Below are 248,631 nucleotides of genomic sequence, written 5' to 3'. Positions count from 1 at the left end.
CTGGATGCAAGGATGGATGTTAGATAAAGTGTGTAGAATTAAACTAAATATTAGAACTGAATAAAATAAAAGAAGGAATCAGCATGAAGGCAAAATGGCTCAGTACGTTGAGAGTGGTCTTTTAAATGTGTGTGAACATCCTGTCATGTTAGCAAACAAGCTAATGAGTATGGTTCTTGAGTGAGCTTGTTTCTCGACATTAACTCTGAGAACACAATGTAAAAAGGGGGAATAAATGGTAGAGTACAGAGAGAATATAAAGAGCTATTTTGACTGAAAAGTCGCTAGCATGTTTCTGGAGTGTTAGCTGCTGACCAGCTACATTAGTTGACCAACTCACCCTGTGAGTAATCCCCACTTCCCCAAGGCCCTATCAATATCTTTTTGCCACTTAGTGTTATGACCAGGTCTTTAATGAAAATGAAAGTTTACGCTAAAGTGTGTGTACAATGGGTGAATCTTCTTACGTCAGAGAAAGACTGTACTGACCTTGCACAGCTCGTGGTGACTACACAACACTGTCCTTGTACTATTTTTGGACAGCTCCATCTGTATGTAGACAGCCAACTAACTGGATGTTAGAGTATGAGGGCTGAGTGTGGGGGGGGGGTATTTTTGGGGTTATGCAGGGGGCACTTTCCATCCCAGATGTTTAGTTGAGACAGGATTGCCTCAATTTAAAAAAAGATTAACCCAACTCAGCTCCCACTCTCAGAACAACACTATCCATGTGGTAGTGTATAGGGATGACATGGCATGTTGTTGCTCTGTGACATCAGAACTGATCTTTTTTGTTTCTTGTTTGTAGCTCTGAAGGAGAGAGGAGATTGACATTTTCTTTATGTTAAAATTACAAGACTCTCAGTTCTCTGTCTTACTTACACTCTCTCTCTTTCAAGTGCGTGCTTCATTCTTGAGAGGATGTACCAAAAAGGACCTGGCAAGGGTTTGGCGAATGTCCAGCTGCCTTCATAAACACACACACGGGGCACACTTAGTCCCCATCTTGGGTGATTACATAGCCTTTCCAACTCATTTACACAAGTAGTCAAGCCGAAAACTAATTTGTCCCAACATACACAAATACAAGGATACACTCATGCACTGAGACACACACATTTTCTCACGCCCACAAGCACAACATCAGCGGAGCGAGGATAAGAGAGGTGGAACAATGTAAGGACAGAAAAACAACACAAATACACACACACACACACACACACACACACACACACACACATTCTCACTCACACGTACAAACCATAGCCGCGTCAAATCTCAATTCCAAACGTCGATAAGTGATAGTAATTTTACATGACAGCCATGATGTGTACGATCAAACAATATGAATCTGATGTCACAAAAGGACACTGCAGTGGTGGATGTCAGGCATCAATCAACCAATCACCTTGTTTTTTTTAAAGTCAAACTGAGATTTCATTGGATGATGAAAGAGGAAGTTTCCTCCTACATCCTTCTCTTCCCCAACAACTCCCTACCTCCTAGATTCAATACTGTACCCTCAGCCATTTGCTGGGGCCGTACCTGTTTGGTCGGCTAATTACTCATTATCAGAGCTTCAACGGGTGTGTGTATGGAATTGTATATGTGTGTCTATTTTCCAACAGATGCAAACAGGAGGCAGGCACACACTCTACAGGAAGAAGGCTGTTGTCAATTGAGCATCCATGCAGGGCGCTGGGGAAATGAAGACAAACGGCTGCTTTGACGTATGGATGGCAGTTTGTGTGTTTGTGTAGCAGAGAGACAGAAAGACATTTTTCCAGTTGTTTTGTCCCAGGAATGTCTCCATCTGACAACTCTTCCTGTTCGGACATCAGGCCCCTGAGGACACACACAGCTGGGGACAGGACAAAGCTAGCATCCTCACACACAGTGTCGCCTATAAGGACCCATATATCAGCCTTGTTGGTGACACATTCTCCTTTTCATGTGTGACCAGCAGCCCATGGTCACATGAAGGATGTAGCAGCAGCTGTGAGGAACACACAGAGGAGCATCTGTGTGTACGCATGGGTGTGTGAATATGTATGTGTGTGTGTGTGTGTGTGTGTGTGTGTGTGTGTGTGTGTGTGTGTGTGTGTGTGTGTGTGTGTGTGTGTGTGTGTGTGTGTGTGTGTGTGTGTTGTTGTCAGTTTAGTCTGAGCCAAACAAGTTTCTTCTGACATCACCTTGTCATCTCTGTGAAAATACGGTATCCAGAAAATGGCCGTGAAGGAAGAAGAAATGCAACAAATCAGTGTAAAACCACAGCTGCATCTCTGGGAGGGATGAGTCAACTGTCACAAAAAAAAGGGTTTAAAAAAAACAAATACCAATGTCTCACACCTGCTTTGTTTGAAGTCATTGGATCCTAAAATTATACTTTTTCGTCATATTGTTCACTTCACTGCTGTTTGGGGTGTGAGGTAAAATTGTGAATCTAACTGCAACTTCATGAAGACTTTGAATAGAGTCGTTTGGAAATACCCAAATTCCACCACTGTGCAAAAAAAGCATAACAAATCCCTCAATAAATCACATTACTGACTGTAATCTTTATGGCTTAAGTTACAAACCCATGCGCAACTGTTGGTCTCTGTTCAATTTGCATGGTTTAAAATTTGCAACTTTTAACAACTATAAATCAATTGCATTGGTTTCATTCACTGTGCATTCCTTTGCTTTAAAAGGTCTTCCTCTCAAACATGCATTTGTTTGTTATGAGCCCAGCTTACTCTCTTCAGTTGTGTCCAATACCAAAACTGGAAAATCTGGTGCTTCAGTGAAGGGGAATATGGATGCTCCCTGTAAAGTCCCCTGATCTGACTGAGTACTTTCATATAGTCTTAGCCAGTGTAGCTTGAAGAATATATGACCATTTAGATGCCTGTCTAGATTTGCAACTGTATTTTATCCTGTGTTCTTGTGTCAGCAAGCTTTGGTGTGATTCCACCCTTGGGCACTTTAACATTGCATGGCGTAGCATTTTATCCCAGCCACACAAGGTCCTCTGATAACAGAGGAGGTATGTGGTGCATTAGTATAGCATTTTAGCAAGCCGTGCTAGTAAGTCCTGCTTTGATATGAGCAAACCTAAGGAGAGCGAGAGAAATATCTTAGCCAGCCATACCCGTTAAGCTAGCCTTGATATGGGACTAGACGTGTGTGGGAGATAGAGGAAGAAGCAGAGACTCTTTTCCTCATCTCTGGGCAGCAGGATTAGCATGTTTACCCGCTAATGTCTTTAGCTACGCTGAAGCAAACCACACCATTGCATACACACCGATACATATAATGTCAATATACCTGGATAGATGAAAGAACAGACATGTGTAGCATATGCATAATTTCACATGCACATTACATAAATACAAAATATGGACTAGCATGGATCCAGTACATTCAGCTGGCCTGGCCTTGCTTTGTGTATTTGTGGGTGCTGAGGTCTGCACCCATCTGCTCCTGTGTGTGTAATCTGCCTCAGACAGGCTACAGCGCTTAGAGGGGCAATACTGCAAACACTGCACTGAGATGAGACACCTGCCACAGGGCTAAGACCAGAGCCCTGACGCACAAACACACACAGATGGAGAGGCCACAGTTACCATGGCCAAAGCAGTCACTCGATTACAACCCAAGCAGTTTGACATGCAGGTGTTTTTGTACCGTTCAAAACCAGTTTTTCCATTTAGAGCTGGGTGTTCCTGTGGAGTGTGGAATTTCTGTCCCTGTGCTGCAGCCATCAGTCCTAATTGGTTGGTATTAATCGTCCATGGAGGAGGCAAATTTGACAGTTCTACAACTACAGTGTTCAAAATGCTCCTGGTGAGGAGGGAGAAATCTTTACTTATCCTCGTCTTGAAGTCTAGCTTTGAGCATCTGCTGTCAGAGTGTCACGTCTGAATTTAGCAAATGCCCAAGCACGAGGTGGCTGCGTTCTAAATGCCCAATGCTCAAAGGAGTGTCTGTCGTGCCGCGGCTCTGCGTGCCAAATCAGAGCTGGCTAGGAGCTCCCTATAGGCGAACAGATGGCCATTACTATCATTTATAACTTATTAGGGCCTATAATCCTACCTGCGTCAAACACGCCCCAACGCTTAAAGCTGGCTCTCTTTTTTTCGGCTCATTTAAAATTGTTTTTATGTGCCAGAAAAAGTCCTCATCACGATTTTCTCAGCCTCTCTATCCCTCTGTATTTTTGTTATCTGCAAACTGCGTGGTTGACACATATGTGCAGGGAAAATACGATATAGGGTTATCTTTCCTTTAAATCAACAGTCAACAGATTGCCCCACGATAGTGCAGATCTGGAAACTGATAGTACTGGATGGAAATGCAGAAGCAGCATGCGGTGTGTGGCCATATTCACCAACTGTAAAGGAGTCATACACAATCATATTTATTTCCATAACATTGACTGTTTATGCCTATATATTGCAATAATAGCAACAATAAACAAGTCTTCATTGGAAATCTTCTGTTTTACTGACTGTGTTTGTGATTACCGGCAAGCCCAGGAGAGAGGGGACATTTTACAACTCTTTGTATGGATACTAAGAGACACATTATCGTATTTAGTGAAGTGCTGATGGTGATAATTCCCATTCTGCTAGATATCTGCATCTTAACAAAGTCCTTCCTCCTACTTTGTCAGTCTCTCAGTCTGGCTCCACAGAGGCAATCGTCAGTGATGCCTCACATTCACCACCCAAGCAGGTGTGGGCATTGACGTTTCTGCTGTGAACAGGCTGCATCTGTCATGTGGCAAAGCAGAAATAGCTCCAATCAATGTCCCCCTCGGACACACACGCACACCCACATACACATGGTTCACTCGCACACAGCTCCGGCACCGCTGTTATCCATCCAGCAAACAAGGATCTATGGAACAATCATTGTAAACTACCCTGGCCAGCAGCGATCGATCATCTCATCTCGTATAGAGAGCCAACACGGCTGCTGCATCCTCCATAACTTCAAAATAATCTCAACTTAGATAAGGCCGGAGAGAGACCCAAACCTGTGACTCGGCGCCTCACCTTCCATCTGTCGCCATTTTGCTACTTTGTTGCAGCCATTTTGTGTCCCTGCCATTTAGCACTCTATTGAGCTTCAGCTGGGGATGCCAAATGGCACATGCGAAACCCCCCCACCTTACCCCATCATTTGTGACCGATTGGATGACAGACAAATAGATGAGCAGACACACAGGCAGACAGAGAGACAGAAGGAAGGCAGATGACTGGCTTTGATGAGCTTTATGGGGATGTGTGCGGAAAGACAGACAGACAAATGTGTGTCGGCAAACAGACAGACAGATAGACAGACAGAAGGTATATATACATGTGTGTTTGTGCGTGCATTTGTATATGTGTGTGTGCATGCGTGTCTGTGTGTGAGCGGATGTCAGACCAGGTTGTGTGTTCCTGCAGTGGCAGAGATGAGAGGGAGAGAACAGGAAGCTGCTCTCCTGGAGACAGATGGACTGCCATGCTGTGGACACACACACACACACACACACACACACACACACACACACACACACACACACACACAGACACACACAGAACAGTCAACAAGAGAACATATCAGAGCACAGAAAAACCCACCAACATGCTAGCCTAAACAGACGTCGCGGACACACATGCGGCACATTTGAAGAAAAACAGATTACATTTTCAAACAAAACTCTACACGCCAAAGTTCACATCACCAGTATAAGTGGCATCCAGCGACTCTTAACTCCGCCGAAAACTTCTTCCCATGGCTTAATCAATTCATTCATTCACAAATTCATTGCAAGCTTCTTTGCATACAATCTCAGCTAAAGGCCTCAAAGGTGAAATCCACAATGAGAACAGCGAGATGCTTACTGACAAACATACATGACATACTCACGCTCATAACAGGTGTTAATCCTGCCAGCCTCAGGTATGTGGTGACAACCTTCTCACACCCAACTTGAGAGCTTTGGCGGATCTATGCTATGCCAGGTTGTCACACAGGATGTGTTGTGCATGCATGCACACACACACACACACACACACACACACACACACACACACACACACACACACACACACACACACACACACACACACACACACACACACACACACACACACACACACACACACACACACACACACACACACACACACACACACACACACACACCTGCTTCTTTTCTTCACTTTTCCCTGTCTGTCTTTTGAACGGAGACACACAGGAAAAGGAAGGAACAAGAGAGCGAGGGAGCGAAGATGAGAGAGTCTTCACAGACATCGACTCCAGCAGCGACAACAGCAGTATCACACCGTGTGTTTGGGTGTTTCTGCGAGCGTCTGCGAATGTGTGTGTGCGCCCGGGCGCGTGTGTTAGGTGTGTTTCACAGGATTGCCAACACATCTCCTCGCAGCGAGAGCCCTATAGGAACAGAGACATCTGTGGAGTGAAAGGACGCCAGCTTGCATGGCCGTCTCTGGAGAAAGAAGAGGATGGGAGGAGGAGAGGAGTAGGAAGAGGAAGAGGAACGGGCAGGAGGATGGAGGACAGTCGGCAGGAGCTCCAAACCTTGTCTGTCAGACGATAATTAGACGAGAAGTACTGTCTAGTTTAGAAAGAGATGAAAATGTTTCATTTGAATAAGTTGCTCAATTGTGTACTGAAAGTTAACATGGCAGACAACTTTAAGTCTTTCCCTACTTTTCCAAAATATTTGTAAAATCTTACTTTTCTTTCAGTCACAACTGAGCTAGCATATTTGGTTCACAATGAGGTATTAAATATTGTGTGACAACTTTGACAACATAAACCATGGACATAAAAGCCATACCACTATACAAGTAGTAGTCATGTCTGCTTTAGCGATGAATCCATTTGAATAGGCGCTCCTACATTATCAGAATAAAAAATAAATAAAAATACCTCAGTGGAAAAATAGTTCACAAGTATGTCTGTGCATGTCAGCAAATAGGGCGAATAGGTATTGGAGACGTTGGCCTTCAACAATTCATCCATCACCCTGCAGCCAGGGACCTTCTGCCGCAAATGGAGTTGATGACAATACAAGCAAATGTCCTCCTTGTGTGTACAAGCAAGTGCACTCAAGCAGATGTGCACTGCAGACCTTGGGAGTATGAGCCAGGGAACAGGACACAGGTGCACCTGCTCTCTGCTCTCGATGAAAGGTCAGCCAAATTCGGAGAGGGATGCAACCTTCCAGTGTGTGTGTGTGTGTGTGTGTGTGTGTGTGTGTGTGTGTGTGTGTGTGTGTGTGTGTGTGTGTGTGTGTGTGTGTGTGTGTGTGTGTGTGTGTGTGTGTGTGTGTGTGTGTGTGTGTGTGTGTGAGCCAGCATAAAAAGCTGAGCGAGTGACACAAGAGCTATTATGGTAAATTTATAGTCTGAATATACAATAAACCCCTATTAGGCTCTATTATGTTCAGAGTTAGTGCTGCAATATAGTCCCTGCAGCTCATCTTTTTCTTTTAAGTATCATTAGCGCATACTTTTTTTCTAAATAGCCATCATTGCCACACGTGGCTCTGTGTTAGTTGCCAAAGTGCATTTCCAGCGATCTGAGCAGGTATACAGGAGAAAACATGTGCAGCCGGACCAGTGCCAGAAGAGACAGAAGGTCTGCAATGATGTTTCACTACATAGATTATGCAGATACCACGGTCAGAACGAGGAACAGACAGAGAGAGGGGAACGAGGGAGAGGGAGAAAGAGAACAGGAGAAACAGAAAGAGAGCCTGAGAGCAGCCGGCAAACAAATACAGACAGAGAGAGGGGACAGAGATGGGAGCGAACACAGAGAAACGGAGCAAGTGTAAGCATGAGAGGGAGGACATGAGAGACAGAGAGGGAAGTGAAGCGGGGAGGGGTGTGTGCAGCCTACAGCTGGCAGAGGGATTCCCAGAGCCAACTGCCAGTGTAGAGGAGCTCCTTAACAACTTCACAGGACTCTCAGAAAGGAGCTTTAAAGTGGCCACATGGCCTGGCCAGCACAGCAGAGCAGAGCAGCAGGCTTTACTGGGGCTATATACACACACACACACACACACACACACACACACACACACACACACACACACACACACACACACACACACACACACACACACACACACACACACACACACACACACACACACACACACACACACACACACACACACACACACACACACACACACACACAAGCTCAAACAAGAATCAGCCCGCCAGCTGCTGACAGGGACAAGAGTGTCCAGAGCGATAAATCTGTGAGTGTGTGTGTGTGTGTGTGTGTGTGTGTGTGTGTGTGTGTGTGTGTGTGTGTGTGTGTGTGTGTGTGTGTGTGTGTGTGTGTGTGTGTGTGTGTGTGTGTGTGTGTGTGTGTGTGTGTGTGTGTGTGTGTGTGTGTGTGTGGGAGGGGGGTGAGGCAAGAAAAAGCAAAAGAGCAAAAAGCCTCTTCTAGTCTTACATGGTGCACAGAAGTCAGTGTATGGCATAGCAGTCACTGATTTGCATGAAAATGTGAAGTTAGGCTGCTATTTCAATGTCTGCCACACTCATACCTGCATACGCTTTCATCTGCTGCTAAGCTGCCTTTATTCACATTCACAAAACAGAAACATAAATTCCTACAAACGCTGTCCTCCTCCTCTTCTTCTTCTCTACCTGCAGTACGCCTCCACGAGTGAAAACATGTGGTACATGCTGTTTGGCAAAGCAGCTTTTCTTTTCTCGCTGTTTGATTCTTCCGATTACAGCGAGCAGCGGCTGATCATCAAATGTTTTCAAAGAGTTAAGCCCGGTACTTTTGGATTCGCCGCCTGATCCTTTAACTGCCAGTAGAAATTGGTCTTTTTTTTCTTCTTTTGCCCCATTCCTATACTAGATTATCATGATCCCTCTTTAGAGCTCAACTTTGAGGAAGGAGGGGAGGGGGGGGGACTGGGGAGGAAAGAGGAGGAGGCCAGTGGATAGGATGCCATCACACACCCTATCTCTGTGTGTGGTGGGACAAATATCTCCCTCTCTTGCTTCTCAAACCCCCACCAGACCCTTGTCTGTCCGGATAAGTAAAGTACGTTTTCCAGGGGTTGTTCAGCGATAAAGGTTTTCTCAGGCGGGATCAGGGTCTTTCCTTTTCTTCCCACCATCACTATGCTAGACCACCGCTTTACTAATGGTGGGGCATTAGCATTTCAAGGAGCCTCCATTAAGGAGGGCAAGAAAAGCTGCTCTCAGCAGGGGGAAATCCATTTTGTCCCAGGCTCCAACATCTGCTGCAGCCGTCCCAGCCAGAAGGACGCTCGGATAAAGCCGAAGAGCCCTCTGATTTACTGTAATGACAGACAGACAGATAGACAGGCAGAACGGATGACCATATGCGGAAGCGAGGGAGAAAAAGGAAAAGACAAAAACAACTTCTGTCTCACTGTCTGTCATTTTCTGGTGCTTTCTGTGTGCCTGGGTCGGTGTGGTGAGGAGGGGGAGTCATGGGAAAGACAGGTTGCCAGATTAAGCCCTGCTGGGCGAAATCATTTACAGTGGGGCAAAAAAGTATTTAGTCAGCCACCAATTGTGCAAGTTCTCCCATTTAAAAAGATGAGAGAGGCCTGTAATTGTTATCATAGGTATACCTCAACTATGAGAGACAAAATGAGAAAAAAAATCCAGAAAATCACATTGTAGGATTTTTAATTTATTTATTTTCAGATTATTGTGGAAAATAAGTATTTGGTCAATAACAAAAGTTCATCTCAATACTTTGTTATATACCCTTTGTTGGCAATGACAGAGGTCAAACGTTTTCTGTAAGTCTTCACAAGGTTTTCACACACTGTTGCTGGTATTTTGGCCCATTCCTCCATGCAGATCTCCTCTAAAGCAGTGATGTTTTGGGGCTGTCGCTGGGCAACACGGACTTTCAACTCCCTCCAAAGATTTTCTATGGGGTTGAGATCTGGAGACTGGCTAGGCCACTCCAGGACCTTGAAATGCTTCTTACGAAGCCACTCCTTCGTTGCCCTGGCGGTGTGTTTGGGATCATTGTCATGCTGAAAGACCCAGCCACGCCTCATCTTCAGTGCCCTTGCTGATGGAAGGAGGTTTTCACTCAAAATCTCACGATACATGGCCCCATTCATTCTTTCCTTTACACGGATCAGTCGTCCTGGTCCCTTTGCAGAAAAACAGCCCCAAAGCATGATGTTTCCACCCCCATGCTTCACAGTAGGTATGGTGTTCTTTGGATGCAACTCTGCATTCTTTCTCCTCCAAACACGACGAGTTGAGTTTTTACCAAAAAGTTCTATTTTGGTTTCATCTGACCATATGACATTCTCCCAATCCTCTTCTGGATCATCCAAATGCCCTCTAGCAAACTTCAGACGGGCCTGGACATGTACTGGCTTAAGCAGGGGGACACGTCTGGAACTGCAGGATTTAAGTCCCTGGCGGCGTAGTGTGTTACTGATGGTAGCCTCTGTTACTTTGGTCCCAGCTCTCTGCAGGTCATTCACTAGGTCCCCCCGTGTGGTTCTGGGATTTTTGCTCACCGTTCTTGTGATCATTTTGACCCCACGGGGTGAGATCTTGCGTGGAGCCCCAGATGGAGGGAGATTAGCAGTGGTCTTGTATGTCTTCCATTTTCTAATAATTGCTCCCACAGTTGATTTCTTCACACCAAGCTGCTTACCTATTGCAGATTCAGTTTTCCCAGCCTGGTGCAGGTCTACAATTTTGTCTCTGGTCTCCTTTGACAGCTCTTTGGTCTTGGCCATAGTGGAGTTTGGAGTATGACTGTTTGAGGTTGTGGACAGGTGTCTTTTATACTGATAACGAGTTCAAAAAGGTGTCATTAATACAGGTAACGAGTGGAGGACAGAGGAGCCTCTTAAAGAAGAAGTTACAGGTCTGTGAGAGCCAGAAATCTTGCTTGTTTGTAGGTGACCAAATACTTATTTTACTGAGGAATTTACCAATTAATTCATTAAAAATCCTACAATGTGATTTTCTGGATTTTGTTTTCTCATTCTGTCTCTCATAGTTGAAGTGTACCTATGATGAAAATTACAGGCCTCTCTCATCTTTTTAAATGGGAAAACTTGCACAATTGGTGGCTGACTAAATACTTTTTTGCCCCACTGTATACTGAAAGTGTGTCCAAAATAAAATGGACTGTCATGGAAAAAGAACGTCATAACATTAAAAAAAGTAATACAACAACAATTTAAGAGCAGTGTTGAGAAGACATCTGTGGTCATAATGAGACAGTCTCACAGGCTGGCTGTCATCTGGTCCCACATAATGGCTAAACAGACCTGAACAAGACAAGTCAAAGAGAGTGGCAGAGCGGCAGAAGGACAGAGACGCAGGGCCTTGATCCCTGCCCCATCTGTCCTGCTTCTCACAACTCGCTCTATCTCCTTCATCCCTCCCACTAGTGGTCTCCTGTTTGCTAAGGTCTAAACCTACTAAGTCCTTCACCGTCATAAAGCCGGAACAGCACGGAGGTGATCTGATTCACACACTGGCCACCTGCGAGTCCAAGCTTTTAGCAGATGGATGGACAGAAATACACACCAGCAGAAACTTGAGGTCAAAGCAGGAGAAGAATGTGTTTTTATCTTGTGAACAAGTCATGTGATATAATGACACTGTATCCTTCTAATGACAGAGTATAATGCAATTACATGACCTTTTCCCCAGCCCAAATAGAGTGGTTGTGATGTCATGGCGCCACAGAGCACATATTTTTATATTCATCAGCCTATGCTTGATAATTCTCAGGCATGAGCACTGCAGTCGGAGTCGCAGACACTTAAGTACCTCTGGGTTGCTGTGACACAACACTGTGATGAAAACAAAAAACTCACTCCAGCTGATAAACACTGTATTTCTTATTTTCACAGCGGCATATCTGACTGTTTGGCCAGATATCAAGAGAATTCATATGTCTCTGCTCTTCATCGACTTCTAGGAATAAAGACAGATTAAAAGTGTCATCTAGAGGTTAAACAGATGGAGGGCCTCTACTGGGAAAGGCTATTTGGAGAGAGTGTTCCAACTAAAAAAACTCACCTCCAAATGGGACCGTCTTAACAAGCCATTTACTCTCATATTCAATTTTAATAGCTTGGTTTCATTTATAGAGAAAGAACAATACCCGCTGTTCGAGGTAATTGTTTCCAAAGCAGTTACACGTCAAACTGTGTGGAAATATGTTTAAGATATTACTTGACCTCGATAAATCTTGAAACAATTTGATACATATTGGAAACGGGTGAAATTATTTTCTAATTAGCTTTTGGAAAATCGTTTTTGATTTGTTCTGGGGGGGAAAAAAATCCATTTTAATATTCTTTAATGGCTGAAGATATTTTCCCCAGTGTGGGCGCAAAAAGAAACACACACACACGCTGCATGTTCAGCTAAAACAAGTGTGCCAAGGAAAAGCGGGACGATGATGTCATCAAGCTGAGCCTGTGCATCACATCTGTGGCTGACCCGATGATGTCGCCTGTGGTGAGCACCTGGCTGCTTTCACCACGAGAGCCATTTCATGTCAGAAGAGTGTTTAGAGCGTACCGTCATTGGTGGCAGCGCGCACACACACACACACACACACACACACACACACACACACACACACACACACACACACACACACACACACACACACACACACACACACACACACACACACACACACACACACACACACACACACACACACACACACACACACACACACACACACACACACACACACACACACAGCAGCTGGTATGCAAGCCCAACTGGACAAACAATAAAACTTGGAACATCACAATGCATTGGATGGTACAGAAACCTGGTAAATTTGGAAAGAGCTCTCCCTCACTGTCTGTCTTTTTGTCTGACAGTCTGTCTGTCTGTCTGTCTCTCTCTCTCTCTGGCACCACCCAGTCTCGGCTGCGATGCCACAGCTCTTACGTAGCACCAGTCTGACTGATGCCTTTTTCTCTGTGTGGTCCAGACGTAAGTCATCCAGGCCACTTGCTTCACTTTGTTTACTAGTGGGTAACTTCTGACACACAGACACACACACACCTATATACACATATATATACACACACACACGTCATCTCCCACTCTGTCTTCACAGGTCTGGTTCTGAGCTCCATCACTCCTAACAATTATCTTTGGTGTTAACTCACAGATCGGGCACCTTGGAGTCTGGGGCTGTTACAGATGGAGTACACGCTGGCTTCGAGATGTGTTTACAAGAACTGAGGGTAAAGTGTGTCTGCGTGTGTCTGCGCGCGTGTGTGTGGGCGCGTGTGTGTGTGTGTGAGAGAGAGAGACAAAAAGTGCATGGGAAGTAAGAGCAGAAGGCTATAGCTTATAGTGTGCTACAGTCAGCAACACTTTAAAAGGAAGGCTTGTAGAGCTCTTCCCGCTCCCAGATCATGTTCAATGTGTCTACACACAAAGACACAAGATACACTACAAACATGCACGCACACACACACACACACACACACACACACACACACACACACACACACACACACACATACATACACAGAGCCAGATGGACAGCAGTGCTAAGGCTTAGTTTAATGACAAAAGGACCCTCAATCTGGACACGGATTTATCACTCACTTTAAAGTCCATCTGCGAGAAGTTTGGACTGAAAACACAACTGCCTTCCCCGGCTTGTGTTTGAGCAACTTAGCAACTCTCTGCAGAGCACCCGCACACACTTTCAAACACGAGCCCAGTCCCACACCTCTCCTGCATCTGTAACACATCTGAATGATAAATGTTTGAAAGGCAGAGGGTGGTTGGGAGAAAAAAAAAAGGAGGACGACTTAGATTCTCAGCCCGGTGGCGATATGATAGAGGCATGCGACCATAGGCTTTTATTTCCTGGGTTTTTAGTGGTGTCCAGGGGCCTGGCAGCATGTGGGGTGGGGTGAGGGGAAGCTGGGAGGCAGATAGACAAGAAGAGTGACAGCACGGAGATAGACTAGCTACCTATTTATAGCCCGGGCCATCTGCAGAGCTCCCTCTTGTCTTTGGTCATCCTGTTCACAAAGGCTTGGAGGCAGATTCCAGCAGCCCAGCGCCCAGCCGCTCCATTCACTATTCATTCCAGAGCCGGCAGCACCATATGGATCCGGCCCCACTGCTGGGCCCTGGCCGGCCTGTTTCTCCCTCTCTATCCCTCTCTCTTCAGATTGACGTGGTAATGAAGCCTGGGTGGCTTGCAAAGCGCTCTCCTTTCTTGTTCCCCTCTTTCTCCTTGTGTCTTGCCCCCTCTTCTCTCTCAAAAACCCTGGCTTGAGCATGACCGGACCCCCCCTCATCCTCCTACCCTCCTGTTCTCTTCCTATTTACTCTCCCTCCTCCTCCTCCTCTTGCTGTTCTCTCCTTCTGTCTTTCTTTACAAGCAGCCCAGACACTCTCCTCCCTTTACCCACTCTCAGACATTCAAATGATCTCATTTCACTCCCTGACACCTGTGAAGAGCTAATGTGACCTTAAGTGGCTGACACATTCTGTTGCCAGTTTCACGATGAACATCTCCATCCCCATCAGCACTGACATCTATATATTGAAGCAGCAATCAGTCAAAATGTCTTTTTTTTTTTTGTTAATCATCAGTGTCACGTGTCAGCTCGAAGATCGGATACTCCCAGACTACATCCTCTTTTTCAGCTCACATCCCCTTTCCAGCTTGACCATCTCACTTGAATGAGGCCAAACTGGCAATAAAGCGGAAATGGAATCAGAGAAGGGGAATCCACACAACGAGACTGTTAATGATGCTACAAAGCGAAGCCCCTTGGGGGAAGTGAGAGGACTGTGAAACTAAACCCAAACAGAGCTTCTGTCTGCCTCCCGATGTCCCACTTGGGCCTTTAGTCAGTGGACTACACAAATGCCATTTTAATTAGGCTCTGTTAGTTAAAGGACTCTTAACTAGTGCTGCCCAGTCCAAGTCTATCAGGTAAAACAAGGTTAAATTATAAAACTGAGTACAACTTTTAAACTCATTCAAAGGCCAAGTCTGGTGTTTTTAATTTCTCTTATCAGCAAACAGTAACATGAAAGCGACAAAATGTACAAATTACTGTATGAGCTTGAAGCTTATTCCTCTGTGCTAAAGGCCTGTTGTCCAAAGTCCCATTAATGGGGTACATTATTTCACTGGTTAACGTTTTCCATCCTGAAAATGACAAATAAAATCCAAAATCCAGTACATTGTCCTGCTTTCATTAAAAGTCAACCAAATCCCAACTATTGAAAGCCCATAAAAGATTCACTATCTGCTGCTGTTTGAGTACATTTGGCAAAAGCAACACCGCAGTGCCCAGCTGGTTTGTTTTTGTGACCCATTTTTAACAATTTACCTATTTGTGATGTGACTTTTGTGAGCAATGTTGCTCTATTTGAAGATCTTAGCAACAACATGTCTGAGTAAAGCGGTATTATAACTCATAATGAATAGCAAGAACTCCAATAATAACTTCAAGTTGTAGAAATGAATATTTTATTTCAAGGCAACTCATTACTCCTAATTCAACCGTTTCTTCCGCCCTCTTGAAACAGAAGCATGTCACAATACTAATGTTAATGTATGAGTCTATTTAGTCCATAAGACTGCTTATAAAGCATAATGGGAACTGTAACACTGAAAGACAAAACTTGGCTTTTGTTGAAATCCCACGTCCCTGAACAGAATGATGCCTGCATATTTATCAAACTCTGCCAGCTCCTAGAGTTTTACCTGCTAATTGCACAGGGAGAGAAAAAATAACTGCGGCTGTGTGTATTTCTTGCGGTCATATTTTTAGAAGATAGATAACGTTTAGAGTAGATTGGTAGTGGTAGGTATCATTTCTCAGTTGTAGTGGCGAATTCACCTTGGGATCTGTGGAGCCCGAGGCCTAGGCCAGCCTAGTTAACCATGCATGCTGTGCTGGGCCTAACCTAATTAGGTGCCATCCCAATGTCAACACTGCTGCGTTCAGCGCCTGATAAAAGACAAGCCTTTTCCTCTTCTACTCACACTGTGAGAGGGCTACAAAGAGCGGGTTAGAAAAACCCAACCATCTGCAAACTCTGTGTGTATGTGTGTGAGAGACGCATGCTTGCTGTCATTTTGCTTTAAAGTTTCAAACGTTTGCTGTAAAATGAAAACAATTTAATAGAGGCGCCTTCAGATTCTGTGACCAACTTTCTTTTAAAAGCAAACTGGCGTAAATGATTGAACATTGAAATCCAATTTATAGCCGCTACTGTGGAAAGACACCATCATACTACCTTTCATAATCACCTCCATCATACTCTCAGTAACTAATGTACTTCATATGTACATACATCCACGTACAGCTGTTTCTCTTTCAATGTTGATTTCATGCCATGTGTATTTCGTGAATCCACTCCCACTTCAAGTCTGTGTGCGATCTAATTTCATACCAATGGGTTTCATTATTTTTATTTTACCTCGCATCCTCGGCATCATTAAAGCAAACAAACATTTTGCACAGAAATTCCAATTAGGGCCGATCAAATATGGCTCCTCCAGCATGGAGGCACCCGCGTACACACACACACACACACACTCAGTCAGTGCGCCTTTTTAATGTGTCGTCAAACCATCCACTAATTCCATTTATACAGATAAAACACTCTCACAAATAGATTACCTGCTACACAAGATCCCCTCTTTCACTGTGAAATTGTGGCACAGAGCCACATCCTCCCACTGCTTCATAGTCCATTAAAATACAGATGAGAGTGTTTTACAGCCTGGGCCAACAGCAACGCCTCCCAGCTAATCCACCAACAAACACAAACATCAGATGAATTATCTGTAATGGAGAGGACTCTGTTCTGGCACCGCTGACGGAGAAATGAAACAAAACATGAGTTTATTTTGGTAAATATTTGGATTTCATTTCTGATTCTGCTTTTCATGTACTTAATTAGCTGGCAAATATAGATCTGTATAGAAATCCTTGCTTTTTCATCAGGAGGGTGTTTTCTTTAGGTTTGCTTCCAGCACCTCTTTTCAACACTGCTTCATGCGTAAAATAGATATGAGAGAAAAAGTTTCTTTGCTTTCAGCATTTGAAGAGTTTGTCGTCTTTGGCTTCTTAAAATGCACTTTAAAAAAAGAAATCCACTCTCTGAATTCTCCATCAATCCATCTATCCGTGGCCAGCAGCACACTTGACAGTTTCACTGGCTCTGGAGCCAAGCAAACAATGCTGCTCTGACAAGCGAAACTCTCCCGTGTCGGAATCTCATCTACTTAAAGCACTATTTATTCAGCACACATCCTTTTAACGCTGAATCTTGGCAACGCTGCATGAAATCCAGCACCTTAATTCCATTAGCTTGTTACTCCAATAAGTCCCAATAATCTAAAGCTAACTGCAACACATACACCCTGGAAATACACAAGCCATAGCTGCTCCCTCTGGGGCATTTTTAATAACACTAACAGCCTTTAAAGGTTGATTCATTCTGCTGTTATTAAAGTAAATGGCCACATTAACCTGTGTTGGCTGGTTCTAACTGTGGTGGAGCTTGTTATAGCAAAGGGAAGCAAACACTGCTGGCAATATGAAACACAGCAGGTTTTGAGGATTTAATATAATTACATCACAAAGATTTAAAGATGCCACAGCTGAAGAAAGTTGTTATTCAAATGCTTTTCTTCCCTGCCGCTGCTGCTTAGTTTCCCACCATCCTGAATGAACCGCCTTATGCTTGATCATAGTCCGCACACAGGGCTGAAGCTATTGTTGATAAGAGACTGAAGCTTCTCTTCATATGGGGCTTAGCAAGTGTCGCTCAAAGACTCTTCTCTTCATTTCAAAAGTGACTCAGCTTTTGTTAGTCAAAGTGTGGAGAGGGTCCTTTAAGACCCAGATGCCCTTGGTGGGAAAGAACAGATAAAACTGGTAAAAGAGAGAGAGGTAGAAAAGAAAGTGAGACAAAGAAAACGTTGACGGAGAGAGACCGATAATCTGGGAGGAAAGTGAAAGAGAAAGTAATAGGGATATTAAGAGCATGCCAAAGGAGAAAGGCATGAGAACGTCTGTGCTGGAAGGTCTGATCCTACGTGAGCCGATGAGATGGGTGGCGGGTGAGGAGGGGTGAGAGATAAGAGCCAAAGAGGATTAGGGCCGTGAGAACCTTTGTTGTTGTGATCAGTTAAAAGCACTGCCTCTCCACCTGACCACTTCAAAATGCTTACAGCAGCAAATCTGCATGTGAGAGACGACCAGACACCTACAGAAGCCCCTGGAAACAGAAAAGCTCATGCACAGCCACGTCTGCAGCAACCAGGACAGCTTTTTTGAACCACTGTTTCTTTAAGAGTTTCACTTTGTGCTAAATAAAAATGTCAAATTGCAATGTGAATGGAGAAAACAGTATTTTTTGGAAAACACTGATGGATTGTCATGTGGTTGTTCCTGTGATCATTCACTATTCACCACTCACTATAGCATGTGTTTATAGTGGACTAACTAGTGGAGTTGAATTGTCATACTTCATATTTAACAGACATCAAGCAGGGAAAAGATCAAAATAAGTAGTAAGTAGTGTTCAAAGTGTATTTTCACTTTCCAATTGATTCACCAGCCCCAAAGGTCTCCCATTAGCGCCATAGCTAACACCGAGGTCAGTGAGCTTATATCTTCTGTATTTTCCAGTAATATGTTTAGATTTTTGAAAATGTCAACTAAAAACAGTTGCATGCTGTCAAGGAAAATCATGGTGAGAGGGAACCAAAGCAGATAAGTAACAGGCCGTAAAAACTATAAGTTACAAGACGCCAAAACCCTGTGTATAACTGAGAGAAACTGTAGGGTAAGGAGATAGCTAAGTGCTGGGTGTGTCATCACAACTGAGCCTTTCTTTAGAAATTGTCATTTGATTCATTGTTATCCTTTTAGAATTGTAATCCTGGCAGCGAGCATTGAAAACAAATTAAACAGGTTGAAAATAAAGAACAAAGATATTTTGTTTTATTTGTTCACAGTTTCATGGGAAGTTTCCTGGAAATTGCTTTGAAATCTGGTACTTATTACAAGGACAATAGAGACACACATCTGAGACAGTTGTTTGAATTTTTGTTCAATTGTGTTATTTTAAACTTATACTCGCTTTATTATGTTTCTGACAAACACCTTCAATTAAATAAACCGATAAGACATTCTGGACTTTGAGCACTTTCTTTCATAAACTGCTACACTGAAATAATATTGTAATAAAATAAAATACATCTAAATAATTAGAGTTGGAGACATTATTTTGGTGTTTGATGGGACTGCACTATTGGGGACCTTTCTCTGTCAAATTTAAATTCTGGCTACTGCCCTGCCCTCTATTCATCTATAGAATAGTCTATATGATAATACAAAATTAGTGAATGAGTTGAAACAGCCATAGTAGAAAAACAGGAGAGGCTGGTGCACTACATTTTTCACACTTGCTCTGTAAACAATAAATAATGCTTCAAAGACAGTGGAACTCGTCTTGGCAGTGATGGTGTTAAGCTGCTGGCTTAGAATAGATTTAAGTGTTTTCTATTGTTTTGACATTTCTGTGTGGATAGAAGATTCCTGTGCCTTTAGGATTTCCAAACAGTCTTGATTTGGTTTATGAATTTCTTTAGTATGTGTAGCCTATTCAAACTCACAAAGTGAAAAAAAGCTTTTTTTATCTTGTTCAAAAATCTATTTAGAAGTTATGAATGTGTGCAAGGCCTTTCGAGCACCCATCTTACACCTGAATACTATTTGTTATGGCAGCACCTAGCAGCTCAGAGCCTACTTGTGAAGCCTTTCTCCAAACACCAGACACATAATTTACCTTAGTGGAAACAACACAAGCATGGGTGGTCAGCCATGGAATATAGGACCGAGTAATGAATCATACATGACTGGCCTTCTCTGTTTTCACACAAAGGACTGTGTTTCCTACATTAACTCTCTCTTCCCCCTGTGCTGTATAAATAGATAAAGATTGAGTAAGAGCGAGATGACTGTGGTCCGAGGGTTTAGTGTTATAAGGAAGTTGGCTCTGCTGCAGTAAAGAGATACAGCAGAAGGAAACACAGTTCTGCTGAGGCGGAAAGCTTGACTCTTTTGTTCCTGTTAGACTCTGACTCAAATGACCAGAGAGGGTCACCTGGATCAGAACATGAAATCTGTCTTAGTTCAGAATCAGAATCAGAATCCCTTTATTAGTCCCACAAAGGGGAAATTTAAATTTGCTACAGCAGCAACAGAAAAATATTAAGATAAAGAAAAACACACAATTTACAAAATACACATACTGTAATGAGATATAGCAGCCAGGTAAATATTGCACAGTTATTAATAATGGCATAGTTAAGGCCCTGGGGCTGATTGCACCGACTCTTCTTAAATTAAAACTTAGCTAAGTAATGGCCCAAGTGCATAGAGTAGATTTAGACATCACTAACATGAAATGGGTTGCAAAACTGTTTTCTGGCTATTGTATCTGTGCTGTAACTGACAAAATTAACATTAGCTTGCTAACATGTTACCAGTTCAAAGTGAGGTGGAAAAAGGTGAAATGTAAAATGGTTGTAACTAATGTAGATGTACACAAACTACATACCCAGAATAACAAAGTGATGGGAGCCTGCACCAAATCATTTTAGCCTAAATAACCTTTTAGCGTTGGCTATGTTAGGAACAACGGATATTTCCCCACTGTGAAAAAAACATTTCTCCAGAATTACGATTTAAATACAACTACATAGTTGCATGCCTAACTGAACAAAACATTACCTAAATATATCATTTTGTCCCTCAATACTAACTTTTTGGTTATCGTGCTAAAGTTTGTGATTCTAAAAGATGCCGCCTCATCAGGGGCTATGAACATTAACAAAGCGGTACAGCCATCAGAAGCTATAAGGAGTTCAGTATCTTACTCATGGACACTTTGACATGTACTCTTCCGTGGCTGGGGATCAAATTACAAAAAAAAGGACAGTTTGACACACACTGTCTTCAAGAACCAGACAAAACCGTGTCACCACAGAATCCAAGAAGTCTCAGGCCAAGATGGTATCAGAAGGTAGTTTCAGGTCTCAAATATATTTTCAATTCCCCCTGGAATAGAGGAACCTGACCGCCTGCACACTGGGATTGAAACAACACCAACATCATACATTTGCTCACAAAATCGTGGGTTAAAGATGGCAAGCGAAGGCCTGAAGAAAACACAATATTTAGTTCCTACACCTGTCACATCCATGCAATAACTGACTCAGTGGTCATTACAACCAGATGCTAATGTTGATCATTTCCTCCAACATACCTGTAACTGTGTCACAAAAAAGAAAACACTGTTCTCCTTGCTGCATCAGAAATCTGGTTTCAACAATCATATTCTGACAGTGCGTTCAAATAAACCACACTGTCATACTTCCTGTGTGAAAGTGGAGATATGCAGATATCTGATAACTGGGGTACAGACTGTTAACTGCAGTGACAGCTGTGCCACCGTGATAGGTGGGCGACACAGCAATGTTAGTGTGTGATTGTATGCCAATGGGCAATATTGCCCAAAAGTTTAACTGCAGCCAACTTTTCCACACTGCCAACTGGTTGGTGGTTGTCACGCTGGCCAAAAGATCTGAGTGGTTAAACTCTGAGGGAGAATAAGTAGAATTTTAACAACTTCAGATAGTTGCTTGAGTTGTCTACACTTTAGTAGCAGGGTAAGGCATTCTATGTATTTCTATGGTTCAGCTGTCCACCACCATCCTCTACCTACTGTCTCCTCTCCTGCAGCCAGCTGTGTGTTGAGGATGAGCAGTGTGTGCGGGGCAGAGGAGGGCCGGCCTCCAGGGAGGTTTGGAGTGGCCACTCCACTACCAGCCTGGAAGGCACTCGGGCGACCATGGTGCCTTTGTCTCCCAGTCCAATCTGGCCATCTCATCTCTCCCATCCATCCATCTCTCGCAGAGCTTCCTGCCTGCCTGTGAGCCTGCTGCAGCCTTTCATTTTACAATGGAGCCAGGCCTCGATGGCTGTTGCTCAGAGAGCAGAGAGTGTCCCATCTGGAGCACAGGAGAGGCTAAAGAGAGGCGGGAGGTGGACAGGGAGGGAGACAGTGACACACCAGATGTATTTGAGTCAAAGACTGATTGAATCAGAGCTACTTTATAACTTGATTTAAAATGTTTCATTTCATAAAGATAAATACACATTTCAAACAGGTGAACTCATGCAGTATTTATGATTGTGGTTGCCTGAGTTTTTAATGATCATAAAATGAGTCCAATAACATTCCTGCAGAGAACCATCTGATCTTGATTATTTCACAGCAATAAAGTTATGAATGTTGACCAACTGCTAAACTCAGTCTGTCAGACTTTTTTGTGACTCAATTTGAACCGAACTGTAGTCAAATAATAAAATAATAAAAACAAGAAAAAAGAATCAGAAACCATTTAGATTTTTTTCCTCCAGTTTTTAAAAGCATTCTTTGTTTCTCAAATATAAAGATTTTCCACAAATGCCTAACAAATGTGTTACACATATGATTATTAAATATCTTAGACTTGTGTAACATTGGTTTGAAACACATGAAGACTGAAGAGGCTGTGATAAATTATAAGAAGCCCTTTTTTCTTCTTTTAATCATGTTTTTTTCTTTTTATGACATTGATTAAGAACAACTAATCGCAGCACCATATCTAAAGTCACATTTTCTCGGTGGTATTTCAGCTGCATATTCACAATGAAATCATAGCTCTCCCCGTTTTTTCATTTACTCCTGGTGACACGGCCCCAGTGTTTGGGGGTGTTAGGACAGCAGACCCCGCCCCGCAGGGTCGACGCTGCTACAAGAGTCCCTGCGCCACTCTTTGATGTGTACACTCCTCCACGCGACCGGCGCGTGGCACAGCCGGGCGAGGAAGCGTAGAGCGCAAGACTTTTTCGTACTTTGGGACTGTGGAGAATAAACACATAATTGTAGTATTCGGCAGTTATAACTTCGAAGGACACGGATTGTAAAACAGCGGAATTCAGAGAATAGAGTGAAAGTACGCGGTTTGTACGTGGGCTCTGGAAATATAAAGTCTAAATCAAGGCAGTGAGTTGCACATTTGGCAACAAAAAAAGAAAACCTGTTTAAACTTATTATGACCGCGTTTGCTCACCAGTGCGTTCAATGCGATTCATTTCAGGTTTAGTTTGTTTTTTTGTTTTTATTTGTTGCATGGTTCATAAGGTGTTTGGTACCGAAAATTACATTTTAATCGCTTTTGGAAGTCTTGTTTTAAAATCCTCCACTGTTTAATGACTCAAACTTCATGACAGAAAGCTGGTAGCTTGTTTTATGTCATATATTTAATGTCTGCGTAAGGAGAACACTGTTAAATTATTTCAAATCAGCCTAGTATTTGTTGGGACAGTGAAGTGCAGCTGCAGGGCGGAGGATCAACAAGTTGACCGGGCTCAGACAGAGCGACGCCGGGCTGCAGGGCTCTCTGAGCCGGTTGGCAGCTCCGCTTTGTTGTCTAAACCTTATCTTCTGAACCCAAACTAATAGGTTGGTGACCGGGAAGAGAAAGGGGGATGTGGAGGCTTGTTTTTTTCCGCTGCGTCTGAGGAATGCCTTTGAGACTCAGGGGGCAAAAGATACTTTCGGGTACTTCACAAATGACTTTCCTTGTGCGTGGGCTGCTGCATGGGAAAGTTTGGAAAAGTTGGGAAATTAAACTTTTTATAGTTTCTCTCCCCTGAAGTTTGCAAGCCATATACTGAATTCATATATACATTAATTCACTTGGCCATTCATGAACTCTGACAGGGTCAAATGTAGCTGAGGTTGGCCATCATCATACTGAAACATCTGGAAACAAGTATGGAGAATCTCAGTCCTCCCTAAATAAACAAGCTGTGTGAAAACTACAGTACAGCTCCACAGTACCAGCTCAATGTTCCTGAAGCCAAACTTAGGTCAACACTTTTCTACATGTTCAACCATTTATCAGAAGTACTTTATTTATCCCAAACTGGGCAATTCTTTTAACTTTTACAACTTTTATTTTAACCAACCACCAGACTGAAATAACTTTATCCTCCACGTTCTGTTAGTATGGAAGCTTGATAAAGACTCAAACCATTATGGCTGACAGCATTAAAGATGGATGGATTTAGATCATTTAGTTTGAGAACAAAGTAAGTTGTCATCAATTTGGTACAATAATGTAAAGATCAGGTAAACAAATAAAAGTAGCATCTAAAGTTACACATGTACAAATAGAAAAACAAAAAAAACAAAAAATAATAGCAATGATAAAATACAGCTCCAAACGAACATACTCAGATAAAGCACTTCAAATCATAATAAAGTACTTGAGCAAATGTACATTCCACCACAGGAATTTTGGAATTCCTATGCATGAAGGTGAAAGTGGTATTTTACTGTTTAAACTTGATGTGAACCTAATTTTAACAAAGTCCAAGGTGTTTAAACAGTGCATTGTATTTTATGATATCATCATATTTTATGAATATGTGAATTAATAGGAAGCCAAAGCTACAAGGAGTAGTCCTACTATAACGGGGTAAAAAAGTAGCTTAGATCTTCCTCTGAATTGTGAGAAATATGAAATGGTAATACTCAGTATCCGATGTGTACAGCACTTGAGTAACTGGAGCTGGCCAACACCGAAGAGGAAACCCACAGCGCCCCACATCCCGTCCTAGAACCTTCCCGGTTCTGCCCGGGTTGATCAGCTGAGAACTACCTCTGATTGACAGCCCCGAAACCCCGTTCCCATGGAAACCGCCTCAGCGGCGCCGCGAGGGCTGGCTGGAGGGCTGCTGTGAATGGGGTGACGTCACGGCGCCGGCGCCAGAGAGTCTGCTCCAAAGACAGAGCAAGAGAGAGAGGAAGGAAAAGGGAAACAGGGAAGAAGAGAGGCAGGGGTGAGGCTGCTTCTGGAGGTGGAGGTTCGCTCGGCTTTGCACCGACGTGCTCTTACGCCAATCTATCACCTTGCCTGTCAGGCATCACTCAGGGGCGTCATGCGAAATGTACACAGCTGTGCGAGCGAAGGGAAGACGGGGAGAAAATGGAAAAATTCTATTGCACCAGATGTGGACACAGACTGCAGGAGCTCCAGATTATATTAGAAATGCATAAAAAAACAGGATCGCCAGACAGATGAAGGAGAACATGTCCGTGCCTGGTGAATAGAACCGCGCGTAAAAACAATGACACAGATGGTGTTTTGCTGGATACTCTAAAATACGGCAAAACATTACACTGACATTTTATGCGATTATAGGACGCAAACCCATCATTATATAGATTAATGTCGGTGAGAGCAACTTTCTTTTTCTTCACCATCTCTACTCACAATAATCCAGGGAAAAACAGCTTGCCTGTGCTTTTTATAAAGATCCTACCTGCCTCTGCAGTCTGTGCACTCCCGTGTCTCCTTTTGTCCATCACTTCGGCGTTTAGGATTTCCCTGTTTAGATCTTCAGATAACATTTCCTGTAAAGATACAGATATTGAAACAAATCAAAATGCATCAGATGAGTTAGTTGTCTTTTCAAGTCTTATTAGTGACACTGTCTTCCCCTTTTTGAAGATACATTGATTTTGTTTTCATCGAGGAAATGTAACATCACAAGAGTCCACAATTGCCCCCGGGGGTAATTAGTTAGTGCAGCATCAAACAGGCCCCCACCTCCAGCTGAAGAATGAAGCGTGTAATTCCTACAAACAAATGGCTCATTCAGAAAACATTAAAGTGTCAATAGTAGTTAATCATCTCTTCACGTGTTCGGATAGGAAAGCCACATTTGCCAGTCGTGACTAAATGAACTTTGACACACAACATACTCAGGTGACAATTAAGACTGGAGTGCAGGGGGCCATAACTGATGCATTTAGTTACGCACAACCACTGTAAACACATTTAGGGTATGGCTGCGTTTGGTAAAGTGTCACTTCTCTTGCTGACATTTGCTACACACAAAACCTTGAATAACTAAATATAACTAATTGTTGGCCGTATTTGTTATAAGGCGGAAGTGTGAACAAGATTGAATTAAAGCTGATAATTGTATTTTTTTATCTGACTGTGCGCACCATCACCATGTTAGTAGATCACATTTAACACTTGACTGTGATAAATCTAAGACATTGTTGGTAATGGACAATAATCAAAAGGCAATTCTAAGGTGCGTCAAGTTACCAAACCCTATATTTCTACAAGCAGGCAGATCTCTTTGATTTATTTTCTGATGCATAAACACACACGCAAATAAGTGTCTTTTTCCTTATCGCTGTAAGCCTACTGAGCAATTTTCTGGTGGAGGCTGTTTCCGCTTGCCACTCAAACACTTGAGTTTGTTTTTCAGACTCAGACACTTGCCTTCACACCGGTCCGGGCTGGAGTGAATTAAGAATCATCAGACGCGCCTGATATGGCATCTGTCATCACTGCTCCACACCTCCAAACGCGCACATGTCAACAATGAATGTAGAATGACTGATGGCTTAAAAATATATATATTAATAAATTCTTCAAGATATATCATCAGATATAAACATTAACATCTTCGTAAATATATGAATGAAAATGAGTTTTGAATAACAATTCAGAGCACATTATTCAAATACTTTTTGCTTGATCTTCATGACCAAACCACAAGATGGATTTTATATCTTGGAGGTAAATTTACTGGTGCGTGCTCGCACCTTGACCATATTCAATTGGGAGCCATGCAAATCATTCATTTTCTTGATAAGAAACAGGTAAGGGCTTAATTTTCCAAATTGCCCACCGGAGCTGCTGAAGCGCCCTCTTGGTTCCGCCTCCAACATGTGTTGCCACTGGTAACGCGGCAGGGAAAGGGAGGGGTTAAAGCGTAAATAGCCAATAGTAGAGCGGAAAGGCTTTGAGTGACACATTGTGCTTGACCAATCAGCGCCTTTGTCCCGCCTTTGTCGCATGCCCAACCTGCTGCCTATATAAACCACACTGACAGCTTGGTAATCCAGTCTGATCGCTGATCGTCTGACAAAAACAGGACCTTAAAGAAGCAAGATATCGACACACACAAACCCTCTCGCCTAACTTAACACTGACAAAATGAAAGCAATAAGCCCCGTTCGGTCTTTCAGGAAAACCAACGCGAATTTATCGGAGCACTCCTTGGGAATCTCTCGGAGCAAGACCCCGGTGGATGACCCGCTCTCCCTGCTGTACAACATGAACGACTGCTACTCCAAGCTGAAGGAGCTGGTGCCCAGCATCCCCCAGAACAAGAACGTCAGCAAGATGGAAATCCTGCAGCATGTCATCGACTACATCCTGGACCTCCAGATCGCGCTGGACTCCAGTGTCGCACTAACCAGCCTGCATCACCCTCCGCGGCCGGGGCAGGCTCCTTCCAGGACCCCTCTGACCACCCTCAACACAGATATCAGCATTTTGTCATTACAGGTAAATAACACCTTAGCTAAACAAGATTCATAATTGGGCAAAGATACCGTGGTGTGCAATGGGAGGTGTGTAGTGGATCTCTATTTGTGCGCATAGCCGGTGCGCCTTTGTACCCTATGCGTAACTCGCACAAAATGGCTTGTTGGAAAAGAAAATGGCATGTTTTTTTTCTTTTGTACATGTGATGAGGAAGAGATTCGCCCTACCTTACAGTCTTTGTAAAGCCAGACACTTCGATCGTTCGCCGGGTAAAGAATTAACATTTGGTCTGTTTGTTTGTTTGTTTTCAGTCCCCGGAGTTGCCATCAGAGCTGATGACAGATGACAGCCGGACTCTGCATCGTTAAAGCGGTAAGTAGGCTGTCTTCATGTCTGCTGCTGCATTCTGTCCAGGGCTCTGAGGCTCCGCTACAGCCTGTCTCCCAGTCTGCTGGAGCAGAATTGGCTAGAATTACCATTTACCAATCCATTTGTTCCCTGCTAATGTGGTTGACGTCTCACGTTGCTGTAATGGTCCCGATATGTTTTGTAGGAGAATGCGCTGCCTCACCGGGGTTATGAGACTTAGGGTTGACTTAACTCCAAATTTGATCATTTATTATTTGTATTTATCAATGTAGCATAGCAATATCTGAAACACAAAGACCACATAACGGGCCCCCTTCAGGACTGTAATGTGTTAGTATGGTGACCCACCAGTAATCGAATAATTCTGTTCTCATGTGCTGTGTTTTAAGACAATTTGCTGGCACATTTTTTGCATTTGAGTTTGGAGTATTGAAATGGAAGATATTTGCTCCAGGCTGCTTGGGTTACCGTATATAAGTAGCAGTCGTCAGGGTTGTATTATACCCTCTTGTGTCTATAATGAAGAGCATCTGCAACAGGAAAATAATGGCTGTTTGGATTACTGCTACTACGATGTCTGCACATAATTGGTACAAGAAGTGGGTAGGCGCCAGCTGAGCGGCAATTACGCTGATTCTTCCCTAGATTGTAGGCTGAAGTTGTGCGAAAAGTGTGTGTGCGCGCGTCCCCCCCTTCCCTCTCTCTCTCTGTGTGTGTACATCTGGTGCGCAGGGTTTGCTTAGTATTGGGAGTGTTTGGTTAAATGTTAAAAACTGCGGCTTCCTCCCTGGCGCCAGTCTGTCCGGATCTCTGCCCTGTTTGCATTTTCTAAACACGCCTCTCTTTCTCAATCTTTCGCAGGTGTTTGGTCAAGACGCAAAAACACACACAGGACCTGGGGAGCAGGACTTTCCCCCCTCCAACCTCTGTCCTCCAGGCCTGGATTTTTTTTTCTTTTTTCTTCTGACGCTGAAATCAAGAGACTTTTGCTTATAATGGGACAATCTTATGTGATGTGTTTTCTGTTTGGACACTTCATTATTATTTAACTTAAGACTTTTTTATTTGTGGGTCCTTTCTGGAAATGGAAGGCACGCTATATTCCCGACAGTGGGAGGAAAAACGAGATTATTGTCACAAGGATTACCCCTCTCCCCTCCTCACCCCTGTCCCTCTCTCCTTGTTGAAGTCTTCGCTTTTTTTGCGGAGGTGGGAACGTGAATAGAAAAGACAACTTGGTTAGTTACTGTAAAAAGTTTAGTCTTGTCTTGTCAGATTTGTTGGCACATGAAGGACTGGACGTTGTTTAAAAAAAAAGTTAAAAATGAAAGAATGAAACCTTGTGAACTCTTATCGGGAGTTTATCTTGTATAGTTGCAGAAATTTGAAACTTCTGCAAAAGTGTAATGTTGTACTTAATTATGCTGAAACTTTTTATAAAAGTAATGTAAATCGTACCTTTTTTATACAAAAATAAATCGAAAACGCAACTTGAACATGATTCATTTTGGGGGGGATGTTGGGGTCAGTGGTTTATAAGACCAATGCGTAAAATCCGTCTCCCAGCTGACTTTCTATAGAAGTACACATGGCATTGGTGTATGTAGCCCTACAGTGAACATATTGACCCACTTCAAAACACAGATCCCACAACAAAGTGTGCTTATCAGTCCTGCAGTATGTGACCTATAATAGTTTGAAATACAGCGTCAACACTTCCCCGAGGCAAACACGACCTGGAGGCACACATTTGCATAAAAGCTCATTCATCGCGCGCTGACTGCACTGTAACTTTCCCACATGCTATGTAAAGTAAATAGGATTTAATGGTTCAGCGTTACTGGCGGGTTGGGTTGTAGGATGTTGTATTAGAAAAAAAACTAGAAAATTATAGAAATGTACCTTGAAGGTGAAACTGGGCCGGTACGTCACTGATTCCAGAAGTCATATCCAATGTTGGTTATTAGTTTTAATTTATTTGCAAAGATCATTTTGGTTTAAGTTTGCCTTTTAATACCTCTGATCAAATTGTGGTTTCTATTGAATGCAAATTAGTGCGAGCCCTTGGTGACATTTAACGTAGCTGTTTGTTGCCAGTGATAAATGACCAGGTAATATGAACCAAGTGGACATCACAATGCTAGACTGTACTGCTTGTCAATTCGGTTTCTATCTTTTTCTTTTGGGTGGATGTTTTAAAGTATGATAGTGCCGTGCGCACTGTACCGTAAAGGTGGTCTTATATAACCCTGAAGTGAAACCCAACTGTCAATCATCTCCTCCTACATACGGCATGGCTTCTCAAATACCTTCACACGAACGACCCGCCAAATTAGCTATGGACCCCTATTTCCTGATTGTTCCCCAGGGACCACTTAATGGGAGCTTTCTTGATGAAGTGCATATGCTGTGGAGAAATTCACTTTCCCATTTTACAACAAATGCACTGTATTCAAATGTAAATTGTAATGAAGATGTGTTTACAGATGAATGCGAAAGTACCTCAAAATCCTGATCAAAGGACCCCTGCAGTTTCACGGTGAGAGTCACTGACCTGCAGTTGTTACCCTCAGTAGTTTATAACAGACGGGCAGGGTCCGTGACTCCAGCCTGCAGCACGTTTGTATGGAGAGTGCGCCATCTATCGGAGAACATGACTCCTGCCAAGTGACGCCCTCACTTTGCATGTCAACCTCGCTTCTTCTAACCTGCATCAGGTAAAATATTACACTTTTTAGTAATGGATTCCTCAGGCTTCTCTTTAAAAAATGCTGATTTTCCTGCAAGAAAGACAGATTTTGAGAAAACATCTAATTTCAAGGGTCAACATAGCACAATCTTTATTGATTCACACAACACCAATTCACAATTTGGAAGAGACAATCACTTTGGAGACTTGTGCATGCAATTCTTCTACTACAGAACCCGTCAAAAACACACTGACTGCACCGTTGTCTACACAGCCATCTATTTGTAATATTCTAACTATCAAACACGGCACCGCACAAACATTTCGGAGACAATAGTCTTCCGCGACAGAACCTATTGTTTTTTGGTCATGACTACATTTCCTCAGAAACACACTTTTTTTTTCTGTAACATTATCAAATCCACAACATGTAACATTTCATCCATAAACACTATATCCAACAGCACAACCTTCACATGAAAAATATTCCAATTGCACCCGACTGAAGCATTTTTGGTATCACTAACTTCCACTTGTAGTTTGGATGCATCAATTGTTTAATTAAAACATTTTTTTTTTTACCTAACCAAATAATTAAGGCCTTTGTAAACTAATCTTTATTCACAGCAAACTTCCTAAAGTTCATTCCTAACCAGTTCTTTGGAACAAGTCACAACACCAATAATTATGCCACCAACAACAACATCACAAAGTCTACGTGACCCTTGTCACACAAACGAGCAGCTCATCAGAGGGCGCTCTCTATCTCATCTCCCAGGCTGATGGTACGCAGGTTCTGGTTGTGGATGGCTGCAGTTGTGGTGTTGGCAGTGCTGCTGCTGCCGGGGGTGATGATGACAGCTGGCGAGACGTTGATGCTGGAGGAGGAGGTGGTGGACTCTGTGCCTGTGATGTGAGCTGGCTGCAGATGGCTGTTGTTGGTGTAAGTGTGGTCAGGGCTGTTTGCGTTGTCATTAAGGGTGGTGTTGCCGGGGGTGCAGTTGAGGTTGCCGACCCCGCTGGATGGCCATCCCTCATCTGGGCTGCTGGCCATGAGGCTGGCCTCGGACGCGGCCTCGGAGCAAATGGACATGCGTGCCACTGCGGAGTCCTGCAGGCCGCTCAGGCTGCTCGGGAGGAGGCCTCTCTTCTTCACCAGGCCCTCCAGCTCCAGCTCGATCAGACTGGGCTTCAGAGCTTCTCCGTCTCCTTCAGCCTCTTCCAGGGAGCGGTCTGAGGAACTGTCGCTGGAGCGCATCCCTGAGTCTGACGAGTCCTTCTTATCCAGGAGGATTTCGGTGAGGTAGCCAGGCTTGGCCAGCAGCCCACTGGTCTGGGCTCGATCCTCTTCATGGAGGAGAGGTGTTGTGTTGTCCGCTTCTTCCGGCCCTGAGTCTTCATCGTTGGGCAGCTTGTGGTAAAGTGACCCGGCTCCCTTCTTCCTGGAGCCCGGCGTCTTGGACGAGGAGCTGTGGTCCAGCTTCTCGTCCTCTTCACTGATGGGGTCTAGGGGCAGTGCATCTGCCCCTGAGGAGAAGTCCGTGGTGTCGCTAGTCTTGGAGACTCTCTTGGTGAAGGACTTCCGGCTGTCTTGGTCAGCGCCTTCCTTGGCCTGCAGAGAGGGTAGAGGATTCAATGAGAAGAATATGAATATACAGTATCTGGTGCGATTGGCCAAGAGGCCCTAAAGAGGGGATTCCTGTCCCTCCTGAATGTGCCAAGAGAAACAAAGACTATAAGCCAATAATTAAGAAACGCAAGAAGCAGCAATCTCCCCTTTCCCAGCAAAGACTTTGCAATAGCACAGGCCAGAGATGATTTATATAAAGTTTTAGAGAAACATAAAATACAAGCTCAGGAACTATCTCTACAGAACTTAAATGAGTATTTCCCCTACAATAATACATTTTTTATAACCACTCATCAGATATTACATACAATTCTCAAAGAAAACAGGGTTTTATCGTATGCCTCCATGGTGAATAAAGAAACAAAACACAAAGAAAAGTCTTGATGATCCAAAGTAAATGGGTGCCATTTCAAAAACAATAATAGTGAGGGTTTAGCAAAAGAAATAGCACATGCTGGGAGGTTCTTCAATTCACTCTACTAATTTTCTTCCACTCATAAAGACCTTTCTCTGTTTTTGGATTCTTAGTTTACCTGTAAACATGAGAGAAAAAGTTTTCTTCAAGAATTCAAGGTAAAATAAGTGAGTAGTTGTTATACAAATAGTCCTTTTTGTGGGGGAAGTACCCCTATGATCACAACAGTTAGCACACTGATCTGGCACTGGGAGCTTCTACCCTGTTTATACTGTCAGTGATGCACCGGTCACTGTGCACCCACCCCTTTGTCCTCTGAGCTGGCAGCCTGGAGGAACTGTCCCGGGTGGGGCTGCACCGGCCTCTCTCCCCCAACACCGGATATCTCCACCTGGGCCATCTGAGCGATGTACTCCCTGTAGGCGTCATGGTACTCAGCCTGCTGCTTGTCTGTCAGCTTGCAGATGTCATTTGAGGATTCCTGAGAGTTGAGGCTGGACATGCTGGAGGCACGGAGGTTTGCAACCTGACCAGAGGAGAGAAAGTGAGATTCCATGAGAGTTAGTTCAGAATATACTCATTTCCAAAGAAATTGAAGAGTGAGAAAAACGGAATTGGACTGATAACCTGAATTAACATCAGAATAGAATAAGTATAAAGAGGGGGCACTCAAAAATGGAACAATTAGCAACTAATGGAATATTTAGAACATGGGAAAGTGGTGTTGTGTTTTCGGTGTTGGATAATTTGAATATAGAAATGGTGAGATTGAATAAAATAGCACAGGCAGCCTGTGAGTGTTTGTTCATGACTCAGAGGTTTTGTAAATTGTAAAAAGAAAAGGAGAAAAAGAACAGGGGGCTCTTGACACCTTTTGGTGCTCTGCAGAGTGTGTATTTTTAACTCAGCAATGTTAAAGATCACCATAAGCTACCTCTGCCGTGCTCTTTTCTCACATTTCAAACCACATTAACATGAAACCAGTGATGTCACCAACACTCTGGCTCTGTGCAGAGGACTTGTGGCAATGCAACAGTTTTGGGCGTGTGACCTTGCGATTCCATTTGCCATATTGTGTTTCACGATCACACGTAGACTTGCATCAGCAACAGGATAACTGACCGGCCAGTTCGTGTTGTTGCTGTGTCTCGGAGGTTCCTCAAGCCCCGCTCCGCTCAGCTCCTCGAAGCTTAGGTTCAGGCTGAAGGCTGCTGCTTCATGCTGGGCCCCCCCTGAGTGCCTGCTGGGCTCCCCGTGGTGCACGCTGCTGCCCTGCTCGCTGGCAGCTCGGGACTCGTCTTGAAGCAGAGCGTGGCTTTCAGCATGACGTTGCTCCATCACCTAGGAAAGACATAAAAAGGTTCATATTTCCTACCAACATGTCCTTTGACTTCTGTCTGTTTGAGAACATCTCTTAAATACAAAACATGTTCGGCAGCGACAACCAGAACATGCACATGTGACAGTGAGCTGTTGCTTGAGAAGAGCTATTCAGCCGTCCACTCCTCCCTGACAAAACCTCCCTTCTTCCAGATAGCAGTCAGCCATCTTGAACCAGATGTCTGTGCTGGCTGCTTCCTGGCAGCACTTCACTGTTAGACCGCTGCACTTTCCAGCTGCTCCTACATGAGCTCTGCACTGGATCTCTGGTTAAACACGACCAATCCAGGCTGTGGTTTGGTATTAGGAGTGCAGACAGACGTCTGATGAAGTGAAGCTAGACACATGTTAAGTCATTTCAGCCCAGCTCAGCCCACCACTGGACTCCTGGCTGACAGACTAGCGCCCTGATGGTAATACGGATTATAAAATCTCCATCCCAATATCTCTCAGCGCAGCACAATATGTCATATTACAACATAATGTGTTGCTTCTTATTGGAATAAACAAGAGATGACATGTATCAACAGGAGGGCCACGGCAGGGCTGTCTGCAAAGTATCACAGAGTGTGTTGCTGTAAATCTATTTTAGACCTTTAGAATTTTGTTTTTTAGGTGTTAGGTATTGTGGTTGGTGGACTGATTCTTTATCAGTTATGTTTACTGATGGCCCGCTACTGAGGCATAGTAAAGAAAATCGTTGTCTCACTGTTCCCCTGAAGAGCTGCCAGTCCCCGAAGTTCATCTCCATCTCTTTCTTCAGCTCATCCAGGTTGCACTGAGACAGCACTCGGCCATTTATATTAGCCTGCAATGAAGGAGACAGACAGTTTCTCCACTGATTGATTGACTTTTTTACTATGTCTAACATTTCAACAAGCCAAAAAACCCACAATCAATCAGAACCAGCGGTGAATTAAGCTATACTAAAATGAAAAGAAAACAGTATCTGAGTAAATGGATCCAAAATGTAAAGTTATTGACAGGCGTACCTTCTTGATGGTGGAGGTGTACTGTGGCAGCATGCTGGGGTCGATTCCATCTAACTGCCTGAGCCGCTCACACACTGCTTCTTTGTTCATGGAGCTAAGCAGGGCCGCAGAAGACACCTACACACACACACACACACACACACACACACACACACACACACACACACACACACACACACACACACACACACACACACACACACACACACACACACACACACACACACACACACACACACACACACACACACACACACACACACACACACACACACACACACACACACACACACACACACACACAGAGGAGTATAAACAACTTATTCTGAATTTTTTGTGTCTTAAAGTTAAAAGGTCACACTTACAAACGCTGTTAGCCCGACTCATCACTTCCAATGCATTGATTAGGGCAAACCGAGCAACAATTCCTTGCAGAGGCACATGCAGGCCTGTAACTATGAGGCACACAGTGGTGCAAAACCACTATCCAACACAGTAATTCTCTCTATCAGTCACACAGTGTAAGTGTAAAAGTAAACAAAGCTGCCGACCTTTCCAAATACACTGTTACCTGCTCTTATTCTCTTTTCTCAGTGTATATATAAGCACGTAAAGTGTGTGCACAACACTTAAGGGATGGAGTCTGTAAGTCTGTGAGCTGCCACACCACAGAACAAGGCTTTATTTGACTAATACGGGCGGCCTGTTGATGCTGTCAAAGGCCTCACAGGCAGCCAATAAGCCACCAGCTGGCACAAAACCTAAACAAACCTCATCTCCTTCCCCTCCCTTTCTCCACTCACCCCTCTCCCTCTGCTCATCTTGAACCTTTACTCTTGTTCCTTCCTTTCCTCCCTTCCTTCCTTCCTTTCTCCACATTCCTTCCCTCTCAGCTTTGCTCCCTTTTCTATCCCTCTCCTCCTCCTACTCCCTCCCTCGTCATCCCTTCCCTCTCTCGGCTATTAACACCATTAAGACAAGGCTCCAGACTAAGCCCCTCAGCTTTGTTTCCGGTTTAGAGGGAGAGAAGAGTTGAGCTTAGTCGGACTCTGAGTGGTTGTTGGACAAAAAAACAAACAAGCAGCTCACACAATACAGTACACAATAATAGGTGCCAACTTTCCCCAGAGGTGGGCAGGAGGATGAAGATTAGGGGAGTTTAGCTACTGGTCGTGTCTACACAATTGAGGATTTACTCTAGAAGGAAACTACGTTAGTGAATCTACTGATCTATCACAGGGTGTGACACTGGGTTTGCTTCCAAGTGATGAGTCTGTTATATCTCTCTCTACAGCATGCTTGGTAGTAGGGATCCAGTGTGTTAGGAATGAGTAAATGGAAGATGGATTCAAGGCGTGGATGCAGAGATGAAAGTAAACCAAGATGTACCTGCTTTAATTTGTAAGGCAGCGATTTTAAATGCTTAAAAATGGAGACAAAATAAGCAAACGGACAAAAAGTCAGACAAAAACGCACACGAGAAGCCAGGACTGCACCTGTGAAGAAGGGAGGGTGACCGAGAGACAGACGGACAAGCACACATGTTGAACTCATCATCAGGAGACAGGAGAAACATTGACAACAGAGCAGACAGACATTTATCTGTCCCCCAGCAGGAGGGGAGACGGCTCCTTCACAGCAGCCAGACTAGAAAAGAGGAGGCTATTGAAAGCAGAATTATAACACAAGACGATTTTGTTTCAGTCAGCAGGCTTTTGCAGACATAATCTTTGCAGACAGAAAAGAAATACTGGCGAGACAGAGACGGAGAGAAAGACCCAGAAAAGAAAATGAGACATCTCACACTTCACAGAATAAAAAGCAGAAGTTTGAATTCAGGGAAGGCCTCGAATACGACTCCTTGACTCAGACTGCAAGCGAGTGTTCTGAAAACGTGAGCGAAAGTCTGCGGGTGTGTCTGCGTGTGCGTGTTTTTTTGTGAACCCTCCCAGTGTGTGTGTGTGATAAGACTGTAATTACAGCTGGGCTGAGCTAAGGGCTGGGCAGAAGGATGGGGAAGAGGAAACAGAGCTCTGTGAGGGAGGAAGCGTCTTGGTAAGGAGATAAGCTCTCCTACCAGCGCTGGGCTCATTGTGTGTGTGTGTGTGTGTGTGTGTGTGTGTGTGTGTGTGTGTGTGTGTGTGTGTGTGTGTGTGTGTGTGTGTGTGTGTGTGTGTGTGTATGTGTGTGTGTGTGTGTGTGTGTGTGTGTGTGTTGCCAGCTCCAACAGTTGCTCTGATGATAATCCCGGCAGCCCGAGGAATCCATACTCACCCTTATATCAGCTAAGCAATTACAGTGGGCTCGGCCTGCTTACATATCCAAGGACTAGCATAAATGAGCGATGGTGCACACACGGCTACATTCACAGATTTGCAGAAATACATGTGAACACCACACAAAGAGATCGAGTGGGACCCAAAAGGAGGATAAGATGGGCTAATGCACATAGAAAAGGCCAGAATGAGAGAAACTGAAGCAATGCATACTTAGGGGGAAAGGAAACAAAAGCATGAGGGGAGATATGAGGAACAAAAAGGTGAGGAAGGTTTAAGAAAAGGAGGAGGGATGAAGTACAAATATAAAGGCTCAAAAATACAGACTGAGAATTGAATGAACAGTGCATATTAATCTATATTTAAATCTTTTTAAAAGCTTGCTGGCAGCGGCCTGATAAGTGGCTTTGTGGAGCAGAAATCTCCCGAGTAGTGTTATCATCAAATTGTTCTAATAGTGGCGGCTCTCTCATAAAATGTGTGACTGTATCTGGCTGTAGAGATTCAGCTCTTGTCAGTGCAACTACCATGCATTCGTGAAGTGGCTTAACAACACTTTTATGTCCATTTATAGGAGAACAGCTACTGTGCCAACATCAGAGTGAACTTCATTCAGCATTTCATATTTACATATGCTGAAGCTTGTGACAAAAAAAAAAGAACAGCTCATGATTGTGATTCAAAGCAGTATCTAATGTAAGCTTTCTGCAGCGAGTGAGACCGTCTAAATGTGTCCTTTTTTGTTCAGCACAGCAACAAAATAAGTAGTCCGTCAAACATATAGGCGTGCATTTTATCATCCAACACAATAATATTTGGTTTCTCGACATGCAGGTTAGGAACGGACAGGTTGCATATCCGTAGTGCTGCACAACTACATGTTACCATGGTGGGATCAGAGGGACATGAGGGGAGGCCTTCTCTGGCATCCTCTGCAATAACATCCTGACATGGGCACAGAATGGAGACAAGTACTGCATAGAAAGCAAGGCGAGTGATAGTTGAGCTCAATATAACCTCTCAGTGCATCGCCCGGGACTCCCACTGAGAAATACCCCCAGCGCTGAGAGCTGGGCAGTGTTTAGGTCGGAAACAGGGTGATAATAAAATCACCAGAAGGTAAAATGGAAGGGTAAAACATCACACATTGTAATGAGGAAATGGAGATAAGGGGGAGGAGGAAAGTGCTTCTTAAAGAGGAAGTGTTGTAGAAAAAGAGGTAAAAAAGTCATGCTGTAGTTAGACACAATGGTCCTTATTTAACTTAACAAAATCAATATAATAAGCACCTGCTACCTGCCACATGCAAGGGAAATGTTGTTGTTTTCAGGTCACCATGGCAATTAGGTGTTCCTTTTATCAAGAATGACTTTTGCTCTTTTTTAAAAGAAATTCCCAAGTTAATAATAGCTCAACGATGAAGGTGTTTGTTGGATTCATAAATTGTCTGTATTAATATTGTAATAGTAGAATAAAAAATTAATACAAATAAATTAATATTCTGTCTGTAGCAATTTAATTAAAAATAGAGTAAAGACAGAGTAAAGAAGGAAGGAAAGTAACAGTAAGAGAGAGTCTGAAGAGCACAACCAAGTATTTAAACTTTCGATCGCCCCAAAAGCTGCAGCTGTAATGATGAAGAGTGAGAAAAAGACACAAAGTAAAGTTACTTCTTTACTTACAAGTCCATTGGGGTTGTCCTTAGGTTGACCGGGTGGTTTAATGTAGGGACGCGAGGATGGGGGGACATGGTGGGAGTAAGGCCGAGGCAGGTGATACACATGATGGGGGAAATAAGGCTATGAGGGGGAAAAGGAAGGAGTTTGGAGAGGGGAAGGGGGTACAAATTAAATGGAAATCATATGAGGGAGGTCAAACACACACAAATCAAAATGCTGCAGGGAAAAGACACTGTTGTCTTTCTCAGTGAGGAGCAGGGGGATGAAAAACCATGGTCGTATGGTACATTCAAAGACCTGTTAACAAGTGTGTCAAAGCAATGCTACACTAGAATAACATCCGAGGACTAATAAACAAACAAAAAAAGGTTTATAAATCAGTGTGGTTGTGAGGATGTGCTCCTTTTGTCGCTGTAAGATAGTGACACATTTAATTGACTTTATTTTTAAATTATCAAAAGATCACTTCTACTTCGGACACTTCATGGTCTCTGGAGAGTAAAAGAGGACTGGTTATCTACACATTTTCCTGTCTCACCCGGTTGTAGAAGGGATGCTGAGGGCCGGTCATCCCACTGAAGTAGGCACTGTGAGGCTGAGGGGGAGGCAGGGACCCAGCGAAGGACCCCGCTGGGGAGCAGGCGGCAGAGTGCTGGCCATAACCTGAATGGGGACGGGGCACAGCTTCCTGCAGGGGCAGCGTGGGATAGGTCACTCCCCCGATGTGCATCTGCTCCCTGGCGGCACGCACATCTAAGGGAGGACAGAGCCAGGGGAAAGAAAAGAGGAGAGAGGGAGCGAGAAGGAAGTGTTTATCTGAGATGCTGATGATCATGTCTTGGCTATGACTATAAAGACCCTTCAGATCCACCCACACATCAATAATTTAGCTTTATTCCATCATCTCCAGAGAGTTTAGACTGTTGTGAATCCACAGGGAAAAAAAACATATCAAACAATCGGCGTGCACGGCAGAAATATTCTCGAGGCGCTGTAGAGAGTACAACGGGAACATTGTTCCTGAACATGTCCTCCTTAAATAGAAGGCGATCAAACGGCTAAATGCTGGAGAGAAAACGAGCGCAGATGTTACGATTACAACGAACTTCAACTGTGAATTCTGTTCTCGCTTTGATTTCCATGCCTCTGTTTGTTCACAGACCAGCATGCGGGCTGATATTATGCCTTTGCCGAATGATTTGCCAACCACGTGATGACTCTGGCACACGGAGGCCCTTGCTGTCCCTGACAAGTCAATTCAAAAATGTAAACAAACAAATCCGACCATGTGAACCCATGGACACTGACTCAGAGCCACAATTGTTCTCACATTAATCAATTTGACTTTGTGCAGAGTTGAGTAGGCGCTAGGAGAGGGAGCTTTGGTAAAACCTCCTAAATGAAAGTTAAAAAAGCCCAGGGACAGAACAGAGTGGCTCTGTGTGGCTGGCAAGAAAGTAAGCACCAGAAACAGAAGCAGGCACCAGAATGTCTCCTGGTTATACAAGTGGCTGCTGAATGACACGCTGAGCGAGACCCAATCCAGCCTGTGAACACAATGGGGGCCTTATGATGCGAGTCAGGCTCATGGGTGGGTATCAATGACAGCACTGCCCACTGGCAGGCCACAGGACACCGGGCACCCAGCGGCCACGGGACGACTGAGTGGGAGCGCTGGTCACCTTCCTTTCCACCGGGGACACGTGTGGAGGTGAAACACAATTTTGAGCACACAAACACATGTTCTGTAAATATAAGAGCTACACACTTTTAGGACAGGAGACTGGACGTCTGGTTGTAGAGCTTGGTCAGCTGCGCCTTCCATGACTCAGCTCAGTAGAACAGACTTTGTGTGTGTGTTCCTGTAGTCTCATAACGCTATGATGCAGCAGCTTCACACTCAACGTCATTGACACTCCTGTATGGGCCGAATGGACGCTGACGCACGGCAGCTAGAGTACAGTGGCTTACACTCAACTACTGATGCACTCTTACGTCGCTAGAACTGTGACTTTAGTTGCGGCCGTGAAGGCAGATTGGAAATATTATCCTGATACCACAGTGTGGAAGTGAAAACCTGCTCGACATTTGATTGTTTGGAAATGAAAAGCAAGCTGTGGGCTTCTCAGAGCCCCTGCAGTGGGCGATTTTAGAGCGGACCCTGCTGCAATGCTATGAGTAACGTCACTGCCAAATGAGCTGGCACTGAATGCAACACAGAGGACAGATCTCTGTTTCTCCATGCTTTTGTATACCCGAACCCCTTTTATGTTCTTTAGACAAAACAGTACAATAAACTTTGTTTTCTCTCTCACACACTAACTCACTTGTCATGCTGACACATTAAAAGTCATCTGAAGCTAACAAAAGAAAACTGAGAACAAAGTCTTCACTCAAATGTATATTAATATCTGTCCATCTGTTTCACCACATGTTAAACCTTCTAGTTAATGGGACCTTAACACTTTCTAAATACACCCATCAAACTTTAAACGGAGTAGAACTTAGAAAACTTAGAAGAATGCACTACCCCAGTTTTTAACAGCAGATATTTTAATGTTCCCCTGTTGATAAACATGCAAAGAGGGTGCGTTACAGATTTGAGGCTTTATAATTTTATACTTATTGGACTAAGTCAATATAAAGGAATAATTGAAAAGTATTTGTAATTTTTAATTTTAAAATAGTTTTAATAAGTTAAATGACTAGTTTCCTGGGAAGAAAACCACATGCCGTGGCCTTTTAAACAAGGTTTTGTCTCAAGCTCCAGCTTGACTGTTGTTTCTGAGGCTTTAAACCACATCGCTGTTGTTGTTGTCAGGGAGATGGTTTATTTGTTGTATGGTTGTCACATCATAGCAACAAAATAACATCCATGACGAGGTTTAGTTGAAGAAGAAGGCCATTGGATGTAATTGAAAGTTTGGAGGAAAACAATAGTTAGGAAGTTGTATTGACATGTTCTTCAAAACTGCTTTTCCAAGGTCGGGAATTAACGATTCTAAATAGGCTGTGGTATTCGCAGGGACCTGATATCAACAAAAGCAAAAAATATTGAGACACGTAAGACAGCACTCTCCAGCTCCATCAAAGCACCAGATGAGGGAATATCTTTTGGAAGTTATTCCCTGCAGCCGAGCTTCAGTGACTCCATCTTTACCAAGTTACACTGAAGCTGCTCATGGTGCTCCAACACGCTACTAAGACATTTTATCTTGGTTTCCACCCATATGTTTAAATACTAATAATGTATGAACCTGCTATGATCTCCCTGAGTTTGGGGTCCAGGTTGACGGTGCACGGGAGGAACATCTCCACATCTTTGGCAGCGAGTACGGGGGTCCTGGAGGACAGGAAGACCTCAAAGCTGCGGATGTCTCCATCGATCTCCAGCAGCGGCTCCACGTCCTTAGTGGTGGGGATGTTCTTGGAAATTCTTCAAAGAAAAAAAGAGAGATGTTTATATTTATTTATGTAGTGATGTTCTTGTCAAGCTCAATATAAAAAGAACATAACATTAATGTGAATGATTTGGAGAACATGACTAATTGGTTGTTTTGATTTAGGATCTTCCAATTACAAGTTTTATGGCTGAATTCTAAAACTGTTCAAGAGGAAAACCAGATAATATTAAAGGCAAAACAAGTTGTGTAGTATTACTGGCATATGACACAAATATGTCAACATGTCAGTTTACACCCAGTTCTGACTCAAACATCACACGCTGACAAAAAAAGAAAAAGAGGAAATAGCAAGCAGCACTGTTAAGATTGAACAGATATGCAACGGTCATCATCATCATGAGAGCAGAGAGATAACTGGATTTAGAGAACGCAAGATAGTGAAGGGGGGGATGTTTGAGGACAGACACAGTGAGGGATGTTATCTTTTCTCAGCAGAGGAGGAAACCTGAGAAGATGGCAATCAGGGTAATTTAGCAAGCAGCAGACGGAAGCGCGTCACGATGCGCCGCCACAGCTAACGTGATGTTTGTTATCACAGACCATAAGTAAACACCATGTTTGGAGATCGTTCCATTAGTGTGTGATGTTGGTTTTCCTGTACACACGGCAGAAAACAACAACATTTTCTTATATAAAATTGACAATTTATAGACGTAAGTGTTTAGTTTAAGACTAACTTTGACTCATGCACAGACTATATCAACTAAATGTTAAAAAACTGTTAGTTTAAAGGTGGCAATAGCATTTCTGAAAATATGAAGTGCCTGAATGTTGGTTTGTGTAAAAATGTTATGTCACCTGTCACCATTGCAGGTTTAATGCATTATGAAATATTATTTTAAAAAGCAATTCCTTACAAAAAGTAGTCCTTGAACAGGGTTACATGATTTAATCCATATATTACGGTCTGGTACCAGTGTTACTTAAGTGTTTACTATTCTGAAACGTTCAGAAGTGGCAGACAGAAAGATTGAGTGGCTGGAAGAAATGCCCAGTGACCTGCCAAAGCACAGGTGAGAAAAAAAGATGTCATTTTAGGCCCAGCTGAACCTAAATACTGATGTGTTTGGGTGGGAAATTCAATTTGAGCTGCACAAGGTTAAAAAATCATATATATCAGTTTGATCAAGGGCAGCGTAACATGTCGCCGAGGCTACAAGAAAAGCATACACAACACGGAGCAATCATTATATCTCGTTAATCCCATCATTCAGACATGGAAATATGAAACAAGGAGTGACTTATGACACCGGCCATTCATCAGCACAATGTGCCGCTCTTATCAGATGAGTTGGGAGACTCCAGCACGGAGGAGACATTTTTCTCATCTCTGCCTCCATTTCTCAACCGACCCTTCATCATTTTCTCAGTGGACACTTCTTCTCTCCCCTGCATCTTCCTTTCAGTTCAACCCCAACTCTCCCTCCTCCCCGTACAACACACAGTCTGCCTGCCGCTGAAAACCCAGACTGATGGGTTGGGTTTTTCCCATGGCCTGATCTGTTTTTGACGGTGAGCACACAGGCCGGCCTTTCTGTGACTTGATTGATGATTAGTACCATCGCCGCAGCAAGCAAGCAAAGTCAGCGTGAGGTCAGCATCTGGCCAGGGGTTCAACACAGCACGCTAATAATCTAAACAATCAGATACACCTAATCCAGTTAAAAAAATGGCCGCCACGACTCATTTCATACAAGGTTTGCTGCGTTGACGCTTAAAATGATTTCTCTTTTGCGGCTTTGAGCTGATTCTCCTATGCAGTGAACAGGTAGGGGTCCAGTCCTCGGTTCAAGGACATTTTGACAGGACAGATGGCTGCTGATGGACACATCTGCGGCTACAGGGCTTAATTCTGTGACCTTGTGGTTAAAGGATGTCTCTGACTAAATGTACAAGTCTTGCAAGAAGAACAGCGATAGGGGTGTTCTGGAGCAGTTGATCCTAACCGTATTTGTCTCGTGTACCCCTCAATTTTATTTAATAACTAATATTAAGACTCGCTTCTAGCAGTTTCAACATCGTTTGTTAATTCACTAGAGTTTTTAATGAGACTCTTGAGCTTGCTGGTCTTTCATAAGCTACTGGTAACCGAGCATCCAATCTTACCGCCACTTTGCAGCTAATGTTAGCTAAGTGCTAAGCCCCCGCAGAATCAGCGTTAATCACACTGGTTATTCGAGGAACTGTTACTCGCAAACCCTGAACTAGACCGTGGACAACAGGCATACATTTTGTTTTATTTAAAAAGGGTTTTTTTGTGCAAATAATTTCAAATCCCTAGTCTTTCTACGGACCCCCTGCATTTTGGCATGACAAGAAGAATAACTGAGGCGAAGGTGTACCATAGAATTTCATTGAAAATTGAAATTAAAGCTAAGATGTAAATCTATTATTCCATGTATGCTCCATTTTTATACCCCTCAAAAAATCTGTTCCCTCCTGCTGCAGTGATCCACTCCCTAGCAGACAGGTCCAGGTGGGTCACCCCAAAATCCACTGTCCCCCACCAGACTGCCAGTACAGACACATGAAGAAGACAGAATAGGCTGAAGGCGGCAAGACACAGAGGCACAGCTGAGCTCCAGTGGACAAAGCCCTCTCAGTCTTTCTTCCATTAGAACCTTTAACAAGACCCAAGAGGTCAAGGAAGCTTCATGTTGGCACACAGATGAACCCCCCGCTCATGTGACCTCTGCTGAGTGGGACTCTGAAGACACAGATGTTACCTGCATACGCACACACACACACACACACAGTCAGTGGTGGTGATTCGCACAACAAAAAAAACGGTTGTGTAACGTCTTCCGCGTACACCTGGGCAGGGACGATAGGGAGATGCAAAGGCACAGATGAAGGGTGGAGTGTGTTTTGTTTTTTTTGCGCATGTGCACATAGCAACACATGTACTGCGTGTGGGTGTTTGGTTCTTTTTCCCATGAACTGTTTTAACCCGTATACAGACTGAGAGAAGCCTGCGCCTTTTCCCCATTTCCAGCTGGCTTACTGCTGTTTATTTGTGGGTCTGCAGACACAGACCAACAGGAGCCAGTGACTCACAAGCACTCACAAGCACACACACACACACACACACACACACACACACACACACACACACACACACACACACACACACACACACACACACACACACACACACACACACACACACACACACACACACACACACACACACACACACACACACACACACACACACACACACACACACACACAGCACTTCTTTTTGCTATAGAGAGAGCACCCTCTAAAGACTTTTGAGTCTTTTTATAGAACATTGAAAATGAGTCAATGGTTTGGTTTACTGTGCAAGAACTTTTTAAAAGTCAGATTCTTTATTAAATACATTCGTTTTAGTCTAAAATAAGTTCATTAAGTTATCCATTTTGCATTATGATAACAGTGTCTTTTCAAAAGCTAAGACGGCATACAAATGAATCCTTCATGTACATTTCCAAACATGATCCAAGAAGCTAGCTTCACTGCACATATTTTGCTGACCTGGGTGTTTGCTCTGGCCTGCTGTCATTGAACAAGCAGTAGCACAAACAGCTGCATCCTCCAAAGACAAGCGGGAGGTTGTGAGAAGAGAAGAATAAATTAAGCTCATCCGTCACTGAGTCACACCCAGACAGATGGAAAGAAAAAAGAGCGAGAGAGTAAGAAGTCCAATCCTGAGTCTCCCAGCTGATCGAACAGACAAGACTGCAGGAGAGGCTGGTCAGACACAGAGTGGAGCTCCCACTGAAACACAGGCACTGGACAATCATTGGTCAAGATTAGAGCTCAGCAAACATCAAGGGATGATTGACCGGGAGAATTATACAAATAAAAAATGAAGGAGGAAACAGAATTACAGATGAACTGACAGATGACACCCCATTAGAGCGCTCTGTAGCATGCGTTGTTACAGAACAAACAGCGGCCATTAAATGACAACAGCCGTTTGTCCATGAGGTTTAACCACTTCAAATGACATCCTTTGCATGACGAGTTGCTGGCATTGAGCTATCGACACAAATCACTTCAGACTGAGTCATTTTCACAGTGAACAGACGATACAGGCAAAATGAACAAAGCCATTCTTATCGGCCATCAGTTGCCAAATGACAAGATGGATGCTCGGGTTGGTCTGCCAAGGAAACCGCCGTGCTACTTTCAAGCAGGCCGAGGACGAGTGAGATAAAGGCCGTCGGGCAGCCCGGCAGCCGATCCCGCACAAAGGGTCCATTGACAGGACCCGGCTTATAGCGGCAGCAGCGCAGGCACTCCGGCCCAACCACTCTCTGTGGGGCGTGGCCACTGGGAGCTTTCTGAGCTTATCCAAATGCTAATAGGTCCCAAAGCTGACTGGAGCATAGCCTTTCTTCTCCTCTCAACCTCCCACACGCTGCAGCTGACGGGAATGAGCAGAATTCAACTCTCTATCAACCTCCATCCGCTATTTGGGTGCTGAAAGTATGAATGTGCCACTTGACTTTGCTTTACAGCCGGCCTCTGTGCTTATGGACGATATGCGCACACACACACAACAAAGAGGTGGTCTTGCTGCCAAACATTTCCATAAAGGGGCCCAAAGAGATAGAGGGATGCCTGCAGAACAGACAAACGCCTGTGCACATTGTGTTTGAGAAGCTCAAGAGTTTCAATGTCAGACACTGTGTGACCAGGACAACAGCGTGAGGGTGAAGAAGTTAACCAGGCCCGGGTCCGACACATTCCTCTCCTGGTCAGACGCGCTGGCACACTGTCTGCCAAGCGTGGGGATGAGCCCAGGGAGGCCTACTCTGGGAAAACAGTGGACAGGCGGGCTGGCGCGTGGACTCGCAGCATCGTTGCTGAGGGAGGTTATTGTTACTGTAGAAGCTGCCAGAGCCTCCACCACCCCAAAGGCAAAGGGGGAGAGCAAAAATGTGTTTTCACTTTAAATGACGCCATGTTCTTTGTCTCCCTTAAATCCAGACGTATTTCCTTGATTTAAATGAAATGCTCCAAGTAATGCGGACACCCTGCGTCTCTGCATGCCTCTCTGACTCTAAACTTCTCTCTCTCTTGTCTTGGCAGTGCCAACTTGTGGCAGCTGCTTTCCATATACATTCGTGGCAAAGTAAAGCCAAATAATTGAAACTCTCTTGTACTAAGCTGGACCTGTGCATCCCGAAGCAAACCACAGAGACAAGCAGGCTAATGGGAAACACATCAGGCTGATAAAAAACTTTGTAGACGGGCTCAGGACTCAGTGGTTCCCTAAAATGTTGATTAAACTCATGTGTATTGCAGAAATGGAGCCTCCTTGTTCCAGACCCCAAATGCCTTAACTGAACCCTTCACTCTCAGTAACTAAGGCCTCATTCTTCACAAAAAGTAAAAAACGTAAACCTCAGCTTGTAGATTTATGCATCAAAAGAGAGTTTGGAGGATTTTTGGGCCGTGGTAGAGTTCGTTCGTTGTGACACTAATTGCACCGCAGAGTTGCTATCAGCCCATGTGGTTGTTTGATAGCTGTAATGGTCAGTTGATAGGCCGTGTGATGCAGAGTTAAGTGGGTCGGACTGCAAAAGTGAAAACAAATGTGCTTTTCCGCTGCAGATAGGATCAGAATACATCTGGATTACATTTGTAATGGACATAAAATCTATATAGTGAATGATGAATCTGCCAAATAAAGCCTGAGATTCTCGGGATGAAGCAGTAATCCTCTGATTAAACGTACTGAGATGTTTGCATCAGAAATAAGATTGATAGGAAAATGTCATCGAATGCTTGTGCATGGGAGAGACAGAGAGAGTATGTGGTATGGTTAACCTTATTACCAAAGATTCTCTCTAGTCAAATTTGTATCCCAGCTTGCACCTCCCCTGATTATTAAGAACTTCTTAAAGCACTGAGACCTGCAAAGACAAATCTGATAACTTCAAAAATAGCGATAATTTCTCCTTCTCCTTCTTTGGTCGTGCTTACTCAGTTTTTGCCATTTCAGTGTGGTTTCTAAACACACACACACACTAACAGGGCCGGCCTCCATCGACTCTTGAGGGTCAGGATGTTAACTTCAGTTAGGCGTGGTGTGTGTGCGTGTGTGTGTATGTGTGTGTGTGTGTGTGTGTGGCTATCAAGTGTGCCCGTGGCTCCTGCGGCGGCTGAGTGGCAAATCTCGTTGTACACTTAAAGGTCAGCGCTGACCCTCTTGCAAACCCTTCGCTGCTATTTATATTCAGCCCCCCCCCCCCCCCCACCTTCCAGCAGTTCCGGCACAAAGAGACAACAGAGCGCAGGGGGGAGAGAGATGGGCGATAATGCTCGACACCGCAGAAATACCAGAGCAGATATCTCAGCGCTCCTGTCCTTTCCTTCCATCTCAGCGTGACATTTAATTGATGTCACTGATGGACGACTCCATGACCGTAGAGCAGAGGGCAGTCAGAGGTGTAGGAGAGGCATTTGAAATGATTCTTTATGCTTTGCACAGAGCACTTCTCTTGTTTCAGACCAATTAGACTAATCCTCCAACCTCGGCTTACAGGCAGAAAAGAAAAGGGCTTTGAGGATTTTCTAACAAAGAATGCTGCATGACGTTCTTTCCGTCCTCACGTGGTAGCCTTTGCACACCGAAACATGCATTGCACAACCCAAAAAAAAAACTCAACACACACACACACACACACACACACACACACACACACACACACACACACACACACACACACACACACACACACACACACACACACACACACACACACACACACACACACACACACACACACACACACACACACACACACCTCTTCCTGTGTCACCTGCACATACTGGCTGTGTGTGGTGCTGGAGCTGGCTATGGCTGATCACCAATCACCTGGGGGACGGAGGAATGACAATGCAAGCCGGGCCGACACACAAAACACTCAAATGGAAGGCGCGGAGGTCCAGCTTCACTGAATAAACAGCAGTGTGGGACCCAGGGGACATGAGCAGGAATCTGTGTGTGTCCACCACCTGGACTATCTCACTTGGTGCAGCAGCATCACCTGCAGCACTGAATACACCTGAGACCCCCAACACCCCCCATGGCAAACTGGTCCAGCAGTAATCCTGCTGGTATCTGGTCTGATCCTCTGCAGTAGTCACACACTTTAATTCTTTTACCTCCAGAGTCTGGAATCTCTTTTTCTCCCTCTCTCTCTCTTAATGCCCTTTCTTATCTAATGCCAACCCTCTCCGTTTTCCCATCTTTATCTCACACCGACCATACTTTCTTTTTTTGTCTCTGTCTTTATCTCTCCACTTGCCAGTCAGGGGGTCTGTGTGTGTAGAATCAATGCCGCTTTCCTATCAGTGATAGAGGCAGAAGAACTCTATTGAGACGTACGCGCTTTCACACAAGCCTTTATAAACTCACACACATTTTCAGGCCTCTTGGCATTACCAGTTCTACCCTGTCTTTCACTGAAACACCTCCTGGAGGGATTTAACAGGGGGACAATGGGTTCCCTCAGAAGGGGACAGGAGGGGGGGATTCATTTTTAGCATTTCTTTTGCATCTAGATGACAGAAAGTGTCAGAAATACAACGGTATTTAACAGGAACAATAGGCCACGTTGCAAAGAATAAAGATTTTCCATTTGAGGGCAGGAGGAGTTCAAAAGTGTTCATCATGAAAAAAAGAATGGGATTTAGCCTTTTTTCCCTCAGACGGCCAGATATTTAAGAGCTTATTAAAGGATTCCACATAAAGGGAATCACCCGCACTAGCTTTGGAACTGCACTTTTATTCCAGCACATAATTGCGACCAAATTACAATAATTGTGCCAATTAAAGTAATCCTGGATGAAGAGAGTGTCATCTTAATGTTTCACTACTCGGGATAAGAGTCTCTCTAATTAACACTGAATTGCCTGGCTACGTATTTATTCAGAGTGTCATAAGTGAAAAAAATTAAAGTTTTCAAGTGTCCGAGAAGTGCCTGGCTATCGTCATGACTGTCGGGGGGGGGGGGGGGGGGGGGGTGTTTGTTCAAAGAATGCAGGGTCATAAAAAACTACACACATAAGAAGAGAAAAATTATAGATTCCGATGAAAATCACTTCTAAACACGACAATTTTACCTGACAACAATCTCTCTGCAGTGTTCTGCCTTTTGCACTGTGTGTGTGTGTGTGTGTGTGTTGAATGCAGCCTGCATCTCAGGTCTGATTAATTACACTGATTCTCAGAGGAGTTGGGGGTGACATATGCTCTTGCACTGGTGTGAGATCTAGGTCTGTGTGTGCGTGTGCGTGTGTACCATACACACCAGCTTTATGTGTGATCTGAGGTGTGTGCATGCATATGTTCAATCCTGAATGCAGTTTGTAGTGGCAAATATTGTTTGTACGCAAGCTTGTTTCAGTTAGAGCATGAATGCATTTTGCCACAGTCTGTGCGTGTGTCTATAGGCAATAGTTGCTGTGTATGTATGTGTGGGTGTGTGTAATGAACAGAGGATTCAGGTGCAGCGCCAGAAACACACTCCTGAGTGCGGCGGGGGCATCCTGGCACAGACAGGGCACCAGATGTCAGAGCAGTGCAGGAACCTGCTCAGTGGACCAGTGACACTTTTTTTCTTCCCTGTGCTGAAAACGGGATCTGGGCATCCAAGAATAAACTCTCTGAGGGGCCCGCCCCCATACATCATTAGGTCCAAATATGTTAACCCCTCAACGGAAACACAGAACTATTTCACTTTCAAACAAATAATCACTGTCAAACTCAATGTAAAGCTAATAATAGAAGTCTTTACCTGGCACTGTTTCCTAAAGAGAGCATTTAAGGTTCTCTATAATTCCTTTAAGGGGTTTTAAAGAGACACAAGGAGCTGATTATGACCCCTAAAGTTGAATTAACTTATGTATTGATTGATTGTTAGAGCTTTCAGTCCTATGTCAGGGCTCTAACCTACTGAAAGCTTTCCGAAAGGCCCATGAATAAGTTATCTGCCTTTAGTTTGCCAATATGTAGCTTAATGTGTCCAATCAAAAGAGATGGGGTCCAAAAGAACTTGTACCTGCTCTGGAATCTATCTACCTTTAGCTATTCAGTCACAGCTTTTCTGTAATGTAATGACTCTAAACAACATCAAGGATATAAACATATAAATAACAAAAGCCTATTAACTTTGGAAATAGCAGCGCCGCTTCGATGCACTAACCATGAAGCAGGAGAGAGCTAGGTTAGCGCTAGTCGTTAACTCTCTAATGGCAGTTAAAACAAGGAACAAATGACTCCTGAGAAAAAACCGGGGTACTGACGAGGGAGAGATGATACAGCTGAAAGTGATAGTCACAAGGCTGCAGGCTCTAAATTCAATTAGCCCGCGCTAGAGAAACAGCATTGGAAACACAGTTTGGGGCTGTTAATTTGACAGCTACAAATTAAAGGATCGGTCCAAAACACTTTTGGGGTTTTCTTTTCTGCTTCAGCCAGTGTGCTGGGCTGGCCACGGCGCTGGCTCCCTGCTCGAGGTGTAATTTGGAGTTTACTCAACGAGAACCAACATTTTCGCTGCAATAGGTGTGTGTTTGATTGCTTTGAAATCATATCTCCTACAGACAGAGCCATCTTTGTTGTCCCCCCTCCCCCCGTGCTACCTTGCTTTAGTCCTGGCAGCCACCGGTGTTACCATTAATGATAGAAATCGCTGAGGTTATTAACTGATTACACATTCTCCATCAGATTAGGGAGGCTGTGCTGGCCCACTCCCGCTACGGGAATTAGCGCTACACATTTCTCTTCACGCCGTGTCCTACAATGACACTTCACAGCCCTTCATGGCACTTGTTATTGCCAGGCAAGTTGCTAAAAACAGCTCTTAGCCGTTTTGAAAACGTGTGTTTGTGTGAGATATGAAGCAAAGGTGGGCGGGTGGATTTCTATTTTCTCTCTCTTTTCTAGGAGTTCAGGTACATGCCATAGAGAGTAGCTGTCACTTTCATCCCTGAGAGGCACTCTATATGTAACTCATGCAATGTTCCTCGTTGGTTTTGTAGTGGATGGCTCAATTTGGTTTTCATTTAGAAGGCTAGGTAGGGTATAAAACTGAGCCAAGTTCAAAAGACCTCAGGCAAGGATCAAAACTACATTTTATTTTCACCTTTAAACAGATAGAGGGCTTTGTTGGGAAGATTTATCCAGACTATGACTTAGGAAAATGTAATATTTCTGATGCTCTATGGACTGAGCCTTACAAAGAGAGGAAGAGCATGCAGCTATGTGACTGAGATGCAGGGCGACAGTTGACCTATAAGGGGCTGACTCACCCCCACGTTCACTTCACCACTAATATATTCACTTAGTAACGCTCAGGGGATGTGCTGTTCCGCTGGGTAAAAATGGCTGAGTGCATGTTAAACACAAACAAATACCACATATTAGGGCTGAAATGCATCGGTAACGGATTTAAACAAAAAGGATGCTAAGTATACTACACAGGAAGTAACATGTGATATGTGTGTGCACATGTGGTGTGCTCATATCTACTGCTGAAAAAAGCAAAAAGAAGAAGAAGATTTCTGAAGCAGACACACAGAGGGACTTGAGTTTCTGAGAGGCCAGTGAAGGGTCTATCCACTGCTGAGGGAAAAAGACAGAATAATAAAGGGACTTAAGAGCCTAGGATCATAAGGAAGAGAATAGAAGACGGAAAAAGATACACAGGCCCAAGTCTTATCAGCGGAAGATTAGCGCAAGAGATAAAGCCTCGAGGCAGGGCGTTGTGTTTAGCTTGTTTGAGGCTTCCTGTCATCATCATTAAGGCTGCTTCTCCGACGGCCACCGCAGCACAGAGCAGCCGTTTGGAAAGACAGTAGTGAGGAGGAAGATGAAGAAAGACAGGGCCGTTGGTCAACAACAAGATGAAGGCTATATTAAGGCTAATGAGCATGGTAAGCACAATCCAGTGCTGTGGTAGAGAAGGCGCTCGAATCCAGGCCTTTGGTGAGATGTAGAAATACAGCAGGGTTTTATGGCTTCACCAGGGTATAATTATATATCAGAGAGATGGATTTTCCAGAATATTCATAGTAAACAGTGTGCACATTTCCTTAAGGATGTCCACTAAAATGAAACATTATAAAGATAAAAACAGAAGTGCATTTTTACCGCACGAATTAACAATTGTAGAAGGCAAATATCATATTCAGCCAAAAGAATCCCTCTAACTGAAATGCTTCTCATGGAATACCTTGTACTCTGTCCTCCCCTCATACTTGACATGTCCCCAGCAACATAAAAGAAATGGAAGGTAATTCCTATTGTCCTCTGAAAACCAATCCTGGTCTAATGAGGCAGAGGTTTGCTGGGGAGTTGGGGGAGGGAGGGAGGGATGTCTGCTGAATCTAGCTGGCTGACTGGCTGACAGTAACTGTCTGTGACGCTTCCCTGCCGCAGGAGTCAGAGGCACTAGTGTATTGTGACAGAGTGCAACCTTTAAAGGCCATCGACTGATGCACAGCAGCACCCAAACCCAGCGACTCGGCCGTGTGGGCCTCCTCCTCCTCTTGTCTGCGGTTAGCATGCTGAAAAGCATCCATGACCACACACAGGAACAGTCATACTGAAGACACACACAGAGACACAATACTTTCCTTCACTGCTCAACCAAAAGATCATTGATTTTATTTTGTCCAATATTAAGGAAAAGTGTCCCAGGATGAATCTGTGGAAGTCGAGGCAGTATTTCAGTCATCTATTTGACTTGTGCATTATGATCCATTTCAGACTCTGTCTGTCAGTGGCCAATTACTGTTGCACTCAAAGCTAGTCTCAGCGACTGGACTAATGTAACAGCGAAAGCCTCTACTGCCACCTGCTGGTAAGAGTTAGTTATGTCAGTGTTTCAAAGAAAGAACATAAAGAAAGGTATTTATTGAATCCAAAACTTGAATTCTGATCAGGATTTTTGATCTCCTAAAGGAAGGTCAGGATACAGAAGCCACTTGGCAGGGATTTAGTTTACAAACAACACCGGGTCCTTAAACTAATGAAGGTCACCTAAGTGCGTTAGAGTCATGGCCAAAGTTAAAAAGGAATTTAGAAACAAAGAAACTATTAAGTTGTATTGAAGAAGCATGCAACCCTTAGAATCCCATAGAACAGATTAGTAGTTATAGAGGGGGGGGGGGGTGTCTTGTGTGTGTGCCTGTGTTTGTACCTCTCATAGATTGCCTTGAGAGCAGTGTGGTCGGACACTCCGTCGTTCTCTTCCAGAAACAGGATGATCCATGACGTTCTGTAAGGCCACTCCTCGGTCAGGTTGATCCAAGAGGCCAGCCGGTCCCAGTTGAAGATGATCTGATTGGCCCTCAACAGACGACCTATAACAAAGGTGAGGTGGATTAGTGGCCTGAGAAGCCGCTGGTCTAATCTGTCTGAGAAAACAAAGGTCATCTCATAAACCTATCAGCAAAAATGTCATTAAGAAGCTTGGTTAAATCCAACACCTGCATAACATAATATTGATCTCTAGTGGTCTAATATTAAATTCCATCAGTGTGTTTCTACTTCCTCCATCCTCAGTAGTTCTTCCCTTTGGCAGAGTACATTTTACAATCTAGTCATTTTGAACTGAAGAGTTTATTTAGGGTTGTTGTGTGATTTGTTAATATAACGAGATGAGGGCGGGGCTAAAGCAGAATATTGTTCCTTCTTCACCTGTAATGGAAACAATGTTGAGCAGCCTCCTCATGGTCTGTGGGCTGATGTCGCTGAACCAGTCCTCCGTCACCAGCAGCTTGGTCAGGTCAAAGGACATCTGTCTCGTGATGGTCCTCTGCATCTGCCGGCGCCGGTATGTGTCCTACAAACAGAGAGAGACTCAAATTAGCACAAGATTGGACATTGGATCGATAAGTGTTTATGACTCCGATTTCATGTGGCGTTTAATTGCACCTTTAATGCATCAGACTGTTATTTTACAACTCTTTGAAAGAAATTTGATGTGTACCATAAAGCAGTTTTCCGGGAGGGAATAACTGTCTTACAGTCACAGACAGAACAAACACAGCTACAGCAGTAAACATTACCCAGACCCTTGCAGATGTTTTGATACTTTTGCGTCATCAATGCTAGCTATACAGCGTGAGACAGGAGCGCTGGCATTTCAGGTTTGCTGTGTCCTCTCAGGCCGTGTTCTGTATATCCTCAAGCTTGACTAGACTGAGAAACAGATGTAGATGAAGGTGGATAGCCGGCCTCATCTTGTCATATTTCTGTTTTCGCTGTGTCATATCCATGTTAATCTGTACTTACATTATGGAACCAAATTATATATTTCTTTGCCATTTATACTTTTATTTGTTTAGCATATAAATGGAATACAAGCAGTTTCTGACTCTGCAAAGATTCAGATCAGCAAGGGTTATTTCCGTAATTTTTTCGCTCTAAAAACATCCTCTTCTTCGGTCTTCCCCACTACATCATCTATCTTTTGATGAGCAAAACATACCAATCCCTATGACTGTAAATAAAACAAATCAAAGAGCCAGTGTCCAAAGCTGAACCGTCATGACACAGAGGCAGACTGTTGACACAGATCTAGCAGAGAACATCTGTGATGATATCAGACAGCTGCCGTGGTCATGAGCCAAGGCGAGGCTTTGGGTTGACTTTGAAGTCATAATGCCAGTCTCATGACCTCTTTCTATAGAGAGAAGAGGCCCCCACTCCGTCCAAAACGGTCCATCCTACAGACAGAGTGGGTGACTGTTGCTTTACAGCTTCATTGGTTCACATGATTGTTTGTGTTTGTTTACTGGTGCATCTTCTACTTGCTTGTTATTTTCCTCATAAAAAAGACATTACTTATTCCCAACAAATGGAACTGAGATGGTACTCCCAATGGTATTCGCAACTTGAGAAGCCACATGAAAATGGAGAGCCACTAATTCATTTCCCCCTCCTGCCCTCATTTTAATCTCCACTTGTAGACAGAGGGCCCTCCTGCCAAGAGCTAGCTAGTGGCAGAGGGCAAATAAAAAGAGCATGCCGCCCCATAATAGAAGGGCCAACACCAATAATTGAGGGTACTAGATAAACCCGAGGTAAACAAATGTCAAACAAACAAACAAGAGGAGGAGGCGGGAAGGAGGGAGGGGTAGAGGGAAGGTCTCGCAGGGGGGAGGAAGGCATCAGCGACAGCAGCAGAGTCACTTAGCCTCCTGCCAGCAGTCCTGGTGCCAGTGTTTTGTCACAGGGACCCACTGCTGCTAGGCCCTGTCATTAGGCTGTGGCAGCGCAGCAGGAAGGATAAACAGTCATTACATCAATTACACCAGGAACCTTGGCCGCACACCGAGCACCTCTCCCTTCGTCTCTGTGTGTCTCCTTCTGTCCTCTGGCCTCCGCACTGCCTGCCAACACTATGCCTGTACTGCACCACCCCTCCCACTGAAGGGAAGAAGCCTAAAAAAAAAAGAGAGAGCGGCGGGGGGGGTGGGGGGCGGTCGCAGAATCTCTAACCCTAATCCCATGTTTTCTCTTCATGTTGCAGCAAATTTACTGCATTTTAATTTAGTTTGTTTAATGTCAAGGCATCAATCATTTATTTCCAGCTCTATGGTATTTCCAGATAAAATGCATTGTGGGAATATTAAGAGTGGGGGGAAAAACCAATGGATTTTACCTCCATTCATCTCCACTTTAATTTGGAATCAAAAGCTTTTTTGCGATTTGTTATTATTGTTGACTTTTTTTATTTGCTTGTCATTGGTTAGGGTGGGGTGTGCACTACGTCTATTTGAAAAGACAAGTAGAATAAGCATTGCTTGATATATTGGTCAATCTATATCTAATTTGGATATATTATAATCCTACTTTCTATTATTGCCTGTCTGTTGGAAATGCCTCTCATAGACTCTTCATTTTGTGCCATTGTTCTCCACTGTCCTCTTCAGATACGGAACTTGGGCAGGGTCGGGTTGGGAACCATGACGGGGAGATAATGGTCGACACAAATAAACTTGAATAGCGGGTACCCTGCGGTTTAGGGCGTTCTTGCTGCCAAACTTGGCCTGGTCCTGGCCGATGCTGGTCAGAGACATCTTCCTTTCCATGTCTTCATGCCATCCTGCATAGAGAGAGAGACAGGCAGAGAAACATAGAGATTCACATCTGACCAATGCCTTGGAATAAAGAAAACTAAAAATGTTCAGCCTGTCAATTCACGCCCAGAATGGCAAAACTCTGAATGTGCTCATAATACAAAATGTTAAAATATTAAGAAAAGACAAGAAGATTTTACAAAATATATATAATAAAGGCTGGGGGAGGAATAATTCATAAGAATATTGTAGCCTCGCCCTACAACATTTGTGTTAACATACATTGCCACTATGTGTATTATGAGTTTCTTATCACTATTACGAATATCACTGCCCAATCAAATAATAAATCAAACAATAATAAATCTTTTCTATTAGCTATTATATTTTACCCTCAGCAGGCAGTGGCTCTCCATGGACGGGGGCGGCCGTGCAGAGCTTTTTGGCCGTACTGAGGCCTCTGCTGTTGAGGAACACTGGCAGGTGGACGATGTTCCTCATGTAGTCGTGTCCGTTGATGTTGGAGTCTCTCAGCACGCTGTTGAGGTTTTGGTTGATAGCTTTGATGATGATGTGGGGGTCACTGGCAAAGACAGAAATAAAAGGCCCTTTGGAGAAGAGTACCCTGACCTGGAACCAGAAAGAAACCATAAGTTAGTGTCTAAAGGACATTTGTAGCATCCTTTTTTTTAGCAAAGCAGAACCCTTTATGTCGTGTCCACTACTTTAATTTCAGTTTACAATCAAATCAATTGTCAAAAACACGGCAGCTAGAGGCGATAGTCGGCTGTAGCACTTAAACTTAATGACTCCTGTGAGAACTGAGTGTCCTCAGCACATGGTGTGAGGGGATTTCCACTCTGCTAACTAAGGGACATTGTCCAAGTGTCACAGGACATCGATTTGTGCTACACGCATACATGGTTCGTTAACCCCTGGCCAACACGCTCAGCCTCGCCCCGCATGATGAGCCCCTGTCCCTGCAGCAGCTGTCAGCGCCATCAACTAAGGCGCCATCACATGATTTGCATCTTAAGGCACATTATCATGTAGGAAAAGTAACAAAAAATGGTATAACCTACAAGAAATAAATATCCCAGAGTTTGAATGTCTGATGGTGACTTCCAGATAGGAGAAGATTACATTAGCACACAGGAGGTTGCCATTTTCACTTGGATTACTTCCTTCGAATAATAACATTTGGCTGCAGAAAATGTTATTACAGCAGCTGGAAGGAAGAGAATAAACCTGGAGGCGAGCTGAGGCAGCTGCTAACACCTGGGTGGCTGCACAACACTGAAAGACCCAGTGAAAGTAAAGGCCAGCCGCAGCTCAACAACAGCCAGTTGTGACTGATTGATGTTCATAGGCGTACGTGATTCATATAACCGTATTATAAAGAGGAACTCATTATTTAGGAAGCGCGTCAATATAGAGTGGGGTTTTTTTAAGGCAGAAAAGCACTGGCAGGGCATATGGGAGAGCTTCTTCCCAGCTTTTATCAAAAAAGCACTGCCAGCATGTTTCCCTTCAGAACAATATCTGGATTTATTTTCACTCAAACCATCATTGTATGAAAGACCAGTACATTCACTTTGCTTTTTAAAATCTATTTTGGCTTCTTGCTATCTGTTTGATTTGATTTTTTACTGTGAATTATCACCGCTTAATCCTACAGCCATAGTTATGTGACATATAAATCTACAGATAGACAAACACAGCTATAACATGCTTCCTCTCTTTATGCTACAGTGTTTTGTTTTTTGTTCAGAGATTTTCACAGAAGGCCTGCACAAACAAGGCAAAGTGCTTGGGACAGCCGAAACCCTCGCAAGCGCTGAAAAAAAAGAGGAAACTTGGTGGATAATAAGCATAATTCCCAACCACAGAAACGCGTGGTCACACACACCGTGTCGAGCATCTGCAGAACTTTGTCCTGCTCACAGGCGTCCAGTCCGTCGATGATGACCGCCATGCGAGTCTGGTTCTGGGTAAAGCCATCGATGGTTTTGGCCATTTTTGACATTAGTTCCACCTCTTGCTTCAGAACCTAATGTGAGACAGAGGGAATAAAAACAGAGTCTAAAAACAAGGAAAACAAACATTGATTGGATTAGGGACTTGATGACGTTATAAGCTAATGGAAAGCTTCTTTAGCTATGACCACAGGATGTTGAAGATTTTGCTCCTTTATTGAATTTGTACCTCGATTGGGTAAAACGAATTTGAAGTTTATTCGCCTACCTTCATAAATCCTTCACTCTTGAGTTTATGTAAGTTGTTGGCCGCGCTGTGCAGACGTTTCCTCTGAGAGTTGAGCACGGAGTCGGCCACCTGCCACCAGGTCCTGCAGTTGAGCAGTAAGGCCAGACCCACCACACTGGCCATGGCTATGAGAACTGCATTCACTGTCAAGTTATGAGGGTCCACCTGGGGAAAAAAAATACATTAGAGGAGATTTAATGAGGCATCAGGTGACAAAGAGGTTTGAAGACGTGCTGTTTTATATTTTGCCAATGGTACAAACAGGTGTCAAATAAATAAACCCTAACCCACCTTAAAGATGGCCAGCAGGGCCACACCAGTGATCAGGCATCCCAGTGTCAGGACAAACAGCACAAAAGAGGGAACGCAGCATGTTTTCTTCCACTTCTTACCTGGGGAATGACAGGAGAGAAGAGGATAACATTTGAGAGATGTGTTTAGGTAAAAAAGACACTCAGAGTTACATTATGCTTTCAAAAGAGTATGTCTTTTTTCATAACCTGACTAGATCTAAAGACGGCAGCATCACCTTGGATCTCATCCTTCTTGAAAACCCTAAAGAGCCTGGAAGCCATGAAGCCAAACTCCCTCTCACAGGCATCAGAGAGCGTGGCAATCATCTCAGCCATGGAGGTCTCCCCCCCAACACTGGACAGGCGGTTATAGTCCTGTGAACAGGAACCTGTGTGACACGTGAGAAACAGAAATGATATTGGATTCACCGGGATTACACCGTTAACTGCAGACTGGACTGGGAAAATAAGACGAATAGGCGTGTGTGTGTGTGTGTGTAACTCACCTGACAGGCAGTGCCCGGGTGGTCTGCTCGGGAAGTTCGGGGGGGTTGACAAACATCAGTTTGAGCAGCAGCTCCATGTAACCGACCTGGCGAGCCAGACGGGTGCTGATGACCCACGCCCAGTGCCAGCTCTCCCTCTCACGCCGACTTCCAAAGTACACCAACACTGGAGCGAGAACAAGTGGAATTGTTTTACATTTCTAGGTCCACAAGTCCAAAACTAAATAATTTCATAATAACAACGGTAAGTTCTATTCAGAGACATCAGTAATTCTTCTCTGAGAATGTCCAGGTTAAGAAGTCATCCTCATGTGAGACTGAGAACGCTCTAGCTGTATGTCTTCATGAGTTATTGATCAACTAAATCGTATCAGTGTTGCATTTTGTAGCTAATCTGTCTCCTCACCAAAGAAGATGTAGAGCAGAGCGAGGAGGCTGAGGGAGACGGCAATCGCCAGCTTGGGATCGACAGTAAATCCCAGAACCACAGCCAGTGAGCCGCAGAGCAGCAGGGTGAGGAAGACCACCAGCCAGGAGAACTGGAACAAGGGCTCTATCTGCTGGCCTGCAAAGGTCTTCATCTCATCTGACGGACAAAAAAAAAACCAACCTTATTTCAGTTATTTGAATCCTTTATAAGGGGAAATTCAAATGTAAGAGGTTATTGAAGAAACTGAGGAAAGGCAACATCTAAAAAGTTAATTCTCACAATTCAGTATGAGACAGTTTTTAATTATTCGGGCTTACTTACCCTCCAGTTTCTTCAGAAGGAAAGATTTGCCACTGCCCCACTGGGCGTACAGTCCAACACAGATGGGTGGCTGCATAGTGGGCTCACTGAGGATGTCTGCGAGAGCACTGCTATACAGGTCATAACCCAACATGTCTCCATCAGACTCAGAGGGGGAGAGGTGCTCTGAGAGAAGGAGACAGAGAGGGAACATATTAAAAAGTGCAGAAGAAGAGAATACTAAGTAAGGCAGTTTAAGTTCCACTTGCTTCACAGCTTCTTTTTCTTACACAATACTTTCTGGATATAATGAAAAAAAAGGTCTTACTGGCTCCAAATATCTGTGTGAGGATGCTTTTCTGGTGGGTGCAGTCAATGTTGTACGGTGTCTCTCCAGCTTTGTTGGGGCGATAAAGCAGGCGGCCATCTTTAGGGTTCCTCAGCAGCAGCTCAGCCAGCTTCCGGCTGCGCCCTCTGATGGCAATGTGGAGCGGCGTGTCTCCTTTCTGAAGGGACAACAAAACATTAAAAACACTTTAAAAAGTGGGCAAAGAAGGAACCCCCAGGTGACTAGATTTAATAACTCTATAAAAGCTCATATAGCGAGATTTTTTTGTGTGTGATTTGAAAGTGTGTTTTTCTTATTACCTTCTCCACTGCAGACACCTTGGCTCCTTTATCCAGCAGGAGTTCCACTATCTCTATGTTCCTCATTTTTGTGGCTTTGATGAGTGGGGTCTCTCCCTCCTGATGCAAAGATAAACATCATTTAGCATTTTAATTTGAACAAATCACATTCTTTTTGAATTAATCAACACTACACAAGTAAAACAATTACAAATACTTTCAAAATGATATGGGCTTAGGGTAAGCTGTTATAAAGCAATATTAAATACAGTTTTTTCAGGAATTGTAGATTTCTGTTGTTCCTTTTCTTATTTAATATGACCAATGGAAACAATTGAAACAGCAAACTAAGTATGACAGAAGTTAGGAGACATAAAGAATGTTGTTTTATTTCTTAAAAAGGGAGTGAGCGGTACCTTAGTGCAGCTCTCGGTGTCCGGGTTACACTGCAGGATGTCTCTCACCATGGTGGCGTTGCCTTTCTCCACAGCCCAGTAGAGGGCAGTCTTTCCATCCTGTGGTAAAAAGGACAAGGATAATATTATCAAAAATCCTTCAAACTCTGTGAAGAATACAAAAAGTCATATATTGTGCAGACTGATAATGCATATAGTTATGTGGGTACCTACTGATAACAGTATAACTATAACTGGTGTATATTTGTGTAATCTAAAAGGAGCTCTAAGGGTATTGAGTAGCAGTGTGACATACCACATGGAGAACACAAGAAGGCCCCCTGCCTGTCTCAAAACATCAGTAAGGCAGTGCAGATAGTGGGAAAGGAGCTCCTACCTGGCCCCTGACGTCAATATCAGCGTATTTGTTCAGCAGAGCTCGGACTATCTCCACATGGCCTCCTCTCACTGCTCCAATCAGCATCGTCTCCCCACTCTGACATGGTGTAAGAGAGACAGAGAGGAAAAACAGACGGATGGATGTTTTTTGACTCTCATTGTATTTTATTTAAACTACTCTTCTACATCTTGTCAGGCTGCTGTAAGGAGGCCTCACCCTGTCCAGGATATTGACATAGGTGCCGGCATCCAGCAGGTCCTGTACGATCTCGGTGTGACCGTCCTTGGCAGCAATGGCGAGGGCTGTGTTGCCATCCTTGTCCGTCATATTGACGTTCGGGTTACTCTTCAGCAGCTCCTTTACCACCTCTGTATAGCCACCTTTCACCGCCACAATCAGAGCCGTCATGGAGTTCTGAAAAAATTGAGAAAGACATAAATTAGATGATTTCATGTTCTGTCAAATTGTTTCATTTCAAGATTACAGATGTTTCTCTTGACTTGAGGATTCTGGTTAGTGTACAAAATGGCAGATGTTCAATAATTGATTGCTGATGATTAAAAAACGTTATTTCCCAAATGTTATCAGTTCATTTGAGCAGCTCTGGGGGACACTATGGGCGTAATGGCAAATTATTATTGATATATTGTCCAGCAAGCACAATAACTCTTCCATTTACCCAGGCACTAGAGCCTCTCAATCACACATGAATTAATGGCTCCGCAACATTAGCTTCTATAGCGCAATCTGATTATTAATGCCACATATCGAACCATCACATCCATCAGTGTGTGACAGCACAGATGCAACATGACTCGAAGGAGCACAGATGTGCTGCGTCATAGATGCAATCAATTATTTAATATTGCAGTTTAGTAATGAGTTTGGGGCGCTCGGGAGCATGAAATCTTGATTATGTGAAAACTACACCGGTGAGAACAGGCCGCTATGTGATTCAGGGCACCCCTGATGAACCCAACACAGAAATAGACGTGATCAGCTGTTAAAGTGCCTCCAAGACTACCAAATCAGACATCAACAGGGTTTGGAAACTCTGCCAAATATTTTAATACATCAAATAAGTGTCAAAGCCATAACGAAGGCATAATAATTTAAGTATCAGCACTACAAAAAAAAATGTTTCTGGAATTCAAACTGTCAAACGCTTTCTCAACTCTCCAGACATAACTAAGAACCCTAACAGTAAAATCTGTATTTTTAAACTATTAGATGTAGATACTGTGATCAAATGTAATAATTAACATTATTTTATTCCTAAAAATATAATATTGAACTCTGATAAATATATTTAGCAACGTTGTACCTGAATTTAACATTTTCTAGATCCTCCTATTTATAGTTATGATAACTATAAATGTGAACTGCAGTACTATTTATGTGGTGCAACTTTTGTTCAAACGACTTTACTAGTTACAGTGTATAGAAAGCCCAATTCCGCTTTGTGAAGTCAAACTTAACGTAGTTATTTTAGGTGAAAGCACAATAGGGTTGGATCTCTACTGAATGATAATGACAAATAACAAAATACTATTCCCAGGGAATCTACTTACGGCTCCTTCTTGGTCCACATCAGCTCCGTTGGCCAGAAGGTGCATCACAGAGTCATAGTGGCCCTTCCTCGATGCCCAGATCAAAGGAGTGGTACCATACTGAGGAGAAAAGAAGAAAATATAATACATGAGAGGCCAAAAATATATCTAAACAGTAACTTAGGTACTGTTGAATGATCATGAATGAAGGTATGGGAGGAGGAAAGGTGAACTTGGGAGACAGGAAGGTGGATGTGCACGTGAATCCTACCACTCATTACAGTTTCTGTGTGATTAAAATCCAGTAAATGATGAACATCTGTCAGGATGTAGTTACCTTGTCCGAGCAGTTGACCTTGGCTCCGTGCTGCAGCAGGAGATGGACAATCTCTGCATGGCCTCGACCTGCCGCCCAGATAATGGGGTAGACGCTGTACTGTTGGGCCAGAGGAGAGGGGTGAAGTCATGCTGACAGTAACTAAGCAACGGTGTCGGACCTGCGGTCGAACTAAGGCTTTAAGCTACCGAACATGACTAAAGCAGCAGATGATGGGGGAGAAATCGCAGCGTGAAGTGAGGAGCAAGGTTGTGGTTGTGTTCACATTTTTGTTACTGTGTACTGACATTAAAATACATTAAACTTCATCTAGTGAGCGGAAACATCACATCACAGTTAACTGTGAACACTTTCTTATAGATACAGCTGCATCACATGATATTCTTTTTGGCACCGCAAGGTCGGACACTGTTTCTATTTACGCTGAAAACAGTCAGTTAGTTTTGTTTCAATGGTTAGCTTCCCTGCTAGCTTGCGCCGACACATACAGCGGTTTTCTGATTGGTTGTGCATCGGAAGGTCAGCAAAAATTAACTTATTAATAAAGATTAATAATAAACTGTATTTATATAGCACCTTAATGCTTGACGCAGCCCAAAGTGCTTTACAGAGAATGACAATAAAAATGGAGAAACATTAAAAACAAGGTAAGAACAAACAGAAAGAGTGATAGCATACAACCATAAAACAATAAAACAGGAACAGTCATTTTACTAAACTTACAATTACCCCACATTAAAAGCCAAATTAAAAAGATAGGTCTTTAATTTACTTTTAAAAAATCCAACAGAGGTTGCTGATCTTAGATTCGATGGGATTGAGTTTGGGGCCATAAGAACTGAAAGCAGCCTCCCCAGTATTCTTGTAGTGTACTCAAAAACTTCTAAAAGTAGAACATTTGAGGATCTGGGTGTCCTTGCAGGTTGATAAAAATCACAGAAAGTCACTTAGGTAGGTTGGGGCAAGGTTATTCAAAGCCATGTAAACCATTAGAAGCACTTTAAAATCAATTGGGAAGGACACCGGTAACCAGTGGAATGATGCCAGCACTCTGTGGTCTCTTTTTTTTGTGTGTGTTAAAATCCTGGCCGCAGCATTCAACTGTGTTAAATCTGAAATAATTTGAACATGTCATGTCAGATGTCATCAAACACAACTCTTTGAAGGAAAAACTGATGCTATGGTGCTTTTATGGTTGTACTATGAAAAAATACAGCATGCCATCTCAGTACCTGGCCGGTGATGTTGGGGTTAGCTCCTTTATCCATGAGCAGCCGGACCACATCTGTATGACCTTTGTAGGCTCCCCACATGAGAGCAGTCCAACCTCCCTGAGGAGAATACACACACACACACACACACACAACACAGTTGAGTCGGAGAGGAGAGAATTCGTTCATGGCTACTCCAGGTATAGAATATGTGCATTGACATAATTATAGGTATCATTTTTCATTATAAGCTTTAGGGGAAAACAGTACTGTACTCCAGCAGCATAGGTCAAATGTAAGCAGATTTTTTGGTAGGAAAATGTGCTATTTACAGCTGTTGTGACACACTTTCCGCTGAGCGATCTGTATCACGCAGTGTGGCTTATAATAATCCTCCTGTGATGACTGGCTGTGATCTGTCCTGCGCAGCTTAGACACGCAATGAGTCAGTCTGTGTCCTGAGTCGCATCCATAAAGTCACAGAGGCCAAGGACATAAATTAACTCTAAATGTCTATCATACATCATAAATAATGCAGGAAATAAAAGTGTAATCTTTCAGTGTAACTACATAAATGTTATACATCAGTTTAACTTCCTACTGATGATTACTTCTCATAAGGATGACTTTTTGTTACTATTTTTTGCAGCTGTAAAAGAACATTGCCTCTTCAGCTGGGACATCTACATCCCATTTAATACATAAAGTGCTCAGCCCCAGGTTATATGTGTATGTTCTATGATTGTTGCCAAAAGTCTGCTCTTGAATAAACAGAAAAGCTGTTTCAGCAGCGAGCCTGCCGACCGTCTGCCTCCGAGAGGACTAGATGCCAGGGCTAAATCATATCACGGCCCCATGCAGAGACAACCGGAGCTCTGCAAATGGTATTACTGCTGGAGAGGAGCCATCACACAGGAAGTCATTTCATTTTATGTCCATTTCAAGGCTAATGGATCATCCTGTTCAACCAGCAATGTGGTCGTTACATTACACAGAAAGCACTAATGCACACACGATCAAGACTTCATTATATTCGGAACCGTATAAAGGCTTCATCTGAAGAGTCAGCTTAAAGTTGTCTGAGGGTCTTGTCAATCGACCTCTGAAGTACTGGTTTAATGTTTAAGTATGATTTACAATTGTATCTTTTCCTCATAAACATACATTGTTAAGTCATTTTCACACTAAAGCTACATCTTTATCCTTATTCTTGCTCCACTCAGTTTTATTTGATCTTTTGAAGATACTTGTTTTACCATTTGAGCCGCTTTTACAGAAGATATACTACTCTATATGCAGAGTATACATATAGAGTAGTATTCAGAGTAACCAAATAAAGTAACAATGGGGATGACATGCGACAAAGGCCCCTAAAAACAAACTTGGATGTTTGTTAACATGGCTTGTGTCTTAATTGCAACACATTTGAATCTTTCACCACATTTTTTATATTATTATTATGCTTTGATTATCTTGACTTTATACTGATAAAAAAGTATAGCCATATTAAATATTATTCAGATTAAGTTGATCCATTGGTTTTTAATTATGATCATACCGTGTACCGTTTCGATTTGTAAAAGAATAATAAAAGTGTGTGATGTTTTTTTTTTTAACCAGCAGATTTGAATTGGCTCACGTCCTCACCATGTCTCGATGTTCCAGGTTAGCATTGTTCTCCAGCAGCTCCCTCACCACCTCGATGTGGCCCTCCTTTGCTGCCGAGATCAATGCCGTCCAGCAGTCCTGCACACAGACAACCTGTTACCGTGGGAACTCCAATCAAACTCCAATCCAGTAGGACAAACATCTCTCTGATCACTAGTATGGTCGGCCCAGGAATCGCTCAAAGCCCTGTACCTACCAGCTGGTCGTACCAGGTGCTCATGGGAACACGGTGTCGCATTGACAGGCAGGGGTGTAGGAGTGTGAAAGAAAAGTAGAAGTATAGATCTTTCTCCTTCTGTGTTACTGCGAGAGTGAGCACAAGTGTGAGGGTGCTGTGTGTGATAACAGGTAATAGCAGGTTACGTGCATGTGTGTGTCTCAGTGGGAGGGTAAATGTGTGCGTGAGTGTTTGCGTGTGCAGGGGGCCGGCTTGTGAAGGTAAAGGGTGTTGGCCAAGCAAGTGGATCCTGTCATTTAGTCGAAGGAGCGAAGGTAAAAGTGTGTCCTAAGTTATCATTAGGACTCATAATAGCTGAGCACTAAGCCTGAGCGTGGTGAGATCAGCACGATGCAACATCAAAGCCACGTCGGGCGGATAGTGCGGTTAAAATGACCGCTTTGTTTTTCACCTGTGCCCGGTCTCTCGATGTTTAATAGAGTGCCAAGTATGCCTCTGTGTGATGGTGTGTTTACGTTAGGAAGTTGTTATGTGTGCATGCTTACAACATCGTCCAGGTTTACGTTGGCTCCTCTCCTCAAAAGCTCTTGTGCTATCTCCAGATTGCCCTGCTCTGCCGCCACCATCAGGGGAGTCTGTCCATTCTGAAAAAAGAGAAAGGAACAGAAAATGTATTACACCGTTTTCCCTGTAACACTTTTCAAAACTAATGGCAGCTGCTGATACTATTTGATGATTTTACTCCAATCCAAACCTACAACACAACCTTATAATTTATCCTAAACACAACAACCTTTTCTATTAGTCCGGTTCAAGAATTAAGATTGTGTTATTCTATATTCTTTGAAACAAATCTCAAGAAAAGACACTGTGTGATACTGTGTTTTAAGACCTCTCCGGCCTAACCGATTTCTTCTCACTGAAGACATAAATCTCAGAACCGCTCAAGAATATATTTGAAATAAACTTTAAATGTGGATTTGGTTTACTCGTGAGTATGTGCAGCAGCAGAAAGGCTTATCTAGGATTGACACGAAAGTAAACTGTGTGTGCCGTGGGGCTGATTCACGCTGTGTCATAGGTTTTGGACAACAATAGGAGTCAATGGAAACAAATGAATATCAAGGTTTGGCTTTCCATGTACATATCTCACCTCACTACATTATATCAAGTTGTTAGTGTCAAATATGAACTCCTGTTATACGTTTTCTTGTTTATCCTTTTACAAATTGATATTCATGGCTAATTTAAAGGGAAAAGATTTACCTCAATAAGCAAAAGTTCTCCCACAAAACACTTGTTACATGATCTCAAAGACATGTTGTGACTTCATACTGCTCCCCAAAATAGATCACTGAAGCCTGCGAGAGCGTTGTTGTGAAATCTCTGACTTACATCGCTCCTGCTGTCAACATCTTTGAACTTGTCCAAATGTGCTTTGATGGCCGCGAGGTTCTCCTCCTCCACGTAGCTGAACAGACTCTGGATGGCCAGAGAGGTCATCTTCAGGGAGGTGGTGGTATCCATGGCTGCCTGCTAACCCCCGCTAGACACCGCTGCAGAGAGAGAGGAGAGCAGATTAGCATTCACAGAAGAATAGAGACACTAATGGTACAAGCTGGCCGGCACTGCCAGGAGAGGAGCAGAGACGCTACGGCCAGGAAGAGGGAGTGGTGCTCCTTTGATGTGATGCTCGGCAATAAACAAGTACAGTAGAAACCCTGGTCACACGCACAGTCATGCAAATGAAAAACAGAGGCAGCATCTTTCAGCTATAAACATTCACAACAAATAATCAGAAAAGAGGGTCATAATACAGCCCCGGTAAAAATAAAGACACCACTTCAGCATTATCACTTTCTCTTGTTTTATTCTTTATAAGTATGTCTTTGAGTTAAAAGATTTTTTTATTGTTTTCTATAAACTAATGACATTTTTTCTCTGTGTTAAAATGCAACATACACTCGAAGGGCTGCCATACATGTAGAGATAAAGATTTGGAGCGGCCTCTTATTTTTTTCTGGAGCTGTTTATTAAAACATCTTTACAGTCTAAGTGAAAAAGAAAAAGAACATGGTTATTGTGCTGCATAGATCACCAGGGTTGTTCGAAGGCTTGTGTGCTTTTATTTGCATTTTCTTTACATACATTTGTGTATTTATTTTTAACTTTTCAAAAATGAAACAGAAAGTCTCATTTTGCTGCACAAGAATCTGTATCCGCATTGACCGTTGTAAAAGGCATATACTATACACATGTAACAGACCGGGAGAAAATGACTTTTTCACGTTTAGGACGGTGTATGTGTGTCCCGTTTTAACCAGAATGTAAAAGTGTGTTTGTAATGGCTCGTTGGACTGAGCCTGCTCATTAAAAAAGAGCTACCTTGGGTCAACTGAGTTAAGCTCAGTCGGCCTGCTCAGGCTGAAAACATGATCCGTCTACTTAGTTTAATGAAGGCAAGAAAGTCAAATGCCACTGAAGAAAAACAATCGTCTCTCAACTTTGATCCTTTGATGGCGAGGACAATTGGTGCACTGGACTGTGTTCTCCAATTATATCAAGACCAACCTCCCTGCTCCCCTCCTCTAATGCCTTATATTGGACTTTGTGAAATGTAATTACACAAAGAAAAAAGTAGTGCTTTGTTAAGTTCTTGAAAGTAGAATAGGTGCATATCAATTTAATGAAAATGCTACGGGAAATAACATTAAGAGGTAGTTATTGTCTGCATCAGACAAAATCAATGCAGACAGCTGGGTTTGTAAGGATTATCTCTAATTAGGCTCCACCGTTCTGAAGAATCAGTTTAAACCCATGAAGACGAACATGTTCCTCTTGGGATGAGCCGTTTTTTCACCTTTTCACCCTGGAGCTCAACAGAAGCAATCACATGAGAATCCTTTATTTAAGAATATTAAGGATTTTAATGTGGAATAATAATTTTTAAAAAGCCTCTCATTTTCCATTATCAGGATAATGATAAATAAATATCCTCACATAAGTGACAGGAAAAAGCTTTTAGTTTCCGATCATGGTAGATAAGTGAAAAATAAATAAAGTAATGTTATTATCATCAAAGCAAGAACAGACTTACACAATGTGCCTATATTATTATTCCCTTATGATGACTTTATTCAAGATTGTTTGACTAACACAAAATCAGGGGTTGTGTCCAGACTGTGACGCTGCCAATAAAGTGATTCTTAACTAAATAAATAGATTCCAGTAAACATAAAGCGTCTAAGCATAGTTTGGATTATTTGAATTGCAATTATTTTGTTTATATCGTTTCATGCCAACTCACACATGACATGTCCGGGCACTTAAAAGAGCTCCTCTCTGTAAAATATTAAAGCGAGCCTGATTTTACATATCACTTCACATGACTCAAAAACCCACTCAGACATGGCTGTTTTATCCGTAGTAGGGATTCAGCCAATCGATGAACACTCATTAATGATTCATCATGTTGGGCTCTTCCATCACGGTCAGACTCACACCCTGCCACAGCACAGCACAATTAAATCGGCTGCTTTTATTGCTTGCAAGTTGCCTTGGAGATGGGTTTCACATGAAGACCAGCAAACATGCGGCTCAATATTTCAACATAATCTCAGGCAAGCAGCTCAGCCTCAGGTCAATAAACGCTTAAATGTCACATGCCTGTTGAGCTCACAGTACAAAGGCCCAAAACAGTCCTTTTAGTCAAACCCAGAGCAGCCAATCAATGATTAACATCATACTCTTTCTTTTTTTCTAAGATATGAGCTTGTTTTTTCAATCAAGGATCACCTGTAACGGTATTAGAAATGAGATTGTGTCACAAAAAATGGGGGAAAATCCTTTGTTTACAATAGAGGAAAAATGAGCCTGTTGACACACCCTCCTCAGCCCCTTGTCCCTCAGCACAATGGGTGGATGATAACAGAACCAATCAGTAAACATTTCACTTGCTTTCTGTTGAGCAATGGGAGCTCTCACACAAGCTTTAAAAAACACACAGACCCAGTCAAATCCAGCAGAGATAAAAAAAAAAAACAATAAATAAGCTGATAGAAAAAAGGATTAAAGCTGCTAAAAGAGGCACAACGTCTCTATAAATCCACAAAACAAGGGAAAATAAAACCTCTTACCTTGGTGTAGGGTGAAGCTTATATTTATTTGGCTTTGCAACACCAATCTTTATCCCTTGCTGACTCGCACACACTATCAACAGGGCACTGCCTGGCTCACGCTCAGCATCCCCCCTTCACTACAGGCTGAATATTAGATGAGGGGGCTGGCCTACGCCCATCTCTTCCCGACACAATAGACACACGACCATTTCCATTCATTCCATGCACTGGCTCAGCACCAATTTACACAGACAAAAGGGGACAGACAATTAGAACGGCGGCTTGATTTGTGTGATTTCATTCAACAAGTTGTGCAATAAAGTAACACTTGGTTTAAATGAACGGGAACAGCTGTCACTAAAGGATTATCCCTCTTGTCAATTTAGGGTGTTCAAATGACTCAATTGCTAAGAAATCAAAGCCAAGTTGTTAAAATAATCATTTTACATTTGAAAAATAAATAGGACAAAATTATAAACTATAAGCCTAATGTTTTATGCATCCAGAAATGAGATATAGATGTATTGGAGTAAGCTAATAATTGTTTTTATTATAGATCAATCTGATGATTATTGCCTTTATCAAAATCAATCAAAATTCTCTCCAACTGTTTTCTGTCAATCAATTTATGGATTAATTGACAAATGATACACTTAATAGATAAGGGTTAAGTGTTTTTAGCATTAAGTCAGTTAGAAGAATGCACAAAATAAATAATTTTAAATAAGGAACATTTTTAACCAATCAGAGAGAGCATTGGCTTTTCCAGCCCTACCACTAACACATTAAAATAAACCTAGAAATATTTCTCAACAACAACATTCAAGGCAAATAAAATCCCTGATTCAATCTATTCTAGTTTAACTTCACATTTCGCACAATATACAAAAGCGCCCAGAGAAGTTTAAGGTCATATAAAGTTCGCTATTTATGTAAAAACACAGTCCATTTGATATCATCACAAATGTTCATAAAACGCCTGTCAGCTGTCCTAAAGACACACAAACATGCACTATGGAGGCAACACATGATATGATCTCTAAATTTAACCAGTCAGCTTCTCATGGCTTGTCATGTGGGTATGAAACTGCTGAGGAATCAGTTCCCTGCTACATGCCAAGAACTGCTCAAAAAAACACGTTTACTGAGACAATCTTTAAAAACTTAGTCTGAAACTGGTCTTTCTATACAGCAGTTTGGCCAAAAATGAGCTGGGTCTGAAAGGTTTTCCATTTATCAGAGTAAACCTTCTGCTTGAAACTAATCTCTGGTCACAGGAGCTGCTGGAGGGTAACTTAAGGTCTGACAAACAGCCAACCAGGACACCGCTTTAACCTGGTGGGGACAAACATACTGTGGGTGTTAGCTGCATGATTCCTGCCTGCAGCTGCAACTGAAAAGTAAAACCATTTACTTCAGGGATGATGCATCGGCCACTCTGACAGCATGTCTTTGGGTTGTCAAAACAAATAATAACAAATCAAATCTGGATGACACTAAGATATCACTTGTGTGATTTTTTTAAATCAATACTTATGTTGTGGTCTGTAATGGTCAGAGGTGGGAGAAGCACTTGGATCTTGTACTTGGGTAAAAATAGAAGGTTTCAAGGTTTCAAGGTTTCAAGGAAGTACTCAAGTGTAGGAATACCATTTCCAAATAAAAGTCATGCATTCAAAATATACTTAAAGTACCAAAAGTAAAAGTAGTCGTTATGCAGATTGGTCCATCTCACAATAATATATTATACATTTTGATTTAAATGACTGATGCATGAGAGTGTTTTCAAAGCGTGTAGAGGTGCAGCTAGGTAGCTTGTGAATGTTAATCCAAGTGTAACTAAAGTCTTATTTAATTGTTGATTATATAAAGGTACTACATACATGTAATGGAGTAAAAGTACAACGTTTACTTCTGAATTGTAGTAGAGTACAAGTACAAAGTAGCACAACATTGAAAAACTCAAGTAAAGTACAAGTCTCTCAAAATTGTCCTTACAGTAAATATACAGTACTTGAGTAAATATACTTAGTTACTTTCCACCACTGGTAATGTGCATGTTTTGACAAGGATGTTACAAGCAGACTGACTTCCCGTATTTCTCTACTGTCACTAGGAAGCAACAGCAAAACACTAAGCTAGCTAAAAGGCTAACGTTAGCTCGCAGTAGTTAGCTCTCAACAGGTCTGCACACTATTATCACCTTGGAAAGAATACAAAGAGTAAAGCGACAACGTAAATTACACTCACCTAGGTCGGTCTGCTCGGTTATCGTCGGTGTTTTGTTTCCCACCTGGAGAATAACGTGAGAAAGTCCGCTTTTTCACGTCATACTGTGTCTTCTTTGCTTGTGTGTTGAACAGAGCAGCGTTAACCTGCTACAGTACAGTAGCTCCGCCTCCTACTACAGACCCCTGGGATAGTCACATGTGGCGGGGCAGAGGGGGCAGGGCAGGGCAGGGCCCCCCAACCCTAAAATCAGCCAGAATTTTACTGGAATTTTAGGTGAATTAAAAGAAAATATAAATATTCCCAAACTTATAAAATAAGGTAATTCAACTTTCAAACAGAATATTGACCTTTAACAATTATAATGTACGTTTAATTCCTTTTATACTTTTTTCATGACGTTTTTTCAGACCAATTCTACTTTTTTATACATTTCATCTTATTTTTTTTAATCATTATCCTTTTATTGCTGATAGAAAGGGATAACCAATACAAATGTTTTTTTTTCACTTCTTTGTTTTCGCAGTGTTGCTGGAGCAGAATCTACATCATGTGAAGGAATAAAAAGAGGTATTGAATATAATATTGTATTAAGACAAAGAAAATCTCTAAATTTGCAAACAAAGAGAAAAATAAATTAGCCTTGAAAACATTAAATTGGTTCTTTGCAAATCCCATATACTTTATATAAGTATAACCAGCTTTTAAAAAGAAGTGATTGATGTTTTATTTTCATATTTCTTTCTCTGTACCATTATGTTGATTACATATCTGCAATGTTGGTATATTTCAATTTATTTTCAAAGATTAAACCCTAGCACACTTTAATCACATATATCTACAAGGAGAGCATCTAACAGGAATACTTTTAGAGTCAAATTCTGTATTGTACTTTTTTTTTTTGCCTTTAATCGGATAGCAGTGGAGAGTGACAGGAAAGTGGGAGAGAGAGTCGGGGTGGGAGCCGGAAAGGACCACGGGTCAGGAATCGAACCCAGGGTCGCTGGCGTGCGGTGCAGGTGCCCCAGCCAGTTGCTGGCCAGGGCCAAATTCTGTATTGTACTTTTAACCATTTTTGCTGATTAAAACTTCAAAAACCTATAATGAGCAGATGCAATTCCATTAATCATGTTCTAGTAAATGAAATATCCAGCAGTAGGCTATGTAAAATGTGCTCCAGTTCAGCCAAATAGAACATTTGAATACTGCTTTCTACTGATCTAATAACGTTATTTGAAAATAATTAAATTAGGAGTATTTTTTCTGCATCAATGTTTTTGTTACTTTCAGTAAATATAGCTGAAAAGAGCTTTGTACCTTTAGTAACTTTACTCGCAATGGATACCTTTCCTGAAGCAAAGGATCAAAATATTTTTCCTACCACAGATTCTTGTCTACAAGACTCTTCCTGTAATGTTTGTGTGTCTTAAACAACAGGTAAGGGACTCAAAGATGATTGACATTTTCTACAGCTTTGGTCTTGTGAATTTCATCTCTGATATTGAACAAGAGAATATACATATACCTTCAGTTTAAGTGTTTAAAAATAATTTCTCTTTATTTGCCACATAAATCAGAATTTTAATGTACTGTTATACAAATCTTTCAATAAATTTCCTTCTGACACAAAAATAACCGTTATGTTACACAGGCACGCACACACATACTACATGGAAACATTTGCACACACAAACGCACGCCCAGGCACGCATGCTCACATAAAGACAAAACAAAAATGCGCCATTCATGATTTGGCACTTTGGACATATGGAGCCGTTTGCATTGGTCTGCTGGTTTGAGTGGCCATGCAGTGCAATAATCGCTGTTGGTAGAATGACATCCCTTTACCTTAGGTGGGCCACGTTGCCTACGCAGGGCCCAGGCTACAAATATAGTTTACATGAGACCACATCAACATGTAAGGATCACATGAATACTGGTATATATACACACACACACACACACACACACACACACACACACACACACACACACACACACACACACACACACACACACACACACACACACACACACACACACACACACACACACACACACACACACACACACACACACACACACACACACACACACACACACACACACACACACACACACACACACACAGTTATGGCAGGAATATGCAAATGTTAGAAAATCTTTAAAAGTAATGTAAAGCTCACCTCTGCAGCTTGGTTATTATTTTACATAACGCAAATGCACCAAACCAAAATAAATTACTGACGATTAGATGAAAAAAATGTACGACTTCAAAGTGTTCATGATATTGCGGGCTTGAAATACTATATCCTGCTCTAACAGATACATACAAATGTGACTCTTGACTGTCTAAATATCAGTGGGGTGCCTTTCAGGTCGCCTCCTCTACATCACAATTTTCTTGACTTCTTCCATAAAAAAGTTTAATGATACAAAAATGTAACACGGTGTGGCGGTTTTGAATAGCTGAATGTTATGAAGAGTAAACAGGATGATTTGAAAAGGCTTAAGGTGAGCCAAAAATACGTGAGAAACCAGTGTCGCTTTTACCCTACAGTAAATGCACCCTGAAAGATCCCCTATTCTAACATAAGACCACACAATATGAAATAAGACCCTTCACCACAACAGCTGGTCTATGTCTTTGAATTTTTAACAATATTACTATGTGACATACATTAATTACCGTGTCACATTTCCTCACAGACAGGTTCAAATTGCACTCTTACATAGATTGCAGCCGAAAACAAAAGTGCTTTTATGTAGTGACAATTTGATTAAATTGGCTTGTTATAATTATGGCTGCAAAACCATTAGAAATGTACATCCCAGAGCCTTAAATGAATGGGAGTATTGGACTAGATTCAAGCCATATTTGTAGGACAAATAAACTGTGCAAGAGTTCAACGGTCATGTTAGTATACTTTGTGTTTCCCCAATTATACAACTACATTCTTTAGGACTGACATTAATCGAATAGTTTTGGATACTTTTTTTTTTATAGAGGCAAGACATGTGAACACAAAGTAAAACTGTTGTGTGAAAAAATAAAGAAAATCACAGAAACAACGTCAGAAATCCTTCAAGAAGAAATGGAAGTCACATCAGAGTTGATTTACTCCCTTTGAAACACACGTTTATCTGATGAGTCATACTTGTCAAAAAAGCAGCAGATATGAAAAAAGTAGAAACAAACAGAAACCCATTTAACTCTTGAGTGTCTCTTTTAGACTTTCCACTGCGGGAGGCGGACGAGATCTTTATTCCACTCTGGGACTATTTCACTCAATTTATCCCAGAAAAAAGCATTGAGAATGGAATTGAATAGTGTTGCCACAAACATCTAAATACAAAACACGTACAATGTGAATTCTTCTCCAATAAAGGTTCTTAAAAAGACATAGAATGATGTTTTGAGGATCCTAAGGCCTGTTTGAAGTTGGCAGCTGATGATAAAGGTTATGTTTCTTTAACATGAACACATTTTCCGTTTCCACCTAACAGAGGCTTGTATCCAGATATTGACAAAAACCCTCCACATACTGCACATCTAATCTGTTTGTATAACCTGACACCACAATGCTGAAGCTGCATTTAGGTTCATGCAGCGTGCCATCCGTCTGTTATTTCACCAGCAGAGTACATAGAGGGTTTAAGGCAGCTTTGAAGTCTTCATTTCCACTAATGTAATGTAAAGTTACCGCTATCTTTCATTAGTTTTTACCGTGGACATTGTTATCCTGGTTATCCATGTCAGAAACTGTGATTGCTGTCATCCTTGCTACTGGAAGTTTTGACAGAACATTGACTTGTGTTTTCTGTCCGTTAGGATTCTCAGAGCGTCCGTTATTTGGTTTTGTCGGGTACACAGACTCGCCACACTCCAGATCTCAGTGGTTTCTAGTTCCTCTCAGTGTTTCTGCTGCTGAAGAGGGACTGTCGGTCCTCAGCCTCATGTGGCCTTGTCTTTCTGGTTGCAGTTGTTGTCTGTGCTGTTGTGGTCCATCTGGTTGTCCTGTAGGCCGTCCTGTTGCTCTTTGGCCTGTCGGCGTCTTGATCTGACAGGTAGGGCCAGTACCACCAGCAGGCAGAGGAGATGTAAGCAGTAGTACCAGGACCTGCAAAGACAACCAATGCAAGACTTTTTTGAAGGAGTAAAAAATATTACCCTTAATAACTATCTTTACAACACAGCTCTGTGGCAAAGTAACCGTATTGTGGAAAGAAATCTACCTTAATCCTTATAGTTATGCCTCTCCTTGTAGCCACTAGCTGATTAAACAGCACTCCTTACACGAATGACACTGATCATCATGTGCCTGTTATTTCATGTCAACAAATACACAAACCTGTAGAATTTTAGTGAGCGTCCCACAGCAAGTAGGACAAATGGTGCCACTGTGTAACTAATGGCAACCTGAGTCCATGCCCACGTGATGACATCATATATGCGCTTGTATGAGTCGGAGACCAGGAAGTGTGGTCTGATGTTGTGCCTTACCTAGGAATAAACATAAAGAAATCATGTGAGTTCCCAACATTATTTTCATGTGACTGAATGTGCATTCTTCTTATTTGACTGTACAAGACAAGACTTTAAATGAACCAATTGACCTAATTCCTGAAATATTTCATGACAGCAGGCATAGCTGCCTAGTTCTGCTTATAATCTGCTTAACGTTTTCTCTTTTCTTCTTCTCTTTCTCGTTGTCCTTTTCCATCTCTTCAGAGGAATCTATCTCTGGACATGTCTGTGTGGGCAGTGGGCAGTAGTTTTATAGAGAAACTGGGTCAGTCCTGCTTTAAATAAAAGAAGAATAAACTCACCTGCACAACACATTTTCTGTGTGAGGGTTTCAGTTAATCAACCCCTCCCAAGTAGATTATCCCCCTGTAGCATCACTCCAATGTCTAAACATAAATACCCTCGTCTCCTTCTTTCACAAGACTAAAGTGAAGAGGTTTGGCTTAGCACAGATTAGTGGTAGAGGCCTCACGCTGAAACACAAGGCATAAGTGGAATACCAGGATACTTTGTTATTATCCCCTTACACACCATAAAAGGATGGTGTTGTTTGTTTGTGGTAAAGCTAAGTAGCATTGGTAAATCTAAAGAGCTCTTAGACAAAATGTCTATAATGACTGTAGAGTTCACCCTCAAAGTGGGTGATTCATGAGCTACAAGAGAAAAATGATCCATATTGCTGAATCTGGCTGGGGAGAACTCCAACAATGGCATGTATGGACAGGAACTGTGGGTACTTACTGCACGTGCTGCCATGGTCATGGCAATGCCAGTGAGGAAGGTCAGGTAGTAGCCGGGGTAAACCCCGTGCCACATGGCTGACAGCAAGAAGGTGGCCGCCATGGGGTTGATGTGACAGCGCTCATAGCACACCCTGGAAACCGACAAGAAACACATTAAGGGTTTAGTAAAAAGAATACAAGTAGAAATAAATGAAAGCAACCAGCCATCATTAGGAATAAAACAGAAATGAAATGTTTTCTTCAAATATAGATTGCATTATGGAAATGCAATATGAGTGTTTTTGTTATGAGGATATAAATATTTACTCACAATTGGTTATCTTTTTTATTGTTTCATTTAATGGGTTAATTATTTTATTATTATTATTGTGTTTATCTTGAATGTACTAATTCATGTATTATGTATATGTTTGAATAATTTATGTGTTAGTGTTTTAGTGTAGTATGCTTATAAATCAAAATGCTTTTCTTCAGATATGCATCCTACATAACCTTCTACAGCCAGGACTTGCTCTCACACAAACTAAGCAGGGTACAATTTAACAACATTAATGGTTTTACCTTTTGAGCCAAAGAGCTGTCTGGATATTCCAGTTGTCTAGGAACATCTTGAAACTGGTGGCAAACTGAAAATAAACCATAAAATAGAATTTAGACTTAAGTTGAAAAAAATGAGCATATTTGCATTTTTTTTTCCCCTCATAAAAAGAGCCTAACCTCAATGTCCAGAATTCTGAGATTTGATACAAGGTCCCAGCGGGCGGAGCCATCTTTGTTGTATCCATTGAAACCAAATCCTGCAGCGTTATTGATAGCATCAGCTGCAAGAGAAAGGCACACATGTTACTACAACAGGAAAGGATGTCAACAGCTCCATATCCTTAGAAAGCATTAGTTTGTGAAGCGATGACAGCGACAGATAGAGATCTGGCATCAAATGTTTTTGTCCTTGCAATTTTCAACTAAACACTAGATGGCACTGTTGCATCAAGAGATGCCATTAAATAAGAGTCGGGGACATTTTTATGCTGCATCTCACATACTGTACAGACTACTTTAAAAATAACCAAAACCACTCTGAGCCAAGAGCAGTTCAGAGGGTTCATAAAACCTCAATGAGCAAAACCAAAAGATAACGCTGTATAAAATTGGCACCAGTCAAGCTATTAAAGGGAATGGAACATAGTGTGTAGTCAAAGTTCATTATTCAAGGACACACAAAGGCCATCCAGGTACTTTAAAGTAAATAGGGAAACTCAAGGTCACTCTTCCAGTGTCCTTCACCAACAACCAGAACAAAAGCATATACTTTGTAAGTAACAAAGAATTGGTGGTAGGAATAGTGCACTCCACTCACCAAGTGTCCAGACAAAGTAGTACTTTGGCCTGAGAGCCAGCATGGCTAGGTAAAGATAGATGATCTGTAGATAGAAGGGTGTGGAGCTGACAAAGTCATCGTCTATGGAGTGTTCCACAGGGAGCAGCTTGCACAGAGACAGATAGATGCCCAGCGAGATGGCACATGTGCACAGCTTGGAGATGACGTCATTCTGGTCAGAGGTGACAGAGAAGAGCAGCCCAGTTAAACAAAAACATTACGTCATATTGTATTTAGAGAGCAACAATAAACACATTAGAAGAAGTGATACAAAAGTTAGTTACCTTGAGGTCAACTAAAGTCCTTGATAACTCATGTTTTATTCAAGAACGTTTGTGTTCCTCTCTGTTTCTTTCTAATTTACGATGAATAATTAAATTATGAATGCAGTACGCGATACGAAAACAGAAATTGCCTTGAGGTTCAGACATCTCGTTTCAATAAGGTCTCTGTTTCTCTAATGGGAACCTGTGCCTTATAACTACCCTGCACACCTTGAAACAACTACAGTACTGTTTAAAAAAAACCATAATCCATTAAAATGAGAATAGCATAGTGTAAAATCCTAATTTGAAACATCATAACTGCTATTTCAATTATTCTCTTTGAGGGTTTATGCATTTGACAATGATTTCATCTACCACAACACAACATGCAGGTGTGCTGTACTGTAACAAGTGAAGACTTTACATGACGTTTTCACCTCCATTCAAGCGGTTGAACCTGTGTTGTACCTTGGGAGAGGGTTCGCTCTGCTTGTACTTTCCATTCTCCTTGCCGTTGGCATTCTCCTGGTGGCGTGGCTGGTAGCACGTCCCTTCGATGAAGGCCATATAGTCGTTGTAAGAGCAGGAGGGCCCTGCCAGGATGCCCATGAAGTTACAGTTGTAGCTTAAGTACTCCAACAAGCTAGGCATCCGTCTGAAAGGCCACAGGGAAGAGATGAGAGTGGATTATAGAAGGAAAAAAAAGATGGCTTCCTTTCCACTAAGAAACCAGTATGATATATTCTATTGAATTGTCCAGGAGGAAAGGGAGGGCCTGAGTACTTTGACTGACTTTGAACCTTTTTGTGGTCGCTTACACTTTCTCCCTAAATTGAATCTGCTTGGTGAGGTAGTGATCTAACTGCATAAACAGGAGCTCTTGTATCGACTGCTAATTTTTCACCTTCCCAGTAGCAAAAGGGTAGCGGCTGACTCATAGCATGCCAGCGATGGTTTATGAAACAAAGGTTTAGTGCCTCTTATCTGGGACCTTATTGGTACACTGGCTCAAGCTATGAACTACGCATTTAGTGGGTTTCATTGTGTATATCAAAACTGTGCTGAACCACTTTTTCAATGAATGTTGCAAGAAACTGTCCCCACTATCTCCTCTGTTTCTTATCTGATAGCCCACAGTAGCAACTCATCTCCCCACTCAAATCCGTCTTATACATTCTTTCTGCACCTCAGCTGTAGTGCCATCTCTAATAGTATCTGTGAGGGAAAGGGATCTGCCGTTGTAATGTAGGACAGATGGAGCGAAGGGCATTCCTACAATACAGTTCAGATGAGCGCAGTTAATGTTTGGTTTCCTAGATACCAGTGCCCTAACAACTGCTTGACAACACCAGAGAGAGCCTGCATGAGAGGCAATGTGGTGATATCATATGCACAAAGCAATGACGCCTTTATTTTAAAGAGCATCATTTCTTTCAGACTGAGTTCATTAATAGATTTAAAACCATGTCAACTTTTTAGTTCGGCTTGATTTAATGAACCCATTATCTGAGGCAGTAAAAACATACCTGAGTCACATACCTGATAGCTAGGTATTTCTGACTGGGAGTCAGCTGCCCCTCTGGCTTGGTCAAACCTACACACAGACACAAAGGAAGACATGTCACATGAAAAAAAATCAAACCAGCAGAACATGCTCTAAAATTCAGCTTTATTCAAAAGTAACATGCAATAATAATAATAATATGCAATTCATAATAAGGACAAAGCGCTGACTCTCAAACCCACCCAGTGCCAGAACTACCTCGCATTGCAACACAGGCTCAAAGGCGAGGAAGGGCACATGACCCTGTACTGTAAACAGGGCCATTTACAAAGAGAGGAAAATAAAGTATGAAGCATCTGGTTGTACTTTTGTGTTGCTTCCATACTGACAAATACTCTGAGAGGACGAAAGCCATCTGAAAGCAATTACTGTTGTAACTGAGATGTTTCGTCAGGGTCTGCTCTATATTACATGGGCAAACATTTTGGGGAATATTGGAGGCCACTCTTATCCCAATCAAATTATAAATTGTGAAGCCGCTTTACTTTTTGCCTTTAATAACTGCTGGAATATGAGCAAGTATTGTATTGTGGCAAATAGGTATATAGCAAAATACCGTGCAGTATATGTGAATGTGTGTTTAATCAGCAGGCAGGTATCAGGATGCGACAGTTCTCTTTGGATAGGGATTACATTCTTAGTTTCTCATTGACTGACAGTTGTGAGTAGAAGCGGTGACCTGAACAGAATTCAAAACACTCCTCTACTGCACGCTGCCTACACATGCGTGCACCCACCGACACACATCAATACATGGCATGCTATAAGACTGCTGATTGTGATGAGGCTAGAATAGCCTGAGGGGACTTAAGTATCCAAATGGGAACTAAAAGGCTTTGAGTGACTCTCATCTTTAAGCCTCTCTGATCACATATAACATGTTTGTTTTAACCACAATGTCAATCTCTACGTTTTATGTATTGCTCGTTAGCCCATTTTTGCCGATAAATGGTTCCAACATTGCTTTTTCAACATTATTCAGTCAGTAGATCAAATCGTGTTCAGAGACAATAACCTGTTACAGAGAGAGGGAGGGGATATTTGGTCATTGCTCTATTGCATAAGTGTGTTTATTTGGTCCTGTTCACTAGTCCATTGTCAGAACTGGAACATGGCCATGTGATCTTTTTGGAAACTCCAAAGAGAATTAGACCATTTTCACTTCCGTCACATGTTCTTCAAAGAGGATGCACAAACACACACACACACACACACACACACACACACACACACACACACACACACACACACACACACACACACACACACACACACACACACACACACACACACACACACACACACACACACACACACACACACACACACACACACACACACACACACACACACACACACACACACACACACACACACACACACACACACACACACACACACCCTGAAAAAAACAGCACATGCTTTAGAGACATATTGATGTTTGTCTTACCATCATGTATTTCAAACGCCAAGCTGGTAATCTTCTGTGTTATAACCATCATGGGCCTGATAATGATCATACAACAGAAATAGCCATGTAACCGTTAAGACTTTCAAAACCACTTAACATGATCACATTTTCTAATGAAAGTATTTCTCACATGCTTAACCCAACAAAAATGTTTTGTTTTTTTGTTGTTCCATGATATGGTTGTGGTAGCAACATGAAACTTGTGGCTTTAGATACCAGTTCATTCAAAGTGGGAAGTTGTCTCGAGTATAATTGCAGACTTCCTTTTATTCCTCCTATTCCTCTTCTCTATTCCTACGGTCTTATCAGTCCTTTGACACTGAGCTGTCTTTCTCTTGACTTATTCAAGCCTTAAATTCTTTCGCTCTAACCTGCTATAAGATATGTACAATCTTTCTGTCCATCAGCAAGTACAGATTCTTGACTATTTGCTTACATGAAAACTATTTGTTGGCAAGATCAAATTTAGCCAAAACAAGCCAACAGGCGTTCTATTGTCTGGTCTTTTGATTAGATAAGAGGAATGTATTTACTATCTGGTCTCGTGTGTTGACTTTAAGGTTGATGCTGACGTCAAGCAAAATGTGAATTAGACTTTTCAATAGGAAAGCAAAAGGAATGGCAGTCTAGGTATTTAAAAGACTGAAATCTCTGCCCTCGCAGTATGGGTTTGCATTAGGTTGCTAAGCAACTAGCATCCCCCACCGTGGCATGCTGGGAGTGCAGGCTGTCTGCTTGAATTGTCAGACAGTCTGGAGGAGTGGGAACCAACCACAAGAGTCGCTATCGACGTCCTCCTGCGGACACAGCAGTGTGACACGCTCTTGTTTCTGTTTGGCTCAGTCTGGTTGAGTCATATCCCATTATTTCCCCTTACTCCGTCAGTTGACTTCTGTTTTTTTTTAAGCTTGGTATATCATATAGCATTCAACATCAATAAAACTGGAGGTTTTGAATTAAAATCAAGAAACAATTTAAAAAATGAATATGGTCTTATTGAAGCTTACCCTGTAAAATCTGCAGAGTACATGCCATAGTCAAACACGTAGACTCGCGTGATCTGACATACTATCAGATAACTAAGCGTCACAATGAAGCAGTACCTGCACAGGAAAAGAAAGGGAGAGGGATTAGAGGAAAAAATGATAACACAAGTGTGAAGGTAATTGTTTTTTGCAAAAATACAGAAATGTTTATTGAAAAGCCAAAAACATCTGAATGCATAAGTTCTAACATTCTTAACAATAGTATCTACATAGCAATATAGAGCTATTCAGAAAGGGCGTCTTAATGCACACATCAGGAAGGTTTAACCTCAGAGTTCTTAGTCCATCCCTTTGTTCTCATATCTGCCGCAGAACAAGGACTTTTTTTATCCAGAACAGTACAAAAGACAGTGGCCTCGGAAGCAGGGCAGAGCTATGGAAAGGATAGGAAGGGGGGGGTCAAAAAATGGACAAAAGAGCAGAGGAGGCTCTCATAATGTGTCAGGGTCAGTGGTTGAAGACAGAGGACAACACAAGCTTTCAGGAGAAGACCAAAGACATAGCAGCACTATAGCCTGCTGTACAAAGCTGTTGCAGAGTCAGCCCAAGTCAAAGCTAGCAAGCTAGCATTCCTCTGCTAACAAAGGAGGTTTGAGCAGCATCTATTGAGGAATACAACCCACTAGCTAGAGAACAACTGCATTGCTGATAAGACGCCTCCTGGTTCTGAAAGCCTACTGTTTCTGCAGCAGTCCGAGGAGCAGCCGAGACATCTTCTGATTCTATTGCCAAGGATTTTTTATAACAAAATAAATTAAACAACTCACACTTCAGCAATATGAAACATTTATAGAAAAAATGATTACACATTATTATTTATAACAGAACCAAAGTCAGGGAAGGCAATGTCAAGGGGGGGAGATCATTACAACAAAGAAAAAGAAAGACCACCTGAACTAGAAACATGCCTTTACAGTAAGATACCCTGTCCTGTTACACTCGCTTACAATAGGGTCGCCATTTTTCGTGAAGCAAGGGACAATATCCAGCTACAGACCACTCCAGCAAAGTTTACGTTTGCCTCAAATGCAGCTGAAATGTTCCTTTGGCAGATATTTCACTAATGTTAACACAAAGACACAATATGCTCAACACCAGAGTGTGGTGTAATATGACGTAAATGGGACATTTTTAGCAGAGCAACAGAGCTTAAAGGCTTTTTTTCTTAGCAGTCCTTAGCAAAAACGCTATTTCACAAACATCAGCTTTCTTTACTGGTCGAACACAGCTGCAGTTATGAGAGAATACAGGCTACATGTGCTGCTGCAGCTATATTTGCAGCAGGCCCAACAGGGATCCTGTCTTTATCCTCCTCTGATTTGTGTTCGTTTAATTCACAGCTCGGAGGGGGGTGTTTCATTTTCACTCGAGGCATCAGACGGGGCTGAGACTAAAGTAGGCTGGCCTCCCACTGTGGGACAGCGGTCGGCATGTCAACGGGCTGAGCCGCAGGTAAGGAGGATACATACTGTACATTGAGCACTGAAAATGGAAAACCAGCTATAAATAAATTTCTGAGGACACCAACAACTCTCTTTAAGGCGGTGTACTGTACATTGAATAAATGCCTCGAGGCATACTTCATGCTTACTCAAATTCATACATAGATCCAGACTCTGTTTCATCTGGTGTCTGTGAGTCACTCATTCGTACACATCAGGTTCACAGTTTTGCTTTCACACCTTCAATTAATATGAATTCTCATTGCATGGCGTGCTTATGTTGCAGATAGAATACAATTTCTCTTTTTTTATCCTCAACTCAGGCGCACCAGAGGTTTAATTGGCATTAACCTAAGCTGGTGATGTCTAAAGGGTGGTTTCGTGAGTAGCAGCTGATGTTCTGGACTGCCAAGTGTTTAGGGCTGTGATACAGCTAAACATTCAGAGGGAAAAGTCCCAGCTGTCCACATTTCATGTCCCTCTTCCAGTCAAAATCAGTCTTAGGTAATAAACAGACATATGAAGATACTATAGCAGGGTTTGCCCTAACTGTATCATGTTGCTTGAACAAGAGGTTGATTCACATTATGGGGGGGAAGTAATATTTGCTTACAATTTTCTTTAATATTAAATAAAGAGAGCACTAGCATTACTGTACAAGTCTACGGTTTCACAGTCAATCCGAAGGCAGTGCTGAGTTTAGGAGGGAATTGTCTTGAAGGTTCCCTTTCTGCTCACTAAATCTAACAGACAAACTGTCAAAGAGAGTGACGTCGGATTCACAGCTGAGTGCAGCACACCACAATGATTAACTATGTTCATTTGTTTCAGGAAGAAATTCTTTTTAATTGTATTTTTGACACATGTCAACATGTCACAGGAGTTACAGAAACAGGTTTACAGGTTGGCTGAGGGTACTCTGTCGCTGCACCGCTGCGCAATGGGTTAAAGGTCCCCTATTATGCTTTTCCGGTTATAACTCATCATTTTGTGTGTTATGTAGCTTTTTCTGCATGTAAACGGTCTGCAAAGTCACAAACCCTCAAAGTACACCCTGTGGCGAGTAAAACTCTAAAGCAGAAAAGATGTGTCGATGCAACCCTCCAACGCCTCGTTGATTTTTTCTTTTCCCGTGTTTTTCTTCCGGGGGCTATTGACGTCACTAAATCTGGAGACCAATAGTTAAGTTGGCACGTCCATAGCTATAGACCAATAGATACACCCTCCAACCGACCATTTACTGTTGGAAGGCTGAAATGTCAAGAAAGTACTGTGCCCTGAAATGTGAGGGAAAATGTCATCTGTTTGCCTTACCGAAGTCAGAACCACGAAAAAGTCAGTGGATGAAATGTAGATTTAACACTGTTCCTTCAACGGTTCGATGTATTGTACTGTGTGCCTGGCACTTCACGGACGACAGCTTCAAAAACCTTGCACAGGTTGATGCCGATATGCAAAGTGGGCAGTACTGAAGGACGAGGCTGTTCCTACTTTGTTTCAGTTCTAACATTACATCTGAGATATACAAAATATCTGCCTGCTCCACTCTACTTTGGGACGTCAGATCAGGTCCATCAAGTTGGTCTGTGTCATTTTCAGGATCAGACTCCGGTTCAAACATAGATGGGAACGGGAAGGCTGGGAAAGCACTCTGTTAGACAGGGGCGGAGTCTCTCTAGTGGTTGACCAATCAGAACAGAGTGGGCGAGCTGACCAATCAGAGCACACTGGGCTCATAGGGAGGGGGGGGGCAGGAGCTCGGACAAGACGTTAGGACAGAGAGTGAATGGATACTATACAGCAGGGGTCTCCAACCTTTTCCCCTCTGAGAGCTACCTCTAAAGAAAAAAAATTACGGAGATCTACTTGTGTTTTATATCATGTGTAACATTTATTCACACGTATCTAAATCCCTGAATAAGGTTTCATTTGGCACAAGTATATACGGAACATACATCCAACACTCACTATTTGTGTAAGAACATTAATACTCAAATTAAACTCAAAGTATGCACGTCAAAACATTTCTTTCTCTTTTCAACAACATATTTTTTTGCATGAACATTTTCAAAATATTGGCAGCCAATACTCACACTCAAAATACAGAAATGTAACTAAATATGTATCAGTATGCATGTCTATGCATTTCTTTCTTTTCAGCTATCACTGATAAACTCACATTTTTTGCATAACATTTACAAAACACTGACACTTTGTCAAAAAATAACTCACACCTTTGAAATCACATAGGCTACTATTGATGTTGAACAATTAGAACTTCTTAACTTTGTCCACATCACACTTTCAGTAATTTATTCACTAGCCTACATATTCAGTCAAGCACCTTTAGTAAGTGAGATACCTGGCACTGCATGGTGCCAACAAGAGAGCTGTATGCTGGAATATACCCACTTAGGTTCACTCTTATGGAGTCTTTCAAATGTTCATCTGTCAGTCTTCTTCTGAACTTAGATTTGATGACATTCATGTCAGAAAAAGAAGATTCACAGAGGTATGTAGACCCAAACAAAGCAGCTGTCTTCAGAGCTGCTTGACACAGATTCTTATAGTTTTCTGGCTCAACCAAGCTCCAGAAATGTTCAGCATGCTGTTGAGATTTCAGCTGTATGTCGTTTTGGAGGTTTAAAAGTTCCATTTCCATTTCCACAGGATCGATACAGAAAAGGTCTGCCATCTGCCCGGAAATCTGACTAATGTCCACATTCATGAATGGGTTGGCAATTAATGTCGCACAGGGCTCAAGTCTCTCAAAGTCTCTGAACCTGTCTGCAAACTCCTGGCCAGGCTTGATCAAGAGGTCACAGTACTTCTCTGTGTTCAAAGCATCAGCTACCCCTGCATGGGTTTCCAAAACCTTTGTGACAGAGGGGAAATGCTGGAATCTTTTGGCCTTCAACTGCTGGATGAAAAAGGCCAGTTAACAGCACTGATCATGTTGCAGACGTCTTTCTCTTTACCTTGCAACTGTACGTTCAAGTTATTCATTTTCTCAGTTACATCTGTCAAAAAGGCAAGATCAAGGACCCACGCTGCATCAGATAACAAGGTGGTGTCCTCCCCCCTCTCTTCCAAGAAAATCTTGATTTCACCCAGCAAGGAAAAGAAACGTTGCAGTACTTTACCCTTACTGAGCCATCACAGTGCATTCCTCCAGGAATTGCTTGACGGTCCTGTGTTGCTTAGCCTTTGCTCTGATGGAGTTGATAATCTTGACAACCGGCTCCATGACATGTTCAAATCCCATGACCTTCGCGCATAAAGCCTGTTGGTGAATTATGCAATGGTAGGCCAGAAATGGCGGAAACTCCGGGTCTGCTTTGCATCGGGCAATAAATCCAGAGTGACGACCTGTCATCACTGGTGCGCCGTCAGTGGTTATTGACACCAGCTTTTCAATAGGGATCTTCTGTTCCGTGAAGTAGTTCTTCACAGCATTGTAAATATCGACTCCCCTTGTTGTAGTTTTCAATGAAAGTAAAGTCAAAAACTCTTCATGCGCAGTGAAATCATCAAAAACCATGCGGATGAAAACAGCCAGCTGGGCAGTATCGCTCGCGTTAACAGATTCATCCAGCTGAATAGAAAACCATTTACACCTGTTAATGTCAGTTTCCAACTGTCTTCCCGCATCCACAGCCAGTGCAGACACGCTCCTTGCCATTGTATTTGCACCAAGTTGTACATCAACAAAAGCAGACAATATTTCTGTCTTACATTTATGGTCCTTGAATAACGTTTCAGCCACCGCGGTCATGGCCTCCTTTACAACACTGCCATCAGTGAAGGCCATTTTGCGTTTTGTCAGTATGTGCGCCACTTTAAACGAAGCCTCCGTACAAGCAGTAGCCTTCTGTGCTGGTCTGGTAAAAACAGACTGCTGTCGTTGTAGCGTAGTGTTTTCAGGTCCTTTATCTTTTCTTTTCGTAGATTGCTACCAGCGGGAAAGTTCCGTGAGAAGGTGCTGTGGACTGTGGTGAAATGGCGCTCCACATTGCATTTTTTACCGACCGCCACACTTACTCCACAGATCAAACAAACACACTTGTCCTTTACACTTGTGAAACAAAAGTCTATTTCCCAATTCTCGTGAAAAAAGTATGTTTTCTGCCTCTTGTTGCATTCAGCGGCCATGGTCAAGCTAATGCCGCGTTCGGTGTTTGCCGCGTGTACATCGGAGGTTGGAGGTCGGAACTGGGAGTGACGTCACATTCGAGGTCGGAAACTCGGAAAAGATGGACGCGCCTTGTTTACAGATTTAGCAATTACCTCGGGTTAGCCATTGTTAGCAATACCGGTTGATAACAGCGCTCTGTGTCATATTTTGTGAAAACAAATATCGTAGCAACATATCTTCAGATAGAAGATGAGCGGTACTTTATGTACAGGTGACAAATGAAATTGGCATATTATGAAAATGTGTGTTTAAATCTTATATATACAGTCTATGGTTTAAATGTAAACTATTTGGCGAGCTACTTTGAAGGGGGCGGCGAGCGACTGGTAGCTCGCGAGCGACGTGTTGGAGACAGCTGCTATACAGAGATGCTGTATGAGAAAACCAACACCTCAACAATGGAATTATGATCAGTAAAAACGGCCACAATATGGGACCTTTAACATATCCCAAACATTCAGATTGGCTGCATTTTTCATAGAAATTGGCAGCATTGCAGCTCTCAGCAGGTTGCACTTTGCTGCTTCCCCTGTGTGAGTTCTGCGTGAGAGGTTGGCAGGAGATCTAGAGCTGCAAGAGATTAGAATAGCATGAAATATGATGCCTCGCAGCCTAACAAAGTGGTCAGTCAAGAGCTACACTAAGCCGGGTTCACATTCACACCCCTTCCCACAGTACACAAAAAAGACCTTTCTGCAACTCTATAAAGCTGTCACACTACGCTCACTCTATACTTAGCCCCAAGGGCCGGAAAACTGAGTGGCAAACAACAAATAGAGAAAACTAGTCCCGCCACAGTGCTTCTGTCCTGGGAATGTTCCAGACGTGCAGCAAGTGTCATTGTGGTAGGTGTTTTTGAAAATAAGTGTATATAATCAGCCTTATACTCATTCATTATATCTCCTGTCAGCAGTTTTATCATTAGCAAAGGCTACGGTGTGTTATTATATAAAAACAAGAAATGACTCTGAGATAAGAGATAAAGAAAAAAGATGTATAAAAAGAAACAAATCAAACTGAGAAAGGCAGAGAGAAAGCAACAACTTTCTTTTAAAAATAGGAATTTGACTGGAAAAAGAAACACAAAGAACAAATGCCGTGTTAAAAGGACATTTAATATTCCTGAGAAGGTGTTGTAAAATAGGGCAAGGTGAACGTTTAACCAAAGGCCTACTGCTACGTCTTGGCATATTTTTTAATCTGAAGCCTTAAATTAAACATTTACATCTCAGGCTTACATTGACAGTTTCCTCTTTTTCTTTTAAAGGGACCTTAAAATAAACAATAGAAGGCCAACGAATCCTAAGAAAAGAAAAAAGAATAATAAAACATTTTTATAGTCAAAATAAATCAGTCAGTCATATTTCTTTAACATAAGCATATAACATCTTGAAATATTTGAAAATCTTGTAACCAACACAAGCGCAGTTCAAAGAGCAAAAGCCAAAGAGACGCCAAAAGCACACGGCCCCATGTAAATCACAACTTGCTGCTGAGATAACAAGCCATTTGTTATGCAAAAACCTGAGGCAGTGGGTTCAACGTCCTCTGCAAGCATGAGCATGTCAGAGCGTCCTGCCTCTGTAGTACTTGTCTCCTCCCTACCCACCCTCTTCCGGTGGGGGTAGCGAGGGGCTGGCTGAACTTTATTTCCGAGTATGATGGAGGTGTGTGTGTTTGGGTATGGTAACAGTCACAGTTTTTTTCACTTCAAGAGCTATTGTAAAAGGGAGCACCTTATCTACAGACAACATGAGGAGCAGAACCCCAGGCTAAAAGCACACTAAAGCTGTTTGGTGTGTGTTAAACTTCTAGAAATAAAGTTATTCGACTTGTTGAAATGTAATGAAGTAAAACAATCATTCATGTTGAAGTACCATAATCTGTATGTTAGGTCAGTGTCATTGAGTTTTGAGTCCTCTCTTTCAGAGGGCAGCCGCTTTAGTGATTAATGTTCTGCTACAGTCTATTTAAAGTCCTCACCCCAGAGGGAACATCTTCTGTTTGCACCTGCACTTATAACCTTGAATAGAAAAAACAATCAAATAAAATCATGGACAATGTGTGTGCCTGTGTGTGCGTGTGCTTTTCTTGATAAGCCATGGTCACAGATGGGAGCCCGGGGGCAGAATCATCGTCATTGAGACCCAGGCTCGAATGCCTCCAAAAAACACGAGACTAACGAATAATGACGCAAATACAAGATTGGTCATAGTTAGCTGAGATGAAGCATTCACGTTATCCAACATTAAATCTTACATTTCAGAAGATTTTGGTTACTGACTTTGACAGATGTCTTTGTCATGCTTCAATTTTCCCTTTAAAGGTTTATTACTGAGGGATACAATGAGGCGTTTTACAATTCTGTGTGATTAGGAACCATGAGGCCCATATCTTTGTACTTACTTATGCATGTGCTCCAGGCCTACGAAGATCATAACACTGTAGGACAGACCACTCTGCACCAGGAAATGGAGGGAATACCTGCAAAGACACATACATTAATTATATATAACATTTTCTTAGAGTTGTCATTTACTGAAAAACATATTCCTTCTAAGACACATGCCAATTCCTCATTCTGTATTACGATCCACACCCTGATTTATAATCCAAAGCAGCTATTAGGAAGAGGAAATAACAGCATTAAGACACCACAACTGGTAATGTGTGTAACTAGGAATATGTCATCTGCTGTCACAGGGCCGGACGTGACGATCACCATCTCACCATGTTCCTAAATTACTTCCAAAGCCTTCCAGATGCAAGATTCCATACATCGCACCGTTACTTTGACAGAAGCATGAATGTGTGTGTTGATCAAACTCTGACTTATGTTGACCAATCTCTCCCCCTGTAAAAACATACACACAGGCATGCACAAACTCACAATTCAACAGCTACCAGATGGGTCTTTGAAGGGCACAGTGTGTGATGCTACCAACGTCAGGACCTCCAGGAGAGCAAAGATGCCACACTGCGTTAGCAGTGAGTCAACAAAGATGGTAAGGGCATCAGGGGTTGGCAGGGAACAAGGATCATAAGCGGGGCGAATTGAATGTGCTCAACAAATAAAGCAATGCAGTTATTCCGGATGAAGGGAGAGGAAAATAAATCAATAAAAGACAATATATCTTCTGACCGGTTAGCCTGTATCAATTAACATGATTGTTTTAGCATGTCTGCAAAAGCTAAATTGCTGAGCCCCAGAAGACAGAGGAAATGTTTCAACTGTTTCCTCCAGTGACATTCAAACACAAACATGTGCCTCTGACGGAGAGGGAATAGATCCTAAAATAAACCAACACTCTGCAGCAGATCCTCTAGGGCAACAGCCAGGTGCCCTCTAAGAAAGAACAGAGCGTGAGCAATGAAGGTTTAAAACATTGTGTGTGTGTGTGTGTGTGTGTGTGTGTGTGTGTGTGTGTGTGTGTGTGTGTGTGTGTGTGTGTGTGTGTGTGTGTGTGTGTGTGTGTGTGTGTGTGTGTGTGTGTGTGTGTGTGTGTGTGTTACTGTAACCTTGCTCTGCTTGAGAAGTTTGACAAATAACTACATCTGTCTTTTTCAATCACTCATCTCAACCTCTGCATCATAATATGGGTTTGGACAATTTTGTAAATCAGAAACTGAAGTGATATGAACACTATCACTCCTGTAATAGATGTCTGGCATGAAATAGTTAGCTTTAAGCACTGCATCAGGCACAGGAAGTACCATATACAAACTTAGTTAAATGTAGCTGCTTCTAGAGATTTAAAGGGGCTGTTACTCTCTTAATTGATCTGGCACTTAAAGCTCTTTGGCAGTCTTTCACAGACACACATTTATTGATTGTTTGGTCCATTTGGACAAAGAAGATGTCAGGATAAATCGCATTTTTCAAGATGAGAAGATTGATCTGACATCAGCAGGACAACGAGTCTTTTGTACAAAATAATTTCATTATGTTGTTCATTATGTTGTAATGGGGTATGCTTTTGTTTAAAAAAGAACACAATGTATGGCAGTGGCTTAGTCTGTAAGGGCTTCTTCGACAGTGGTCCAAAGGGTCGCCGGTTCACGTCCCGAATGGACCAAAAAAATGCAGTGAGCTGGTAGCTGGAGAGGTGCTAGTTCTCCTCCTGAACCACCGCCGAGGTGCCCTTGAGCAAGACACCGAACCCTGAAACTGCTCCCTGGCGCCGGATACCTGGCAGCCTCCCTGCTCTGCCACCTCTCCTGCATGTGTGTGGTTGTGTTTGTACATGTATATCCTCCCTGTGTGTGTAATGTGTATATAGACACAACAGAGTGGGGAAAGAAATTTCCCTGTAAGGGATCAATTAAAGTATATCTTCATCTTCTTCTTCATGTCCCTTTTCTCTCTCATGCAAAGCATTTTTTCACAGTGCCCATTCACAACTCAGTGAGTGCAATACAGTAATTTTACTTGTGTTGTCTTACTAATTCTATGTTGCAGTTCTTTATTTTAACACATCTTTCTGCTGTATTGCTAAGATGTGATTCAAATCTGGAGACACTTTCTTATTGCAGGAATAAGCCTACTGTATACCTAATGTCAAAATACTCATAACACTGGGGTTAAGAGAGAGACTCTCTAACATTTAGGAAAATAAGCAGCCTAACATTTCACTACAAGCATTTTAAGCGAATAAAATTGGGTTTAATGTAGTCAATTTTACCTGACACTGTCATGCGATGCTTGAATTGGAAAATCGTTTTTTCTCTGGGTCAGGAAATCATTTCTACTACATCACCTCTCCAGCCACAACAAACAACATGAGCCAACCACGGCTCAGTGTCAGTTGCATAATGTACACAAACCGTCTGGCGGCGAGGTGATGAAATAACACCATATCACCTATTACCCGAAGAAAAGGTAACATTTCACCTGGTTAGGATTTTCCCATTAGGTGCAGGTCTGAATAATGTTTCTGAGGTTTGCTATCCAATACAAACACACACTTGACAGCCCTTTGAGGCACTCTGCCAGAGGTACAGCGGGTTGTCTATTACAGGGCAATAGCTTTATAATTGGATATCTGTTACTGCTCTATCGACCTATTTGCTTGGTGCGGATGAGAGGACTGAGGACGGGTTCAGGGAGAATAAGAGGGGAAGGGCAGCGAGGGGGCTGGCACAAAAGGGAGGGAAGGAGGAGGACGAGGGCAGATATGTTACAAACAAGGAAAAGGGTGTATATTGATGACAGGAGGAAAAAAGTAGGAGCATGATGCTAATGCTAGCAAGCCCATTCTGAGAGACCAATGGACTTTCAATCTCTTCAGATTTGGCCTTTCCTTTAATCATTATATCAGGGACATTTAAGAAGGGCAGTCACAAAGTCCGTTGTGACTTCTGTTCCTTTCTGTTGAGAATCATTTTCATATGCAATTATCTGCACAAAGTTTGAAATGAATAAATGAACTGAATAAATGTTTTGAATAAGTTGCGTTCTGGAAATGTTTAAAATCACCAACTGAAGCGGACACTTCATTACACTTACTTGATATATGATATTTCATAAACCAATACCTGAACCGTGAGATTAACAACATCCTTCTAAACAATTCAGTAGCAGCATCATCATGTATTTACAATAGCATGAAATGAAGGAAGTAAGGAGTGTAAAAAGGTAGTGATGAGAAGTAAAGAGCTGATAAACAGCGGAGTGACTCACCAGCCAAAGCAGAAGAGAGCCAAGTAGAAACCCAGCAGAGTGGCCACCACATGTCTGATGAAAGGACTGGTCTTACTCGGGTGGAGGTAGAGCCGAAACCACACAGCCATCAGCAGGGCAAACAGCTGACATGCCACAAAGTTAACCTGCAAAGAGGGACACAGACACAGTGTTACAGGTGGACGTAATCATGAATCAGCTAGCATGTGCGGAGCTATGCCAAATGATAGCATTAGTGACACAAACAATATTGTTATCAGATACAGCAAACCAAACAAGTGACCTCTATATGAGGGACATTACATATGGAGTATTGTGACATTTTCTAAGATACATGGGATATAAGCAGAAATGTGAATGCACAACCACAATGTAAATGCCAGATGTCCATTGCTTGACAGTAAATGTTTCGTGAATGGTCCCCCAAGGTGTGAATATAATCACTGAGGAGGACATTGCTAATTCAAATAGAAATGTGATTGCCACAAGCAAACAGTGGTTTTCCTGAGAGTTCCAGGTTACATTTTTGTATAACAGTTTATGTATTTATTTAGTCTTTGTAGCTAGTTCATGGCTTCCTTTGCACATCCGAACATTTCTTTCTCAATGTCATTCCCTTTGAGACTCCCTTTTTAAAGTCTCTTCACAGTATCTACCCTAAAAATCAGAGCACTTTGTATGTATAAGCCAATGAGACAAATTGTTAATTAAGGTCATTTCTTTAATCAATTAATGTATTATTCTCATATAAAATAATAGATCATTGATCTGTGAAATTATGTTTTAGCGCACCTATACAACTGTGCGATGGGATTACCATTGGTGTAATTTTTATGGTCTTTACTTACATGTGAAGGTTTTCTCTAAAACACTCATATCAATATAGTGCTTCTATAGTCCTTCTATTAACACATGTATTACTGGGACTGACAGGTCATAGTAAAGCTGGGTTGAGACCTTGTTTCATCTCCTAATGTCTCCAAATGGCACAGCAAAGAGGCTTTACTCCAGACAATAGTGAGATTGCCTGATCCATCGACGGGTGGACAATGAAAACCTCTCTGTTTGATTAACACTTTGACTGTGGCCAAGTAGTAAAAAAATAATTGTATAATCACTTTTCTTTGAACCTCAATGGCAATCATCACGAGTTCAACAAAATATGTAAAGAAGAATTTATAAAGACTCAGAAAGACTTAGTTTATAAGCACATAGAAAAAGCATTCTCTTTTATTTTAGAAAATGATGCTCCAGTGTTATATATGTTATATATATATATTCCTTTAACTTAGGAACCTTCCTAAGTTAAAGGAATATCGGACCTCCACTTTATCTCCTCTGATCCTAAATCATATGGAGTAAAAGGGAAAGGAGGAGCATATACAGTATATTACGTCCTATTGATCTTTCTGGATTGTGTTATCCCGTAAATGTGATTAGCTTAAGGATTTTTAAATTACCTTCATGAGCAGGGCCTTCCTCTCTCTGTAGACAGTCTGGTTGATTATTGCTCAATCACATCTTTACTGTGTGTCATACACATGATGTTTCTGTGACTCAGTCATGATGTTTGATGTCTGTTGCTTTTAATGATCTATGTGCTTCACATGGCTGGGCTTTGAACCCCTCGCACCATCATACTACACATATATAAGCACAAAGTAAAAGCTTCCAGCTTTATTTCTCTCTGCTCTAAGTGAGCCCTCTGCACCTTTAATCCCCCTTTACACATTTAAATTACACACACAGAAACAACACACAAGGCCAATATGAGTAATTGCAATGCAGGATCAGTTTTTCTAGTGCAATGACATCAGCTCACATTTGTGGCCGTACACTGTCAGTGCCTTTTTTTAAAAACATGTCTAAATTATACAGTGTTTCAAGGCTAATAAGGGACAAAAGAGCAGCAGGAAATGCATAGACAAAACAGGACTAATAAACTGAATACTATAAAAGGTGAAATGAACACTAATCCACTATAAACCCTTCATGTTTGTTTGATGTCACGCTCAGCGATGCATGTCTGAAAGCACAATGGCCCGTCCATGTATATAGGTCATGTTAACAGATCCGTCTGGCCAGTTTGCAGTGAAAGGCTACAGACACCACGAGCACCATCTATTATCTATGGATCTTGCATGATTAATGAGAGAGAGAGAAAGAGAGAGAGGGACGGATATTGCCTTAAGTATGTAGGTCCTTTAGTCTGTATGACTAACAGATGTAGCAACAAATCATCTACAGCATTAGCCTAAATCATATCAGATGGCATTTGGCAGCGTATTGGGGGTTTTGTATACATGAATTCACAGCAGCACAAACACAAACGCAGCACAGGAGCTGGCCTCCTTTGTTCGGTTATTATCGTGGCTGGCATTGTTCAATATACAAATAATCCAGCTGGAGAACCTAAAACACAATTCTGTGAGCATGAACATGGTGCCCCTGTCGAGAGCTGAATGAAAAGCAAGCAACATCTAAGCTCTCCCTGGCCCTTGTTTGCTATCAAGGTGTGTCGTTTTAGTAACAGAACTTGTTTCCATGGTATCTTAAAGCAAACTACCAGTCATCAGTTTGGCAGTTCTGGAACAAAGGCAAAGAGCCCAACCCACACTTGTGTCAATACATGATAGTGTTTAGTCAGACCAGCTGCTATTCCCATCATTCAACCATAAATAATATACAGTAGTAAACAGGCTTAGTTTTAATCCAAATGAATCTCCTCCTCTTTGTGTAACTTGTTTTGCCGACTCACTTTGGGCAAACTCTATAGTAACAAATCTAGCAAAATAAGACCCAAGTTCAACTGCAATCGCCCTGTCTTCCTTCAAAGTGCTAAAAATAAAAAATGATGCCCTGGTAATGACAACACGTCACATCAAATAGAGCTCCTCTGGCTTCACTTTTGACGGCCGCCTCATTTCAAACAGCACTTACACAATCCACAGCTTTGGATGTCATTTCACGCTTTGATTAATTCAAGCTGCTCTTTTAGTAAAAAAAAGACATTGGTAGTTGTTTGACTAAAAAGCTGACTTGCCAACCTCTGCGCCCGCACACTTAATGAAAGACTGGCTCATTTTCAAAACCAGCAAACAGCAAACACTCATTACCTTCACTGACTTATCAATGTGAGCCACAGAGGCAAAAAATAGCCAGCAATGTCAAATAGTGAGATGGCTATAGGTATGAATCAAGCTTTGCCATGCATATTCATGTGCATAACCCACAGTAAAGACATCAACAAATGAAATCCTCACAAATCTTATATTGTTTGTTTTTTAAAGAATCAAAAAAAGAGGTTGTTAAGACCTACAGTACAGTGACTGCCTTGGCAGAGTAACAGAGTGAATAATCAGCCCTTCCCTGGATATCAGCACACGCTTTGTAAGGAAGGAATTTCATGTGGGAGACTGGAAGGGCGTGTCAGAGAACCTGTATTGTTCGAGGCAGATTTCAGCTGTGGGTGAAAACTTGAAAGCTGACTGTGTGGCAAAACCTCTGACACAGCAATTTATCTACTGTGAATTGTATGTTCTCAAGCTATTCGTGTGAAGAACAAGTTGACTATTTTACAATTTCAACATTTTCATTATGAAGTATAAACACAAAACAGCAGGTGGGTTCATGAAAAACCTGTAGAACAGCTGTTGATTGAACAGCTTGATGACTGCTGACTGGCAGGGCATCGAGGGTTTTAATCCAGATCATCCAAATCTAAACCTTCCAACATTCAAGTAGCCAATCTCCACTTTTTTCTCCTTCTGCAGGATTGTCATTTGAGCTCTAGATTACAGGACGGCTAGTCAGACACATCTGATGGAGACTATCATCTTATTTGGTTACATATACCTATTATACAGTTTATGGAATGCATGTCAACATATTTGTAGCTATAAGTAAACACACATGCATGAGCACACTTAAGTGTTTTGGAACAGATCTAAATTCATTTGATCCACATTATGCTGTGATACGGTTGATAGATATTGGAAATGAATGCCATTAGTTGAGACTTCAACTGTCAAAGTAAACACACCTGTTACTGAGGACAGAGCAGCAGTTATATAATGAAAACCACATGCTAGTCCACTCGCTACATTCCACTCTTAGATGTGATTTTAAACTGTGTGAACTGACAACACAGCTTCCCTACTGTGATTCTGCTCAAACATTAAGGACGCCTTTCACATAAATGCAAAGACACTCATGTGTGTAAACTGTTTCATAATGAAAGTTGTAGTCATTTTAGAAGATGCACTGCATGACAATTGAAAGGATTTGTTGTTAGCTGACAAGGTTAAATGTGTTTTCCCTCAAACTGTCTTCAGTGTTTTGATGGCAGTTTACTGAATAATCATTTCGCAATCAACGCCCTCCAGTGCCAGGGAGCGATGTTTCTTTACTCATAATACATGGATCTTTCATTTCATTATTGATTAACTCTGAAGTTAACTTCACCCTGGGGCAGGGCTGTTTTTGTTTTAGAATCTTGGGCCAAAAATCTGTTTGTACGAGTTTCTAAGAGAGCAACAGAAAAAAGAAAAGCTGAAAAAGGCTAAATTATATGAAAGGTGTGAGACAAAATATGTTTTGTTGGTTAAGGGTTCAAGTTATGAAACTATCCAATTACTAGCAAACTAAGGCTTGTCTGACTCTATCAAAGTTTGCTTGGCAGATGATAAAGACAGTTTCTTTTCACCCAAGTGAACAACCCCCACTGGCCCAATATTAACTCCAAGAGCTCAAATAAAACTCTCCAAAAAGGCTTAGCGAGGACACACCCTTTAGCTAGAGCAAGAGCTCTTTCCTCCCTTCCTCTGCTGCATCATTGCTTTATCTTCCAGGCGATAGTGTCGTAGCAAATCAATCCTATATCATTACAGTGGGTATGGATTTCTGTGATACAGGAAGTGAGACAGACAACATGCAGATGTTTGATGGGTGGCAGGCGCCAGTGAGCGATTAGCGCTTAAGGGCAATAAGCTGTCAGGCAGTTCTTCCTGCTAGCTGTGGCACAGGGCTCAGCTCAGCTTTAAGAAACTACATTATAGACTGACAAACTGGCAGAGGGGAAGAAGCTGGTGAAAAGGAGGGAGGAAGTCACTGTGGATGCTGTGGAAGGCAGAGATAAGCCAGCTTCCTGAAGCTTATTGTTGACGGAAATACAGTTTGCATGTCTGTGTGTGTGTAAGTATGCAGGAGAGTCACATGAAGGCCCTCAGGCAAAGAGGCCTGCCCATGTTTAGTTCATTATCACACAACTTCCCATTAATTCATTTTCTCTCTCGTTTTCTTCTACATGTGTTTGTAATGAAATTAGCACCAAGAGAAGAGCTTTGGCTACAAAGTATAAAGGGCACTCTACATATAACTTTTTCAACTTAAGTTCCTGCTTGTGTCTAAATCTGACTTATGTCACACTGAAGCACAGCTGCAGCAAGGTTGTGAAGAACAGGAAGTGAGTGATGGCGCAGTCGGGAACAGATGGATGACGAGTCATGTTTCCTCTGGGCATAGCTTTGTCTTTCCTTTTCCATAAAAAAAAAGATTAAGACTGTCAGCTCTGCTCTGTGAGGCTACACGTAGGCACAGCTGTGCTTTGAGCTAAAGGCTAACGTCAGCATCATAACTCACAACGCTGCTCACTGGTAATGCTAACACGCATGCTCAGCAGGTTTAACGTTTACCATGTTCACTGTCTTAAAGTTAAGTAGGGTTTACAGTATGAGCATGCCAGCTTTTGTTTACTACCATGCTAACATTTGCGAATTAGCAATAAACACAGATCAGTGCAGTACAACTCAGGCTGAAGGGTATTTCATAGACTATATTTTAGTGCTAAATGATAGTTCAATGAATCACACTGCAATCCATCCAATAGTTGTCACAATATTTCATTCAAAAACAAAAGGATCAATCTGATGGTGGCTCTAAAGGTAAAGTCACTATTAAATTGATAACTCATCTGTATAGAATGATGAAGATTTTTTCTGTCAATCCAGCAAATTGATGTCAATATACACTGCCTGGCCAAAAAAAAAGGTCACACACCCTAATATTCGTTGGACCGCCTTTGGCTTGTTCTCTGCATCGTTTCCACAAGCTTCTGCAAAGTATCAACATTTATTTCTGTCCAGAGTTGAATACATTTTTTTTTTAATCTGACGGGAGATTCGGAGCACTGCGCAAAGTCTTCTCCAGCACATCCCAAAGATTCTCAATCGGGGTTCAGGTCTGGACTCTGTGGTGGCCAATCCATGTGTGGAAATGATGTCTCATGCACCCTGAGCCACTCTTTCACAATTTGAGCCCGATGGATCCTGGCATTGTCATCTGGGGAACATGCCCGTGCCATCAGGGAAGAAAAAATCCATTGATGGAACAACCTGGTCATACAGTATATTCAGGTAGTCAGCTGACCTCATTCTTTGGGCACATAACGTTGCTGAACCTAGACCAGACCAACTGCAGCAATCACGGACCATAGCACTACCCCCACAGGCTCGTGACTTTTTATTTTGCCGAGCAGTGTATTTTTACTTTCTGGTTGCCCTCAATCAAAAGTCAGGGGCTATTTTATGACCATCCCTCCAATATTTAAGTGATATTTAAGTCTGGACCATAATGGAAGTAAAACTGACTGGCTTAAAATCAGAAACTTCTTTCAACTCATTGTTAAACACAAAGAGTATCAAAGTTTTGCTGCATTCATGTGGAAATTGGAAGGCCTATAAAAGAGGATAAAAACTGTTATCCAATAGTCTGAAAGGGGTCATGTCATACACATTGGAGGATCCTCATCTAACCAGACTAACGTGCATGACACTTTCTAACCTTTAGTTGTCTGTGTGAATATGTGTATGATCATAGGGAGTGAAGAAATTCAGGATCCCATGGGACGCTAAGACAGATAAATATCTCAATAGAAACGGCTTGTCTAACCTGCTCTCTGTACAGGCATGATACCTTTCCCATGGGAGAGCTCTTTGATTGGGTAATGTACACTCCTTCATAGGAACTTGCCATATATCCACAAGATTACGTATGATTTCTTTCATATATAATACTTGTCTCCTTCTCACTGTGCCTGCATGTTTAGCACCCAGAGACTAAATCTGTTCCTTTTTGCATAGAGCAGTATGTGGCTCCTCATCCAAGCCTTACTCACAGGCAACTGGTGGGTGCCTGTCTGTGCATGTGTGCCTGGCTGCATCTGTTTGTGTGTGTCTGCCCAAAGTGGGAGATAAATTTAGACGGTCATTAGCATAAAACCCTTTTTTCCATGTCATTAAGTCACTACCTCTCCTTCCCCTCCCACTCCCCCGGCACAGGCCATGTGACGCTACAGTCCTGTTCTGCACAGTCTCATTTCATTTCCATCAGCTGTGGTCCACAATGACTCATGCAGATTCAAGGCGCTGCTGCGAGAGGGGAGGAAGGGAGGGAGGAAGTAGAAGTCTTGAAGTTAATCTCGACTCGTGTCAAGGTCTGTATTATACTCAAAGAGTGGCTGTGTATGGTACACATACACAGTCCTCATACAGGAACATCCGGCTGTCAGCAGAATTTGTTTGAGGTGCATGCTGGGGAGAGCATTGATGTCTAATTCCTGCAGAGGATTAAAAACAGCTGATCATAAGAGTGTTTGCAAACGTTGGAAGGGTGTGGATGGAGCAGAGAGCGAGGATCAGTCGGAAATAGACTGCAAAATGTAGGGAAAGCACAACATTATAACAGGACAAACTATTACTTGCACTGTTTATGAAGCAATAACGTTTGCCTTCAACGAAAAGCCAAAAGGTACATCACAGTGCTCTTTCCTCTGCCAGTCAAGCCGATCCTTGGCTGGAGAGAAACGGGAGCAGCTGAGTGTCTGCCAGCACTCTCCCATATCCAAACACACACTCGCACACAAACACATGTGCACACACAAACACACACACACTCTGCAGCCAGACAAAGACAGGGGCAATGTCATGACTACTTTAGTCTTGGCTTATACATGTGGCAAAGTTGGCCATGGCTACAGGAAACAAACTGACTTGATCTACACATTATGAGAACAGTATTCATGTTCATAGCACTCCTACAACAAATCTCACCCACACAAATAAATCCAAGATGAAGATAGGTTTGACAATATACCAAGTTCTTCAAACTCAGTTCAAATCACGAGCCTCATTGGCACACAGATATGGCATCACAAAGGAATGCACTAATATATAAACACACACATGCAGTGGTAAAGCCTGCAGTGTGGCACTCTTCTTTTTGAGCTGATCCGCAGACCCCAGTCTGGCTCTACGGTTAGGCAGGCTATTAATAGCCAAACAATCAGCCATTCTTCACAAGGTAGCCAGCAGCACTGGGCCAGAACCACACTCGCAATATGTGTGCGTCCTTCTTATCTTGCAACACTCTAGCAAAGATCACAGGGCTGCTTTTGGTAAGAAATGTCAATGTTGTTAACACTGCTGGATACAGTGACCTTGGCTTGATGCACCCGAGCATAAAGAACATTTTCATCATTATAAGCCAAAATTCAAGAAGCCTGGCAGAGTTAGCCTTTTTGATTTATTCCAACTCGTAGCAAACACCTGTCAGCTACACAAAATATTTAAAAAGGCATCATTACAGAGAGTCAGACAAGCTGAGAGAAGAATATTTTTTAGAAACAGTCTGCACTTTGTCCAAATGAAAGATGCAGTCTGTTTAGCAATGACATGGTATTTTGTAGCAGTCAAACTAATACATTGTTTTAATAACTGCTGATTGATCTTCTCTGAAGTGTTTTCATTCCAAACGTCTCCTCCACAGTGCTGAATAATGTGAAGGCATAAATATAAGCAAGGAGCATTGTTTCATAGCTACCTTTGATATGCACATAAATCTTCGCAAACAACTGCCAGTGGTAAAGCCATTTGATTTATAATACGTCTTACTTGAACAGAGAAACATAGAAAAAGAGATACTTTTCCAAGTATTCTTCGGACATTTGGAGCCAATCCAGATATTTGCCAGAGGATACAGCTTCTGTTTTCTTGGGTTTCAGACATCAGTGAAAACAAATAACGGCATACGTCTATGCAGGTGTAAAATAGAGTCACTGGATACTGAAGGTTACACACATTTTACACATGCAGGTCTTGTGTATTCTGGAAATGTGCCCAGCTAGATCAGTATACTGTATAATAGAAATCACCAACTGCCCATGTCTTTCCTTGCAAACACTTTTCTGCTATTATTAAATGGGTAATATTAAAGCAGATGTTTAACAAGACTCATGCTGCATCAAGTAGATGACTCTAAAGGAGGTGGAAAATGAGTCAATGATTAAGTCATGTATTTGTAGTTTAAAGAAGCAGGTTGTCTTTATTAATGTTGTACTCCATGTATTCATGATGAACATAACCTAGTTTGTTTTTACAGTTTGTGAGAGTCGAGTTTGAATCTGTTCTGAGCTGAACATTTGACCACAAGTCATTAGTAACAATAGTTCCAAAAAAATGACACGGCTTACATTCATAACCAAGGGCACAATGACTGGACTTCTGCGGCATGCTTGGCCAGGAATAATGGATTGGTTGAAGAATGGAAGGTTCAAGAAGCCAAACTGCCACTTTGAACTTCTTACATAAGAAGAGAAATCAATCCTCATGAACAATTTGTCCCGTTTGTCCTGATTTGGTGGTCTAATCCAAGAGGCAAGAACTCCCAAAAATAAATAAAGCATAATTAATGAACACAAAGCCCCCTTGGGAATTAATACAGTTTATTCAATTCCGTCCACAGGAGCTTGACGGATTTGGCAGAGCTGCCTTTTTTTTGCAGCGTAAAGCAGGACATTAGTGTCTCCCAAACAACTGCCTGTTTGCACCTTTTTGAGAAAACTTGCAAGTCATGAGACACAAGAAAAGACTAAAACAAAAAATGTCTGACAACACAAGACCTCAAACTATAAACATGCCATTTTCCACTGAAAGCACTCATTCTTCTAGCCCAACTAAAGGTCAGCGTTACCAGAGTGTTACTTACGGCATTTTATCTGCTCATTAGCTCAGTTTGAATCAGTGACTTTGTAACAATAGTGTGTGTTTAGAGGGGAAATGGCATTGATTCAAGAGAAGAAACTGAGAATATTCCCAGCATTGGCGAACACAACCTCGACAAAAAGAGAAAGCAGCCAGTTGCTATGATACAGCACAGAATATGCAAAAGGCGTCAATGGTGTGCTAAGAGTTTGGTGACAACTTTTAAACGCCACATCTTTACAAATGACTTCACACTCTGGCAAGAATCTGCAGTCAAGTACTCGGTAGTAAGTGTTGATCTAAAGTAGAGCATGCAGGATTTATAAAGACACAGGATAAAGTGTCACGGTACAAATACACTCAAAATCCTGTACTTAAAACCTTATAATAACGCTCAAGTATCAGAACTGAGCACAGCACTAAAGGCAGGAGTTGATGTAATGTTACAAAAGACTTTAAATGCTATGCCAATGTTACATAAGCATGTTAAGCCACTGACATTTGCTGGCTGGGCGAATTTCCCGTGGTTTTTCTACTTTGGTACTGCTCAGATATGTCGCGACTGACCGCATCAACTTTCCCAAAAGCCACTGGAAGATGTTTCGTCTGAAGCCGTATCCCATTTTACTAGTGGGATTTAGAGCAGGGAAAAAGAGTAAACGACAAAGACTATATTTGACAAGATGCATTTTGTTTGTTCATCCATGTACTATAAGCTTTTGAACTCTCTTGCTATTTCACAACTTACAAGAGAGACTGGGTGACACAGTTATACTGAAACACCTTTGGTGAGTTGTTAATTCATTGCGTTCACTTTCGATATTTAAAATAGCAGCAGATATAACTCAGCAGTACTGAGGTAGCTGGCCTGCACACATGGGTAGAAACAGCAGATATTTTTTAGATATGATGTTTGTACAGCCTTGTACTAGTAAAGATCATGAAGTGACTATAGAGAAATACCTATGTTAAACATTGAGTTGAATGGTATCAACCCTTTAAGTATGGATTATATAGAATTTAGTGGCACAGGTGACCAGGTTCAAGGAAATCGATGGCAGAAGGCCCTGAGGAATAAACATTGTGAATCAATTAAGCATTCAGCGGCTAAACTTTTCAGATGACAGTGCAACTTGTAAGGGATGATCAATAATAGATTGACTATTTACTGGAGCATAATGCCACTGAGAATTAAGGTGACAGAGGCTTGGTTACTGTGTCAGACCGTATAGTTGTCAATGGAAATACAAGTGACAGTGCAAACTCACATTAGTAAATATTCATGTCCTCTCATTTATATTGGATGCATCCCCTTCATCCTTTTGGACCCCTGACCAAGCACAGTGAATACACCAGAATGGAGCAGCTGTTTCACATAAGAGCTTTGCAGGGAAATTATAGACAGCTGGCCTGGCATGAAATTGAACATAAAAGCTAACAAATTTCATTTCAAAATGCTTAACTGCTATCAAAGTGAGAACTACACACATATGAACTGGGATAGTCGGATCATACCCAGAGGCAATTCTTCAAGGCTGGGCTTGCTTGTTAGCAATTATCTACGACATCAAAAGTTGCTTGGGTTGTAATTTCAAATCACTGAAATGTTTCCATGAAAAAATGTCTCTGTGCAGACTATGTGACGTGCCATGCAAACATTCAACTGGTACTATAAGCCGACTCTTAGAGTGCAGGACTTTTTTTAGCGCATAAACCAAATCCACCCTCATAACACGGCACACCATTACCAACAGAACCAATGAGTTAGTAAGCTGAGTCATGTGGACATCCACTTTCGAGGCAAACGTAGAGCACTTGATAGAAGAGGACTGACAGATGCACAGATATGCCTATATTTATCTACAGTATGACCCCCCCCCCCCCGCCTATATGTTTAGTTTGATCGTAGCACTGCAGTAGATACAGAAACCAATATTCTTTTTACATAACGCTAATAACTTAACACAGGCCTCCTTTGACATTTTATTGATGCTTTTAGTATAATAGCTTTGCAATACCATGACTGCTTTTAGGAAATGAAGCCACACCCATAACAAGGAGGACATGCTGAGTGTTGATGGGAACGCAGATATTCCAGTTTCTGCTCCAGGAGCAAAAGAAATCTCCTTGAAATAACATTGACATTTGATATAACAATAACGGCTAAAACTCCAGGCTTGGAATAGGGGTGTGAGAATTGCAATATTTGCTATCCAATTTTGATTAATAGTTTAAATACCGTATTTTGGCAGAGCTATGATTGATAACAGGGGTTATGATGAAATAAAGACCCCACTTTTCTGATTGCATTGAAAGTAAACTGTTTCTACTCAGGTTTTGAATGCTTATGGCAATCTTTTATAATATTTTTTCCTATAATTACATTCAGAAATTGCGATACATCACCTTGCTTACAGTATCACAATGTATTACACTCTTTATGAAACAGAAAAATTATGGACAATCAAATACTATGCAGCTTTGTAAGTCAAATTAACAAAGATCAGAAGAAGTCACTAAAGGCAAACATCTATTGTAATATTGTTAATTATTATGATTTCATTAAGAAAATGTATCTTTATCCCAAATAAATGATTTTGCAAAGCTATTTGTGCTGGATAAACATGTTGATTGGCCTTCTGACAGTAACACTGACTCTTTTTCCTCGCTTAATTTGTCTCTTTCTTTGGATTAAATACCACACAGTCAAACCTCATTAAACACATGATCATAAAGTCAAAGCCACCTTTATGAAGGTCTGCCTGTTAGTAACCATTTCTGTTTTGCTCTTGTCAACCGCTCAGTAATGTTAACAACATAGTCAAGTCTTTTCATATTCCCCAGGAGGAATCCCACATGCTTGTGTTGATTGTGTAACATAAAAATGGCAGCAGCCAGAAGCACTCCGTTAGGGAGGGCTGAGGGGAAAGAAATCAATTGGAGGCATAAGAATCCCAAGAGAGCAACAATTAAAGACAAAAGGGAGGTAGAGAAACTCTGATGAGACCTGAGGGCTTAGAAGTAAGACCAGCGGTCCCAACCCAGGGGCTTTGGGGACTCAGCTAGCAGCAGGGGACCTTAAAGGGAAGCCAAATTGGGATTCTTCAGGCAAAGCTTCCTAAAACCTTAAAACTACTTTTAAACATCCACTTAATAAAGGAATGGTTAACATTAGTACTAATGGGATAGAATTGCTTTACAAAGATCCAGAGATTTAAGCATCCTGATTTTACAGTAAGAGAGATTTTGGCCAAACATGTTAAACTTGTTTTAACCGAGCCACTCTGTGTGTTACAGTGTGAGACGTGTGTCGCTGATAGCAGGGAATTGTCAGTGGATAAAAGGAAAGCTGGGAGTCAAACCCTCTGCACTATGTGGGTTCCGAGGCCTACAGTACAATAGCCTGGCAGAAATGTAACAGCAGCAACAAAAGGGGGCTTGTTATCGTGATAAAAGATGTGGCCGTTGACTCTGACAAACTGAGATCTAATATGTCACATCAACAGAAGACCAATTGTACAGCAAGCCTTTTGTGACCACAGGAGGACACACGGTATCACCGCTTGTGAACTGCCAGCTGGTACCTTGAAGACATTGTTGGTATCTTAAACCACCAATGTCTGACTGCATATCTCTCAATATAAGAGAATATGCGATTTTGATATAAAATAGCAAAGCTGTAATAAATATTATCTTTTGTTCTGTTATTGAATCATGGAATACAATTAAAGCAATGTATCAACCACTGGACATAGACACATTACTCTACAGTACCACAACACTCTGACAATAATCAGCTGACGAGGTTTTTCATGTCATTGCTGAAACTAAAAACAGGATGTCATCAAAACACTACTGATCCCAAAAGTTTATATTTACCCAAAATATGTCAAAGAAATAGGTTTTAAGGTTAAAACATTATTAATGTCAGCTTATTGGCTGTAGATCGTCTAGCACACAGAAAGTGAAAGTACAGCTGCCCATACTGCAATTAGAAAGATTCAAACCACCTTAACTAAGAGCAGGCAATACAGTAAACAAGACATCCAGTGTACCATCTCAATAGACAATATAGAAGGGCGTGTATCAGTCACTCAAAGACAATGAGGAGCTCCCACATTCAAACAGCAAGTTGTTAAGGTCCATTGTGTATGTTTGAAAAAGCTAGTGGAAGGATTCATCAGGAGCCCAGCTGCTGCATATTGAAACAGCTGCAGCTGTGGCAGGGAATAACAGCTGATGCTACAACCTAGAGAGTGACAAAAGTCCTTTCTCAGAGAAAATAAACATTTCAAGAGCAATCATAAATAAATTGCTAAATGTCTTTTCTGACCTATTCGAACTGTACGTCCCCGGGTTTCTGGTATGAGGTGTTATGTTTCATAGGGTCATGAATAACACAATGTTCAGGACTAGACATGAGGCTGCATGAGTCAACTGGTTTCAAAGAGTTAGTCTGAAACTCAATACTGCACCTTATGATGCCATGGCTTGTTAAAAGCATTATTGCTGGGAAAGAGATCCAGATCTGAAATGAAACCTGGCTTGCAGCACTGCACAAATGATGTCAGCCTGAAAAGCATGCTGGTGTGATATTAACATGCATCACTGACACATTGACAGCAAATGTTCCACCCAAGACTTTGGGCTTGATTCAGTCTCAAGCTGCCCCCTAAAATGCAAACTAATCAGCCAGGCTGCTACGCTTCATTGTGTGAATGTGTAATAATGCTATGCTAAATCCTAAGGGGGTTGAGATGGATCAATACAAAGCATCTGCAGTTAAAGAAAAGAGCATACAAAGACTAAATGTGGTAATCTGAAAAAAACTAAACTTGCCTTTTAACCCCTAAAAAATATATACTGTACGAGTATGTATACTAGTTTTATTTCTATGATACCTATTCATTCATTCACATTTTTGGGATGTTTTTCTTGTTTAAATGTCAAAATGTAAAACTGTATAGGATAATATGATTGCATAAGGGATACAAATGTGATATGTTGTGCTTCCAGTGGACAGAGAGATTACAACAGTTGCCAACAATGTCAATGTCTTAAAAACTAAGAGCAGCACTTGACTAGCAGATATAAACCAACCCAATCTGGGGCGGGCACAGCATGGGATCAGGAGGTGTTATTAAAGCCAGTAAAACATATTTTTCATACCAGAACTCTTGAGCCAGAGTGCCTGAGCATAGAGGGTTTTAGAGGAGTACACAAATGCAAGAGGACTTAATCAAAATAGTAACAAAATGTTACTGAGAGGGGACAAGCTTTGTGTGGTAGAGAGAGAAAGAAAGGGAGAGGAGAAGAGAGAGAGAGAAGCAGAATGTCAGTTCAAATTTCACAACTCCTATTATAGCTCTGACACAGGCCAGTGCACAGGCCTCTCTCTCCCAGGGGACACACACAGAGTCCTCACAACACACAGTAGTGAGGTGCCACACAGCTTCATCAAAACGAGTGTCAATGTCTGTGGGCCACACAGATCGTACTGTATCTGAGCGGCCGTATTGATTTGTATTGATGGTGTTGACAGCGGCCCTGGCACAGTAGGGCATCCAGTTGGCAGAAAGCTAATATACAACACTGTCACACAAGGGTGACACCTGTCCAACAAAGCAGAGAGACACATGTTTATGATTATCATGTGTAACATTATCTCCTACTCAGCCAGAATTATTCAAATAGGGGTAGTAGTGGAAAGTAGTGGAATTAGCAATGAAGCTACTAATTAAACTGTAACAATGTAAACATATGGGATAGCCTGATGGTGAGGCTGTTACAAGCTATTATGTTGAGTAAGAAAGTAAAATGCTATAAATGCAGCAGATTAATCAGAACACAAGTTGATCTAACAAAAGCTTTAGTTGTCTTTCCTTTTAGAGAGTACTTCTTATAAGGTTTTATAACAATTGTTTACAAATTGTTATAATCATTGAATACTTATTCATTGTAAAAATTAATGCACAAAAATGTATGTATGATTGTCTAATTGTTCCACTCAATAAAGAGGTATAGTAATTAATACATTTGAACTCCTTTCAAGGTCAAAGAATGTATTTATGATGCAGAACAGATCTCTTTGAACAGCGAGTCCTTACAGAGCAACATTCCTAAGACTGCCAGGAGCACTTGAGAGGGGACAGACATTCCAGTCTGTAAATGCAGGTAGGATGAGGAGATGAAAGCCAGCCAAGAAAATGTATGGTTTTGTCAACAAGACATGGCATTAAGATGCTAGTCTCTGTGCCAAGTTCACATTGGGCCAAATTTCATTGGCAATTATTCAATTCAACATTTTGAACATTTCTTATATTATCACATCTGATGTTTTGGTATTATTTCAAATGAGCAATCTTTTACTACCAGAGCTGAGCATGCATTGACACATCCCACCAAACACACCTTCATAATCTGTGGTGCTTACAACAAAGCTTAGCTGAGGTCCACTGGGAAAGGAAGAGTGAGTCATGAGGCTTGCATGTAAGGAAAGATTAACAATAAGAACAAGTGATTCTGCAGCTGATGCACAGACTTATTGTTTTCAGATTCGTATAAAGAAACATTTGTGAGTAAAATAACCAATGTGGCAATGTACAAGAATGGTTACACAAACTGATGTTGGCAACACGGGGACATAAAATTGGATACCCTGGCGATCATTCTTAACTGGAACATATCATTCCAGATCACAATGAGAACATTACCCGATTCTCACATAAACAAATACTGTGTAGCTAGCACAGTACGAATCAGGGCATAACCCAGAGGAAACCACTGTAGTTAACAGGGGTTTACTCCCTCACACAAGCCATTGTAGCACTTCAAATTGTTGTTTTTTCCAAAGAAGCCTGTCTAATATAACTTCATACATGCTGACATAATTGGACACTTACACACATCAATAAGGGCTCTGGCAAACTTTGATATCATTGCTATGATATGCACTTTGCATACATGCCTGTGAAATGGTGTGTTAAACCTGTAAAACTGTGCATGAATTTGCAATGCAACCATGTGCACCCATATTTGCAATGGATGTTTCACTGGCGAATTGTATCTCATAATTCTAGACTTATCTCAATGATTACCCACAACCCACATTTTCAGAATGTGAAAAGACTGACAGTGAAGGTGTGGTGCCCTCTCTCAGAGATGAGCAATGATGACTTGCAAAGTAATGCCACATGTTGGTTTGACCTTGTTTCGTTTTGCATAATGCAAAACTACCCAAACTGTAAAAGCTACATGGACTTCTATACAGACTTTGCCTCATAATAACATATGAACTGCAAGGCTTTCTCCAAACAGGGTTTCCTTCAGGTGGATGTAAACTGAATGACCACTGATTAACCATACGAGTACCATACCAAATCCAGCTTCTGATTTCATCAGCAACTACATATTCTCAATTTCTTCCATATTTGGAAATCATTTTACAGGAAATTAGATGTTTTTTGTTTCCTAAAAATAAAAATAAAAAATTGATTCAATACAGCAGATTGTTCATTGCGGCCTACATATACACCATTATAGGGCTAACTTCAAGTAAATGCTAGGTGAAATGCTAGAAATGTAACAAGCTAATCCAGATTAGGGTAGTGATCTGATGGCAGGCAGATCAAAGGCTCTCGGGCGGTTTTGGACCCCTGTTTGAGAACCACTGGGTTAGGCTCTGGGCATCGATGGGAAAAGACAAAAGGCATTAGCTCTGGTGTAGCCTGACAGGGGGCTAGCTGATGGTGATAGTGAAACACCGACAGTGATTTTGCTCACTCGCCGTCATTGAATCCGCAATATTAAGAGGCAATGATAACGTTTTGGGAACAATAACGCTGCGCATCATCAGCCTGTGCTAACGTTATGTGCAGTAATGCTAGCTAACTACGATGAATGTGCTGTTTAAAATGTATCATCCATTCAGACGGCTCATGTAATGATATTTTCTCCATCCAAAAACATACCTGGTCAACGGGGAGATTGATAATTTCGCTGATTGGCTGCAACAGAGTGGATCCAGTGCATGATACTGTCGTTTGGGTAGCCATGCTTGGTCGGTGTCCGTAAATCCTTTCTCTCTCCTTCCTCCGGTTCACTTCTCTCCCCTCGGCTGCTGCGATGATAAATTCACTGCTGCCTCGCCACCGCTGCTGCTGCTGTTGTTGCGACGGGCTGGACGGTTGTCATCCAACGCGAACATCCAACAAAGAGTACGTTACGGCGAAAAAACAGATATCTACTCCTTGACCACTTTCTCTTCTATCCTTACGTCAAAGGAACACAGGATGTCGTAATTCTAGCTAGGAGTCGGCGATAATGCCTCACATTTGGCGTATTTCAAGCGCTCTAGCACAAATATGTGTTGCTAATCAACTCAAGGAATTTCAAAAGTGAGTGGCCAACTCTAATAAAAAAAGGAACACTAATAATCATTTTAAAGGCGTCTTAAAAAACTTTACGTTCGTTCATGTTGTGAGCATGCGTGGTAGCTGTGTCAACTATCATTGACAGTTTTTTTCATATAATGTTTATATAATGTCTGTTTTTTTCATGAACCAATAAATGTAGCCTTTCCCTTGCATAATCTCCTTTCTGCCTTCTCGTCGATTATTTAAAAATATTGAAATGCCACCCATGAAGGAAACGATGCATACTAGTGTGATGGAGCGGGACGGTAACTATCTTGATATCAGATTCTCTTTGGCAACAATAAAAAAGGGTGAAAATGTGGGTGGAGAGATGGCGGCCCAGCCCTCGGTTATAACCATCTATTTCAACCTATCGTATGGAGAAGGGGAAATCCATCAGCCAATCCCACTTTGCCAAAGTGAGAGGGTCTTGATTTACAGTCTTCAAAGCAAATTGGATTTGAACTGAAGACAATGCATGCGGTCACTGCCCTCCCCTCCACATTTATAGCATTCCACACATGAAGGAGAGAAGTGATGTAAGGGGGCATTTGTGGAAATGACTACAAAGAGGCCAGTGATGGTTGTTCAAATTGAGACCTGCATCTTTACTTGCGAAATGAAATACATAATAAATAAGGCAGCAGTGTCACTACACACATATTTATTGTATTTTTAGTTTGACTGTGCTTGTGAGACAGACAAATAAATACAAACACAAGAATATAGGCAATATAATATTTATTTCACTACATCCTCAAATTGTTTAAAGCCCCTTGAGGCACATTTTTGATTTGATTAATTGACTTTACGTGGCAGTGAAAATATATTGTGTAAATGGGCAAGGTATAAAAATGAAGTTGCAGCAAAGACAGGACAAATTGGGACTAAGATTTTGGTGATGGGAATCAAACTATTGTGATCAATCAGATAGCCTTTGGTTGAATAGTTATGCAATACCTCAGGGAAGTTGCAGCAGCCTTTTATTCTTCACTGTCTATTTGCACCACCTAGTGGTTCGAATCATTTTTTCTCAGAGTCTACCTGAATTCAATTTAGGACAACCATAAATTGAAGTTTCTCCATAAAACTTTTGCTAGAAATATGTTCAGAAGGATTCATTATTAAGGACATGTGGAGAGAGATTTTATACGATATTCAAACGCAACATTTGTGGGAATAAACGTACACAACAATAACATTTCTAACCATAAAACCTGCATTATTAGTCTGAAGTAGTGATCATACTTCAAATTTAACATTTATTTACTGTCATCTGCATGAATTGGAGAAAGTTTGCAACACGAGACAGCAGCCAATAGAGGGCAGCACTCAAACACCAACGATAACTCATCTGACTACATCCTAAAACAAAGTAAATTGTGTGAGTCTCCCATTATTGTCCTTGTTTATGAGGCTTATGCTTTCTCATCGACAGTCTGTGCTTTTGCAGCATTTACTCACCTCATTTGTGCTTGCACTCCCTTAGGTAATAGAACAAGTTAGTGTGCATCCCACCAACACTCTGCTTAAATTGCATTTCTTGTCTTAAACGACTTTGTGTCAAAGCCTTCTACATTTCTCCGTGAACCAATACATTTTAATGAACCCAGTCAATGGGACTGTATGTGGTGAAGAATGACTCAGCACATTTTGTGTGTATAAATATGTGTGTGCCTGCCTTAGAGGGGTGGGCGTATTCAATTATTTAACAATCAGTGTGGTATCTCAGGATTTTTTGAGACTGTACATATTGAGTGCAAAGGGATCCAATCCAATGTTAAAGAAAAACTGGCTGAGCAAGAAACACACTGTAGGCCAAATCAACACATAAAATGAGATGAGAGAGCGGAAAACACGCAAACACTTAGCATAATAACAGTTTATCTCTGAACAATAATTAATTGTCAATAAAGAAATACATCCCTCATTTGAAAGCATTTCAGACTGAATGACATAAGTGCTTTTATTGTTGAAGGTAATTTATTTATGCCTACTCTCTTTGTCAATGGACTACATCACTCTGACACTCACTATGCACTTCATGTACTACACCTCTTATATAATCACCATTAATCATTTAGAACTACAGACAGAGAGAAATATTATGACATTAAGTAAACTACAGAGACAGAACTTTATTGCATTCATGTCACTCCATTCAACTGCCTTTTTGTTCATCCTCAACGTATCCAATTAAACCCACAATCATAGGGAGAGACACAGTTCGTTAAATTGGCATTGTCATGGCAACCCCATTTCCTTCCTCTCTCACGGACTGATACTCTAGAGGAGAGAAAAGAGATGGTGAGAAAATGCAGGGTGAGACAAAGGCCTCTGCTAACCTATTTAAAAGGCTGTAGCAGCATATGAATTAGTAGATGTGTTACTGAAGGCCCCCACTAATTCTTAATGAAGGCCAGGCAACTCACATGTGTATAATATGTGTTAACTGCATTTCTCTTTCTTTTTCTTCTCCAAAAACACTTCCCATCATGATGTGACTCACATTTGTTTATTAGCTGAGCTGTAATGCTGATCTGTGTTGTGGTGACAAAGTCCGTAAGCTCCTTATATAGTCAATAGTTCATGTTTTGCACTCAGTCTAGTTCCCCTGGGACATGCAGCAGTCCTCATTACAGATCAGACAGGAAGTGTCTTTGTGTTTGGAGGTCAGTCCATAGGACAAGGCTTCTTTAAATAGAAAGTCCCTAAAGATGAACAAACACGGTTTATTTACCACAACAATCCTCTGTTTCTAAAAATCATCATATGACTCTTTTCCTCCCCTCTCAATCCCATTGGGGTTTCTATGGGACCACATTATCATCATCACTCAAAAATAATCCAGCAGTTAAACTGAAGGGAGATGTTGCTTAAGAACAAGGCCATATTTTTAATTAATAAACCATGTTACCCAATCAATATGCTCTTAACCACCACAAATCCCAGCTTTGTGGATACAGAATGTCAGTGTAAACACTTCCTGAAGTTAAAACATCCTTTGAATGAGTTAAGAGTAACATCCAAAACCAAGAAGTAAATTTACATTACTCTTCATTAAAAATACATGAGGCTTAGGAAATCCCTTGACATTATGTCTGAACACTTTAGCTTATTTTACAACTTGAGAATTACAGTACTTAAACTCAAAATTAGTTAAATGTTAGTTAGACTGCATAAATTCTTGCACGCCCATCCTTTTCCCACGTCAACAATACATTTGGAAAGTGTGGAGTCAACTCCGCAAACCACAGTCTATTTCAGTAGGAGAAAATTAGCTTTCTCAGCTTATTGTTTTATTTTCTGCCCACAGTTAGCTGGAGGGCGGGGCACTCGTTTATTTTGCCTCACTTACAGTTCGACCCTATGTGTTTTAAATTCTTGTCTTCTATTTTTGTTTTCTGATTTATTCTGTCTTTTGCCAGCTCTCTCAAAAGAGATGGAGGATGTGTCCGTGCATTTCCCAAAACGTCAATCAATTCTTTTTAACCAATTGTGGGAAGAAAAAAAAAACAGATCTGGTGTTCATTGTTGCCTCATTCTAACAAGGTGAAAGGATTAAGATTAATGTCAGATAATCCACTTTTCAAGGTGACTTTAAGCTATATAATCAATAGGCCAATGAGACAAAGATTTATCATAGCTAGTAGCTGATGTCATTCACACAGCTTTATCTTTTGGCTTAACCTAGTGAACCATTATCAGCATTCCTACCTTTTTGTTATGGTAGATGGAAATTGTGCATTGATTAGGTAAAAAATAAAAAAAACACTTTTATTTTAAACTTGCATTTATGAAATACTCTGTGTTAATTCCCTTGCTACTGAATACTGCTGGACTGATATTCCATGATTGGCTTTTGCTATATGGCAAAAATTCTATCTACTTAGGAAGATGGATGAAGAAAATGGATGTGATAACTCCACTCTGCACACAATCCGTCTGAACAGCTCACTCTAGGAGGGACAGACACTCTCATTGAGTTACATGGACTGAACTCACTGCCCCTCCATTAGCATTCCCAAGAGGATAGATTCACTCCACACACGGTGCTGGTTATTCTTTCCTGTGGCATATTAAAATGAATCGTCAACTTGTCATTCTTTTTGATCTTACCGGACACACTGCACTATTTAAAAAACACGGATTCAAGATTGCGAAGGTATTTGTCCCATCGAGGCAAAACTGAGCAGAGTCCAAACGCCCTTGAGGTACACTTTCATCCTTTACTATCTCCCAACATGATCCTGTCACTCTTGATCTTTAACACAGCTACTTCAAATGCCAGGAAGGCTTTCAACTCGCCTGTTGTGGCATCAGAAGGAACTTGCACCATGACAGCCGTTGCTCTGGACTGTCAATGAGTCCGATTGGGATTCACGGCGCTGCAGAGATGCAGATTCAGTCTGTACCTTTACCGCCTGGTTTAATGTTCACCCCTGGGTTTAATTCAAATGTGTGTGAATGAGGTGGAAAGATACAGATCTAGAGCTGAGGTACAGGCATGTATTTTCCTGCATATCTTGACTCTTTTCTTTTGCACATGCAATTTGATTTGTTTGCTTTTATTGTCTTCATTTTAGTTGTAATCTAGGTATTGCTGTTTTTGTGTAAGGCTGCTATTTTGATATAATTAATGTGGTGTACAGACAGTGAAGCTGCTCAATGCAGTGTTTTTACCAGCTTTATATTCCCAAAACAGGGACACAGGGAATTACTTGCTGAGATTTCCTGAGATCATAACCATGTTTGTGTTTTTCTCCTGTGTTTTAATAAATAATACCCTGTGGTTTCAATTCCAAGGGAGAATACTAGAAATATATACAGAGAAGGCATTCATCCACTCACCTTTTTATTAGGAGCCAGTGAGCTCACTAAAGATCCTCCTCCACATACTGTCTGAGGGGACAGCAAATACAATTGGATGCCATACTTTGCAATAAGGTAACATTTTTCTGCAGTATGCAACACAAACTGTACGTTCATCTTGAGTTACAGTAAAGGGGAAGCAGAGAGAAGACTCTGCATGTTGACACACAGTCTGTCATGGTATAAGGAAGTTCAGGACACTTGATATGCTCTGGCTCAAGTGCCAAATCCTAAGAGGAGCAATAATTACTGTAAAAGCCACTTTCTCCTAATGATGACAGTGAAGCAGCTGCAGACCCCCGGTTCTTTGCGACCATCACTCAGATGTGGGCATGTGTGTGTGAAAAATGTCATTATATCACAGAACATTATTTCTTGGGTGTCCTTCAGGCTGGCAAGGTTGAATGAAAGTCATCAGCAGGCGTCTGGTAGTGCTCAGATATGGATATTATTAAGGGACAACGTAAAGCCTTGTCAAATGTACCAGAGCTAGAGGAGAATGGTAAAAAATGTGAATCTTTGCTGATAGTTTTGTTGGGTTTACCCTGGATTTAATAACCAAATTACCTTGTTTGTGCACTTTTCAGTGAAGAAAAAGGAACACAATCAATCATACATTGCATTGTATAGGTCATATATTAATAGCCAGCCTCATAGCAAAGGAGACATTTTAATCTTCAGCAGCTAATTGAATTTCCCTTGTTGATTGAAAGTTGTGTAATTGCATCCACGGCTGACCTTTGACCCTTCGGACATTTTCACTGACTTGAATAAGCTATGAGTCTGTGAGTAATTGACTTAATTTACTGTTTTATTTTTCATTTTGCAGATGCCACAGTGAATATGAACAGGTTTTTTAGCTACGACCAGCAGCTCTAGCTTACTGTGTTGGTCGTACACAAACATTTCCCTACTTTTTCGCAGGTAGATTGTTTAACCTAGGAGCTGTGATGTGATATGTCTACACGTCCACAAATAAACTACATTTGAATCCAGGAAGTACTCTTATCCAACAAAAACCAGTTTAAGTTTAGTTTGCATTGCATGTATCGAGAATCCTTTTAAATAAAGGTCCTAGTCGTTCTGCCTGAATTCATTATTGAGCTTCCTCTTCTAGTGTTTGTAAAAAAAACAAGCCTGTTACAGTTCACTGCTCTTGCCCCGGCGCTCCTCTCCCTCCCCTCATGTTCCTTTGCCCTTCTACTCATCCCACTCCCATTAGGAGTCCCACAGTGTGCAGCGTCCTCTCAGGTTCACCAGCCAACTCATTTGTGTAACAAACCCTCGTCTTTATGTAATATTTAGTGACCAATGTGGTCTTTGATCTATGAAAAGCTGAGATAAGTTCCCCATGTGAGAATGATTGAGTATTGGACCGAAGCTTAGCACAGAATAGGCCATTTCCTCCACTTGTGTGTTGGAAAGCTTCAGAATGGTTAGCAACCATCGCTAATTATTCTAAACAATAAAGTCATTCATCCCCCCATTTTGGAACATATGAAGTTGGATTGCGAAGATATCCCACCTGTTACACAATCATGATGTCATGGCAGTGCAATTAGGAAAAAGTGACTCCCACTCAAACCCCAGTCTCCTTTATTGCAATGGCATGCTGTCTGTTCCTGCTAATATAAAAATACAAAAACAGTTTATCAGATGCTTATGCACTCACACACCTGGTGTTCTGGGGAAGTTAACAATACAAATTACAAGCATATCTTTGGGACTCTGCATACAGTATGACATCTGCTTCTGCTATTGTTCTATCCACAGCTGCCTGGTCGCATTTTCTTTCACTTTTTCATTATTACAGTATCTGTTCGGTTTTCAGGGAAATTGTCTACTGTGCACCAAAGCAGTGGATGCACATTTTCAGTTTGGTGTATCACTAAATCACTTTCCAGCCACAGCACAACAACAACTTCCAGTTTCTTCCTTTGTATCTTTTTTGGTCACTGATAATAATTATATGATGCAATAAAAGTATGGTATGGATTATTCATGTGATGTAGTTTTTTATCAGTGATTTCTTGAGCTGCATTTTTATGATTCCTCACTGATATACCTGTTTCAGTTTTTTCCAGATCCCATAACATATTTAACAATGTGCTTTTCATGTGATGTTTCCAACCTGTAAATGCTGAATGACCCTACTCACCTTGGTTTCCAGTGCTGTTCTCCAGCAACAGAAAGACGAAAATGCAGCACTGGTTTGGTCTTGAATTAAAGGCTAAAACATGCATTTAGTAAGGCAGATGTCACTTAAAAAAAAGTGTACAGATAATTCAGTGGTGAAGAAGAAAGATGGTGTTGTTTGATCATGCTGACCTCACTGACTCAGCTGCTCTGTCTCTGGATAGCAGATGTTCGCTGAGAGTGTGTGTATTCATTTCATAAGGGAGTAAAGGCCTGAGTGGCTAGCCAGGGTCAGCCTGGGTCTCAGGCTGTTCATTTAGCAGCTTGCCAGGAGACGCTGCAGAGCTGAAAGAATGTGTGAACACTGCCCAGTTTGTGATTTAAAGGCTGTCCAGGGTTTTGCCTCGACCACTGGGATACTATTTATACCGATTGTTGTCCGACCAGGGTTGATTGAGCTGGGAAGCATCAGCAGATTTTTCATCCATGGCCCAGGAAAAACGTAGGCGCAGGGAGGAGAGGCTACAGTTTTGTCAAGCACTTCTTGATTTATACTCATTGGACATAGTCTTTACAAGTTTCAGTTTATTTCTCTTTGGGAAATTCAAGTCTTTCTTAAAGGAATATATTTATTCTTGGCTGTGGCCAAAATAAAATAACTTACACATTCTCACGTTATGCAGTGACTGCATGTGAACTCTGGTATTCCATTGAGTGAATAATTAATCCAGGATATGAGATACTGAACTCTTTCAACAGTTGTCTTTTTCAAAGAATTTACCAATGCTGATTTCACACTTAACATATTGGAAAGAAAACATACATTACAGCCGTTTACACAGAAACACACACTGCATCATTTTCACATAGTGCTGCTTCTCCTATCTACACCTTAAGAAAAAAACTACTGGTGGTGCTGACTTCAAGATGCTGCTTTTAAGTACCATAGGAAATATTCTAACAACAAAATGCTTGTACTGCAATGGATCATTCAAGTTCCTAAATAAGGGGATTTCTTTCTTTTGTACTTTAAGGATAAGTGCTAGCTGCTTACAAGCTTCATTTATCATAATCTCCATTGCTAAAACCCCTAATGATCATTATTGCATCAAAGGCAAAGTGTTTTCCAAATTGGGAATCAGAAATCTCATTATTGTTTATACTTACATGATGGACACAAAAAACAAATGAGAAAAAAGGGAAGTCAGGAAAATGTATGATACTATAAAACTACAGTTTACACACAGTTGGTCAGTACTGCAAAACATTACTATATTAAGACTGAAAGTTTGCTAAGATGATTCTTTACTTAATCACAGGGTTCACAAACAAGTATTGTAATTATTTTATGAAACACAATCTGCTCTTTACTGTAAAAACATGTAACATTTACAGGTACAGTATATCAAAATGCTGACTGCCACACTTTTGTTGTTTACCAGAAAGTTATGCACAGTAGAACGTCAGTAAATGGTGTACCAATTACGCAAAACAAGTAGCAGTGTTTGCAAATTAATAACTTTTCTATAATTTAATGATCTCTTTTGTTTTTGTATTTTTTGTATATATATATATATATATATATATATATATATAGTGTATTGCATTTTTGATAATGTTATATTCACAAAAATGCATTGTCATAAAGATACAAATATATATAATACAATGCAGAGGTGGAAGAAGTACTCAGATCTTGTACTTGAGTAAAAAGTAGAAGTACTACAGTTTAGGAATACTGTTACAAGTAAAAGTCCTACAACCAACATTTTAAGTAAAAGTACTAGCATCAAAAGTATTGGTCCATTTCAGAATAATATATATTATAGGTTTTGATTATAATTATAGAAACATTATCATAAGGTGTTAATCAAAGCTGATAAAGGTGCAGCTAGTTTTAATTACTTTATTTACTGCAGTGTAGCTTGTGAATGTTACATCAGGTTTAACTAAAGTCTTATTTAAGTGTTTATTGTATTTCACACTATTTATCAAAATGTGAAAAGTAACTAAAGGTATTAAATATGTAGTGGAGTAAAAGTACACAATTTACCTCTGAATTGTAGTGGGTTATAAGTAAAAAATATAGCATCAAATTGAAATACTAAAGTAAAGTACACGTACCTCAAAATTGTACTGAAGTACAGTACTTGAGTTAATGTACTTCCCACCTCTGCTTCAACGTAGTTAGCAGTAGTTTTAGTTATGTTTTCTAAACATATGCCTACTTAACATTACACATTCCAGCTTTTATCCCCTTTCATGAGGTGTTCATGTTATTTAGCCTCGTTGATTTGTAAGTGAGTTGAGTGCCAGACATCGCTAAAATAAGTAAGTTTACGAGGAGAACATGAAGGCAGCATGAGTCCACGCCTTCCATGGATCCTGATTGGCTGCCAATTACTGACTTCAGTTCCTCATTGGCTGTTACGCATCCATTGAATCCCCTCCTCTACCTTTGTCAATTTCTTGCGCTCCCGTTGAAACGCCTGCTTGTTGTTTCCCCCGGCAAGGAGGAAGAAGTTGTTCAGCACGGGCTATCGGAGGTTTGGGAACACCTAGAGAGGATAACAGACTCTACCGAGGCAGCTCCACTCTCTGCTGTGACCAGAGGACGACCCGTGAGTCTGGATAAAAGGAAAGTAGTGGGCTGAAATCCAGCAGGAATATATATCCCACCATCACCTTGTAGCACCGCGCGGTGTGTGATCGGCACAGTGCGACTCCTCGATCCAGCGTGCAACACCGCTGCACCGGATTGTGTTTGGAACACACAAGGGAATGACATAAACATACCCAGAGATGGTTAACTTTGCGAGGGGACCTTCAGAGACACTACTATTGCTGCTGCTGTGAACTTTTCTGTCCTAAAACCGTACAGAACAAAAGAGGGATTACAAAACAAAAGTGCTTTTTATTATTATCACCAGCCAAGGGATTAATTATGCCGGACCAAATCACAGTTTCCGAGTTTGTGGCAGAGACGAATGAAGATTATAAATCACCGACTGCCTCTAACTTCACCACCAGGATGTCCCACTGCAGGAATACAGTGTCTGCTCTGGAGGAGGTGAGTGGATTTGGTGGGACTGGGATTGTAGTCCCCATAAACACTAATCTGGTCGAGATTAGAATAGTCTTATGTTAATGTTCAAGGATATGTTTGATCAATATTAATTTACAATATGTCAGCTCTGGGATTTAGGTGACCTCTACACATGCAAGAAGAAAGTGCCCTCTATTGCACCTCTATTCATCCATCATGCTCCATGTTCATTTTCTCACAAACTCAGCCAATGCTGAAGACCTTTATTAATGTACTGGATCGAAAGTGTGCCATTATACAGTAGTGTTCTTCAAAAGATGTACTATTTCTGTCCCCTCAACAATAAGCCAACAAGAGTCAAGTCAAATCAGTTCCCTTTTTATAGCCCAAAATCATGACATGTGCCTCAATGGGCTACACTATGACCAAGGTACAACTCCCTCTATCTGCAAACCCTCTGCTTAGAAAAAAAAAAAAAAAGCCCTGTTAGATGTGGAAAACATAAGAAACATCAGGAAGAGCAAGAGATCCCTCTTCCAGGTTAGACAGACATGTAATAGCCTACATCTCCATTTTATAGTGTAGACAACACCAGGGCAGACAGAGAGAAACAGAATTACATCAGGAAGCACATAGACTGCAACTACAGTAATGTTACTCTATTCCTCCAGTTCACTGCAGCTGCATCGTACTGTATGTGCACAGAGAACACTTTGTGTTGCAGGTCATCAGGAGGAAGGACACTTCCGCTTTGTTCCTTGTCAGCCCTCCACCACCTCCCTCCCTCTCTTGTTATAGTTTCCCTACTTTGTGTGCTGTATGGTAGAGCCTCGCCCTGACTGATGGTAAAAATAGAATTTCCCACATGAGCAGCTCGGTGTGTTATGTGTGTAAGTGTGTTTCTGCGCTGTAGATGTGATATTGTGTGATTAAGAGGACAGTTGCCTCCAGATTTCACTGTGAGAAAGTTCTAGTTAAATTGTGACTGGCAAATTGTGTGTTTCACCTTTTCGATTGTAAAAACAGACATTCAGATTGTGCAAACACAAGTCATCAGTTTTACTACCACTTCATTTTGTACGTGGAGGGCTGAGCCAGACATACACCTGCTCAGACAGACAGGTGCTTCATTCAGGCATCCAACACCTGGCTATGCACCGTGTCATTCAAATTTCTGCTTTTGCTGCTACCGCTTGATTTAAAAATAGCAATTAATCTGCTTTTGGGAAAGATTTCACCGGTGCTTTGAGTGTGCTTTTCTGTAGCAGTAAGCAAATACGTGTGTGGATTTTACTCTTTTAAAATAGTAGCCCAGCAGTAATTACTGGCTTGTGAGGTTGGGTTGAGAATAAAACCGTTGAAGCTGCAGTTGAAGCTGCTGAATTGTTGTTGCAGAGATGTGGAGTAGCATGTTGTTGTTTCACAGTGACCTCCCCACACTCAGGCTCAGGGAACACAAGGCCTTTTGTTGGGACAACAAGACCCTGCTCACTTTGGTCTGTTTGACCAATTAAACACTGCAGTGGACAGGGAACACTTCCACTTATTGTCTGCCAGCCTGCCCAGAACCGTACACACACGCACGCAAAACAAAAGCGCATTTACATATGTACACATACACTGGCATCTACAAGTAGCTGGTAATTTATACAGTTTAAAGAATGCCCTTTTTTATATTCCTCTAAGCACTTCCTGAACATTTGAGTATAATGTCACATCCATATTCTATTTATTCATGAAAAGTATGAAAATATAAATATCAGATTTAGCTGTTTTCAGCGTTGTGCTGAGTATCAAACATTGTGCTGATTCTGACCTCTGGAAACAGCAATTTGTTTTACAAGTGCTGACTTTTTAGCTTTTACCCTTGAACTGACAGCTGTTAGAAGCAGCACACCACTCTGGGATGCTACCGTGTGCTGATGTTTCATTTCAGATGATAGCTTTTTTTTTGTGAATTGGCGCCAATCAATTCTAAATTTCGGAATACTAATTTATGTATCTGTGGAGTGTATGTCAGATCGTAAAACAAGTGTATTTCAGATCGTCAAAACCCCAAATATGTTATATGGCAAAAATATAGTTGACAAAAACAGTACATTTTGTCAATTTAGTCTACAGTTCACTTTTAATCTCAACTCTGTCAATTGTCACCTTTATTTTACTATTTGGAACACTTGTTTAAAATAGCTTATTCACTAATGGCTTCACCTTCTAAAACAGACCTTTAAAACTGACCGCTATCCTTGGTTGTTTATAGGAACATTTAAATACATTAACAGGAGACTCAAGCTCTCTTTTACGTACATTGGCGCACCCATGTTGCGTAATTACTCCTTTCTAAACCTAATTCCATCTGACACAAGCTTAATTAGGCTAGTTATATTTGAACTGCTATTAAGAAGCCATTGTCAGAGCTTCTTTGTGTATCTGTGCATGTGTGGTGTTAAACGACTGCAATAAAAACCTGTTTATCCAGTAAGAGGATGTCAGGCTTCATGGCGTTACCCCCTCTGTGCTGCTGTGAAACATGGCTCTGCTGCCTCCACACTTGTGTATACTCCTCTCTGGCAAGTCCAGACCGTTCAGAAATAACAGCGACTCAGATCTGGTTTTTCCCCTTTTTAAAGTGTCAAAATTACCTAGATGGCATTAGTGTTTAGTTGGTGTTTAAAAAGTTGACCCGTTGTCATTGCTTTGTGGATATTTCCTTATTGCTCTTTCTTTTTGAGCCTTTATGTGAGATACTTGTAAAAAAATAACTGCTTCTTGTAGAATTGAGTTATATTTGCTCTAGTGTTTAGTGTGTCATTGAAATGGAGATAAAACACAGTGTGGAATTTCAGACTACACCAAAAAATTGGCCCAATTTTGACAAGTTGAATGATATCCCTTTTCCTTGCCAGTTGTCTAACTCTTCAATTCCTTAAACCTTTTGTGTTAAAAACATGAACCCACAAGTTCCCTTTTTAAATAAGTCATCTACCCTGAGGGCTGAGCTGACCTCTGTGTTAAGTATTGATCTTTATGAAAGGGCCCCAGTGCTTTTGTCTCATACAAGAAAACTCATGGGTATGTCTGCACGATGTCTGTCTGAGGCCAAAAACTGGCACAAGTTGCAGTCTTCTCTATTTTTGTATCTGTGACTGTTTTTTCGCGCCCCAGTTACTGAATCCTACCCGTCAGAGACTTTGAAAATGATGCACTTAATGGAGCCGTCTCCTTGAACAATTCTCCAGTGCATTCACTTGTTGCTCAGGTGTATTATACCAGTACCTTTGGGTTGCACTTACGTTCTCACTGAGCAGTTGTGGCAAGCATTGAACACTTTGTTGGTGTAATAATTCTCAGGCAGAGTGGATAAGTTATTGGTACCAGAATGGCATGTTACATCAACAGCACTCAAACTGAGAACATTGAGTACAATACGAAACTGACTCGTACAGTAGACTGCAGCAGATTGCTGAGTATTAGGGCTTGTGGCTGCAAAACAACCATGACTACTTGACATTCAAGACAGCTTTTGTGTTGTCGGCAGTGTTGCAGTTTGATAATTCTGTCAGCTGCATGTAGTTACTCAGACAGAGACATAATATGTCTCATGACATCACAGCTGCTTTATTATTTACAGTTGCTTGACAGGCAGAGTGCATGCTTGTAATGCAGGCTTGGGCATCAATTGTATAAATACAAGTTTTCCCAATTTGTCCTGGACCCACTTGGCCTATAACATAAGCAGTGTATTGCACTTCATGTCCTCAGCTTGTCTATGTCTTCAGCCCCATATATTTACATGTTTATTTTTAGAATGACAAGTTCATATTGTCAACCGCTACCACCTACCACACCATTATCAACGAAGCTAGTTTGCAACAATTGTCCCTATATGGGTTTCTCTAAGCATACACAGCTCATAAACATTCAAAACAGCAGTAAACCAAACACTAACACAATAAGAAGTAACATTACAATCTTTTTGTAAGGCACCTTATCGTCCGTCGTTTGTGACAGAGAAAGACCTCTCTCCAAAGGCGTTTTTTCTAAAAACATCTATTGTAGAACCAATGAACCCATATAACCACCATCAGTACTGCCGCTATATACGGCCTGTGTCCCTAGAGAGAAAACTGTGCTGCTGCATGGTCTATAACCTCCCTTATATAGTGCCAGAAATCCACCCATCTAGTGGGCCTCTCCTTCTGTCCCATGTCCCTTTTGTCCAGTTATTCATTTTTCACCCATGAAGAACAGTTATTTATAGCCCAGTCAGCTTTTCATGGGTCATTACTGGTGTTGAGGGGGGTCAGGGTTGACTCAGTCCTGAAGCGTCATTAATCTCCATTCTGTCTATTATTTCATCCAACTGAGTTTCATCCCACTGGTATGCCAACCATGCACTCTTATGGCATGCCGCCTTGCTCAGAATTGGTTGGGAGGTTATGAGGAAGTACCTCTGGGTATGGCGATGGTATTCCCAGCATCCACAGGCAACTGTTGGCAGAGTCTGCTTCTCACAGACTGTTTCAAACTTTGCTCATGGTAATGGGGCTTGTAAAATTGTAAGTAGATTCTTAATGAACTCAAGTGCCTGCTGTGAGCGTCTTTAGTCCCTCATCTCTTTATAGCACCTCTAAGCTTAATCTCAGGCCACCGGTTGTTTGGAATGTATTCAAAAACAACCGGCTTTAACTTGAATAAATCTTCCTTTAGTACAAGATAATATCAATTTCTAGCTGCCACACTGCTCTGTCTTTGCACAACAGGTTGTTGCAGAACAAGACACTCTCTTTACTACTGCTTTGCTCAGAAAAGTCTCATCTAAAATGCAATGATTAATGTGTAATGTGCTAACAACTGAAGGCAAGTGTGTTCTCATAAGTCTTCTCCATGTGTCTGCCAGCTTATGTTGATGCTTGAGTAGTTCCCGGACCAAGGGAAGGCCTGGACTTCTTCTTCCCTGAGTCCACCCCCATTCCCCAAGGTTGGGGGTTTGGCGGTGGTCTGGCTCGGGACAACAGCTGTCCTCCTGCAACAGGTGGTCTGGAGGAAAGTTTTAACAAGGCTCCAGACTGAAGGATTATCGATGCTGGGACAATCCACATTTAATAGCTTTAGGGACACACGGACGGATCTACAAGCTTTAACACACACATGGTCTTAATGTGCAGTCTGGCCCAAGCGAGCAGTCCCCCATCCACTCAGGCCATACCACCTAAGAAGCTTAATGCTTCCTAATATTGAAATGAAATTTCTGGCAGGATCACTGCAGCTTTGTCTCCTCCCTTCAACACCCTCACTCTATACATTGCCCTGCTGTCCCTTGACATTGCCATACTGTAGTTAATGGCTAAGTACATTGAAGCCAGGCCAACTACACACTTTCTTCCAAATCCTGAGCGAGGTTATTCTACTGTAAGAACTGTTCATGAGTTTCCTTAAGTGTGCTTGATCTGGAAAAGTTTTAAACCAGAACTTTATTTTCTGTTCTCTGGAAACTGTAAGCATTTACTTGAATACTCAGTGGACAGTAGTATAGTTTGGGAAAGGTGATCTGGGATCTCAGGTTTTGGCGCATTCGATGTGATTGTCCACACTCATGATGCTTGATATATATATAAACTGACTGAACTAACCTGGCTAGCTGGCCTTAGTTAACAGTAGTGTTTGGTATTGGCAAAGCCCTATTTCATCCCACTTGTGTAGTATCTGAGTGTTTACAATGGGATCTTTGAACTGAGAGGTGTGTTTTCATCCTTCAGGATTCCTGATCAGGATCTGTGTTATCGCCCACAGACAGGCTCTGACCCGGCCCTCATAATAATGCAGCAGCTCTCCCTGTGGCTCTACCATGGGCAAAGGTCATGGTCCCGTCCCCATCGCCAGTCTCTTATCTCCAGATAGGCTTTGAATGTTTTGATGTTGTATGATTTAACTCAATTTTGTAAACCATGTATCCTCATCCACCCCTTTTACAATTGTCAGTCCTCGTCTGTTTGGTCTTGAAGGAGGGGAAATCTCTCAGTCCAGCATGATGATCAGGGTACTCTTTCAGACTCAGAGGTTAGGGGGCTGGACACTATGGGCACTCAGGGCACTCGGGGGAAATAGGAAGCTCATCTCATCCATCAGAGTGTCCTTGCCCAGATTGTATGAGAAGGCCCCTGTTGACGGCTATTGTTCCCTGACAGCCCCTGCCTCTTCATTAATGAACTCCACCATTGATTTGTAGTCCTGGCCACTCGGCTCTGCTTGGGGCCATAGTGGGGTGGGAGGGGTGAATCCTCACAGTTGTGTTATCCTGCTGTCACTTTCACTCGAAGAACAGAGACGACTTCTACTTTGTTGGGAAAATGTTTTGAACTCCTTGTAGTCTCTCAAGGGAGGTTTAATCTGGTTTGGATCACACGAGTAAAAAAACAATCCTACGCTGCCACCGCTGGAATCTTATTCTACAAATAGTGTGACACTATTAATATTTGTTTAGCTTATTCTTTAAAATATTTGCTGTGATTGCAAGTGGTCTGCAATGTTTTAACTTCACCGAGTTTTAGGTTGTCTTGGTTTTATTGAAGAGCTAGGTTTCTGTCAAGGAAACTCTTTTCATGTTATACTGTATGTTCCCAGCAGACTTCAAAGGAGGTCTTTTTTTTTTTTGTGTGTCTGAAGTGAGATTTCAAACCCAGAATGACACACACACAGACACACACAGACACACACACACAGACACACACACACACACACACACACACACACACACACACACACACACACACACACACACACACACACACACACATGCTCCCTGAACTGTTCTATTGCAGTGCTCTCCAGGAGGAAGCAGGTTATTTTCCCTCTGTCTTTTTCAGACATCATCACCCTAACACACAGAACTGTGCAGTAACCGTTGGGCACTTTGCCTCTGGCGTTGCTGCTCCGACACCATAAGGTTGAAGCGTACATCTATGCGAAAAGAGACAAAGAGAGGTGAAGTCAGGAGTTTTTCCCTCTCAAAGCACAGCACATTTGGTCCTTATTTCATGGCCACTCCTTCCAACTTGGTTTTTACCAGTCTCCTGATAGTTTACACACTTCATTAAAGATGGCTGGACCATTTTAGGAGGTTTTAAACTTGCCGTCAGGCAAAGGATGGTTGAAGCATTGCAGTCTTTGAGAAAATGCTCATCTTTACATGAGAACAATTAAGTGAACTTAAAACTTGGTTTGCACATTGAGGCTCTGAAAAGTTATTGTCTTAAGACTAAGAAGAAACATTGCCACTGAAGTGTTATCAGCAGCCGCCTAACAAAACTAAACGGAAACAAAAGTTTTGCCTGGGTATGCCCCCACCCCAAGTTCTGAACAACGCCTCAGTAGTTAACATAAAAGTTTGTTTTCTCTAACACTTAAATCACTGCAGTTGATGTTGTTATCCCGGTGTGACTTCTGGCAGCTGGCAGTAAAGGCTCTGGTCCAACAGTGGTCTTTGTAGTGCTCACCGAAGAGCTATAAAACCCCAAGTGTCCCGGTGCTAAAATACCAGAATGTAGATGGGATATTTGAAAAACTTGCAGCCAGGCAGAAAAAAAGCTGCAGGGAAACTAAACCAAATAATTCCTGCTAGACTTTAGTCAATCTTTGGCATTGAGTCTCACAAAGTAGGTTTCCGTATCTGTGCATATGAGCTTGCGTCTGTTAATGAGCTTGTGTCAGACCGTCTTATGACAAACTGTAGTAAACAGCACCCAACCCCTCCCTTTTTCTCTGACTCCCAATGAACTTGCATGGTGGAGTTTTCCATGTGGCTCCCGGGACAGACTGACTACACACATCTCAGCTGTGAGAACAGAGAAACCCTGAAACCATGGCCTGTCAGCGGTCAGCTCCATGGAACCAACTACTATCCCAATATTGACTTTACTCACTCAGCATGAAGAAAATCTGTGAATGAAACACTTGAAAGAGTGTTTTCAGATGGATTTTCTTTTCTTAGAGTGGATTTGTACTTCATTGAACAAACTCGGACTGAAGTTGAGAGTCAGTCTCACGGACAGAGGCTCGATCTTAACGGATATCTCTATCAGATAAAGTTACAGTGGACAGTTTAAGTGGAGCACCGTCTTCCTCAGGGATCTGTCTTCTCTGTGACGCCTGCACTGTATATTTGACATATGTTTTGAATGAGTCACAGCTTTTCCTCTGTAGATGTTGAGGTAAAAAGAGTGTGCCCTTCCTGTGTTTACCCTTACTGTGCCAAATGTGGAGCTTGCTGTCTGGCAGAGAGCTGGCCAGCAGTACAAACACAGGTCCAGGCGTCCACTGTAGCGCCACACCTGCAGAAAAGCCAACGTGTCTCCTCCTGTAATGTAATGGTCAAGACTGCCTATGCCTGATGGTGTTTTTCAGTGGTGTGGGAACAGTCCGGGATCTTGATGTTCCCAATAATGGACTGCTGTATATTTTGCTGGTGGTCCAATCTTTCAACGCCTTTAACTCAGATGTCATTGGGTTTTTTATAAAAATATAACAGCTCAACTGTGAAATTGGGGACTGATGCTTGTCAGGAGAACGGATATTACAAATGTGCCACAGCCAGCGGCAGTTATTGATCTAAAAAATTGATTTCAAAAGGAAACAGGATAAGAACCATCGCGCCGAGAGATCCAGTTTCTCTCTTGGTTTGTCCTCCACAGAGTGTGGGATGGCGTCACTGCTGTGGTGAAATACATGTGATTTACATGGTGTCAAGTCTTACCCATGAGCTTTTTATTTATATTCCTGCAGGGTGAGTGTGAGTGAGTTATACAAGAGCTAGCCCTTTTAACACGCTCTTAGATGTTTTAGTAGTTTTCTTTGAGGAGTGAAGTTTCCCTGGTTTTGAAGTTTAAGCGCTTAACATCTGGCACCTTCATGAAACCACAATTTCAATCCTCCACAACCATCACAGATACTGTACCCACACATTGGAAATGTGCATTTCAGACTGCGTCCTTCTTATCCCTGATTTTTCACTATGTGCGGCAGACTGTCCCCTCGCATGACTGTCGCGGGGGGGGGAGGGCTTAAGGGGTGAGGAAAGGTTAGCAGACAAGTTATAAAGAACCGCCAGACATAACTAACGTGTGTGTGTGTGTGTCAGCTTTAAAAAAGTGTGTGGTGATGATGACGACAGTGTGACTACAGATGGGATTGCTTGGATTGTGTTTTGTTGAAATTTAACCTGTGTGTGTGTGTGTGTGTGTGTGTGTTGTATTGTGATGGGGGGCCTCTGAAAAAAGCAGGGCAGCATCTTGCCGAGCAGACATGCTGTCATCAGCAGATAGTTAGTCTGCAGGAACAATGGGGCTGGCTCTCTGTCTTGTCTGTCAGTCACTCCAGCATGCAATCATCCAGGAATGTCTTTATTCTGCAGACAGCGGAGTGAGAGGTGGAGAGCACTACGCTAAAACAGGCCGGACTCATGTAGTTAGTTGTCTATGTGAAAATAGCCTTTTTTAAGTGCATTAATATTCAGCAAATAGTAATCAAGTATTTGGAAAAAAGTAACCTGCAGTGCCATTTTATCAGAAAACTCATCCATAATGTCCTCATCATGTGTAGTATCCAGGATTAGCTCTGCATTCTTCCTGAGTTGTAGCCATATAAAGGGACATTAACAGTTCATGTGAACAACCCAGAAAGTGGACAATGGCCGCACTATGTGAAGACTGTGTGACCCTCTCTGGATAATTTCCCCTTCTTGTTTTGGTTTTGAAGACCTTGGCAAAACCTGGGCCAAGCACATTGGATTCATGCGCTCTGGTTTTGGTTATTTTAGTTAAACTATGTGCTTACCCACCTGAGAAATGAGTTGCCTATTTTAGGTTTTTTTCTGCTTACGTTTGTTGGTTTTCTTCAAAAGGTGGTTGTGGTAACTGCAGGGCTAGCAGGATATGGTTGTGAGAAATGGTAGATGAACATGTATCTCTTTTTTTTAATGAGATTTCATTCACATTCACCTCTATACTATAAGTTGTAAAATCTAGGGGTGTAAGAACATTGAGAAACACAATATAATGTTTTGTTATACAATAATGGCTTTTTAAAACACTACTGACCTCTAAAAGTATTAAGGAGTTTTTCTGTTTTTGTGCATATATTTGTGTGTTCTCTGTACGACAGTTTTCCTAAAATAAGATTAGAATAAATTGTGATATAGTCTTACAGTATTTCTATATATTGAATTGCAAATCATCCCTGCGTCATTATATCATATGGGCAGACTCTTGCCAACACAAAGCCCTAATACCTTCTCATTCAGAACCACTAAACCTTTGTATTCTTATGTGGAGAGGCAAGCTGCGATCTTTCTATCCAAAGTTCTTTTGTAGTTTTTTGTGTTTATAGTGGGTTCTCTCCTGCTTTTCTTGTCCTTGTGCACACATTAGATAGTATCTCTCTGTCCTGTGCTCACACAGATCAGTAATCTTACACACGTTGCTCTACTGTTTGGCGAAATGCATCACCATAAGTGAACGGATCACTGTGGCGACGACCCCCATGACCCCGCAGTCTTGTGGTAGTCTCTGCAGATTGGCTGGCAGCAGATGGTGTCCAAAACTAATCCCGATGATGATGATGATGATGTAATGCATTAAGACTGTTAATAATTCGGATCACGTGGGAGTTTCTCCTCCTCAAAAAAGGTTAGTCAGCGGCTGTAAAGGGAAAGAGGAGCCTTTCTGGTTAGTGTACTTTGAGTGCCTATTAGGGGAAGAAAAATGCTGACATTGCAGTGACGTAAAGTGCTTGTGAGGCAGCTCAGAGGCTGTTTCTATTATGTGTGGATGCAACCAGTGCTGCTGAATCGCTCCCCAGTACTGTACAGTGGAAGTCCCCTCTGGCTTTCAAATATTTATTGGGTTTAAACAATCTTAATATACCAGAGTTCTCATACTGGCCTGGTGCTTGGTGAAGAGTCCCTCTGCTTAACCCTTGGGAGCATGTTGGAGTGGAAATGTGTGAAAGTGACTGCAATGTCATGTGAGTGTGTGTGTGTGTGTGAGTGTGTGAATGATTTAGAGCGGTGTGTTTGTTGTCTTCAGTTGCGTTTGGTTTATAACCCCCCCTGTCTGCCCCCCACCTGTCTCGCCTCTTTCTCCCGTCGGACCACTCTGTGAATATTGAAAGGGTCTGCTGGAGCGTGATACCGCCTGATTAAGTGTGTGTGCATGTGAGAGCGAGGAAGACCTTGGATCTGCGATGTCCGTGTCACTATGCGTGTAAGGTTTTAACTGATCAAACTGATTCACAGGCTGATTACCGACGTCATGTGGAGGTCAATCGGAGGCTTAGATCTACCGATGTGTCAGTAGACGGTGTACTCACTATAAAAGTGTTGATCATTATCCTTTCTTTACTGAAGGGAAATGTGCACCAACGCATGTGAGCCAAGCTGGGAATACAAATTTAAAAAGCCTCTGCCAAGCAAGCAGAAATAATGGCAAAAATATTGTTTTATTTCCCAAACTCTGCTGGGATTAGTTTCACCAGCATCTGCTTTTGTATTTGTTTTGCAGCTGTTAGTAGCTCCTCTCCTTTGAGCATTGCATCAAGCAGATTCAGTGCATTAAAGAACAAAGATCCAAGGCCTTTAATCAAATGGCTATTTGGTGGTGTAATTTCAAAAACATACACAATGCTTGTACTTGTTAAAAATGAGCTGTAGTACAACCAGCACGTTAACATCTTCTCTGGCGATTTGTGTAGACTGAGGTAACATTATGACATGCTCTGTTTTAACTCAAGCCTATGTTTTGTATAGCCGTTTCATTTAGGATCACAAGGCAGCCCATGATAATGATATTATAAGGTTAAATTGAGTTGAGCAGTTGCAGTGTACTGCATGTAACAGAAAGAAGAACCTCTCATACCAAAGCAGCAACATACTGCCAACTGACTGCGTTGCTGCAGCATATGCATCAAAAGCTTTAGTCACAAAGTGAACAGATTACTATAAATCTTTTGTCCATTTGGCTTGTTCTTCCTCCACAAAAACATCAATGCTGCTGCCAGGGAGCCCAGATGAGCTGGTCAGAGTGCTGCGTTTCAATTTTCCTCCTGATTTATCTTATTTGTGTATACACTCGGTGATGTCATCCTAGCTACAGTAATCTGTTACTTGCACTTACCAATGTTAAAGCACAAACTATTTACAGAATGTCACATTACAGATTGGATCAAATGTGTCTTGAACAAATTTGGAGTTCTCTTATGAAGTTATAAATTAAACACACACAGACAGTCTGATGTCTTTTATATAAACACAGTTACATGCTTTGACTTTAGCAGCTCACCCTTGTCTGACCTCTTATCCTCAGTGCCAAACACAGTCTCAGCATCAATAGTCAATCAATAAATGACCATTTCATGTAGGTTTTATGGGCTCATTTAGAAATTGCTTGCAGCAGAACTGAAACAAAGGACAGATCTTGTTAGTCTATAAAGAGCTTTGTAGTGAAATATTGTTTTTTATCCTAAATTGTACACTTATCTCTCATGTTAGATGCAGATCCACTGTTAAGCCTTCTTCTTTCTGACTGAAGCTCAGCTTCCAGCAGAAAGGCTGTGAGTGCTCTTCAGGCGTTAGCTTTGAGTACTGGGAGTAGATTAGAGTCGTATCAGCTCTGCTAAGAAAACACTCAGTGGCTGTCTCCAGTTACCCTTTAAAAGTCTGTGTGTGGTTGGATTGGTTTGGCGGTGTAGACAAAGATAGCGCTCTGCAGCTGTATTTTTTCTCACTCTGTCTCTGTGCCTGTTTTGAGGGTACCTGTGTAACAGTATGGCTGTGTGGGGTCTGAGCTCCAGTTCAGGCAGATAGAGCTAATAGGATAATAGCAGATGTAACAGATGAGTCATTTTACAACAGTTGAATGAACTAAAACCACACCGCTGTAAGTTTTACTTTTACCCAGAGGAGCAAGCAGCTTCTGGTCGGCTTCTTTTAATTTGCACAGCTCCCATAAGGCATCAGATTTTATTTTTAGCATGTGCTACTTTTACTACTTTACTACTGTCTGGAAGTTTGTTTGCGTAAAAATCTTTGTTGGAATTAAGGTTCCTGCTCTGTCTTTTTGGTGTAAAATAAATTAGTTTTAAGCTGTTAGTTTATTTGATCCAATTTGAATACAACTAGAATTTATGTTGCTTAATAAAGAAAACTACTATATTTTGCATTCACTGACTAAAGCTTGGTCAATATTTGAAAAATGTAGAAGTAACACCCCTGCAACAGTTTAATTAACCTTTCAGGTCTGGTGCTGTTCTCCTTTTATGTTTGTAAATTATTTTGACACAGTTTGTTGAGCAACATAGATGAGGTGGGCGATGTTTGGCCAAACTTGACGCAGGCTCTGAAATCTTTTCACAGGGGATGATTTGCCTTTCATGGCAGGAAAAACACAGGTGTTACAAATAACAATAACAATGGTTCTATTTTAATAACTTAAAAAACTTATGAACTGAGTTGAATTTTAGGACCTGTGCCTTTCACTACTGTGACATGTCAAAAAGTATTTCAGAAAATGTCCAATTGGGTAACATGTCTTTCCAGCAGCTGGTGATTACCGATCCAATAATCAGCCTGTTGACTGAATTCCAGCGCAGCCTTCAGATTTTTCTTGTGACTGATTAGTTTGTTTTGTCTCTACTTTCCCCAAAGTGTAAAACTAAGGTTCTGAGGTGAATAATTCAAATTAAACGGAATAAATGTAGGAAATAAATAGCTGTTTACACCTCAGCCAATAGCCTTAAATAAAAACACATGTAGTTGATAAAGGCCCCTCCATAATCAAATTCTGTGGATCAGCTTATAGATGATTATCCATCTGCAATGTCTCAGAGCATATTGTCACAGCTCTATGATCTTTTCCTGCCTCTCTACCATTGCGCTTGGATTTGTAATGTCCCCTTTAAATTTGTGTCAATCTGTCTCTCCCTGTGTTCCATTCATGTGTCAGTGTGTGTGAAATATGACCCCTGGGAAAACTAAGTTCTGAACAGTTCTTCCATTTTGTAATAGCAAAGAGCTCATAACAAGGATATTAAATACAGCACATATTTATGGATGGATGTTGTCATCACATGTAGTGGTGTTGCAGGGCAGTGTGGGTGTGTACAGTATTGGTGTATGTGAATGGGGGCCATTGTGCGTTTCTTATTTTTAGAGAGTGTAGGGGATCTCAGTCAGTTGGGGAGCAGGGAAGGAAAAAGTGGCGCCGGCTTTGGCCTGCTCAGGCGGACGTACTTAATAAAGTCCATAAAAACTAATTTCCCCAAAATCCCCCTCATCCCCAGAGACTCCCTCACTCATCATCGCTACAGTGCTGCATTGTCTCAGCTGGACTCCCTGTGTGTGTGTGTGTGTGTGTGTGTGTGTGTGTGTGTGTGTGTGTGTGTGTGGCCGGCCAGTCTATACACATCTCAGGGAAATTGTCCTTTATGTATAGGCTGCGGATGCTTATTGCTTTAGCCTTACAAGCTGTTTTACTCATGCTACGTCATGACTCTGCTTTTCATCTGCCACACACACACACACACACAAAATAACTGACGATGGAGCAGGTCTATTTTTAGTTTTCCCTTGAATAATTCATCACTTGCGGTCAGAATAGAGATGGCATTAAGTCACGCATGCGACACAAAAACATACACACACACACAAACACACACTCAACACTATCCTCTATACGAAAGGGATTTACGGTATCACTGCAGAGCTGTTGTATCAGAATACTTACCTGTTTCTTCACCTAGAAATTGTTGCAAAATGGCAACAAGCATTATTTAAAGAATCAACCAATCTGAAACATATAAATGTCCTTAAACTTCTTGAAATGTATAAGTAAATTAAAGTAGTAAATCTACACTGACTTGAGTGGTGACATTTCAGCGTCTGACTCTTTGTGTGTCTGTCTGCAGGCGCTGGACGTGGACCGCAGTGTTCTGTACAAGATGAAGAAATCTGTGAAGGCCATCTACACGTCTGGTCTGGGTGAGTCCTCCTGTCTGTACATTAAGTCTGGGTTTTCGTTGTTCTTATATCACACTTCAGTCAGAAGCCTTTAAAGATGTTCCTTACTGTAGCTCCTTTTTATGATGAGCAGAATCAAGACATTTATTTATCATCTTTCTGATATCTTTTGATTTAATGTATTTGTTTCTTTGAGTTTGGGGTTTTCTGGCTGCTGGACAGAATTAGCATACTCGGCTATAGTATGCTTTATTATATTTGTGTGCCTTTTTACAAAGTATAATGAGGTAAAAACAAAGGTGTACATTGGAAACAATTTTTAAAATAATGATTGAATGCATCCATGAGGCATTAGTTCCACTGCCTTGGAGGTAGAGTTAGGGAGGAGAGGATTTGGTGTTATGATTACCATGCTTATTGTGGCTGGTTGGGCCAGTGTTGGGAGTTTCCAGTGTCTTTTGTTTGGCCTGCCTGACAGTTCCCCGCAGAGAGAGGGAGAAAGAGAGAGAGAGAGGGAGAGAGGGACCTCTGAACAATGTGCTGAGTATGTCTTTTTCAGAACAGTGTGAGCTCTGTTCAGAGGGGCAGCTGTCTGATCCAGACCCCCAATGGAACAGCTGGGAAGGGGTACACGCTGCGTTTGTGTGTGGGTGCTGAGGCATGAACACACCTCACTTTGCATTTATATACATGAGGTGCCTTTTTGTGGCTGCCAGAACCTCTATTTTCTTATACCATGACATAAAAGGCTGGTATTGTGAGTAAGTTTGTGTGATAGGTGTACATTTAGAAGATCAACCAATACAGTTTTCTTCACCGTTCAGCTGCCAGATTAAATGCACCTGTTGTTATTTATTTGTATTACCTTCATTTCAATCTATAGTTTATTGCAGTAAGGTAGACATGTTAGACATCAAGTGTTTCAGGCAGTCACTTGTCCAGATCAGTGTTTACAATACAAACACTCTACCACTGCGGAAATGCAACTGGGAATGTTGTTATTCACAGTTCTCCAAGGGAATCTCGGCCGGACTCGGATCTGTTTTGAATACAAACATGACGACGCTATGCAGCCCTTTAGTTTCATGCCATTGTCAAAGCTGTAGCTCTAGAGACATGTACTTGGAATAAAAACTAATGATTTGAATATAATGTTTGTTCCAAATATAGATTACAGTCTACTGTTAAAGCCCATTCACTGCAGATACAGTAGCTGTGGTATAATATTTGTATATCAACAACTGATCAAATTATTGTAATGTGAAAGGACTGGCTGTTACTGACAAATGTAGAGATAGTTTTGATCTTTTCAGCTTCATTGTGTTTCAGCATCTTTCAGCTCATTCAATTTGGCAGTAAAAATATACCTTGACGTTTAAAAAAAACATGCAGGTAAAATGTATTACTAAGTTAGATGACTGTATTGCCCCCAGGAACATGTGCTTTGCAATTGCCGAAAGGAAAGACAATATATACTTACCGTTGCTGCTGACACGCATTAAGCAGCTGTGTTACAGTACATAAAGCAAGTCTTAAAGAAAGAGAGTGAAAGCATGTTCTTCAGAGATGATGCGTGACAAATCCTGGATAATGAGAAACACAATAGGGAGCCTCAACACTCACTGCCTCAATACTCAGAGAATAAACTCTAGATATGACAGGCTGTCGAGCTCAAACCCTGGAAGCATATTTTCAGCTGTGAGGAATAGTAATGATGATGATGAGGACGACTGGATGGAGAGCAAGATAGAGGTTTAGTTCGAATGGTTACAATCAAAGATGCTGAGCAAGCAATGTAATTTTGTACCAGTGAATGAGGAAAATATTGGAATTGCGAGTTAAAGAGACGGGAAGGGGGAAATTCAGGAATGGCTGTACAGATGAGCCAGAGAGCCCCATGTTGCTGCAGGGGCCTGTCAGGTTGTCAGCTTTTGGTTTTGATGAATAAACCAGCAGCAGCATCTCAAACCTCCGAAGAACCTGCAGCAGAGCTCCTCGGACAGACGTGCCAAAGCTGCTGAACAGATAATGACTCGAGGCAGACATATAGGTGGGCAGGATGGCTGGATGGAGTTTCTGAATAATGCTGCACCTGACATTGTTGCGTCAGGAAAACTCTCAAACTGATGGCTGGCAAAGTCTGTTAAGTTACTGCTGCACACTCATACATTTATTTATTGCCTGCAAAGTAACTGACTATGTTTAAATGATAAAACACATTCACATTTTTTTACCTTTCTGCGAATAGGACAATATATTTTCTCAGCATGAAACGTGGCATATTTTCAATTTGGGCTCCACACTACAAACACAGCCTTCCTCTTTCATATTTGCACATATCCAAAAACTTGTTGATATCCAACTCTTACATAATAATTAAATTATATCCTTTGACTAGAAATGTGGTGGGTTTTTGGCAAAGTTCTGGAAAACCCCTAATTGAGATGATTATACCGAATGGTCTGTACACGTGTTTCTAAATCCCAAATATATATCTGGTCTTAATCAGAAAATACTGCAGTCGGAATAAGGCCTTATTCAGGAATATCTAAGCGGTATATGCTGTTAACATGACCCATATCTCATTTTGAATATTGTCATATTTCTGAATGATAATGGAATATAAGATCACATAAACATAGTCACTGAAATAAAAGAGGGATTTTTTATTAGAGTTTGTGGAGAGATATGGACTTGATCTGAGGTCAGCAACACGGTGTGTGAGCATCCAACGTTGGCCTAACCCGTCAGAACAGAGTGTGAGAGTATGAATGTGGGAAAGACGGAGAGAGGAAGCCAGTTTGCTATCTGGTGATTAAAGCCTGTGTGTTTGTGAGTGAGTAAATGAGCTGGAAGAAGCCAAGAAACAAGCCTATCGCATGTCGGAAAAGCCTCTGCAGACACATGGAAACTTTTATGATGTTTTTTTTTACAGTAACGTTGCTGTAAAGAAGGTTTTAGAAACAACTGGGTATGAGCAGGCCATTTGTGCGGGGTGTAAAAGTGTGTGTTTGTGTGTGTCTTCAATCGTGTCATGCTTCTTTCCTTCAGCAAACACAAAGTTATAGTTTCCAGAGTCAAGCAACAGGAATCCTTTTTTTGTGTCTCTGTGTCTTACACGTAGTGCCGCACAAACCTTTTCAAGTATATCTCCGACCCTTTTTAGATGGGGCAAATTCCATATACAAAGTTTTATTTCAAGAGAAAAATACTAGCTTAAGTGCAAAGGAACTCTACTAGTTAAATCAACTCTGCAGTTCTCAAACTGAAGTTTGGTATCCTCACAAATGGTTGCAGAAAGTGATGCTTGACAGTGATGCATGATGACAATGTGCCACAATTAGAAATAGATTTATTGTAAGCATTTTAAGAAAGCTCTTTAACACCGGGTACGTATGGAAAACATGTTGAACCGCATTGCATTATCAGGTACTGTTTACAGTGTAAACTAAACACATGGCTGGCTCTGTCCTCTGTCCTCTGTCTCTTGGTTTCCTTCTCAGCTATCTAACTTTGAAATAGTACAAACTGTATATATCAACTATTTTGGCATGTCATGCAGTCTTTTATGGGTTGAAGCTGCTCTGCAGACTGCATTTGTGATGCATTAGGTCATGTTTCAATAAATAGACATGCACTACATCACTGAGCAGCCCGGGGTAGATTGGGCAGTTAGTCGGCTCTCATGTGCCACTTCAGAAACAACAGCAGGCCCCGCCTTGTCGGCCCGGAGCCTGCGGAGCCGCAGCCAAACAGCTGGAGTTGATGTGTAAACAGTGGAGTGTGTGGTCAGGTTCAGTGTCTGACACAAAACACACTTTTAGAGTTTATTATATTTACGTGCAACTCATTTCACTGCTTTGAACCACAAGCTGTTTAATCAGGCTTATTTAACATGTCATTAATCTATGAAATGTTGCGTCAACAAGATGCAATGCTTGTTTGGCCAACAACTAACTCCCAAAGATAGTTTACTAAAAGAGTACAAATATTTATAAAAAATACTTAATTACAAGTACTAGTTTGAGGTTTACTACGACTGAGTGATACAACTTCGGTGTGTATTTTTACAATATACTGTCTTTTTTAAGACGAAACCGTAAACCACTCAATTGAACTTTATTGTCTGTGTTTTCAAGGCAGTGGGAAAAAAAATCACTATCTCAGGTACTTTTAGAGTAGCAGCTGTTCAAAACCCTCATTTACCACTTGTGTGCTGAGCCTCGTCGGAGCTTTGTCATCCGGATCAGCTGCGGTTTAAATTAGATTTGTCTGATGTGAGGAGGTCGGCAGGTAGTGACTCAGAGGCTTTTAGCTTTCCCCTTTTAATAACATGATGGATATCTCTGCAGCAGAAACACGAGCTTATCCAGCTTCATCAACAAACCCGACACATCTGCAAATCCTGTAGCTGCTCGTTATCTGTGTGTGTGTGTGTGTGTTCGTGTGTCAGATAAAAGCAGAGTTATGATGTGGCAGCAGGTGTCTTTTAGTGTACATCTCTATTTTCCTTAAGTCCCTTCCTCACACCACCCTCAAATCCTTTTTCTGTCTCTTAGTGAGTGTTGTCATAGCAACAGTCCCCAGTGCCCCATCCCTCCGCTCCTGTCCCAATGGCATTAGCTGTTATCAGCTGCCTACCCTGGCGTGAAGTGAATTAAGTGGAATCATCTAGGCCTAACCCGGTGGTAGATTAGGTCGACTTTAGACATGCTGGGAGACTTCTGTCACAGCTGGTTTATGGGTTCCCCACCCCTCACTGTTAAATGACTATGGTTATTTTATAGTTTGGGGTTGAATCTGTGTATTTCTCTTTTCCTCTTCCTGTCTGTCTTTACCTTTCTTTTGCCGTCACTTGTTTGTCTTTGGCCCCGACTGTCACTTCTGAGTTGTTTTTCCCCTCTCTCGGTACAATCATTAATAAAGTGAGGATCAAAATATTCTTCGACCCCTGGTGTTTTTACTTTACTTTGGTAAAACAAATACGGGTGAGGGTGGAGAAGCTAATTGAGGCAGAAATGTTTGGATCATAGCCATTAGACTTTGCATAAAAGTACATCAAAATGACAATTACCTTTCTCACCTCCGTCACACTCAAAATCCTTGTCAAATACATTTTTATTGGTTTACTAATCAATTTAATAAATAAATAATGTCGGTGATGGTCAGAAGTACTAGTGGATCCAAAACAGAGCAGGATTCTGGCCTCCCTCATAAGTTTGCATCTATAATAATGTTTGGTATGTTTATTATTATTATTATTATTATTATTATTGTTAAGTTATATGCAGCTATTATTAGTGCATGAGAAAACTGCAGCGTTTACTGCAGCATTGTATAGAAGAGGCTCCTCACCTCATTGTCCTTATTCCAGAAGATATTCTTAAATACCAAATATGATATATTAAACAATCTGTGGTGTGCAGAAGCAAACCTTGAACTGTAATGGGAGGATCAGACAGCCGGAAAATCTTGGCCGTCTAAAAGACTACCATACATTATTCATACCTAGTGATTGTTTATTGAATTGTAACAATGGAAGTGAAAGCCCTTAGTTTGATTCCTACAGCCTGTCCAAGCTGACCTCTGTGTGTGTTTTTGTGTGTTTCAGCGCATGTAGAGAACGAGGAGCAGTACACTCAGGCCCTGGAGAAGTTTGGAGAGAACTGCGTGTACAGAGATGATCCTGATCTGGGTTCAGCTTTCCTCAAGTTCTCCGTCTTCACCAAGGAGCTCACTGCGCTCTTCAAAAACCTGGTGAGTCTACATTGTGTGTTTCTATGTGCCTTTGTGGAAGGAAGTAAAATCTTCTGGGACGAAGAAAGATTTCCATCCTCTCCTCTCTAATTGTCTCCATCCCCTTGAGTCACGGAGTGTTCTCTAACTAACACACACATCGAGCACATACCGAGTCCAGCTGGAACTTAAAGCCCTCGGGGAGGTAGCTCTAGTCTTTCCATCGAGGCGGCCAAAGAGCCACTGCAACACCAAATATCTGCTGGATCTAAATCAACCTGATCTCTTAAAGCCAGGTTTGTTGTACTGAGGCCGGAGCTTTATTGGAAAAACCTGACACCATCATGTGAGGTCTGGTGCTTCCGCCTTTAGACACCGTATCGACTCACACTGAGACCAGGAGATTTTTTTTATTACTGTTATCTCAACACCTTATATTAAAGAAACATGAGCTGCCTGCCTGACCTGGATGTGAAGATGTAATCTCTCGAAGCTTGAACTCTCGCTACCTAGACTACATGTGCAGAATTACACACAGAGGTTCACAGTAAGGGGAAGTTCATAAAGTCTTATAATGGAAGTATTTTAATAATGTAAAATTTAGATTTGCTAATAAAAGATGGTGCAACTGCTGCTGAGGGTGCAAACTTGGAAACATAGGAGAGCTGTTATAAATATAATCAACCATTATCCTTTGTTGCTTCAGTATTTGATATGTCCTGTTCATTTTGTACCCCTTTCAGCTTCTTATCACCATCTTTACTGAGTAAAAGGGAAGAAAACATGCCTCCATTTGTCAATTCGCTTTTTCTCCTGGACCCAGCACACACACACACACACACACACACACATTTAAACCACACACTAAAAGGATTAAATCTCAGTGGTGTCGGGTGCCCCTGACTTTAAGGCTCCTGCACGTTTTAAATCTTCTGATGTAACCCTTCAACTCTTATCTGTCTCTCTCCACACCCTCCTCCAGTTCCAAAACATGAACAACATCATCACCTTTCCTCTGGACAGCCTGCTGAAAGGAGACCTGAAGGGAGTCAAAGGGGTAAGGAAACAAAACAGCGCGGTCTTGTGTTACCCTGCTACTGAGCAGGAAGTGTTATACGAGGAGATGGAGAGTTTAGCTCTGTCCTCGAGCCTCACTGAACACCACAAGTTTGATTAAGAAGACTAGATGGTTGATTTGAATGTTAGCAGAATACACCTGGCTTTAAAATCGGGGGAAAAAATCCCAAACTGTATTTACCACGGATCATTTACTGATGTGTGTACGTACGTATTAACATGATGCCTGCAATAACTCAACATGATGAAGTGGTGCAAAACTGTCAGAAGGATCATCACTCCATAAAATGTGTTTCATTTTGAGTGCAGTCTACAATCAGTCAACAATAATTTATGCTCAAGTGTGTGCGTCGAATCGCTCAATTGAGCAGGTGGAAAAGTGTTAGCGTGGGGCTGACATCAACTCAGCATTACATCACATTTTGGGGTGAACCGATTAGACAGTTTTGGAGATAGTGATCTAATCAATGAAGTTGGCAAACAGTAATATCTGCCTCTGAAACAATTGGAACACAGTTAAATGCAATTTATTCCTTCTTTAAAATCTTTAAATTATAATTGTGTGGAAATGTTTCGGTGCCGATGCCATTCTCCGACTTTTGAATAATAAACTTTAGGTAACTGATACACTTTTTCCTGCAAAATCCTTCTCCAAGATGTTCTGAATTGTTACATAGTCAGAATTCCTTTATTTACTAATCCCGCAGCAGGGAAATGTACAAATTGAAGTCATAACACTAGCAAGCGTTTAAGAATTATGCCCTAAAAATGGCAAGAAATTGACAATCGTTCAACAATTTTAGAGGGTATTTAATGCTTGTATTAGATGCTGATATTGCACAGTTTACAGGAAGCAAGAAGAGGGAAACATAGGGAATGACATGCAATACTTCCCCTGCCCAGACTTTGCATAACATTGCCTAGTTTTTGATAAACCCAAAACGTATTGAGGTTTAATACACAGCAGGTAGTCAGCCAGTCGGTCATGTGCGTCACCGGGCGGACTAAACCCAGACAGACCCGCGTTAACAGTCTCTGCAGCTCTGTAATGAAATCAGGACTCGTTACTGTCCGCCGCTCTGTGACCTTTCACTCTGCAGGCACATGATTGGCTGCAGTTTCCACCGAGGTATGATCTGATTTAAGCCTGTTCATTAATGAGGCTGGTAACCATAGATACGGCGGTTGTCCCCGTGACCCTCTCGACCTCTGGACTGTTTGTCCCTGTTTTTTCTTCCATCGCTCTTTCGTGCGTCCCTCAAGTGCAATGTTTATGTTTTTAGCCTCTATCTGCTTTTTGCCACCATGCTTTTCTTTCTCTTTTCATCACGTCTGTACCTCACATCATTTCTTTCCCCTTGTCTCCTTCACTCTGTCTCCCCCGCCCACCCCTCACTCTGTAAAGCTTACCCACTTATTGCTCATTAACCCTCTGATGATTCCTATTACCCAAAAATGACATGGGGGATAATGAGCTGCTGGTTCTGTCATACCTTAGGGCACACACAAACATTTACACACACTTAAGTAAATGTCACCAACGTTGCAATGTCATTTAACCTCAGTGCCAAAAGAGTCTAGAAATTAAGTGATGATTGTTTCTCGTCTTCCTTCATTGCTACCACTCCCAACTTGTTGCTCAACTCCACACCCAAAGGCAGTTCCCTTTTCCTTCCCTTCCTCTTCATCCTCTTCCTCCTCCTCTGTCATTATCCTGCTTCTTCACTCCTGCCGTCTCCCAGGGGGAGTACTTGTTAGGGGAGGCAAAAGCAGGAAGAAGCCCTGCATGAAAGGCTGCACTGAGAGTAGGATAAAACATTGGTTGGATATGGATGTCGTTAGAGAGGAAGAGAGATGTTTATGAGAGAAACTAGAATGGTGACTCGTTTGATGACTAATGCCTCATTATCCAACAGGTAAAAACAAGATTTGTATGAGATGTGGGAAAAAAATACACCGAGTAAATTTCAGTAGTGTATAATTACCACTGCAACTTTGTGTTATAACCTTCGTTATCAGCTTCTTCTTCATGTAAATGTCAAGTTATTTTAAGATATATTTAATCTGTCAATGCATAAAAAGTGCCAACTGGAATCCTTTAATGCACTGCAATTGCACCTGCCGTATGTGGCGGCTACAATAGCCACCAGTCCTTTTCATTTGATTTAACTCGAGACCTAATGGCTTTCTGGCTGCCGTTATTCTCTCCAAGCTTGTTAATATTCTGCCAGTGCTGCCTCTGAAAATGAGTGCGATGAACTGACCCCAAGGGGGGGTAGCCACTAATGGCTCTGTGATTAGAGGGCTTCCACCTAGCAACCTGTCACTGATGTTACTCTGCTTAAAATGCACTCTTTTCCACCTCACCTACCTCCATGGCTGTCTCCCTACAGAGGGTATTAATAAGCAGGTAAAGAGTTCTGTAAAAAGCTTTTGTTTTCAGGGTATGTATTCAGGGTACAGCTCAGTTAGTGCAGCAGTAGCATAAAAGGCTTGGGTGGGGTCCCTGGAAGACCCAGGGGTGTTTTACTGAAGATAAACACACTCCATCAGTGGAAAATGGAAAGTGCTGAGTCCGCGAGACCTTTCTGCTAACAGTAGATTTTCAGAGTGGACGCCAGCATGATGTCATACTGCCCCTCTCATCCACTGCTCATTGACCAGTCTGTGTTTCTAACCCACCATGAGTCATAGCAGCTTATCACCGGTCAGTTACAGTGTCTGCGTAGTTCCTGCAGAGTGTACTGTGTTTGTGTAAGTAAGGAGTGTGAGGAGGGGGACTCATTGTGGTTCAGTGGGTCGTGAACATCCGAAACACCCACACATGCTCACTGTTTGAGATTAAAGATACGCTCGGACTACTACTGGAGGCTTTAGTTTGCACAGTCTGCTATCTACTACATCGGCAGCATCAGTAGTTTTTAAAATAACTGAACATACATTTAGAAACAGCAGAAGTAGTATAACAAAGGGTCAGTTCAATCATAACAAAGCCGATTTTCCCAGCTCAAATGGTATCTTGGGCTTTGGTTTTATCGGGCAAGTGTTAAGAGATGTCTGTCTCTACGTTTCTTGCCTTCACTCCTAATATGATGGAGGTAGTTTTCTACGTTAAAAAGAGGTTTTGGTTGGTTTAATGCTTGATATCCCTACATTTAAATGGGGGGGTGTTTTTCTATAATTTAAGTGAACTGACCCCATGAGTGTTCACATCCAAAGGGACTACAGATCCACTACTAAATGAACTCATTACTGCAGTGGGGAAAGGTGTGAGGAATGTGAAACAAGAACTGCTATTCATGGACATGTGTGGTCGGAAGGTAGGAAAAGGTGATACATTTGTGAATTGAGGCCCTTTTCAAGGGCATGACATTCCTCCTCCGTCCTTTGGATTCAGCCAGACAGAGAATCAGGGCACTAAAAGCTTGCTGCTCCCACTGGGAGAGATTTGCCCCGTGCTTTGGCCTATTCTGCTCAGCCGTTCCCTGCCCAGTAATGCCTGATTCTGGTATTTTTAGCCTTTGTTACCATTTCTCTCCTCTCTCTGGCTATGACATTTCCTTCCGCTCAGCCTCTCTTTTATTTCTGACTCTCTGTTGACCTACAGTACATTCTTTTAGCTGCTTCCTCTCTTGCTTTGGGTTTTTTCTTTACAGACTTGTTGTCCTTTTTGGTTTTTCAGCTTTTGTATGTGTTTTTATAGTCCTTTATGCCCTCTTTCCTCTGGTGGTTTCTGCTCTTGAGCTGGTTGACTGCCTTGCTGAGTGCTCCTTGGCTTGGCGCAGTGAACCAGACCGTGTTCCTGCGGGCCTGCCACTCCTCTGCTGTTGAAGTGGAGGTCAACAGCAGGATCACAGTCCACTCTGAAGCTTCAACAATGCACTAAGGCCATAAGCTGCCTGTCAGCCCAACAGAAATGTGTGTGCTTTTCACATTCATGGACAGAAATGCACAGTAAGCCATACATGAGTGCTGCTTAAGGTTAAATTGTTAGTATGGTCTAAAAAGCTCACTTCCATGCCAAGATTCAGCAGGTGCTTACTGTAGTTTTTGGTATTTATTCACACAGAGATATCTAAATTAAATGTGGCAAAAATCCTCGTAATTATTCGTTGTTTTTGTTGCATGCTGTAGGGCAGACTTTCCTGGCGTTCTGGCTCTGGTATCAGGCAGCAATTCATTTCATTGCATTGTATTTTGTACAGCCAATTACACCCAGTAATGTGCACTTTTGTTTCTCATAATCGCTCCTTAATCAGACCCGCAGTGTACGCGGTGTTGTTTAATCAAGCGCGTCGCTCAAGCAGCTGTTGAAAGCACAACCATGACAACGAGAAACGTCACCCGTTGTCGGTGTGACAATTTCAAAACTCTCCTGCCTTCCCAAAAAACCCTCCACACCGTACACGGCTCCGCCACAGCTGTAGACGGCTCTGCACCTGTGAGGAGGATGATTCAGATGAATGATTCACGTTGTAATGAAACTCAAGCACGCCCGTTCACACACACACACTCGGAGAGAAACAGTAGCATTGCTCATTAGTTGTGGTAGTCTTATCACTTTAACTTGTGACAGTTAGTAAGCAATGGCGGTAATGATGTTGAGATCTTGGTGATCCCTGGTTGCTGTGTTGGTGTTTTAATTTCTTGTCTATTGGCCTTATGGTGGAAGTATTCCTGTAACTGTCTGGTTTATAAAATGTCCTAAATACTGTACATGTCAAAACTGAATTTAGCTGGCTTCCTTATTTGTTTTGTGTTAATCAACATCTTAAAATTGTGACTTGATACTGTCAAGCCCGTCCTTTTATTCCTGCACTATATTTGTGACTTTTGTTTACAATTGAACTGTTCTGCTTGTTTTTCACAGGATCTGAAAAAGCCTTTTGACAAAGCCTGGAAGGACTACGAGACAAAAGTGTAAGAATCCTAATATGAATACTCAGAAAATAACTTGACTTTCATAAATAAAACCAGTTTGTGAGTATATTGGTTAAAATAGTGCTCCCTGCTGACCCAATGCTTAAAACCTTGTTATTACACAGCCGTCCTTATTTTGTATTAAGTTAGTATGTTAAAATGAGATGTGCAGTTTGTGTCCTGTCTCTGTCTACTTGTCTTGACTAACTGCTCTCCCCCTCTAACCCCCATCCGTGATGATCTGTCAACACATCTGTGATAATGTGAATAACCAGCCTTCCCCATCACCTTTCCCTCTCCACACTTAGACACCATTTCCACTGACGCACCATTGTGATTGTGCATGCAAAGGACACATGACATTTTATAGCACTTTCATATATTTTACAAGCTGCAAAGGACATTCTTTACTGAAAGGGTAATGCATCTTCTCTCCAAACCGTCAGACAGTACGCTCTTTGTGCGGACATCCACAGTTTCATTCTGATGCAGTGTGACTGTTTTGACTCTATTGATGGTGAACAGAAACCATCAACAGAGGCCAGTTTTCTGCCTGATTGGAAAACCACCAAAACATCCCCGTGTCCCTTTCTGCTCATCTTTATATATTATCCTCGGGTCTTCTCTGATCTCTCTACTGTATTCACAGACACAAAGACTTGCAAATTTGCCTCACTGAGTATCGATTTCTCAAACCCTGATTTGGTTTGCAAGCTCTTTGCATCCGACACATGAGTTCGGATTCCACTTCTGTTTGGGAGTTGTCACATTTACAATGCTGTTAATTCAGGAAGAGTTTCTAACATAAGTCAAATTATCCCCTATATTGAATGCTTGTTTAAAAACTCTTCATTTCCTAATTGTTGAATCACTTCCTGGACTGACAGCACTGAAAGTGACTTGGTTCTCAGCCCGATCATCAGTTGAAAACTTGGCAGGCGTCCAAACAGCTTGGCGAATACGTGTCTCTATTAGTCTCAGCCCCGAAGATGTTTTAACACTGTCAGTGTGATGATTCATGTGCTGACAAAAGCACGCTCTGAACTCGCTGAAATTAATTTTGGCATTATGCACTGAATGGCAAATTTACGAACCAAAACTAACTACTATTTGTGTTTCATTGTCTCCGGTTTTCCAACCATCTCTAAAACAATTTCCTTGGTGAAACAGAAATGGATCACAGTCTCCTCCCACCACGACTCACAGTTGATGACATTAAACACACAAATATCAATTCAGAGTTGTTTAAAGCTCCACTTCATACAGTCTTTGTGCACATGACAAATGGCACATGAAAGCAGATCTTGTGCAATAGCAAAATAACAGAAGCAAGCTAGATTTCTGCTTCCTTATAAAAGTGTTAATTTTTGATTGTGGTGCATTTTGCCTTCTGACCGAAGTTTAATGGGCACTGTATGTTTTTACCATAAAAAATGTGTAATAATATTGTTACAATATCTTGAAATATGGAGCTACAGTCTGCGTCTTTGTAAAAGTTAGCAAAGTCCACCTACCATCACAGCTTGATGCTCATGAGTCAAGCTGAAAATCTGCCGAACAGCTTGCAAACACTGACACTCTTGTCCCGTCTCTCCGAGAGGGAACAGATTGCTGCATCGTCTTTGTAGGGAATATGCTGTCAGAAAAACAGCATATGGAAAAGAATGCCCTGTTGCATGGTCTGGTGCCCCCCCCCTCCCGTGTGTGTGTGTGTGTGTGTGTGTGTGTGTGTGTGTATGTGTGTGTTATGCTGATTGCTTTTTACAGATAGTTTACTGTATGCAAAGTTTATGGTATTTGTGAAAAATCTGCCCTAAATACTGACTGTTGAGTAACCTGGTATGTGACTGGTTTTACCTGAAGTAAATGCCCTATTATTAACTAAACAAATCAAACCCATAAACATTTAATGAGTAAATGCCATGGACTTCTCAGGCAACCAGCCCCACCAACAAGGACAGCAATAGGGCTTATTTTACACAATACCACACAGCCATGGATTTGCTGTTTGCTCTTTGACCACTGTGATGTCACTTCCTGCCAGCACCAAGATAGAGAAGGAGAAGAAGGAGCATGCAAGGCAGCACGGGATGATCAGGACAGAAATCAGCGGTGCAGAAATCGCTGAGGAGATGGAGAAGGAGAGGAGATTCTTCCAGCTGCAGATGTGTGAGGTGAGTCCGACTAATGACTGGGGATTATGTCCTGCAAAGATCTGTCAAACTGAGGATACGTTTGAATAGTGCATAATGTGTTTAGCCTTTTGAAATACAAATCCTAGATTAGATCTATGATATGTGTGTGGTCTGGACCTCTGTGATGTTTTACTTGAATTAAGATTCACTTGAAACATGTAGACTTTTTCTTTGAAGTGTCTGAATATGAGATCAGAGGGATGAATAATGTTTGAGATGAATTGCCTTTCCCTTCCTTGACTCCACCTTGCCTCATCCTGAATCTGTATTCGATGTGTTGACAGTATCTCCTCAAAGTCAATGAGATAAAAATCAAGAAGGGAGTGGACCTGCTGCAGAACCTCATCAAGTACTTCCACGCACAGTGCAAGTAAGACAAAGAAATCCTGAAGGGAAATGTGATCAGGGCAGTTGCATATTCTCATGTTAAGTATATGCGTTTCCTGTTCAGTTTCTTTCAGGATGGTCTAAAAGCTGTAGACAACCTGAAACCTTCCATAGAAAAACTGGCTACGGATCTGCACACGGTGAGAAAACCATCTGCTCTTCCGCCCTCTTTCCTTCACTTTTTCCTCTATTTTCTGATTACTTGCACATTGATCTTGCAAAAATAATCTTGCTCTATTTTACCCTACTCTTTTTCTTGCCATATTTCTTGTATTTTACATTTGTTTTTATTGTTTTATGTCTATTTATTATTTGGCATTGTTGGAGGAGCCTGGGACTTAATATTGCCATTGTCATAACTACACTGTAGCTACTGTGCATATGAATATAAAGCCTTTGAATATTGAAATATTTTCATCGTGACAGATAAAGCAGGTGCAGGACGAAGAGAGGAAACAGCTGACCCAGTTACGCGACGTCCTGAAGACAGCACTGCAGGTGGAGCAGAAGGAGGTAACACACACATTTAAAAACACACGTTAAATAACATGTCGGTCAAATGTCATATTTTAGTCCTGTTAATTCTATTATATATACTTTAAATTCTGAGTATATTTAGTATATACAGTCCTCAAACTATTATCTTTCAGCCCTTTTTTTAGACGAAGGTCTCCTGAAGAAGTGCAACCCAAGGAATTTCCCATTTGTTTAATATATGCTTTGCTATAGTATAATCCATTTTCCACTCTAAATGAATGAGTGGAAGGAATTGTTTAGCAAACCATTCAATATGCTGCAGACCACAGCAGCTCCTGGTCTCACCTGAAGGTTGTTTTCTCCTTTCCTTCTCTGCCTTCCTCTTTTGTGAAACAAGTCTAGGAGAGTAAGTGGATTTCATGGAAAAACATTTCTGTGGTTGTGTGCATTCTGTTTCCATTGTGTTGTGTTGCTTCTGTTGTCGTGCTAGATTCATAGTTTTTATGTTCTTTTTAAAGCCGCATATGTCTTTTTTTCAAGCCGTGTTTCAGTGCTTTTTATTTTAAATAACTTTTCAATGAGAAAAGCTCAAGCAGCATTCCTGCTCCTCTAAGATTATCCTGTTGGCTGTGTGTGTCTGCTGATAACAGCACACACCAATACATTCATTAAAGCCACATTAACGCCAGCCCTCAGAAGTCTGTTCCCTGTAGTGTTTCCAGACAGGAAATGACTTCACTCGTACAAAAATCTGGCTTTTGTTTGGCTTTTTCTTTTACACTTTTGTGTCATTTCATTGCAGTCAAACCTGAATATATAAAGTTACATTCAATCAATTTCAATCTGTTCAAACTGCATACAGGCTTACAATCAAAATGTGTTTTGTAATTTCATCATGGAAGCTCTTTGCAAACTGTTGTTGCAGATTTAGATTCAGAGGTGTAAAAGCTCCTACTATTGTCTCATCCCCATACAAAATCCCGTACAAAATCATTCAGGCTGATGGCAGCAATCTTTTGTTGCGCAAACTCGCTTCTAAATTCTCCGAGGAGCAGGAGACTCGGCATCAGCGATTAAATCTGAGCCATGTAACGCTTCAGTGGCTCCTACTTGACTGCAATTTGAATTTGCAAATCCTTCATGCAGCGCTTGCCTTTCATTTTGTTTCTTTGTTTGTTTATAGGCTCTGATTTCTTGTCTGTGTTTCTTTGTGTTTGCTTTCCCAGGATTCACAGGTGCGGCAGAGCACCACCTACAGCCTGCACCAGCCACAGGGTAACAAGGAGCACGGCACGGAGCGCAGCGGCTGCCTTTACAAGAAGAGTGACGGGTGAGATTGTCAAATAAGCTCAAATGATCAGTTGTGGTTGTGTAGGGTTTGAAACAATAGTTGTAAAGCAAGTTACCCTTGTGTGATGAGTTTTAAATGTGTTGTAATATATACAAATAATATAAGAAAGCGAAACAAAGATTCAAACTTATTGCAAATAATGTATTTTAAAATAGTTGTTTATTTGCAATAAGTTCAAACATTTGCTGATCCTTTTTTTCTGTGGCTGAATTCATCATCTGCTTGTTTCAGGTGAAGAACAAATGATGCCACTTGTAATTTAAATTATAGATGGGAAAACACTGCTCAGTCTGTGTGTCATAACTAATGCATCTCCTCTGTATCATAACATGTGATCATATTAAATATTTTATCATAAGTGTCTGCTATGTGATTTCAGTGTATGTTACTTTCTAACCTCTGTTGTCTGTGTGTCACAGGTTGAGGAAAGTGTGGCAGAAGAGAAAGTGCACGGCGAAGAACGGCTACCTCACCATCTCACACGGCACAGTGAGTAAAAACACTCCGCAGTGGCACAAGGACAGGATGTGCGTGTGTGTTCGTTCAAACAAATACACACATACCTTATCACACTTCATTTAGTCACACACATTAAAGTTTCAGTGTTCTTTTCCGTAGCCAATCATTACCTTCACTCATTAACCATGAATTCATTAACAGCAGAGAGTTCCCATTCCTCTTTTATTGCTGATCCTCTCGTTTGTTCCCATATAAAGATTTAGCTCTCTGAAGCAGCTCATTTAACACGCAGCAGCTTATCAGATGTTTCATTTGGCTGCAGTAGCAGTCGGATATGGTTAGAAACAACACTCTCACTCATTTATGATGATGTCATTACCCTCCCTCCCTCTGTCTCTCTCTGACAGGCTAACCGGCCGCCAGCTAAACTCAACCTGCTCACCTGCCAGGTGAAACACAATCCTGAGGAGAAGAGAAGCTTCGACCTCATATCCCGTAAGTTGAGGAGTCTCTCTTTGCCTTAAAATATTTTCACATGTTCCAGTCCTTACCGTTTTTGTCCTCTCTCAGGGTTTTCATAACTATACGTTGCATTTCAATGCCACATTCAAATTAGCTCCATTCATCCAGGCAGGAGCTGACTAAGGTTTGTTGTGCTGCGGTGTGGATTCTTTTCTATTTAGCAAGCAGTAGAAAGCCAAAAATAAGCTTTTTCAAAAAAGTATACAGTATATGATCACATCCAGCACATCTCAATAGAGCATTTAGCCTTGATCTTGGAATTGAATAACAAAACAGAAAAAAGCTAGCGTGATTAATTGATTTGTAAATTGAGAAGTAAATTAGCAACGGTTTTCCTTTTCAGTCCTTTTGGATTTTGGCCAGTTTTTCCACACATAAGAGATAATGGCATTGAGCTGGAAATGCAAAAATCAGCTTCAGTGAAAATGATTTGGTTGCTTTGGAAACAGAGATTTAAAAATAGTTAGTACTTGATCCACATCTGAAGACAGTAAAAAGAGCTAAAGGAGTTATGGACAGGATACTTTAACGACTCTGCAGGCAGTCGCTCCAATATGTTCCCCGGTTTCCTCCTAGTTCATGTTGTCCTCTCTTTCCTCTCCCAAATCTCTGCTGTTGTGTCATCCATTTCCTTTTTGTTTCAGACGACAGAACGTATCACTTTCAGGCCGAGGACGACCAGGACTGTCAGATGTAAGTGCCTGTTCCTTCCTTCCCCATATGCGTGTGTGTCCAGTCTTGTGCCTAAGTGCATCCTGTTTACCGCCTACTCCACTTTCCACACACTTCCTACCTCTCACCCAGTCAGACTTTACCTCCAACTTCCTGAATATTAACAGCCTTTTAATCTGGCCTTCTTTCCCCTTTTTATCTCCCTCCTCCGGCTGCTCCCATCTACACACATATTAACCTACTTTCTCCTCCTCCCTCGACCTCCACTTCTCTTTCTTCCTCTGTCTTTATTCTCATTTTTGCTCCCCCCCTCCTCCAGCTGGATCTCAGTGCTGCAGAACAGTAAGGAGGAGGCGCTGAATCAGGCCTTCAAAGGGGACCATCATGTCGGAGAGAACAACATCGTGCAGGAGCTGACCAAGGCCATCCTGGGAGAGGTCAAGAGGATGACGGGAAACGACGTGTGCTGTGACTGCGGAGCGCCCAGTGAGTAGCAAAGAAAGACCTATCAGACATTTTATGATATCAACGCGATTGATATTGACGGCACACAGGAGGACACCAGTGGTTTTGTGTGTTTTTAAGATTAAGTTTCCATTAATGTTGACCTTTCTCCAGAGCATACCAAAAGATGGATTTTCTCCCAGGCAAAATGTAATTGAACATTTTAGTCCTTTTGGTTAATTGAATAACTAAAGCAATCACACAGAAGCTAGACAACATCCAAACAACGGTACAGGATCAATAAGGACATAACTGTGATCATCCAGAGTTCTGTGGTTTAATTCAAATTTGATTTATTTTCAGAAATCCCAGGAATAATTCTGACCACAAAGCTCACTGAAAATACTTCAACAAAAGATTTTGCTTCTTTACTTTCAAGGAATTTAAACCTACGATATGTACATGTCACTAGATAATTTGAAGCAGATTCCAGATTTAAATTAAATTTAAAAAAACAGGATTTGCAGTCTTAAAATGTGGGGTATGCTTTTGTAAGGTATTAGTTTTAATGTGTATGCAAAGTTATTTTAATAAAGGACTAGGAAGGTGTTGGTATGATAAGCTGTTGCTGAAACTCCTGCAGACTGGATCTTGTTGATCTGTTTGCTCATGACTTCTTCCTGAAGTACCCCATGAAATGTCCTCCTCCAGATGTGTGTGTATATGCGTTAACACACACATACAGTAGTATATCCACACATGCACTGAGAATCGAGGCCAGACTTGGTTACAGTTCAGTTTGGTCACTTTCCCCTGACATTGTGTGCTGTCAGATAGCAGAAAGCCCTTCAGGCAGCTATTAAATTTCCCCAGCCCATAGCTTTCCTCAAGGACACATCAAAGTTGGCTCTCGTGCTGCAGAAATGACCATTGCTGAAGTGGTTTCTGCCAAAGGACAGCCTGTCACCCAAGCTCATTCCTCCCCCTTTTCCCTCCTTTTTCTCCTCCTCAGACCCGACATGGCTGTCCACTAACCTGGGCATCCTCACCTGTATTGAATGTTCGGGGATCCACAGAGAGCTCGGAGTGCACTACTCCAGGATCCAGTCCCTCACTCTGGACGTACTCAGCACCTCAGAGCTCTTGGTAAATCACTGTTGGCGCCTGTTTTTTTTTTAGCTTAATCTCCTCGCGTCCCATTTATTTTTTGTTTGAGCCATTCCATTGTATTGACTTTTCTCTATGAATCTCTGCGGAGATTTTAAATCAGAGAAACTGGAGGAGAAGGAAAGGAAATGATGACGGCAAGTCGAGACAGGAAGGAAGGAGAGCAGCATCACCCGAGGCCTCATCTCCTCTCCTCTTTCCTTCGTAACCTCTGGAAGTCTCTACACTCAGAATAGCTGAGATGTTTATGGCTTTTCTAATCACTGTTTGGTGTAGAGATTTACCGCCTGTGGGACAGTTGGGATTAAATGCTTCCAGTCCTGATTGCTTTCCTCGGTGTGCAGACGCCAGTCGTGTTAGCCACAATGAGACGGGCGTTGTGCCGTTTATAATGCTCCACACACACACCGTATTGCATCCAGCAGGCAAAGATGACGACCTTTAGATTAATGCGCGTGTTGTGGAAAATGTCTACTATACCTAATTTAATGTGTGTGTTGCTGTGTCCGTGTGTGTGCTCCACAGCTGGCCAAGAATGTGGGGAATGCAGGCTTTAATGAAATCATGGAGGCTTGTTTAAGTACTGAAAATGTGGTGAAACCCAACCCATCCAGTGACATGTAAGTCACCCATTTGACTTTTCCCCCTCACAATCTCAACATCCCCCTCTGTCTCTCTCTCTGCCCCCCCTCCCCCCCAGCATTGTTCTGATCAGGTTTCCTTAATTTGATTGATTCAGTAAGACATGAAAATCACAGATCCAATAGGCCACATTGATGACACAGATTGCTAGACTGAGTATATAATACATTAAAAATAAAAATAATTATAAACAAGCTTTCTATTCAAAAGAACAAGGTTACCGGAACAGTTTGATTTAAAATATAAAAAAAGAAAAATGATGTTGAAATTGCTATATTGCTAAATATCACCAAGTAATGATACTTTGTTTTTGTCTGTATTCACACATGCTAACTCTTAACACAAGATTCAGGAAGTAACTGTTTTTTACTTTATCATTAGGATACTTTTTTAAACCATATTTCTAGGACATGCGTCACTGCTTTCCTTTCTATGTAAACTATGGAACCCTATCAACCACTGAACTGGTAATCAGTTATGATTAGTGACTTTTTATTGATCCCCAGTTTAAAGCACAAATCAAACCCAATCACATGCAGACACTAGAAGATCCAGCTGTAACAGAGCCCCTGTCTCTTCACATGTTTAAACAGGCAGGCGAGGAAAGACTTCATCACCGCCAAATACACCGAGAAACGATTCGCCAGGAAGAAATGTCCTGATGCTACGTCGCGGCTCCACACGTTGTGTGACGCAGTGAAGGCCCGGGACATCTTCTCCCTCATCCAGGTCTACGCCGAGGGAGTCGACCTCATGGAGCCCATACCTCTTGCCAACGGACACGTAAGGACCCAAAAAATGGTTCTTCATGGTCACTTTGAAGATTAACGTTTGACTTCTCACTCTAAATACACTGTTGCCCCTCACATTCCCAGAGGAAAATATTAAACAGATGTCTTACCTTTTTATTTCAGGAACAAGGGGAGACTGCCCTCCATCTGGCAGTCAGACTGGTGGACAGAACGTCTCTTCATATTGTTGACTTCCTCACTCAGAACAGGTAAACAAATCCAGAGAACAATAGGAGGACAATACACTTTGCACTTCAGTTCAGTTGGTTATTACTTACAGAATACACTTGTTACTTAAATGATTTAATTTGCTTATTGACAGAAGTTGTCAACCACTTCGTTGCTTTTTTTTCTTCATATTCTCTCTAAGTTGAAGAGCAATAATGTACTTTAGTTTATTGTCTTTTTTTGTGTTTCATCCACTCTTATTGAGCCATGTTTTTTTAGGTTTTCTGCTGTCTAGAAACATAATAAATATAATATATATAAATATATATGTTTTATATATTTTAAATGTATTCCCTTTACAGTCTGAATCTGGATAAGCAGACTGCTAAAGGCAGCACCGCACTGCACTACTGCTGCCTGACCGACAACAGCGAGTGTCTGAAACTGCTGCTGCGGGGGAAAGCCTCCATAGAGATCGGTGAGGAAACACACCAGGGAACAGGACGGCCATCATGCGTTTATTTCGCTTCTCCTTTTTTCAAACTTCCTCGATCTCACTCCTGGAGTTGTTTACATCCTCTGTTTGTTAACGCGTGCAAAATGCCTTAGTTCAAACTACTGATGCATGCTAGATGATCTAAATCAGTTTGCACTTTTTCAATTCAAGGCTTGGCTAAGAACAGGTGGTGCAACCCTTTCAAAACTTCCCCCCCAAAAATATTCTATATATATATATATGCAAATACACATTTAAACTGAATTAAAAGCAAGTTGAAAGATTCAGGCCACACTGCAAAACAATTTATTCAGAGATAGAAAATAATGTTGCTCCCTTGTTTATGGACCAGTGATGATAGTCGTATAAACAAGGCTTTATGAGTAAACCTTCAAGAATATTTGGCTAATGCACTTTTAATTATTTAGATTTTGAATCCAGGGCCTTTATTGAAACCAAGCATTGCTGTAGTATTACTTTTTATGAAGGAAGAACTAAATGATCTGTTTACCTTCTCTACTGTCTCACACAAACGTCCCCTCTCTCACACACACACACCCCTTCATCCTCGTCTTTCCATTCTAGTTCCCAGAGGTGCGGGCTCTGCCAGCAGACCATGGCAACTCTTTCTCACAACACTAATCTTTCTCCTCCGCTGTGACGGCAACAAAACAGCCAGATAAAAGATTCACAGAGAGGGAGGACACCGAGAAGCAAGAGTGTTGCTCAGTGTGGGAAACAGTCCTAATTACACATTTCTCATGTCATAGCGCGATGGGAGGAAAGACCAAGGGCTTTGTTTTTGTGTTTGTGGCATGCGGAAACAGTAGCGATGATATGTTTCTCTTGTTGTTTTCCCTTCCAGCTAATGAGGCTGGGGAGACTCCGCTGGATATCGCCCGCAGGCTCAAGCACCTACAGTGTGAAGAGCTGGTGAGCTTGCTATGTTTAGACTCTGCTTGTGCCTGCATCAACACAACATCCTGCAACTGTATAAAGAGCTGTCAGTCATTTGTGTATGGATTTGTTTGTGTTCGTAGTTAAACCAAGCACTGTCGGGGAAATTCAATGCTCACGTCCATGTTGAATACGAATGGTGCCTGCAGCATGAAGACTTGGACGAAAGTGACGAAGATCTGGATGAGAAGGTGAGAGACATGCTGTAATCAGGAGAGGTGTTTACAAAGTAGTACAAGGCCAAGTGAGAAAAAAAACAATACACATTCCAAAGAAAAGTGTAACTAAAGGTAACGTTTGCAGATAATTAAACCTCAAACCTCAAACAGAATGGCCCTTTTCTTTTGTTTTGTTCTAATATTTTGTCCTCCCGACTATATTAATGTTTTCTATTGAAAAATTCATGCACTAGCTGAAATAAAACAAAGCTGTCCCACTGCATTGTGTATTGGATAAATTTCTGCCTGAACTATTTCTTTTTAAATATGCAGTGCTTTTCGTTACTGTTAAATATTACAGTTAACCCAAAATATTTGTCAGTTTGCATATCCCAGGGCTCAGTTCAGTGCAAGTTGAAGAAGACTTTGTGTGTTTTTTTTCATTTAGTTTTTGTTGGAAAGTTTTATTTGACCTGAGCTAATAGTGTTGGTTCTGGAGTCCAAAGCATTATGCAGAAAGTTTGGTGACATGTAGAGATATAACAAAGCTATTAAGGTAGAATAATGATGAAATGGGTTATTTTAAAATAATGTGGATTCTTCTTTTAACATGCCAAATATCACAACATTTAAAAGTGGGTAGAATTATTATGAAAACAACTCGAACAAACTCAAACGAACAAAAAGACAGAACAAAACATTTAAAGGCCACTGTGACCCCTATGTACTATTACATTTCTTATAACTTGTTACTGCCCCTGCAGCCCAGCCCTCACCGCAGAGACGAGCGCCCGGTCAGCTGTTACACCCCGGGCAGTAACTCCCACCTCCAGGCCAGTCTGGGCTCTGCAAGCCGCGACGGCCTCGGCAAGGAAAAGCAGCGAGCCTACATGCCCAACCTGGTCAACAACGAGACGTACGGCACCATCCTAAACAACAACCAGTCTCAGTCTGGATCCAACTCCGCTCCACCTCTGCCCCCGAGAAACCTGGGTAAGCTCAGCAGCAGCATCAGCACTTGAAGGCAAATTTAAGTGGTCTTTTTTATAGGGAAAATGAAGTTTATATAAGCATACTATTATGAATATGCTACTTGGATAAAAAGGATCCAGATAGTCCTGATAACCTTTCTTGACCTCCTGAGTCTGACCTCCTTACCTGTCCTGGGGAAGAGATATTTATAAACGTTGCCCCAGAGTATCCATCTCATTTAGATCTACAGTATCTGTGGGCCTAGTCTCATTTGGCCCTGTTGCACTGGTTTCCAAATTTTCCAATTTTAATTACTATGCAGGTCTTGGTGACTTTTTGACCTGTTTCAACTCCACAGATGTGTCTGAATACTGCAGCAGGGACAAGTCACATTGGAGACAGATGGGTAGACAGATTGTCCAGAAAGTTGTTGGCCTCTTTACTTCTTGAAGTCATGTCAAGTTTATGTAAGGAGAACATTAAAAAATAACCTGGTGTTGACCAAAGTAAGAGATTTAACAAAGGGGTGAATGAATGAAAACAAAGACATGCATAAGAACACATAAATAAACCAGAGTGTGGTCAGAATAGTTCTTTGTGTTGTATAGTTAGGAAGATAAAGGAAATAGATGTCTCTTTTAGAAGGGGTTTAAATGTATAAAGACCTAATTGGCTCATTTCTGAATATTCCTGGTCCTCTTTGGTTTTATTTCTGGGTGCGTTGAATGAAGATCAGTGATTTAGATCTGAGGGGCGGGAGATGGATTAGGGGATGAGCTGTTTACTAAAGTAACTTGGTGCCAGTCCATGCTGCACTTAAAAAATCAATATAGGAATATACAAATCAATTCTGTGCTTCACTGTTGAGCATTGAGGAGTCTTGCTGGTGCATTTTGAAAAAAATATAGAAGTGGATCTCGTTCTTCAGGAATTTAAATGGGCAGCATTTCTTTTTTATTTTGGAAGTGAAGTGTTTTTGGGGACTCATTTCTGTGTCATGAGAAGGTAAGTTGATGGAGAAAAACATCTACTGATAAAACACTCTTTATGTGCTGCTGAATTAACCCTTCATCATGGCTTTACTGGCTTACCGACTTGTGACACATCCAGCACAGTGGCTCTTTAATAACATCAGTGGCAGTCTGGAGCAATGCCAACAGAGCGGAGTAAAACAACCAGCTGTGCTGCCCACCTCACATTCTGCACATTCCCTCTCCCCATTAACCGTCGCTCTCAATTACACTCAAATGGAAAGAGCTTGACTTCTAAAGTGGACGCCGGTCTTGGCAAAGTGCAGTGCCGTCTCTCTCTGCGTCTCTTTTTATGCCTCCATGTTGGCAACAGGGCCAGAGGCATAATGTTTTTTAGGTCACCGTCACCTCACAAACCACTTTTGAAACTATAACTATGACAATTTCACACAAATACCAAAAAGGAGGAAGTGATGAAGTGATTACATTTGGACAGATATGGAGGTAAACTGCTACTTGAGAGGTGTTCAGAGGCATACAGCTGTGTGACAATTATTGTGGTTTAATCTAAATAACCTCTCTTTGTTTATCTCTGTCGCAGTCCAGTTAACCGGCCTGGGAGGGATCGGTCAGTCTTCAGCGTCCAGCAGCTGGAAACCCGGTCCTTTAGACCTGGGTGGCCGACAGAGGTCATCGTCGGACCCCCCCAACATGCACCCTCCTGTCCCCCCCATGAGACTCACTTCGACCGGAGGTATGAACCCCAACAGACCCATTCCAGCTCCTCAAACCACACCGTTGATACAGTGAAGGCACATTAGTTTAATATAGCGTTGTCGATTCAAATTGGTCTGTTTTTGTTTAAATTATTTGCATGTGCTGAGACAAAATAACAAATGACTTCAACAAAACAATTAAAACTGTTCAAGCAGAAAATGACCCTTCTTGTTTATTAATAACACCTTCATGAGTTAGAGAAATCACAATGACAAACAACTGGGAAGCACAGGAAGACAGAAATGTACCCGGACACTGCTTCCAGTTTCCCATTTCTTCTTTGATTCTACATCTTCTCATCTTTGTTAAATAACCAGTTTTTCTAGCAACTCTAGCAAATTAAAGTACACAACTAATGAGTTGATTATTCTATATAAACAACTCACTTTACTATTAGTTATGTATTAATAAATATTGGAATAAGGAGATTATTTAGACTGCAAAAATGTGTATTACATACATAGATCGTAAAGGAAAAAGCAATAATCAAAGTGCGTTACTATGTTCCAGGTCTGGGTCCTCCTGTGGCAAAGATGGAGTCCATGACCATACAGTCAAAGGCGAGCCAGGGACCGCTGGGGTCCAGAGCGGCGCCACCTAAATCTCCTGCTGGGTAAGGACAAAACACCCCTAACGGCTTTTATAATGTCGACAATTATACCTGCAATGTTTACATGTTAGTGCTCAAAGGAAAATTTCACCCAAAAAAGTGTAATTTGTACATACATTTCTCACTCAATTTGCTGTGGAGGCATGCAAGAAATATAAACGCGACTTCAAGAGTTTAAAACAGAGCGAATCATTTTGTGAGTGAAGTATTTTTGTGGTCATTGCCCAGTGGAGCTAAATTAGCTACACCGGAAACAACAGATTGCTATAACTCTCCACACACACACAGGGACATGGTGCTGTACCCCAGGGTTGTGTATCTTGCTGTTGAATGCTTGTTTTTATTGTTGTGTTTGTTTCCAAAGAGGAATGAGCCGACAGGGCTGCTGTTTAGCCGCTTCATTAGCTTCCCGGCTCTGCACCGAGCAATAACTCTCCTCCACAGTCGCCCTCCTGTCTTTGGGTCTCCCACAGGGCTGATAGTGCTGCAATAAATCTGCAACTGAGCTGTTGAGCGCCTTAGAGCTGGGCACTTTTAGATTTGTGTCTTCATAGAAGTATTACTTTGTTAATGAGAGTATATTCCTGTTTTGTTTTACAGCAATGATAAAAGCTTCAACCGACCCCTGAATCGAAGCGTTTCTATTGAAAGACCCGGTGAGTATACAGATAAGAGACAAAATACCCACGCTGTTGAATCTGTGTTTTTCCAGTGTACAGAACATTGTTCTACTATCTGTCAGATCCGGTTTCTCCTGTGGAAACGTGGAAAGATGTGTTGTCGTTGTGATATAATTTCCTCTTCCTGTTCCAGCTAAGGAAGTGCCAGGATGCCCCCCGAACTCCATAGGTCAGTGTCTGCCTGCAGCCCCCACGCAGAGGAAGGCCTACCCAGTGAGTCGCCTATTCTTCCTCTTACTATCATCGACATATTGTGGACTGTAAAGTGCTTATTCATTCATACTGTTGTACGGATTCACTGGCTGCTGATTTTCCAAGTCATTACTCATCCCGTTATTCAGTATAGTTTCATTTTCTATTCAAGCACTCATTTCCGAGAAGAGCTCTATCTCAGTTTGTGTAGAGAAGCTGCTGAGCTTTCTTTGAGATGTTTTAAGGAGGAACAAGCGATTCATTTGTAGCTTTCTATCTTGCGGTTATGAATAACAACATTTATTTTTGTTTTCAGTCATTGTTGAATCCTAGGATTATTGCAATATAAAGTATTGTTGTTATTTGACTCCCTGTCTGAGACCCCACTTATTGCACGTTATCACTGGATGAATACACAGATTTAAAGCTGTCTGCCACCTCCAGGCAACAATCTTTTGTAAAACATAATTAGAAATCACATTAACCTTTATAATGCAAAGCAGGGCATTAGTTTGCTAAGATGGGCAAAGGCACCCTTAAGGAGGACAACTAATAAGAATAACACATTTATTTTAGAGGCGCTTTTCAAGCAATTACAATTAACAAAATACACAAACCATAAATGGCCAGTTCATTTAATTTGGTTATCTTTTCTTTAAGGTTTCATATAACTGTAGAGAAATGTTCATCTAGTTTTATTCGTAGGAGGGGATTTGCTGAGTGATTATTACTTTTATTTATTCTTCTTTTAATGTAAGATCTCACATCTTATTGGTGTGTATTTATTCATTATATTTACGTATGATGGCAGAAGAGGAGCTCACTCAATGACAAAAAGTCCCTTTATCTTACAAAAGACAAAATGTTTTGGCCATTCAGCCATTAGATCCCGAAATCACAATTTTGCCTCTGTGATTTAGAATCAATACAGCATACAACAGCCGCCGCATTATACCCTCAATTAGTAAAAGAAAAACAACCTCAAACCTTTAGTAGGTGAAGAAAGAAACAACACTAGAACACTCTTTACTTTGCCTAGGCCTAAAAGCATCACGATATTTTGATAGAGACAAAGAGGCAACATGAGACAGAATACACTGTGACTGTAGTGCTGCATCTCCCACGTGTTCTCTCTCTTCTTCACAAACTTGAGCAAACCTGATTTTTGTTTTGTCAGAAGCAGAGGCCGAAGCGAGTGAAAGCTATCTATAACTGTATAGCTGACAACCCGGACGAACTGACCTTCTCCGAGGGCGAGGTGATCATAGTGGATGGAGAGGAGGACCAGGAGTGGTGGGTCAGTATCTCACACCGCTAAATTGCATATTTGTCTGATGTGTTATTTTGTTCTCAGATTAAATCACAAAGCGCTCCCAGGCGAACTCATGTCGAACTCATGTCGAACTCTGATCCCATTTTCACCCTGTGGATGTCAGTACACTCAGTAACCATGGTGCAAAAAGCAAAAAGCCATGACCTCATGCATGCTGATATCCCCCCCCCTCCTTTTTTTCCGCCTGCTGCTGCTTCCTCTGTGGAGCCCCTTGTGTGAGCATCGACCAGCTGCAACTTGTTTTCCTCTGGGCCACCTCTGCAGATATGACCGTATTTAGTCACTCTCCCTCTCTGCGTGGATCCTAAAGTCCTCCGAGGTCCGCGCCATGGTTCCTCTCTGTCCTGTACTCTGCAGCATTATCACTCAAATATCAAATATCAACCATGCAGCAAGAAGATGAAATCAGCTGCAGTGAGTGTGACTACGGTGCCTTGGGAAATTAGATCGACAAAATCAGTGATGGATGCTACAAAGTTCCATTTCAAAATATTTCCAAAGAGAAGTGAAATAAGCGACGGAAGGAGGATTTCTTTACACTACAATTTTCTAGTACCAATTAAGTGCTGATTATTCTGTATTTATTTCCTCATTTGCTTGTCATGGTTCACTTTAAGCCTTGTTTACACATTGATGGAGCAGAAACATGTACTAGCTTTTTATTTTCAGGTATAGAAGACGTTTAAAATGACTTAAATGGACATGATTAGTACTATCTTCTTTATCAGCCAAGGTAATATAATACGGAGATGCCTTTTTAAATATTAATTAGCTTAATTGTGTTTTAGCCTCCCATAGTCCACTATGTGTGCTCCATTAGATGATGACTAGTAAGGGTAGATGTTAGTTCATGTTCTCCTGAATCATCATTGCAACAAACGTTATTAGACTTTAAAATCCTTATTGTTTTCTACATTTAAATGTACACATTAAACTGATCATTTCTGTATCATTTAATACGTTACATTTTCCACGTCTTACACTATTGTACCCTACATTGATTTAAGTGACAAGCCCATGCATAATGGTAAATGTACAAGTGTTCCAATGAGAAAAGATCAGTATTGTGATTTTAAGTATCGTTTTAAACTTATAAATATGTTTTAACCCAGCCCTTGTGTTAATTGGTGTTATAGTATGGTAGACAGGGCTATACCAAATGTCTTTCAAGCCTCTTAAAGTGTATTTGAATGCTTTCAATGTTTGTTTTCATGCAAAAACAAATTGGAAAAATATAGATTTTTTATAAATGGACCCCCCAGCAATACAAATTCTTGTATTGTTCTTTGACCGCAGTAAAAAAAAGTTATGCAAGAGGCTTTAATCGGTATGGTACAGCCCTGACGTATATGTGACTTTTTGTTGTTGTTGAAAGCAGTCAAATTATCAAGTTTTCAATCAAAGCTTCCCTAAAAGATGTAACCTGACTACACATCTTAAAGTATTGTGAGACGTCACCGCTGGCTTTGATAATCCCCTGACATTGCTTCTGTCTCCCCTCTACAGTTGGGCCACATCGAAGGCGATCCGATGAGAAAAGGAGCCTTCCCTGTGACGTTTGTTCACTTCATCACTGACTGAAAGCTTCCTCTCCGGGTCTCAAGGAAGTGTCGCCGGATGCAGGGTCCTTTCTCCGCCCGTCTCTGCCCTGCCAGTCCGCACAACATCCTCCATTGTCCCTGTCTTTGTTGTCTTCATCTTCATCAGCAAGCTTCTTAAAGTGTCACCGCTGTATCGCCACCTCTGCTGCGACAGACGGAAAGTCATGGGACTGTATGTGGTTTTAGACGCTTGCTGTTAATGTTTCTAAAAAAGACTCTTTAAAAAAAACAATGATTGTAGTGAATGACCTCTCGCAATAAATGCACTTTGCTTGTCTTTATCCACGTTACAACATCAGACGACATGTGACATAATGAAGGTTAAATGTACAGTATTGATTTAACCCATTTTCTGTTCAACTGCATTGTACAGAAGAGAAGACTACAGTGATGTATTTTAACTTTCCAACAACTGTAAATGTGATCAACATGCTAACATTCCACCTCCTGTGCATGAGCGATTTTAGATGCCTTCCTGCTTATAGGTGTGACATTTTAAATTCTGTAGAATCCCTGCGGTGTGGAGGTCTTTCCAATGGTGCTAAGTAAGCCCTACAGTATAATGTACCAGAAGCTGCAACCTAAGGAGCGCTCCCCTGTCTCCGTTTCAAAGACAGACCAGCATTGAAAAGGGGACAAAAATAGCCTCTGACTCATCACACCTAGGGGAGGGTTTTCATCTTACCCGGGTGTGATGTGTGATGGAGCAGCTTCTCCACACACACTGTACGGTTTCACCTGAGAGGATAATGTTCAACACTTAAGTTCCTCCTGCTGTGATGTTTTAGGTCCAATGCTGACACTGACTGAAGTCGCCAGTAATTACTTTTGTGCCGAGTCTGACACCTCGGCTGTCATCTGCCTTATTATAGGAACAGGAAGTGGTTGTGTGTGTGTGCGTGTTTCGTCTGCACAGAATAAGCTCAGAGTGAAAGCATTTGGAAATAAGAGGGTATAAAAGAGCGTGGGAATGTGATGAAAAGCAGGAGTTAGCTCTCTGACTTTTTTGCTTCCTCTCGCCTTTGTTCACAAATGAGCTGCAGTCTGTCTCCATCTTCGGCTTTATACTGAGAGAAATATCCTTCCTACAGCTTAAACCTCATATGTGCACATCTCTGGGGTCTAATAATGTAGAGATATGAGTTTATCTATAGTGTTATGGAATAAATATGAAAAAGTCAATGTAATTAACTTCATTTTGGTTGCAGAGCAACTTCCTCTCTGTTCATAATATTTTATGTGTTTAACCTGAAACCAGAGCCTTCTGTTGATGTTTGAATGACGAGAGGAGAGGCATCTGATTCATGGCTGATGCTCTCTCTTCATGTTTGATATGAACTCACTGGAAACAGGAAGATTTAATAATCTATTCATGTAAATAGATTTGATTGTTGATATTTATATGTAAAAAAAACAAGAGTTAGCCCGGGCAGTAAATGTATTTTAATGTGCTGAGCAGTTACAGATACAACCTCAGCTGGACCTGTGTGTGTGTGTGTGTGTGTGTGTGTGTGCTGAAAACACAAATACACACACACATTACCGGGAAAATAAACTGAATTTGTTCTCATTTACTGTCTGTGGATCACTGCATCGACTTTTAACTCTATTGTGCAAGTAAGTGGGAAAATGAAACTGGAATAATAAAATATTAAATAAGGCGTTGGTTTGTTTCTTAAGGAGTTTATCAATTTGCGTAAATAATGCCTACTTAATTATTGCTTACACATCCTTTATTTATTGACGTTTCACTCCCAACATTTGAAAGTACTGAGTGTGATTGTTGAACTGAAAGTCAGATGATGTATCAAGAGCTCCCTCTGATGGGGATTATTGTAACATGTTTAGCCATGGTTCAGAAAACAACGCAGTGTAAAAACACACATTGTGATAGTTATTGGCCCCCAGGCAAATACTGCAGTTATTTATAGTCAAAACAAAGACAAAACGTTACACACACTCATTAGGTAAAGATGATACTGAAGTAATAAGGAGAAATAACACTTTATTCAGTCAAAACAAAAACCCTCTACTCCTTTATTGTACCAAATTAATTTGCCTCCAATCCTAACAGGACCAAGTTGAACAGCAAAACGGGAAAGGAGGAATTTGATATTATTATGTATAAGGTGAAGTCAAGTAAGTACCACAACTGTAAACATGTTTTCCTCCAAAAATATTTGATGAGCTTCTAACCGCCTGTTATGATTTATGTTGTGTGAGCACGTCCCAAGAAATGTATGCATTTTTATTCACTCAATAAAAACAAGCAGTTAATAAATTTGAGAAAAAATCAAGCTATGGTAAGATAAAATAAGAACAGTTATTAAAAGTGAGAAAATCCCACAAACAAAAGAGGTAAGACTCCTCTCAGTTTGTGTAATGTACCTGCAAGTCAAAAAGTGAATGCTACTGTAACAATACTGTTAAAAAAACACACAAAAGCATATCTAAACTGAAAAAGTTCTTGGTGGTTTCAAAATGAAGTGAAACAGAATGTGCACGTTGTCAAATGTGTGTACCGTTTACAGCGTAGATGTACCACTTTCTACCATCATTTACATCAAATAAAATGAATTGACATTGTTCCATTCCAATTCTTTTTAAAAAATGCAACCATTTCCATTTTTTTTGCCTTACTTTCCATGTCAAAAAAAAGATGTGAGGTATCAGAAACATTAAACAAATTATGCTCAAATGAGAATGAAGGTGTGTATCACAGACGATGCATGAAGTGCATACAATGGAATCATGTTTCATCAAACTAACTCAAACAAACCAGATTTGTCCTCCAAATAGTCTCTTTAAAAGTATCAAAGCAACGTTGGAAAAAAAAGGAAATGGTTGCATATATTTTGGCAGTCTTGTGATTTACTGTCGCTGGTTTTGCAGATGTTTCTTCTCTCTGCCCTCAGGACTTGTCAGATGTCAGCGCGCAGTCGAAGGAAGCCGACAGAACCTTGCAGATGGACTGAGCCTGCTCCTGTTCAGACAGAGGATTGATAACAGGCCGGGAAAAACATCAAGTCCGGAAAACTGTTTCATTTTATACTCCGTCACACTCACCGAGCTGCTGCACTGGTACACCCAGATGCTGCACTCCTCCTGCTCTGCGTCTGTGGTTTTCAGAGCGAGGAGGTTCTTCCCTGCACCTAGACCGTCATCGTAACACAGCATGCGTACAATCAGGTACAAAGGGTGGCGGTGCAGCACGTCCTGAACCGGAGGAACCAATAAAAGGTTATTAATACCCACTCGTGCAAGAATACATTTATTTATTTGCATTATGTGGTTAAGAAAGCTAACCTAATCTCTGTCAAGCATTTCATCTTTGTTAAAAGCATTTTTTAAAATTATTTTGGATTTGCATTCAAATATGAGACCAATTTTTTTTAAATACATATATTTCAAACATTAGTGTCAAATAAGTAATGTTTAAGTGTAGCAATAGAGCAGACTCTAAGGATCCAGGGAACTGCTGAAATATTTGAGTCAGCAGCTTTGCGCAGTATCATCTCCATAATATGAATCGATGCGTCATTTTAAAAAACGTGCTGTTTGGGTGTGACAATGAAGCAGAAGAAATACAGAGTCAATGATCATCTAATTTTAAGTTTGAAAAGTTTGTTTCTACTCACACACTGGTCCAGCGAGGCCACCTTCACTCCGTACTTTGACACTCCCAGTATCATCTCTTCGTCTCCGGGTACAAAGGGCAGCTTTCCATCTTGCTGTGAAAGGAGCAGAGTATTTAAGGCGTCTCCATAAATGAAAGATGTGATATTGACTGCTGTAGGCCTTCTAAAAGTGTGTGGCCTTCAGCTTTTTACCTGCGAGGCATCAATATAGTTGATGAGGTCCAGAGGCTCCTGCAGGAACTTGCTCATGTCAAACTGTAACCTCTCAATGGCTCCGACATACTTCACCCTGAACTCAGCGCATGTTTCAGACGTGCTGTTACCTACAGAGGGTAAATAACATTTCCTTAAAGACTGAACACTTGACTGGGACTAAATGTAAACCTTTAGTGCTTAAGTCTTACTTCTTAAATTAAGATTTCATTGAACTTTTACAAAACTTATTTTCCTCATATTGTGCAGCCATACAATAAACTGCATTTTTGGATAATTTGGATTAAAATACTGAATGAAAATGTTATTGAATCTGTTAATAGGAATAAATAATTCATAGTTATTGCCAATAACTGTTTATGATCAGTTTGGGTTATTATCAAACAAATTGCTTCCAAATAAAAAGAGTGGACTTGATTAATAAGAAATAAAACATAAAGCAAATTGAAATCATACAACTTAAAAACTAATTAAGATAAATTAATGTATATGATCTCTGTATGCTCTGCTACATACATCAAAAAATCATTCAGGTTATAGAGGGTGTTCAAATCTGACCTGAGCTCTTGGTGGAGTCAGTGTCGAGGCTTGCGACGGTACTGGATCTGGAGAGCCCCCCCAAACTGGAATCCACAGACTACATGATTTAGAAACACAAAGGTGGGGTTTGCTCAACAAGGAAAAAGTGGCTCTGCTGTAACATGTATGTGTGTGTACATTTTGTTTGCGTACTTTGCTTTTGGTGCTGATCTCACTGCTTTGCGAGCTGCTGCTACTGTGCCGCTTTTTGACTTTCCGGAACATCCTTCACCATGACGACAGCATCCAGCCCTCCAGCCTCTCCAAAACCTGAGTCATCACAGACGGCTATGTTAAACACAGGACTGCCTTCTCAAGTCTCAATAGGCATGATGAATAATTGAATGAGGTCGAAATTCTGAATAATAGATAGTGGACCTTCAGCTACATAATGATCCTTTAGCTAGTTAATTGTTACTGTTACAGCTGCAAAGCTATACACTAGAGGAGTGTTAGTTTGTAAGCTGTATTTATTCAGGACGTCTCATTAAGATTAAGATCCATTTTATAAGACAAACCTGAGACACAATGTATTCATTACAGATACGGAGATACCCACCCACATGCATTGAGAAAATAATAATTATTAGAACTACACATATGATAAAAAATGTCAGCAAGCTGGTTTGTAAGGAATTGATAAATAAACATGTGCATCCAATAGCTTTTAAGGAATCTCCTGCTAAAAAGTTTGATATCAATCTATTTCAAAAACAGCATTGTCAAAACCTAAATTGACTTCCAAAACAAAAATTGAGGTTGACGTTTCATTTTCATTTCTGATATACCAACGTTCAATTTCAAATGGGGAATGTTTTAATAATGATTCATATATAGGTGTGAACATCTCTGACCTCTATCTGTTTTACAGCTGAAAGTTCTGTGGATTTACACACTAATATATGACTATCACACTGTAATACATAATAATTTTGTTGTGCTTATAATACTGAGTAAATGTCAGTGATGTGTATTCAAATACTATTAATTATCTAACTTGGAAGCTGTAGTTTGTGGAAATGAGTCATAAAAATGCTGATGAATTGTGAAAAGTGGCACATATTGGAAACCATTTTGAGCGTTACACCTGCTAATGTGAAAACATCTCCCCATTCTCCATCATGTCAGAGTGAAATATTACTGCAGTTCTTTGTGATGGAGTCAGAGGGAGTATCCGCCACAGGGGGAGAGGTTGGGGGGCATACACTATTTACAACAGAGCCCCCCACGACTCAAATGTCAAACCAGACAATACAATCAACAGGTTACGTTTGACTCCAACGCATCCTTTATCCACAGAGTAATACTGTAGGCTATATTAGATGAAACTCAACGCATTCATTTTCACACTGAAGTTGAAAAGCATTCACAGGTGGTTGAAAATGACAAAAGCAAAAATATTAAGTAAAGCTTGTTACACAATGCTTACCTGTTTTTATCGTAACTTCTTAGTTTTAATTTCTTCAAAGAAGCTTTCTGTTTACCTTCAGTTTGACTCTTTAGCTTCCCTGTGAGTTTCACAGCCTACACCCAACACCACTTAAAGGGGACGCGACGAAGTGCCAACAAACTAATATCTAAAACCGAAAATGTAGCCGAAAGCCATGTTATAACATATTTTGTGAGTTTTAGAAAGTGTTTTTTATATACTCTACTAAAGATGAAGGTTACTTTTTTAAACAAGTAATCGTTTTGTTTATTTATATTCGTTAGGGCAAAAACTGGCTAACGGCTGTCCCGGAACCTTGTGTGTGAACGATTCTGATTTCTCATCGGCTGTATTTTGACACACCACCGGACGTGTGACGTCATCTCCTCTCATTCATAAACATTGCAGCACAGTATGAACGCATTTATGACTTCTATTTTTTAAATTTACCTGCAACATTTTGCATATTATGGCGACAAAACGCAAAGTCGAGGTAATTGTTCCCGCAGAGGAGAGCGACCAGCTCCTAATTCGTCCACTGTGAGTTAATTTGGGTCCCTTTTTGTAATCAATAACTCTGGTATTGAATTTCTGCCCTTTAAAGTAGTCAGAATAACATGAAATAAATGTAACGTTATCTCAAAGTCTATTTTCACATGTCACTTCAGGGGGGCTGGTCAGGAGGTTGGGAGATCATGCATCATTTTGGAGTTCAAAGGAAGGAAAATTATGGTAAATATTGTAGCTACTTAAAGTATTAAGTTGTAAATGCATGCTGCTTTGTGACTTAAATCACGTGCTCTCTACATGTGACTCATTATAGATGAACATTTCTTACAATATCCCTTCATACAATAAAAATGTATTGCCATTTGTTCTCACTATAGACTCTCTATAGTAATATTTGTGTTTTGCAGCTGGACTGTGGTATCCACCCTGGCTTGGAGGGAATGGATGCCCTCCCCTACATAGACTTGATCGACCCGGCTGAGATAGACCTGCTGCTCATCAGCCAGTGAGTCTTCCCTTCTCTCTTTTGTGTGTTAAACTATCCACTTTATCAGGATCCATAATTTACATTACTATGGCATTACCCGCTTGCATTCTATTTTGATTACATGCCAAAAGATAACTAAGCATAAGTCATTTGATGTTGATGTATGTATCCTGCACCAGTTTCCACTTGGATCACTGTGGAGCTCTGCCCTGGTTCCTTCAGAAGACCAGCTTTAAAGGCAGGACCTTCATGACCCACGCCACTAAGGCCATCTACCGCTGGCTACTGTCGGACTATGTCAAAGTCAGGTAGGAGCAGGAGCAATTGACATCATGGAACAGTCTTTCAAATAAATTATTTCTACAATCATTAAGTTCTTTGTTTTCTTTGCAGCAACATTTCTGCAGATGACATGCTGTACACTGAGACTGACCTCGAGGAGAGCATGGATAAGATTGAGACCATCAACTTCCACGAGGTAAAGGAGGTGGCTGGAATCAAGTTCTGGTGCTACCACGCTGGTCATGTGCTGGGAGCTGCCATGTTTATGATCGAAATCGCTGGAGTCAAGGTAACCACCTCTGTTTTTTCATTACACAGAGTTCTGTTGATTTATAAAAAATGAGTTCACTTCACAAATCAATTGTTTTTGTGTTTTTTTCCTTCAAAAGCTGCTGTATACAGGTGACTTCTCCCGACAGGAAGACAGGCATCTGATGGCAGCGGAGATTCCCAGTGTCAAACCTGACATTCTAATCATAGTATGCCGTGTAATAATTAACATTGAACACGACTTTCAATGGATTCTAAGGTGATCGAATCTTGGAAAGTCCATACATGTTGTTCTTTCTGCAGGAGTCGACCTATGGCACCCACATCCATGAGAAGAGGGAGGAGCGTGAAGCTAGGTTCTGTAACACAGTCCATGACATTGTCAACAGAGAAGGCCGCTGTTTAATCCCTGTGTTCGCCTTGGGCCGGGCCCAGGAGCTGCTCCTTATCCTGGGTGAGAAGACAAGATGGACTCCCTGATTTGAATTGTGCCTCCAAATAACAATTTCAACAACATAATTAGCCTCTCTGCTAGGCCTGCATAAAGAGAAGGAAATATGAGATAACTTTGATGAAAATTGTAATAATAAAAACAATTTTGTTTAAATAGACAGTATTACAGAAGACTAAACCAACCAAACACGATAAAAAAAACTGATTACCAATAAAGTGTGGTACCTACCTTATGTAATATTTGCAATTTGTATTACCCTTCTGTAAGTGTTAGTTTTTTTCGGTTGAATCTCAGTTTGTATGATAGTGTTTCATGTTCTCCTGTAGATGAGTACTGGCAGAACCACCCTGAGCTCCATGACATCCCCATCTACTATGCTTCATCCTTGGCCAAGAAGTGCATGGCTGTGTACCAGACTTACGTCAACGCAATGAACGACAAGATCCGCAAGGCCATCAATATCAACAACCCTTTTGTGTTCAAGCACATCAGCAACCTCAAGGTAGAGAGCCAAACATACAGGCTGTTTTATCTTTGGGCTGCTGCTGAATATCTGTACACATGGGTTTTTTTCCAGAGCATGGATCACTTTGATGACATCGGCCCCAGCGTGGTGATGGCGTCTCCGGGTATGATGCAGAGCGGGCTCTCCAGAGAGCTCTTTGAGAGCTGGTGCACTGACAAAAGGAATGGAGTCATCATCGCTGGATACTGTGTAGAGGGCACACTGGCCAAGGTCAACTACAACTCACCTGTCTATCTAATAATAATAAGAAGAACAAGAACAAGAAGAATAAACCTTATTTTTAGAGGCCCTTTCATACAAGAAATGCAGCACAAAGGGATTTGAAATAAGGGTTGTAGACATGGAATAAATAATAATAAATAAAAGGAAAAAGTCCCGAAAATTCAGTCACCATAGTGGCTGCATGCATAACAGACACATAAAACTAGTTTATTGGATGAAAGTAACCTCGTATGTATACATTTTATCCAAATTAATTTAATTCAGATGTCCCTGTGTGTGATTGTATAATAACAGCTGCTTACTGCGGTGTGTTTTCGTTCGTCTACAGCACATCATGTCTGAGCCCGAGGAGATCACCACCATGTCGGGGCAGAAGCTGCAGTTGAAGATGTCAGTGGACTACATCTCTTTCTCCGCCCACACTGACTACCAGCAGACCAGCGAGTTCATCAGGGCCCTCAAACCACCACATGTGGTGGGAGGAACTGAAAAAAACAACCTCATTTACCAATTTCTTACTGAGTTTGTTCATAAAATATGTTTTTAAGAAAGGACTTGTGGAAACTGCATCAGGTTCCTGATGTGTCCTTGAACTGCCGACAACAGAAGTACAAACAACAATGTTGTTATAATGGTGAATCCAAAACAAAAATTACAATTTAGATTTTTTGATAATGAAAAGCCTGACTGTCTGTCTGCATGTTACCGACAGATCCTGGTCCACGGGGAGCAGAATGAGATGGCCCGTCTGAAGGCTGCATTGATCAGGGAGTACGAGGATAACGACCAGGTTCACATCGAAGTCCACAACCCTCGAAACACAGAAGCTGTCACACTCAACTTCAGAGGAGAGAAACTGGCCAAGGTCAATAAACCTTTCCCCTTCTCTCAATTTCAGACCTTTTTATTTAAGTTTTCCGGTTCTCAAGTCACCCTGGGTTCCTTAAACAAGTAAATCGAGGCTGAAACTAAATTGAAGTGACTGAACATTGCTTGTCCCCTCAGGTGATGGGCTGTCTGGCTGATGAGAAGTGTGTTCAAGGACAGAGAGTGTCGGGCATACTGGTGAAAAAGAACTTTAACTACCACATCCTCAATCCCTCAGACCTTTCCAGTAGGTTTTTAATAAATACTCAAAACTGATGACACATGCAGAGACACCTATGGGACACAAAATAACAACCAGGTCTCGTAATTTTTGCAATAATGGCAAAGTATGTTTGATATATTCTGTAAAGTATTTCAATTTCATATTAACAGAGGACATCTGAAACATCTAATACTGCAGTACATTGACTCAGATTTTTGAAGAAAAAAAAGTGATATTGATCATGTTCGTTTCAGGGGTTTTTTTGGCCAATAAGAAAAAGCTTTTATGTGTGCCTGCTGTCTCTACTGTTAGTTGTGCAAACTGCTGCCCTTTCTTTTAATATTTGAAGAACAAGCAAGGCATCATTGAGTGATCCGATGTGTTTGTTTTGTAGCATACACGGAGCTGGCCATGAGCACAGTGAAACAGACCCAGGCCATCCCCTTCACTGGACCTTACTCACTGCTTGTCTGCCATCTGAGGAACCTCACTGGTAAGTCTGCCATATTTGCGTGTGTGCAAACTTTTTCAGGGTTCATTCGTGTTTCTGATCCATTCATGCAATGCTTTCACAGTTTTCTGAGTTATCACCTTACTGAGTGTGGCAGTTTGTTTCCTCGTGTCTCAGGTGACGTGGAAGAGCTGGATGGAATGGAGAAGAACACTTTAAAGATTTTTAAAAATATCACTCTGATCCACGAGGCCGGCATGGTGTTGCTTGAGGTGAGCGGTGAGACCCTTAGCTACAGTCCTGCTGAGTGTGATGCAAGAGAGCAAGACCTTACCCTCTTCAGACTCATTAACCCAACAACCCTTTCATCTCCTGTTTCAGTGGCTAGCAAACCCTCTCAATGACATGTATGCTGACGCAGTCACCACTGTAGTGCTGGAAGTCCAGTCCAACCCAAAGGCCCAGAAAGGTCAGTCTGACAATCTTCTGTTTATGTTGTTTATGTTTTCAGACTGACTATTTTTAGGTTGCCTAAAATACCTACCATGGATATGTACCTCATACAATCCCTCTTCTCACAATCCCAGCTATCCCTTAATTGAATTGTCTGGTTATTGTGATGGATTGTTTTTAAATTATTTATTATTCAATATATTTCATGATCAACAGCGATGGAGACCCAGAGTGCTACACTGGACATGGAAGTCTTCCAGAACCGAGTAGGAGTCATGTTGCAGTGAGTGATGCACACTTCATACTAACTTCATTTATAAAATTGTTTACATTGAATCCCTTTGTTGGATATGCTTACTGTACTTTACTTTAATTATAACAAAATATCTTGCTTCTCTTTGTCTTTAGGGACATGTTTGGAGTGGATTGTGTGGATTTCAGTGACGGTAAAAACGTCTCTATAACAGTAGATGGGAAGACGGTTCACATCTGCTTGGAAACGAGGGTGAGAAGCTTTAAGACTGACGCACCAAAACACATAAACAACGTCTGTGATGTAGAATTGTTTTTATCTCTCTCACTAATTTCTTCTCCCCCAATCAGTCGGTGTGCTACGAGCATGAAAGCACAGAGGACGACTCGCTGAGAGAGATGGTGGAGCTGTCAGTGCAGCGGCTCTATGACGCCCTCAACCCAATCATCTAAGAGCGGAGACGGGACTGCAGACGTGTTAAAAGCCAGTCACCTTAAACTACTGAGGCACAGAGTTTCTTAAGCTAAGTCAAAACAAAATGATCGACAAGTTCAGCGTTGAAAGTTGATTAGAAGCTTGTATTTGTTTGCTAAACCGGATGTGTTCAGAAGAATCATAGAGATAGCTCTACAACATGGTGTTTTATCTTAATTTAGGATGAATACATTTCAGAAAAAGAATCACCACAATACAGATGATTTATCTATAAAAAAACATTGCTAGGCTAGATCAGCCTATAAACAAGTTTATTCTCGACCATGGAGCTACCATGTAAAAAAGGGAATTACTGTTGTTGTTCTTTCATACATCTCAGTGTTGTTTTTGTTATGCAAGCACTTTTAATTCATATATTTAATAACTTATCAGTATTCCTGTAGATGCACTGTAATTTGTGTTTGGCCAGTTTGTTAGTAATGTGCACTGTTATGGCAATTTTGTCTACTTTTAACTGTGATGTGAACTGTGAATTTCTAAATGCACGAAATGTTTGTGATCAATACATGATGTTTAAAACAGTGCTTTGTTTCTTGAATATTTGAGCAATTGGTTTACTTATCAGCTGCTGTCTGTAAAGTTTTAAAAGGCAAAAAAAGACTCATAAATCATTTATTAGTTCAATATAACCATTCAGTTTTACAATAAATATCATTCCAAGGCACCTTTTCATGAGCACAAACATCCAGTTCCTATTATGCCCACCATCCCTTACATTGCTTGAAATATATCATAAATAGCAATACTTGAAACCATAATCAAAAAATAAAGAAATCTGCAAGACAGATGACTTTATAAAAGCCAAAACTGAACCGTAGCACTGTCACGTGCTTAATCAACCTGTGAATTGTGTACTAGATTTAAAAGACAGCATTCATGGCAGAGTATGGAATTAAAAACTCATGGGCGGTGCTAACAATTTCAAACCTGATCTTTGGGTGTTGCATCATCAAATGTTACTGTATCAGCATTGTACAACTTTTGTAATCTTAAATCGGATTATGAATGATTTGAATGCACTATTTATAATTACAATTGGATTTGCATGGCCGTTTGTGTTAAAGTATTGAAAAACAGATGATCTGGTAACCTCAAAGTCTTGGATACACCAGGAAAAAACAGTGGATACTCTGCCCACAGACAGAATGTATACAGTACTGTGCTGAACCGTTTGGTCTTTGATTTGCAGCGGTCAGTGTGATCTTATTTTAATTGCACTGTGTGATATTGACTTAAATATAATGTGAAGTTATCCATACCGCAAAACAATTCATTATGTCTAACAGTTTCCGTCTCCAGACCGAGAGTTCAAATAGGGTTCAAACAAAGAGCTTTTCTAACAGCAGTCTTTTCTTCTTTGTAGTGTGAGAGGTGGTGATGATTAAAGTCCAACATCCTCCATGTGAATGAACATCACGCTCGGAATAAGCTGGCCATTAAAAAAATGCCTGTCACAATCATCGCCACAACTCCCACATCCGTCGCCGTGTTCATTTTCCTGTCCCGAAACGTCTCCTCCTGTTTTTTCAGCATCTCCTCTCTGCGAATCTTGTTGTTTTTCTCTCTCTGCAGCTGCTCGCTGTAATGGGTCTTGATAAACGAGTCGAAATCAAAGAAGTTTTCTCGCAGGTTTGCACCCACCACAGACCGCTTGCTCTCGGCATGCTTTTTCCCAGAGCTCCCGGTGTCCTGGGCGGATGGTCTGGTTGTCAGGAGGTCTGATGGACCCAGCATACCCCGGTCGTATTTCTTCCTCATAGCCTTGTTTCCAAGCACCGTGTAGGCCTCACTTATCTCCGAGAAGCGGACAGTGGCGTGTTCACTGTCCCTGTTTCTGTCAGGATGGTACACGAAGGACTGCTTGTAGTAGGCTGTTTTTATCTGGGCATGGGTGGCGGTTGGTGACACCTCCAGGATTTCATAGTATCCTGTTTTGGTTTTGTAGAGGGGCTCAGATCTGGCCCCGTTGCCGCTGTACGCTCTGACAAACACAACCTGATGTCCTCCACACAAACCGAGGCTCTGTTGTCGATCAGCTGTTCGAAAGGTGCAGGAAGAACCCTTCGATTTGGCGTAAATCCGAGGTAGATCTATATTCTGAATTGGAAATGCATTAGAAAGTAGATACTGTTCATTGAGTCCAACATAGTAGTGATATTGAGCGATATTCCCATAGTCAACAATACCAAACAGTGGTGTTACACTTGTGTAACTGTCCTGAGAATCTCCCGCGGTCACTCTGTCAGCTCCATAAAGTTCTCCATCTTGAACACCACCACATCCAAACCCCGCCGAGACAGACGAGGCTGTTATTGCACTTCTACTTGGCTTACTTTGAGTTTCAAGGAGTTGTCGATTATAGGTTTTGAGTGCAAAGTTAAAGGCTCCCCTTCTAAAGGGAAGCCTGACCTCCGCCATGTTTGAAGGGGGGAAAGAAGAAGGCAGATTTCCGGGCGCCCAATGCGGGTGCAGCGCCCCTTGGTGGTGAAAACTAAACTGTAAAATAAACAATCGAAAATAAATATGTTTTAACTTTTTTGTAAGGTTTTATGATTATATAAGATGTATATTTATATAACACTACCCTACTTTTCACTACTACAGTGAAAAAATACTGTGTGCAAAATTGTACTAAAGTAAAAGTATAAAAAGCATAAATATACTTTAAGTATCAAAAGTAAAAATATTCATTATGCAGAATGGCCCATTTATGCGGCATATATTTCAAATGATTGTATTATACTTTATTGTGCATTAATGTATTCATCGCTAAAACTAATGTATTCATATACAGTCCTGCAATTAGTCCTGTCTCCTATATGGCGTTGTTTTTTACATTTGATACTTTTCTTGTTGATATTTTATTTTAAGAATTGCATGCATTCAACTGCAACGTAAAATGTGAAGATGTTAAACATTTTTTTAAAGTGTGTTAAAACGTCACAACAACCCTCCTATCCCGGAAGTTTGGTTTTGTGCAGGAAGTGCATCCGGTTTCGTTTCAATATGTCTAAAATCAAAACAGTAATTTGGCCTAAAGTGATTTTTTTTGGGGACTCCATCACACAGGTAAGTTCATGCAACAATTACTTACAGGCTAATGTATTTTTCAAGCCAGCAGCTAATGCTAACTTTCTGACTAACTAGCAGTACTTAGTCAACGTTAGTTGCTAGCCTGTTAGCTTAACTTTGGAAACAATTAAAAGTGCTGTGGTTTTTTTCAGGGTTCATTTCAACCAAATGGTTGGGGTGCAGACATTGCCAACAAGCTAGCGAGGTACGTAGTTACTATATACGTTGGTTCTTAATTTATTGTAACCTTAATGAAAGTGCTCATCTAAATGTTTCTTTTATATTTCAACAGTCGTCCATAGTCATGAACATGAATGACACTGATTTTGATTGTCAAGTTGTCAACCGAACTAAGGTGCATTTGACTAACATATGAATGTGAAATACATTTGTCTCCATCAGGAAGTGTGATGTTTTAAACAGAGGGCTGTCTGGCTACAACTCCAGGTGGGGGAAGATACTCTTTCCTCGCCTCTTCAGCAGCACAAACTCTGCAGAGGACAACATAGCTGCTGTCACAGTCTTCTTTGGAGCCAACGACTGTGCACTGCAAGGTACAGTTTCACTAACACCTTATTAATAAACAGCCTTTATTGTAAACATGAGCTGTGATCCAACTGCATTCTTCATACTTATCGTTTTCATTATACTATTTACATTCGGTTTACATTGTTAGAACATCCACTGCTTTGTCATTTTCATAGTCACTATTCAATGAGTTTCTATTGTTATTCTAACTTTTTTAATGGTATACAGTTTAGTTTAGTTTTTTTTACCAACATGCTATGTATTGTAGGCCATAGAATACACAAAGTATACAGTATACTATTTGTTTTTGCAACCCAAAAGTGTAATGTGATGAAGCCCATTCATTTCTCACATGATCCCTTGTTGGATTTCTTTTTGCTTGATGAATATTTGAAATGGTGTGCTTTGTGTGTGTTGTTTATTTCTTCAACAAAACTTAAACACAACCTTTGCTATTTATATTTATGAGTTTTGTATTAACTGTCGAACAATATATCGTATAAACTGCATACCTTTTTTGTATACACCCATTTTTGGGGGGATTATCCTAGATGACTAATTAAAAACAATGTTTGACACAGAAGGAAATTTCACCAATAATGTATCAGCATGTAATTTATCCACACTTCGTTGGTTCCTGTCATGTAGATAAAAACCCACAACAGCACGTCCCTCTGCAGGAGTATTCAGACAACCTGAAGGAGATCACCAAGCTTCTGGCTTCAGTCGGAGTGTCAGCAGACAGAGTCATCCTCATCACCCCTCCTCCCCTTAATGAGTCAGCGTGGGAGAAGGAGTGCATTGTGAAAGGTAACGCTCATTCACAATGTTTCCTCCCTTGTTCTTCTTTTGTAACCCAAGCCATTTATACGCTTCAGGCCTACAAAGAATAACAGTGCTTGCGCATCTCTTTTTTCAGGATGTCCACTCAATCGCCATAACTCTGTAGCGGGACAGTATGCACAGGCGTGTGTCCAGGCTGCCAGTCAGTGTGGTGTAGACGTCCTGGACCTCTGGACACTCATGCAGAAAGATGGACAGGTGCGTACTTGTTGTTGGATTTGAGTGCTTCTTATATTTTATATATCCATTTATATATAAATTCAGCAGTTTTCCATTGTCTGAACTACCACAAACGTTGGTCAGAGGTCTGTCCTCTTTTGTTTTGGGTCTGTTTTTGAAGCACCACATTGTTCTTAGTATCATTGGTAGTCTTGTTCAGCAAACGCCTTAAGACCTTCATGAAAATAGAAAGAACTTAAATCCAATCAAAAGAGAAACAAATACAATGCTGTATCAATTTAGAGTCATTGGATTACATGACATAAAAGCTATTATAAAAAAAGAGACTGGCAGAATTTTTTGAATATTCATAGAGTTTTGGGCAGTCAAAGATTTAAGTACTTTGTTTGAAATGAAAGATTCCAGATGAATGTAGTATGTATTGTCAATCCTGCATCCTTAAGTGTCAGGTATCTCAAAAGGAGATTGACTGAAAGCATTGACCTTTACTAGTATTTTTCACAATACCCCATTACCTTCCTCTGAATTAATGAAAAGTCTTCCCGTTTTGTCCTCTGCTCCCCAGGACTACACCGTCTATCTGTCCGACGGGCTGCATCTGTCCCAGGAGGGGAACCAGTTTGTGGCTCAGCACCTGTGGGAGCTGCTGGAGAGACGCGTGGCCGACCTGCCCTTCCTATTGCCATACTGGGGGGACGTGGACACAAAGAGCCCCGAGAGCAGCCTGCTCTGTGACCTGTGAGGACGAGGATCTAAAATATCATAGACGGATAATCTGAGGAGGACTAATCTTTCACCGGCACACTGTTCTCGCACTTGTTGATGATTGCAGAGTAACCAGAGAGCCTGACACAGGACTGCATTCCTGCTTTTAAACAACAAAGCAGCTTTGATCCGTTTTTTTTCTTCTTTTAAATGTGATGAATGTTTGAAATGCACAATAAAGATTTTTTTTATTTTGAGATCTATGTAGACAATACAAGCAAGAAACTTAAAAAAGAAGGAACTTAAGCGTTTACTTTTTATAGTATAGAAACATTAAGAATATTCACATCAGAATATATGACAAGACACACGCTCGTTGTGTAACAGCTCAAATTAATCCAGGAGAGTAAATGTTAGCCACTGTTTTGTTTTTCCCTTGACCTAGCCTTCAATAAGTAGTTTACAACATCTGACAGCAGGCAACAGTGCTAAAATAGCATAAAATAACACACGCATTACTCGTGTCGGCACAATAAAGTCAGCCAAACACATTAAATAATTGATCACCACATAAAGTTTCTTGATTCACTGAATTCATGATTGTCTATATTCATGTCCGCATACTGGAACTGGAAGTTGGCTCAGAGGCACAAATTCAGAAAAGGCACTATATTTTTTCCATAAACACAATATGACTGTCAACAGCTGGACAAGTAAAAACATCTAGGTTCAAAGGGTTGAAACTATAATACAAACCAGGATTTATTTTTAAGGAAACCATTAATGAAACAGCACTTCAAGTGCAGATGAGATGCAGAAAAAAAAGGAAGTATTTTAAGTCAAAGCCTGCTGCTTAGCACACTGAAATGTTTAATTTATGGTAAAGCTACCTCTTTAATAATATTATTTCACATCATTCAACTGTTAATCTGTTAGTGGAGAAAAGGTTGCATTGCTTTGAAGACAGTACTAAATGCACAAACATTAAGGGGGCTGATAACATAATTTTCTTTTTAAACCAACTGATCCACGATAATAGCTCACCTTTTTTTAAATTGCATATTCAAAAAATAATAATTTCATGTGTTTGGGCAGCCGAACTGCGGTTTCATCTGGCCAACACTGAAACAAACTGTGTTGCATGTACATGTGGATGCTTTTAAACTATAAGTACTCTCCTCTCAGCACTCTGTCTCTTTTGTGTCAACGCAATCCTGCCTCTTGAGGCGCCGCCGGTCCCGGCTTTGCGGGTTCTGCTCTGTCAGATCCTCGTAGGAGGATTTCGTAGCCGACGAGGAGGCTCCTGCGGTTGTGAAATCGTCCGACAGGCCCTCCTCTCCCAGGTGAGAGCCGCTGCTGGTGTCCTCCTGGATGGTGGCCATCCGCGGCCCAGCGCTGTCCGGGATGGGCTCGTAGTTCGGGTCGAGGGCCTGGGTACTGGTGCTGGCTCCGGGAGAGGCCACGACCTGGCTCTGCTGCTGAGGCGGCGGGGGCAGGGAGGAGGGCGCGGTCCGGCCGGCGGAGAAGGAGGGAGGTTTGACGATGCGCACGGACGCCGACTCGAGATTGTTCAGCATTTCTTGACTCTGAAGAGCGAGAACAAAATGTGAGACCAAAACACAGCAAATCTGACCGTCCAACTGAGGAGGGAGCCATTCCCTTTTTACTGCATTCTGCTTTTATCTTCATCATATTATAGTTAATAATCAGAACCCTAAAAGGTGTTAAATTATACTTTAGTTATAGCCATCTTCGCCCACAACACCCCCTTTAAAAGTGGGAATGAGTAAAAAGAAACATTTCTCACAGTGGACATTTTGTGTTGTCAATCAAAGGTTTAACTAATATTAATAATGGCGGCAGTCCATCCACATAGTGCATGCTGGCTCACTTTAAGGACTTCCTGTCACACGTTTTGCCATCATTAATCATTAGTTGCTGCTTTGCGTTTCCTGTCAAAATGTCTGCCATGAAAAAGGTCTATAGAGGAATGTACCCTCATTCTCCCCAGTTTCCCAATCAGACTAAAGATAACAAATTGTACACAGCCATTAAAATAAAAGATCGAATAACAAACATCCTCTGTTGTAGCTTTGAACAGCAGCAGAATCAAACTTAAAAACGCTCACACACACGGCATCCGATTTCACAAAACACAACCAAGGTGCAACCTGTCCAGTCCTCTCGATGTTTGAGTACTCCTAAAATGCAATCTTGCTTTCTTCATGTAATTTCTGATCAGATAAGACTCTGCTGCGTGGACAACATTATAGCTATCCACATTAGCTTAGCTTCAGTTTGAGCCTCTCAAAGACGCAGGACGGTTTGAGGGCTGGGAACAGATCAGTGATTACATCAAGGAGTAAGTGACTGCAGGAGTATCCCAAACGTGGGCCGCTGACCATGCATCATCATGGACTCGATGGCAACGCAACACCAACACGCACTCACCTATGGCGGGAGCCCTACTACAAACTTCCACCATCTGCTGCAGTTCCAATGAGAATGGAAAGGGCCAAGGCAAAGAGTGATGCACAGGTAAATCGGAGCTCGAACCTGACAGTGAGGCGCACTGACGGATTCTGAATCCATGTGTGGTCTGCTCTCACCCCTGTGTTTTCATGACGGTGTGTTTCTCAGGACTGTCTTGGAAATAGTGTTACGAAAAAAAGGCTTAATGGTAATTAGTATAAAAATGTGGTAGTAGAACATACACCGAGTAAGGCATTAAGGCATTGTATCTGTGTTCTTGTCGGTTGTCTTTAAATATTACTCATGAGCTGTCTTAACTTCATGTACTGTAAAATGCTCAAAATGTAAATGTAAATCAAGGAACAGTATTTTTTAAGCAGGTTTGTAAAGGCCAGTTGTATAGCTTATAGTAGTATTCTGGATGTTCTCCATTTCTCATTTTTATTTACAGTTAAAAAAGCAGTGATACATTTGGTAAAATGCAAGAAGTAGCCCCCCTTATTATAATTATTTTATTTCTCCCTTTTCTTTTTACTTGTATTTATCACAATACATATTTTATTGCTATTTTACTAGTTTATCTAAAGTCATTTTAATCTGTTTAGCATTTCATCAAGCCTGTAACAACATTTGTATTTTATAATTAATCTAAAATAATGATTGATCATATTTTAACACCGATTGTCTTTATTTATGTGTTTCCCTACACTGAGAGAGGCCATGTATAATTTCATTGTGCTTTGAGTTCAATATCATTGAAAGATCATTCTGATTTTTAATGGCGACAGATAATGATTCAGAAAAAAATGAGATGACTCGACCTGAACCCCTTTCCTACCCCTCCCTTATTAAAGATGTCAGTATGTTTACAAAGCAGTGTGGGATTGTGTTAGTTAAGTTAGTGTGGCAGCAAGGCTAGTGCACCGGATCACATTTGGGCATTTAAGAGATGATGAACTTACGCTTGGAGGGTAGTAAAAGGACTTGGTGTTATCCTCATACTGCTGGTCAAGACGTTTGTCCTGCAGAAGAAAATCAAAACAACACCGTCAACATTTGACCAAGTAAACACAACTTTACAGAAGAGATCTACCGTCAACCTCAGAAAAGAAGCCTTGAATGGCAAATTAAAGACAGCTGGAAACTAGTTCAAATCCATGAGCAGCAGATTCTTACCACACAGTGAACTAGGATACTGAGAGGAATCCAGAAGACAAGTGAAAACACCACGACGGAGCCCACTATGTTATCAGCCAGGAACTTTCCTGAAGGCGTTTAAGGTGATGAAAGAAACAAAATAAGGTGGGCAGTAATCCACATTAAAAAAAAACAAGATAATGACTTTTAAATTCCTTAAGTCTACATTTCTTGTTGTTTTTCCAAACAAAAACAACATATTTTAGCTTGTTTGCCATTCTCAAGAAGTAATACACACTGACAAGTTGTATTTATTAAAAGAGAGCTGTTTTTCATTATTTTTCATGGGTGAAGAGACTATAAATTCTGACGACAGACATTTAAGGCTTCTTCTGAAACCTCAATAAAAGCTTGAAATGTAGAAAAAAAAAACACCCATATTTGGTAAAAACCCCTAAATTTGACCCACTCTCATCCCGTTGGTTAGCGGCCTATCGTAACCAACTTACCAAATGTGTTGATGTCCAGCTTGTCGATAAAATCCCACAGCCTCTCGATCACGTCCTGCACCTGCTTCATGCACTTCCCCTGTATTCAAACAGGAACAAGTTGACACCCTTCAAACAGCCAAATAAAGCTACAACCTGTAACATTCACACAAGGCTTTTCAGAGCTGGACAGTGATAGGAGCTGAGCACAAATAACTAAACATGGTAGGATCAGCTGATCAGCTGAGTGGACGGATATAAGGTCTGGTAACTCACGCCTCCGTCACAGAAGCCCACAGTGCAGGGTTTTCCTTTGCGCAGGAAAAGGAAACTGTCATTGGACTGGATAAAGGGGGAGCAGGCGCCATCTTTGCCACGGCAGCATACTTTACAGGAGTCCTCCGTCTCTGCATCACAAAACAGAATTAACTGTATCCTATGTTTAAATAGCTCCAAAAACGTTATCCAGCAGCAACAGCGGCAGTGCACACATTCCATTCCAGTCATTCAGACCTGTATACAATCTTTAAAAATCCTATCCTATATCTGGATGTAAACTTTCCAGGACCTCCATGATCACTATGACTCATCACACAGGATCCACAACATTTGACATCAATCCACTTCAAACTTATGACCAATGAAAAGCTCTTACCGTTGCAGGCACACGACTGAAGGCTCATAATGGCCTCACAGAAAGGGTTGCACTCTCCATGGAGACACCGACCGTTGTCGACACACACCGTATTGTCTTCAGCGTTTTCAGGAGGGGGGCACTGGCTGCTGTTGCCTAATATGTGGAGCAAAGAAAGAAAGAAAGAATGTATAAAGAATAGAAAACACACTTTGTTGGTTGCTCTCTGCAGTTCCTGTGTGAGACCAGCAGGAGGCGCTCACCAGTGCAGGTGGATATGCCTTTACAGGTAGCACTGATGGGTTCCTGGCATCTTCTTCCTGCAAGCTCAAACCTGCAGCTCCTACAGCAAGGGCTGTTTCTGTCACTGTGGAGAGGAAAGAGATGTGGGAATGTGTGCGTGTCTTAAACTAGAAGCACAAACATCTGAGGTTCAGTGAATCACATATTTAGTTAGTTTTAGAAGTTAACTTTTAGACTTATATTATTGTCTAGAAATGCAGCAGTGATTTGGACATCCTACCTGCACTTTGCCCCAGGTTTAAATTTGCAGTCAGCTGAGCAGCAGGGGTCGTTGTTGATGTGGAGCAGCCCGGGGTCGCACTCCTCCCCTTCCTCCACTCTGGAGTTCCCACATACCTTACTGTTCCTCTCCTTGAAGCACACGGGGGCCTTGAAACGTAACGTCTTTCCGACGGAGATCTTGCTGCAGTTGGAGAAGCGCTTCATGAGGGAAGGAGTAAATGAGGGTTAGGTAGTGAATGGGAGTGTTGGAAAGAAGATGTAGCAAAGGACTGCTACGAAGTGAAAATACTAAAATACCAAAGGATGTAAATTAGGGCTGGGCGATACAGGGAAAATAAAGGACTGTTTTCAAACAAATACCTAGATAGGGGTATTTCAACATTGTTGTAGGGTTGGCTATTGGTGCTTTACCTTCATATTTGTTGCTAAATAACTAAAGTTCTGAAGTCGCAATTCTTTTTTGGATAGACAAGAATGGTTACAGCCACATCAACAGTGTGATGCCTTTTTAAAGATGCATACTGATGTGATTCAAGATGTCTTGTCCCATTTGACAAACAGCAGCATTTTTTTAACCCTTAACTTCAGCATAGACATGGATATTAGTTTATAAGGCTGATGGCGGGGGAGGTGCAGGATATTCACTGTCATCATATCTTACAGGAACAACTGTGACTCACATTTATCCAACACTGTATGTTAAGCATCTCAAATTCCCACATCAGCTCTCATTATGCAGCATGAGCTCAGTGTTTACTGATAACTGTCAGCTTAGTTTGTTAGATACCAGATGGTTATGCCTCTGCTGTATCCTTCTGTGTGTTGAAGGTTGATTTGAACTTTTTATTGCAGTGAGGGGTACCTTGTTGTTGACATGGTCTCCGCTCACAGCGATTGGGTACATGACAAACTTCCCGCCGCTGTCGTCGCTGGGAGCGCAGTAAGGGATGTTGTCAGGGTCGTGTTCTGCTCCGAAGTTATGGCCGAGTTCGTGAGTGGTCACTAGATCTGCCTCCTGAAGGGACACGCACAAACATACAGTTTACAACTATATCAATCACGAATAAACGGCACAACCACTTATAACATTATTTGCTGACAAAAAAACCATCATATTATTATAAAGGCTACAATATCACAAAACTGACTCCAAGCTCATGTTAGCGTTTTGAAACTTGACTGTAAACTGTGCTAAGGAGCAAGAAACTGATAAGTGAAGTGTTAGAATGCAAGCGTGAACATCTTTACTCAGAACACCCACACATATAGAGTGCGTCTGCTCCTTAGAGCCGACACTGGAGGACATGTTGCATAAAATCCTGCTAAAACTGCCTGCATCCAGTCATTAGCCTTCTCAAAGATAATGATTGAAAACTAGGAAAACAAACCTTTGTGAGGATGGTTTTGCCATAGTTCTTGGTGCTGGTCAGGCCAGTGTTGAGGTAACTGGGCTTTATAGAGTGAGACGGGTAGTATGCTACAAAAAGACAAAAATCAGAGCATGGTGTCAGTAACCGTTTTGCTGAACAAAAAGCCCAGGGCTCCACTAAGCTGTTTTCCCACACATGCATATCAGTTTTGTCATTACTGTGGTCTGAATTCATTAGAGAGTATACAACTGTAAACAGATCAGCAGCTGTACAACACCAGATGATCGTGGGAGATTGATTCGGCAACAGACATGGTCTTTAAAACATGACACACCATTGCTCTGATATTCGTCCATGTCGGCCTGCATAAACTACATACTGGTGATTTTCTGCATGAGAAAGATACACACAGTACACAAAACAAAGCCATCCTGCCACGATGGGATGTGTCCTTACGTTTAGGGCAGAGGCCGCCCAGGGCCTGAGCTTTGGAGGGGGCAACGTAGGCCAGCCCCAGTGTGCCCTCATCGAAATCCTGGTAGGTGAACAGGTGGGCCAGACACACAGTGGAAGCATTGTCAGCGATGTCCGAGCTGAATTGCTATAGGGACAGAAGAAGAAACAACTCCATGAAGATAAACTGCAGTGTTATAGCAAAATATTTTTTAATTTGGACAAATATTTGAACCGAGCAGCACATTTCACAAGCACATTTTTTTTCCTCCCAAATGACCTCGAATACATCTTTGAAATCCCTCCATTTCTTCTAAATTGAATTTTTCCATAACATATTCAGTCCTACATTTTTGGACAGTTCCAGTGTATTTCCCAAACTTCTGTACACATTTTCGAGGTCTCCCTTTTTTACCTCCAGAAGTCTCTTCACGTCCCAGACCTCCTTTCCTTTCCCAGGACTGTCCTTCATGTTATAGTGGAGCCAGTTGGGGCTGTGGACGAGGGGAGGCTTTGTGGGCTCCTTGTTGATGATGATCTGAGAAAGGTAACCGAAGACAAACAATTTTGAACAATTAAATCAACTTTGAATCAAAGCTTTGAAACAAAACTCAGTGTCCTGGCTCATTATCATCGTTAAGGGAAACTTTGAGATGCGTGAAACATAGATTTATTTTCCCCCTAAAATCAAAGATCCATTATAAATTGTTTAACTTAGTTTTACCTTATCGAAATTGTTAAAACTGGGGCAAAACTTTGACTTTTGACGATGGAATTCTAAGTCAAGTCAGTCAGCATCAGGTTTTGGGGTTGCAGTCCAAGCCATCATTTTTGCCAAAGAGGTATTGGAGTTAAAAATGACACATTGCAAGTTTTTCTGGAAATGTGAGGTTGGAAAATAACTGAGCATCTAAATGAATGCATAGCTTTTCGATGAGAAAACCCGGGACTCGCAATCCAATATACAGAGTCTCCATTCATTCCCCAAGCCAGTGGAACAAATTAAATACCCCACAGGGCAAACACAAAAGCGTTCAGTTCCTCCTTACAAATGCTGTTCTCAAACACACTGATGTCAGTTAGCACGGATGTCTGATGCTAAAATGCCTCGAAGTGCTGCCTGGGAAAGGGTTTGAACTATTTTAAAATGTAGTCCGTCACACACAAACACACACCTGGTGGATCTGGACCCCATAGCCTATGAATTCATCATCCCAGGTTGTGTTCCTATAGATGTCATCAACTCGATCAATCAGCTCAATCTGGAGTGAGGGATGGAGAAAGAAACAGAGGAAGATTGTTTTAACATTAGGACATTTTAAACACAAAAACAATTACTTTGACGTTTGCAGATCCATTGCAAGTGAAACCTTCCTGTTGCCATTTATTAAAGTCAAATTATTAAATATCTGACACTCTACTGTAACTTTTGCTCTTGTATTTTATACCAGTAATATTGTAGTCACATTTTTCATTTTCGTAGCCAATTAACAATTGTTTTACTTGGATTTAAGCACCCATTGTGGCGGTTTTCTAAAGCACTGTGTCCTTCAGCAGTGTGAATTGACTTGTTGCGGAAATGTGCCATGTAAAATAAACTTCAATAGTATCACAGGTATAGTCGACACGCTGCTCATATGTTAGTCAATTTGATTTAAAACTAAACTGTTGAAATAAATACAATATCTTCATAATACCTCATGGATGCAGGTTAAATCTTTACATGGATAATTAGCTCTGGGATATTTTGGTACATAGCATGATAAAAACTGACCAGGTAGTTGAGAGTGACGCTCTCTTGACTGCGGCCCATGTGCTCAAAGAAGCGGTAATCTGCCACCAGCAGCAGGGGGCAGGTATTCTTCTTGTGATCGTGAGCCTGTCTCTTCTCTCTGTGGAGGAAGCCTAAAGAAGCACCAGCGGCATCAAGAGCGGCAGAAGGAGTAGATAGAGAAAAATGGTCACAGGCAGACAACAAGTAGTCCTAATTATTCATTAAGCATTGTCATATTCGAGGGTGCAGCGACAGTCCAGGGAAACGATATAAAAAAGCACATGTGGAAGTTAAACAATGAGGCCATGCTCCAGTATTACATTAATTGCCCTTATTTTCACAATTAGCAGCACCTCTTCTTTTTTTTCCGCATGTGAACTTTAATGCTGCTTCTGTTCTTCCAAGCAAGAATTAATCCAGTTAGACCACACATTATACTCAATTGTTTTGGACGTTTATACATCAATTTTGTGTTCAATCTGCAAGCACATTGTATCTTAAGATTATGAAGAAGAGGTTGATTGCACAAAGTAAAGTCTGTAGAATAGTGACACCATTGGCGTTTAGATCCTTAGACAGAGTGGCATTACTGAGCCACGGTTTGGGTTTCTTAAATTTACATCTGAATAACGGTCTACAAGCCTCGCTATTACTATGCAGTTGTGTCTGCCAGAAATAAAGGCTTAATTTAAAGCACAAAAAAATGGAAAATGTAATGCATGTAAGTTGTGGGGTGTGTTGTCTACCCTTTCTTTTCAATGAAGGATCTCTACAAGTCATTAAAAGTCAGCAGGTGATATGATAATACTATTTTGTGTCAACATCATTGTCTAAGAGTTAATTGACTTACAATGACTTTAGCAAAGCAGCCCCATCCAGAGGACTTCAAAAACAGCTATTACCAAGAAGCTTAATTGGTGTTAGCAATATTGGCCTCGATGTACAGATAAAATATGTCCACGCAAAATATGTGACAGTGCTTTATGAAGTCTAGAGAGATGCCTCATACATTCAAACAACCTAAAACAATGAGTAGTGGAAAAATTACAGAAAAGGAAAAACAGGAAGACATCCCATCTGAGCGTTACATCATACACTCTTCAGAAGTGTGGGTGCGCGCTGCCCTGTGTGGTGGGAGACCAGTGACGACTCAGAGGCATCTCATTGGGCAGCAGACCCTGCATGAATTGTAATGCCTCCTCCATAAAAACCTTCACCTCGCATCACTCCCCCGATGAGTACTTTCAACCAGCAGCCAGTGAGAGGTGTTACATTTCTCCTTTGGCACATTATCAAGGTTATTTGCTTTACATTTCCAAAGCCGCACAAAAGAATCAAAAGACATCTGTCTGTTACATAATACCCACTTGTCATCAGTGTGTATGTCCATGGCTTAGGCATATTTTACAGATAAAAACGCTTTTATTAAAGTGACTGTTACAGAAACCTAACAACCACCTCCTTTGTCTCACTATTACAGCCTTCTGCTTTCTTTTCTCTGGCCCAAAGTTGCGTTATCCTTTTACTTTTTTTATCTACTGTTAACTCACCACAAACAAAAGCACAGAGCAGAGGATCTACCACGTGTTTTATCTCAAACCCTGTACTTACCTTCTCCTACACACTCCTGCTACAAATATCACCACACACGTTTGCAGGCTATACAGCTTAGTGAAGAAAACAGACAGCAGAGCTCACCCTTTTCCCGGTCCACTTCCTCCTCTCCATCCAAACTCCTCCTGGCAGTCTGTGGCAGCAGGTCCTTAGCCTCTGCGTGGATGTAGCCACACACTTTTGGAGAGGCAATGCGGCTCAGATTCTTGATGTCGTCGGAGCGATAAACCAGCAACCTGCCATCAGCTGGGGCATCTGTAAATCTCCAAAGGGGCTGGATGTCCAGAGAAAAACAGGTGGAATTTGAAAACAAAAGCACATTTATTGATGTGAAATCCTCATCAAGAGATAAACTAGGCTACAACAAAAACAGCCTTCCTCTCTCACTTTCGCATCTTTAACATCTTTTACATAAGCTACTACAGGTTGAGTTTGGAAGGGCAGAAATGACTTCAAACTACTACTAGTTACCCTTTGTTAAAATTGTCAGAGACCGAAAACGCCCAAGTTATTATACAAATATAACAAAATATCAATGTTACATCCAAAAAGACAATTACAGAGGATGGCACTAGGATGACTAGTCTATTTTATGCTGAAGCAATATCATCTAACAGCATCCACTCAAAAAGCATCCCAGATTTTGAGTACAGCAATATAGCATGTCCTTTTTTATTTTGTAGCATAAAGCATGCAATTGCACTTGGTAATGCTGAAAAGCCATCACAGTCCTCAATAGTGTGGCCTCTCTACTGTCAAACTAAGTCAAACGCCTTCGATAAAATTGCTGAGGGATAAGTGTATTAGAAAAAATTAGACAGTACCCTCTCTATTCGGACTACATATAACACAAAAATCTAACAGTCAGTTCTTACCTCTATGTTGTACTCGACTTCATCAGTAAGAATGTGAGCAGAAAACTCATCTCCTTCTATGTGTGCCTGCACACGGGAATTCTCCTCCCCTGGAAACACAGAACAAATAAAGCTACTGTCATTACACGATTGACATGTGCAAACCAAATCCAGTAATGTATTAAGTAAAAAGGTGCACCAGGCAGTATTTGCATTCACCCAACATTATAGGTAATGCTGATATAATATGGCAAATAGTGCTAATTCATTGGTCATCATTTCTCAGATTAAAGTATTCCTCCTGCATGTGCAAAAACACTTGCCTTGGAAATATAAATTAGGGTAAGAACAGGTTGTTTAAAATGAAACGTTGGTGAATCCCTTAGTGGTTCACTCACCAACAACATGTCCGGTGAAATAGTTCTGAAGATGGACATCAAAGTTTTCCTCCCTTCCATGTTCATCAACAAACACAGCTTTAAAGTCTTCAGTGAAAAGGTTTGTGTTCGTAGTCAGGTAAAGCTTGAAATTTCTGAAAAAAAAGAGAAAACAAAGCCTTTCTACATTAACTGGAACATGATTGCAGGGCTGCTTCAAATGCAGTACGAAGAAAAGGGTGAGTATAATGTCTCTTCATTAGATCGTATGTCATAGTCTGACCAATGATATATAAAATGAAGTAGAGTAAAGTAACTTACAGTAAAGTACATTTACTCAAGTACAATTGTACTTCTACCCCACTACAGTTCAGAGGTAAATTGTGTACTTTTACTCCACTACATTTATTTGATATCTTACTTTGCAGATTTAGTTTATATTGTAATATATAAACAACACTTAAGACTTATACTTGTTACACCTGGAGTAAAATTCACAAGCTACCCTGCTGCATTAAGTCATTAAAAACCAGCTGCACCTTTACCAGCTTTGATGTAAACATGTATGCATCAATAATTATAATGAAAACACTTGCATCATAAGTACTTTTAAACTTTAAGTATATGTTGATACTTTTGTGCTTTTACTTGAGTAACATTTTGATTGCAGGACTGTTAGTTGTAACAGAATATTCCTACACTGGTTCTACTAAGACCTGAGTAGTTTTCCCACCTGTTAAAATGTGAACTTATTCTGCATCATAACTCCAAAGAACAACACAGCTGTACTTTGAGGTGGGCTTGTGTCAGACATGAGGGTGATGCTGTACCTGTGCAGGGCTCTGAAGCTCACCAGGCGCTCCAGGTGGGACTGGGTGTGGACGTCCCTCTTTCTTACAGAGTGCAGCTGGAGGCCTGACAATGGCAGCACCTCAAAATCTGACAGGATGGAGCTCAGAGCATCTGGAAGACATGGAGAGACGACAATGGTCATCTAGGACCAAGCAGAAACTGCGTGTGTTCATTCAAAAATCACCAGATACTACAAATACTAAAGTCTGGAGCTGACAATCCGCTCCCAGCCTGATGAAGATCTGCTTTTATTTAGCAAGTAACCAAAACTCATCGCCTAAGAATTATACAGCACTCGATACTGGTTGATAATTACAGTAAATAAAAATACATTATAGCAAAAAAGTACATGGTTCACAAAACAGAAAGCCTTAACATTGCAGCTAACGCTAGCTTGATTTAGCTTGTGTTACTCACCGAACTCCGGGTTTTCTTCGTGACTTTCCTCCTTAATAACTCTAGACTTAATAGCACAGTTAACCCAACAAGGAGCCAGAAAGGCAATGAACAGTATGCTCTTCATTTTCATCCAATTCAGCCAGCTATGCTAGTGCTGTCATTGTCAAAAGTTAGTCCGTTTGTCTGGAAAGCTAGCTAGCCGAGCTACCCGGAAGTGAACCGAGTGGAAAACATCCGCTTTTAGGTTTCGCCACCCGAGAGGAAGCGTTGACGAGATGCATACTGTAGGTAGCTTATTCATAATAACGGCTTAAAAAGTACTCATATATTTGTATTTCAATAGTTAAAAAAACACTTGAAAGTAAGTACAAAACTGTTAGCATAGAAGAGGTGGAAAAGATACTCAGATGATGTACTTTAGTAAACTACATAGCGTTGGAATACAAGTAAATTCTTGTACTAAAAAATCTTACTCAAGTAAAAGTAGAAAATCAACTAAATCTACTGAAAGTACAAAAAGTAAAAGTACTCGCTATGCAGATGTAGTACTCACTTACAATTTAAAACAAATTAATTAAATATCTTAATAGTTATCACTACATCAAACAGTATTTAATTGTATTTCACTGTACAATATTTGACCTTACATTCTGTTGTTGTATATTTAATTCTATTTACATGTACATAGACGCCTGCATTTACTTGGTCACTTTCAAAAATGCTCTGCTTCATTTAGCTTATTGTATTATTTATTTTTCTGACACGTATATAGATAACTTCGTCTGCACTACTCTATCCTACTCTGTTCATTTTGCACTATTTTTATTTTTGTTCCTATATATAATATGTTGCATTTTTAGAGGAGCTCGGGACCTAAGATTTTCATTACCATAACTATACTGTAGCTACTGTAGCTACTGTGCATATGATAATAAAAACCCTTGAACCTTAGGTTGGTCCATTTCAGAATAATATAAATGACATGTTTTGATTATATTTGTTGATGCATTATTGTGATCAAAGCTGGTAAAGGTGCAGCTAGTTTTAATGACTTTGTATAGTGCAGGGTAGCTTGTGAATTTACTCCAAGTGTAACTAAAGTCTTATTTAAGTGTTGATTATATTTCATATCCTTAATTAAAATGTATCAAATAAATGCAGTGGACTTCAAGTAAACGACTTACCTCTGAATTGTAGTGAAGTAGAAGTACAAAGTAGCACAAAATACTTGAGAATACTTGAAATACTTCAGTAAAGTATAAGTCTCTCAAAATTGTACTTAAGCACAGTACTTGAGCAAATCTACTTAGTTACTCTACACCACTGATAGGGATGAGAAGTGTAGCTACTCAATATGCAGAATGGATCATTTCAGAACAATGCTATTAATATTATATTAAATAATTATCTGTGCATTATTTTGTAAATCACTTCGGTGCTGCAGCTGATAAAGAGGGGCTGATTTGTATTTCTTTGTAATCTGCCAATCTATTACACTGCATCATAGCTTTTTTTATCTGAACCTGGAAAGTAACAATTCAGTAAAGGTATCAAATATGCACTGGAGTAAACTTATTTATTTCCTACCTAGCATTTCAAACGAAGATGTAGAAAATTGTTAAAATAAGTTTACTTCTGCTGTAATAAAACTAAATCCAAAGATACACAAATTGTCATTCCTGTTGAAGGTGATCAAGCTATCAGGTAAGAAGCAATAATAGAGAATTTACAAATCAAGCAAATAAAATAAACACACAAACTTGGACTTGGTTTATAAAATGTTTTATTTATGTTAACATAGCTGATACATAGGGATTGGAACAGTTCCACAAGGCTTTTGGGGACTACAATTGAATGAATAGTAAAACAATAGTGGCCCAAATCTCTAATGACAATCACTGGACAGACTTAAATCACCCACTTATAGGATGTGTACAAACCTGCATTTAAAATGACTTAACTTGAGACTTTGACGTGTGTTACAGCATTTGTTCCCATTCCAGTGTAATATCTCCAGAGACATGCATTACAGAATTGTCTTCTTCCCATTGAAAAGGTCCCAGCATTTGTTCAGACAAGCCACAAGATCCCCCCCCTCCCCCCAACAACAGGCATGCTTCAGTGAAAGAGTGGCATCATTACCAGGGCAGAAAGTGAGGATCTAACCAATTGGCACTACTTTGCTCTATTATACTATATGCATGTATAGTGCACTAGCTTTCCCTGCAATATGAAACGCTTGAGGTTCAGCTGCTGTAACCGTACCACGTAATTGTGTAGAGACAGACACACTTTAAAAACGGTATGGGAGAAACTAATTTTTATATCGAACATTAATTATTTGAAACAAATCCAAACTGTCTCAACTGATTTGATAAAGCATCCAGTTGAATGATGGGACTATAGTTTTCTTGCCTTCTAAAATGAGCTAAGGGTCTGATACCATGTCAAGCTACTGATCACTTTTCTACAGCTGAAACTGCACAAATGGGGAAGGCTAGGACAAAAACAAACCAAAGGAATGGAGGGTTTCTCTTTTCACCAGTTGCCAAAATCTACATTATGAAAAGAATTATTTATTCATTATTATTTCCTTACATGATTCTTTTCAGCAATCAGTTTCATTGGTAGAATGTTTGAGTGGAGCAATAAGGAATGAAGGATGTGTAAAAAGTTTTTTTTTTTTTCTTCCTTTTGTTGTTTTTAGAGATGACCCCAACATCAAGGGTTAGCGGGTTTTAGTTTTCATTTTCAGGCTCTTGCTGTCCATCAGCATCGCCATCCTCCTGACTAGCAGCGTCTGATGTCCATAACTGAGGAGAGAAACACAAATGTTTGAAATTGGGAAACTTTACTGAAACAGGCAATTTGACAATCTTAGTAGTTGTATCAGGTTACAAGTTTCATTTTTTGGCCAGACCATGAATCAGGATTCACACCCATTTAAGTATAACAGAGTAAAAGGACCCATAGTATCCTGACCCATTGTGGGCTTCATTATTGCTTAGTTTATGAGACGTTTGCTGCTTGGGGAGGACACGAATCATTAACCAGTGCAAGTGGCTAAGAAAACTTCAATTAGCATGACTGCTGATTGGGAGGCCATTGTTGGGAATTCATTTCTTTAACTGTTAATGATCATCCGAGGTTAGAAGCAAAAGAACAAGTGATATAGTATCCAATAGGCTGTCCTGCGAATGTATTTTTTCCTGATTTACAGACTTGCATGAAATGTGTTTTTTATTGTAGTAGCTTGTTGCTGTCACGTGTTTTGCCCCCCCCCCCCATCTCATCTGTAAGGAGGATGTACATTTTGTTTAAGAAATTAGCTTTTTTTTCTCCATTCTGATGGCCCATCGCAAGGCTATGGCTGGACCTATGTTTTGTTTCACAGCTGGATGATAAGCAATTGTCATTCTTTGACAAGGCGAGCGAGGTCGAAGTTTAAGAGCCACGGTTCACTATTCATTTAAAGATGGAAAATGTTTAGCTATAGTTACTCAATGATAAGATCTATGTAGACTCCGCTACCAGAGTCCTCATCACCGAGTATAATCCTTGCGTCCAATTGTTGACACAAGAAATACGGTTTCCTAAACCCTTTGTGATTTCATGGAGAGTCTATCCTGAAGTGTGTGCCATTACACTCATTGTTACGGTTCATCACGTCTCAGCCCTTACTATGAAATCAGGCCTTGCCTTTAAGTGAAACAAGTTCAGCAAATTTGAAAAATACAGAGACTATAAGACAGAAAATTATGCAAATTTAGCACAATTGTTACACATTGAAGATCATTTTTGTGCCATGTGAGAACAGAACACTCACTGTCAGGTTGTCCCTGAGGAGCTGCATGATCAGAGTGCTGTCTTTGTAGGACTCCTCACTTAGCTTATCAAGGTCCGCTATGGCTTCATCGAATGCCTGTAGGCGGAAAAGAAAATGTTGATACATGCATCATAGTACACCTGTAGACGAGGTAGAGTGACTGATGAAGTATACAGACCGTTTTAGCCAATTCACAGGCTTTTTTGGGGGAGCCAAGGATCTCGTAGTAGAAGACGGAGAAGTTAAGCGCCAGGCCCAAACGGATGGGATGTGTGGGCTGCATGTCAATCTTACTGGTTTCAAACGCCTTCTGGTACGCCTCCTGTGAGTCCTCAATGGTCTCTGGAAGATAACAATCAATAAATAAAAAGGTCAATGTATGTTTTGAGAGATAAATGGATATTAAAATATGAAATGAAACTGTACTTTTAAGTGGATTTAAAAATGATATTAGGGAGAGAGCTACAGACAGGATGGGCTCTTCAAAACTTTGAGGGACAAAATATTGCATTGTCAGTTTTCTTGTCATAAGCTATTTAAGCTGGCTTTTGTTGTTCACATTACAAAGTTGTTTTATCCAAACGCAAAGGTTGTTTGGGGACATTTAAGTGGAATATTGGAATAAAGTTGCACAATGACAACAGGTCAGCACTTCCTCTGTTTACACCTCAGAGACAATATGAGTATCAAAAGATATGCCTATGGAAAATGCCTGTATAAGCAGACGGTTCCATAATTGGATCTGAAATGCAAATCACTAGTAGGAGAACAGTGAGAGCAGGTGGGGAAGATTTATTTTCAATTCCATTTAGAAGATTGAGGTCAATTAGCTGCCACCCAAAATGTCTTCCTTGGCATAATTTCCAGCTCTCAGTTTGGACACACTACCATTTTGAGGTTTAAAAAAAGGCACAACCCTTTAACATGCAAAACACAACTGGAAATCTAAATTACTACCCACTTCAAAAACAGTACATTAAAAGAGAAGCAAAGTAGTAGGACAAACAGACAATTTGACAGGAATGAGTCAACTTGCTTTTTTTGTCTTCCCCGGCGACTTCGGCAAGGTATCTATAGTAGTCCCCCTTCATCTTAAGATAGAAGACTTGGCTGTCGGAAGTTTTGGATTTTTCAATTAAATAGTCATCCAGCAGTTTCTGTGAAGATGGAGAAAAAAAAAAAAACAGAAAATATTTAACGGTAAGATTTGGCACACTGACATTTGACTGACATGAAGAGAGACGAATATTAAGATGATGTTTGGAATAAACACAAAACAGCAGACACATTATGTATTTAGAAAATAGTTTCAAACAACACGGTCAAAATGGGCACCATTAGTGCGAGAGCAAACACTAAATAGGTGGGGCTCACCCATTCAAAGTGTCCTACTAGCACCCATCCACCAGAGAGCACTACTCCCTTTGCCTTTATGGCTGCTCAGCTCAATGAGTAATGAGAACAGTTCTGCTCTATTAGGAGACAAGTGCATTGGCTTACTGTGTGTGAGCTAAAGCTTAAGTCTCTCCTGTTGGAGTTTCTACAAGGCCAGGCCTCAGATGTGTCCCAAACTCTCTTTTGCCCGAGAGTACACACATTACTCTCTGTGTGTTATTGCTCAATCCTGTCTTGTTGCAGACAAGACTAGGCATAACCATTTCATACCCTACTGACATTTACTAAAATATCAAAGTCTGGGGTAAGATACAAGAGCTGCCTGCAGGTCATCAATCTCCCCATTATTACTTGGAACTGCAAGACAAAAACAAAGGGACCATTAATGTGTATGTACATTTAAATGTCAGGTTCAACTTTTGCTGGCATGTCCACATATCTGCATCATTGAAACCATGGCGTATGCTCAAATTAAACAATTGAATGAAAAAGGCCCGATACCGTAATCCTAACTACAGTTTTGCTAGGACCTAAATACGTTTGATCTAAAAATTAAAAAAAAGAGCCATCCCATCCAAATCTGGGGAAAAGAATCTTCGATTTTCTGTGCCAAACCCAACCCAGGAGCCACTCCCCAGTCATTTACTGACACAAAGATTAGCTCAGCCAGAACCCATGTAAGTCTCAAGTGCTAAACATTCCTCTATCCTTAAATGCTCTACACAATAGAGGGGTAGCATGACTATGGGTGTTTTAACACAATGCTCTGATTTCAGGCACCAGGACTAAGTAGTAAGCAAAAACTGGCTGTGGATCAAAGCCTGGCTATATATGTCTTTAACATGTCAGGAATTGATTAATTTCCTTTCATCAGACATCAAGGTAAAGTTTGCGGTGTCTTTTTGTGAAGAACAGTGAGCCGCATGAATTTGCTCAGCTGGCCTCCCGTCTAGTCTATGAGCCCTACATTCACATCCTGTGTAGAAGCTGTTGCTGCTTTTGAGCTGAGATGCAAGAGCTTCTTTTTTTTTTTAAAGGAAACCAAGAAAGAAAAAAAGGGGCAGACAATCCTCTTACTTGACTATTTCGGTGTCTACACTTCTGCCTTTGTGGGTGCATAACTTACCCGTCAGGTTTGTGCAGACAAGTTAAGGCATGAGGACTGACACACCCTTCTCTGCTGACAAACTCTCAGTCAACACTCAACAGCAGAGATACTGAACGCTGAGTCACAGCTGTGTTGGTGCGTATTGTCAGGAACACGTATGGAAATCTGGTTGAACAAGAATACCCCCTGCAGCATTTCAGTGCATTTGTAAAGACAGCAGCAAATGGAAAGGATTTCAATCTTTCTGCTAAACTTCAACCCAGATGTCCTCTAATCCATTATCAAGGCTGGGTAGAAAAAAAAAATGCAACGCACCAATCTGTGCTGCTGCATTAGATTTAACAAGAGGTGAAAATATAACACCACCCGCCTAGCATTGCAGTAAAGCTATGCTTTTAAATGGGAGTGTAATGTCTGAGAATGCATTTAGCTCCACTGTCAATCACAGCATCATTGGGTTCAATAAGTGGCTCTGCGGGCAGGTGTCACTTTGATGATCTGTACAAACTGGGCTTCAGGGAGTGTATGAGTTGTTTAGGCATGTAATTCTTGCACTTGGCTGACCACATTAAGCCTCTATCTGACAGATGGGACTACATGGAGACTAACACACCACAGCTTTATAGAGCAAGAGAATATAGCATATCTTTCCTGCAAGTGTACCGACTTTTCTCTCCACACCTCCAGACCCACCTTGCTGGTGTAATCACTATGACCTTTTGTCAGTTCACGCTCTCACAAGATTTCAAGCTCATTGTTCTAATTCTAGATTCCCAAAAGACATCAACAGTGGGAGGACTACATAATACTTCCTTGTGCTTTGTGGCCACAGTTGTTCAGATGAGCTTACAGGAAACAGGGAAGATGTAATTGAACACATTTTTTATGTATAAGTACATCTACTTATAAAAGTATTTTCCTAAATATCTAAGCTAAATCAGATATTTCTCTTAACACACTTTTAAACCTCACCCCTTCGCACCTTGCCTCGAGAGTACGAGCATGCATTAAACCATACTGCAGCTATTGAAATCACTAATGGAACTTGATTATATTATCGATTATGGGTTTTTTTTTCAGGGGGATCTTTAGCTGATATGCAGATAACAGTATAAAGGAGAGAGGCTGGAGCCTTAAACATAAATTGAAGAAATTTGATATTTTACCAGGACGTCGTTGCAGATGTCTTGTAACTCGGTTTCCACCTTCACCCGATATTCCTTGACCATCTTCTGTTTACTCTCAGTATCATCGCTCTTAGTTCCTATACTGGCCAACACCCTCCATGCAGAGCGCCTCGCCCCGACCACGTTTTTGTAGGCGACGGAGAGCAGGTTCCTCTCTTCGTTTGACAGCTCTACTCCCAGCTCCGTAAGCTTCTTCATCCACTGTGCCATGTCGTCGTAACGCTCAGCCTGCTCGGCGAGCTTGGCCTTTGTAATAAGATCCGATCTATCCATAGTTTTTATGTCTTTGGAGACGGATGGACAAGAAATCCGGAGGGACACTACAATCAAGGACTGTTGAGTTAAGGAATGGGCGTAGCAAGGGATCGACGGTGTTGTTTCCCACAGTAAGGTTACAAGCTGCGTAAAGGAGAATGTTTAATTAGTAGGTGTAGATACAACTATTACGTTATTCAAATGGGGTGCAAAATGGCCCATCGACTATCATGACATGAAACAACATACATCCGCCTGGTGTGGTGCTGGAAAATGGTACCTAGGTTAACAGCAGTCATTGAAATGCGTTGAACGAATAAAAAAAAACGTTTCCATACACTGTATTACTTCAACAACAATTATCTTATATAACAATATTAAATAAGATCCAGCTGTGCCTTTACACACGGTTTATAAGTCGGCTAACATTACTATCATTGCAACAGCAACCCGCCACAAAAAGCTGTCTGCTGCTGCTAGCTATGTAAGTTAGCAAAAGCTAGTTGGCGTTAGCTACATCGGCCACTCCTTTAAAAAAAAAAAAAAGTCACGTTAGCGTTGCTCATACTAAACACTAAACGAACGACAATATCACACTTCGGTGAACAACAAGCGAGCATATTCTTAAAGGGTAGGAACAAGAAAAATTACTTATCGTTACTGACCTGCTGAGGTCCAAATTTGCTCCTGAAATTGATCCGATTTGAGAGGTTGCTCCGAAAGGCAAGAATGGCAACAGCAGCGAAAATACAACTGAACGTGCTAAAATGGGGCGGGTCAACCTGATGTCAACTACCCAATCATTAGTCGAAATCTCACTCGATTGACAGGAAGATGTAGCAGTGTAAACGAATAGTTGTGTAGCGCGGGGGAAAGAGGCGGTCCCGTCTGGGGTAGTTTGATGGACCGAAACGCTGCAGCGGCTGGGGCCACGGGGTTTCCTCCAATTAGAGCAAGGGATGAAGACGTCATCGCATTGCCATGGTGATACTCGTCCAATCACTCGCAGCTTTCACACGCCGTAGTTTGCAGTAGGCGGGTGTGGCACACAATTTGCCTTCTCAAATCTTTATAATTATATTTATATTATTTATATAACCAACATAAACCATGAAGGTACCTCTCACAAGAATGGTCTGCATAGTCAAAACCTGGTGTAGCTATTTTGTCTGTGCCCTATACCTCCATTGTTGTCCAAAGATCTTATCAACAAACAAGGAATACAATAACCTAGAGTAAGAAACCACCTTTGATAATAAAATGTTTACTTCTCTTCTGAAAACATTCTTATTTATGTAATTTATGTCATCTGGAAATAAAAAAAATGAAAGTTACATCTTTCTCTCTTCTTGAAAATGAATGACTGTGCCCCACCCAGTTGTGACAGTTTAAATTAGGGCCCTTAACAAACATTTACTCAATGAACATTTCTCTCTATTTATACAACAGAAGCGGATTTTGTTGTACTGAAATACAGCCTGTCTTCTGTAATGGTTTGCCGTGTGTAAAGTAGACTATATTCAGATTTGTTTGTGCATCAGACTATTAATGATTTTGTGAGATTTCCTGACCATAATTGGTCATTGTGACATTTCTCCTAATCATTTTAGTCATTAGTGTATTTTAATTGTGTATAACAACAGGGCATATAGGTAATAAAGAGGGGTCTGTGGATAACATCCCATGTGTTATCATGAATCCCCCTTGTTTTAAGTAATGCTGTCCTGTTACGGTTTACTTACACAACTTCATCTTTTACAAATATTAAAGGACAAAGCATATAGATGAACACACTCAAGTTGTCTCAGTGATGGACTATATTTTTCAACTGTGTGTTGTGAATGAATATGGCCTTTGTACCAGTACCCCTGAAAAGGATCAGTTTAATCTCAGGAATGTCCCCCCATGGACAACTGAAATTATACCTCTGACCTTTTGGCAATAGTTGATCAGACACAGATTGACTTAAACATGCTGTGCCAGGCAAAAAGAAAATGGTCATCATTTACCCATCCTCTGTTTTTAAATTCTTGGAGAAAACCTTTATTTTTCTTTCAGGCCTCCTCAATAAATAAAGAATCAACAACTGAGAAGAATTCTTGAGGAATTTGAGAAAAATATTGGCTGTGTTAAGCTACCGAACAACGATATCAAAACATGTGGTATGCCTACTCAACTCTATGATATTTTTGTACTTAATTTCCCAAACTATCTTGTTTGCTTTCTTCAAAATCTGTCAACAGACACACACACACACACACACACACACACACACACACACACACACACACACACACACACACACACACACACACACACACACACACACACACACACACACACACACACACTCACATCACATGTCAATCTGTCAGCTATAACAGCTATTTGTGCGTATATCTATAATAACCTAATCGTTCAGCGCACAGCCTGAAGTGGCTCAAACATCAGATGTGTCTTGTGTCTGCCTAAATAAATATGGGTGTACATTTCTGATCAAATCTCATGAAGCAACAGCCTCCCTGTTCCAATGTCTAATGTGAGATAGTACTTTCTCATACACAATTAGACCTGCTCATTCTGACCTTTGTGCTTGCTCTATCCCCACCTTTGCTTCAGCCACAGAGGAAGACAGGGTGACAAGCTGCTGATGTCATGAAATGACGTTGGCTTACGTAATGTGTAGAAACCCCCCAGGGTTTTGCTTTAAGCAGAAACCTTTCTGCCTGGCAACAGCTCTCTTTCAGTGGCTTTGGTCAATATGATAACTACACTATGTATACAATATGTGACAAACCAATAATATGAATGATAAAGAAGCTGTAAAACATATCAATTAATATCAATGAACTGGTTGAAAAGCATTACAAAGAATAAAATACAGACCAGGAAATGACTTGTGTATTTACTTAATGTTTACAATTATCTATTTATTCGAAGTTGATTTCCATTTATTTGGTATTTCATAGAAGTATTTTTTCACACAGCTTTATATATTTGTATTTACTTTATTTTACACAGTAGTTGGCTCAAGGTGAATGAAATCATTTTTTGAAAGTTAAATAAGAATCATAAACCATCCTATGGTAGCTGCTTGTATAATTGTGTGCTTAGTCATACACCCCAAGGTGACCACAGTTATTTAACCTTACTGACAGGCAACAGTGCAGCTCCAGCTTAAATGAGATGTAATCGAAGCCAGTGATCAGGACATACAGTCAAACAGCTTTTATTCTTGATAAACATGCTCTGTTTTTTATAACATCAAAATGTTCAAAGTGTACAACATCAAAAATATACGTAGCATGAAGTAGCAGGAAATGGAAATACTCAAGTGAAGTACAACATGCTTAAATGCAGTAGGCTACTTGAGTAAATATACACAGTCCACCACAGGTTAATGACTGGATTACATTTATATGTCACTCCCAGACTAAAGGTTGATAGACAAGGTTTGTGAAGGATAACGCATTTTTAAAAAGCTGTAAAAAGTTGTTTTTATTTACTTTGTGACTCCTTTTCTCTTCACGGTCGACTGCAGGCCTGCTCTAGCAGCGACTTCCTGGTGGTGAAGCCGGCTGTCTGATGCGGTCGAAAGCCTCGTTGGCAGTAAGGAATCACTGGTGATATGAGGAACAATTCTGAGCTGTTATATGGGTAACTTTTACAATCAATTATATTGTGTCTGTAGTACAGATTGGAGCTTACCTCTTCAATCACGACTGTGCTCTTTTTCAAGATGCTTTTAATGTAAAAATAAAAAGATATGAAGACATCCATCATATATTATATCTCTGGCTGTTTCTGGATTGATTTGTTTAGTTGATAATATTGCAGGTGCATTTTGACCTTTATCTTATGTTAGGGACTGTTAGGAAAAACTACACAATTGCTAAACATGGACACATATTTTACATGAAGTATCAACAAATAAGTTAATACAAATGATTAAAAGTAAATTAAATTAAAATAATTCAATTACACAGCCATTTTATATTGCATTTTATGGTCTCTAGTGCATGTACTGATGTGAGATCAAATGTTTTTGCTCTTATCACTCAACTGACAAACACACAAATCTAGAGAATGTCGAAGAACTGGTAACTGCTGTGAGTGAATGTGCCTTAAGAGTTGAGGCAGGTCACATATTTAGAAAAACAGTTTCCATTTTGAATCAAATATTTACTTATTCAACATGACAGCAATTTAAGTCAAACTCTGCGAAATATCTAAAATCTTCTCCGAAATCATAGATGATCTATAGTCTGGTGTGGCAATTAACCCTATATTAGGAGGATATCATTCATTTTGCATCATACATACAGTGGTATGCAAAAGTTTGGGCACCCCTTAGGAAAACCACTGCATCAGTTTGTCACTTGCTGAGCTTTTGAAGCAGCAACTTCATTTTAACATATGTTATACCTTATGGTAACAGAAACATCTCAGTAGTGAAATAACTTTTATTGGTCAAACAGAAACATGTTTATGTGCATTCAAACAAAAATAGGCATGTGCATAAATTTGGGCACCCCTAAGAAATAATTCCATTAATATTTAGTATTGCCTCCTTTTGCTGCAATAACGGCCTGTAGACGCCTCCTGTAGCCACAGACAAGTCCCTTAAGCCTGGCAGGTGGTATTTTGGCCCATTCTTCCACACAAAACGTCTCCAGTTCAGTCAGGTTTCTTGGCCTCCGTGCATGGACAGCCTTCTTCAAATAAATCCATACATTTTCAATGATGTTAAGGTCTGGGGACTGGGATGGCCATTCCAGAACATTGTACCTGTGCTTCTGCATGAATTCCTTGGTGGATTTTGATCGGTGCTTAGGATCATTGTCCTGCTGAAAAATCCAACCCCGGCGTAGCTTCAACTTTGTGACTGACTCTAGAACATTCTTGTCAAGAATCTCCTGGTACTGTAAGGAATTCATGTGGCCCTCAACTTTAACAAGTTTTCCAGTACCTGTGCTAGCCACACAGCCCCATAACATGATAGATCCTCCACCAAATTTTACAGTGGGCAACAAGTTCTTTTCATTGAATGCAGTGTGTTTTTTTCGCCATGCATACCTGTTCATGTTATGACCAAATAACTCAATCTTGGTCTCATCTGACCACAGTATTTTGTTCCAAAATGCTTCTGGCTTGTCCAGATGTGCTTTTGCATACCTCATGCGACTCTTCTTGTGATTAACACTCAGGAAAGGCTTTTTGCACATCACCCTTCCAATGAGCTCTTCCTGGTGCAAAGTACGCTGGATTGTGGAACGGTGAACAACTACACCATCAGCAGCCAGATGTTGTTGTAGTTCTCTGGAGGTGGTCTGTGGCTTCTCTGTGACCATTTTCACCATCCTTCGCCTGTGCCTTTCCCCTATTTTTGTCGGCCTACCACATCTTTCCTTCACACGGACTGTTCCTGTGGCCTTCCATTTCACAACTACGTTTCTGACTGTGGAGACAGACAGTTTAAACCTGTCAGATAATTTTTTGTACCCTTCTCCTAATTTATAATGTTGGATTATCTTAGCTTTCAGGTCAGTGGAGAGTTGTTTTGAGGTCCCCATCTTGCCACTCCCTAAGAAAGAACCTAGGCCAGGCACAGCCAGCTATTACCTATGTTAAATAGCCTTTTTCATGATTGGTTCCACCTGTCTTTGTAATTGAAGGTCTAATGAGCTAATCAAAGCAATTTTGTGCAGCAACCTGTCAGCTATAAATCCGTACAGGTGTTGAAATGAATGCTATTTATAAGGGTGCCCAAACTTTTGCACATCCCATTTTTTGCATTTTATTTTATTATAATAAAACTATGTAATGCTACCCTAAGAATTTTGGTCTGGAAAACACTAAAACGTCTACATCTTTGTAGGAAAACAAATGTTGTTGCTGTGATCTTCTATTATAAAGGAAAAGCAAATTGTCATGAAATCTCAGAGGGGTGCCCAAACTTTTGCATACCACTGTAAATGCTATGCTCAAATGAGACTTTTTGTCATGAATTTGCTACCTTTTCAGTTACAGCAATACAGGAGAGGATGCAAAAGCACTAATTGCTCTAGACATAAAATAATATTAGGTTTAACATCCTGTATATGGTCAAATTGAATTAGACAACCAATGTATTTCTTGTCTTTACAGACTAAATTACAGTAGTTTCCACTAACATGTAATGTTAACATTAAAGTCTATATTTGAATTACCTGTCTAACTCCATAGGCTAAAAACTAAGACATCTATTTCTGTCATTAGACATGATGCTCTTAGAGGAAATGTCTCTTGTCCACAGTAGGCCAGATGGCTATAAATAGTATTGGTTAATAGGTTGGCAAATCCCATGGCATCAGCTCTAGTTTTGAGCTGCTTGTGTGAATATTAGCCAGCAGCATGGCAGCTTCTTTATCTCAGGTTCACATTTCCCCCAATTCATTTCATCTGATATGTGGAGCAGACAAAATATTACACCTAAAAAACGTGTTCTCAAAGTAATGGACCATTCACATTTCGGTTCATAGTATATCCAATATAACCCCTGTGTGTATTAAGTCTTTGTGTGTAATGTTTTTAATCAATGATCAGATCAAAAAACAGCATGTTGGCTCTGAGGAGAAGGCTTTGTGCAGACTGGGAGGTCAAATGTGTTAAACAGTAAGATATGGATTTGAGCAAACATAAAGCCCTTGATTAGTATTTGAATAAGGGGGGATCTTGCATTAGAGTTCAATGTAATTAAGTACCACTTGTATCAATATATATCAGCATCTTCATTTGCCATTGTCCCCCTGTTCCTACCCTCAAACCAGCATCAAACAAGGATAGAAGAATGAAAGCCAATGACAAGGGTTGCAGGTCCATGCATTGGGCTGATCAGTTTTGACAAAGTAAGTGGCCCCAGCGAGGCACTTAAAGAAAAACAAATTCCTTACAAAACATCTTTTTTAAAGTATTCCATCTCTGCCACAGTAATAAAGTAAAAATGTTAAGATGCATTAATGTCTTGAACATGTTTGTTGTTTGATAAACTGGACATGCAACGCTTTGTCATTTACAGCAGAGATAAAGAAGCATTGATTTGAGAGATTAGTCTTCACACTATCAGAGTATCCTCTCAACAACATTATGGTGCAGTGGCTGGTTTTTCCTGAATTTTGTGAACCACAATGTAACAATTGTCTGTAAGAGTGGATCCTGGTCCCTGCTCCACACCTCGCAGTGGTGGGAGGTTGTTGCATGGCAATTAGGCCTCTGTAGTTCACATCCGATCTCTCAGCTCTTATTAGAGGTAATTAAAACACTTTCTTTCACCCTCTTACACTGTCTCATACTCAGGCACATGTGTGCATGGAAGCACACACCAGGATTTTAATAGGGTCTAGGCTCTAATTAAATACAATAGAAGATGTCTTTGAATTATCAAGTAGGATTTAAGCTCTCTTTCAGTGTTTCAGTTGAAAGTGCTTCTACTCGTAGCTTGTGCAGATTTCACTGACGTACTGATCATCCTCTCCATTTTTCCGTTGCACTGGATTTCAGCTTCTACACTTTGGTATCCACTGCTCTTAAACAGAGGTTATGTGCTAAGGCCTGTGTGGAAAATGCGCTACATAAACTGATGTGTATGCGTGTGTGTGTGTGTGTGTGTGTGTGTGTGTGTGTGTGTGTGTGTGTGTGTGTGTGTGTGTGTGTGTGTGTGTGTGTGTGTGTGTGTGTGTGTGTGTGTGTGTGTGTGTGTGTGTGTGTGTGTGTGTGTGTACATTATTTAGCTTGGTATGCAGGTTGCATTCCTCCTCTCTCTTTCTTTGACTGCTTGTATGAATAATACATCACCTGTGCTAAAGTGCACATCGCTGTAGAGATTCACAGCACCCAGGCTTTATATATATATATATATATATATATACATGTGTTTGTGTGTGTGTCAAAAAAGACATGCTCCCTGCAACCATCACTGTACCGCATGACGATCCACAAAGCCAGCTGAATTATATTTACTAACCTTCTCTTCTCTGATTTTCTGCCTGGTATTGCTTCAATGTTCAAAAAGTGCATACTTTTTCTCAAACTGCCTTAACATCTTTTCACCCTCTGTCTGAAACCAGAGCCAAGTCTGCTCTGATTGGTTAGCTGGCCAGCTCTGTTTTGATTGGTCAAAAGAGATGTCCCGTCCATTAGCCTATAACGTACAATGTGTTGGAGATCTAGCCAATAGAAGTGCAAGTGTTACGTAGTCCCTTTGCAGACGGTTTATGCACAAAAACCTATATAACACACTACAGGAAGGGGGCCCTTTATTACACTTTAGAGTTAGTCTGTGCATACCTTGTAATCTTAAGTATTATGGGGCCTTGTCTTGCCATTCATGTGGATGTTTCTTTATACAAGAAAATGAGGTCTAAAATTACATTTTATTTTAATTTCAATTCTGCATTGAAGCATTTTTATTCCTGAATTTGCTATAGTTCTTCTGCACAGACTTTTGATCAATCAAGGTTAATTGAGGTGTCTGCTCAATGCCAGTCCTCCCTCCCGTCCCCCTCTCTAACTCCCTCTTTAATTCTTTTGACTGACGTAGCCGTTCCTCAGATGCTGGAAAGCCAAACATGTTCGGAGACACACATATGCGCTGGTTCGTAACTGGCAGAAAATTATGTTCAGAGATGGGCCCGTTTTCACTCTCCAGAGAACAATACAGAGAAAAACAGGGAAAATAAGAGATGGATCAGAAATGTAGGATGTAGAAGGATAAAAGTAAAACATATGCATTTGGGTTTCAGTTGCAGTGGCTGAAATATGTGTAAATGTGTTAATATCACAGAAGAAATCCGTGTCCAAAACACTAGAAGGTCATTGTTGAGAGCACTTGTGTATGTCAATCTGTTAGCATCCTAATGGTTGCCTTAACAGAAAGCCAATTACATTTTTAAATTGGATTTGTATTGCAGAAACAATGTGCTATGGTTCATGATATGCATTTTGTTCAGCAAGATATTATTATTTGACAAAGATTTTGTCTGAAAAAACCTTAAATCTCTTAAGCTTGTGCTCACCAAGATTTTATGTAGGGCATCTAACTCTACCAGAAACCCATGAAAACAAAATTGACTGTGGGACAATGGAACAAGACGCGCTAAATTGCTACCAAACTTTCAGGTTTTGGGACTCATTCCTGCAGAACTAATAAAGGTGATGATGTAGAGGCAGTTTTATTGTAGTCTCCATTAATCTTTAAGTAAAAGGAAGCTACGCTCCAACTAAGCACTGTAGAAAACTGTTGTTTAAGTCAAGGGAGAGCAGATCAGAGAAATCATTGAAGCGCCTCAGGATTGCTCTTTGGCAAAATGGTGCCGTCTGCAGCAGCTGATCGAGCTTTTTGGCCAAAAGCCCTTTTCCCATGTAGCTGAAACACCAGCTATTATTTAATATATTTTTATTTTTACAGTGCCAATGAGTCATGTGTTTTAAGACTGGATAGCAGGTTACTTCTACAGCAAGATAATACATGTTGAAATTATTTTTTGTTGCTTTGTGGGTCCACCTGTTTTTCCACTCAGCTTGCTGTCTGATTATGTTTAGTGGGAAGAAGGGGAAACATGTAAACTGTATTAACATTTTAAAATACCCCACACTGAAAGATGAAAGCTGTTGTGATTCAACCTTGTTGTAGCACAGTTTGGCGTAGTGTGGAGGAGGGAAAAGGTGTTACACAACAAGTGGGCTTCCAATACACCCACCTACAGCACCAGAGAGTCGGCCAAATGAAGCAGAAATACGAGTAGGCTGAAGTGCTGAATCCCTCTTTCATTTACCATCTGTCTCTATCACAGTGCTTCATTTTCTTTCCCTAAAAATATTTGTTTTTCATACTGATGGTGTTTGCACAACATATCCCCTTTTTCTCCTGACACCTGGGATGAAAAAGAGTTAATATCTGATTTTCTTTTAAAAACATACTTTAATTAACTGGGATGTGAGAAACATGTCACACGTTTTTAAATATTTTTCTTTTTTATATAACATGTCCCCTGTAGTGGTTAAGAAATGTCATTTTGAAGGTATTGTTCATGGTTTAACTGTTTGTACATTTTTTATCTCATCTCTAACTTCTCTCTCACTGCCATTTTGAAAAGTCAGAATAAGTGTTCTGCTTGCCACACCCTCATGTTTGTTACATCTCTATAAAGCACAGGATGTGGTTTTGTATCACATTAGGGCTTAAATTGACAGCATTCATGGTGTTTGAAATATAAGCCTCTGTTTCCTGTCCCCCGCAAAGGTCCAATATAAACTGATAGTTCTTGAGAATATGCAATATCACCACTGGAAAGAAAACCCTTTCATATGTATAGTAAGCATTGTTGCTCTGTCTTTGCAAGGTACACACCCAAATATAATTAGTCACTCTGAAAGTCATCAGGTAGATCCGACAGGGGGGCTGATTGGCTCGTGTGTCGACCTGCAGAAATGAGTCGCAGCCAACCCTGCACAGGAATGCAGCACAGAATGAATGAGGCCCTACAAAGAGAGGGAGGGCTCCATCTCAGGAAGTGCATGATAAAGACACATGTCTCCTGAGGGTAAATGGTAGGAGTGCATTTTGTAGTGAAAGCCGCCCGTGCATGAATGCAGTTTATCTACATGGTTAACATATGTTTAGCCACTGGAGTTATCTGCAGTTTTCAGTGTCATTAACCAGTTAAATATATTTTTTCTGAAACTATCAATTCCGTGTTGTTTAATTGTGGCACATTTACTAAATATAATCTATATTTTACATAAAAACTAACAATTTTGCAGCTGTTGTTTAAGTGCATTTCTTGACATTTCTTTCCGTTAATTTCCATACAACTGTAAAATCTGTTTTTCATGGTCCTTGTTTAATAAAGACTCATAACATGACTCAAAATGTGCGACCAAATAAAATGGCAAAATGTAGATGCTGTATGTATTGAAATAATAATGTTTCATGATTCATAATTATAAACACTTCTATGGTCCCTTTAAGGAAGTGTTTGTGATTATGTTAAGACTATAAAACTATTGCTCAAGCCATCTAGCTATCACACGAGCCTCTCCCTTCCACATCTGCTGTTCACTGTTCTGAAAAGGAAAGTTACTAAATCTGTATTTAATGAACTGTCAGCCACTCCCTGTGGTTTACTCAAAGGTGAGATGAGTGGCATGCTGCTGTAGTCCTCACAGTCACGTTCTGTAATGTGTAACAGGGCGTGACCCTTGTGTGGCTGCAGATAAGCAGTTTAGGATTAATAAATGCAGGGATTTGCTTGACCAACCACATTGCAACAGTTTGACCACGACATGGACATAATGCAAAGTGCAGATGCATCTTTTTCTGTCTTTGGTGTTTTATGAGTCATCGGCGGGCAGGGCTCAACCACTGGGCCAGTATCAAATATTCACTGCCCTGACTGTGCTGCAACATGCCCGAGGAGAAAGCTCCTTCAGCTAAATTAAAGATGAGTCATGGAAATGTTTTCTATAGTCGCATTCATGTAGGAGTGTGAAGCTTCTAAAAGCCAATAAGAACAGCATTGTAGTTGTTTTGGATCACATTCAATATATACTGTTATATAAACTAAATTGATAACCATAAAAACAACTGTAGACATTGTAGAATTAAACATATACAACCAAACCTTATAAAATAATATCAAAAACACAAGACCCGCGAGAAAACTAACTATTAGGTTGTCACAGGTCTCACTAACAAAAGACCTTATAGCTTGTTCTCTGCAGCCTCTCATCCACCTTAAGCAGTCGTGTCAAAGGGTCCCAGCTCCGGCCCAATCCTTGGGCTCTGCAGCGGGACGCTCTTGCCTCTAACAGAGTGACACAGCATAATTTCAAGCTCTCAGCTCTACCGGATGCAGCTCAACACCAGCAGTGCGGCTGGCTCCTAACCCCAAGTGGTCATGTCAGCTCATTGCACAGGAGCAACGGCTCAATTATTCCCAAGAAGCATACATCTCACTTGTGATCAATATATTTATTAATGGGTTTTTGATTATATTCTAGTGCATCAGTTAACAGTATAGTGCATTTTACTGTAAAGTGTTGTTGTTTCCTGAATCTCGAGTACTATACTATGTATGATACATACAATGTGTACTATACTATAGTATCAAGTAATTCAAATCACCCCCGACTCTACCAACTGCAACATGAATACATGAATACACAAATACTTATGATCAAAAAATCTCTATAGAACTTGTAACGGAGTTATATTTTTGTATTGTTTCTCTTACTTTGGTTAAGGATCTTAATACTTTCACCATTGCATATTTTGATAATTTAGGTCATGTTTGCTTTCTAGTGTCAAGACCTTAATGAAGAAAACAAAAGACAAAAGATCATAACCAATGTTGTTATGAACATCATGATACTTGGGTTAGTTTAAGGCAGGCTTATGTTGTTTATTATGTACCAGGCTGTCACATGGCTGACTACTGATGAACAGGACATCCGCTAAGTGTTGTGTTTTATGGCATGATTTCATGGACCACATTATATGTTAAGGTTTACAGGTTTGTTGTTCATTATTAAGAGGCAGTTCCAGTGTTTTGCAGATGAACAGCACCATAAGGTCACTGGTAACAGAACATCGAGCAAATTTCTACTGATTTAAAAAGCACCCTGCTAAAATTTGCATATAACATTGTGATGCTACTTGTATATGTTGCAAATGGTTTAACCATCACACACATACACATTTTTACATGCACATACTCGCCCACAGCCTGCGGCTCGTGTAAAACAGAGCAGGCCATCATGAATTCTCATCCCCTCCTCCCTCCCCTGATTATTCTAACTGACAGTGCACTCAGTCTTTTCTGGGTTGCCTCTGCATGCCTCTGGGGCACAGATCGGCACGGAGATAAACTTAGCAACAGCTAGCCGGGTCAGACTGCAACCCTAATAGAGAGAGAGAGAAAGAAGAGATGAAGTGTGAGTGGAGGACTTAGTTTATGCCAGACAATTTGAGCCACACAGCATGTAAAACATGTTGATATTACAGAAAAGACAGTTCCCGATGATTTGTAAGGAGGGTATTCTGGAAGTAATGATGACTAAAAAGGAGAACATAACTAACAATATTTGACAATTTAGCATGTACTGTACGAATATATAGTAAAGGTTTAGGAAACCTGTTTGCGGTTTCTCACAGAATAACATAAGTTGTTAGCTTGGGACAGAGAGCATGGGAAAACAGCTAGCCTATAGCTGTCTGAAGCTCACTAAATAACACATGTTGTGGTGTCCATCATGTGGTACAAACCAAACATTTTTAAAACAACACTTTGTCCAAGACAGATAGGTAAATTACCTTGTTTTAGCGACAAGGAGACTCACTTAACTAAAAAACATGGCTGACGCTCAATTTCAGCCCGCAGTTTAGTGAACTGAAAATCTTGTTTAAAAAAAGATACGGCTTCCAAACAAATTACTTCTCTCACTGACTGAGGCCCTGCACGTTTTCTTGCAGCTGACTGTGAATTGTTCACTAATAACACAATACTATAAGCCAAAAAGTGTTAAGAGAGCTTTAAAGGCGCAGGTATGAGGATTTGTTGGCTTTGAAAAGAGCCAAGCTTTGTTTCCAGTGATGTTTGTACAAAGCTAAACTGCTGGCTGAAGCCTAATATTTGGCAAAGGTAGTATTTATCTTCTCATCCACCTCTCAGTAAGCATGCAAATAAACATAGTTCCCAAAGTGCTAATCTGTGTAATTGGGCTTTTTGCATGAAGGCCTATGTGTGTTTTTACTGGGTTGTATTTGAATGTTACAAAGGCCTGCATCATACCACGTATTTGTTTAAGATATCATTGAGATGCTGACATTTCATCCCTACAATAGTATACTTCCATTAGGTAGGATTTCTCTCTGTCATTTTGTGAGCCCTATTATCTCCATATCTATGCTTTTTTTCCTAACATGGTCATCCTGTCAATATTCAATACTCTCTTCCCTCTCATGGTTCAGATTCCTGCTCTTCTGTCGCTATTACCTCCTGCTGTGCTCTTGTCACCATAGCAATGTGAGTTGCCTGCCCACGCTTTTCATTATCATGTAAAAACAACATCTCCATTGAATAGAAATGAAAACATACAGTAGAAGATATCCTGAGTGAACTTTCAACTGTAATAAGATTAAACCATTTTGTGATTAGATGTTATTTTATGATGAATTAGTGGCAGAAAATAACCAGTGGGCTGTTCACGCTGTAAAAACGTTAAAGATAGCTCTAAAGCCTACCCTGCATTATCATCTATTTTACTATGCGTTAAGCTATATTTGGAACAGGCATGGAGCCAGAGGAGGTACAAATATCCTGTGGCCATAAACACACAAAGGATATCCTCGAAGGAAGTGCTGCCACACTGTCTTCTGGCCACAATGCTTAAAAAGGAAGTGATTTATATCCCAAATATGGAAAATCTGATAAGATTTTTGGTGCTGTATGTTTTGCATCATACTCTCTTCATCCTTTAAAAATGTTGAATGATTGACTCAGATGCTGTTTGGCTGCTAATGCTTTGAATATCACTTAAAAAGACCCAAGATAAAGATAAAATGTGATTAAAGTTTTAAAATGGATAAAAAGTCAATTTATGACAGCTTAAAACAGACAACCACTATTTTTATGCGAAATGTAAATATTATATATTTAAATATTGTCTTGTTGGAGCTGATTATGCAACACTATCAGACTCACACAGATGGAGATCAGCATGATCTTCAGCTTTTACACTTGTGATGAATGATGCACAAAACTGTCGACACAATGGCTTTGTTTCACTGAGGTAATCTGGCTAAAAGGCTGAAAAGCACAGACGGAAGAGGAGAGAGAGTCTTCAATCTGTGTCCAGGCCTCAGGTCACGTTCTACTCTGATGACGAGCTCTCTGCTCTCCTTTCTATTTTTCCTCGTCCTCCTCTCCTCCTCGTCCACCTCCTCCTCCCCCTCCTCCTCCTCCTCCTCACCCAAGGTGACCCTTCTCTGTGATGTAGCAGAGAGCTTTGGAAAAAGGGATAATTTGCACCAAATTACTCACATCTGTCATTTGTAGCATGTCCTCTCTTTTACTATGTAACCAACATGCTACTACTAAAACATAATTATTGTTATTTGTCTGATATTGTATACCATGTTTTATTTATGCAGGAATTATATTTATTGTTCCATCCCATTTACATGAAAATAACCCAGACTATTGAAAGAAATTGGTATAGCCACTGTGACATCAACCATACCACTTTGTTATCTCGATTTCTGTGTATTTGCTGTCACCATCTTGGTTGTAGAAATAAGTACAGCCATGTGGTAAAAACATTTTTAGGCAACGAGAATGATTAAAATGACTGTCATGAACTGAAAACACACTGCAAAAAGGTTAAAGTCATAAGAAATCACAAACCAGACACAACATAGTCTCACTCGATGTTTACTAAGCTTATATTTCAAGTCAATTTCTCATAGATTTCTGTGCATTTTTTTATTTTGCAACCAAAGCAAAGACCCCTGCTGGCTCATAGAGAGAATGCAGGTTTAAGGCACCTTTGCATTGAATTCACATTTAGAACCTGATAGTTGAAGTTTGTCATAGGTGCAGTTGGCCTATTTGCCCTATTTTGCCATTCAATGGGCTCATAACATTTAAAGCGAATGATCCTTGTGGATGGCCCTCTGTGGTGTATCCCTGTGGAAGCTAAATGTCCCTCCAGACTTGTGACTACATGCATATGTTTTATTGTAGTGGCTCATCCAGTCACACCCAGAGCTTTAAATGGTCTGCTTCCTGTCGTGATTTATCTTCGCAAACCTGCCTCGCTCAGCGCCTCTCTCCCTCTGCCTGACTTTTGACTGTTGCCATGGAGACCAAGGACAGTAGGAAAACAGATTGACATGCTCACAGGGTGATGTGTGATCTGCTGGCAGTGAAGTCTTGTGGTGCATACATACAACAGAGAGAGAGACAGACGGAGAGAGGCAGGTTTTGGGGCAGACATGAGGAAGGATGCCAGGAGAGTGTGTCACCACCGACTGGTCAGTAATCTGCCCAACACCTGGTGGTGCTACACACACAAAGCAAAAATAACAGAAAGGGCGAGTCAGTGTCTTTACTGTGGCTTCTAGTGTTAACAGTGAAGGTTTTTTCCCTCAATTGTGACTCTGTTTACATTCCACCAAGACAACCGTCGCAGGGCGTTAACTGGGCTGACAGCTTGCAGTGTGAGAAAAACAGACAGTGGTGGGTTTATGAACACAGAACAAGCACACAAAGTTGCATAATGGTTTATAGAATAAGGTTACATAAATACACCTTCAAATATCTCAGGCTGGTAATATCAAGAATTTTAATCATAGTGGATCATACACTCAACTGTTAGAGCTGAATAGGTTTAACTGGCTTTTTTTGTCTTATGTCTAACGTGCCTTTTTTTTCTCTGCCTGCAGGTGAGCTCATATCTATTTAAGCTGTATAAACGAGCAGCCCTTCTGGCACTGCCACCAGGTTTTTGGGAGTGTGTTTGTCCTACCTTTGAGTAACATAAATATATATCAACAATTAGCGGATACAAAGAGATTTGATTAGAGGTGCGATGTCATGCAGAAAAGATGGTAAGCATTGGACCACTGGACCTAATAAAAAGATGTTCTTGCAAAAAATCAAAGCTTTGGGGGGTCCACTTACTGGCTTTTTCCTGAGCTTTTAGTGGTATCTGTTGGTCTCACCGTCTTTTTTAATTTGGTTGTTATGAAGTAATCTCGATCCACAAAGGAAGACCTCTCATGTGAGACAATCCAGGAAAAGCTACCTTAACTTTTCTGTAGGTCTACTGTTCCCATTTATTCAAATATGTTAATAGTGGCCATAATTATGATCAAATTCATCTGGTAGAATTGTCTTTACCAGGCTTTATGAGGTGAAATAAACAAAACAACAAAATTGCATGCAAAAAAATCCTTTCTGGATGTCATAAACGAAAATATTTCGATCTGAAAAACGTTTGCACATTCCCAAAATGAATGGTTTGCAATTTTTTTAGAAGCACGGATCAAAGGAATGAATTCAGCCAAATAATTTAAGGGTTTCTAAAGACAGGAGGATGAAGAAAATGAACATAACAATAGAACATACTGTAAGAATAATGTTTAATAATTAATTATGCAGTTTATTTGATGATTACTAGTTTGTTTTTTTAGATAAACATTACACTGATAGGACACATTTTCAAACAGAAGTAATCTTTATTGTAATGTTCACATCGTTCTTGCTGTTTAAGCCGTTGTTAGTCTTAGACACTTGTCACTATGACGGTGTTTATACAATGCGTCCATGTGTGCAGTGAGGACAATAGAAACATGACGAGATGTTATTATGGGACTCAACTTGTCGTGTGTACATCAACACACTGCGCTGCCCTCATCATGGTGATGAATGCAGCCTCTTCTCCTCGGGTGGGAGGGAAAGTCCCTGTTTTTTTTCCCTCCTCTGCATGATTTCTTATGAATACATTTTCAAGCGGTTTCCATGGTTACCTGCAGCCCTCCATCATTTTACAAGTGCAAGGGATTGAGAGAGGGAGGGAGAGGCACACAGGAACATCTGTGTGGGAGTGTGTGGTGAGGAGAGGACGATGAGGAGGAGGAGGGATGATATTGTTGCCACACTTCCTGTTTCCTATTTCCTCTCCTGTGTATCTGTCCTCCTCCATCTGTCTTGTCATATTCTTGCCTTATTTGCCTCAGTGCCTCAGTGCATGCTGGGAAACATGCACTGCAGATAGGGTTTCCCCTCATAGAGGCACAGATAAATAGACAATTATACACTGTAATAATAACTCCTGTTTAGGTGTTGCATTAAAAAGGATGACACTTGAATTGTAAAACTGTTAAGATTTGAGCCCAATACTGGTATATGACTTATTATCTTTGACAATAAATATTCATCTGCAGTAAGCAAGCATTTGTCAAATTAGGAGAAGCAAGTAATAAAGATATACCCAGTCACAGCGACGCAGTGAGACATACAGCCTGGTCTAGGGTGTTATAATCTGGGCTAATGCATTCTGATTTGTTTCTGCTTTGCGTTGAGCGACACACGAATAGATCAATACCAGCAGCCCTCGCACTCATCAGGATGGTGAAAAGGAAATGGAAGGGAGAAAAAGAAGAAAAAGGAAGAGGGGGTTAGAGTGAGAAGCATCCAGCAAGAGCAAAGCTCAACAGGGGGATGAAAATGCTGAAATATTCATGAGAGAGAGACAGGAGAGCAGAAAGGTAAGAGACAAAGAGTCAGACACATTGTGCATGTTTGTGAGTGAGTATTATTCCGAATAAGAAGCCCCACAGCTAAGATATATCAAACATTGGCTTTTATCTGCAGCCGCAGTAACAGGCCCTCATTATCATGGACAAGAGTGTATACACTGTCCCTATGGAAAGATATTAGCATGAAAATAGAGGGGTCAGAAGGGGCTGGGAGTATAAAGCCCTCTTCAGTTGTGTGAGGTTGTGTGTTGTGTGAGGCTGTGCAGGTTTGTTATGAGAGCCTGAAGCAGAAATGGACAGACAGCATGAACATATCTCTGAAAAAGATCAATGTTATACAACAAGTCTCTTTTTAAAACTGAGTGATTACTGCATGTTGATTTCAAATCAAAGGTAGCATACACTGCCATCTGCTGGCCTGCAGTCTGAACTGACAAATATGGTGCTGTTTCCTGTTTCCTGTGTGTGTGTGTGTGTGTGTGTGCGTGCGTGCGTGCGTGCGTGCGTGCGTGTGTGTGTGTGTGTGTGAGGAAGGGAGTGATCACACTAAAGCTTTGTTTCTGAAAGGCAGGTGAATCTTCAGTCTCAGATGCCTTGGAAGTGTTCTTCATAAAGACATGATGTTTTGTTCAGTCAGTACATTTACCTTCATTTGACCTTTTCTGTGCATTAACTGTATTTAACAGATTCCCAATTTACTTGATAAATGTTTTTATCATGCTGCAGCAGCCCTGGTTTGAATCTAACTCACAGCTCTTCTCAGTATATCACCACTTCACCCCTCTTTCACTCAGGGCTGCTCAATAAATCAAAGGAAAAAAGCAAAAAGAATATTTTGGATAAATAAATATAAATTAATCCTTTTTAATGGGTTACATCTTTAAGATGACAAGTCATATCTGGTGGAGAGTAAAATCCAATCCAGTGTAGTCCTTTTTTAATTAATTATTTTAATTAATGAATTCTTGGCAGCAGTAGTCTAATATTCAGTTTACAAATAAGCTATAAAAAACACAATTGTGAAGTGATTCAAAGTGCTAAAAATAATAAATAATAATGGATAAAAACATTTTAATAAAGAAATACAACAACATTTGCAATTGAGACTTTCTTTGAATATGTGTGTGCGTTTGTGTGTGCGTGCGTCTGTGCGTGTGTTTGTGTGTGTTTACATACATTTATATCAACAAATCTCAGCAGCCCACAGATTGAAACTCTGACCCACTTTTATAAAAGTGACGGTTAGACTAACCCAACTTGTCAACCGCAGTGATTACTCTGCTCCACCCTGGGATGGACGGAGGTGTTGCTGGTTTGACTGGTCTGATCCATGGATAAACTAACAAAAGATATTTATATAAAGACACCGTTTCAGCAGTTTCACACTCCCACTGACCTCTGTGCTCTGTTCACACTTTATCACAAGATGTTGAGGTAAATAGAAGATGTAACTGTAACATTTGAAACCAGGGCTGCCACTACCATTATCTTCATTATCGATTAATCTGCTGATTATTTTGAAGATAAAAACATTCATCTTTTGCACATAAAATGTCATAAAGTTGTAAGAAATATATATATCCATCCCTGTTTCTCCAATCTTATGTATTGAAATGTTTTGTTTGTCGGTCCAAAACACAAAGATATTCAGTTTAATATGATGCATATGTAAAACTGACAAAAGCAGTACATCTTTATAGAGGCTGAAAACAGCATTTTACAACATTCTTTCATTACCTTGATAATTAATTAATCAATAAAAATTATACTTTTTTTCTTTGTCCATCAACTAACCTTTTTGCTGCTCTTTTGCACACTTTTTGTATCTCTTTAGTTGGAGATAATTGTTAATATTTTAAGAATTAATAAAACTTTCTTGGTTGCATAAAAGTTTATATTAAACCAAACAAACTCATGTATTGCTGACGGACCTTGGAAGGTCTATGGAACGTGGTTCTCTACTGCCTCCTTACACAACAGATTGTAGTGATTGGAAGGAAACTCCCCAAAAAACAAGAAAATTATGTATCTGTAAAAGACTTAAATAAACAAGATGCCCTAAATGACCGAATATGCTTCTCTCCATGATGCCAGGAATAACATTTTTTTAGGAACAATACTAATAGCATATGAATTCATTGATTTGGTCTCAAAACAGTCATATTTAAAAATGAAGAAGTAGAAATGATCCTACGAAATATAGTAGTTTTTTACTGTACGCTCACTCAAACCCACTAAAACCCAAACATTCCTTCAGATAAGACACACTACCATCTTCCATTAATGTTATGTATTGCAGCCAATCAAATGAATATTTGGAGGAACATCCTCCGAATATTCCCTGTCTTCACTCCCCTCAGGCTGAGAGGTTTGGCCCTGGTTCAAGTGAAACTCCGCTGATTTCTTCCGCTCTCTGTCGAGGCCTAAAATGACATATTACTGGCATTCTTGTCACTTGCATCCAGCCTCTCTTTCTTTTATAATCTTCTTCAGCAGTCCCCACAATCCGCCTGTTCAGGAGGGGGCAGGGCCCGGTGGAAGTTGCAACATAGTTGATGTTTTCTGCAGGTTGAAGGTGAAAAAGGTGGAGAGGACAAATGAGTTTCACTGAAGCGGTTCCTTCACAATGAGAAGATCACAACGGTTGGTTTAAAGACAACAGAAACTCACACAGGTTCATACTTGCCTGATCCTACTGACTATATTGCCACAGAGATATCAAATATGAGACACTGTGTGTGTGTGTGTGTGTGTGTGTGTGTGTGTGTGTGTGTGTGTGTGTGTGTGTGTGTGTGTGTGTGTGTGTGTGTGTGTGTGTGTGTGTGTGTGTGTGTGTGTGTGTGTTGGATAAATGAAATTGATCGTCCAAGGGTTTTTTTCAGATCTTTTTCTTTTTGTTTCTTCTTTCCTGTGTCCAAATAGGGTTGAAATAAACGGAGGACCTGACCTCTAATAATTAAAATGTTCAATGTTAATCCAAGATCCAATTTAAAGTGCCAATTGTTCTAAACTCATAGACTTTCTTTCCTGTCTTCTGTTTAAATGTATTTTATTTTATTCAAGGATACACATACTGTCATGATCTGTCTTTTGAGCTACTTGTGCTTACAGTTACAACGCTTCCATCCTAATCAACCCACACAGATAACATCAGAAATAATTAAACATGCATTTAAAGCTTGGATAAAAATCAGGTGAAACTTAAAAGCTTAAAGACAAATGTCCCACTTTCAAAGTTGTGGTTGTATTGCTGTAGCGTCAGGGAGAAAGTGTTTAGGGGGAAACAGTGGAATAGAGACATGTTGAACCTGCGCTGCAGTGTCTCTACCAACAGGCAGAAAAAGTGCATCATATACTGAATGTACAAAGTTGTTAATTTAAACATCACTAATGAAATAAGACAGTTATTCATAAGGTGTTTTTGACAACGTCTCAGCTGTGAGATGAGCAGAAAAACATATATTGAAGCACGATATTGAAGCTACAGAAAAACCATAAATCAAAAATGACAATTAATGTCAATCTATTGTGTTAGTACATGTTCCAGAAACATGTACGATTTTGTTTTTGTATTCTGCTTCCTCCTAAAAACATATTTCAGGTTTGACAGCCAATCTGTTCAGGAAGGACTTCTCTGCTGTGACTCAGAGTGTGTTACGCAAATGTGTTTGCGACACACTGAGCCCACCTATGCCTGAGAACATGAAACCCCAAAGCACCTATTAATACAGCACTTGATTTTTCATCATTAGTTTTTGATGGCTGAATGAAAGTGACGTCTTTTTCGCAGCTTCCCTCTGTAGTGAAACAAGCATACCAATTAGCAGTGGTAAACAAGTACATATACTGAAGTACTAAAGTACGACTTTACTGCATTTCAGTAACAAATTCACTTCTTACTTCAGACTATCTCTTGAGTGCATGAAGTGAAAAGGCTGTGATCGGAGTATAAATCACAGCAGAAAGTCAAACCGGACTGGGCAGACTGGGAGGCTGAACCAGGTGAGAAGTGGAAGAGCTCGTTTGGCAGTCTCCCACGCTTTCTTCAACAATAACTGCCTTCATTAACAAGTATCCTCACTGCTACCATAAATACACATCCAGCACTCTGTTCAGCTCCCATGTGACACATTTATAAGGCACACATTGTTGTCTGTTTGTTCCTTAAATCACATGTTGAGCAATTATCAACCACCGAAAAAAGGCAAAAAAGAGAGGTTTGTTTGATGTTATTGAACCTTAATCAACTCTAGGAGACAGTAAATTGGTATTATAAAGACATGTAAATGTTGCAAACATCCAGACATTCAAGCAGATCCAGACAAACCACAAGTGGTGACTGAAACATGATGGGAGGGAATTTCACCTCATGTTTGTTTGAGAAATGATTCAGATCTTTTCCTTAAATAAAAGCATTTCATGCTGCACTACTTTGTTGCAAGGGAAAGTCCTGCATTGAAAATGAAGTGTAATTATTGTGTGAAAAATGACAAAGGATTATTCAAACAGTTCCTCTTATTGTCAAACACTTTATATGTAAAGAAACTGGTAACTAAAACTACTTCAAAAAAAGTAAAAAGGGACAATTTAAGTATGAACATAAAGATGAGTACAAGTAGAAAATGACATTAAAAGAAAATACTCCAGGAATGTAAAAATAACTCAAAAATAATCCAAAAGTATACTTGTACTGATGGTATTTAAACCTGAGGAGATTGAGATCCAAATGATAATAGTGAGCAGTTTTTTTTCTTTTCTGCAGGAACGTTTATAGATTTCTGATATTGTTTGTTAAACCTCTACGTGTGTTTTAAAAGCAGGTGACAAAATGTCCCATGGATGAGTATCTTAAAATAGTGCTGTGAAGCAACGATCACGCAGGAATGTCGTGTGATCTGTTTCCCTGCATTCCTCAAACATCACTCACCTTCTCACGTACTGCTGCTTGTAAATACAAAACAGTTAGTACAGTGTCACCTTTGCACAAGATCATTAGACTAGGCACAAGGAGAAATTAGTGTTAGCGTTAAAGCATGTCATGATGGTTCCCAACATTTAGACTTTATTCTGGAAATGCAAAATGTGAAGAATGGGGGCATTTCCATCTCTTTTCTTATGCTTCGACCGAAGACTCTTACTCTTTCTATGGAATTGAAGATGTATTAAAATAGGGACTATCTGGGACAGGTTTATCATCTCACCAAAAACGGAAACATTAGGTAAATGAAGTCAGACAAACACAAGGAGACAAACATTATTTGGCCTGTGCCTGTTTTATAAGAGACAATTGATCCAAAAATAAAACCTTTTTTTTCTCTTAGCTTCAGTGACATTTATATATCTAGTTTGTTTTTGTGTGGGTTAAGTGTCGGAGATGAAGGTGGTTGTGTCCAATTTAAACCACAGGGGCCAAACTGAAGACTGCTCTTCATATCAAAGAGATTGTTAAATTAAAGCAAGATTGTTAAATTGTGGCTGCTCTATGTGGAAAGATGAAGGCTCAAACTATGACATTTGCCACAACATAACGAAGATCATACACAATAATCAAATACGTAGGTCTAGGTGCATAAGAATTAACAAGGGAGATTCATTGCACATTAACTGAATCTGAGAGGAGGTTTCTTTTATTTATTATTTTAAAAGGGACATCATTAAAGGTCCTTTAAAGGACTTATGAAACGAATTTTAATTGTTGGAATTTCACAGTTTTGGGTGCTGATTCTAAAGGTTCTAAGCCTTGCGATTAAAATGAGATATTGTCTGGATAATAATTTATCCGGGAAGTCATGTTAAAACGGGCTCAAAAGGAGCCACATTTTGTCTTTTTGTGCGAATTCATTTTTTTATGCGTGACGTCATAGGGTTGACACAGAAGTTCTAGTAGTCTAACTGTAATGGCGGCGTCTATGGCTAAGACATCAAAGCACAGTGGAAAATATTGTGTTGCTGGAGGGCCAAATGGTGTTAGTTGCAAAAATAGCAGCTTCACTGAAGGCATCTCTCTGCACATGTTTCCGAAACAAAAAAATACTGGAACTGTTTTCCGTTTTCGCCCGGTAGGGCTAACGGCTCATCCTGGTAGGCACCAACATAGTCCGACTCCACAGACTCACCATCTGTATCTGTAGGCCTACTAGAACTATCTGTCTCGCTCCTTTCACTTATTTCGGAAATTTCCAGATCTGACATTACTGGACTTGTTTTTTTAATATACATATAATAGTGTTCGCTTACTGTTCGCTTCTGAGAAAATACTCTTGAGCCTGCGTCAAAGCAAAGCATCTTCCTTGTCAACCGTTGCCATAAACAAAATGAACTAAGGTAGATGTAGCTGGTTGATCGATACATTTCGGCATAATAATGGGGATAACGCCATTGTTTATTAAGCTTACATTAAAACCATGTTATTATCACACAAGTTTTTTTTAAGTGGCTGGATTTCAAAGTGCCACTTCGTTAGGTTTCAACGTGTCAAAGACAGCGCAGCAGAATGCCATACCTGCGAAACCGGCATGTTCAAATCTTTTCCAGTTTACCACAGCAAACATACACTATTGTGTCATTTGATTGATAACATCTTAATAATAATAAGCGTGTAGTAGAAGCGATGGCTGTTTTGTGCCCGCCGATCCTGTGCCGAAAATGGTAACTTTCTTTCATTTCCATTAGCCTACCCATAGCCTACGGGAGGTGCAGAGAGCCTCTACAATATAGATATTAAATCGATTTGTGTGGCTTAAATTCAACGAAAGTTTTTCCACATAATGTTAGAGGTGTGTTCTTTCGACCTGCTGATGTTTGTATCAGAATTTTAGTTCCTTGATGAGATATAGGTCCATCAAATGTATGTTGTTTTCGCAGCCAGCCATACCAGCAAATAAGGGAGTCAACCCTATGACGTCACGGTCACATGGCCAATTTCGCACCCAAGGCCACATAATTCACACTTTTAAATGGCCGTTTTAACAAGTTATGCCCGGAAAATTTAGTTCAAGTTGGATTGATGGTTTAAGAAAAAGTCAAAATTTCATTTGAATGATAGATGAAAATTCATTTCAGTTGCACTTTAAGGTAGAAAAATTAAGTGCCCTCATGTGATGTTACTTTGTACACTTAAGAAGTACTTTTTAATGTGTGAACTTTGTTTTTCTACTGGTTGATGAAGGTGAAGTTTCTGCAGGTTTATACACGGATATGTTATATATAATACATATATATTAAGCATAATATATATGTATTATATTAAGCATAATATATATGTATTATATTAAGCATAATATATATGTATTATATTAAGCATAATATATACATATATATAAGGCTCTTAAGGGCGGTAGTGGCAAAGTCCAGAGGGAGTTGGCTTGGGAATTAGAAGGTCACCAGTTCAAGTCCCTGAAAGACCAAGCGCTACACAGTTGTCCCTGTGCAAGGCACCGTTCCCCATACTGCTCCCCGGGCGCCGTACATAATGGCAGCCCAGTGTTCCTAACACAAGGATGGGTTGAATGCAGAATGTGAATTTCCCCTCTGTGGGACGATTAAGCGTATATTCTTCTCTTCTCTAATGGATCATCTGCGAGCTTTAAGTTCAAACTGGTACACTTTATTTTAAAACACAGAACAAATTATTCAATATGATTAACATATAATAATCATAATAGTAACAAATAATCAAATATTGTAAAAATAAATATAATTTAAAAAATAGTTTTAACCTAATAGACGTAAAACAAGTATGTTAAAAAAGCTCATATTTAGTTCAAGGGAATTATTGTTTTGCGTGCCCTTTATGTAAGTCTGGGGTCATATAACAGCCCCTTTAATGGGACTGTATGGTCAGTAAAATCCAAGCACAGGGCTAAAGCATCAGCAGTGTTGTGAAGCAAAACACTCTTCATCAAGTATCCCAGAATCCCGTAACACCTGGAAATAGTTATGTGTGTGTGTGTGTGTGTGTGTGTGTGTGTGTGTGTGTGTGTGTGTCTGTGTGTGTGTCTGTGCGTGTGTGTGAGCGTGTGTGTGTGCGCTCAAGTTAGCTCAAGGGTTTGAGGAGTTGCAGAGCAGCATGCAGGTCTGCAATGCCCTCAGTGTCTGTGACTGTTTTTACTGTCATCAGTAGGAACAGTGTGATACCATCTAACCTCGGCCTCAGCAAAACAGGGAAAAACATCACGACCATGGAGAGAGTTCCAACGGATACAACTGTAATTATGTTAAGAAACCCACAAGTTACACAGAAGCATTGACAATCCCACAAAGTCAATAAAATAATATTTGTGGATCACACTCATGTGTCATCCAGGTAGAGTTGAGCAGATCTAAATTCACAAATAGGCTGCCTGTTAACAGTTATTGAGTACAGCAACATGATAATGATCTTCAATCGCTTTAACACTGTCTCATTGTTCATAGAGTCTTTTCAGCTGTTTACCCTACAACAGCAGGCTTCAACATGAGCTCCCAAAAAAGCACTGATGGTCCAGTGTGACTCAAACAGACATAAATACAGTTACAAGCGCACTCGGCTCAGACAAGCGCTCACATGCTAGAAAAGTGTTGGATTTGCATTTTATTTCCATCCCAGTTAGGTGCCTGGAGTAAGGCGGGTCGGTGTTAGAAACCAACTGTCTTCCAGGAAGGAGGGAGGAGGAAAAGAGGGATGTGGAAGACGACAGGGGGGGGGGGGGGGGGGTCTAATCCCACTGAGCAAATTGACAAAGATGACAAAACGGTTGCTGGACAGGTTGAGTCGTTGGAAACTGTTGGGTTTCATGTTGCATTCATGGGTGCACCGACACATGCTTGATGTCCACTGAATTGTGCTTTGTTGCAGTGCCTTCCATTTCAGCATGTGTGTTAGTGTTTCTCTCCTAATCAACTATGAGATCATCTCTTTGCCTCGGGCTATTGAACAACAGCAACTACTGCGAGCCTGGCCTGGGTGTGCGTTCACTTTGTTTGGAGAGTCATATTTAATAAAAGATCAAAATAAAATGAAAGGTTGCAAATTAGTTCTTCTTTTGCTTTTCTCAAAAGTTGGTATCAAGATGCTTTTTACTCCTACTTTTGTAAGCAATCATGTAAGTGGGAAACAATGTGATTTTTTTTATGTAACACCTTTTCTAGGTCAAGATTTCACAATGAAAACACAGAGACATCAGGTGATTTAAAATGGTGTGTACAAGTTGGAAGTAAATCCAACTGAAAAGTCGATTTTATGAGCCATGGCTTGAGCCTTGAGTCTGGAAAAAGTAAAACAAATGAAACCCAATCAAATGATCTTAGAAGAATACAAGATATAATTTCCTGGTTTCAATGAATTAACAAAATGAACATTTCAGAATTCTGGGAATTTTTCAATTACATTTTTCTTTTCTGTTTTTTGTGAGTTAACATACTTCATGATTACGAGATACATCATTTACCTGAGTGCTCAAATATCATGGACATGGACAGTTTTGCTTGCTTTGCTTGATAATATCAACCTTTACAATGTCTTAATATGGGTACGAGGCAAAGAAACAGAACCCAGGGGAACACCATAATACAGATGTCACGTTTGTTATTTTCACCGTAGTCATCGTAGCAGCGTTCCCCCCAAAACAGGGAACTGTTGTAACCCAGAACAAATATTTTAAATATGTACCTGCCATGTAGGCGAGCTGTCAATGTAGACACCAACACATTTTTATGCAGAAACCTTGGTGTGAGTAATTGCTGGACTCCGGACATAAAATTGACTGAAGCTGTACATGAAGTGTATGTAAAGGGTTTAGTTATTGCTACCGGATAATGGTCTATAATTTTATATAATTGGACCTTATTTCCGCGGAAAAGGTCATACTTTTACTTTTAACCTTTTGCTGGTATTTCTGAACTTGAGTTATTTTGAATGCAATGATTTGTAGTTAGTAATGGAGTGTTTTTACATTGATCTATATGTACTTTAGTTTTTCCAAATATACTGTCTCTTTTACCCCTCGAGAATAAGTGTAGATCTTTTCTCAGGTTTGATCCCGCTTTGATCTGTTCACATTTGAGTTTATCTGTTTTCCCCCCACAGCTTAGCCTCTTGGCTCTTTGTCAAGTCAGCATTGAGTCAGACCCACCATCAGCAGCACATATTCCCAGCATCACACACATAAACAAATCCGACACACACGCACACTCACACACGTATCCCTTTCTCACTGTATTATCCCATGTCCTCAGTGCAAACACAAACAAGCTACTGGAGAAGCAGGTGTCCTTCCACTGGGATAAATAAACAGTAAACCAGGATCCAGGAGCAGAAGGTTGAGAGAGAAAGGGGAAGGGGGGAGGGGGCGATTGCTGTCAGTTTCTCTCTCAATGACTGTTTGTAGGGAGAAACTTTGAATATCTCTGATAGCATCTTTAAAGCTCCCACTATCTCTAACAAAGCTGTTTGTTTTCACTCAGGGTGTTTCTTTCATCTCTTGTTTTTGGATTTAAGGTTTTATTGTGCATTCATGTTTATGTTTGACCTTTTTTATCACAATCATCCCAGCTAGTAGCAGAGGATTATGAAAAGTACAGGCAGATTAAAATACATATGTCAAAACAGCTCAAAATGTATGAAAAGATAAACTTTTGCGACAATTTCTTTTTTTTCAATAAGACTTCCAGTGAAAATCTCCCTGTTTTATGAAACCCTATTGACAGCATATTGTTGACCGTTAACAGTGACCCCCCTGATTTGTTTAAATGCTAATTCATCTATTTGTTTGCACTCTTTTGATGACTGTGGAGGTTTCGGGACTAATTTGCCTGTTTTCTGCAGCTGTGCAGGCTGATGGTAATCCGTCCTCCAGGACGATGTAAACAGTGTTTCTCGTCATCATCCTGTTACAGTGATGGAGGTGGGATTTTTTTCTCTTTAAAATTAAGAGAAAGTTTGGCCCACAGTTGAGGTTGCATAAAACCGACTCACAGCCATGTGGAGGAAAATCTAATATTGCATTTTGTGATTAAGTTTCTTAGTGCCCTTAAGAGATACACCTTTCACACTTATTGTAAATATAATATCCTGCTTCATATTTTTTCGTTTTTGTTTATACTTTTTGAATATTTTTTGTCCCAAATTTATATTTTTTACTTTCTTTTTAGATGCTATTTTATTTTTATTTTATTGTAATTACATTGCCTTGTTTTGATGCTGCTGCAACAAAACAATGTTCTAAATTGGGATCAATAAAGTACTTCTATCATCTATCTATCTATCTATCTATCTATCTGTCTATCTATCTATCTATCTATCTATCTATCTATCTATCTATCTATCTATCTATCTATCTATCTATCTATCTATCTATCTATCTATCTATCTATCTATCTATCTAGATGTCATGGATAAACTCAACTAAATGTACCTACTTTTACTTCATATTTAATTTACTGTATGTTATTTTATGAATCAATTTTTTTTTTTTAATTTAAAGAGAGAGTATAAAAAAGGAAGTTAAAGGATAGGTAAGCATACAAAACTGTCCAAGTCTATCTCTGAATGTTGTTCCAAACAGGCTATACATATGCTCACTTTGTCTGTATTCTCATTTTCTCTTTAGATACACTTTACATTTATTAAATTATAAAATATTCCTGTCTTGTTGATTTGGTCCCTTCTTTTACATTGAAAACCTGTTGCAGATTGATTTCTTAAAAGCTGCAGCAAGTAAAACCGGTTTAAACGTTCATGCATAAAAATGTTGAAATAACCCTTTGATTCAGATTCTTTGTACAACAATGTCTTATATGTATTTCCACCCTTCACTTGGGCTCCTTTCCCATTTAATGTTGTACTACTTTTCAGTTGTTATTGTTGTTTATTTCTGATTGGAATAAGCTTCATGGCGACTTTTTATTCAGTTGTGATTTATGGTGCCTACTTAGTTCTTAGTTTCAGTGTTTTAATCACCTATTCTTAAACACCTCTTGGTTTTTAATGAATTAGGCAGGCTATTATAACAAATAGCATACATTCACTGTCCACTACATTAGGTACACCTACAATCCAATGCAAACCAGTATCTACGACAGCACTGACACTTTTTTATGGCTGAAGTTGTAGTTAATGGTGATGTTGTACTGGACTGCATTGTAAAATGTGTTTTCAATACGCTTGTGAATCGACTATGCAACACATTTTGCAAACACCTTTTAATATATATTGCAGTCAAGTGCAACACTAACACAAACTACTCCCTCAATAATCAACATGCAGGTTAAAATCCATGGTTCTCTGATAGTGTCAATCAAAACATGTTGTTTATATCCATTTTTTTAAAGCTGTTGCATTCGATTGCATTACATGTTACAGGTGCACCTAATATAGTGGCAACTCACCGTATTTATCTCTCAATAAATTACACAACATGATAAAAATCAAAGTTGTTGCACCCTGCTCCTCCTCTGGCTTAACTTTGAGTCTCTCTCCAGCTCCCAGGTAGGCCACCAGCTGAGCCAATCGTATCCTCGGAGCCTCAATTGACAGTTTGGCCCCGCCCTCGGTTCACCTGTAATCCAATCCGGTTGCCTGTCACAGGTAAAACCGGCCTTAATTTCTCAGCATTGCCCAAAAAAGCGAGAAAAGCCGACAAAACCCGTTCTCTCACTAGGGAAACCTTGTTTGTTGCCGCGGCCCTCATCCAGCGTTAGTGGCTGAGTTTTCTACGTAAAGAAGACGGATCGGATTTTCAGTACCAACTAGAAAGTCCAGTTCGACCGACCGAGATGTCACAGGAGCATGACAAGTAAGTTGTCCTGACTTTCCACTTTAGCCTGCATATCGACCAGGAGTCCCTATAAGCTTGTATTATTGACACTAAATGGATTTTGTGTTTTTGTTGTGAGTTCATGGCACGAATGGATTTTAAAAGGTCATACTGTGGTTCACATCTGACCTGCAGCCGCTGTCTGGTTTTCTCACATCTGATATATTTTGTAGGATTTTTTATTAAGTGTATTTTTTAAAGGTGAAGTTCACTTTAAGACTTGGCTGCCAAGCGGGGCAGCGATAATATCTTTATTTTCCCATGGTGTGCGCGCATTTCACCTGTCATGTTCAAGCCTGCACAGGTGTATCTTCACCTGTCGTGCGAGCAGAGGCGCCTGTCTGTGAGAATAAAAACGGTCCCGTGATAGCGATGCCTGGGCGGTTTAGTGTTTGATTTCGCTTTAAGCCCTTACAGTTATGTGGATAGTCTTAACGATGTTTGTTCAGGAATAAATATGGACCCGAGCAAGGAGCTGTCAGCTAAAGAAAAACTGACGAAAAAGTGTCATATTCATGTTTGGAATCAACAACTTCACTGAAAAGTTTTTAAACAGAGAATACTTTTTAGGTTAAATGCTTCGCTCATATTCTGTATGTTTTTGAGGGCAATGACAAGGAGACTTCGGAGGGGAGTGAAATCGTACACCGGCTAGGCGTTGGCTCGACTTTACTAACAGAGACAATGTAAGCAAGCACAGGACCATATGAGGTTTTAGAGGATTTTACTCGCATGTTTTGGATGTCAAAACTGTAAGATACATGCACTGTTAATGTTAAATAAATGTGGGGTTTCTTCATGCTAGGACATATTAAGAGTGAAAGTCTGTGAATCCATGCTTGATCACTGGCTTTAATATGAAATCTAATATTAATATCCGTCTGAAGGAAATCAAACTCTTAATTTGTTGTATTAGTAATGAATAAGATTTTCTTTGAGTTTTATTGCAAGTAAACAAAGGGTCTTATCAGGTTGCCTTTTATGAATAGCACAATTAGATATAGGATTACTAATTATCACTTTGCCTTGACCATTGAGAAGAAAAAAGCTGTTTGTTGTAGATACTCAGCATGGAAACTGAGCCAATCCGTTTACACTAAATCATTATTACTTTGGTGTGGCTGAAAATCAAGCAGATGGATTTGGTGGAAGGGTGACTGAAGGCTTGTCATTTCCCAAATTTTACAAGTAAAGCTAATGAAGCTTTAACAATAACAGCTTGAGTAATGGCTTAACTTTGTGTTCATTTTGTTGCTTGCTTAACACATCTTAGTAAATAGAAGATGAGCAAACATAACTCTAAATAGGTAAGTTCAGTGGTAACTGTTCAATAATTCTCACTTATTTTAAATGTATCCTATAGTCCTTATAAATGAAAGGTGTTTACCTGAGTTAATGAGCTCACAATAACACATTAAGACAATAAGTAGCAGATGAGACATAGAAACTGAAGCTGTTGGGTCCTGTTTGCAAAGCAATGACTCTAAAGACCTCACAAGACGGAAGAGGAAGAAACAGGCTGTGACTTTGAATAAAAACTCATGATTCTCTTACAAAAACAGCAGCATGGCGCAGGAATGTGGCAGAGTCAGGTGTGTCACTTGCGGTCAGCTTCTCAGCCAATGAGAAGTCCCAGAGGAGAAGCGTAGAGTTGGCGCACTAGACGAGCCTGTAGAGCATCTTTCGCTCTGGACAGCTCGATGGTTGGATTGGCTGAGATTGGTTGCACAATCATTGAAAAGCTTGAACAACAAGTCTAACAGATAAAGAACATACAGGGTTGATCTTTTGCTCTTATAACCTGTTTGTCTGTTCTGAACAAGGTTGTGATTGTAGCTCTTGGCTTTGTGAACTTGTATGAAGTCAGATAGGAGATTAAATCTGTTCAATGCTTGAGGAGAGGCTCATAAAGGGTGACACAATATATAGATTTTTCAGCTCCAAGTCAAGTTGCACAATAAAACACATTGCGAAAGAGGGAATTTTTGAGTTTGTTGAAAAAGAGTATCAGTAGAAAAGTACACTTTAAAATGCTCTAATTGAGGCAAATCTGAGGACACTTTAATACCTCTTTACCTTTTCATCGTAAATAATATCATTTTCACAATATTCAATGTTATCACATATATTTACCTCAAATGGTGAAGCCCTATCATGAAGGGAGAAATGAGAGTAAATATCTGCTTTTTTAAACATGAATATTAGCATCCATAAATTATATATGAGAAAGTGTCTGTAATGGTTTGGTCTAAAGAATCATGTGACAAAGTGTTTGCAATGCACTGGAAATAAGCGTAACATCTTGATCATTAGTTTGTATATATAACCTATGACAAATTCTCTCTTGCAGTAAGCGTGCGGTCAAGGTTCTGCAGAATGAACCGGGTTATGGCGGGCAGCGACGCTCCTTCACCACAGAAGATGAAGCCTGGAAATCCTTTCTAGAGAACCCGCTGACGGCCGCCACCAAGGCCATGATGAGCATAAACGGAGACGAGGACAGCGCCGCAGCTCTGGGCCTGCTCTACGACTACTATAAGGTAGAAAACTAATGATGTAACGACCTATCCATTCAGGAATTCTCCAACTTTCTGAGCAATTCTCTCTTGAATTCTCAGTGGATCTGGAAGCAATCGAAAGTGCAAATCTTAGGTCTGGGTATTAGTTACCAAATCATCACATGCATTACCTATATGATCTTACTCTGTACTGACGATGGACCGTGAAGCAGCATCTGTGAGGCAGAGCATGTCATGTAACTGATCTATAGACAGCAGGATGATTTGGCTTGTTGGAAGTGATGTGGTCAGATGCTGAGCGGCTGTGTTTACCCTCCTATACAGGTGCCCAGGGAAAAGAGAACAATAACCCAGAGCAAGCCAGAAGCCCAGGTCTGTGATGTGGATCCTAACAAAAGGTAAGCAGCAGCCCTCGCCTAGTACCACCCCCCTTTAAGAATTAAAGCTGTGAAAAAGCAGAGGAGCTCTCTCACAGTTTTTCAGTTTTGTGTGTACCTCTGTATTTACATGAGTGAGTAGGACAGAGGGAAGTCTTAACTTTTTAAAATCTATTTAAAACTGCACACATGTTCATTTTTGGAGGAGCAAATTGTGCATCCCAAAAGGTATTTACCAAAAGATTAATAGCTTTGTTTTCAGCTCTTTAAGAGTCCAGACCTGAGTAAAACATATTCACATTCAGACATAATTAATAAAAACACTGACATAAAAGTGAAACATTAAGCTTTAAAGTCTCAAAAAAGAAGACAATAATTAATTTTGAGAGTTGTTCACACATATGCATACAGTATAAAACAGCAACAAAAGTAAGAGTTAAAAGCAACAAAATATAACTTAAACATATAGAATTAAAAAAATGTTTAAAGAATACATGTCAGGAATGGTTATATTTTGATATGAAAGAGTTATGATATGTTAGATTTAGCTTATAGAACTCGTAAACTGTCATTTCAAGCTACATCGTCATAATTTTTTTCTATGCTGCAGACACCAGATCCAGGCTGGACACTCCATAGTGCAACATCAGGAAGGGTGTATGGAGAGCAGGATCCAGGTCCTCAAGGGGCCCTTCAATATTCTCCAGCTGGCTGACAAGAGAGCCCAGTTCCCCTCCCCAGGTCTGTTCACATTCAATAACACAAATAGCTTCAAGGAGCTTTTAAAATCAGAAAACCTGATTGTTAATTTGCTGATTTTTTTCTTCTCAGACACAACCGTCACTGTTTCTGTTGCTGTGCCGAACTACCCGTCCGTCAAGACAGAGGTGCCCTCCCACGGCTTCTCAGTGACGGTGCCAAACACCTGTGCCGAAACCGACGTCTTTGACCGCCAGCTCAACCACAACACGGTACAGTTCAGCCCCAGCACCCAGTCCCGCACGCCCCCCGACTCCACCTTCTCCGAGAGTTACAAGGATGGTTCCCAGGTGTGTGTTTCGATCCCCCTCTTTCTAAACCTTCCTAATGCTCTCCCTCGCTTTCCTCTCCTCTTCGCTCTCGGATCTCTCCCAACGCACAATGGGATATTCACCTGATCCCATGGAGCCAGCGGTGGGCTCAGCCTTCCCTGGTTTTATTTGAACATGCCAAAATAGCGGCCAGTGTGTTATTATGCCATTGTCTCACCAACACAATAAAGTGCTGTACTTTTCTCCTACAATAGCCAAAGCCCTTTCTCTCTCTTCGTTTTCTATTTAGCTGGAGGGGAATTACCTTAGCATAGAGTAACCCAACAAAACCCCTGTACAGGAGGGGGTGGGGGGGGGTTAGCAATGTGAGGGGAGAGCCATTGAAACTAAAAGAAATGGGGATGATCAGATTAATTAAATCTACAGAAACTGTTAATTCAGACCAAAACTGGGAAATGTTATACCTTGTTTCCTGCCGATTTTGATATTTCTAACTAGTAATTATGTTTAGTTCATTAATACATTTTTGTTTACTTGTATTTGCATCTTTATTTATCTATATAAGTGAGGAGGGTGATGTTTTAAAGCCAGTTAAAGAATATTGTGCTTTATGTGGGAAAAAAAAGAACAACATGTTTATTTACTTATATTACAATGATCCCTGTTAAGTATAACAGATATATGTAGAGGCTCATAAGTTGCTGTTACTCTTATATCTAGTAATGAAGATAAAATACTGTTTTAAGTGGTGGAAGAAAGATAAGTAAATCCCTACGGAGTGTGAAATTATAACAGTCCCCTGGTGAATTATAGAATGAAATGCATCATGTTTAGTATCCTCTTTTAGCTGAGCCTCACTTCACATTCTCTATCTGTTTTTCTTTGTGCTGCAGGTGTTTTCCTTCCCAGGAGATCTCCAGTTACGCATGTCCTCCATGACGCCTGAGGACTACACTCAGTTTAACACCATGCCGGGGTAAGTTGCGCTGCCGCCAGCCCACCGTCCGACTTCCACCGCCATTCAGCTTTTTAACACAACACTGCAGAATGGCGTTATTCATGGCAGTCACAGGGGAGACACCAGACTCCTCTCTGTGTGAAAGACAAAAGTCTACACACACGGGCGCTATATGGCCCTACACACTGATTTCAACGACTGCACGGACTAAATGAAGCGTGCACCATTGTCTAACATATATCTGTTGCATTGTCATCCAGTTTTAAATACAACAAATGCCTTGTATTCATGTTTTATTGTTGCCTTATTTTAGGAACAACTTCGAGTACACCCTTGAGGCTTCCAAGTCTCTGCGTCAGAAGACAGGAGACGGGACGATGACGTACCTCAACAAGGGCCAGTTTTATCCAATCACCCTCAGGGAGGTTGACAACAAAGGCATGCGGCAACCCATCACCAAAGTCAGGGTAAGTGAAAAAACATCAGAAATAAACCTGAAACAAGACACAACATACGATTACATAAGATCATTATTATAAGATAATTGATTTTTCATTGTGTGTGTTTTCAGAGTGTAGTGATGGTGGTGTTTGGAGAGGAGAAGTGCAGAGATGATCAGTTGAAGCACTGGAAGTACTGGCACTCCAGACAGCACACTGCCAAACAGAGATGTCTAGACATTGGTAAGAACCTTATTCTTTTTTTCTATATTCCATAAAAAATGTGTATTGATAGGTAAAAGAATAGTCTAATAAACTAAAGAGTAACACCTGAGACACTGCTGGTACACAGACGTTGGTGATTTTAATGATTCATTCCTGGTTTTAACGTGGAGAAACCAGATTAAGCCTCTTGTGTCTGCACAGTTAAGTGGCTGGTTGAAAGGGCAGCTTAGCAAGAGCTGTCAAGAAAAGGTGTGTTGCTAAGGATTAATTCTGCGGCCTTTAAAACCTCAGCGTGTCATACAGTTACTTAGTGAATAAACATAACGTTTTATACGGAATAAACTGGTTTAGCTGTACATCGCTACCTGCTTTAGTGGCAAGCCACTTCAGACAAGAAACATCATTTTATTTTATGCAGAGGCCAAGGTTGACAGACTGGGCTAATTTGCAACAGGAGAAGTTTCATGGTGATATTTATAAGTTAAATTCTCTACAATATATCCTATTCACCTGCAGTGTATTTTCTTAAATGAATTACTAAACTCTCATTTTATCACAGCTGATTACAAGGAGAGCTTCAACACCATTGGCAACATCGAGGAGATTTCCTACAACGCGATTTCCTTCACCTGGGACACCAACGAGGAGGCCAAAGTAAAAGAATAAAATATATTAACACAAACACAGCTTGATATATACACAACTGATGGACAGAGCTGCTTCTAAAATCACTCGTGTAAGAACAAGCACAGTTTCCTTTTCTTGAACTCTTAATGAGCATTGAACTTTTCAAATACACACATACTGTAAATCCTTAAGACAGCACTAGACTCCTCTTCTGTTTTAAGGTCTTGTGTGTTCTTTTGCCTCAGACCAGAATTAGGGTTTCAGTTGTTAACTTCCCTTTGTCGGTTTTGATTAGCTGCTTTGTTCATTGTGATCTTACAAAACAGTTGTTAAAGAAAATGGGGGCCTTAAAGAAGAGTTAAGTAGCTGTTCATGGTTCCTCCCCTCCTCTTGTGTGTTTAGCCTTGTTGCGTAGAGACGTATTAGTGTGTAGTTTACTTGGCCCGTCCACCTTGTCTGTCACATCTATTGTGATGCTGCGTGTTGAGGTATTTCAGACAAGGGCAACAAAAGAGTGCAGGAATGAGGAAACTCTGCGGGGGGACAAGGATTGAGTTGGACAGACAGATAACAAATAAACCAAGTAGGAGAGGAGGAGCTCCTGTCCTCTCTCCCGCTCTTGATTTTCTGTTTTTTTGTTAAACCTCGTGTCACTGATCCAGTGTCAGCCTGAGATGGAGGACAAGCTAACAAACAGAAGAGACAACATGGCGCCACGCCTCATCTTCAGGGTCTTAACTTAAATAAAGTCACATGCAAAACCTCCCTCGCTTACACACACACCAGGATGTGGGTCTAACTGTCTCATGACTTGAGGCCTTTGTCCATAGGATGTTCATCCTTGTGTGTGTTCAATTCTCCTCTGTGTGTATTTTCGGTAGCACCACCCTTCCATGTAAGTGTGTGTGTGTGTGTGTGTGTGTGTGTGTGTGTGTGTGTGTGTGTGTGTGTGTGTGTGTGTGTGTGTGTGTGTGTGTGTGTGTGTGTGTGTGTGTGTGTGTGTGTGTGTGTGTGTGTGTGTGTGTGTGTGTGTGTGTGTGTGTGTGTGTGTGTGTGTGTGAAAATACAAGAAAATGTTAATCTTTTAACAATAATCGTTCATACTAATGACTCCAAATAATAGTTAGTTTCTGGTTTATAAAAATAGTTTTACTGTTTCTACACGCAAATACAGCAGAACATTTAAAAGAAACACATCTATAAAACAGTCTACAAGCATGCTTATTTGTATAGTGTTTATTTACGCTTTGAAATGTAATTTACCATCAGGCACACCACATTAGTTAGTTGCATTATTTCGGTGACAGACTTTGACATTTGAGTTACTGACATTGAGAGACTCAAATTAACATATAACTTCAAATAAAAACAACTTTAAAGATAGAGTTGAGTTAACAAATGTAAGTTTATGTGAATTTTATTCCGACTTGACACACTTTAATCTTAACATTGTCATTATAAATAAATCCCGCTCGGTGCGTTTACTGATTAATTGACTGTGTTAAAAAATATGTTTATAATACGAGTGATACCACTTGCTTACCATCTCTGTTTGGTGCTTCCAAATGCTGTGTTATTGAAGTGTTTTGTTGACACAATGATAACCTGTTTTCAATACAAGCACCACGAGGACAAAGGAGCATCTCTTACGTTACAAAACAATTAACCTGTGATACTAACATTGACCAGTGGAGGGCAGCACAGAACACTGGATGAGGGGACTAAACTGCAGAAAGCCATCAGTGTTGCACAATAATGATACAATGACATCCTAGTGAACACCAACATTTGACTTGAATTGACAACTCTTCCAGATGTTTTCATTGGTGGAAGTACTTGGAAATGACTGTTATGCAGAATGGTTATTTTGTTATGGAATCAATATAGTAGGGTAGAAAGTAGTTACATGAATTAGAGAAACATTTAATTAACTTAAATGTGTACTTGAGGACAGTGCAACTTTGTACAGTTAGCTATTTGTGCTTTTAACACAACATTCCGCCTTCCTTTCTCCGCAGATCTTCATCTCCGTCAACTGTCTGAGCACCGACTTCTCCTCCCAGAAGGGCGTGAAGGGTCTTCCTCTGAACATTCAGATTGACACCTACAGCTACAACAACCGCAGCAACAAGCCCATCCACCGTGCCTTCTGCCAGATTAAAGTCTTCTGTGACAAGGGAGCCGAGAGGAAGATCCGAGACGAGGAGAGGAAGCAGTCCCGTCGGAAAGGGAAGGTCGCAGATCTCAACCCCAGCCTGAGCTGTGAGTCCCTCAGGAGTACTTAACTCACAACATATTTTATCCTATTAATTCTCAACCATAAATTATCTTTATCAAGATATCAACTCTTCATCAGAGTTGTCTGTTTTTCTCTCAAAGATACAATAATATATATATATATTTATCAGAATAAGACTTTGATATTTCCTCCAGGAGTTACTGGAAACAAAAACACAAAAAGAGAGCAAACATTTGACTCACTTATGTATATAGACACACAACTTGCTCATTGGTAATGGAACTGCAACAACTAGCTGATCAACGGAGAAATAATCTCCCACTTTTTTCATTCCCTATAGTTGTTAGTCATCTTTTATGTAAAAGTGACAACAAATGTTCATTCAGGCATCTCAGATATGGACATTTAGAGATAAGAAGGTTAAGTGACATACTGAAGATGATCAGCAATTTAATTAATAATGAAAATAATTGTATCATCTGTTCTCAATGTGTGAATTACCAACTTTTTGTTATATCACATTCGCTGTTAGAACTACACAATGACACTGTCCGTGTTTTAGGACGTGCTGCCCCCAAGTGGACATAACAATATATTAATAGAGGTTTAATGTTTTTGAAGATTTCTCTGTGCTGAAATACACGCTTAATAAATGATTTAACTACTTTGTTGTGTCTTTTTCCTCCTAGTTGTGGATGTCAAAGTTCCCATCCTGCAGAAACGCAACGATATGACCATCTTCAAGATGATGAACGACCACGAGACGCAGCCTGTCCTCTTCATCCCTGACATTCACTTCTCCACCTTCCAGCGCCATGTGAGTGCCATTCACAGACACAACACACTCTAGCATGTCCCACCAGTCATTTCCTACCATCAACATTTGTTTTGCTACATTTACGTAACATCCGTAGCATCTTAAATGGTCTATAAACATGTTCTGCCTAAACCCACTCATCAACCATCTGGGTCGAGGTGACCTGCCTGCCTGCTAGTTGGCAGGAACAGTGAGTCCTTGTTTCAAGCTCTGATAGGAGTCCTACACACCGACGGATGTATTTCAAACTGCTTACTCACATGATGAATCATTAACCAGTGACTCAAAACAAACCCAGGATATGTTTGGATAATGCCGACTCAATGTGAAGATGCCTGACGTGGCGGAGTTTCTCCCCGGCCAGGCTTTAAGCATGCAAGCAGTCTATCAGGTTTTTATCTTCTCTGAGACTGAACTTTGGTTCTTCCAGTCAGGATGAACACGTCACATGACAGAAGTGTGTGGGTGTGTGTGCATGAACAGGCCTGCCCTCGGTTTTTGAGATTCTTCATTTATAGTGACAACATAAAAAAGTTATGTTTCCCCCTCTCTGTCCCTCTCACTAGGTTAATAATGCTACCAGCAAGGGTGAGGGAGGCACAGGTTATTTTGGGTGCTTTCGATGACATTGAACCTGTCTCGAGTCCTATCAGTTTATGATAAAATCTGAGTTTACTGGGTTCCCTCTTACAATAGAAATCTATTAACAGCATTGCAAGCGATCAATACAGTCAGAGAGCTGGATGGCTCCAAAAAACAGCTGCTTTCCAAGAATTACATAAAGAAAACAACATATTTGACTGATGTTTATTCCAAATATTGAAGTGATTTCATGCACACTGTGGATTACCGTATAACATTATACTTCATATAAAACTATTTTACAAATCCTACACGTATACTATATATATATATATAGCTCTAAATTTATAAATGGCTAAAAAAATTAAGAGACCACTCCAAATTTTTCTTAAATCTTTATCTCTACATGTATGGCAGCCATTCCAGTGTCTGTTGAATTTCAACACAAACAGAAGTAAGTAGTTTATAAAATACAATAAAATGATAATAATAATTTAACTCAAAGACATACCTATAAATAATAAAACAAGAGAAAATTATAATGCTGAAGTGGTCTATTTTTTTTCCCGGGGCCATATATATCGTCTCTGTATTTGTATACACTTTTAGCACTTCTAACACTTATTATGTTTTTTAAATTGCATTTCTCATCTTATGTAGAGCACTCTGAACTGCCTCTGTATTTGAAAGTTGATATAGAAATACAATTTATTGCCTTTGCTAAAAAAAAAAGTACTGGGCTG

The 248,631-nt window shown here is 40.9% G+C and overlaps 11 protein-coding genes and 1 long non-coding RNA gene across 18 annotated transcripts in view; 5 read left to right on the top strand and 7 right to left on the bottom strand.

The window, feature by feature from the left end:
* Positions 1-24,527: 24,527 nt before the first annotated feature.
* LOC134881308 (uncharacterized) lies at positions 24,528-27,934 on the bottom strand. The gene is made up of 3 exons (XR_010168034.1): positions 27,732-27,934; positions 25,475-25,565; positions 24,528-24,926 (listed from the first exon to the last, which is right to left on the bottom strand). It is a non-coding gene; the product is annotated as an uncharacterized LOC134881308 (long non-coding RNA).
* id2a (inhibitor of DNA binding 2a) lies at positions 27,068-29,363 on the top strand. The gene is made up of 3 exons (XM_063908535.1): positions 27,068-27,525; positions 27,816-27,876; positions 28,735-29,363. Exons 1-2 carry the CDS (start codon positions 27,172-27,174, stop codon positions 27,870-27,872), a joined length of 411 nt encoding a protein of 136 aa, XP_063764605.1. The 5' UTR covers positions 27,068-27,171; the 3' UTR covers positions 27,873-27,876; positions 28,735-29,363.
* Positions 29,364-30,687: 1,324 nt separating this feature from the next.
* Positions 30,688-74,164, bottom strand: kidins220a (kinase D-interacting substrate 220a). The gene is given in 33 exon segments (XM_063909203.1): positions 30,688-32,174; positions 32,912-33,133; positions 33,730-33,948; positions 34,697-34,795; positions 34,980-35,096; positions 38,141-38,200; positions 38,938-39,054; positions 39,473-39,687; positions 42,192-42,370; positions 54,605-54,767; positions 55,105-55,249; positions 57,426-57,517; positions 57,884-58,121; positions 59,401-59,541; positions 59,736-59,921; positions 60,048-60,148; positions 60,286-60,424; positions 60,426-60,438; positions 60,556-60,721; positions 60,962-61,141; positions 61,307-61,471; positions 61,614-61,791; positions 61,934-62,032; positions 62,329-62,427; positions 62,705-62,803; positions 62,924-63,121; positions 64,279-64,377; positions 64,595-64,693; positions 65,827-65,925; positions 67,453-67,551; positions 68,197-68,295; positions 69,047-69,207; positions 74,020-74,164. Coding segments are annotated over 32 exon segments (5,121 nt in total). The 5' UTR covers positions 69,179-69,207; positions 74,020-74,164; the 3' UTR covers positions 30,688-31,310.
* Positions 74,165-75,529: 1,365 nt separating this feature from the next.
* mboat2a (membrane bound O-acyltransferase domain containing 2a) lies at positions 75,530-114,766 on the bottom strand. Its single transcript, XM_063908855.1, has 13 exons — positions 114,319-114,766; positions 96,312-96,457; positions 93,038-93,115; positions 84,956-85,051; positions 83,928-83,983; positions 82,453-82,507; positions 81,382-81,568; positions 80,627-80,819; positions 79,987-80,090; positions 79,831-79,895; positions 79,268-79,400; positions 78,351-78,502; positions 75,530-78,119 (listed from the first exon to the last, which is right to left on the bottom strand). Exons 1-13 carry the CDS (start codon positions 114,400-114,402, stop codon positions 77,954-77,956), a joined length of 1,515 nt encoding a protein of 504 aa, XP_063764925.1. The 5' UTR covers positions 114,403-114,766; the 3' UTR covers positions 75,530-77,953.
* Positions 114,767-124,262: 9,496 nt separating this feature from the next.
* On the top strand, positions 124,263-171,239 carry asap2a (ArfGAP with SH3 domain, ankyrin repeat and PH domain 2a). 3 transcript variants are annotated; one of them, XM_063908060.1, is made up of 28 exons: positions 124,263-124,840; positions 139,772-139,844; positions 145,435-145,580; positions 146,542-146,616; positions 151,507-151,556; positions 153,601-153,730; positions 154,036-154,121; positions 154,203-154,278; positions 154,565-154,651; positions 155,842-155,945; positions 156,386-156,455; positions 156,833-156,920; positions 157,592-157,640; positions 157,939-158,105; positions 159,076-159,209; positions 159,756-159,850; positions 160,466-160,655; positions 160,787-160,872; positions 161,194-161,309; positions 162,193-162,260; positions 162,368-162,475; positions 163,207-163,435; positions 164,987-165,139; positions 165,673-165,775; positions 166,373-166,428; positions 166,586-166,665; positions 167,828-167,941; positions 169,484-171,239. In XM_063908060.1, exons 1-28 carry the CDS (start codon positions 124,715-124,717, stop codon positions 169,556-169,558), a joined length of 2,934 nt encoding a protein of 977 aa, XP_063764130.1. In that variant the 5' UTR covers positions 124,263-124,714; the 3' UTR covers positions 169,559-171,239. The 3 variants fall into 3 exon arrangements, with proteins under 3 accessions (XP_063764130.1, XP_063764129.1, XP_063764128.1); XM_063908059.1 differs by having other exon boundaries at positions 167,825-167,941; XM_063908058.1 differs by having other exon boundaries at positions 167,822-167,941.
* A 327-nt stretch (positions 171,240-171,566) lies between these two features.
* itgb1bp1 (integrin beta 1 binding protein 1) lies at positions 171,567-175,741 on the bottom strand. Of its 3 annotated transcripts, none has more exons than XM_063908065.1 (7): positions 175,438-175,741; positions 174,162-174,278; positions 173,988-174,066; positions 173,409-173,539; positions 173,217-173,309; positions 172,645-172,794; positions 171,567-172,555 (listed from the first exon to the last, which is right to left on the bottom strand). In XM_063908065.1, the coding sequence occupies exons 2-7, from the start codon at positions 174,231-174,233 to the stop codon at positions 172,490-172,492; spliced, it is 591 nt and encodes a 196-aa protein (XP_063764135.1). In that variant the 5' UTR covers positions 174,234-174,278; positions 175,438-175,741; the 3' UTR covers positions 171,567-172,489. The 3 variants fall into 3 exon arrangements, with proteins under 3 accessions (XP_063764135.1, XP_063764134.1, XP_063764133.1); XM_063908064.1 differs by having other exon boundaries at positions 171,567-172,561; positions 175,493-175,740; XM_063908063.1 differs by having other exon boundaries at positions 171,567-172,561; positions 175,438-175,737.
* A 40-nt stretch (positions 175,742-175,781) lies between these two features.
* On the top strand, positions 175,782-181,454 carry LOC134880985 (cleavage and polyadenylation specificity factor subunit 3). The gene is made up of 18 exons (XM_063908061.1): positions 175,782-175,977; positions 176,106-176,169; positions 176,355-176,452; positions 176,614-176,742; positions 176,828-177,005; positions 177,106-177,195; positions 177,290-177,440; positions 177,767-177,942; positions 178,018-178,176; positions 178,517-178,663; positions 178,901-179,053; positions 179,194-179,302; positions 179,673-179,771; positions 179,907-180,001; positions 180,111-180,198; positions 180,399-180,465; positions 180,591-180,687; positions 180,786-181,454. The coding sequence occupies exons 1-18, from the start codon at positions 175,907-175,909 to the stop codon at positions 180,885-180,887; spliced, it is 2,073 nt and encodes a 690-aa protein (XP_063764131.1). The 5' UTR covers positions 175,782-175,906; the 3' UTR covers positions 180,888-181,454.
* A 70-nt stretch (positions 181,455-181,524) lies between these two features.
* LOC134880986 (uncharacterized) lies at positions 181,525-183,395 on the bottom strand. The gene has a single exon (XM_063908062.1). It carries the CDS (start codon positions 183,346-183,348, stop codon positions 182,344-182,346), a length of 1,005 nt encoding a protein of 334 aa, XP_063764132.1. The 5' UTR covers positions 183,349-183,395; the 3' UTR covers positions 181,525-182,343.
* Positions 183,396-183,855: 460 nt separating this feature from the next.
* iah1 (isoamyl acetate hydrolyzing esterase 1 (putative)) lies at positions 183,856-186,515 on the top strand. The gene is made up of 6 exons (XM_063908760.1): positions 183,856-183,999; positions 184,155-184,207; positions 184,405-184,556; positions 185,179-185,340; positions 185,450-185,571; positions 186,119-186,515. The coding sequence occupies exons 1-6, from the start codon at positions 183,937-183,939 to the stop codon at positions 186,293-186,295; spliced, it is 729 nt and encodes a 242-aa protein (XP_063764830.1). The 5' UTR covers positions 183,856-183,936; the 3' UTR covers positions 186,296-186,515.
* On the bottom strand, positions 186,490-199,459 carry adam17a (ADAM metallopeptidase domain 17a). Its single transcript, XM_063908759.1, has 19 exons — positions 199,226-199,459; positions 198,787-198,919; positions 197,978-198,111; positions 197,601-197,689; positions 196,810-196,999; positions 195,112-195,242; positions 194,513-194,599; positions 193,753-193,875; positions 193,341-193,485; positions 192,903-192,991; positions 192,377-192,529; positions 191,513-191,712; positions 191,253-191,356; positions 191,011-191,145; positions 190,632-190,762; positions 190,377-190,455; positions 189,907-189,995; positions 189,693-189,752; positions 186,490-187,844 (listed from the first exon to the last, which is right to left on the bottom strand). Exons 1-19 carry the CDS (start codon positions 199,335-199,337, stop codon positions 187,440-187,442), a joined length of 2,589 nt encoding a protein of 862 aa, XP_063764829.1. The 5' UTR covers positions 199,338-199,459; the 3' UTR covers positions 186,490-187,439.
* Positions 199,460-200,973: 1,514 nt separating this feature from the next.
* On the bottom strand, positions 200,974-207,874 carry LOC134881235 (14-3-3 protein beta/alpha-B-like). Its single transcript, XM_063908420.1, has 6 exons — positions 207,644-207,874; positions 206,703-207,122; positions 204,070-204,190; positions 203,212-203,375; positions 203,034-203,129; positions 200,974-202,020 (listed from the first exon to the last, which is right to left on the bottom strand). The coding sequence occupies exons 2-6, from the start codon at positions 206,994-206,996 to the stop codon at positions 201,946-201,948; spliced, it is 750 nt and encodes a 249-aa protein (XP_063764490.1). The 5' UTR covers positions 206,997-207,122; positions 207,644-207,874; the 3' UTR covers positions 200,974-201,945.
* A 29,982-nt stretch (positions 207,875-237,856) lies between these two features.
* The window catches only part of grhl1 (grainyhead-like transcription factor 1), a 15,861-nt gene continuing 5,086 nt past the window's right edge, over positions 237,857-248,631 (top strand). Inside the window, exons 1-11 of one of the 3 annotated variants that reach the window (XM_063908698.1) lie at positions 237,857-238,052; positions 240,424-240,613; positions 240,917-240,990; positions 241,580-241,710; positions 241,801-241,940; positions 242,894-242,976; positions 243,272-243,425; positions 243,530-243,641; positions 244,183-244,277; positions 246,269-246,512; positions 247,179-247,306. In XM_063908698.1, the coding sequence (XP_063764768.1) occupies positions 238,033-238,052; positions 240,424-240,613; positions 240,917-240,990; positions 241,580-241,710; positions 241,801-241,940; positions 242,894-242,976; positions 243,272-243,425; positions 243,530-243,641; positions 244,183-244,277; positions 246,269-246,512; positions 247,179-247,306 (1,371 nt within the window). In that variant the 5' untranslated portion in view covers positions 237,857-238,032. Of the gene's footprint in view, positions 238,053-238,094; positions 238,760-240,423; positions 240,614-240,916; positions 240,991-241,579; positions 241,711-241,800; positions 242,019-242,893; positions 242,977-243,271; positions 243,426-243,529; positions 243,642-244,182; positions 244,278-246,268; positions 246,513-247,178; positions 247,307-248,631 lie in introns of those variants that run through there. The other 2 variants (XM_063908696.1, XM_063908699.1) reach the window with 2 other exon arrangements.

This window comes from Eleginops maclovinus, chromosome 19 (assembly GCF_036324505.1).
Source record: "Eleginops maclovinus isolate JMC-PN-2008 ecotype Puerto Natales chromosome 19, JC_Emac_rtc_rv5, whole genome shotgun sequence".
Taxonomy (NCBI): Eukaryota; Metazoa; Chordata; class Actinopteri; order Perciformes; family Eleginopidae; genus Eleginops; species Eleginops maclovinus.
Note: the sequence above shows the minus strand (reverse complement) of the source record. Positions and strands in the feature narration are given on the sequence as shown.

What these genes read in the sequence shown, in the direction of transcription:
- LOC134881235 (XM_063908420.1), bottom strand. Translation starts at nt 206,996, where the DNA reads ATGGATAGATCGGATCTTATTACAAAGGCCAAGCTCGCCGAGCAGGCT. An exon ending in ACATCTGCAACGACGTCCTG is followed by an intron (nt 204,191 to 206,702) that starts GTAAAATATCAA and finishes CCATCTTCACAG; the next exon opens with AAACTGCTGGATGACTATTT. An exon ending in TCCTCAGGGACAACCTGACA is followed by an intron (nt 202,021 to 203,033) that starts GTGAGTGTTCTG and finishes TTCTCTCCTCAG; the next exon opens with TTATGGACATCAGACGCTGC.
- iah1 (XM_063908760.1), top strand. Translation starts at nt 183,937, where the DNA reads ATGTCTAAAATCAAAACAGTAATTTGGCCTAAAGTGATTTTTTTTGGG. An exon ending in TTGGGGACTCCATCACACAG is followed by an intron (nt 184,000 to 184,154) that starts GTAAGTTCATGC and finishes GGTTTTTTTCAG; the next exon opens with GGTTCATTTCAACCAAATGG. An exon ending in ATTGCCAACAAGCTAGCGAG is followed by an intron (nt 184,208 to 184,404) that starts GTACGTAGTTAC and finishes TGTCTCCATCAG; the next exon opens with GAAGTGTGATGTTTTAAACA.
- LOC134880985 (XM_063908061.1), top strand. Translation starts at nt 175,907, where the DNA reads ATGGCGACAAAACGCAAAGTCGAGGTAATTGTTCCCGCAGAGGAGAGC. An exon ending in GACCTGCTGCTCATCAGCCA is followed by an intron (nt 176,453 to 176,613) that starts GTGAGTCTTCCC and finishes ATCCTGCACCAG; the next exon opens with TTTCCACTTGGATCACTGTG. An exon ending in CAATCCCTCAGACCTTTCCA is followed by an intron (nt 179,303 to 179,672) that starts GTAGGTTTTTAA and finishes TTTGTTTTGTAG; the next exon opens with CATACACGGAGCTGGCCATG.
- asap2a (XM_063908058.1), top strand. Translation starts at nt 124,715, where the DNA reads ATGCCGGACCAAATCACAGTTTCCGAGTTTGTGGCAGAGACGAATGAA. An exon ending in ACCTGAAGGGAGTCAAAGGG is followed by an intron (nt 146,617 to 151,506) that starts GTAAGGAAACAA and finishes TGTTTTTCACAG; the next exon opens with GATCTGAAAAAGCCTTTTGA. An exon ending in CCCAACCCATCCAGTGACAT is followed by an intron (nt 159,851 to 160,465) that starts GTAAGTCACCCA and finishes ATGTTTAAACAG; the next exon opens with GCAGGCGAGGAAAGACTTCA.
- itgb1bp1 (XM_063908064.1), bottom strand. Translation starts at nt 174,233, where the DNA reads ATGTTCCGGAAAGTCAAAAAGCGGCACAGTAGCAGCAGCTCGCAAAGC. An exon ending in AGATCAGCACCAAAAGCAAA is followed by an intron (nt 174,067 to 174,161) that starts GTACGCAAACAA and finishes TAAATCATGTAG; the next exon opens with TCTGTGGATTCCAGTTTGGG. An exon ending in TGACTCCACCAAGAGCTCAG is followed by an intron (nt 173,540 to 173,987) that starts GTCAGATTTGAA and finishes TACCCTCTGTAG; the next exon opens with GTAACAGCACGTCTGAAACA.
- id2a (XM_063908535.1), top strand. Translation starts at nt 27,172, where the DNA reads ATGAAAGCAATAAGCCCCGTTCGGTCTTTCAGGAAAACCAACGCGAAT. An exon ending in TCAGCATTTTGTCATTACAG is followed by an intron (nt 27,526 to 27,815) that starts GTAAATAACACC and finishes GTTTGTTTTCAG; the next exon opens with TCCCCGGAGTTGCCATCAGA.
- adam17a (XM_063908759.1), bottom strand. Translation starts at nt 199,337, where the DNA reads ATGAAAATGAAGAGCATACTGTTCATTGCCTTTCTGGCTCCTTGTTGG. An exon ending in AAGTCGAGTACAACATAGAG is followed by an intron (nt 197,000 to 197,600) that starts GTAAGAACTGAC and finishes CTGGACATCCAG; the next exon opens with CCCCTTTGGAGATTTACAGA. An exon ending in AAACCTGGGGCAAAGTGCAG is followed by an intron (nt 191,357 to 191,512) that starts GTAGGATGTCCA and finishes TCCTCTCCACAG; the next exon opens with TGACAGAAACAGCCCTTGCT.
- mboat2a (XM_063908855.1), bottom strand. Translation starts at nt 114,402, where the DNA reads ATGGCTACCCAAACGACAGTATCATGCACTGGATCCACTCTGTTGCAG. An exon ending in CTACTTTGTCTGGACACTTG is followed by an intron (nt 80,091 to 80,626) that starts GTGAGTGGAGTG and finishes TTTCTCTTGCAG; the next exon opens with CTGATGCTATCAATAACGCT. An exon ending in TCAGAATTCTGGACATTGAG is followed by an intron (nt 79,896 to 79,986) that starts GTTAGGCTCTTT and finishes GTTTATTTTCAG; the next exon opens with TTTGCCACCAGTTTCAAGAT.
- LOC134880986 (XM_063908062.1), bottom strand. Translation starts at nt 183,348, where the DNA reads ATGGCGGAGGTCAGGCTTCCCTTTAGAAGGGGAGCCTTTAACTTTGCA.